This window comes from Lissotriton vulgaris, chromosome 7 (assembly GCF_964263255.1).
Source record: "Lissotriton vulgaris chromosome 7, aLisVul1.2, whole genome shotgun sequence".
Classification (NCBI taxonomy): domain Eukaryota; kingdom Metazoa; phylum Chordata; class Amphibia; order Caudata; family Salamandridae; genus Lissotriton; species Lissotriton vulgaris.
In genome coordinates this window covers 1,610,669,908-1,610,906,727 of record NC_141695.1, presented here as the reverse complement: position 1 = coordinate 1,610,906,727, position 236,820 = coordinate 1,610,669,908, and the positions used below count along the sequence as shown (strand labels likewise).

The following is a 236,820-nucleotide window of genomic DNA, read 5'->3' as shown; positions in this document are numbered from 1 at the left end:
CGGATAGGTTTACAGACTGGTCCCTCGGGTCTAACTTTAATTAAGTGGAATGTCCGGGGACTGAATACCACCCGTAAGCGGAAACAAGTTCTGCATTATGCTGAGAGACACAAGGTTGATGTTCTGGTCCTCCAGGAGACTCATATGGTTCAATCGGACACAACTTCCTTTGCAAGGGGCTGGGGTGCACACAGAGTGTTTTCATGTTACAGTAGATATGCACGCGGGGTGGCGATTCTTATACACAAACGGATTCCTTTTGTTTTAACGAGCAGTAAAACCGATGGGGTGGGTAGATATGCTATACTCAATGGTCTGCTGTTTGGTCATAAGGTTGCATTTGTGGGGGTCTACGGTCCCAACATCGACTCTCCTGCCTGCTTTGAGGATCTATACCTGTCACTATTGCACTCCGACATAGACCTGTTAAAAAAAAAAAAATATATATATATATATATATAACTGTAGCTGAATAACTACATTATTGGGGAACTTTACTGTATTTTTTTTCTTTTTCTCTTCACCCTTTTCACACACTCATCACCGTGTCGTTCTTTAAACTTTTTATGTTGTATATATACCGAATGGCTAAATTCCACCTTTTCCAAATAGTATTAACTTCATAGGATAGCTGAAAGCAAAACAAAATGAATTTCCCATATACTAAGATTGCATGGGCCAACTTTTTAGGTCTGCTCTTTGAACTAGGTTTAGCTGTCTAAGCAGACTATTGTTTCTTTAAAAAAATTATTCATACATAATTGTCAGCGGGTTTTAACCATTTGTCTATTAAATTCACATTTTACTTCAAATTTGAGTGACTGCAAAAGGCCTACACACATTATTCATACCCGCCTCAAAATAGTTCATTTTTAAAAAGTGAAAAAGGTGGTCCAAAGTGGGCTTTGTATTCATTTTATTTTAATATTTAAGTTAAATGCCAGCTGTTTATTTTGCTTACATCTAGGGTGCACAGTTAGACAGTTAGATGGTGATTTTTTTCCGTCTCTTTTTTAAAGTTGTGATATAAAGTCTTTAACCAACATTGTACAATTTTAGGTGCCGCGATTTGAATGGCTGGTTTGGTGGTGAATCATCCTTTCACAAAAATTAGAATACCTGGAGCAACTGAAAGGCTTGTAATTTAAAAACCCATCACCAGTAAAATCCATTCATTTTGTAAGTTTAAAATTTATATTGCAAGCATATAATCGTCACACTTAGGCGGTGGGATGTATTTTTTTATTTTTGAGGCACATGCGTGCATTAAAAAATAATGCCACTACACCAATTAGCTAAGGTAAAACCTATTAGCTTTTGCTGCTTTGCTAACTAATGTTCTCTCGGAGTAATTTATCAATCAAGACTATTAAATGTTTGCTTTGGGAACCCTGCCATGTGCCCTGTGTTTGATACTCCGTTTCCATTTGGAATACAATGTTTGCCTGTCCATTGAGGCTACCTCAGACAGAGAGTGTACACATATATTTGTCTATATTGGGTGAGACCGGTAATAATAGCCTCGTTGCTGACCAGGTGTAGGGAATAATTACCTGCTAATTTCCTTTTCCCTCAATATGCACACTCTTGGGCCGTAACTATGGGACACACAATTAATGAAGGTGATTAATGTCTCCTATAGATGACATTAAAATGCAAAGAGCAACGGTGTTAACGTGTCAATGCACAGATACAAAGTGGAAGGTGGATTCAATTTTAATGTAGTAACTGCCCAAAAGATCAGTGAGTATTTGCACAGCCAGATGTGTATGTTCTATTCACATCTCAAAATAAAATGTGCATATTATGGAGAACCCTCTGGCGCCTGTCATGTCTTCTTCATCAACCAAAATAGATCGAGTTTACTGTGGCCGTTGTTAGAAGCCATTCTGATCGAAAGACTAGTTGAAAGAGCTAGTCTACACCCAAATTTCAGGATACCCATCAATTATGTTAAGTAGTTCCATTTAGAGTAATTCTATGTGAATGCCTCTTCTGTGGGTATCTGCGATGGATCCACCTCTCTGTGACAAACATTAGTAGGAATGTAATTGGGACTTATTTCGGTTTGCAATGGCATTTCCCTTTTTAGGTCTAGCTAGTGTGAACTTTGGGCATTGGCCAAAATACATTTTGTCACAAAAATATTAAAAAGAAGTAAGCAGAGAAGGGATTTGGATTTGCACCTTTACTTTTTGTATTTGATTGGGCAGCAGTTATGTTAGCCCATCAATGAAAACTGTATCATTGCCCATAACTAAAAGAGGAATTGTTAATGCAGACCCTTGCGTAAAATAGCAGAAGAGGGTCTGCTGGTGTAACCCGGAGGCAAATAGAGCCCCAGCTCTCACCTACGCAAGCTGGCCGTCTGACCGGATCCTCGCCCCCTCTGTCACTGCCATCGCTGCTGCTATGCCTGCTGGTTCCCACTGCTCTTACCTGCTTCTCTGTTTGCTCCTCCTGCGAGGCTCCCTCTTGACTCTATGGCCTCTTAACACCCCTCTCTCCATCTAATATTACGTTTATCATCTCGCCTTTTGTCATTACTTTGTCCTCTGTTCCGTCCTATGCCTCTTTTGCTCTATTTGACTATTTTCTCGATTCGTCTCTACCTTATACTTCGTTCCACCATGAACCTTTTTGCCCCATTTGACTCCACTTCTCATCTTTTTATCCACTTTTACTTTATCTCCATCCCACGCTCCTTTCACTCTCCTTTTACACCGTTCCACCCTGTGACCCTTTTGCTGCTCCCACCTCCTTCTCTGTCCTTCCCCCGCAAGCACATCTGCGCTCATCCAACTGCCCCCCACACAGCGGTTATATGATTATACCACGCTAACCAGTACCACGCATGGCATTACCACGCGAATTTTACTTCGCAAGTGGCTAAGGCACCCAGCATTTTTGTACGCAGGATTATTCTACGGAAAAAAACATCTTCGAAACATCTTACGTCCCTAGTACATAATGATAGTGATAGGCTAAAAAATGTGTGCATATTATTATTAGCGTTAGTAGGCTATATCTAGGGAAACGAGGCATGGAGAGGGGTCAGTCTACAGAAGGAAAGGAGAGAAACACTTCATACTTTTAAGTCAGGGTAATTTTTATGATCAATAAATTTTTTTTCTTACCCGACACCTGCACCCTTTCATCAGCAGCCCTTTCTTCCATCATCCACAGAAACAAGCGTCAAAACACGTCTAAGAAAATAAAAAAAGGACTGCTATAATGACGGACACGCTACGCTACGTCGTTGTGTAGGCTCTTTCATTGATGACAGGGGCACTGAAGTCCGTTTTAATGTAAGTTTTTTTTTTTTATTTCCGCTCGGTTTTGTTTTTTTTGGGGGGGGGGAGACCCCCCCCCCGGCCCCCCCAAGCCCCCTCTTCTTTATTTGACCTTTAACTCACATTCCTTTACTACGTATTTCGTAGTAAAGGAATGCGTGGTAAAAGTTATAGTGGTAACCACGCATGCGTTGTAAAGCATGCGTGGTTACTGCATTCGTGGAAACGGCTTCGTTGTAGTGGCTGTTTCCCCAAAGCACACCAAGCACAACACCTGCACCACAGCTCACATGCATGCTCCTTAACACGCGCTCGCTCAGTATACACATCACCGAAATATGGGACCTCATCGACACCCGTGGACCAGACCAGGTTTAACAGCATCAGCTCCAGACATCGCGACAGCCATGCCAACCGGATACAGGATTGCAAACTACTTCCAACTCCACCGACCCGGAAGAGAACTGGCGATCATCCACTAGAAAAGGGATCAAGTGCACCACGCTCACAGACCCTGACACGCCCTTCATGGAACACATGCACTTCAAGCTGCAGACTGGCGAAAGAACCAAAATCAAAGGAAGGGGTCAACTTAATCTTCACCAGGCCAAAGCTCATACGAAATGGCACACTACAAGAACAGCCCAAGCAAGACTACTGTATGTCTATGTATATGTAAAACAAATTTATTTTCAATAAAAAAATATTTGAAATAAAAAAAAAAAAAAGAAATTGGGAAGTTCTTTTAAGTAATAAGAATAAAGATGCTTCCAGTAGGGACCAAACAAAATAGGTTTCCGACCAAATAGTCAAAATAATTGATGTGGGTTATCTGGGGGTCTCAAACTCAGGTACCATCCGACCACAAAGGCCAGTAAATCATATTTCTGGCAGAGTATATTAATGAGCACAGGACTAAAGGTATGTTTAGGCCTGATAAATCTAGAAGAACATGACTATACAACAAAGGATGTTATTATTTTGAAGATTGCAATATATATAATTTTGCTATACGTAGATGCAAGTTTATAATAGAATTTGATGTCAGATATTTCATTAACTAGAAGAGTCCACATGTTGTTTATAGGTTGTGGTTTACAATGTTACAGTGTCTTTATGGACTTCAATACTTGGATAGCATTAATACCAATTACGATATCAGGTCATTAAAAACATTGGTATTATCGGGTGGAATGATGATTGATATGCAGTAGCTGCAGAACTTTGGGAAACCATTGATAGTGTTCATTGTTGGATTTGTTTGAATGGGAAATCAGCTGTCAAACATTATATGGTTATCAATTTTACAGCCAAATGGGCTAAATAAAGATAAAAGATGTTCCCTCTAGAATAAGGAAGCATGCTAGTAATAATGTGTGCAATAGTCTGAGTTTATTTGTGTATTTTTATTTTATTTACCCGTTTATCTGCAAATAACCAGGGATGTGATATATACAGTAGTAACTATTTTGAAATTGTCTTTGTCATGATCTGTGGCTCTCTACTTGCAATACTTGGCAAACGCACAAATGTCACATATCAAACTTGCTCGCACCAAGATCGTTCAAAGGAAGAAAAGACTGAAGGAGGTCACAAAATGCCACAGGTGCCTGGTAAAACACTATGCACACAGAGGACTCAATATGTGTGAGTGTCTGAATACAAAACTACTATTCCCATGATTCCATGGGAGGGTCACTTTGTCTGGACATAGTAGTAGTGACATACTTAGTCGCTACAGCCTGGACCTTGATTCTAGTTCTTGCAGGAATCTCTCGGACAGTTTACCTTTCTTCTTTCAGTCAGAGAAGTATTCAAGAATATATTGCCATATTTGGAAAACAAACTTTGATTAAAAAAAGTACAAAAGCTGAACTTTCTAGAAGTAGTAGAGAACTATATATGTTGCACATTACAGGATCTGAAACATGAACCAACAGAAGGGATTTTTTTTTTTACATAAAGGCCTATGAATAGTCAAGATGTACATAAAGCATATCTAATAGTGGTGATGTATATGGAAGGAATTGATTGGTATTCAATGAGAGATATATAGTACTTATGAATGCTCATTAGATTTCAGTTAGCCAAAGGCTATCTCATTATAGAGAGAGAGAGTGAGTTTATTCTAAACGTTCATTACAAAGGTTTAATTTACGCTTCAGTGTTACAGAGATACCAGTATCTGCTTTAAAACAGAGGGTTTGGAAACAAAAAATACTCTCAAGGTATATCAGTTCTGTAGAAAGTGATAGGTAATTCACTGTATTGGCTAGGTGCCAAGTGCTTGTCTTTAGATATCCACTGGGACTCAAAGACGCTTATGCCCAGCAGAGTAACCGGTCAAACTGACAATACCTACAGAGAGTTTTCTCTCTCATCCCATTCTCCTTTGCCCATATCTGAGGTTGATCTACATATTGCAACTATGTGCGGTTTGCTGGGGATGCGGTGAAATGCAAAATTCTAGATCAGTACTGTTGGATCCCAACCCCAAGATTAGTGCTTTCTAACAGTTTCGCAAGAAAGTGTTGATGATGTTTGGGATGAACATTATGTATTGAACCTCGTCAGCTCAAGGTAAGTGAATCTATTCTTGAGATGAACATATCAGTTTAGTTGTAACTTGCATGTGATTTATTTAATCTTAACATTTTTACCATCAAATCACAACTAAGAGATCTATACTATTCTTTTTAATAATAAGCTACACTTTGGGCAGGGTGCAGCTTTCCTCTATGGCTTCTGCACTTTGGCACCTGTAGGTATACAACCTTTACAACGAAACTTTTACAACGACCTACCATTACAACGCAACTTTTACCACGCAAACTATTACAACGCATTGCTCAGGGGGGCGCTCGCTCTAGGATAGGGAATAGGTTAATTTACTATCCAATAACCTTCCCTACTATCCACGGGGACTGGAGTTGGAATAGTAAATTAAACTATTCACTATCCAGCGCCTAAAAGCATTATGCGTTGTAATGGTATGCGTGGGAAAAACCGCGTTGTAAAGGTAGGCGTTGTAAAAGTATGCGTTGTAACGTCATACATCCGCACCTGTACTATGATGTGAAGCCCTAAAGAATTGGAACACGCACCTTTCTTATGTTTACAGACACAAGGGCCACACAGAAATCATCCGATTGGGTGACCCGCACTGCTATAAACCAGAGTCCTCCTCGAAACAGTGTCCTCAAAACAGAGCACTAAGGGGAGTATGCTGAACATGGAGTGGCGATAAGAAGTAAACTGCAGAGTGAAAGCGGTCCCACCTCATGGCGGTAATGACATTGGATAAGACCAAGTAAACAATAACCGCTGTGTCCACAAGAACGGGGATGAGGGGCTCCCCCGATGCCAACACGCTAAAGAAACAATCACAAACAAAATCAAATGAGGATATGGTGACAAAAATATAATAATTGCCTTGTAGTAGCCACACAGCAAGATACATTATAAACCCCTATGTGATAGCAAGCAGCACATAAATAATTGGAACTGCACAATCCTACAAAGTAGATTTTGTATAATCTTGAAACTGTTACTCCTGGTTTCATATAAATAGCAGGGTGACCTACCGAAAGTATGTGCAACAGACTCATCTCATTTTCTGGGGGACTGTCAAAAACTCGGATCAGGCATGTACATCGCTGTACAGATGTGGCCCAATCCTTGCCATAAGACCAGTCCCTCTCTCTACAGTTAGTTCAGAACACATTCCCTTTGTGGAGCTTCATGGAGGGCCCTCTAATATCTTTGACTCAGAAAAGCAGTGTAATTATTCCTTGTGGTCGCATTGAGAACTAAAACATAACTGCAATAACTGCAAGGCCAAAATAACATTTCTTTCAAAACATAATTGTTTAGGTTATTTAAGCAGCAGATAGATTCTTATAAAAAAAGAAGGAGGCAGCAGGACTTTAGAGTAATGTGCTTGTGCTGCCTCTACCTCGATTAGTGCAGTCTCTGGCCAAAACTTTGGACCACTTTTTGTGCAATCTTAACATCCCGGGAGCCATTTTGGAAATGCAGCTATTTCAACTACGACTCTGTGTTTCTCAATACTCTGCATCCACAAGCCTTGAAGAGGTGAGGAGCTGCGCAGCAGCCTCTTCATCATGAGTCAAGCAGAAAATCCAGGAGTCCAGGGGACGCTTCTCAACAATCCACCTCCCAACTAAGTTGTCTACAAACTTTGATTTGGAGTAGAATAGTTTTGTTTTCAATTCCAGTAAGGCATTGTTTGTTGTTTACTGATTACAAGTCCAAGGGGTGAATAAGATCCACCCTGCAAGACCTAAAATGGTCTTTAGAAAACTCTGGACCGTGCTTATTTTACAAAAGAGCTTACTAAGAACCAGTTTTGAAGGACTGAGAGTTTTCGTAATACTTGGGTTTCTTGAACAGTGAGTCTTAAGCGCTGTTGAAATCAATTGTGAATTACCAAATGTTGATATCGAACATGCATTTGTAAATTTAACATGGCTAGATACTTAGAAAGCCATAAGAAGTATAAGTGTGAAAACTGATTAGTGCCCCATGGGATAGATCCCTGTATTTCAAATTTAGAGTAGGTCTTCTCCCTGTAATGGAGCTCACATGCCACTGGAAAATTCCATACCAGACTGCGCCATGGTGTCCATTCTGCCCTCAGCGCCGTGAATCTGTCCCCCATCTGTTATTCGAGTGCCCTGCCTACAAGGTTCCTCGCATGAAATGGATTAAACCAATGTGTCTCACCTTGGGCACCAGACATTGTAATGTGGCACTACGAATCTTACTTACAGACACTCGTTCATTCTTCGCATGCGCCACCTCGAAGTACCTAGGTTGGGCATGGCGAATACGGTCAAAAAGACTTAGGCAAATTGTTTAATCATGATTTTAACATATGGTCTGTTTCTGGCCTATTTCTTTTTTAGCTAATTTAAATAATTCCCCCTTCAGAAATCGTAGAAAAAAACGTTGAGTCTTAGTATATTAAGGGCTTTTTATGCTTTTTATCTAGTAATGTCTTAATTGAATTTACCATGTATGTACGCTTTTTAAGATATTTTTTATGTCGAAATAAAGCCTATTTGACTTGACTTGACTTGACTTGATTAGTGTAACCCTATATGTGATCTTTCCTATCCTCACGGTCATACCAATCTGAGAATTTGGACAAGGCTCTACGTTTGTCTCATCAGGTTTGGAGTTTCAAAAACAGCACAATAATTTGTGAAAGACACCAAAAGGATAGGCAAGCTTCTCCACTTCACAGTAACTGATGATTATTATAAACAAACTATAAATGGGTCAAGGCAGCTAATGATGTAAAGTAGATACACTGCTCAGATATAATGCCAAATCCTTAAAAAATTCACTCAAAGAAGAGTTGGCAAGATTTTAAAGTAAAGCTGACCTCCGGGGGGAGAGAAGTCCCAATCGCGGAGGTTAAACGAAGTCCATACCTTTTTATCTTTCTTTTTTTTTTAAACAGGTGAATGGGTAAAGTGCTTCCTTTATTATTTTCGAGTTGTTGTTTTAGTTTATTTGTTCCCAGCTCCCCTCCCAGTTTGGCTACTTCAACTGTGATTCGATGTATAGTGTAGAGTGGAAGATTCAAGAAAACAGTCTTGCTGCAACACTATCCATACATTAGAGGTCCGAGAGATGACAGAGGAGCCTAGTATGGAAATCTTCCTGGAGGAGTGGGGAAGCACAGTCTTGGTTTCTCACTATCCAACTCTCTTCCCAGTGGAGCCAGCTCCTCCAGTGGCACCTGGTGTCTCACTAAGACCAATCATGGCACATCAGCTAAACTATAGAGTCTTCCAGAAAGCTAGATAACATGCCCCACAGACTCCTGAAAACTATAAAATTAATCTATCTAGACTACTAATCCATCTGTACAAGAAAAATGCATCTCCTGTCATCTCCTCTCTAGAGATTAAATGGAAAGTGTGCACACAGGTCTGAAATATATGCTAAACTAAATGTATTTGGAGGGGACTCAAATCACTTATTACGTCTAATGTCAAAAAGCCTGAAGAGATATTTGAGGCATAGCCTTACTTGAGTCTGTGACATCAACTGAATACAGTGGCTCATAACAATACAGAAGATGTAACAAAAGCCACCAGTCTGGTGCTGGCCAACGGAAGATTTAACTGTAGCAGCAAGATTCAGATTCAGTGACGGTGGAGCGAACGATCAACCGAATCAGACACTCTTTCAGACAACTCCCAAGATGAGACCAGATCCCGTGGTTGCTGAACAAAAGAGTGATGAAATGCACAACTCTCAGAGCTCTTCCTTTTGGACATACTAATTACAATAGCGCTCCATTGAACTGGAGCAGATAGCACTCCGTTATTACCCTCTTGAATACATGCTGTGCTAATGCCTAATAGAACGTAAGTATTGGCAGCAAGGAGGCAAACGCCACCACACACCATTCTGTCTACTTCCCTGTTGCGAAGTAAGCAATGCAAGGTTTATTGGGATTGAGCACTGTCACACCATTAAAGACTAGCAGACACACACTACCAGCAGCGACCTTGACCACTCACAAACAAGAAGTCACTTACAGCATTGTCGTAGACTCACAGTCACACTGTCTGAAGATCTCATACCTCGAACTATCAGCAACACCAATAGGTCTGACTGATAAACTCATCACTGTTCGGTCTGTGTGTAAGGTATTGTGAGCAAGTGAGTGAGCGAATGCAAGAATAATTCAATGGGTGGATGTATGTGTGCATTAGTGTAAGGATGAGCACTAAGGGTATCCATGTTGACTAAGTGACAGTACAGATGAATGGGTGACTGCATAGATTGAAGTATTCAGGCACTTTCAGTTGTAAACCAGACCTAATGGTTTGAACAACATCTGTTAGTTCTAGAGAGGTATGTGGTGAAGAGAAACCTGTGTTCGTTATTAGGTGTTCAGGGAATACCGAGCTGTTCTGTTTTGTGATCAAAAGAGATGTTTGTTGGGGGGCGTGGCTAGCAGCCGACCAAGATGGCTGTGTAGTCGAAGAGCTCCTGTGAATACTCGGCCCATGACATTAATCTGCATGCTAATCCGGCAATAAACGCAGCTCCAGGGGCTGATTCCGAGGTCCAGGACCAGGCGGCAAAGACCGGTAAAAGTCCGGAACCGCTCCGGAGCCGGGAACTGCGGAAAACAAGGGACGAACATCGGCGACCTACACAGCAACCAAAGACAGCGGACTAAGTAAGCGGAAGCGAAGGTGTATCGGACTCCGGCGAATCAAAAGACCGCCACGCCTCTAACACGAGCGGAACAACCGGGAATGATCGGCAGTAATCAGCGACACAAGCATAACGGCTACAAGCGGCGAGGGAGGAACTGGAGCACAAAAGCAGCGCAACGGGAAAAATCGACACCGGGGACTCATTGCGCTCACCGCACAATAAGGCAAGGAACAACGACATATCCAACGCAGGTGTACACACGCACAGCATTACTAACAGCACGTCAGGAATGAGCGAAGGACCCACCCCCAAAGGTGAGAAGAGAGCGGCGTAAGCAAAGGGGGAACCGACAGCGGCCTACCTCATATGCCAAGACCGGGACAAAAAGTAAACTGAGGCTGGAGAAGGAGGGGAGTGGGTGTGGAAACACAGCAACGGCAGAACCGGTCATACCTGGAGCGCAGAGACAAAGCGAGAGTGAGGAGTGCCCTGGGACCAGCAAACGACAGAGTGAGACACGGCGACAGGCACGCGCGGGGACGGAGCGAGGGGAAGGCCTGACACCGAAGGTGCAATCAGGAGCCTGAGCATGAGGGTTTCAACAAGGCCAGAGGACGACTAACCCGAAACATACACTCTGCACATTCGGCCGTGGCTGACCTAACGAAGGTGGACACGACTGTAAAGCCGAACTCGGCCCCCCCGCCCCTACAGAGTGGGTAGCAGAGAATGAGGTGGCCCGATGGGCACTGATTAAAGGTCAGAACCTCAACACTCATTGACTGCGGAGCAACCAGAAACGCAACATTGGTAGACCAGGTCAGCACTACAACAAGGTGACCCTGGACACGCCAGAACCCGAGTCGGCGGTGACCATCTAACAGGAGCTACAGATGAACTAGAACCGCTGTCCTGGCCAACCGCCGAGTCATATATAGGGCTAAGATTAACAACTAGCCCGGTGCCCAAACGTGAAAACGTAGTGAAACAGCTGCTTGATTAACCTACCAGCGGGGCCAACATGTCTGGCAGGGGGCCTAGAAATCAAACAACGCAGACAAAACTGGACAAATATGCATACAACAAAAGTTTCCCGCCCCTGACGGAAGGACGCCCATCCACGGGGAAAACACCGGAAGGCGAAGGGGCAAAGAAAGTGATGCTGGAGGACATTATGAAAGCACTATCGAGCGTACAAACAACGGCAGGGACAATCTCAACAGACGTCTCGCTGCTGCGGGCAGACGTCCACAAAATGGCTGAACGGGTTAAGGAAGTGGAGCTGGTCACCTAGTCTCTGGTGGAGGACACGTCGGTACTGCAAACGGCGATGGCCCGAATCAAGGCAGAAAACAAGCAACTAAAGGAGAAGTTGGACGACCAGGAAGGGCGCTCAAGAAGGAACAATGTACGCATTCTTGGGGTTCCTGAGACCGAAGGCACCCAAGCAATAGACCTCTATGTGGAGGAACTGATCAAGACAAGACTGCAACCCAAGGGAATGTCAAGTTTCTTTTCAGTAGAGAGAGCACATAGGGTTCCTGGTGGCAAACCAAAGCCAGGAGCTGCTCCGAGACCAGTGCTGGCCAGATTATTTAACTTTCGAGACAGGGGCGTGATCCTACAAACCCCACCAATTCGAATACATAACTCTACAAACGCTTTCTTTCCCGACTATACAGCAGAGGTCTCCCGTCGCAGGAGAAGCTTCATGGAAGTCAAAAAAGCACTAAGATCACACAAACTACCCTACTCCATGTTGTTTCCAGTGCGGCTTAGAGTAGCAGCTGAAGGGAAAACATGGTTCTTTGAAACACCGGAAAGTGCTTATGATTGGCTAGAGGGATGGAGACGAGTAGAGGGCCCCTGTCGTGGAAACAAAAATCACCAACACCAGATGGAAGACAAACATCCTGGGTCTCAAGCATTAAGGCGAGAAGATCCAGACCGCTTACCGGGAACAAGAGCTGAAGGAAACTAACACGGGCCAGACTCTTGAAAAACCGTCTCCCGAGTAATATCTGTTGACATGAACAATGAAGGTCGGGCCGACTATGGACACTGGACTGAGGCGGGCCTTGGAGAGCAGGAAGGGCCGCTGCTCTCATGGGACCTTTTACCCCTACAAGCAAGTACTGTGGTTTGGGGAGGAGAGAAGCACTCTGCTAAGTTGGGGTGGCGGGCGGTTGCAAGTCCGTTAAGCAGGGAGGCAGGGATGGTGGGAGGGATGGAGGGTGAAGTTATTGGTTTTTGGTTCTTTTGGTTTATGGCGGGTCTCGACAGTGTAGACACATCGCAAGCTCGACTAGTTGGCAGGTACATTAATGTCTTAGTACAGAAGCGATTCCTCATACCTAAGCAAGTCACTCATGGCGCTAGTAATAACGAGGGGATAACGGACTATATCTCCCATAACGCACCAATACTGATGCAAGCATATCTATGGGGGTGCGTCCACCGCTGCACGTTTTCCACGCCACGCCTCTGATGAAGAGGCATTCGAAACGCGTCAGGCACAGCGCTGGAACTGTTTAACTTACCTGCATGCCTACTCGCCTGTACCGAAGATTAAAGGTTTAGAGGTGAACCTTCCTGTTGTTCGTGTGCTTTCCTGCTTGTGTGGTTACCTCAAGAGCGTGATATATATATATATATATATTTTTTTTTTTTCTCTCCTCAAATGCCGGTAAACAAGAACGGCTGTCACAGGGCGGTCCCGCCAGGCCACCGGCAGGCACGAAATGTGTATCCCAAGATTTTCTCCACGTTTCAAGAAGAAATGCAGGACACCCAGAGCTTTTGTGAAGGTATTTTATTCACAGCAGACGGACAAGGTCTCACGACGCGTTTCACCACTTAAGGCTTGATCACGCTCGCCTCAAATGTGCTGTCAGCCATATTTAAACCCACAACACCACGTGTAAAAGCATTCAATGCGTCAACTGGACGGACATGTTGTAACGGTGTGAACAAACAAAAATTGGTTCCAAAATTTCATTATAATGCATTTTAACAACCGTAAATTACTTATTCATTGATGTTTTATAATTATTGACCTATTTATAATGATTATTATACATTATAGAGTCCAAATGAAAAAAAAGGAAAATAAGTTAAAATCACCTTCATAATTCCTTAAATAATTTGTTCACATTGTTTGAAAAGGAATGACAGCAAAAAGCCACTTTTAACACAGAATCACGCAAAATAAGCGGCACTCCGCCGTAGAAATACAACAATTGCCGTGATTGGTCGCTTACATGAAAGCAAAATTACCATTGGTTACCATGTTACTATGGCGCATGTAAACACCAGGAAAGATCTAATTTTGCGAAAATACGACGTGGCATTTCTGTCAACAGATGCATGTGTGGACATCAACAGGCTAAAACCAATAAATTGCTGGTCCAAAAATAACATATATTCCATCTTAGATATATGACAATTATGCATTACGCAGTACCGCCCAAGTGGGCATGACACCATTAGTACCGCCCCAGTGGGCAAATGGGTGGAAGTCCAAGGACAGATGTGAGGTCCATTCCCATAAGAATGTTAAAGCCATGTCCATCATAGTCTCACACAGTTCACAATGTCATCAATCCGTCCGTAGTTATGCATTGAGTGAAATCTAAAACAATGAAAATTATGACATTAAAATAGAGTTGAAGACCTCTGACATATTCAATATTATCTAATACATTTATTCATGCAGATGTATTGCCAATTCTTCACTTGTATTTAACCCTTTAGGACTGAGGCAATCGAAATCGACGATGTATTTTGATTCCAATTTTCTCAAAGACAGTTCTCTGTTACCTCCACGTATACCAAGATCTACTGTGTCAATAACCACCATGCGGACCAATTTCTCATTCTGCATGTGTTTCTCACAAAAGTGTCTTGCTATGGGGTATTGCTTGTTGTTATTGTGGATTGCACGTAGATGTTCTAGAACCCTTTTCTTGGCTTCGTGTTTGGTACTACCCACATACCACTTGTCGCAAGGACAGATTAATACGTAGATGCTGTAAGGTGTATTACATGTTAGATGTTTACGTATAGTGAACTGTCTGTTGGTATTAGGTACCGTCAAAGACGTACAGTCGAAACTTTGTTTGCAAGCTTTGCACTTACGACAACGCTTAAAGCCCCCTTCATGTCGATTATTGTCAATAACCCTAGAAGTGACATAGTTGTGGCTTAACTCATTCTTGAGTGATCTCCCTTTTCGAAAAGTAATCTGGGGGTTATCACTCAAATGTTTTTTCAGATGCGTGTCGGTATGCAAGACATGCCAGTGTTTTTTGAAGATGTTACGAATTTGGTTGGCTTGCCCTGAAAAGGTTGTGATGAATCTCACCTTTTGTTCTTCTGATTCCACTACTCTGGGGTGCAACAGTTCCTCTCTATTTTTGCCTTCAACGCGTTCTTTGGCTCGAAGGATCATTTGTTTGGTATATCCTCGACAAAGAAAGCGTTGGCACATGATCTTGCTCTCTTCTTCATAGGCTGCCTGAGTATTGCAATTTCTCTTCGCCCGGAGGAGTTCTCCGTAGGGAATACTGCAAACCAGATTTCTGGGGTGACAGCTGTTGGCATTTAATATGCTGTTACCCGCAGTGGGTTTGCGAAATAATCTGGTATTGAGTTGTCCATTGAGGACTTCTACTTTTATATCTAGAAATTCCACAGTATCCTTACTGAAGTTGCCCATGAGAGTTAGATTAAGAGTGTTACAGTTCAATTTGCCAATGAATTCGGACAGAGAAGTTTCACTGCCACACCAAATGAAAAAAATGTCATCAATGTATCTAAGCCACAGGGCTACGTTGTCAAATTCCGCCATCTCCCGGACGACCTGCTCCTCCCACCATCCCATGTATAGATTAGCATAGGATGGCGCAAAGCAGGTCCCCATGGCTGTGCCCTGTGACTGTCGATACAAGATGTCGTTGAAAAAAAAGAAGTTGTTTTTTAGACAAAAGTCTATCATAGACATAATCATTTCAGAGTGTCTCAGATAGGATACTGATCGGGTTTTCAAAAAGTGTCTAACAGCCTCTAAGCCAGACTGATGTTGGATGCTGGTATATAGACTGTTGACATCCAGTGTGACCAGGATGTAATCTGCCTCCCAGTGAAGACCGTTAATAGTTGTCAAAAAATGGGTTGTGTCTTTGATGTAAGACGGTAAGGCTAGCACATACGATCTTAGGTAATGATCGATGTATTTGGATGTATGCTCTAAGAGTGATCCAATAGACGAGACAATGGGGCGACCAGGAGGTGTAATGGGGTTTTTGTGGAGCTTGGGAAGAAGGTACAATATAGGTGTCTTAGGATGGGCACAGTATAGGTATTGAAATTCTTCTCTTTCTAACAGTCCCTTGTCCTGCCACTCAACCAATAGTTCCCTGAAAGCTATATTAGATCTTGTCAGTTCATCACAATTAACTTTACAATAGCATGTAGTGTCACTCAATTGGCGTAATCCCTCTTTGAGATATTCTTCCTTATCTAAAACCACCACATTTCCCCCTTTATCACTTTGTCTGATAACAATAGTATCATCATTTCTGAGATTATCCAGAGCTATTGTTTGTTCCAAATTCAAATTTTTACTCTTCCAAGATGCCTTTTGGTAACGGATTTTCATCAGATCTTTTAAAACCCCTTTCTCAAAGATTTCAATGGCATCACATTGAATTGCTGGTAGAAAGATAGATTTAGGTTTAAATTTGGAACCAGGATTGACTCCAACATCCATCCCCCAAGTATCATAGTCAAAAATGTGGTTTCCAGCATCTGAGTTAGGGTCAATGATCTGTAATAGTTCTAAATCACTCATATCAAGATTGCTTATAGTGGTTGCAGTACTCACAGTTTCCCCAGTCCTGGGTTTCGTCTCAAACCATTTCTTCAGCTTGAGTTTTCTGGAGAAGAGGAACAGGTCTATCCGGGTGTCCGCAAAGTTCATATTAGATGTGGGGCAAAAAGAGAGTCCCAACTCTAAGGTGCTCTTTTCGACCGGTGTCAGGACTCTTTGGGAAAGATTAATAACTGTTAAATTCATTTCGTATTTCTGCTCCGTGTCGACATTCCCATTGGAGCCTTGTTTCCGCCTTGCCCTCCTCTTTTTGGCTTGCTTGTTCCGGTAATTCCGCCTCTGTTGCCACGTCCTCTTCCCCTTTGCGGAGTCGTATCTTGATATGTTTCTGCTCGAGTTTTGTTCAACATCTGGAACTGGATTAAAAAGTTGGGGTTTTTTGCTGTCCCCATTGTCACATCCTGGTTACCCTCTGTATTGGATGCATCCGACAGGTTCCCATCTGAGATATCACTCTCAACCACTTCTTTTGCTGGGCTCGTTATTTGAATTGCTAAGCCAGTGCTTTTGTCAAATAAGTGGTCATACTTTTTTTGGAAAGTCAGAGTCCGACCACATGCATAGTCTTTATAATCACGGATAAACTTGCGTTGCTTTTTCGCTGTTATTTCCTCTTCAAGTTTGCCCATTTTTGTGGTCAGTTTATTGAGGAATTCTTCCAATGCCTCTTTTGATATCAGCGCTCTAATTTCGACCATAAGTTCATCTATTTCCACAAGGATTTTCGCTCTATCCTTTAAGGCATATTTTACTAATATGCGCATCATCGTCATTGAGCAGGATGCTGAATTATCCGACCATTCCTGAAGCATATCGGCATCTGGATCCTCGTATGTGGGGATAGTGAATATTCTTAGTCCCCTCGGTACCCGTTTCACCTCTATGTATCGTTGTAGGGACTCTGCTTCCCACCACTTGCCAAGTTCTTTTTTATGTAACTTCTCCAGTTTGTTCAGTTTCGACTGTAGGTTTAATTCAGTACCTATATTGGTAATGGTAGGTCTCTCCTCATTGTTGGTTTTGGAATCAGTGAAGAATAGCTTGTCAGCGGTCTTCTTCCGACGAGCATCCAATTCGTCTGCCATGCTCGATTTGGTAAAAATATCCAGATAAAAGCTCTGTGCACCTCCTTGCGTCGGTAATCCCACTGTAGATACAAAGAGATGCTCCCAGCCTGTTCCAACGTACTGTGCCGATATGGTATTGAGAGCAACGCGTTCTGGTAATCTGGAACCCGCGAGCTGCACCCGTATCACGAGTGTTACTGACGTTCTCCGTTTCCCGCCACGCGTTGGCAAACGATCGACAATAGTAGTACAGTGTTCGTGTCTGCAATGGATTATATTGCCTTTCGAAAAATAAGCAACTTCCACGATCCACACGCTGGTAACAGGGTCAGCCAACTTGTTGCACAAAGTTTCTCTCCTCAAATGCCGGTAAACAAGAACGGCTGTCACAGGGCGGTCCCGCCAGGCCACCGGCAGGCACGAAATGTGTATCCCAAGATTTTCTCCACGTTTCAAGAAGAAATGCAGGACACCCAGAGCTTTTGTGAAGGTATTTTATTCACAGCAGACGGACAAGGTCTCACGACGCGTTTCACCACTTAAGGCTTGATCACGCTCGCCTCAAATGTGCTGTCAGCCATATTTAAACCCACAACACCACGTGTAAAACATGGCTTTAACATTCTTATGGGAATGGACCTCACATCTGTCCTTGGACTTCCACCCATTTGCCCACTGGGGCGGTACTAATGGTGTCATGCCCACTTGGGCGGTACTGCGTAATGCATAATTGTCATATATCTAAGATGGAATATATGTTATTTTTGGACCAGCAATTTATTGGTTTTAGCCTGTTGATGTCCACACATGCATCTGTTGACAGAAATGCCACGTCGTATTTTCTCAAAATTAGATCTTTCCTGGTGTTTACATGCGCCATAGTAACATGGTAACCAATGGTAATTTTGCTTTCATGTAAGCGACCAATCACGGCAATTGTTGTATTTCTACGGCGGAGTGCCGCTTATTTTGCGTGATTCTGTGTTAAAAGTGGCTTTTTGCTGTCATTCCTTTTCAAACAATGTGAACAAATTATTTAAGGAATTATGAAGGTGATTTTAACTTATTTTCCTTTTTTTTCATTTGGACTCTATAATGTATAATAATCATTATAAATAGGTCAATAATTATAAAACATCAATGAATAAGTAATTTACGGTTGTTAAAATGCATTATAATGAAATTTTGGAACCAATTTTTGTTTGTTCACACCGTTACAACATGTCCGTCCAGTTGACGCATTGAATGCTTTTACACGTGGTGTTGTGGGTTTAAATATGGCTGACAGCACATTTGAGGCGAGCGTGATCAAGCCTTAAGTGGTGAAACGCGTCGTGAGACCTTGTCCGTCTGCTGTGAATAAAATACCTTCACAAAAGCTCTGGGTGTCCTGCATTTCTTCTTGAAACGTGGAGAAAATCTTGGGATACATATATATATATATATATATATATATATATATATATATATATATATATATATATATATTCCCAAATTTCCCCAGTGCCTTGGTGCACACATGCCTCAGACGCGTTTTGGAAACGAGGCTGTGTCCTTGCTCACGTGTGTGTGTGTATATATATATATATATATCATTTTATTTGCGTCTGATTGTATTTGGTTTGTCGCATTTATTGGCCATTGGATATATTGTTATGAACAAAGGATTTTAACCAACTCTTTTTTTGTATATTGTGGATTTTAACCATCTAATATGTAGTAGATATTAATTGTTAACATTAATGTTTGGAAAACAGACTCTGTAGTGCTCATAATGGAGTATGTTCTTTCTTTCCATGATCACATGGTGTAGTGTTTGAAAAAAGAAAAAAATGCTAATGAAAAAAATGCTAATTGAAACACCCAAAAAAACTGTGAAGCACTGGGTATTTAAATGTGAATGCCGCACTAACTGACTGTCTGTGAGCAAGGGCGTATGCCCGAAACGCGTCAGATTTTGTTGGACTAAACTTTAATAAACCTTGTGCCTTTATTTACGTTTGGATTCGTGTGGTCTTTCTGGGTCGATGGAATGCGGAGCCCTGAAACACTGCTGTTGCTGCATTTAAATTTCGGGAGGTGATTGTTTCCGAGGCGAATCCACTCCCCCTAAGCTGGCTGCGGTGTTCAATCAACTTTACTGCCTTTCCTGGAGGGAATTTCTTCAACTGCAGCCCCCGTGTTTAACGAGCTCAACTTTCACTCGTGTCAAGGATTGCATCAGCGGCGTTTTTCAACACACCGGGCGGCTGCCTGACGCTGGTACTACAATGCTTGCGGTGAGTGCTCGGTGAATTTCAGAACGCGGTGGGGAGGAGTATTTGGCACCAGCGCGTGACCCTGGGAGCTTATTTGCTCGGGTCGCTTCACGCTGAACAGATTAAAAAAGTTAATTATCCAGTCCAACGCAATGTCAGCTGAAACTCTGCGTGGTAGAGAGGCGGCGGCTGCTGCACTCTACTCTAACTTGCCAAAGGTTATGCCAAACGCTGGAACGAGCAACAAAGCGGATTTAGTTGCAAATGAAAATACTACAGAGAGCCAAATACGAACAACGCTCAAACAATTGGAAAAATGCATGTACCAGGAAATGTCGAAATGGTGGGAACATAAATCCCTTTCAATGTACCTGGAAGAAAATCGTGTGCCACGTGGGTTGCGGATTTTATTAGCACCCAGCTATGACAAGCCCAATCCGAACATGTTAAAAGAATGGGGCCAAACTAATTTGGAGTCCTCTACAAAGCTAATACAAATTTTGGTGAAATATGCTGCCATTGACAGGGAAATATTAATGAAGGAGATTGAGGATTTAAATGACATCTTACGCAAACTGGAACCCCATGAACTTATTACCAAGGGCCGCAAGGACATTGATGAAAGATTGCTGAAACAAGAAGAAAAAATTAAGGCGAGAAAAGTTTGCAAGTTCGCCTGAGACAAGGAGGACTACGCCCAGGGTCGGATTTACACGTTTGCACGTAAATTTGATAGTGCAAAACGAACAAAATTAGCACAACAAGCCCAACAAGCACAAGCTAAGCAAGGCAAAAATATAAATCAAGCGGGCGCCTCCACTTCAGCGCAGGGAGCACCTGTAATGACTGGCAATCTGGAAATAAGCGATAATGAATCGCTTACAAGTGGCCCCACATCTGATGAAGATGGAAACACTCCATGGGACAGTAATTCCCTGATATTGGATTTAGGAGAGGAGGTCGATTTTTTAGTCTCGGATCGACTACAAACATTAAGGCCTCGGACAAAACATCAACAGAAGGGACAACAGCAACAGCAATCAAGCGAGCCAGATGTAACAAAAGGAGGAGCAAGCGCCGGAAAAAGTGGAAAATCTCCAAGAAAACCGAAGCTACAGTACTGGCGCAAAAAGAGATAAGTGACAATACTATCATTAATTTTTCTACTGTTACCCTAACTGAAGCAGAGAAACAACTTTTGAACTTAGGGTTAACATACTGTCCAGCAACTGACTTTAATTATGCAAAGACTCGCATTGATGTCTACCTGTATATTAGAAAACTGAAAATCCAAAAATTCTTTAACATCAAGGAGGGGCTTAATGAACAAGAACAAGAGCGTTCACGTTCCAAAGACACTGAAAATGTATCTTTAGCTCTACCATCGAGATACGCGAAATCTTTATTGACTTTACATGATTTGGCCTCTGACAATGCAACATCGCCAAATATTAATTCCACTCAGGAAGAATTAAGAGCAGCTTCCATTCCACAAGTAGGGGCAACATCAGCCCTTTCAAACCTAAGTCAAAATTTAATCCCACCATGCCTAGGGATTCGATTGGTGTGTTCCAGGACGTGGTGGTTGAGGACCTCAAAAAATTGCACTACAAGACAAAGCATAAAAAACGCTACAAAAGCAAACATGAAAATGAGTATTTCTCACTCATCAAAAAACTGGGTAACGACCACAACATCATTGTAACTACTGCGGACAAAGGGGGAAATGTAGTTATCTGGCCCCAGGAAGCCTACATTGAAGAAGCTAAAAGGCAACTGAATGATCCAACATGTTACTCTATTTCCAACATCAAACATTTCAATGATGCTAAGGATGTGTTGAAAAAGTTGCTATTTCAATGTAAAAGAGACGGTATGATTTCCGCTCAGGAGTTTGATTTTCTCCATATAGAGTTTCCTATGTTGCCCAAACTATATCTACTCCCAAAAATTCATAAGCAGGTTAAACCAGTCCCTGGTCGGCCTATCATCTCGGCCATTGGGGGGGTGGCTGAGCATGTCACACAGTATATTGACTACTTCCTGCAGGACTTGGTCAAAGATTTGCCTACTTATGTTAAGGACACCAGTGATTTCATTGCTAAAATTAATAACATTCCATGGAGCAGTGATATGTTAATGATCACCTTAGATATCGAGTCGCTCTATACGAGCATAGAGCATACATCAGGCCTAAAAGCGCTCGATTTCTTTCTTGGCAAGAGACCTATCAATTGTTATTGCCATAACAAGGTACTAATTGAGTTAACTACTTGGTGTTTGAACAATAACTTCTTTTTATTTGGGAATGATATTTTTGTTCAGAAGCGTGGAGTTGCTATGGGGGCCTGTTTTTCCCCCAGCTATGCGTGTTTACACGTAGGCTGGTGGGAGGAACAGGTCCTCAGGCGGCAACATGCTTTTATTTTTGATGAACATGTTTTATTGTGGATTCGTTATATAGACGATGTTTTTGTTTTGTGGCGTGGAGATCTTGCCAGTGCTGATGATTTTGTGACTAGCCTCAATACCAACCAGGAAAATCTAAGAATTACTAAATCTATCAGTGACTGTGAGGCTGAGTTTTTGGATGTTAAAATCTTTGTACATAACGGACACCTAGCAACTAAACTGCATAGAAAAAGCACTGCTGGCAACAGTATTCTTCATGCCAGCAGTGCACACCCTAGACATATAGTGGATAATATCCCCCTAGGCGAGTTACTCAGGATCAAAAGAATATGCAGCACAGAATTTGATCTTGAAGTCTGCACTAAAGAAGCCTTGGAGAGATTCAGACAAAGGGGCTACAGTGAATCTACTCTTAAAGTGGCTTTGCAGAAAGCCAACAATAGAACTCGTGAATCTTTGCTAGACCAAACACATAACACTAGATCTGGAAGTGTCCCTGATGATAGTAGTGAAGCACCAAGACTCATAACTGCCTATAGCAGGCAGGCAAGACTAATAAAATCTATTATGTCAAAAAGGTGGCCGGTCTTGCTAACAGATCAGGTGTTAAAACCTAGACTGCCTGATGGTCCAACTGTGACCTTTCGGAAGGGCCCTTCCCTAAGGTCACAGATCTGTCATGATTTTCCTGAACTTAGGAAGAAACAAGAGTGGATGAAATCTCGCTTTGGTTTCAAATGCTGCACTTCCTGCAGGGCGTGCAAATTTGGCAAATCTACTACTCAGTATTACACACCGTTTAGTCCTGACCCAATTAACATCAGGGGCCAGTTCACTTGCAAAACTGAGTTTGCCATATACGTCCTGACATGCACATGGGGACTTAGATATGTCGACAGTACACGACAACCTGTGCATGTCAGGATTCTCCAACATCTCCGTGCCATCGTAAACAACGACCCATCATATCCGGTGGCTAGGCATTTTAAAAGCAATCACAAAAATGATTTACAATGCTATCATACTTTGTCATCGCCTCTGTAGACAAACCTGCGAGGGGTGGGGACAGAGACAGGATGCTTAGGAGACTTGAGTCCCAGTTCATTTTGGAATTAGACAGCAGGTTTCCAAATGGGCTCAACAATACAGAAGATTAGCACGTTTTCCTGTAAACCTTTGTTGCCTACTTTTCTGATTACTGCTAAATAACATCTGTCAGTAATACCATTGGTTTTGGTATATCTTTGTATACAGAATTTCATAAATACACTTTTTTACTTTCTCATTTTCCCTATCACACATTGCTTCATGGTTGTTACCATATAAGCTTTTTCCCACCTGTTATTTTTGGGGAACACTTTTTTACTTTATTTGGACATAGCCACACGGGACTATTTGACAATTTTTGTTTTCCTTACTTATAACCACGTCAGAATTTATCTACGGTGGTTTTTTTTTCTACTACTGATCCATTTTTTTTGTTTAAATTACATGGTTGGCCTCTTTTGCATTTCGAGCATTTGGTTTTTGATTGCCTTGTTACATAAAAAGAGACATAGAACCCATTCATTTTGGATTTTATCCAATTGTTTTCATTTATGCATTTTTTGCACAAAATGGCACTTTGACACTTTATAATGTATGGGTTTTATTTAAAAAGACTACTTAGTTTCTTTTTCAATGTATGTCAACAAGGTTCTCTTTGCTTGATTCTGCTTGCATTATAAGCAATCATTTTATTTGCGTCTGATTGTATTTGGTTTCTCGCATTTATTGGCCATTGGATATATTGTTATGAACAATGGATTTTAACCAACTCTTTTTTTGTATATTGTGGATTTTAACCATCTAATATGTAGTAGATATTAATTGTTAACATTAATGTTTGGAAAACAGACTCTGTAGTGCTCATAATGGAGTATGTTCTTTCTTTCCATGATCACATGGTGTAGTGTTTGAAAAAAGAAAAAAATGCTAATGAAAAAAATGCTAAATGAAACACCAAAAAAAACTGTGAAGCACTGGGTATTTAAATGTGAATGCAGCACTAACTGACTGTCTGTGAGCAAGGGCGGATGCCCGAAACGCGTCAGATTTTGTTGGACTAAACTTTAACCTCTTAAGTGCTGCGCCTATACCAGCGGCCGACGGCACCACTACCTCGGGAGTGCTGCCGTCGGCCGTTGGACGTTCCAGCTGCACCTGCGCAATGGAACGTTCAACACTGGAGCTGGACGTTCCAAAGCAGCTAAGGTGTTAATAAACCTTGTGCCTTTATTTACGTTTGGATTCGTGTGGTCTTTCTGGGTCGATGGAATGCGGAGCCCTGAAATACTGCTGTTGCTGCATATATATATATATATATATATATATATATATATATATATATATATATATATATATATATATATATATATGTATATATATATATATATATATATATAATATACATACACACAGTTCGACACAGTGCTTAATCCTATTTTTAATGGAGTTTGCTGTAGAAATAGCAAAAGACCTTTGGCCAGATGTTTGAAAGCAAACGGTGCGAATCTCAAAATTCGTCCATTTGCTAATGCAAAATGGCCTTTCCTCATGTATGAAAGGCTTTTGGATATGCAATTTAGGTAATCACAATATTTTGCGATTACCTAAATTGCAATGGCAAATACGGATTCGCAATTTGCGAATCCCTAATGCACATGTAAGAAGCCTTTCCTAAATGTGAACAGTGCATTCAGGAAACGCTAATTAGCATAAACACTTCAGGTTGATGGTACCCATGTGCAATCTTTAAAAAATGCATTTTTGTGCATTTTTCAAAGTGCCATGTAAAGCACACATGCCCCTGGGGAATGTTGGTGCTTTACATATGCACACTTTCTCTTTTTGGGGTGCTTCAGGAGGGCATTACGCCTCCGGGCACCCTTGGCTTTGCATTAGCTAATTTGCGATTACCAATTAGGTAATTGCAAATTAGCTAATGCGAAACCATTCGCACCTATGGGCCTGTAGGCCCAAAGGAATGAATGGAGTAATATTAACTAATAGCGATTCACTATTGGGCAATATTACGGAATTGCAAACATTTTACCGATTCCTACATGCATTGCATTTTGCAATTCCCACATAGCGATTCGGCAAATATCGCTATTTGGGAATCGCAAAATACTTTTCAATACATCTGGCCCTTTGTCCCTTTCTAGCTCTGCGAGGATGGCACTGTGATAATCCTATGCTCAAAACTTTGAAAGAAAAACAGACATTTGAGGTAAGCGGATTCAGAGTGTGGCTGATGTTCTTGGTGCTCTATACAGGAGCTGTTCTCTACTTAAACTTCAGAACTACCAAGAGTTCTCTGTTTCTTTTTTGCATAATATTATGAGGCACTCTATGCCTGAAAGGCTATGGTTTTGATTTATACTAGGTGCACCCTTGTGTCTAGACAAAGCTACACCTCTCTGAAGAGCTATACTGATAGCAAAACATGTGTCAGAGTTTGCTTTTATTCGTTCCAGGTTGGCTTGGATGGTATTTTACCAATCCAAAGCTGTAATAATGTGCAGGGAGTGGTGAAAGTCTATTGTCATTTTACAGATCGGAGTGGATGGTGCTGTGCTAATCCTAAACTCAAATACTTTGCTGTTGAAATGGCAAAAGACGTTCCTTTGTAGCTCGGCATGAATGGCACTGTCCTAATCCTAAACTAAAAAACTTTGAGGTGAGCACATTCAGAGTGTTTCTGGTGTTGTAGGGTGCTCTATACAGGAGCTGCTCTCCACCTAAACTTGGGAACTACTCAAATTTCTCTACTTCTTTTTTACACACACACACACACACACACACACACACACACACACACACACACACGCACACGCACACACACACACCCCCCCCCCCCCCCCCCCCCAGGCCACAACACTTCTGGTGCTCCATGTTGTGTGGGGTGGTATCTACTGATTTATTTATCAAATGGGGCCGAGGAAAGCGGTTCAGAGTTCGTTTGCATCTTACCATGAGAACAAATGTAAACATATAAATTATGCCACCTTTCTCCCCAACTGCTCTGTGATGCGTCAAGGTGTTATGTGAGGTTTCATTCTTTCTCTGACTTTATTCAATCTCTACATGGAACCATATAGCACTCAAATATTGTATACCAATTTCATTTTGATGACACACAAATATACATGAAAATGTTCTCGCACAAAGACATTGAAACTGCTCTCCAAGTACTTTTGGAAATTGAGGTAGGCTTACATGCATGATTCACCACCACAAAATCTGGCCACTTAAAGCAGAGTTCCTTCTGATCCCTCACCAAACTGCATGGTTCCAGTCAAAACATGTCTTGATTTGTGTTCTTTAATGAAATGCCACCCACTCCTCCTGGAACTTGAACTTGCAACCACACATGGTGAAGTGTGGCTCACTGGTTAGAGCGGCAGACCCTGATGCAGAGATCTGACCTGGGACCAGGGTCCAATTTCCGTCGCGGCAGGGTCTTGGGCTCAATGTCCACGGACTCAATAATTCTCGCTACGGTCCCACTCTGCAACTCTGGGCAATAGCTTGCTTAATCTCCACACCGGCCCTAATCACTAAGGATGCCTGGCTTCACCTTGGGGTGCCCAGAAGTGGGAGCCTCACAGGAACAGGCCAGGATGGGTTCCTCAGCGGTACAGCGCGGGTACACACTGCTAAGTGTAACCAGGCGCTTTATAAGCTCAGTTACATACATGCATACATCAGCACATTGGAAAAAGGAGTACAACATCACATTAGACTCCTTAGAGATTTAAATACTTCTCCCAGAAACTAAGTTTAAGCAAGTGATTCAAGCCCTGGTGTTGTTGAGGATGAACTAAGGAAAGTTGTGTCAAGATGCATCTAAAATGCACCAGGCATCTCAAAGAAGCTTTACACAGGGGCAATTCGACCATATATTGCCAATCGCACTCACACTGAAATCTCTTCATTGAGGCAAGAAGTATCCATAAGCTAGAGTGCATTTCTAATAAAAGTTTTCAATATGGTTCCCCAACCTAACCAGCCAGGAAACTGACAATTTCAAGTGACTGGTGTCAACCTCTTAGAGTATATCCATTTGTATCTCCTCCTTTTGTGACTTTACATCTTGTACAGTTGCAATTTTTTCTGTTTGTATCCTTTATGTAACGCATGTAATCCTAAGTCCTTATGTTTCTCAACTGGTTCTGATGTAAAGCGCTCTGACACCTTCGGGTAAAGTTTGCGCTATATAAAATCGCATAAATAAATAAAAAATAAATAACTGCAGAGTGTAGATTCCCACCCCTTTGAAATCCCTCCATTCTGATGTATAGGTCTACCCGCAGATTCCTACCTAAGAATATCCCCCAGGTGCCAAACTAGAACATGAGAATTTCCCAGCTATTTTCCCAGTTGCTGTTAGGTGTCATCATGTCACTCCACACCGCCCCAGAAGTGACAAGGTGGAACCCCATATAAACACCATTGGTCACTTCAGTTCCTTTCTTCTCGTACGTTCTGACACAGATCCTAGCTCCTCTCCTACCTGTTGGGGTCTTACAACCACTCCAAACAACAGAGTGCCAGAGTATAACATCCCAACTGAAAAAGACAGGATTTAAGCTCTGGCCTTCCTGCGGGAATCAGATCTCAGTCACGGACCCGCACGATGTGTGCCTTTGGTGCCTGAGCTCCACCCACAAGGTGAAGTCGTGTGAAAATGCACATGAAGGCCATTCGAGACAGGAATGCGAGGTTGTAGATCGGCAAACATAAGAAAAAGTCGCACTTTTCACACAGGTTCCACTCCAAGTTATGGCAACAATGCAAGTCAGGGGGCCATTCCAATGACCACTCACTTTCCGCTCTGAATCTTTGGGTACGTTGAAGCAGGACTCAACTGCATCCCACCACTCTGCATTCAAAGAGAAGGCACCAGGTCACAAGCCACAAAACCTATACATTAGCTGGTCCTGCTTCGCTCTGACTTCCCCAGAATGTTGTCAATTCTGCAGCAAACCAAGGCCTCCAAAGAGGCCCTGTTGCAAATCTTTAGTGAGCTTACGGTGTCCTCTTGTGAACCTTTGGGCCATAGATAATCGTAGCAGCCTCCATCGAGATAATCACTGGCTGATGCCTCATTTCCACTATTTGTTCAGCCGCCAGCTAAGATACTGGAGTTACAGCTGCCCTTCACTGCTACTGATATGAATGTTTCAATGAAGTTTCTCCAGTCTGGGCCAGCAACATTGGAACCTTTGCTTCCATTCAATGGTGCTCCCACAGAGATGCTTTGATGGCTACAAGGTCAAAACCATGTTCTTGCCCACCCGTAAGTTGAGAGGTGGAAAGGCAACATAGGTGTGTCCGGTGATCCTGATTAAGTCACCAAGCACTATATTCTGGAAGGTCTCATTGCACAGGCTGCAACCAGTAGGGTGAATCTCCATTAAATTCCGACCAATCCACCAGATGGAGAATCCAAAAGAATTGATGCTTTTGGTAAGCAGATGTTTTCTACTGCCAGACTGGCACTACAGCTCATAAAGGCGGTCTGTTGCCGATATACTCATGCCCTTAGGGACATAGCCAGAGAAAACTTATCGGCTGTCCCCGGGGACTTTAGGATCTTCTTGGCTCATATGATCCATGATGTGCAAAACACAGAAAAATAAGTTGGTCCCTCAAGCTTAGATACCATGGATTTTATTGGAAAGATAGTAGGTACTAGTGCCATTCTCCGCAAACAAGCCTTGCCGTGATCAAGCAGATTTTCTGGGGATGTGCAGTCATTGGGTCTCATGGAACTGTTTAAGCATAGTAGGGCCACAGTACATTTCTTAGAAGCAATTTCCCTATCAGATGCCCAAGCTTAGGCAGCTACTTTATAAACAGAGAGAGTCTTCCCAGCTGTTGATGCAGCAAACAGCCCAGTCCTTTTTGGGCCACAGATGCAGCAACAACAGACATCATACAGGCCAGCAGGGCATCAATCCTTCAACTCATCTTCCCTTGCTACAATGGCTAACTAACTGCTTTGTTTTGTCCTCACCGGCTCACGCCCGACTGGTGGGGGTTTAGGATGCATTAATTTCTCTCACGTTGACCATCCTTCATGTCTGACAGATGGGTCTTGCAGATGGTTCAAAAAGGCTATACCCTAATTTTCATTTTCTTCCCAACCAATTTTCCTCCTGTACCAAAACAAATTTCGAAGGACCATGTGTCCATCCTGCAGTATGAGGGACACCTCTTACTCTCCAAGGTTGCCATAGAACTGGTACAGTTTTAGGAAAAAAACAATGGTTTGTTAATCATGCTACTTCCTTGTTCTGAAAAAAATGGGTGCCTGTCCTTGACCTTCAACTCATAAATGCCTTCCTGCAGAAGAACAAATTCAAAAAGTCTGGATGGTGTCCTTGGGTTTACAGGACACACATTTTCGTATACCAGTCCAGCGGTTCCACAGACGTTACATGCAATTCACGATGCGCTAGGAACACTTTCGATTTGCCATGCTGTTCCACTTCACCTCCGCCCCTCACGTTTGCACAAAGTGATGGCACTAGTTCTCTCGTAGGGTCCATGTATAGTCATAAATACTGATAGTTCCGCACAAGTGCGGGGACCCTGGAGCACTTTTTCCAGTATATTTTCTTAAGTGTAGATGTTCACCTTTCTTCAGGAAGGCCTGCAGAGTCTCTTAAGGAAGGAAAATATTATGTAGCCTACAGGAGAAGACTACAGTGGCTAAATTCTTCATTTTGCAGTTTAAAAGGGTGCCAGGAGAACTGTCTGTGCATATGCATGCATGATGTCTTTGTAAAACAATACGAATTTCTTTCACAAACCCTCTTTTAGTAAAGTATAGAAATGCAAGAGCGAAGAACAGTGTAGCCCCATAGGCTGCTATTATAAGAGTTGAAAATGAATATGTAGCGTTACAACGCGATCAAAATGATCGCGGTATGTTACATCGCAGTTTTTACAACGCAAGTCGTTACAACGACTTGCGCTGGAGGGCGCTGGACTTAGGAATAGTATGCTTTACTATTCCTAAACCAGTCTATGTACAGTAGGGAAGGTGTTGGAATAGTAAATCATACTATTCCTTATGTTAGAGCGCCATCCAGCGCAAGTCATGGTAACGACTTGCGTTGTAATACCCACGATGTAAAGTCATTGCGATGCAATGCCCGCGTGTTAATGGATGTTTCCAGTTAAAAATAGATATGGTGCCTTTAAGATCCCAGGGACCTCCAGTATCCCATGATGCTTAGCTAGACGCAGTTACCTTTGTTCTTATTTCTGGCACTTGCTACAGGAGCACTGAACTCTGCCTCTCTAAGGCGTTTCTCTTCAAAATTCACTTGTGAATTTTATTGAAAACAACTTTATTCAATGTTTCTCAGCTCTCCCTGGCATGTTATGCAATTTTCTGGCATGAATCTGGGGTTTTTTGTTTTTAAAAATGCCATCTTTATTTGATAAATGCCCTTCTTGTGGGAGAAAGCAGGCCGAAACAGACCCCCATGATGTCTGAATTAGTTGTCTTCCAGCAAGTCATCTTCCTGAAGATTGTCAATTACTGCAGGAACTTTTCAAGGCGAACCCTACATGATAGGGAGAAGATTCGTCTCCAGGGTGCGGAAGAACAGCGCAGGAAGCAGATACAATCTGCAGGTGATCCTACAGAGCGAGGAGAGCATCAGTCCTCCTCCAGGGTTCTGTCATCAACGTCTGGCGGGAATGGAAATAAAAAAAAGGTTTCCAACTCAAAAACGGCGTCATTTCCAGCCGACGTCGACAACACTGACGTCGAGACATGGTAGAGCACCCAGCTGTTCGCTGTTGAGAGCTGGTTCAACACTGAGAAAGAGAAGAAGATCGGCATCGAGAAGGGGTAGGTCGACATAGAAGACTCACCTGCCGTTGTCACAGCACCGCAGATCGCTTCCAGGAGTAGGTAGAGGCACACAATCCTTTCAACATGGAGAAGTGGCTAGATGTCGAGAAGCAGATCGAGGCATCACAGGCAGCCAATGTTGAGGAGCAGGTTGATGTCCAGAACATGCCAGAAGAAGAGAAGACACATTTCTTCATCACCATGGTCTGGCTATTCCAGTATGTACTCTCCATCTTCCCCTATAGTCTTGCTAGCCTCCCCTTCACCTCCTCTGCCACCTCCACTGCCTTCAATGCCAATTCCAACTGTGCCAACACCTCTTTTGGAGCCATCTCGTTCTAGGCCAAGGTCGTGTTCCAGAACATGCCGTTGTTCTCTCAGCCACCATACGTCATGACATTCATCATCAAGAAAACCTCATCATCGCCTTCGGTCACATAGATACAGATCACAGTCACAATCTCACCATCATTCCAGACATTCATCCTCTACATCTACAGGACGCTACTCTCCTACCCTGACAGACTCTCCACCACCTAGAGTCTCCCTGACAGATGATATTACCACCTTTCATGAGGTCTTAGTGAGAGGAGGACCAAAATGAAACATCCAAATGTCGGTGCCTACTCCTACGGCATCAGTGATATTTGAGACGCTCCACCAATGCACACAATCCAGACCACTCATTCCTCTAGTGCCAGGCCTCTTGGAACCGGTCATGGAACTCCTCTTTATGCCAGCCTCAGCCAAGTCCGCACCTTCGAGGCTGCAATAAAAGTACAGACCTTTTGAGCAGGATCCACTCTTCCTGCGTTCGGACCCTCCTCCAGACTCTGTAGTCATATTAGCAGCAAAGAAACACCACACTGCTACTCCTGCCTCCTTAGTGTCACCAGATAAGGAGAGCAAGAAGTTAGATTAGGTGGGCCACAAAGCATGCGGTACTACTCCGACTCCAATGAGAGCAGCAAGTCCAGCTGCTCTTCTCAGACAAAATGACAGGACATTGTGGGAATCAGTCCAGACATTTGCCGAAGATCTGCTCAGAGACAAGAAGGATAATTTTCTAGAAATAGTGAACAAGGTTTTGATGGACTCAAACCAGATAATAAGTGCTGCTGCTGATTCCTCCCTCCTAACAGGGTATGAATATTGCCATGGTGTAGCCCTCCGCATGCATGCCTGGCTCCGTCTCACATCTTTAAAACCCAAGTCACAACAATGGATCATAAATCTGCCATTCTCTGGTTCTACCCTATTTGGCAGCCACATGGATGATGAAATGGTTTCATGAAAGCTGAAATGGACACCCTTAAAGCTGTTGGCCTAGAGAGGCACAAAGAACAAAGAAAATGATTTCGTCTTACCAGAGGATATACTACTCTCAGAGGGTTCAAACTCCTCCATGGCATCAAAGGTGACAGCAAAAACAACAGCACTGACCCTATAGCCAACAGCTAAGGCGGCCTAGGGAAAAAGCCTTGCAACAGCCAGCACAAGGGGGAAAGCATACTACATGCACAAAACCTTGAATAGTTCTTCCCCCTCTTCCATTACCCACTCCAGTAGGGGGACGTATTGTGCATTTTCTGGCAGAGTGGCAAGAAATAATAGAAGATGCCACTCGTGGAGCAAAACCTCTCTGCCACTGACACTGTGAAGCCTGTTCCCCGCTGTTTCCGCTACAGGAGTAGCACAGCTGATCGACCAAGTACCGCTGGGAGACTGAGACCGCTGCGAGGCCGCAGAGGAGGACGAGGCGCCGGCCCCGGGACTGCGAGGATCAGCATACACCATCTCCAGCTGGTCCTCTTCCCGTGAGAGCCGCGCCCCCTTCCAGTGCCCCGCCCCCAGTGAAGCGCTACAACCTCTCGCGGCACCCGCTTCGCGGGTGCCACTCGTGGAGCAAAACCTCTCTGCCACTGACACTGTGAAGCCTGTTCCCGCTGTTTCCGCTACAGGAGTAGCACAGCTGATCGACCAAGTACCGCTGGGAGACTGAGACCACTGCGAGGCCGCAGAGGAGGACGAGGCGCCGGCCCCGGGACTGCGAGGACCAGCATACACCATCTCCAGCTGGTCCTCTTCCCGTGAGAGCCGCGCCCCCTTCCAGTGCCCCGCCCCCAGTGAAGCGCTACAACCTCTCGCGGCACCCGCTTCGCGGGTGCCACTCGTGGAGCAAAACCTCTCTGCCACTGACACTGTGAAGCCTGTTCCCGCTGTTTCCGCTACAGGAGTAGCACAGCTGATCGACCAAGTACCGCTGGGAGACTGAGACCTCTGCGAGGCCGCAGAGGAGGACGAGGCGCCGGCCCCGGGACTGCGAGGACCAGCATACACCATCTCCAGCTGGTCCTCTTCCCGTGAGAGCTGCGCCCCCTTCCAGTGCCCCGCCCCTAAAATCTCCTCACTCTATAAAAGTGCCTCCTGGACCGCGCATCGCGGGACGCGCGCGGGTCGCAGCCCGGGGCGAAGCCCGGGCCAAGGGCGGGCCCGTTGTTGCCCGTTAGTGCCCGATAGAGACCGGACCGGGCCATCTCTCCTTCATCACTGAACCCGCAACTAGGTAACACCATGCCACCAAAAACAAGGAGCACCACTAAGCCAAAATCCAAACACGCACAGGAGGTAGCTCAAGTAACAGGTCCTATCGACCTATTCATTTCGCGGGTCCATGAGACAATAAACCAGAGTATAGCCCTGATGGAAAAGAGAGTATCACTAGATCTTATGACTGCTAATGCGAAGCGTTCCTCTCTAGGCGCTATAGCAAACGCCACCTCTCCTATCCACCTCAACACACAAAATTGTTCTCTTCCAATGACTCTATCAGCACCAGATTCAAATACAGTACCGTCGGTAGTAAACCTTTCCGTTACACAGTCTGAGTCAGATCTCTCCATAACGTTTGACGACTTGGAAACTACTCCTGACCTAGCTGTCCGCCATACTCAGGGGGACGCCCAGCCAAACGAAAACCCGCTCCAACAAGGTGAAAGGGAAGGAGCAATTCCAAAAAAACATCCACTAATCACTGAAGAATTAGTAACCAATATCCCGTGTTCAGAACACGCGACAACCCATCCAAATTCTACAACGTCCCATAGCATACTATTTCCCCCAGTAACCAACCAACCACACAAGGCAATTTCAAATGACCATTTTGAAAACCAATGCAAAACCTGTAGAGTCACCTCGCAAGTCCTTACTACAACGAAAGATCTATTATTTCAATACCTAAAGCCCATCCAACTCAGCATTAGGAATCTTGAAGCTCAGTTAACCATAATCTCGGCCACCCTTCTAGACACGAACACCCGTATAGAAACAAAGGGTCAGCGGAACATCTCACAGCCACCTAAAAAACAACATCAAGCACACATACAGAAAACAGCCAAACACACAAATCCAACGTCCTTAGCACAGAAAAACCACAAACAAAACACCACACCTCCTAAATCGGCAGCTAAAGCGCCCCAACTTCAGAGAGAGAAACCTTCTGCTATATCCATCCAGCAAACAGTAAACGCAGATCCAGTCATGATAGATACCCCAGGTCCAGCGACAAATACAGACACCAGTAGAGCTTGCTCCGAAAAAAGGCCCGAAACTTTTCCATCGAAACCACTGCCCTCTCAACCGACTCCAAAAAACACATCTAAAAAACCTTCAGCAGCTAGACGCCCTGCCCACTTGCCTGCAGAAGCGACTCCTTACACAATAGTTCTCACAGGTGTACCAGAGCTAACCGATGACACACCTGAAACTGCATGGTCACTTAAAAACAAGGCCATGCAGTGGTTAAGCATCAATAGACCTCTCGAATCCCACCTATCTGGAGGGATCACTACAGCCCGTAGGGTAGCCTGGATAGGCAAAACGACAAAAACAATCCGCGGAGACTGCATCATTGTAACATGCAGAGATCCCTCAACAGTGGACTACATCTGTGCCTGGCCTCAGCTTGACAAAAAAGGGGGGATTGATGCCCGTCATCTCTCCTTCTTCTATCCCCCAGCTAATCAACAACGTAATCCTCCACCCTGGACATGGCACCAGCTCCCTAAAGAACCATGGAACCAGGAGCCATGGTATCAAGTGCCATGGAAACAGATGGAATACTTATATGACTATGTAGGTAGGGGTGGACCGAGAGAAAGGCCTAGAGAACGCCAGAGGCCCTACTGGCAAGAAAGACCCTATCAAACCTACGAAGGATGGCAGGGCCTCTCAACCCAAAACCGTTTTGATTGTCTCGAAATGGTCGACTGGCCATTCAGGGACAAATCTAGACATCTTAAACCTGATACTACATCGCAATTAGTGAACGTTAAGCAGCACCCAATATCTCCAGAGTCTCCACACGTTAGACACGAAACCCCATTGCAGGAACCATTTAACACCTTCTCCACTAAATCCAAAAAACCCACCCACGCCTGCCAGGACATATCTAATGCTCCAAAAAAAGCTCCGTTTATCATCTTTTCAACAGAAGCTGACACTAATTCGAAAATGTGCCATCAGCAAGTCGCAGCCATTAAAGTTTCAGTTGAACGTTCCTGTGTCAAAACACGACAAATACCAGGAATCGCGGCTGCTAACAACCCGACAAAACCAGCACACACCATGACGGAATCCTCAACCTTGAGATTTGCCATCGCTTATTGGAACATTGCAGGCTTAACTACAAAAATAACCTCTTCTTCATGGCTCGATACAGCAAAGAGCCATCAAATTCTGTGCCTGCAAGAGACCTGGTGTACAACACCACTTCATTTAGCGGGCTACAAAACTTTTTTCACTCAAGCAGTATCTGGTAGTATGGGCAGACCAAAAGGCGGGCTCACGACCTACATTTCTAATACCCTTCCCCTCACTGCGAAACTGCTAAAGGAAACACCCATCTTTCAAATCATACAAATCACACAGTCAACAGTATCGAAAGAAAATCTACATATATTCATAAATTACTACAATAACTCATGCACTCTGGAATGCTGCTCACACCTAGACGAAATAGCCGCATATTTATTCTCATTTCAAAAAACTAACAATAAATCCACAATCTACCTCATCTGGGGTGGTGACTTTAATCTCACATTGTGCCCAAAGCACAAAAATGGGAACTGCGGGCTTCAGAATGAACTTGGAAATCCCATCCCACACTTTGTGCACACGCCAGGTGGCAACAAATTAAACGAAACCCTCTTCACCTTAGATCTTGACTTTGTCAATGAACTAGTCAATCCGGAGCAGGTCTTTCTACCCACCTTTCACGGGCGAGGCTGTCTCTCAACCATCGACTACATTTTAGCCTCAAACTCTTATAAAGGGCAATTAAGTAATTACAAAATTGGGTCTAATCCAATCAGCGACCACTACCCACTCAGTGTGGAAATCCACATGAAACAAGCTGAGATACTCCCTTCAAAAGCTAGTTCCCTTGATCAACAATCGCTGGCTATGAAGAAGCTGAACGGGTACGCAATTAAATGGACAAAGATCGACCCGGAAGAGATGACACAGAGGATTCTCGAAAAAACACACCTCTGGCTAACCAAATGTTTGTCCCCTGAGGCACCCCCAGAATTAATTGTCACCTCTTTTCAAAACATCCAGGAATTAATAAGGGACGAGCTATTCATTAATTCAAAAAATAATCTCAGACTTCCTACCACGAGATGGTTCGATACCGCCTGTCGGAAGGCCCTTACATCCCTCAAAGAAGCCTTACGCCCGCAACCGAGAGACCCTCAAAAAATTTCCCAACTGAGGAAAATTTACAATACTGCTCGGAAAAATCGTAAAAAACAGATCAAGCAAGACCTATGGCTTCGACTACATGATAGTGCATTAAGGAAAGATAGCACTGCTTTCTGGCAGACCATAAGATCACCTCTCCTGGCCAACGTCAGCGACCCTTACCATCTCGATGTGGCAATAACTGAGGACGACTGGGTCTCCCATTTTTCAAAAATCTTCGGAATATCATCAGATGCCGTACCAGCAATCCAAACACAGGAACCCGAACTGGCAAAGAGCAACATCTATCCAATCAATTTACGTTTTACCCTAAATGAGGTCAGAAAGGCAATCAAGGCCTCAAAAACAGGCAAGGCCCCCGGCCCAGACGGGGTCCCCATGAACTTGTTCCTACATGACGTCGACTACTGGTCGAAAATAATCGCACGGGTCATGGCTGCAGTAGTCTCAACCGGTCTCTTCCACTCATGGTCAACATCGATACTATTGCCCATCTTTAAAAAAGGGGACCGTAACGACCCTGCGTTCTACAGACCGATTTCCCTTCTGGACTCCACAGGCAAGATTGCAGGTGGAATACTCCTGGACCGACTGCAATCTTGGGCCCGGGAGAATAACATCATCACTGACCTGCAATATGGTTTCCAGAAGGGGCTCGGAACGGTGGAACAGGCCCTAAATCTCGTCCTCCTGGCTGGAAAGTATGCGCGCGCTAAAGGAGGCAACATCTTCCTGGTCTATGTAGACTTAAGCGCGGCATTCGACTGCGTACAGCATGCAAAGCTCTGGCAGATCCTAGCACACCTCGGAGTGGGCCCACCCATACTAGCCTTCTTAAGAGAGTTATACACCAACGCAGAAGGTCGAGTTCGATTTGGCACCGGCGGTGAACTATCACGACCCTTCAAAATCTCAAGAGGAGTAAGGCAGGGATGTGTACTGGCTCCCTTCCTGTTCAACCTATACACAAACGGCTTGAACAGGCTATGCTGGAAGGGAGCCAGGACCTCCCGCAGATAGATCACCGCCCGGTACCTATTCTCCTGTATGCCGACGACTCCGTAATTCTGGCACGGACTTCTAACCAACTCCAGCGGCAGCTTAATAAGTATGTGACTTTTATGGACACACTTGGTCTTAAAGTTAACATCAAAAAAACTTTTACAATGAACATCGGCCCAAGGCCAAGAGTCTCCAAGCCCATACTTATAAACAACAGCAGACTAGAAAAAACACCGGTGTACCCATACTTGGGCATCCTAGTGGATGACACAATGACCTGGCGCAAGGCAGTGGAAGCCAGAAATCTTAATTTCCGCCGTGCTACCTCAGCACTAACTGCTTTTTCAAGGAAACTAGGCAAACCAGCCCCAGCGGAACTGTTAAACATATACTATGCAAAATGCCACAGTGTGGCTACTTACGGAGCAGGTATCTGGGGCTATGGATGTATCGACCAACTTCAAGTCACCGAAAACGCCTTTATCAAATACATCCTAGCTCTCCCCCAAAGTTCCCCGATTTCAGCCTCGCACCGGGAGCTTGGCATGGAATATATTATTGACACCATACGATGCCAGCCCATCCTACTGTGGCAGCGAATATGGTGTAACCCTGAAAGTCATATTACCCGTTCCCTTATTACCGACTGTCTTGGCCTAGCGCACTGGCGGAAAATTCCGTGGCTTAATTACATTCATAAATTCTTTGTAGATCTTGACTGTGAGCATTACTTCCTCGAACCACCCTCAATTGAAGACATCTCGAAGAAACAGCTGAAGCAAATATGTATGGGCCATTTAAGGGAACTCCGCAACCAAGCAGAGATCACTAAAATACAAAATGAAAAAACTTGCATATTGCAGACAGGGAAACTCATTCAGCCCTACCTGACATATTTCTTGTCGAACTACGAAAAGTTTTTAATTACAAGACTCCGGTTTGATCTTTTTTACCGTCTGGTCTCATTCCCGGAAATGAAGAACTGGTCCCGTAATTTGATGAGCTGTCCCTGCGATGGAGTTTCTGCACAATCCACGATCCATGTCGTCCTTTTCTGCAAATACTACAGACTAGCAAGAAAAACATGGATCATTCGCATCCTCCGATCTAGCGGACTCAGACAATCGTATCCAGCACTCTCCCATTTACAATCCCCGAAATCCCCACACGAAGCCAAACTGATAGCAACCTTTCTTAAAACAGTAATATTAACACGTCGTAAAGTTTCTAACTAAACCTGTATTTTTCCAAGTCACAGAAACTATACCACCATTTCGAAACTCCTTTTCTATACAGTGATTTACATTTTGTGATCTTATTTGTTTACTGATTTTATTTTCTGATCTATGTTTAAAAAGTTCTCTTTTTAAAAAATGTACTTTTTATGATTATATAAATCTATAATCGAATAAAAGTTGATGAAATACGAAATACGAAATAGAAGATGCCTGGGTGCTGAATATTGTTCGGCATGGAAACTGTCTCAGGTGCACAAGTCCTCCTCCGACTGTACCACTAAAGCCATCCAATCACTATCTGAAGATGCTTAGATCAGAAGACAACATCTTGCTTCAAAAACATGCAGTGGAAGCTGTTTCTAGCCATCAGCAGGGAACAGGAATTTATTCCAGATACCTTTTGGTACATAAAAAAAGGCAATAATTAATTCAGACTCATTCTCGACCTTAAATTCACCAACAAATGGATTCCTCAGGAAACGTCCTGGATTCTGTCATTACATCAAATCTATCCCCAACTCCACCAAGGGGATTGGTTCTGCTCCATCGACCTCCAGGATGCTTATTTTCACATCCTAGTTGCAAAGAAACATCGGACATTCTTGAGGTTTATGGTGGGGCAGGACCACTTCCAATACCGAGTACCACAGTTTGGTCTAAAGTCAGCCCCCAGAACATTCAAAATGCATGGCAGTAATGACGGCCCACCTCAGGAAACATCGGGTCTTCGTTTATCCATATCTAGATGATTGGCTCATAAAGGCATCCACTTTTGAAGAAGCACAGCTTAATTTCAACTGGGCCTCTGACCTCCTACTAGGCTAGGGGCTCCATATCAATCACAGCAAATCACAACCAATCCCTCTTCAGACCTAGCATTATCTGGGAGCCTCCATCGACATCCTCCAAGCAAAGGGGTGTCCTTTGGAGGAGAAAGCTTATCGATCCTTCAGAAATGTCTCTGTCTTAGACAGCATCTCTTCCCAAGGTGAGGACAGTCTCATCCTTCCTCGGTTCAATGGCCTCCTGCATCGCCTCACTCTGAATGTCCATCTCCACGTGTGACCTTTACAAGAAGTCCTCAAGGCCAGTGGAATCAGCTAACGGACAACTGAGACGACAGAATCAAACAGTCCCTCCATGCAAAACATTCCCTCAAATGGTGGTGTTCCCCTGCCAATCTGCTTCAATCAATGCTTTTTCACCAACAGGTTCTTTCTTAGACCATAGTGACAAATGCACCAATTCAGGGGTGGGGAGCCCACATGGATCATCTACAAATTCAAGGCATGTGGTCACTGAAAGAGATGTTGCATCACTTCAGCCTCCTCGAACTTCAGGCAGTCCATCTAGCGCTCACAATCTTCCATCCAACATTCAAGGGTTAGACCCTGCTTGTTCAGACGGACAAGACCACCACAATGTACTACCTTAACAAGCAAGGGCGGACAAGTGCCAGGCTATTGTCACTTGAAGCCCAGACAATATGGAAATGGTTGATAGCCTGAAACCTACAAATCACAGCAACTCACCTTCCAGATGTGCAGAATGCATAGGTGGATGCCCTCCGGAGAGTTCTACAACAAAACCACGAATGGGTCTTGCAAGAAGTCATTCAGCACGTTTCGGACTGTGTGGCACGCCCACCATCGACTTGTTCGTCACCGCACAAAACAAAAAATGCCACAGATTCGCTTCGAGGTACTTCCAACCAGGGACACAGGGGATGTCTATGGATCGACTGGTCCGGCAAATTTCTTTATGCATTTCCACTGATTCCTCTGATCCAGGTGGTCCTAAGCAAGCTGTCCCACTTCAAAGCCAAGACGATCTTCATAGCTCAAGCGGGCACATCAGTGGTGGTTTCCGGACCTGCTTCTCCAGTCACAGCATCCACATCTCAGGCTCCCATGCAGACCAGACCTGCTGACGAAATTCGGAGGCCAGATAGTACACCCCAATCTCTCATCCTTGAATTTAGCTGCACAGCTCCTGAGCTAATGCAGTATGGACATTTAAACCTGTCACAAGACTGCATGGAGATCCTGAAGGATGCCAAGACACCATCCACCCAGTCAGCATGTGCCCTGAAGTGGAAGAGATTTTACATTTGGTATTTCTCCAAAATTGTGGACCCTACAACTTGCTGAGAAGATGTCATTCTTCCGTACTTATTACAATTGCAAAATCTTGCCTGCAATTCTCTCCCATAAAAGTTCCCTAGGCAGCTCTTATTGCATACAGGAAATGTCCTTCACAAACCTCTTTTTTCAAAATCCCTGTCATCGAGGATTTCCTAGAGGGTTTGAAGAAGGTTTTTCCACCCATTAGGCACCCTTCCCCTCCATGGGAGCTTAATGTAGACCTTTCACGCCTTATGCAGGACCCATTCGAGCCATACACAAGGCATTTCTCCAACATCTCTCTTGGAAAATCACTTTCCTTGTAGCAATAAGATCAGTACACAGGGTAAGCGAGATCCAAGCATTATGCTCTCACAAACCCTACACAGACTTCCACTCTTCAGTGGCCTAAGCCAAAATTCCTCCCTACAATTATTTCGGATTTCCATGTTAACCAAACCATTTAATTAACCACATTCATTCAGATCCACTTCAGCAAAGAAAACACTCCATTCTCTAGATGTAAGGAGGGTTTTAAAAGTTTTATCTTGATAAAACACGAGACATTCTCAGATCAGACCAATTATCTGTTAAGTATGGTCCGGTCTGTACAGGTCTAGCCACTTCCAAACAGTCCATTTCAAGATGGATTATTTTTTACATCCTGTTACTGTTTATTGTTTATGAGCAAATGTAGTTAAATATCTTTATTCGGCAAATTTGATTACCATAAAAGAATACATATACATAATACATTTCCAATTCTCCAGTTAAAACTATAAAATGATACACATAAAAGGGAAGAAAAGGGAAGAAATGCACCACAGTCACTAGTTTACTACAAGCGGTTACAGCATCAGACCGTTGGTACCCTAGAATGCAATTTCAGTAAACGGGAGCGCGTCACCACGCACTGCCCAGAAATTTTGCCACCCCACATATTATGATGGAGGATGAAGAGTCAGTAGAAAGTACACGTAGTGCCTGACTATGACACCTCAGCCCCAGCTCCCTGCATACAAGTTTCAGCCAGATTTTCCGGGCCACTTTGTAAGCGGGGCAGGCAAAAAATAGGTGGGCCACAGTCTCCTTTGGTGCTGCGCAGCCAGGGCATGAACGCAAGGGGGCACCAGAGTTGGACCACCTCGCCGTGAAGACATACACCGGGAGCGTCCCATATCTCAGTTTTAGATATAGCGCTCTATCTAGAGGTTTAGTTATCAGGCCGAGGAAGGGTTCCAGTTTTTTCACCCATTTAATTAGCAAAAATTGATCCGTGAGTGAGCCCCCATCCAAACCACTCAGTGCTTCACTCTGTACCCAGTCCCAGTATAGGTTTTTGATTACTTCCTTGGGTGGCGGCGTTTGGGACTCCCAAGCATCCCTTAGTCCTAATTTAAGAACCAGGTCTCTCACATTATTCAGCCATCCTATTTTTTTCCCAGTGTCCAACAGAAGAAGATCATCCAACCCTTCAGCGTATTTTGCAAGCTCCTCAGTTCTTCTTAAACGGGTCCAGAAGAGCAATGGGCGTAGCCTCACCAAATCTTTTAGGGCTCTTCTGCCCAGATCTAGTCTCAGGGTAATCAATGAGGTGGAAGCGGGAAGAGCCACCACCTTCCTCAGAAAGTTGTTTTCCGCTGTGGAGAGATCTGAAACATTTTCGAACCCCCAGAGTTCGGAGCATCCTGTTATTTTATCAGAAAGCTACAGCACTCGCTGCCAGACCTAAAGCACATTCTATTAGAGGTAAAACAGCGACTACTGCCTTAATGAGGAGTATCTCCAACAAAGAGATTTGCAAGGCAGCTACATGGAGGTCTGTTCACACATTCACCAACCATTACTGCCTGCACTCCAATGCTAGGGCAGATGCCCAAGTAGGGCAGGCCTCCCTCAGAAATCTAGTTGCTTAAAGGGCTTCTGTAGTTCACTCTCTGTCTTCTCCACCGCTTTATGTATGAATGGGCTTGGTACTTTATTCAGTGCTTATGACTATACATGGAAATCTCCTACGAGAGAAGGCATAGTTTCTTACCTGTGACTACAATTCTCTCAAAGGGAATATCCATGATAGTCATAATCAAACCTCCATCCTCCCTGGAGGAGCAGACAGAAGTATTCATGGGACTTATTCATATCATGACTCATCGCATCAAAAAGAACTTAGGTATCTGCCTCTAGGTAAGCATGATGGGATACTTGAGGTCTCTGGGTTCTTAAAGATACCACAACTATTTTCAACTCTTATGACAGCCTAGGGGGCTACACTGTCCTATGCTCTTTCTTTTCTATACTCTACTAAAAAAAGGTCTGTGACAAACATTTGTATTGTTTTACAAAGAGATTGTGCATTTATATACTACCGTAGTTCTGCTCCTGGCACCTTTTTCAACTACAAAATAAAAACTTTTACTCTGCAGGCCTTCCCAAAGAAAGGCGAACATCTACACTAAAGAAAAAATATAGGAAAAAGTGCTCTGGGGTCCCAGCATGTGGGCAGGACCATTCAGTGCTTATCATGGAAATTCCCCTACAAGAGAACTGGAATTATAGGTAAGAAACTATTTCTTGCTTCCTATCTTCGAAGATCCTGGAGTGCCTGTATTACTTTACCTTTACAACTAGTGGCTGAAGTCGAGCTTGCTGCAATCAGGCGTAGACCATCTCAGGACAATACCTGACCTCCTAACATCATTGGAGTTTACTGTAAATTAGCTGATTTCCCACCTGAACTCCTCACAGAGCTTTCATTTGTCTGAGAGAGCCTTTGTCCAGGTCTTATTGGTTATGATCCTGATATTTTAGCCTATAGTCAACCTCATTGCCACCTATGCCAGGTGGCACATGTAGGTCTTTAAGTGGGACCTGAAATCCCAGAGGGCCTAGCATCAAGGCCGCCTTCCGGGCCCAATCAGGTCTCGAAGAAGATGACCCGAGATTTGCAGTGGTGACTGACTGGTCATAATTTGTCTTGTGGCAGGACACTCACTCTCCCCCACCTGGAACCGACAGTGAGAATACCTGCTTTGCTGCTCAGTTGGCGAGGTCATCTTAGGGATGTGAAGAATGGAGGACTCTGGTCTCCAGTGGAGGGTTAGCTTGACAGCAACGTACTGGAGCCAACCATTTTGCCTTGACAGGTTTCCTTATGTCAATCAGGGGAAGGCTAGTGAAGGTTGTACTGCCATGTGGTACTGCAACAAGCAGGGCAGTGTGGTGTTCTGAGGCCTGCAGCATGAGGCTTAGTGTCTCTAGGGGTGGTTCAAGCAGCAGAGCATCTTGCAGGTCCCAAATCACCTGGCGGGCCCCTGAATGCCTGAATGAACAAATTGAGCTGGAGTGGAGAATGCCACTGCCAATAAAGCTCAGGATCAACTGTTTTGCACATTGCAGTTTCTGTGAGAGCACTCGTTGCAATACACATTCTGGCTGGAATAGGACAAGGAACTCCTATAAGCCTCCCTGCTACTACCTCTCCTGACCCAAGTTTTAGAGAAGATCAAGAACGGCTGGGCCCAAGTAACAGTAACTAGCCTAGACTTAAACATTAGTGTGAGGTACCTAGAGCTCCTGAGCATGAGCATCTGATTTCAGATAAAGCTGCCAGTTTGCCATGATGTCCTGTCTCAGCATTGGGGAAGGGTCCTCCGCTCAAACTTCCGCACAATACGCCCACAAGAGTGGAGATTGAGAAATGGCAATTAACTCCATTTGACTTGCAATCTGAAGTGGTGGGTGTCATACTTGGAGCCAAACTCCCTTCCACGAAATTAATCTACGTCCCGGACATTGACCCTTTTCAAGTGAAGCTGTCAGACGTGCTTTTGTTTGCTTTGATTTTAGCCCAGCAAGGCTTTGCAGCATTGACTGAAAAAGGTTATGTGTCAGTCATTTTGGCCTTTCTACGTTTGCCAGGCCAACTGTTTTTGTACAAATCATCAGTTGTGATGTGTTTTATTAAAAGGTTTGGCACACATATTCCCGACCACACTGTTTGTGATACCCCAGTGGGACCGTCACTTGGTGTTGTCATTCCTCAAACCCATTCATATTTGCTTGCTGTGCTTTTTTTGACTCTGAAAACTGTTTTCCTCATTATGTTTATGCCAGCTCCTTCCATGAATGAACTGTCGTTGCTTTCAGTGCAGCCACTAACTTCCTTGAAACGCTTGTCTACAGTTATCAGTGACTACCATGTTTTTTGCTAATTTAGACTTTAACAAACATTGCTAAAAACCCAAAACAGGTAGCTGATAGGGGGCTGTAATTGCACCTAAGGTCTAGTCTGCAGCATCCCTTATGTCTCAAGAGGCCCCACAGAGATCTGTAAGTGTACCTACTTGATGCCTGCTGCCACCGCTGGTGTCAATCAATCAATCAATCAAGCATTTGTATAGCGCGCTACTCACCCGGAGGGTCTCAAGGCACTAGGGGAGGGGGGGGGGGGGGTCCGCTACTGCTCGAACAGCCAGGTCTTGAGCTGCTTCCTGAAGTCGAGGTGGTCCTGGGTCAGGCGGAGGTGGGTAGGGAGGGAGTTCCAAGTCTTGGCGCGAGGTAGGAGAAGGATCTTCCCCCTGTGGTGGCTCTTTGGATGCGGGGGACGGCGGCGAGGGCGTGGCAGGTCGATCGAAGCTGGCGTTTGGGAGCGTAGAAGTTGAGGCGGCTGTTGAGGTATCCTGGGCCTTGGTTGTGCAGGGCTTTGTGTGCGTGGGTGAGGAGACGGAAGGTGATTCTCTTGTTGACCGGGAGCCAGTGCAGGTCTCTCAGGTGTCCGGAGATGTGGTTGCGACGGGGGATGTCCAGGATGAGACGTTGTCCCAGTATTGGCCATCTAGAGCTCTATCAATGCACCTCAGTCCTGACCTGGAGCATCCTCGGGTGTCCCCTCAGAGCTCCTTCAATGTACCTCACGTCTAATCTGCAGCATCCTCTGGTGTCCAATATTAGGCTCCTTAGAGATCTGCAAATGTAACTCACAGCTGACGTTTAACATACCCAGAGTTCGCAATTACCACAGACTTATATCAATGCACCTCACTCCCGACAGGCAACATCCCTGAACTTACGAACTACTTCAACACACATCATACTTGAACAGCAGCATACTAGTCAGTGAGCCTCACACTTGTTCCTCCAACATCTTTGCAAAGCACCATTACAAAGACAACACGGACTACTTCAGTGTCACTCTTGGTTTGAAGCATCTCTTGAAGTCTTACGACTGCCCTCTTGGACTGTACCATGCCCTGATGCCAGTAAATGACCCAGACAGCCCTGTCAATGTGTCTCACGGGGGTACACAATTCTCCGATGTTACAGAACCGAGGCACCTACAAAACTCTGTCAGCGTGCAACAAACTACGTGACATAACTCCCCCCCCCGCCCCCCCGTTTATTCGTGTGAGTTCGTATATTGTGTTTTCTTTGCCATGTTGTTAAATGCGGCTGGTATTCCACTGCCCTGTGCCAATGTCTGCTCTTGGTGTCGTCAGCGAAAAGGGCAAGGCTGGCTTTTTCTGAGCCTGGGAGTGGCTTTCCTGGGTCCCTCCCGCAGTCCCAAATCTTTCCTGTTATAGTCAAAACCGCATTTTCTCCTTCCCAGGGATAAACACTGTGATCTGGCAAACAGGCTCGCGCCCGAGAGCTGGCACGGCCGACTGCGGAAATAGGGAACAGATGTTTCCCCTGCTGGCAGGAGTGAGTGCACAGGAGAGGGGCGGGAGCGGCAGAGTCCCTCAGTGAGTGCGGATCCGAGGGGGCGTGTGAGTAAACAGGGAACCAGGACAATCACTACGACTGCCTAAACGTTGTCTGCCCATTAAACCGTGCTGAGGACAAACTTCGTCCGGACAGATTTTTTAAAAACTAAATATCACCCGCTGGTTATCCCACTCAACTGGTGAGAGGATGTGGTTCGTCGGCTAAACTGCCGACTTTGGTGCTGGAAACCAGGGTTCCAGCCTCGGGGTCGCGTCTACATTCTGTGATTCTGGGCAAATCCCCGTGCTTGAAAGTGTAATGTTAATACGGTGCTTTGCTCCAATACCTACGGGTCGAGTTCGCGCTATATCAATATGCAAAAAAACAAAAAACTGCTGTTCTTACTTTCTCGCTCCTTTTGTTTCCCCTTACTTAGTTTAACATCCTCTCTTCTTTCGCTCACGGTCTTTTCCGTGTTTTACTGGCATTTTTTTTCTCTTCTGTTTCTCTCTTCCTTGTGTGACTCTACAACTTGTACATTTGCAATTTTTTTCTGTTTCTATCTCTTCCTTGTATAACTTTACAACTTGTACATTTGCAATTTGTTCTGTTTGTATCTTTTATGTAACTCAGATAATCCTAACCTTATGTATCGCAACTGATTCTTATGTAAAGCGCTCTGACACCTTCGGGTAATGTTCGCGCTATAGAAAATCGCATTAAATAAATACATTTAAATCCTGACCTTCGCATCTGTCCCCTGTGATACTCTTTCCCTCAGTCCCTCTCTGCCCTAATATATTCTACCCTCTTTTGCTCCTCACTCCTCTTGTCCTTCTTTTTAACCTGCCTCTGCTTTTTATCAACTTTGGTCCACCTTTCACATTCCCTCTTCCTTTCTCCCTCATTTTCAATACCCTTTCCCTGTATTATCTTCAATGTCTACTCAATATTCCGTTCTTTCTTTCCTAACTTACGCGCTCTTTTCTTCCCTCTCCACAAACTTTTATCCGCTCTCCTTTCTGAACTAGTTATATTCCCATAGGACTGATGCCTCCGTCCGCGCATGCGCACGCAGCGCGACGAATTCCCCTCTCTTGCGCCTGCGCAGTGTCCCTGCCGCCTCGCTCAGTGCTGCAGCCTCGGCAGTGATGCCTGACCCCCGCGCGCGCATGAGGGCACCCCAGTGATTCCGTGTGCCCGGTATGAGGGAGGCGCCCGTAACAGAGGCGGGGGGCGGGCTGGGGCCTGGGTTTTGGTCCGGGACTTCGAGGTATGTCCGGGAGCACCGACTGTCTGAGAGAGTAGCTAGTCAGCCTGTCTTAAGTTCTGACCCGCAGCGTTAAGTTTGATAAACTCCCGCGGGCCAGCTGCCCGGGGGTTTTGACTGGCAGTGATTATGGCTCTCATGGGGTTGAGTAGGCTGTACTTATCACCCACAGGGCGAGATGCGGGTTTAACTGACTGATGGCTGTGACTCGCAGGGTTTTGTTTTGATTTATAGTTCTGATTCTGGCCCATGAGCTTGACCTGAGCTGGAGAGCTGACCTTTGGTGTTTTGCTGCCTCGTGGTTCTGACCCATAGACCGCACATGGCTGACATAGTAATCCCTTAAATGGATTGGGTAAACCCTGGTACACGCAACCCATGACGTAGCCAACCCACGGTTTTATTATACTGTGTCTGTCCCATGATTCTGACCAGCAGGGCCTAGCAGCACCATGGTATTTAGAGCCCCCGTGGTTCTTACTCCGTGTGAAGCCGGCTCATGATACAGATTTACACTTGTTTGTCTGGGTCATGGTTCTGCCCTCATAGGGGTAATCTGCCGTCCTGAGCCTTCGGTTTATCTGCTCAGTTGTTCTTATGCACATGGGTACGTGATTTTACATCGTTTAACTAGTGTATGGGTCTCACCTGACCCGTGTTTTGATGTGGAGTTAGCTGGTTCATGGTTTTGCCCTTGTACTTAGCTGTTACACGTTCTTACTAAGGACTCTCAATTTGTTTAATCCCATGCACACACCAAGAAATTTTCAGGAAGAGAAATTATTTTGCATATAACTGATGCAGCAGTTCTTGCTAATCAGCGTGCGTGGATCTGATGGTGAAGTTTTTCTTTAATATCTTTGCAGGACACTGAATTTACTGTTTAGATTTGGAGATTGCCCCTTGTCAACCACTTTTTGGAATTTGTCCTGGATAGTGGTGGGATTCCGCGGTTTGTGGCTGAACCGAACTATGGCAGTTTGGAGCTGGACACCATTGTAAACAAATTCTTCATATTACATTTTTTTTTGCTGGCACATCATTGATTAGAGGAGTTTCCTGATACCCCACCATAACTGCTGAAGCCTGGAGCTGATGGTTGGGTTCTTTCCCTTTGCACCTGGGATGGATTGTTGAGCAATAGATGCTTTTGGTGATTTGTCTGAGGCTTCCTTCTGTTGGACATAGGAGAACTCCTTTGCCACCTGCTCCATTTAACCAGGCAGATTGCCTTCTGGGATTGAGAACTGGCTTTGCATTGATCCAATGGAGGAGCTCAGTGAAGAAGAATTGCTCTGCTTCCTACGCGCAGAAGGAGGGAAAACCAAAAACTCTGAATTGCTTGTCCGATACCAAACACTTATCAACCATGTAGACCCCCAACTGCGAGGTATGGTTTTAAAATGGTGGGTATTTGCACCTCATTCTCTCTTCTGTCCTCTTCTTATTCCTAAACTCTTTCAGTCTGTTTGCCTCGCCCCTCCCATTCCTTTGGCAGTCGTCAGACTTCTGCATAGCTTGTTAGTTTCCTTTCCTGAGTGCTTTTGAGTGTGACGCCCATGCAGTGAACATCCAAGCAGCGGGTGTTACTGGTAAGTTGTTTATTATTTTAGGCAAATGTTGATGTTTAAACAATACTTTGTTTTTCTGTATCTTTTGTGGGACTCGCTGCTTTAGATTTCTGCCTGAGTGCCCCCTGAAAGACGTTTGAGTTAACAAGCTGTGTACTGTTTTTCCAAGGCCTAGATAATTGGAAACTTGAGCTGTTTATCTGTAGTGTGACTCCCAACACTCCTCTCATTGGTCTATTAGTTTTGTCTTCAAAATCTTTGTTGTGTTTGAGTGAATCCTATGTAAGATATTGTGGCAGTGTGTAACTGTTTCTTCTCCAGGGTCTTTGGATAGTGTGAGTGAGTTCCCCCCCCCCCCAAAGACTTGGCATTGTGTGTTGGGGGTGTATCTTCTTTTAGAAGAGTTGGACACTATGTGTTTGCGTGCTTCTGTCTCTGTTAAGACCAAGGGTTGTCTGTTCGTGAATGTCATATGTGGCAAGCTATAGTGTGCACGAAATGTAAGCAGTGCAAAATATGGTCTCTTCTTTAGGGCCTTTCTACTGTGAGAGTAGTGCTCTTTAGGACCCCTTCTGCATTTATTGTGGCGATTTTGAGTGGTACACAAGCAGGTATCTTCTATGTGATGTTTGCACAGTAGTAGTTGTTCTCTTTTCTGGGATTTCCAGGGTGTGTGGGTGGACGGGTAGTCTCTCTTATATGGCTTCCAGCAGAAACAAATTTGGGTAAGATTGAATTTAAGGTCGCCCAAAACTGCAGCTTTACCTTTGATGCCAGTGTGCTCTAGAAGGATTAAAACACTGACACACAGGAGGCAGCTCGTGCAGGTGCTCCCAAATCCTGCTAAATGCTTTTTTTATCTACCTACTCAATCCTGATTTTCACCAGTCTCTTAGCTGTTCCTGCTTCGGTATCATGTATCTTTATACTTTTTATCCCCACCAAACCTTTTGCTTGTAGTTCCTCCCCCCTGCATGTTATCCAACCTCAGTGCCCAAACAATACATATATCTTCAATTACCTTCGGATTACAACAGCCAAACATCGATGCATAACTGTTTAGGACCTGAAATGTAGAACTAAAGAATATTGGTAACATGAACAGTGGTATGGCGAGGAGTGGGAAAAGTGAATATCTGCAGAGAAAGGGATATTTTTGGTAGCAAGATTTCATGGGAGAGAATAATTTGAAGGTTCAGTTGGAGAAGGCTTCTTTGCAAACCGTATATTATGCATATCCTGTGACCAGATGCCCTTCACAATTTTTCGTTGATGCTTTAGTGAGTGGTAGTTTTTATTTTGATGGTTCAATGTCGTTTTGCATGAATGAATGCAAGGTACCTTAGTGTACAGATCTGTTTTTGCTGATAATTATAGTACCGATTGATCATTTGAGGTACAGCATGGCATAAATCCTATAAAATGCATGAAATGTCATCATTTCGTTGGCATATGAAACTGCCACACACAATTTGTATTTTTCACCTATGAAGGCGGTGTAAGGTCAGCTGAGGATGCACCTGGCATGTAATGGCTCAGGGGTTTCCAACCAGTAGCTCGTGAGCTATTGTAGCTCTCCATTTACCTCTGGGTAGCTCACCTTTGTGCAGCCTAACTTATTAAATTAGAAAGCTTTTGCTTGGTTGAATTATTGTACATATAAGTTTTCTAAAAACTATACAGCACTAATATAATTAGGATAAATGGCTGAACCGGGGCCTGCGAAACTGTATCAGTATATCGTAGTGATTCATAGGCAATGTAGGCTGCGCCTAGAAGTTTGATGCTATCCCCAGGCACTTATAGTTGTAGCTAGGTATATGATTTCAGTCTCTAGCATAGAATGGAAGTAATTTACCATATGTTGGTTCATGGCTTATGAAGCTATACTTAGCATACAAGATTGCAGAGGCACTTAGAGTTTTGACTTAAGAGTGCTGTACTTCAGTTTACAAAGGCTGTGCTCAGCCTTATAATGACAGTACCTTTTATATTAAGTTATATTTGGCATGTTATGCACAAAATATGAGGATGTACCCAACTGTACGACATCTGAACCTGACATAGGGTCACTGTACCTTAAAATAGGAGGCTGCAGCAGGCAGATGATTCTATAACCAGCATATGTATCGGAACACAGTAAACAAGGCTGTACCTCAGCGTGATAGCGGAACCCAACATAAGATGACAGTACCTGGGTGTGTAGGTGTACCTAGTATGTGAGGGTATGTCTTGCAGTTAATCTAGCTGTATGTAGGCCTCGTTCAGCATAACGTTCTTTCTTTCATATGAAGCCACCTGGGCATGTGAAGATGTGCTGCACCTATGAATATGAGGATATGCCTGTCAAACAATGGCTTCACAGTGCATGAGGGCTTGTGGTGGCAGCCCCTGACATGTACTGATGTCCTTGGCATATGAGGCACAGCCTGGCATACCAGGCTTTAATTTAAATTGTCGTGTAATGTGAGTACGTGGGCTTTTGAGGCTACCCCAAATATGATATCGGAAGGTTGTGCTCGCTGTTTAATGGCAAATGTATTAGCCAGTGTTTGGTTACCCCCTTTCATATTGCTGATGCAAGCCTTCCATAAAACACATGCAAACTATGCATATTGAAAGTCAGACATTTATTTACTAATGCTCTCTTCTGTTTGTGATCATGCTAAAACTGACACAATGTCCCTCCTCTCTATATTCATCACTCTCAGAGCATGTAACAACTCTACACTGATCCTCATCCCCACGTCAAACAGGGTAAACCTTTGATTATCTTTTATAAATGCCAGCAACGCTTTAAAAGGATGCTGTCTTCAGATCAGGATATTGATCTGAACACTTGTCCTGATTTCAGGGGAAATTCTTGATTAGAACATTAAATGTTGGGAGCTCCATTGAATACTTTTCCATGACCGAGAGCAGTGGCTCTGTGGATCTTCTGCACCAGAATTCGAATGCTTGTCTTTCTGTTTCCTCCTTTTTAGGTCTCGCCTCTCAATGCGCATGCGCATTGAGCAGAGCGAGACTATAGCGACTTAAACAGACTTTACCCAACTAGTATCCCAACTGGCGATTTGGTGCTGTGCCCGTGCGCTTTTAGGTCAATGCGCAAGCGCATTGACCTAAATTGCGCGTGCACATCATCAAATCGCCATCTGTTACCCAGCAGCACTCCTCCCACACTTTTGAAGTGAAGCTTAGCTTCACTTCAAAGCCCCCTGCTGCTTCACACCCTCATCGCTGCTCACACCGCTCGGCCCCCTCCCCTGCCTGCCGTGTCGCATTTCTCCTCCCCCCTCCCCTTCTCTGCTCTCTCGGCACAAGCTAACTCTCCGAGATTCACGCGTAAATACCTTAACATTAGACATCTTTCGGGATCCTAGAGATAAAAGTCCTTTTTTAAGTCATTATTCCAGCAAATATTTTCTAATCGATATGTGTATGTAAATTTTCCAGAATACTGACCACTGGACTTTCATCTCGACCGGATCCCTTAACAGACAAAATGATTGAAACGGAAAATCTTACGTAACTTGTTTTCATGTTACATTCCATGTTTACTTCCTTGGAAAATAATGTGTCCCAGCGATTAGGAGCAGCTGGGCGCTCTATAACACGATGTGACCCCCGTTTCCTCCTCACACAACTCCCACTATTAGAACTATTGCTGCAGGAAGCAAATATCTCCCGTCAGGAAAACAAACCAAATAGCATTCACGACCAGAGTCCTTATAAAATGCGAATCTCTTGGCGGCCCCTGGAGAGTTGAGCTTTGCCAGACAACTTCATGCCGAGCCGCTTTCTTATCTGCAGCAAGACTCAACACATTGCTGAGATTTCGGCCTAAGGGCGCGTGCAGCTCTTTGCAAGCTCTCCCCCTCTGCACCCAGCCCTCAACCCTCCAGATGCTGCAGAGCAAATGCACTGTTAATAGTTAGGCATTCCTCTCTTCTTTTTGCAGAAATGTGTGTGTGTGTGTGTGTGTATATATATATATATATATTAGCACTTTATTAACAGTTTTTTGCACATTACGATGAAATTTGAAATCGGGGATTATCCCGTGATACGTTTAGCAGTCAATGCTGAAATGTTGTCTGTGTCTATGATTTAAGGCATTTTGCATGTGACCATGTTCCACCAATGGCTATACATTTTGACCAGCATTTGCACTTTAAATGTTGCCTCCTCCCTTGCATGCGTCATGTGACCAAGGCCTCTGTGAAGGCCGAAACGTTATGCTGAGGTGTGCCGTCTTCCCGATTGAATAAAAACACTGCTCACCTGCATTTGGGTCTCCTCTCTTTTTCTGCGCTGCGGTATCCAGGATTGGGCTCCAGGCGAGAGCAAGCAGAGATTGTCTTATATATATATATATTCATTCAGGATGGGATTCCAGTTTCACCAATCTTTTCACTGAAAACATCCAGGCACTCACGAGCAGAGTTTTCAAAAAGCTTATTTATTCAGCAATACCATCAACGCATTTCGGGAGTCAAGTTCCCTTGATCACGATGTTTTTGCGTTTGTCTGAGCCTTCCTTTTCAAACACGAGCAAGGTGATAAAAACAGTAAAAGGACTCACAATGAAACACACTGTTGGTGTAAATACAGCGGCCATTTTAACATTTTCCCAATGTATTTAACAGAGATATTAAGATGAATACCACATTGCAAAACCCCCGCTTATCAAAGCATTTATAAGGGAATGTTTGAAAACGCTCTAGGTAGAAGAGATATTTACAACATTATCTCTTAAATGAACCGTTTACAATTTTTCAAAGTGCAAGTGCATTTTTCATTTCAAAGAAACATATTAGCTCATTTGTACAACAGTACACAATTAAAGTAAGGCAAGTGCGTATATATATATATATATATATATATATATATATATACGCACATACACACACACACACACATACATATACACAGAATAGTTCACGCAAATGCACTCTTTTTCTTTCTTTGATTTTTTTTCACACAACTCTCTGATGCTGACCAGAAAGAAATATATGAATACCTCTGCTGTGTGTTAGGAAAACTGATGCTGAAATGTACTTTGATTTTAACCTTTACGCATCTAGAAAATAATACACAGCTGCAGCAGTGCGAATAAGCAATTGACAAGCACAACGACAACAGGGGCCATGTCACATAATGTGAGCGCTGTGGTTGAATCACGATACATTTTTGTCTGGCGCCGTTCCATGTCTTTGTAGTAAACATACATTCCAAAACACCCGATTGCGGCGGGAGAACCCCGATTTCTGAACACCCAAACATCTTTATTTTACCCGTCTCCCGCATGAAATTGCCTCTGCTTCAATAAAAGTCAATAGGAAATTAATTCCCCTGATTTTTTTGTCAACCTCTCACTTTTCGAATCTAAAATGTTGAAATGTATGGTAGTAATTAAGCAAAGGCGCAGTGGTGGATGCAGCCCCCTTTTACCATCATATTAGAAAAGAAGATTTCTGGATGTAGCAACGTGAGATAAGAATATTTGTGAATATCTGTTGCGTGTCACTTATTGTGGTGGAGATATGCTTTTACTTTAGAGATGTTCACAATTGCTTTTATTTCAGTCTTAATTATTTAAAAAAATAAAAAAAAATTGTATTTGGTAAATGAATACATCTGTCACGTACATACAAAACATTTAGCATTACAAATGCTATAGGTGTCACATTTAAAAAAGCGTAAAGTATTGGCATTGTAAATCACAAAGCTATTACTTTTGCAATTTTAAAGACCCACACATTAAAAAAAATGTCAATTACAAAACCAATAGCTCCAACTTTTCTATTGCGAGACCTATTGCATTTCCAGTGCTTGTTAATTGGGGATACCCTGCCATTGGTGGGTGGAATATTATAAGTTTTAGTCCTTCGACTTCAGGCTGTACCAGGCATTAAATAACCCACCCTCTTTAAAGGCCCTCTCTTGTGGCTTGCGTACATAAAGTGCCTGAAAGGCAGAGAGCTTTGTTCAGAAGGCTACAGTGCTATATTGATGATGGGTTGCAAAGCACCATGTCAGTAATGAGCAATGCTTGCTACCTACTTTTGCTTTCTGAGTTTTGAATGGGCTTTGGTCTACACTGTTGTCTCCATTTCTTTTGTGGATAGTACCGGTCTCGTTTAACCTCTTACAAATTGACTGCCAGCAATGAAGGTGTCTTTACTCACACTTGTGCATTTGATTCTATTTGCAGCACATCACCGCCAAACCTTCAAGGAGATCATCAACAAAGTGGCTGTGGTAAAACAGGAAGATGTGAGTATGCCTCATCACTGTTTCACACTCTCCATTTCAGCTTTGAGTAGCAAAACCTCACCATCTCTCCTAGCACTGCAGGTGTGACTATGAACAGAGCCCCTCCACTTGTTGGTACTAGCAGGGCTCTTTCCATTCCACTCCACCTTTACGTCTTTGAGTACCACAATCTTCCAGTACATCAATGCTTACCAGATTGGTCGCCTCACAGCCGCGCTGGCAGAACATCCTTGTGGAGAGGCCAGGCAGAAGTGCAGAGCGGAAAAATCTTAGTAGCAACTTCCCAGACCTACGGCCATCAAAGGGAGATACCCACTTGAAAGTGGTAATCATGACCAAGAGCCTTGGGTGGATCCGTTTTTTTCTGTAATGTCCTTTTCCGAAAGGAGTGGAGGCTGGCAGGAAGGGTGGAGGAGTTAATCTCGCGTTTACTTTCAGGCATAATCAGTAGAGGGTACAAGCAAAGAAGTCCAATCTCTTGAAGTTGCCCTAGGATAATAATACATCTGCTCCATTCTTATAGTTGAAAGATGTGTAGCCATGATTTTAATCCATCGTGACAAACCATCTTATGCCACAGAATACTAGAGCTGTATATGTGGTTGCAAAGTATTGTGGACTGGTTGCACTCGGCCTCCCTATGTATACCTGGTGAACTAGGCTCTGAAGCAATCTCTTTAAAAAAAATTAGAACTGTTTTTATTTAGCATTTAAAAAAAAGATCCTGACACAATATATTTCAAAATGAAGCAGTGACAATTACCTAAAACGGAAAGCACAGCCCGAGCCCCACACCCAGGCAGTTAGCAAACATGAATTAGTGTCACTCGGAGCGCATACAGAAAAACATCATTCCCTTCAAACGACTCTAATACAATACTGTTAGCCAGTTGGAAAGTCAGTTCTTGATGAGCCTCTGTCGTTGTCAGATTTGGACATGTTGTGCATATCAGATACCCTTAGAGGTCTATACGTCCTGTGGAGCCCTCCCACTAGTTTCAGGCCTCGCATGTAAGTTGTTAAGGGGCGTCGTATGACATTGAACTTGTCCACTCAATCCTTTATAACAGCAGTTAATCTTTCTATGGCGTAATGTGACCAGCTCTTTTTCCACCAAATATTCATAGAGGGGGTAGAAAATGTTTCCACATCCGGGCCACACACAGTCGTACTGCCAACAGTAAGTGAGAAAACAGGCGGTCCTTGGGGGTCTTTGAAGCTTTGAAGGAAAAAGCCTATCTGCCCCAGGACCCCCTAAGAGGATCATGAGTAGATCAAGCGGTAGCAAAAGATTCGTGATGGTCTGAATTGTGCTTTGGATCACCACCCCAAAAGTACAGATCAGTGGGTAGGACCACCAAGTGTGCAAAAATGTGCCTCGTTCACTACACTCCTTCCAACATAGGTCGGAGCCCCTGAACATCTTTGCAAGTCTGATGGACATGAGGTACTAGGATCTCATAAGCGTTCTCGGTGTAACTACCCCCTCCCCCCCTCTTCCCTCCTTCATCCTTTGCCTACCTCCCCTATTCCTTTCCTCTCTCCCCTGAATTTCTCTCCCCCTGCCTGCTTTGTTTATCCTTATGCCTATGCTCCGCTTAATCTCCCTCCCTGTTACCCCTTTACATTATTTACCCCCTTACCCTTCTACACGCCTTTAACCAACGGATGTAACCTGTAACTGATGTACCTTCTGTAACAATGTGTAACTTGTAACCTATGTAACTCTCCTCATGTAAAGCGCTATATAAAACTCAATTAAATAAATAAAAATAAAAAAACTGATGCAAATCGAAAACTTAGCCGCTCTCTGCCATATGGCACCCCATGTGTCGTTAGAATCTCGACATCAGTTCCTTTTTCCCATTGTAGGACAGAGCGTGTTTGTGTTTTTTTTTTTTTTTGGGAGGGACGAATTAAAGAATGAATTTGTACAGCCACGATATACCTCTTTGGAAGGTATTATTAAGATAAAAGGACTCTATGGGAGTAGGCTCGCGCTGGAGGGCCAGTCTTGTCGAGAGCCTTCCTGCCCAGTGGAGGCCCTGGCTTAACCAATAGGTGTTTTGCCTGGTCAGTGTTATGTTATAAAAATGTATTAAGCACTTGATTACCCATGAGGGTGGCTTGGCGCTAGTCACAGTTTGGCAATGATGTACTGGGTTAAGAAGACCTATAGTTGAGAATTGACTAGTCAGGTTTTGAGGGATTTTCTGAATTTAGTGGCCATGTCTCCCCATAGACCTAAGTCACCATCGTCTTAAAAGCCACATAGAGAAGGGGATCAGCCCTGCATCCAGTTAAAAGAGCCTGGATTGACCCAGCTTGGCGGGAAGTCTGGGTTATGTGTCAGGGGGTAGTTCAAGTTCGGGCATTTGTATAGCGCACTGCTCACCCAGAGGGTCTCAAGGCGTTTGGGGGAGGGGTTCATTATTTGTCGAATAGCCAGGTTTTAAGTTCTTTTCTGAAGGAGATGTGGTTTTGAGTAAGGCGGAGGTGAGAGGGGAGTGAGTTCCAGGTCTTGGCAGCAAGGAAGGAGAAGGATCTGCCACCCATGGTGGATTTTCGGATGTGCGGGACAGCAGCGAGGGCTAGATTGGACGATCTTAGTTGGCGGGCGGGTTTGTAGAAGGACAGTCGAGTGTTGAGGCACTCGGGTCCTAGATTGTAGAGGGCCTTGTGTGTGTGGGTGAGAAGGCGGAATGTAATTCTTTTGTTGACGGGAAGCCAGTGGAGGTCTTTTAGGTGTCCGGTGATGTGATCTTGGCGAGGGATGTCTAATATGAGTCTCGCTGATGCGTTTTGGATGCGTTGGAGTTTTTTCTGTAATTTTGCTGTGATTCCGGCGTATAGTGTGTTACCATAATCCAGTCGACTCGTGACCAGTGCGTGGGTGACAGTCTTTCTTGTCTCGAGGGGGATCCAACGGAAGATCTTTTTGAGAATTGGAAGTACGTTGAAGCAGGAGGATGAGACTGCGTTGACTTGTCTGGACATCGAGAGAGAGGAGTCTAGGATGAAGCCAAGGTTACGTGCATGGTCTGTGGGTGTGGGTGCTGTGCCCAGAGCGGAAGGCCACCAAGAGTCGTCCCAGGCAGAGGGGGAAGATCCTAGGATGAGCACCTCCGTTTTGTCTGAGTTGAGTTTTAGGCGGCTATGTTTCATCCATTCGGCTACTTCTTTCATGCCTTCGTGAAGATTGGTTTTGGCGGTGTTAGGGTCTTTGGTGAGGGAAAGGATTAACTGGGTGTCGGCGTAAGAGATGATGTTAAGGTTGTGTTGACGCGCGATGGAGGCGAGTGGACTCATGTAAACGTTGAAGAGGGTGGGACTGAGTGAAGGTCCTTGTGGTACGCCACAGATGACTTCAGTGGCCTCAGAGTTGAATGGGGGAAGTCGGACTCTTTGAGTTCTCCCAGCTAGGAATGAGGTGATCCAGTCCAAGGCTTTTCCTTGTATGCCGATGTTGCTGAGGCGTTGTATAAGGGTGCTGTGGCAGACTGTGTCGAAAGCGGCGGAGAGGTCGAGTAGAATGAGGGCCACTGTTTCACCGTTGTCCAGTAGTGTTCGGATGTCGCCAGTCGCTGCAATGAGGGCGGTTTCGGTGCTGTGTTTGGCTCGAAACCCGGATTGAGAGGGGTCGAGGGAGTTGTTGGATTCAAGGAAGGCGGCGAGCTGGCTGTTGACGGCTTTCTCGATGATTTTGGCCGGGAATGGGAGGAGGGATATGGGTCGGTAGTTTTTAAGTTCAGAGGGGTCTGCTGTGGGTTTCTTCAGAAGGGTGCTGAGTTCGGCGTGTTGCCAGCTTTCTGGAAAGGTGGCAGAGTTGAACAAGCAGTTGATGACATCACGGAGATGGGGTGCGATGATGGAGTCCGCTTTGTTGAAGATGTGGTGGGGGCAGGGGTCGGTTGGCGAGCCAGAGTGGATAGAGTTCATTAGGCGGATGGTGTCTTCAGTGGTGATTGGGTTCCAGGCGCTAAGGTTGTTAGTTGGCGGAGTAGGATCTGAGGGGGGTGGGCAGGGTTGAACGCTGGGAGTATTCTCGAAGCTGTTGTGGATTCGGCAATTTTGTTGTAGAAGAAGGAGGATAATGCATCGCAGAGGTCTTGGGAGGGAGTGATGTCGTTAGATGCTGCGGTTGGGTTGGTGAATTCTTTGACGATGTTGAAAAGTTCCTTGCTGTCGTGAGTGTTGTTATCGAGACGATCCTTGAATGCTGATTTCTTGGCGGATCGAATCAGTTGGTGGTGTTTGCGGGTGGCTGCCTTGACGGTGGACATGTTGTCGGTGGTTGGGTTTTTTCTCCATGTTTTCTCCAGGGTGCGGCATATCTTCTTGGATTTTTTAAGGTCATCATTGAACCAGGGAGCCTTTTTGCTGGCTGATTTGATCTGGTGCTTTTTCAGGGGTGCTAATTCGTCAGCACTGTGGGTGATCCATTGATTGAGATTGGTGGCCGCTTGGTTTGGGTCCAATGAGAGGGTGGGAGGGTTTTGGTTGAGTGATGTGAGGAGTTGGTCGGAGGTGATTTTGTTCCAGTTTCTCCGAGGAATAGGTTGTGGGCGGTTGTGGGTCAGGGTGGTTTTGTAGCTGAAGTGAACACAGCTGTGGTCCGTCCAGTGGAGAGCTGTGGTGCGATCGAAGGAGATGTGCTTGCTGGAGGTGAAGATGGGGTCGAGCGTGTGTCCGGCTGCGTGGTTGGGGGTGTCAACAAGTTGTTTGAGTCCGAGATTGGCCAGGTTGTCCAGAAGGGTGGCGGTGTTGCTGTCGTGTTTGTTTTCAAGGTGGTAGTTGAAGTCTCCTAAAAGAATGTAGTTCTCGGAGGCGAGGGCATGTGGGCTGACGAAGTCCGTGATGTCATCGCTGAATTGAGTGCGGGTACCTGGAGGCCTGTAGATGAGGGTGCCTCTAAGTGTGGTCCTAGGGTCGGTGTGGATCTGAAAGTGGAGATGTTCGGCGGTTGCAAGATTATCGTCGGAGCTGGTCGTGATTTTGTTGGTGTTCTTATGGATGATGGCGATGCCTCCTCCTGTTTGATTGGTGCGGTCTTTACGGGTAATCTTGTAAGCGTCCGGTATGGCTATGGCGATGTCGGGTGCTGATGTGTTCATCCATGTTTCTGTAAGAAAGACGATGTCCGGTGACGCAGTGTCGAGTAGGTCCCAGAGTTCCGTTGCGTGTCTGTGGACCGAGCGGGTGTTGAGCAGGATGCACTTCAGGCGGATAGAGTCGGAGCTGTGTATGGAGGAAGTGGATTTGGTGAGGGTCCTGAAGCAGTTGAACTTGCAGGAGAGGCAGGCAAATGGGCCGTGGGTACGTCCTGGGGTGGCTTCGCAGCATTGTGGTGCGCGTCCGGGGTTGAGGGCGAGGAGAGTTGCGGCATCATATGTGACTAGTGGGCTGGGTACGGCGGGGACCAGGGGGAGAGGCGCTGGGCACGGTCCAGGCGCGGACGGGCGTAGACGGGCTTACCTTTGGCGCACCTTCGGCGCGGCCGCAGCGCGTGGACGCTGCGCGTAGGTCCATCTGGCATAAATGGAGAGTGGAGGGGGCGGAGCGTGGGAGGGGCAGCTGGGAGGCGGTACCGGGGAGGAGAGGCGGGCCAGGGGAAGTACAACAACAAAATGGAGGTCAAAGGGAAAGCGAAACAGGGGCAACAAATGCACAATAACACCGTGTGCAGCAAATGTACCAGCACGTAAATTCAGAGCCTCAGAAATGTTGCGCTGTTATGCAGAGCAGAGAGTGCGGTACTACGTTTCAAGGCGCTAAATCTGGATGAAAAATGCTCATAAAGTAAAGCTACGATATCAGGCAAAAAACGATAACAGTCACAGCTAGCAAAGTAAACGATACCAGATCCAGCAAAGAATGCGCTTCAGCTGTGTGCGTTGGGAGCAGCAGCACGATCAAAATATGGAGCCAGGGAGCGTGGGGGGGGGACCATTCTGGAGCAGGTCCGGACGGTCACCTAAGCTGGAACGGATAGCACGGAAATGCTCTACTGTTTCAGGAATAATCTCCTTATGATTTTGTGAACCGTAGCTAATTTTAATTTCTTTAAATACTCCATGAAATGTTATTTGCTCTTTTAGGTGCTATTTTCGTCTGTTCTTGGTTCTTAATGGCAATAAGCTTGGTGGGGTGGGGGGGGTTGTGTGTTGAATTAATGATAATAATAATAGGATTACTGATTGAAGCATTAACTAGTTTTGCAGTGCGCACCTTGAGCTACCTTTGACGAGGCAAGCCTCGAAAAATCCTAAAACATTTACTTAACTTGCAGGTCTAGTGATTTAAATCTGCTCAACCTGATTATAATGCTCTATGCCCATATACTGGCTTCATATTATGTGATCGTGGGCAAATATTTTAATTCACTGAGCCGCCATTTTCTTCTTTATCGCATATGAGAGCACCTCCAATTACCAAGATCAGCATATCTGCTGTACAAACAATTTTGCTTGATCTAATAGATTAAACGTTTGCTCCATGTAGAATACACATTTATCCACATGCAGGATACACATGACCTCTGACTTGCCTCTTAGTTTCCTTAACTGCATTGTCATCAGGGTGGGAGAAGGAATGTTTCTCAAGTCATGTTTAAAAACTATCACTTTTAATAAATAGATTCATGAAGTGATAGCACACTTATTTGCAATCAGCAGATTTTCCATGGACATTGCCACCATATTTCCCACTGACGTGGCTTTACTGCTAAAACAATATAGTGTACACTTTGAAAATCAAGTTTCTGCAAATTTGTCATTTGCACATCACCAAGGTAAAGTGTTCTGATTTGTTTTGCTTCTACTTAAATCTTTGTTTGCATCACACTTCTGAATCATAAATAAAAAATATTTCGTATTTTCTGATATATTCTGAAATACTTGTACAATTCATTTACAAGCTGTTTAAATATTCTGTGTTAGAAAAAAACCTGACATGTATCCGCCTTCTGTTTCACAATGATTGTCAGACAAAAACCTCCCGGATAAGAGAAGAAACAATTGGTAAAAAGAAAAACTGGCCTTTGACCTGTGTCCTTGAACAGATAGAAAATGTGTCAAGATAAAAGCAAGATTTAAAATCCTCTTTATTGCTCATTCACGTTCTGAATGAACGGAACACATGTTTCTTGCAGCTTAAATTAATGCGCCAGAACGGGTGAGTAGGTGCTAAAAATAGCGAGACTTGATAAAATCTGATTCGCCATAGAGTGTGGGCGAGTAGATTTTTCGAGGGATGTCCAGTTGATTGAGCTTTCCATTTGTTGTGTTAATCTGTGACTTGTTCTTCTTGGGGCATTCATATTAATGAGAACTCAACGTAACGAGTAGCATAATTGTCCAAGAAATAATCCATGGCCATTCATGCTTTTGTAGAGGATGACAGGATCGAGGCTGGCTGGGCCTCGTTCAATCACATGTCGGGCAAGCACATATGACTTGCTCTGCCCTGCCAGGCTTTCAGAAGAACTGGCATATTTAGAAAATGTCCCTTTATCTGTAGGGTGGTTAACTTGTGCATGGAAGGAGATGTTCTCCTTGGTAATAACTTGCTGAATGAATCCACAGAGGTTGTAATCTGGCATCTTCATCTGACGTAATTCTGCGCTTCTGATGAAAGTTGGTTTACCCTACTAACTGCCCTTCTCTTCTGTGCTGAACTAGGAACGCTTATAAATGTTCTAAATTTCAATATACATGTATATTTAAATACATAACAGCAGTTGCTAGAGCTGCTGCATGTGTTCACCTGAACCATACTGTATGAGGTATACATTTGGTGTAAAAATACAACCATCATAATATATTCGCATTAAGCACTCGGATGCTACATGCTAGCAATACTTAAATCCCAATGAACATGTAAGTTGCATGTGCTCTAGGTAGTGTGCCACTGGCACTCTTTCAAGCCGAGGTTTGCTAGCACAAAAAATGTATATTTTAAACTTCTGGTGTCACTGAATTGCTCTTTCAGGGAAATGTTGCACATTGCTGTAGAACTGTTTCCTAGACATGCCGAATTAAGCTGTAAATGTACACAGGAAGTCGCTTGCCCCTGCTGCAGCGAATGAAGTGTTGCTTGTACAGGAACTGCCCACTCCTCCCTTTGCACTGAATTTGCAGGCCTGATTGATGATAACGATGGAGAGTCACATTCCTGGAGGGTGTGCACACAGTATGAGGCAAGCATTCCTTAGCTGGAAAGAACTCCTAATAAAAGGTCACAATATAAGATTGTGGAGGCCGGTTACACTGTGCCATTAGAAAAGTATGCTTCACAGAAAGGATAGAGTGCATCAACCAGTCTCACATAAAAGATGCGAGTGAAAATAGTCACTGTTTTGAAACAAATCTGTACCATAGAGCACCTGCCGTGCAAGAAGTTAAAGCGAGCTTTGACCAAGCCAATGGGTTTGGCTTGCGTTTGAGTCCTGACTAAAACAATAAAAACAGCCTTCTGCAGTGAAAATGCAAAGCAAAAACAATTGCTTCCAGTATAAATTGAATCAATGAGGTAAAGAATTTAAATTGTAATGATTAAAAGTACCTTTGAGATGTACAATACTCCCTAATGCATTACTTTGCAAACACTAGAAAGAGTGTGGAGTGACTCTCCAAATAGCAGGAGGTTAGAGGGCAATAATTCTCTGGGTAAAGGTAAAGCACACTCTATGTATCTTTTAATGAATTGGTCACAGTTGGTCTAGCAGACAGTGTAGGAAAGTAACAGGTCCTTAGGGTGGGTCTGGCTGTCACATGGCACACTGACTCAGACCTCGAGGGTTCCCCTGTAAACAAGATGCACCTCTAAATTTATGTCGTTTTTTGCTGTATCTTTTTTGCTGATTTGATTTCTTTCCCTTTTTGTAGAGGGAGAAGTATGTGATCCTTAAGAAGCGGTATCAACCTGTTGTCGCAGACACAGCCAGCACTGCTACACCAGTGGCCACAGTGCCTGCTCCTATGTGCTCCCGAGTGCAGCCATCAGGCTCCGGACAGGTGCAATGGGAGGGCGAGAGTCGTGCCGCTAAGTCTCCTGTCCAAGCTCCCAGTCCCCCAGCCGAACGAACTTCACCAAAGGAGAAACACCATGGTGCCATTCCACGCACCCAGGTGAAAGACTTTTCTGCAGTACTCCAGTCACAACTCTCCTCCCAGGTAAGCATGCATGGAAATCATGGCACATGTGCATGTCCACTCTTGCTATATGCTTAAAGTTACATGTCTGTTTTTAATATGCACTGTACTAATGGGTAGTGTTTAGTTATTTTTTTTTTTATTTAGGAGTTTTGTGCAGTGCCGCATATCAGCTTGACTGTCTGGGAATAAAGATATATGAAGTCCACACAAATACGAGGTTTTGGCCACTATCTGATAATCTTAATTCACTAGTGTTGTCTTCCTGAAAATGTCTGTTTCCATGAGTTTCCTTGAGCATAGAAAATTGCAGTCTGCCCTCAAGTAGTGATTGAAGATATTCCAGATGGCCTAGATGCTGAATCGTCTGATTTCATATGTATGCCATCTGTAGGTTTGTTGAAGAATCACATACAAGTTGGCTGTTTATAGAGTCCTGTCTGGAGTACAACTAGGGGCAACCTTTGCAATTAGGCAGGGCCTTTCTTTCAGTAGGGTTTGTGTGTGGTGCAAAGAGCTTTGAATATAATTGTGGACTTCCTGGGAACCATTGGAGTGTTTGCATGCCCGTTGTGTGTGATCGCTTTTTCAGAGACATAGATTGGCCACCTGGGAGTATATAATTGATCCCAGGTGCATTAGGGGTGCGACAGGCGTCTTTGTCCGTTTTTTGTGCCCAGAGCAATTATGGATTACAGAAGGGGGCAAGAGGCTGGCACAGTCCTCTCTTTAATACAGATCGCTCTGATCTTATCGGAAAGGGGGTGTGGCAGGCATGGGCACAAGACCTTTAATAAACTTAGTCTTTCAAGTGTTGTACTTTAATTTTTTTTTTTTTTTGTAAAAGTGTTTTTTTTGTAAAAGTGAAGCAATTGTAGATAAAAAGTTATGATAAAAGATTTACTTATTTATGCAGTCACTTATATACATGTTAAAAACCTAGAATAATGTAACTAAGTAATATGTAAATTTGTTAAACTGAACTAACGAATATCGATATTTTTAAAAACATAATTATTATACACCTTTATCAAAGTTATAGACCTATGTAGATACACATCTATAGTCCACATAAATGTTTATAAACAGAGGGATATGCTGTATATTTATGTTTGCGTATGGTGGTTATGTGGGGAAGAGCCAATTCTTGAGTAGTCTTCTGAAGATAAGGTGGTTATCCGTGGCTCGTATGTTCGGGGGTAAAGAGTTCCATAGTTTGGCTGCCTGAACAGAGAAGGATGTTCCACCTGATTTCTTTTCTCGTATGGTGGGATTTTGAGACGAGGTGCCACTCTAGAGCGGAGGTTTCTTTGTTGAATATATTTGTTGATTTTATACCTAGTGAAGAGCGGTCCAGTTCTATGTATCGCTTTGTGGGTGATACAAATCAGCTTGAACGTGGATCTTCTGGTAACCGGTAACCAATGCATGGCCTTCAAAGCAGGGGAGATGTGGGCTTGCAGCTTTATATCCAAGTAGTCTGGCAGCAGAGTTCTGAATCTATTGTTGGCTTTTCATAGTCGTTAAAGGTGATCTGTGGTAGAGGCTATTGGTGTAATTTAGTTTGGATATAACAAGAGAGATGGTAACCTGGGCCTTGTGTGGAAATCCCAGATGGGGGGAAGATTCATCACAGTTACTATAGTAACAAAGTTTGATCTTGCTAGTTTGTCCACTTGGGCTTTCGTTGATAGCTTGGGGTCCATGGTCATTCCGAGGTTTCTTACTTCCTTTGATACTTTAGGCTTTGTTCCCAGACTATCAGGCCAGTCGGCGAGTGGGCCATAATTTTGCAATTGCCAAACATAAGTATTTTGGAAGCATTCAATTTGAGATGTCTTCACGCCATCCATTGAACCACGGTTCGGGGACAACTAAAAACTGGGGAGTTTCCAATGTCTTTGGGGGATTCCAGTCGAAGAAGTATTTGAGTGTCATCTGCATATTTAAAGCATGTGAGGTGAAATTGATTGATTGGTGCCGGTAATGGCATCATGTAGATGTTAAAGAGCATTGGTGAGAAGATAGAACCTTGAGGGACCCCAGCCTTTGTGAAGTACGGTTTGGATGAGAAAGGGTAGGGTGTGGATGAAATTAGTTCTGTTTTGAAGGTAGGATGTGATCCAGTCTAAAGCAGTCGCCCCTATGCCGGAGTTTTTAGAGTCTTTTTTTACCAGGGAGTCCTTGTGAACTGTGTCAAAGGCAGCCGAGAGGTCCAAGAGAAGTAGCGCAGCAACTCTGTTGCGGTCAATTGTGTTCTTAAGGTCATCCCAGATGGCAGCGAGGGCAGATTCTCTGCCTCTTCCTGGACAGAATCCCATTTGGAAGTCTGAAAGTATGGCATTACCTTCAATGAATTGTGGCATCTGGGTGAATGCTGCTCTTTCTATCAGTTTGCCCAGGAAAGGCCTATTTGTAATCGGTCTTTCGGTGTCGGGGTTTGGGGGTCCAGTTTTGTTTTCTTCAGTAATGGGCGTATGTATGACCTTTGAGTTCTTCTGGAAATATTCCCGTAGTTAAGAAATTGTTGATTCTTCTTCTTACAGGTGTGGCAGAAGAGGTTGTTATAAGAATTGTTGTGAAGGTTTATTATGGACATGGGTATGAAGGGCTGCTGGCAGGCCTGCTTTCTTTGACCAGGTCCATAAAGTCATCTTGTGAAATTTGCTGGAAGGAATGGAGAGGCTGGGATAGAGTATTCTTGGATTGTTGTTTTGGAAAAGGGTTGATGCTGGTGCTTTTTCTTTGTTTTAAATTTGAGTTCAACATGTCCGCTTAGGTCCTTTAATGATTTGCCAGTTTGTCTGTGAAATCTTAAGTAATAGTATGAGCTCCTTCTAGGCAATTTGATTTTCAAAATTCAGTGAGAATTTGATAGAATTCTTTATTTGCACATTTAGTATTTTGAGTTCTGTCTGAATAGCACATTTTCTTAGATTTTTTGATAACTGACTTGTATAATCTGTTAAGTTTCTGTAGGCGAAGTTGGTCTTGAACCAGGCACGTTGCAGTTTTTTTTATCTTTTACCTCTGCATTTATCCAAGGTGCCTGTTTTCTTTGGTTTTGTTGTGATTTTTAGTGGTATTAGGCTGTCAAAAGCTTCCTGTAGCCACTTCTAAAGTTTTTTAACAGAATCTATTGTGTCTAGATCTGTACTGGATGTTAGTTGTGTTTCTAAGTGTTCCAAATTGAGTTTGTGCCATGGCCGATAGGTGGATGCACGTAAGCTGGTTTTATGTGCATTACCTTGGGTTGTTTTATGTTGGAAAGCAAGCAAATGGTGGTCTGACCATGTGACTGTGGTCATTGTTTGAGAGGTAACTAGTTATGTATTTGCAAAAATTAGGTCTAGTATGTGTCCAGCGATGCGTGTGGGTTTGTAGAAGATCTGATGCCGGTTCAGTGCATCAAGGCCAGTGATGATTGTTTTCGGATAGGGCATATTGGGTGTGTCAAACCAAATTTTGAGGTCACCCAGAATGCACAGGTTGAAGTTTAGTGTTATCAGGCTTTAAACAGTGTCTAGAATTGTGTCTGGGAATGTTGCATTGCTATGTGGAGGTCTCTAAAGGAGCAGGAAGTTACAGGAGGGAGACGTGTAGGCTTGCATCTAGTGAAAAGGGACTCGCAACACAGAAAATGATTCCCTCATGACCTGAATTACTTTACAATTGGCGACATTTATACTTTCAAAAAAAGCCTTCAACACAAGGTGACTACAAATATTTTTTCTTCACATTTATAACTTTTATTTCTTTTTATATTCTTTTTTACAAAATTATACTTTTTTTGCAGTGTTTCCTTAAGTTCATCACAATCATTTTACAAAAGAACATATAATTCATCAGTGAACAATAAAAATACAAGCACCATACAGAGAAACAGTTCTAATACACTCACACAACTACCTTATACATACAATCTCACACATTCTACATTCATTCTTTATTCTGTGTCTGAGGGGTCACAAGTTATGTGATCTATCACGCAAGGTCGACGCGTTTCGGTGGAATGGGACCACCTTCCTCAGGACCTTTAGCAGAACAGATGTTCTTTCCAATAATTTATAGACTCTGTGTGGATATCTGTAATAATAAATAACATATCATATATCTGTGCCACTATTTGAAAGTCCTATTTCATCAAACGTTCAGAACTCACATCATTCTTATTAACTTAGATCACCTTGTGGAGGACTGCCTAATTAAACCTGGTTCATTACATATTATAATTTATTAAATCTTTTGTCATTGCTCTATCTGAGACACAAACCAGCACTGGTACCTCTGTGTTATTGCAGAGGAATGAGGTTCTCTTGCGGTAAGTTTAAAGCAAAGAGGTAGCCAAAGGTCGGGGTATCAAGACTAAATCAATAAATAGTTAAGAGGAAAAAAAAGAAAGAAGTACATAAATCTAAAGAGTCCATCAACTACATCTTGTTAAGGGATGGGGCTGGCTCCTCTAATTGAAAAGATTAGGGGACACTCACATGGTCTCACTTAATAGGTTATATTATTTACATTTAAGATATTCTTACCCTGACAACAGAGGTGAAAAGGATCGTAATTTCAATTGTCAACATGTAAACGGTTGAGTGATCCTATAATGAGGTATAAACAATAGATATTTTTGTATAAATATCTGTGAAGACTTTTTTAAGAGTTACCATCTATTTATTTACCAGACAACTTACCTAATAAAAATTATCCTTCAGTCTCTTCGTTTCAATACAAAATATAGTAAGCTGAATTCCTTAATTTCTCTGCCTCATGTGGTACGGGTACATTTCTAAAATGGATATAAATGGTGCTCAGTCTAGTTGATTTGTATAGATTCTATGCTTCGAAGATTTTTAACATATTCGTGGATGAACAGCCAACCTTTTATATGAGAGTAGCAGCTCACAAGTGGTCTATTAATCAGCTTCGGGTAACATCAATTTATTCTCAGTATTCGTAAAATATCTTCAGCCTTGTGTATATTATTTTATGGCTGTAATAAAGTGACGAAATCAGAGTTAGAGGGATTCACATCATCATGGTCCAGCATAGATAAATAGTACGGAGTTTACTATAACTAGTAGAGATACTCCGTTACTTATAGAGTCTAGAGTCGAGTATAGCAGTATATTTAAGATGAATACTCCTCTTTGATATCAAGAGCAGATGTCATGAGTGCCTTTTATACATCAAATAGATTGCTCTATACTACCTTCCGAGCAAATATCCCAAATAAAGAACCCAGATTAAATGTGGTGACTTAGACTCTTGTTTCCATGTTTAAGCAACAAATGTTACTGGAGCATTCACCAGACCCCCAGGATATAGCGGCATGGATTGGAAAATTTAGAGGCACAAAAATGAAAATTTAGCGGCACAAAAATGGAAATTTAGCGGCATTTAACGGCATTTTATTTTGGGTTTTTTGCAACACCAAGCACAGATATCTTGCTGTTTGAGTTATTTGACAACATGGAGCTATGTACATTTTGTTTATTTACAATTCAGCCCATTTGTTTTAGTTAAAAGGCATGTTAATCTTGGCCATGTAGGTTCAGTTCTTCTGAGCCCCCACAGGTTTCAGACTAGGCATGCTGGAGGCAGAGACAGGTCTCGGAGCGAGTGGGACGGGTATGCTCAGACGTGAGTCCCGTGCTCTCCATGCCACTTTCCAGTCCAGGGAGGACTTGGCTTGGCAGTTCGGGCTGGACTGTACCCATGGGGCACAGGGTCAGGACTGATTTGCATATGGCTGGGTTCAAACTGGAATGGCATGGTGAGCAAAAAACCGATGGATTTTGGCACAGATCTCTGTACTGGGGTGAATGTATGACATTGTTCTGCATTCTGTCCATCACCTGTTGTTTTTACAATCCACAATGTTTTAAGGCAAAGGTCATGCAAGAGCTGCTATATTTTCTAAGGAATATGCCAAATTTGTAAGGTTGTGGCCTGGGAAAGTCCACTCATTTCATAAACCCACTTGTAAGCAAAATGACTTGTTGTCTGAATGAGGCTGTGAATACAAAACATTGTTCCTTAACGCATGTCAGTCAAGGTTAAAGTACAAAACAGCATAAACAGGTTGACTCTGAAAAGCTGCACACAAGGACTATATGAAATGTTGACACCGAAAAACGAAGTGCCTTAGTAAGAGGGTTTAAGAAATGCCAGGAAAACAGTCGAGCAGTAAGTTGGGCGGTAAGCTGTGTCCTCTTCAAAGCAAGATGCAAATTTGCCTTTTACTCGATCAATTTGCTTGCTACTAACCCCACTCAAACACACAATACTGTCAGAAGGTGTAATATAATATTACATTGACTTAAATGAAAATGTTGTGACTGGTGCTAGGATCCCGTTAGCAGGGAACAAGAAGCTGTTCGGGAGTAATTTCCGACCCACAGAAATACTAAAAATAAAAGATTAATGTCCCCCGAAGGCCCGCCGCACACGGGGGACGCGGCAGGCCTCGCGGGACATTAATCTTTTATTTTAGTATTTCTGTGGGTCGGAAATTACTTCCAAACAGCTTCTTGTTCCCTGCTAACGGGATCCTGGCAGGGACGGACGTACCTCCTGTCTGTGTTCGCCGGCCGGCTGTTCTCCTGCTCCGAGTCCGCCTCCCTGGTCTCTGGAGAAGAGGAAGAGTCTTCGTGTGTGTGTCGCTGCCGCTTCTTGCTGGTCTTCTCCCTCTCTCGGCCGCCGTGGTCTTCTCCCTCTCTCGGCCGCCGTCCTTGACCTCCTCTCGCTCCTTCTCTCGCCGCGAAATCCTGGGGAATGGAAAATGGGTGCGCATGGGGCTGGATTTTAAGGCGGAAACTGGCGGAGACGGCGGAGACGGCGGAAACGTTAAATTTCGCAGGCTTTTGCCCAAATATCACGGCATTTCAACAGATCGGCCGATTTCGTGATTTTTTTGCAGATCGCGAAATCGCGATAAGCTGGAGGGTCTGATTCACAGACCTATTCAATCTAAACACTCGTAATGGCCTGCCCTTCAAAGCAACATAATGTTAGTTGGACGCTACGTGGCATAAATCAACGTAGTCGGTACTCATTCTACTCGTCTAGTCAAATCACAATTTCGTTCGAATTATCCGCTTACCATGGCTGTCGAAATTCATGAATGCCAACAATCCTCGGCTCGCAGACCTGTGGGCTCGAAAGGACCTGTGTTTGGACCTCCATTTAAATATCGTAATTCTCGCGCCAAATGATTACTTGCGTCACCAGATTGCTGCGTTCAACGAGGTTTATTGATACTAAATGCACAATCACGATTAGTATGTTGTACAAAAAGTCGTATTGGAGCAATTAGACTGCTTATATAATAAACCGGAATTGAAATGCTCTCATGTGCATTTAGAATCAAATTACTCTCCCCGTGGGTCAGAGTAAAAATCGCGTCCCAAACCGCGGACGAAGCTACACGGGCGCCATTATTAAATGGAGTTTTTTTCATGGATGTCTCCATCGAATGTGTCAAGTAAGGTTTCACCCATGGTGGAGTAAATAAGTATAAGGCAAATGATTGTATATCACAATTAAGGTATTATGGATTGATCGAATAGGAGAAATATTTGGATCAAATCTCGTACATCAATGATCTCAAAGAAAGTGGTTGATGACACTACTAAGAGGTAGAAAATTCTCTGCGTGATTATTATATTCAAGAAGGACAACCCGTTTCGTTCTAGATATAACGGTCGATATTAAAAGGGGGGCAGAATAGATTTACGGAAACTGCAATATAAATTCAGAATAGTGGATGCACGTATTGTGCAGAGCGATTCATAAAGTGTGACCGTTATTGGATAGATTTTTGGGCAGAGGTATGTTTAAGTAGTTATTCTGTTACATACCATGAAATATTCTCATTTAAACCTCTTCTCACACTGTCCAATCGAAAAATCCAATAACATTCACGTTTTTTCCTTGTTCTTTCCATTAATTTACCGTTTTATGTATCTGAAAGAAACACGTTAGTGTTAGATTCCTTACCTTAGAATATCCCCAGGCGTCAGTCTGGATCCGGAAACTTTTGCGTAGCAGTACCCCTGCGCGTCGGTAGGCGTCGTCTGCAGGCGTCCCCTGCGGCTCCGCGTCCGTCGTCGGCGTCGTGCGCCGTGATGACGTCGCTGGAGTATATAGACGCCGCCTCCGCGCGCTGACGCCAGTTCTTCTTTTTTCCGCGCCAGTGGACGCAGATCTGAAGAGCAGTACTCCGGTCTTTGACCAAGTTTTTCGATTGTTTTTTCTCTTATTGTGCCTGATAGGATGCCTGGGTTTAAGAATTGCGATGACTGTGAGCGCACGATGTCGGTCACAGACCATCACCGCCTCTGTCTCCGGTGTCTGGGCCCCGACCACGACGTGGACTCCTGTGTCGACTGCCGGGCCCTCACCAACAAGGCTAGGCGGGAGCGGTCCCGCAAGCTACTGGAGCTCCGGGTGTCGGCCCCACGTCGGGACCGGGAGCGGTCCCGGTCCGGCCGGAGGTCGAGAGAGCGTTCGAGGGAGCGGTCGCGGAGCCGCGCCGAGCGTTCCGGAAGTCGACACCACTCGTCAGGCTCGTCAGGTAGGAAGCACAAGAAGTCGGGGCGTCGTCATCGTACCCCCGACTCCCCCCGACGCTCGCGCGATGCGGCCGGGGGCTCGGGTGACCCCAACCCCGCGGCTCCGCGAGAGTCGCCGGCGCGGCCTGCCTCATACCCTCCGGTCCCTGGGCATGGCGCGACGCCTGAGGAGATCGAGGCGTTCCTCATGGCCATGAGGGCGCTCGCTTCTCCGACGGGGCCTACGGTGCCTTCGGGCCCAGTGCTGCCGTCTGGGGGCCCTGGCGGTTCGGGTGTCCCTGCCTCGGCGCCGTCGGGTGCTCCGGCCCCGGCGCCGCCGACGGCTCCGACCCCAGCGCCGCAGGGGCCTTCGGGATCGGTGCCGGCTGGTCTTCCGGCCTCCCCGGCGCCATTGCCATCGGGGTTACCCCCGACGCCGCCCCCGCGCGGCGCCGGTTCTCCAGTGCCGGCTCCGGCCGGCGGTGGAGTTCCGGCGCCGGCTCCGGGCGGCGCCGTCCCCTTACCTTCTCCGACGCCGGACGCGGCGCCGGACGGGCGTCGCTCGACGCCGGTCCCGGCGCCGATGGGGCCCATGAACCCCGAGGAGCCGGTCTTCATCATTGACTCCGAATACGGAGAGGATGAGGAGTACGGTGAAGGTTGGGAGGGGTCCGAGGACCCTCTGTCACGCGAGTGCCAGTATGACCCGGACTGGACAGGTGACTTGGGGGATGCCAGTGGTTTGGACGACTCTCCTAACCCTGGTTTGATCTCTCCTCCTTCCGTGGCATCGGTGGAGGGAGCTGCCTATTCTGTGGTGCTGATGAGGGCTGCCAAGGCCTTAAACCTTGAGCTCCCCGTCGCGGCCGTGAGGCCTAACATCCTCACCGAGGTCTTCAAACCGCAGTCATGCCCACTGGAGCCACTGCTGCCGTTTAATGAAGCCTTGTCAGACGTTCTGTTGGGCACGTGGTCCAGGCCCGCTTCAGGTGCGCCTGTTGATCGGAACGTGGCCAGGCGCCACCGTCCTTGTCCGGACGACCCCAAGTACCTGTCTACCCACCCCACTCCTGAGAGTCTGGTGATCCAGGCCTCGACCTCCCAGTCCGCATTCCCGTCGGCCCCGCCCGACCGGGAATCCAAGAGGTATGACCAGTTTGGCAAAAAGGTCTTCTCGTCCATTAGTTTGGGCCTGCGGTCTTGCAACACCGCTTGCCTCTTGGGCCGCTACACCCACTCTGTGTGGGATACGGTCGCGGAACTGCTGCCGGAATGCCCCATGGAGGTGCGGGCAAAATTCGGTCAAGCTGTGGCTGAGGGCCGGGATGCAGCGAAATATTCAATACGGTGTGGTCTTGATACGACCGACTCGCTGGGCAGAGCTATGTCGACGACGGTGGCGATTCGTCGCCACGCCTGGCTGAGATCCGCCAATTTTTCGGCTGATGTCCAGAATACATTGATGGACATGCCGTTTGATGGCTGTCACCTGTTCGGTGACAAGGCGGACCACGCGCTGGAACGCTTCAAGGACTCCAGTGTCACGGCCAAGTCCTTGGGTCTCTCGACCCAGCGTCAGCAAACGGGTTCGTTTCGTCCCTTTCGTGGCCAAGGAAGGGGCGCCCCCACACGTGCTGCCAGCCACGCGCCGCAACAATCCTTCCAACGCGGTGGCGGCCGTGGAAACCGCCGTGGTGGCGGTCGGGGACAACGGCGGGGTCAGACCACACCTTCCCCCGCAGCATCTACCCCAAAATCCTCCTAGTCCGTGCTTTCGGCCCCATGTGACGCCAGTGGGTGGCAGGGTTCGCCATCACCACGCTCACTGGCGCACGATCACTTCGGTCAGGTGGGTGCTGCAGATCGTCCGAAGGGGCTACTCCCTCCCCTTCGAGACCTCTCCTCCAGCCATGCCACCGCAGAACCACCGTGTGTCGGGGGACCACTTGACACTTCTGCAGGAGGAAGTTACGGCCCTCTTGGCCAAGGGGGCCATCGAGCGCGTTCCTGGGCCAGAAGTAGGGCGTGGTTGCTATTCCCACTACTTTCTGGTGCCCAAGAAGGACAAGGGGGGCCTACGTCCTATCTTGGATCTAAGGAACGTCAACGGCTTCCTCAGGAAGGAGAAGTTCAAGATGTTGACGTTAGCTCAGGTCTTGGCTGCTCTAGACCCACAAGACTGGATGGTAGCGTTGGACTTGCAGGACGCCTATTTTCACATCCCCGTCCTGCCGGCCCACCGGCGTTACCTGCGGTTCACGGTAGGCCTGGAGCACTTTCAGTTTATCGTGCTCCCCTTCGGCCTTACCAGCGCCCCACGGGTGTTCACAAAGGTGATGGCGGTGGTCGCAGCCCATCTGCGCAGGTTGGGGGTTTCAGTCTTCCCCTACCTAGACGATTGGTTGTTGAAGGCGGGCTCGCCCCAAACAGTCGTCCACCACCTTCAGATGACGGCAGACCTCTTGCACGACCTGGGGTTCTCCATCAACGTGCCGAAATCACACCTGTGTCCCTCTCAAAAGCTCCTTTTCATCGGAGCGGTTCTGGACTCGGCGCAGTTTCGGGTTTATCCTCCGGAACGGCGGGTTCGGGATATTCAGGCTTTGATTCCCATCTTTCAGCCGCTATCCCGAGTCTCGGTCAGGTTGACGCTGCGGCTGCTGGGACTGATGGCTTCCTGCATCCTTCTGGTGCATCACGCCAGGTGGCGGATGCGGGCTCTGCAGTGGGACCTGAAGTTTCAGTGGGCCCAGCATCAGGGCAACTTGTCCGACCACGTCTTGATCTCGGAGGGCACTGCGAGACAACTGCAGTGGTGGCTTACGGACCGCGATTGGGTCAGGGGCAAGTCCCTCTCCCTTCCCCAACCGGAGCACGTTGTCGTGACGGACGCGTCCCTCCAGGGCTGGGGTGGCCACTTGGGGGAGGCAGAGATCAGAGGCATCTGGTCTCCGGCGGAGTCCCGGCTCCATATCAATCTGTTGGAGCTGCGGGCGATTCGTCTGGCACTGAAGGCATTCCTCCCCTTTGTCAGCGGGAGTGTAGTGCAGGTGTTCACCGACAACACCACCGCCATGTGGTACTGCAACAAACAGGGCGGAGTGGGGTCGTGGACCCTTTGCCAGGAGGCTCTGCGCCTCTGGCAATGGCTGGAACGTCAGGGCGTGACTCTGACGGTTCAACACCTGGCAGGTTCTCTGAACGCCAGGGCGGACGAACTCAGCCGTCGGTGCTCGATGGATCACGAATGGCGTCTGAACTCGGACGTGGCGCAAGGCATCTTTCTGCAATGGGGAGAGCCTTGGTTAGATCTATTCGCCACAGAAGAGAACGCGCAATGTCATCAGTTCTGCGCGTTGGAGTTTCCAAGACGGCACTCGCACGGCGACGCCTTTCGGCGCGAGTGGAGTTGCGGTCTGTTATACGCCTTTCCGCCTATACCACTTCTGCCCAGAGTGCTGAAGAAGATCAGGCGCGACCGGGCCCAAGTTATCCTTGTGGCTCCGGACTGGGCTCGAAGGTACTGGTATCCCGAGCTACTCAGCATGTCAGTCGGTCCCCCGATCCGCCTGCCCCTTCAGGAGGACCTTCTGTCGCAGCAGCAGGGGACGGTCCTCCACCCGAACCTGTCCAGTCTCCACCTCCATGCTTGGAGATTGAGCGGCGGCAGTTGAGGCCATTTGACTTGCCTCCTGAAGTCTGTGATGTTATTCTGGCAGCCAGGCGTCCCTCCACTAAGTCGGTATACGCCTGTCGGTGGAACAGATTTGTGGCATGGTGCACAGCAAAGGCTGTGGACCCTCTTTCTGCCCCTCTCTCGGAGGTTCTTCTGTTTCTTCTTTCTCTTGCCCAGCAGGGCTCTGCTCTGGGCACTATCAAGGGCTACCTTTCAGCCTTTTTGAGGCTTCCTGATCAGCCTTCTTTGTTCAAATCCCCGATTGTAACTCGATTCTTGAAAGGCATCACTCACATGTTTCCACCTGTTCCGTTTGTGATGCCTCAGTGGGATTTGAACCTGGTTCTAACTTTCCTGATGTGTGCTCCCTTTGAGCCCCTTCATTCTTGTCCTCTCCGTCTCCTGACTTTAAAGACGGCTTTCCTGGTTGCCATCACCTCTGCCAGGAGAGTGAGTGAGCTCCAGGCTCTTTCTGTACAACCTCCTTTCCTGTCTATTCATCCTGATAAGGTGGTTCTGAGGACTAGACCTTCTTTCCTGCCCAAGGTTGTTTCGGCCTTTCACATCGGGCAGTCCATCACCCTCCCTTCCTTCTTCCCGCCTCCGCATCCTTCAAAGGATGAAGAGCGGCTCCACCGTCTGGACCCAAAACGTGCGCTTTCATTTTACATGGATCGCACACGCCAGTTCCGGGTGGATGACCAACTGTTTGTTGGCTACGTGGGTGCGAAGAAGGGACGGGCGGTTTGTAAACGAACCATCTCTCGGTGGGTCGTCCTCTGCATCAAAGCGTGCTACTCTTTGGCTCGGAAGGAGCCTCCTGTTGGGCTGAGGGCCCATTCCACTCGGGCCACGGCGGCTACCACTGCCCTGGGTCGGGGTGTCCCCTTGCAGGACATTTGCCAAGCGGCTACGTGGGCCTCGCTGCACACCTTTGCGAGGCACTACTGCCTGGACAGTCAAGTCCGGAGGGATGGCTTCTTTGGCCGTTCTGTCCTCCAGGACTTTCTGGTGTAGAAATGTATTGGTTCGCAGACCCACCACCGGGGTTGGTATTGCTGGGGTATGTATTCTAAGGTAAGGAATCTAACACTAACGTGTTTCTTTCAGATGAACAAGTTACTTACCTTCGGTAACGATATATCTGTAAGAAACATTAGTTAGTGTTAGATTCCTTACCGAACCCACCCATCCTCCCCGTTCTGCGAACTGATACCTAGGGTTAAGGTCATCCCTTTCAGGGCCCTAGTTTTACATGGCACCAGTGTTGGTTCTCTCATGGCTCTGCGTCTCCTGGCGCGGAAAAGCTGTGTGCAAAGAACTGACGTCAGCGCGCGGAGGCGGCGTCTATATACTCCAGCGACGTCATCACGGCGCACGACGCCGACGACGGACGCGGAGCCGCAGGGGACACCTGCAGACGACGCCTACCGACGCGCAGGGGTACTGCTACGCAAAAGTTTCCGGATCCAGACTGACGCCTGGGGATATTCTAAGGTAAGGAATCTAACACTAACTAATGTTTCTTACAGATATATCGTTACCGAAGGTAAGTAACTTGTTCTGCACTTTTTCCAAAATACACCATTTGAGTTCGGATTCCTTATGATTCAGGTCTACACAATGTTGAGTTAAGGGTGCTGTCATTTTAGTCGTTCTAACAGCTGATTTGTGTTCACTGAACCTTAATCTGAACTCCCGTCCTGTTTCACCTATATATGCAAGACCACATGGACATACAATTTAGTAGATAACGTTTTTACTTCTACAGTTTGTGAAGGAATTTAACGTTATGATTACATTGTTGTACTGGATAGTATCATTTATTATGGCGGAATCACAGGCGCGACAATTGCCACATCTATTATTTCCCCGAATAGTATCCAAACCAGTCAGAGTTGTCTGTGTCTCACGTGGTTGAGATTTGTTACGTGTATGGACCAGCCGGTCTCTAAGATTCCTGTTGCGTCTATAAGCTACTAATGGTTTAACCAAAGGGTTCTCATTCTCCACCTCGAGAATTCTACAATTCTTGTTAATGACATTTTTTATCTTGTAATTTAGTGATGAATGGTTTATCACGCAAGTTATCTTATCTTGGGACTTCTGTCTTTTATGATTGAGCAAAGCATCTCTATCATAATATTTTGCTCTTTTGAACGCTTGTCGAACCAAGCGGTGTGGGTAGCCCCTTTCAATTAGCCGGTCTCTCAAGGATGCACTGTGGGTGGAATAGTCAGTGAGAGAAGTGCAATTACGGCGAATTCGAAGGAATTCCCCAAAGGGGATAGAATCCTTCTGACAGTGGGGATGAAAACTCCCAAATTGAAGGATAGTATTTTTGGCAGTTGGTTTGCGAAATAGGCTTACTTGTAGTAAGTATGTCATTCTTACCCTCAATTACAATGTCTAGATATTAAACTCTGTTAAAACTGTAGTTTGATGTAAACCTCAGGTTTTTATCACTCGCATTGAGCCATAAGATATATTCTTCAAGTTGTGTAGTGTCACTGCGCCAAATAAAGAAAATATCGTCAATAAAACGTCGCCACAAGGAAACATTCTCAAAAAAGGGGGCAGCAGTGTTGTAAATATTTTTCCTCTCCCATTCACCCATATATGTGTTAGCCACACTTGGAGCACAAGATGCTCCCATACTTGTGCCTTTTATTTGCTTGTAAAGTGTTCCTTCAAATTCAAAAAAATTATTCAAAAGGACTACCTCTAAACACTGTATGATGAACGCATTCGGTCTATTGCTGGGGTATCTCTGTAGCAAGGAGGTGACCGCTTGTAACGCTTGACATTGAGGAATGTTGGTATACAACGCCTCAATGTCAAGCGTTACCAAAATGTCAGTCATTGGATTAAATGCCATACCTTCAATTTTATTGATCATGTCTCCTGTGTCACGTACAAATGATTCGGGCCTCACAACCTTAGTGTTGGTATTAGCTGTGTGAGGATAGCAATTGTGTAGCTTTTCTGTTCCGTGTACATCGTCAAGCAGGCTAAGAAGGCATTTTTGATGGATCTGCGTGTGTAGGCGGTTGAGGTGGTGGTTGAGAGTTAGTTGGTGTGTTGTTTTTGTAGTGTAACCTTGGTATGCAGTAGACATAGAGAAGCAAAGTTGTGAGGAGTGGCATGTTGCTTATTCTGTTTGCGTCTGTTTAGGTAGAAGGTGTACGAGTTAGTGGTGGTGGTGCAGCATATGGGTTATGTAGTAAGGGTCTGCATTGTCAAATGGATGAGAGGCGGTTGAGAGAGATGCTGTGTTGCTGTATATGTGTTAGGGTAGGGGAAGAGAGAAAGTTTGGCATTGGAGTTTGTTCATGGTATCATTTGCACACTGTGGACAGGTTCACACGTTAGTAAGGTCTGCCTGACCGGAATAGTATGTTTGCCAATCATGTATTTGATTTGGATTTTTAATATTGTAACAGAATGTAACTGCAATGTTTAACCCCTCCCATGCTGGTGACGGAACGGCTCCGTCACCAGCCTCGGTCGCGCTGTGCTGGTAACGGAGCGGTTCCGTCACGGCGCTTATTTAGCGCCTGCGCTGGTTGTTCCATTGAGCGGGCGGGGCCGTGACAGAACCGCTCCGTCACAAGCACAGCGTGCCCTAGGCTCGCGACGGAGCGGTTCCGTCACGAGCATGGGAGAGCCGCGCGGGCCCCCCCTCGCCCTAGCGCTGCGGCGGCATTGCCGCTGCAGTGAAGGGTTAAATGCGTCTATACATATTCAGACAGTGCCAATTTAATAGAATAAAAAAGATTTTCTTTTTGGGGGGGTGTTTTCATTCTTTCATGGACGGGGGGGGGGGGCAGTGGGGTCAGTGTTAAAGTTTGAAGAGCACTGTCCTAAAGGTTGTCACCTCGATCAGGTGGCTAGATTGTTATGAGGAGTGGGGTCTCATTGCTTATGCACAATGGGATGTTGACACTCTTGGCTTTGTTAATTTGGCGTTTGAATGAAACATTGGCTGCTGTGTAGTGCATTTTGGTCACAAAGAAATTGTGCACATTGTTGCAGAGATCATGGGCAGGGTATGTGAACTCAACGCAGGCAAGTTCGAGGTCTGTATTATCTCGGGAAGTTCTTTGGCGTAGTTGAAGTGAGTGGATTTTTCTAGCATAAATTCAAGTTTTGGGCAGAGATGAGAACTTTATGATGGTTTGTGTGGTACAGTTGAAAGACTGTGGCTGGTTTGGATTTTTGTTAAATGATCTCTAGATTGTGAAAAAGTTGCTTGAATGTGGTGAGGGTGTAGGGGTCCCTTATGGGTTTGAGAGCTCTGAAGTGGGATGGTAAGAGAGTGGAAGCTGTGTCAGCATTACCAGTGATTGTTGTGTTGAATATCAAGCAGGGTCAGCTGCTTACTTTGAGCTGGTGGGCTCCGCCTGCTTGCTTTGTGCCATCCATACTAGTAAATAATTGCAATACACACTGTGTTTTGTGATCATTTAATTCAGTCTGGGTGGTAATTAAAATAGGGAAACGTAGCTGGCAGACACCTGATGCCTTATTACCAGTGCCTTCCCTCAGTGCTGGTGTCATACTCCGATCGTCATGTTACCAGAGGTTCAGGCAGGCACTTACATTGACACATGCACTAGGGCTCTTCTGCCAGACATCGTGGATGCACAAGGACTTATTTCACTACAGACCTGGCCTGTGCTTATCTCGGATCATTTGGGTACACACCCAGATGACTCACAATAGTCTCACTTTTTGCAGCAGCCCTGGGCGGAATGAGCATCATCCCGGCATGTCTGCATGCCAACATATCTTTATCTCCCTACCTTTTCCCATGTCGTCAAAGAGTGGGGTCATTGAGCATCACAGACCTCACCCCAACCTATGACTAGTTGGGAAAGGGTGCGACTACCATACTATCCCAGCTTCCAAAAGACCTTGCAGCCATATCTGAAGCTGGAACTTTCGAAGCCCACCTCTCACCTACTGTCGCTCACCACTACCAGTTGCCTCTCTGCTTGACGCTGCCCTGTGGCCAAGGAAAATGAAAGGACCATTTGGCAGTGGCCTGGTTTTGTCACCTGGGGAAGCACTGTGCAGCCATTGTTATGCACATTCGTGAGAGGCATGGTCCTGTTGGGGCCAGGGCAAAGATGTATTGACTGTGAACACTGGATGTGTGCTCCTTTGTGAGTGGCTGCGTGTGTTTTGTGTTTGAATGCTTTAAAAATTAAATAATTTTTCTCTGAAGAGCATGAGGTTTAAGTGCAGAGAAGCTAGCTGGTGTATATATTACTGAGCCCAAGAAAAGTTTGTTTGACGACATGTGAATGTGCATATTGCGGAGTCTGGGGTTTTATGATGCACAATAGTAAGTGACTCCTTATTGGAGAAGCACCGAAAGCGTATTAATCTGCGACGTTAAACTGGTCCTAAAATCTAGATTGGTGATTACCGCCGTTACTCTGTGGGTAGCTTTTTGCAAAACAAAAATGTATTCTGTTGTACCTTGTACATGAAGACACTGGTAGCCAGGTTGTAAGTTTCTGAAGTCTTCTTTATTAATCCATGGCTTGCAGTATGTCTTCTTAGTAGTCACTGGATTAGTGTTCAGTCCTTAACACCTTGGCTGCTAATGCTTTTCCCCTCCTGTGCTGATCCTAATCGAACCCCATTGTTCATGACGAGCTCAGCTCGTCATAAGCACAGCTCCACTGTGCCTCATGACGAGCTGAGCTCGTCATGAGCATGGAAGGGGTTAAGTACGCTTGGGTCTAGGTCCGCTCGTCGCCAAAAATATTTTGTACCTTGTACATGAAGACACTGGTAGTCCGGTTGTAAGTTTCTGAAGTCTTCTTTATTAATCCATGTCTTGCAGTATGTTTTCTTATTAGTCACTGGATTAGTGTTCAGTCCTTAACCTCTTCGCCGCTAATGACAAGGGTAACTCGTCATGGAGTTTCCATTGATTTCAATGGAAATTACATTGAAGTTGAAGGAGAAGCATAGCAGCCAAGTGGTTAAGTACGCTTGGGTCTAGGTCCGCTCGTCGCCAAAAATATTTTGTACCTTGTACATGAAGACACTGGTAGTCAGTTTGTAAGTTTCTGAAGTCTTCTTTATTAATCCATGTCTTGCAGTATTAAACAAGGATCAGCCATGTACAACTCTTAACCCAGCTCTAGTAACTCCTACGCCAGCCTCACCAGGAGCAGCCTGCCTAGCTGCTCAGCCCATCTCCAACTGTCACCCACTCATCCACACAGTCACCCAGGCATTCCATTAATCACAGGCACACCAACATTCCGTCACCATCTCTCACTCTGGCTGAGCAGCTAGGAGGACCTAGGCTTCTTACCATATAATTTATTTGCATACCTAGCATTGTAGTGCGGCTAAGAAGCGTGACTATTTACTTTATTAGGGAACCTCACTCGAACTCGAAATCCAGCGCTGCCCCAGTTTCGATTTGGATAGCGAGCGGCCATCTTACTGTTTATTTTCTTTTGCCCGTGGCTCCTCCCCGCCTCCCAGCTGACCCTCCCACGCTCCGCCCCCTCCACTATCCATTTATAGCAGATGTTCCAACGCGCAGCGTCCACGCGCCGAAGGTGCGCCAAAGGTAAGCCCGTCTTCGCCCGTCCACGCCTGGACCGCGCCCAGCGCCAGATCCCCTGGTTCCCGGACTGCCCAGCCCACTCGCATCACCTACGATGCCACCACCCTCCTAGCCCGTAACCCCGGCCGCTCCCCCAACTGCGTCCAAGCCGCTCCTGGACACACCCATGGACCCTTCACATGCAACTCCTGCAAGTTCGACGGCACCAAAACCAACTCCTCATCCACCAACCCCAATCAGAGACCTGACACCAACCACCTACAATGCATCCTGCTCAACACCCGCTCGGTCCACAGACACGCCATCGACCCCTGGAATCTACTAGACACCATCTCACCCGACGTCGTCTTCCTAACAGAAACATGGATGAATGCTACTTCAGCCCCAGACATCACCATTGCCATCCCGGAAGGATACAAGATCATCCGCAAGGACCGCATCAAGCATACAGGAGGAGGCATCGCTATCGTCCATAAGAACTCCATCCGCATCTCAACCAGCTCAGACGTCAACCTTGCCAGTGCTGAACACCTCCACTTCCAGATCCACACCGCCCCCAAGACCACACTCAGAGGCACCCTCCTCTACCGACCTCCAGGACCCCGTGCACAATTCAGTGATGACATCACTGACTTTATCACCCCACACGCCCTCCCCTCCGAGGAATACATTCTATTGGGACACCTCAATTTTCACCTGGAAAAGAGCAACGACAGTAGCGCCACCACCCTTCTGGACAATCTTGCCAACCTCGGACTCAAACAACTTGTCACTACCCCCACCCACATTGCAGGTCACACACTCGACCCCATCTTCACCTCCAGCAAACATGTCTCATTCAGTCACACCACAGCTCTCCATTGGACGGACCACAGCTGCGTTCACTTTACTTACAATAAGACCACAATCCACAACCATCCTCAATCCACCCTGCGAAGAAACTGGAACAAAATCACCATCGACCAGATCTCCTCATCGCTTCTTCTAAACCCCCCTGCCCACTCCTCTAACCCCGACCAAGCAGCCATTAACCTCACCCAATGGCTATCCAACAGCGCCGACATCCTTGCACCGCTGAAAAAACGACAAAGCAAACTTGGCAGCAAAAACGCCTCCTGGTTCAACGATGATCTTAAGAAATCGAAGAAACTCTGTCGCTCCCTCGAGAAGGCCTGGAAAAAAGGCCCAAACACCAGCACCAGGGACGCCTTCAAAAACGCCACCCGCATACACCACCAACTAATCCGGTCTGCCAAGAAAGCCGCATTCAAAGACCGACTAGATAACAACGCCCACAACAGCAAGGAACTATTCAACATCGTCAAAGAATTTACCAACCCATCAGCCAACTCCAACGACATCACCCCCTCCCAAGCCCTCTGCGACTCCCTAGCTTCCTTCTTCTACATCAAAATCGCAGACATCCACAACAGCTTCGACAACCGACCCGGAGACCAACCCACCCAACCTTCTGCAGGACCTTCACCCCCCTTGAACATCCTTAACGACTGGAACCCAATCTCCACTGAGGACACCATCCGCCTGATGAACTCCATCCACTCAGGATCCCCAACTGACCCATGCCCTCACCACATCTTCAACAAAGCAGACTCCATCATAGCACCACACCTCCGAGACGTCATCAACTGCTCCCTCAACACCGCCACCTTCCCTGAAAGCTGGAAACATGCAGAACTCAGTGCCCTTCTGAAAAAACCCACTGCTGACCCCACCGAACTCAAAAACTACCGCCCCATCTCGCTTCTTCCATTTCCGGCCAAAGTCATTGAGAAAGCCGTCAACAACCAGCTCGCCGCCTTCCTCGAAACCAACAAATCCCTCGACTCCTCACAGTCCGGCTTCCGAGCCAAACACAGCACGGAGACCGCCCTCATCGCCGCAACAGACGACATTCGAACTCTTCTGGACAATGGAGACAGTCGCCCTCATCCTCCTCGACCTCTCCGCAGCCTTCGACACAGTCTGCCACAACACCCTTCTACAGCGCCTCAGAAACATCGGTGTCCAAGGAAAAGCACTGGAATGGATCACCTCGTTCCTCACCGGAAGAACACAGAGAGTCCGCCTCCCACCATTCAAGTCAGAGGCCACTGAAGTCATCTGCGGCGTGCCACAAGGATCGTCACTCAGCCCCACCCTCTTCAACGTATACATGAGCCCCCTTGCGACCATCGCTCGCCAACACAATCTCAACATCATCTCCTACGCTGACGACACTCAACTGATCCTCTCACTCACCAAAGACCCTAACACCGCCAAAACCAACTTACACGAAGGAATGAAAGAAGTAGCCGAGTGGATGAAGCACAGCCGCCTGAAATTGAACTCAGACAAAACAGAAGTCCTCATCTTAGGCACCTCCCCTTTCGCCTGGGATGACTCTTGGTGGCCAGAGGCCCTTGGAAAAGCACCCATCCCGACGGACCACGCACGGAACCTGGGCGTCATCCTGGACTCCTCACTCTCGATGACCAGACAAGTCAACGCCGTTTCATCATCTTGCTTCAACATTCTTCGCATGCTCCAAAAAACATTTCGCTGGATCCCTACCGATACTAGAAAAACTGTCACCCACGCACTGGTCACGAGCCGCCTGGACTACGGAAACACCCTATACGCCGGTACCACCGCAAAACTCCAGAAAAAACTCCAACGCATCCAGAACGCTTCAGCCAGGCTCATACTAGACATCCCGCGTAAAGAACACATCTCTGGTCACCTGAAAAACCTCCACTGGCTCCCCGTAAATAAGAGGATTACTTTCCGCCTCCTAACCCACGCACACAAAGCACTTTACGAACTTGGACCCGAATGCCTCATCACACGACTGTCCTTCTACACCCCCTCCCGTCAGCTACGATCCTCCAACCAAGCCCTTGCCACTGTACCTCGCATCAACAAAAACACCTTGGGAGGTAGATCCTTCTCCTACCTGGCATTGGAAAATTACCTCAAGATATGAATGTTCAGAAAGAGTTTTTTTAATCCTACCCCTCTTCAGTGTTACATTACTGCACCCTGATCTTTGTTTGATTTGAGGGCCAGGCCCCCTTCTGGTGTGCAAGACTATTAGCATTCACCATCCACTTTTCACCACATGCCTTAAATGCCAGTAGGACTGGAGTAGTCACTTACAGGCTTGGCTCCTCTCATCTGGGAGGTCTTGAGAACTGAAGTGAGGGATTCTTCACATGCCAGGCTCATGTGCAGAGCCAGTGGCGTTGCAGCATGATGAGTGGTATCCCTACTAGCTCTGAAAGGCCAACATAGCTAGTTCAGAGAGAGTGATATTTCAGACTAATCACTCTGAGGGCAAATTTCTAGGATGGCATGTGTATTTGTAAAGTGCTCCTTTAACTCCTTGGAGCATCTTGGCACTGAATGAGAGATGTGTTTTTTCCCAATTCAATGGTACTCATTTTATCGACCAAGTAGTTGAAAGGGTGATTAGACGTGTTGTGATTCACAGTAGTAACCTCTATACAGTCTGTAAAGGCATTTCATATGTTAGCACTGTGACAATTATTTCAAGGTAGGTGATGATGCACACGAGGGCAAGTTAAGAGGTATACTGAAGGGCCAATGACTGAATAGTGGAGTGGTCTTCATTTTAGCAACCCCAGATGACTTCTCTCAGCTCTCTACTACTTCTGCTCGCTACTAATGAAAGACTAAACCCAGAAACACGTGTCTGACGATAACCGCACTACCTGCACCAACTTTGGTGAAAAACTACAGCAACTTTGAAGTAAGCGTACTGCATTTATGAGAATCCAATGGAGTGGACTGTGCAGGGATGAAAGGCAGTGTGCTCCTTGAAGACTGAAAAGTCAATTGGACCAGTCCAGAGTCTTGCCATATCACAATGTCATCTCTGAAAGACTGTCAGACTGAGGTATGGTCTTATCATGCAGATCAGCACCTCACGCCTCAGGTTAGTCCTGCTGGAGTAGAGAAATCCTCTGTTTATGGTAGTGGAAGGTTAGTAGGGCTGTGAAAGTAGTCTGCTATATTCCAATTCAACCTTTTGCTGGGGTGGAGAACCGTCATTAAGAAACCCTAAGGAAGGTAATTGTTATTTGGAAACCAACAGCTGTCCGTTTTTCAAATATGCTCATGAAGCAGTGCCTTGAGGGGTTTGTTGAAATAAGGAGGGTTTTTTTGTCCAGGCTGTGGTGGTGGTAGTCCCAAATCTTTTTTCTATATCATTCGTGTCATTGCCCTTTTCACATCTCCAACTGTTGTGAATTTACTGACTCGAGGATCCAAGGGTGTGTGTGTCACCACATGCGGTTGTTCACTCTTTAAGGCACTGGGGAAATGCTGTGTGTAGAATTTGGTTCTTTGTGCCACTATTTTGAAGATGTTCATGAAATGCCCCTGTCAGCCATCGAAGTATCCTTGGAAGTGGGAACATTTGGTGTAGATGTAGTAAATCTACTTGCTACTCCGAATCAATTCCACATTTTTTTTATTTTTGAGAGTATTAGTACTACTCTTTGGAATCCTTCGATAGAGGATGTTAGTGCAGTTCTTGAAGTGGCTTTTTGAATTTCAGATTGCGGTAAAAAAAATGTAAGAGATGAGTCATTTGATTTTGAACGAAGCGACCACCTGTGTGTGGCTCCCTTGGTGCCAACTTGGTAGTAATGTTCAACAATGCCCTGATACATCCATTCCCCTACAGGCTAGCAAATCATGTATTTTCCTCTTTATGGGTACTACAGATGAGGTTGGCTTTAAAAGCTAGAGTTGATAATCAAAGCTTTGTGGCAAAAAACAAAGGTATCCATTTTCGTTTTCAAGTGAAGCTAAAATGTGTAATTTTGACTGTGAAATTTAGCAGACTCTTGCTTCTGACTTTGCTTTGATTTTTACTTAGCACCCTGGTGGTTTTGCCGGTTATATAATAGGAGGTTCATGCACTGGAGGAGCCATTAGGCCTGGTACTGCCTCCTCTTGGGTCACTCTACTGGTAGCAATCAGGCACTACCTTATCTGGGCTATCTTTTTAGCTGTAGAGACCCCCACTGTAATCTTAGCTGTATTTTCTGGATCTTTGCTGGAATTATACAGTTATTTGCATTGTACTTCCCTATCCCTGTGAAAGGGATGGACTAATGAGTTACAATATACTGTGTAAATTTTATACAAGGCTTCGAGCCCATTATGAAGATAAGTATTGGTTTTCTAGATTGATCTGTGGAGAGCATGGCTGAAATTATATTGATTGCTGTCTGGCTGATATGAGACCTTTTGCATGAGATGCAAGAGATTTGAAAATTTGGTGTAAGCATGGCTCAGGAAATGTTACAGCACATTAGCATGAGATGATGCAGAGAGCATGAGAGCACACAATTACACATGCAGAGAAGAAAATCTTTAGCAGTTCGCTGTATCATAGCTATGAACCGCCATTGATGTGCTTCACTAGGGTCCATCAGGGACCGTCCAACCAACCCCACTGAAGGAACTGTAAGGGGTGGCGACATTAGGAGCCGGGCTGCACCATCCGTGTTTAGTGGTAGTGACTTTTGGAATGATAATCTGGTGTGTTGCGGGGGTAAGACATCCATGTTCTACACTTCAACAGATCTCCTTAGTGTCCCATATTTCACTGTGTGAGTCCAGTCTCTTATTTCAGGGTTTGACACACTAAAAAAGACTATTGTACACAAAGGAGTAGGCTTTTTCCCAAGGAAGGCTTTCAGGAAACCGGGTCCTCCACCCAACACACCCATGAAAGCAGCCTACTGTACCCCACCAAAAATATCTCCCCACGTGTCCTGTATGGCCAATCCAGGTCTAGTGCTAGTTACACCTCCGTGAAATATCCTGTCCCCGCCCCCCACTACACTCTGTAGAACTTTTGTAAATGCATGGTCTCTGCTAAATCCTCTTACAATTGAGAAACTATTAAGGTATTTGTCCTGGCTAGGCAAACATTTCCATATGAGCTGATAAAACTTGCACTTCAAATATCAGAATGTTTTTACAATATCATCTTTTTAGTCAATGGGCAGATCAGATAATATTTACTATTTGAACATGTATTTTTTTTTCCTTATTTATCTTTATTTTTCTATTGTTACTCATTGGCATTGGGTTAGCTATGATGGTATCCGTTTTAGTGAGTAGTGAGCAAGCTTCATTTTTTTGCTGATTGGTACTCTCATGCTAACACTCCCTTTTTTCATTTGTTGTCTCTCAATATAGTGGACAGGTCTTCATAGCGTTGGTTGGGCTCATCCTGTGGAACGTCCATCTAGCAGTCCAGACTCTCCGGAGGGCCGAGGTGCCAAATGTCAATCAGCAGTATCACAGGAGGATGAAGAAGCAGAGCACAGCCCCAAAGTATGTAGCATTAATTTGACAACTAATTAATTCGCTGTGTTGTCCATGTTAACTAATTTTATTTTACACAGCTCTGGTTGACATTAACTGCTTTTCCATCTTAAAAACCTGTGCAACAACCTGTTCTTTGAGGCATTCTCATGTATTCTGTTCTTGCTTTGTTGGTAATTAAGTTTTGGTGTTAGCTTGGGAAGTGAGCTTGCATTGAGCTAACCTGTTGAGTGCATACTCGTATTTTGGCAATGGTGGTACAGTTGTCTTTTGGACTTTATGCTCTCAGTTGGATGCACTCATGCCTCAGTTAAGGTCTGGCTGCATGCTTGTATCTTGGGATGTGGCTATACTGGTGTGATCACAATTTTGATTCTGGCCTGTGTTGGTAATAATCTACCAGGGCAATTGGTTCTGCCTGCACATTCCCAATTTTTGGTACTTGTCTTTATTTTTACACTCTTATTTGGGTTTCCACCCGCAGCTCTATGTAGAATCTGTCATGCAGTCCGCCTCCTATGGGGTCAACATGCAAGAATGTTTATATGTTGGGCATTCCCCAAGTGACTGTTACCTGTGTGTGAGGTGATTGATGGTAGTCATTAAGTGTACTTTAATTTTTATCACTAAAGTTCACTTCCCACAAGTTTCTGAGGTTCTTCATTGCTTGTCACTGGCGGGAAGGGTAGGGAAACACTGCGATGTCGACCACTTGCTTTCCACCATGCAGATACTCGTGTTTTGATCTTGACGCTGAAGGTCCGTAGGGAAGAACTATAAAAATTGAGGGCTGTTCCACGGATATTAGAGAACCGTGACGAGCTGCTCATACCCTTGCGATGAAGTTTGCCGGGTTTGGCCGGAACATGCAGAGGAACCCCGCCTTAGGTCTGGCGGCTCCTGTACATTAGAAAAGGTTATAGTATCTCCGTGCACTCACAAAATTTTCAATTCAGTTAGTTTAAGCCCGTTTCCTTGTCGCACTCTGCCAAGAAGTGCCTTAAATAAAGTGAACAAAATGTGATATAGAAATCACTGCAAGGCGCGCATTTTTGCATGAAACTGTGGGGTTTCTTCCAAGGTTTCAAATCAAACTACCAAAACAAACTTATTTTGATGCTTCATAATGAATTTATTTCATTCCAATCGAAAAGAATTTTTTCAGTTAATTATTCATATGTTGTATTCCACATAAATCCTCGCATTACTTGATGCTTGCCCAATGCATTTCGGGTTAACGAGTGGTAACCCTTCATCAGGGGCCTATAAATGAAAAACATACAAGACCATCACTTTCAGGAAAACAGAGCCATTGGGTCACCATGACCAAACATATATAACATACCATAGCATAGCAAAAGTGCCTATAACTCATAGCAACATAATAGAGCATGAACACTGCTAATTACATCAAAACACGCAACATAACATAACGTACTTCATAGGGCACTGGTAGCAAAGAAAAGACAGAATGAGAAAAGACAGAATAAGAAATCAATAATATAATGCATCAAATTAGTGGTTGGAGTGCTGGGAACCAGGAGTATCAAACGGATACATCAACGGAGGGAGAAATGCAAGCTTAGCAGAAAGGCAGGCTGTGGGCAGAGTGAGGAGGCTTACCGCAACAAACGCGAGTAGTCGTCTTAATGTTCCGAGCGCGGAACCGGTCCGATAAGGACAGGACCAATGGGACGGAGTTTTATAGGAATATGGGGAGGTCACGTGGTATAGTTACGGAGAAGTACGGCGGGGAACGAAAACTAAGCTAATGCGAGTGGCAATATGAAAATATAGAACATGTGGTGCACCACAGAGGACGTTTTAACAAAAACGGTAAAGAATTGAAAAGATTAAGTGGCGGCGAACCGCAATCTAAAGCGCACGAAAATGCCTCGCGGTTATCGAAAAGGTGATTGGTCGATGGGGGTCATGTGATATGACTGGAATGAAGTAAACAAAGATCGGTACGGAAATGCAGTGTGTGATCAGCGCGTGTCGCAAAACATAGAGAATGGTGCCTGAAGAACGTAACACATATAAAGTGAAAGACAACAAAACATTGCATGGTATATACATATCAGCCTTCGTGAAAAAAGTGAAAATATACAAAGATGCATAGAATAGTGTTCCCTTGCGAAGCTGAAGTACATTAGCAAATCATGAACATAGATTGCGTGATACAAACGTAAGAGTGACCAATGGTCAGGTATAATCCATAGAGGAGTGTGGGATCACTCATCAAACCGATAGGAGTATGTACAGTTACAGGAAACATGCAAATTCGATTCGGTCATTAATCCCTGCTGGTTGGAGGGAATTCAGTTTCTTGATCCAGTAAAATTCTGCTTGAAGTCGCTGTTTCGTTGGATCCATGTCTGAATGTTGCAGGAGTACCTCTAGTATGGTGAATTTTAATTGGGTGATTTGATGGTTATTTTCCAGCCAATGTGTTGCTACTGCTGATTTCATGTTTTTTGTGCGGATATTGCTTTTGTGCTCTGATATTCTTGTCTTGATCTTCCTTTCCGTCTGTCCAACATAGATTTTGCCGCATGGGCATTTGATGGCATAAATCACATTTTTTGTATCGCAGGTTCCAGTATATCGTAAATCAATTTTGTAACCTCTAGTTGGGTGCATGAAAGTATTACCAGGTATTATGTTGTTGCAGTGTATGCAATTAAGGCATTTGAGCATACCTTTAGATGACATTTTCAATGTTTTTTTGGCACTCAGTGTCTCTTTGAGGTTTCTAGATCTTTTAAAAGTGAATGTTAGCTGTTCGCTGTAGAGGTTGGTTAGATCAGGTTCCATTCTGATCAAGTTCCAGTGGTGGTTAATTATTCTCTTGATTTGAGTTGATGTCGTTGAGTATTTTAACACACATACTGTTTTGTTTTCTTTTGATGGAGGGGACGGTGTTAACAATTGATCTCTTGTGAGGTTCGTTACTTTTTTGATAGATTCCTCAAGGACATCTTTTGGATATCCACGTTTCTGGTATTGTTGAAATTGATCATGCAGGGTTTCTTCCAATCTATGTGGGTCCGAGGTGATTCTTTTGAGGCGTATGAATTGGGACGTGGGTAAATGTTTTTTGAGAGTTTCTGGGTGAAAGCTCTGGTACAGCAAGCTGGAATTCCGATCAGTGGGTTTTTTGTACACTTGAGTGTGCAGTTTTTGTTTGGTGATGGTTATCTGTACATCCAGGAAAGAGATGGTTTCTTTGTGAACAGAGTGTGTGAACTTAATCCTTGGGTTCAGTTGATTAATTTCCATGATGTTAGTCAGGAGTTGCTCTTTGTCACCTTTCCAAATTAAAAACAGATAGTCTATGTATCTCTTGAATATCACTAAATGATCAGTCCAATTTGTGTTGTTCAATATATTCTCATGTTCGAATTTAGACATGTACAGGTTGGCATACGAGGGAGCCCCCCCGAAACCCATTGAGGTTCCATTACATTGGTTATAGAACTGATCGGAATTCCAGCTTGCTGTACCAGAGCTTTCACCCAGAAACTCTCAAAAAACATTTACCCACGTCCCAATTCATACGCCTCAAAAGAATCACCTCGGACCCACATAGATTGGAAGAAACCCTGCATGATCAATTTCAACAATACCAGAAACGTGGATATCCAAAAGATGTCCTTGAGGAATCTATCAAAAAAGTAACGAACCTCACAAGAGATCAATTGTTAACACCGTCCCCTCCATCAAAAGAAAACAAAACAGTATGTGTGTTAAAATACTCAACGACATCAACTCAAATCAAGAGAATAATTAACCACCACTGGAACTTGATCAGAATGGAACCTGATCTAACCAACCTCTACAGCGAACAGCTAACATTCGCTTTTAAAAGATCTAGAAACCTCAAAGAGACACTGAGTGCCAAAAAAACATTGAAAATGTCATCTAAAGGTATGCTCAAATGCCTTAATTGCATACACTGCAACAACATAATACCTGGTAATACTTTCATGCACCCAACTAGAGGTTACAAAATTGATTTACGATATACTGGAACCTGCGATACAAAAAATGTGATTTATGCCATCAAATGCCCATGCGGCAAAATCTATGTTGGACAGACGGAAAGGAAGATCAAGACAAGAATATCAGAGCACAAAAGCAATATCCGCACAAAAAACATGAAATCAGCAGTAGCAACACATTGGCTGGAAAATAACCATCAAATCACCCAATTAAAATTCACCATACTAGAGGTACTCCCGCAACGTTCAGACATGGATCCAACGAAACAGCGACTTCAAGCAGAATTTTACTGGATCAAGAAACTGAATTCCCTCCAACCAGCAGGGATTAATGACCGAATCGAATTTGCATGTTTCCTGTAACTGTACATACTCCTATCGGTTTGATGAGTGATCCCACACTCCTCTATGGATTATACCTGACCATTGGTCACTCTTACGTTTGTATCACGCAATCTATGTTCATGATTTGCTAATGTACTTCAGCTTCGCAAGGGAACACTATTCTATGCATCTTTGTATATTTTCACTTTTTTCACGAAGGCTGATATGTATATACCATGCAATGTTTTGTTGTCTTTCACTTTATATGTGTTACGTTCTTCAGGCACCATTCTCTATGTTTTGCGACACGCGCTGATCACACACTGCATTTCCGTACCGATCTTTGTTTACTTCATTCCAGTCATATCACATGACCCCCATCGACCAATCACCTTTTCGATAACCGCGAGGCATTTTCGTGCGCTTTAGATTGCGGTTCGCCGCCACTTAATCTTTTCAATTCTTTACCGTTTTTGTTAAAACGTCCTCTGTGGTGCACCACATGTTCTATATTTTCATATTGCCACTCGCATTAGCTTAGTTTTCGTTCCCCGCCGTACTTCTCCGTAACTATACCACGTGACCTCCCCATATTCCTATAAAACTCCGTCCCATTGGTCCTGTCCTTATCGGACCGGTTCCGCGCTCGGAACATTAAGACGACTACTCGCGTTTGTTGCGGTAAGCCTCCTCACTCTGCCCACAGCCTGCCTTTCTGCTAAGCTTGCATTTCTCCCTCCGTTGATGTATCCGTTTGATACTCCTGGTTCCCAGCACTCCAACCACTAATTTGATGCATTATATTATTGATTTCTTATTCTGTCTTTTCTCATTCTGTCTTTTCTTTGCTACCAGTGCCCTATGAAGTACGTTATGTTATGTTGCGTGTTTTGATGTAATTAGCAGTGTTCATGCTCTATTATGTTGCTATGAGTTATAGGCACTTTTGCTATGCTATGGTATGTTATATATGTTTGGTCATGATGACCCAATGGCTCTGTTTTCCTGAAAGTGATGGTCTTGTATGTTTTTCATTTATAGGCCCCTGATGAAGGGTTACCACTCGTTAACCCGAAATGCATTGGGCAAGCATCAAGTAATGCGAGGATTTATGTGGAATACAACATATGAATAATTAACTGAAAAAATTCTTTTCGATTGGAATGAAATAAATTCATTATGAAGCATCAAAATAAGTTTGTTTTGGTAGTTTGATTTGAAACCTTGGAAGAAACCCCACAGTTTCATGCAAAAATGCGCGCCTTGCAGTGATTTCTATATCACATTTTGTTCACCGGCTCCTGTACATTGACATGCCCGCGCCATATGACATGTCTGCGCAACACATGATGTCACATGTACCATGTTGGCTTTTTGGATTGGGACAAATGCTGTTAGTCCTGCAGTTACTCTTGTTGTGAAATAAACACTTTCAATAAAATAACAAATTATTTGGCCAATGCTGTTTAGTGACAAAGTTGGAAGGCATACAGGGTGAGCATTTTCTCCACTGGACGATTTAATTATATACTAATTCTTCATTTAGCATGCCATTCTTAAACCTTTATTTCCAGTGCATATATAGGGCATTAATGTTCGCTTCTTTGGATTATGGATGGCATCTCGACCACTCCCCCCATTTTTGATCGTAGCAGGTACGCCCCGAGTAGACTGGTCAAGATGGAAAGACACTTTCAGAGCTTACTTAAATGCCATGTATGAAGTTACTGTCACCAATAAAAATTGAAAAGCTCTCCTGATTCGCAAATTTGTGCCCTGAAAAGATATGTTTTAAAAACTTCCCCGATACAAGAAAGGAAAATACAATTACATCAAGACAGCACAGGAGCGAGTTTACCGCCAATTAAGAACAGCTGCAAGGAGAATCTATTGACCATTTTGTTGTTGCTCTAAGAAAATTATCTGCCACTGTTAATTATTTAGAACTTAAAGATGAGATCATCCGAGAATAACTAATTGAAAGAACTCGAAATGAGAAAACCCACGAAAGATTGCTTTCCACTGAAAACCCTGACCTTGCGAACATCTTGAGTATTACTGGGCCTATAGCAAATACAGAAACCTATCTAGGAGAGGCCTCCACTCCTATTGATTCCATGTTTTACAAAGAGGTCAAAGGTTCCTGTGAAAAAGAGGGTCGAAGACAGTGGAAAATAAGTGCAACTGGAATAGCAAGCAGATGGCAAACAAAATAATGATTTTGATGGAATGTTAGAATTTGATTTGAAGTGTGTCAAGTGTGGTCGAATGCTGCGAAAGAGGGATCATATTTGTTGGGTTGGAATGACCAAGGAGAACTGGACTTTATTCTAAACCCTAATTGTCTTGACTGAGTTATTTCAAAATCTAAATTTGACTGTATGATTATCGCATTGTTCCCTGAAGTATTTTCTGAAATTTCGTCAAATAAAGGAGCTTTCAATATAAGATTTTTATTAAAAAGATGAAGCAAAACCTCTAGTTTACAAAGTGTGGAAAGTATCTTTGTCTTTAAGAGAAGACTTGCGTAAAAATTAGACAAGCTATGAGTAACTGATATTGTAGAGTCCTTCAAGGGGTCTGAGTGGTTAGCCCCCGATTGCCTGGAAGGCAAGAATTACAATTAATTGTATGTGTGTATCTAAAAAAAATCGCAAAATTTGAATTGTTTGTAATTCTTTGTCAAAACTATCTGAAATGTTGTGTACCTTGAAGTGTGCACTTATGTTAACGATTTTCGATATGCATATCACTGAGGGTTCCTTGGTGAAGATTTAAAATAGCTGACCTTGTAAGTTACACCAGTAGGGGCCTTTCGCTACAAACAATTGTAATTCGAATTAGCTTCATCGTCCTCATTATTCCAGAGATTAATGAAGTAGATGTTTAAAAACATTCAAGGAGTATTGCATTTCAGGATGACATATTGCTGTCTGGAAGAAACGCTGAGGAGCATGATGCCAGATTGATGAAAGTACTGCAGTCTTGAAGGAGAGATTTCACCCTCCACTATGACAAGTGCAAGTTTCAGGAGGCGGGGTAGACAACTTGAGACTTCATATGTCCAAAGGGATGTCAAGCCAAAAATTAAATTTTCAAAAGCAATTGAGGAAGCCCCATATCCTATGATTAGAGATCAATTTAGATCCTTTCCGGACTTGACTGCATTTTATTTAAAAATGTTCCTATATTTCAGAGCAATAAATGCGTTCTTGAACCGGTTGCTCAAGAAATAAGTTGCGCGTGGAGGAAGGAGTGCTGAAATGCATTTGGCAAAGTCTATATGGGCATAGTTTCATGAAGGCTGCGGAAACCTTTCGATATTAGGGATAATACCATCATTGTAACTGACGCTAGCAACTTTGGTTTGGGGGTTGTGCTGCTTTAAAGGAGGGTTGAGAAAGAGAAGAGGAGGTGACTGTTTCCTCCTGGGCACTCTGCGTGGTTGAATCAGTGTATTCTACCATAGGAAAATAATTGTTGCGATTGTGGCGGGGGCACGATTCCAACAGTATATTTTGGGTGTTTTATTTATTCTGGGGATGGACCACAAACTGTGGATCAATTTATGCAGCATGCAACATGGGGTGAAATCACGCCCAGGGTTGCGAAGTGAAAGATTTGCCCGCAAGAATACAATTGTAGTCTTGAATATGTACCTGGTAAAAGGCATGTGGTTGCACCTGTTCTTTCAAGGATGCTTCTGTGTTCAGTTATGTGAGAAGATCAATGATAATGATGAAATAGCGTACATGACTAATCATCTTGGGTGAATATTGCAGGGAGACCTTGGTGAGGAAAAGTGGAGAAATTGTTAGAGAGAAGATGTGATTCTTAAACAAATCATGTCATTGCCAATGACCTGATGACCAAAGAATCAGGAAATTGGCCCAGTAAATGACGCTATAGGTGCAAGTGGGGCAATAGTTAACGTGATGAAGAATAAAGGTTGGACAGTTGGTGGCTGAGAAAATATGTGCTGCAGTTTGCTCACAAAGGCCACATGGTGATTCATATGATGAAGCACAGGGTGCAAGAAGATTTTTGGTGGCCCGGAGTGGACAGAGTGGTTCGGTGTTTTATGAGGGATAATGAGGCATGCATTTTATGTTAAAAATTTCAAATGACTAGTCCTTCACTGGTCATTCCTATTAAAGCACCTACATTGCCAGTTGCAATCAGGGTCTTGCGGGAGGCCTCAAATATTTCATTGTGCTTATCAAGTACATGACAAAGTTGCCTGATGTTGAGCTTGTAAATAATGCCAACACACAAACTGTATTCCAAATCCAACAAAAGGTGTTCAAGAATGAGTATTGTCCTATTGAGCTCATTGCAGACAATAGGCTACAGTTAGCCATGAAAAACATTAGTGTTCCTAGAGGTGCACAGCAACAAGCATGGTCTTTATAACGGCGTACACCCATCTCAACGAAGTGATGAGTTCACGTGCACAATACTCCGCAATTACCACATCGCAGTAACCTTTACATCGCAAGGCACAGCAACGCTTCGTCGTTTACATCGTATGGCATCGCAACATACGCATGAACAACGTAATGTCAGTGCGATGTCGCTCAAAGAAAAACAAGGATGGAAGGGTGGATGGATGCAAGATAGGTAGATGGATGATAGGGTGTGGATGGCTGAAAGATGGGTCAATGGATGGGTGGAAGGATGGATGGAAGGGTGGATGGGTGAAAGAAGGCTGGATGGATGATGGGCTGGATAGATGAAGAATGGGTGGATGGATGCAAGATGGGTGGATGGATGATAGGGTGTGATTGTTTTGTTTATTTGTATTGGACTGTAGCATGCATTTTGTGTTGCTTTTGTCTATGCTCCAGTTGTGAAGTCAAATCTTTGGGTGTGCTACTCTTATTAAAATTGTGTTCCTCATTATCTATTTTTATTTTATTGCGTGTATTCTCAAAACACAACATGTTTGGTCTTTCTATTGGTTAAAAATCAGTACCTGAAACTAGTACCTTCATGTGAAACTGATGGTCCATGATGCATGGGTATGATGCCATTCCTGAAAGAGGAGGACTTTTGAAGTGCTGTTTGTAAAATAGCCATGGCTAAAATGCGATACTCGTTGATGGATGTAAAATGTATGTATTCCGAGCTAACCAGGATACCAGTGTCCAACTTTATGATGGTCCGGGGAGGGGGGGGGGGGGGGGCAAATTGAGGTACAGGCCTAGAGAACTAAGCAGTTCTCAGATCAAATTGGATTTTTAACCTTCCGTAATAGTAAAAAGTGTCCTAGGTTAACCAAATGCAGCCTGGACGGGCGAATAGAAAAGGAAGATTTATCGTTGTGGAGTCGCATGGGGTCGGTGGGGGGTTGTGGGGGCCAGGGGTTAGAGGCGGGATCACGCATTCGAACAAAAGAATGCAAAAACTGAGGGAGGACACCACAAATCGCGTTTTAAAAACGTGCGATTTAGTGGTCTGCGAAGTGAACTACATGCCCATACCAATCAACGCATTGGCGTTGCAACAACTTACGATGTAAAAAGTATGCGATGTTGTGGCGCTTACGATGTAATAACCGCGTAGTTAAAGCACGCGGTGTAATGGTGTGCGATGTTTCATCATAGATCCCTTTATAACAGCCTAGACCTAATGGGTTAGTTGAGCGCTTTAACCGCACTTTGAAAGATCATTTGCAGTTAGCATTAGTAAACTCAGTTGGAGGTCTATAATCGCAGATAAGCTAAATTAGCTATTTGGATGACTTCCAACACTAGCATAGGTTTGTCACCATTCATGCTGGGAATGCACAGAAAGGAGAAGCCAAGGGCTCATCTCCAACACAGATGATCTGCATGTCGCAGAGTGTGGTGCAGGCTAACAGTGGGAGAAGACGGAAAAAAAAGGTAGCAGTGACACTGTGACAGGTTGATTTTGTGTGCCACCATTTGGAAGAGGTATTGAGTGAAGTGGACAAGGATAAAATGTGTTTTTTTGACAATCCTAACCTTAGAAAATTGTCCGATAAGAATAAATATTTGTCTATATATTAAAAGTTATTAGTGTGCAATTAAATAGTTTACAGAAGCTCTTCTGCAACCAACTATTTGTCAATTGAAATTGTTTATATATTGTATAAAATGACCTACTTCCCCTACCCTGATCCTCCCTTCTTCATAGTTTCCTGGTTCTTCTGTTTGTTAAGGGGAAAGGTGTGTTGAATCCTTCATCCAGTCCTCTTATCTAGTTAGCAGGCAAGGCTGTTTACCTATGAAGCCTTCCCCAAGTGACGGTTACCTGTGGGAAAGATGCAGATGGGTCGTTCAGTGTACTCCTGGTGTTAATCAATAAAGTGCACTCCTAACCAACTTCTGAGACGCTTCGCTACTTCTCATCACTTAAGTATTGTTCCTTTAACCTTGCTTATAGCTCTGACGATAACTTTAGAGGCTCTGGTTGTGTGTAAAGACCTTTCAATTGTAGGTTATAGCAGGATTTGATGTTTCGGGTATTGTGTTTTGGCACTTTATATTGTGTATTTTGGACACTGTCGGTATGCTAAAGTTTCTTTTGTAGTTTTGGTACACCTGTATCATGGGTGACCAGAAAGCTTATTTCTTGGGTTTTGGTTTCTGATGATGCTTTGCAGCCAGAATTTTCTTCGCTGGCAGTACAGTTTTGTTTTAGTTGCTCGCTCGGCTGGTGCATATGGCTATTTTGTTTTGGCTTTATTGATGGGCTCGGATCTCATGCTGTTTACTGAAAGCAGTTCACTCAAGATTTGGGTTTTTAGTGTGTTCATGGCTTTTGTTGAAGAGCGCAGTGTTCTCACTTTTTGGGGTCTGCATTCTGGCAAAGGATTCGGTTCATGGGTACTGTGCTCATGTGGTCATAGTAACCTCTGGTTTCTGGGGACTGGCAGTATTCTCATGTCTTGGATTCTAGGGTTTAGTAATGTACGCACACCTGTTTGGGTTTTGAACTTCAGTACTTTCAAGCATATTTTGGATTCTCTTCTCCTCTGGTGCACTTATGTGTTGGTGCCTGTCTCATAGTATGCCTTTGTCTAGGAGTATCAGCTTTTGTTAAGTTCTCACAGTTGACCACTGGTTTTTTTTTTTCAGGTCCTCTTGTTCATGTGCTTTGGCCTTGCTTTATGGCCTTTGGTCTTGTGAACACATCCTAGATTTGGATTCTGTTGGTGCGCTCTCATTTTAGCTTGTGGCTTCTGGTGCACAGGTGTGTCTAGGATTTGGAGTCCCATTAGTGCATACCATGTTTTGTTTCATGGCTCTGAAGTATCCTGTTTTGCTTGGTGCTGTGGCAGAAGGTTCAAGTCCTACCATCTGGCTGAGGCTATATACTCCCATGGTCTCTAGCTGTATGATATTACACTAGGTGAACACTTCTTTTATGTGTTTTGGCCGCATTTGTGTTATTTTTGTTACTCCAACTAATGCCAATCTGCAGCTAAAATCTATTGATCTGGCACACACCTTTTTTGTCTGCGATACTGTCCAAAATGCTAATTTGCCAGGTCCTAAAGCTTTTACAGACTCACTCTAAAGAGTTAGTGCTTTTCATGTTACATATAATCAGGTTTTGCTTGCATTAATGTATTACCAGGAAAGACCTGCCACACACAACAGATTTTTGGCTCCTGTGATGTACTCTCGTTTTGGATTCTGGTCTATAGCTTTCAGTTGGTGTCTTCCGTTTTTTGATGCTGCTGATTTACTCAGTCATGTTTTCTGGCTATAGTGGTTTAATCACATCTTTGGATGCTGGAACTTGGCAGTGCACGTGTTTTGACTTCTGGACTCTGGCCGAATTCTCAAGTCTTGTCTTGTAGACATAGTGTTGTGTGCATGTTTTGTGATTTAGGCTCTTGTGGTATGCTGGTCATTCGAGTCCTAGATTCTGTATTGCCAGGTTTGATGTTCCCGGTGCTGGCTTATATTTTTACTACTATCAATGCGTTTAGGTGTTTTTCCTCTGATGTTCTATCTATATGCTGGGTTCATCAATGTGTAGATTCACTTGTTCTTTGCTTAAATATTGTTTTTCTTGATTCTGACAGTGCCATTTTGTGTAACGTCCGTAGTCTGGTTCACATATTACTTTGTTTCTAACACACTATTTTTAGCATTTACTACTATAGTTTAAGTTTTCAACTTCACAATTATTTTAAAATTGGTTTTACTTTTGTTTTTTGGTTAAGCCTGAAGCTTGCCATGTTTAGCATTTGGATTTTGTTATAGTAGTAAACTATGCAAAATAGCAGCACTGCAATCAATGAGACAGTTCGTCAGTATATAGTAGATCATTCAAATAAAATTAAATAGGAGTACCAGACTAAAGAGCATCAAATCCCAAAAGGCATGAATGAGCATACCCATGATTCAAAGTACTGCTTCACCTTTGAAATTACCATTTGGGTTGAATATGATAAAACATCAATTTTATCTGACAATATATGATAACCTAATTAATAAAATATTAGCTCAGGTTCGCATTAAGGTGAATTTTTCATGTATACAATGGGTACATAGTCTCTTTTTCTGAACACAGATATTGATCAGCTGCATACATAGTAAATCTGTTCTGTAACATTAGTAATCATTAGTGCTGATTTCACTCTCGAATGAATGAAAATACATTTGTACAAGGACTAATAGCTGCTTCTAAAGGAAGCGTCCCGGCCCTAAAACAGACAGACAGACTGAGGATGATAACGATTGCACTCTGCCGAAAACAATCTGTACACTTCTCTAAACTAACAGGTTTTTACATTTGATTGAAAAACAGTTTCATAATCTATGCCTCGAAGATGCTCGGGCAGGTAGTTCCAAAGAGTAGCAAACTGAAAAGCAAAAGATCTTCTACCTGCTCTCGCCTTGTGTATCCGGGGGCACTCTGGAGATTTTGATTTGCTGAGCTTAGTGTTCAAAGCGGTGTGTATTTGTTTATTCTCTTCTGTACATACAAAGGTCCTTTTAGGTCTCGGCCTGCGTAGGCTGCGCTTGCGCAGTGTCGCTGGCGAGATCTTATGTTTTCCAGAGTGGGGCTTGTACCCTGCCCTCTTCTCCATTGGCTGGCTTCCTAAACGGAGGCCAGCCATTTGAGAAGAGGGGCGTCTGTCCATTTAAGCCCCGTCTTTTCGGGATTGAGGGGTGTGTTTTTTTTAGGTTCTTTCTCTCCTCTTCCCATTGGCTGGAATTTTACATTCCCGCCAATGGGAAGAGGAGAGAAAGAGAAACACGCCCCTTAGTCGGAAAATGACGGGGCGTTTCTCCGAGGCATTTCTGCATGACCTCGTAGAAACATGGTGGTGTTCGACTGCCCTCCTGACGGCTTGTTTAATCTACAAAACCAGTTCCAATTTTAAGACCTAGAAAAAGGACAGCAGTGTTCAAGGCCTCTGGAGCCCTTCATTCATTGGCATAGTAAAACGTCTGTTACCTATTATTTTTCAAAACCCTTCTCATTCTGTTGAAGACGCTGTAGCAGTTATTTGGAATAATAAGTATGTAAAGTCCAGGATAACGTAACACCGTTGTCTAGGGGCAAATTAGATCTGCGATATTTCTTTGTACTACTGTAATTGAGCAGTAGGCCGTGCATTTGGGTTGGTGTTCTATAGGTGGCGCTCTCACGCTTTTTTGGCTTGATGGCGCTCTTGCCAGCTTCTCGCTCTATCGCCCCTCCCCCTTCTATCGCTTTCTGTGACCGCCTCTCATTCCATTAGCCGTGCGGGAAGGCGAGTTACGAACAACTGCCGAGCCTCAATCCCTGAGCAGGATATAATACACTCCCACCTTTCAGGCAGAGCCACAGCGGGACGGACCGCATCAAAAAGCAGGTAAGAGAGGCTTGCTGACCATCTTGCGGTACAAAAGGGGGTGGTGATGGACGGAGCATCTGAATCAATCAAACACTCACACCCAGTCAAAAGATCTGGGTTTAATCCATCACCGTTCTTTAGCCCACTCTGCCACCCCAGTTCAGACATGGCTATATGCAAATCAGTCTGAGCCTGTGCCTCATGGGAACAGTCCAGCCCGAACTGCCAAGCCATGTCTTCCCTGGACCAGAAACAAGCTTCCGAGGACTGGTTTCTGGCATTCCAGCCGTCTTCAGCCCGGCTTGCTTGAATCCAGTGGCAAAGTGAGCAAGGGACTCACATCTGAGCATACCCTGCCACATTTATGACGGCCAAAAGCGGTACAAAAAGGGGTCGTGATGGACGGAGCATCTGAATGAATGATATGAATGTCAGCAGCCCTACATGCCAAGAACAGATGCATACTGGTAAGTAGCATTTTCCTTTCTGTTCACCTCCTAGTCTCTTCGTTTTGTTTGTCAGTATGGTAGCATCTAGTGATAAGACTACATAAATCCATAATGTAAAGTTTATTAATGCATGAATTAATTTTGCCACTTGTCTGAGGTTTCTGTTTAATTATGCAAATTCAAGTGAACTTTAAACTTTTTGTGGCTATTGACTCTGGTCCCACATGGGACCACCAGCCAGAGATCGTCAATCACCACCCCCTTTTGTACCGCTATTGGCCGCCATAAGTGTGGCAGGGTATGCTCAGACGTGAGTCCCTTGCTCACTTTGCCACTGGATTCAAGCAAGCCGGGCTGAACACTGCTGGAATGCCAAAAACCGGTCCTCGAAGCTTGTTTCCGGTCCAGGGAAGACATGGCTTGGCAGTTCGGGCTGGACTGTTCCCATGAGGCACAGGGTCAGACTGATTTGCATATAGCCATGTCTGAACTGGGGTGGCAGAGTGGGCTAAAGAACGGTGATGGATTAAACCTAGATCTTTTGACTTGGTGTGAGTGTTTGATTGATTCAGATGCTCCGTCCATCACCACCCCCTTTTGTACCGCTGCTGACCATCTTGGGCGCATAGGTCAAGTCACCTCAAGGCCTACGGAGCGTGCAGCACCACACAGACCAAAGAGATCTAAAGAGGCTTCTACTACTATCAAACAGATTAATATAATACCCTCACCAGGGACATGCCCTACAGGCATTGGCTGCTGTCAGTGAAGAGAAGGCAGCATGTCTACAGGGACAGCAAAGGTAAAGGGGGTGGGCAGTGCATGGATACAGAAGGCTGCAGCAGGTACATTGGAAGGGTATGCTTACGGTGGTCGGGCAGGGAGGTATTGTTATACCCCGCAAGGAGGGGTAGTGATGTTAAATCAAATACATTTATACTGGAACGAGGGATGGGGTACAACTAGTGATGTGCTTGCTTTAATTAGTGTGCTACGATTATGTGTAGATACGTATAATCTGTTTTAAGTATCTCTGGTGCGCATCACAGTTTGTCTCAAAGTATTGAGTGTCTACTCAGCTCTGTACAGTTAGTTCCGGTGTACTCATTTATGTGCACGTACTTTGTACTGTATAGTAATGTAAAAAATGCAGTTTGTTTGTAATTTTTCCTGCAAAATTACAATGTGTAAGCCAATGTACATGTATTCGGCTCCATACATTCGGTACTGAGAAGATTCATTTGTGCAATACTTGAAGAACACTCATTAATCATAGAGTAATGTACACTCGCTATATTTTTGGTACTGCCGATGTCTAATGCGTTGTACATCTGAAATATAGGTTATAGATTATAACTTGATTTCACTTATTTGCACAGTGTGTGCTAATCCTGTGCATTTATTTATCATCCGAAGCTTATGTACTTGATGCTGTACAGTTGTCAAGTTTTCATTTATCTAGAGTTGGAAGGTTCTTATTTTACATAGTTTGTCGTATATTGTATTCTAAAGCTATATGGGTGCACTCAGAGTTGCACAGCTATTGTTTATAAAGCATGCATGTATTTAGTGCCTTGGTTATGAGCTGTATAGTTAAGGATGTCTCCCCTCCCAGGGGGGGGTGGGTGGGTGTGTGTGTGTGTGTGTGTGTGTGTGGCTGGCTGTGTGTGTGTGTGGCTGGCTGTGTGTGTGTGTGGCTGGCTGTGTGTGTGTGTGTGTGGCTGGCTGTGTATGTGTGTGTGGCTGGCTGTGTGTGTGTGTGGCTGGCTGTGTGTGTGTGTGTGGCTGGCTGTGTGTGTGTGTGGCTGGCTGTGTGTGTGTGTGTGGCTGGCTGTGTGTGTGTGTGTGTGTGTGGCTGGGTGTGTGTGTGTGTGTGTGTGTGTGTGTGGCTGGCTGTGTGTGTGTGGCTGGCTGTGTGTGTGTGTGGCTGGCTGTGTGTGTGGCTGGCTGTGTGTGTGGCTGGCTGTGTGTGTGTGGCTGGCTGTGTGTGTCTGGCTGGCTGTGTGTGTGGCTGGCTGTGTGTGTGTGTGGCTGTGTGTGGCTGTGTGTGTGTGTGGCTGTGTGTGGCTCTGTGTGTGTGTGTGGCTCTGTGTGTGTGTGTGGCTCTGTGTGTGTGTGTGGCTCTGTGTGTGTGTGTGGCTCTGTGTGTGTGGCTCTGTGTGTGTGTGGCTCTGTGTGTGTGTGGCTCTGTGTGTGTGTGTGGCTCTGTGTGTGTGTGGCTCTGTGTGTGTGTGTGGCTCTGTGTGTGTGTGTGGCTCTGTGTGTGTGTGTGTGTGTGTGTGTGGCTCTGTGTGTGTGTGTGTGGCTCTGTGTGTGTGTGTGTGGCTCTGTGTTTGTGTGTGTGTGTGTGTGTTTGTGTGGCTCTGTGTTTGTGTGTGGCTCTGTGTGTGTGTGTGTGGCTCTGTGTGTGTGTGTGTGGCTCTGTGTGTGTGTGTGTGTGGCTCTGTGTGTGTGTGTGTGTGTGTGTGTGGCTCTGTGTTTGTGTGTGTGTGGCTCTGTGTGTGTGTGGCTCTGTGTGTGTGTGGCTCTGTGTGTGTGTGTGTGTGGCTCTGTGTGTGTGTGGCTCTGTGTGTGTGTGTGTGGCTCTGTGTGTGTGTGTGGCTCTGTGTGTGTGTGCGGCTCTGTGTGGCTCTGTGTGTGTGTGTTTGGCTCTGTGTGTGTGAGGCTCTGTGTGTGTGTGCGGCTCTGTGTGGCTCTGTGTGTGTGTGTTTGGCTCTGTGTGTGTGAGGCTCTGTGTGTGGCAGGCTCTTTGTGTGGCTCTGTGTGTGTGTGTGTGGCTCTGTATGTGGCTCTGTGTGTGTGTGGGGGGCCTCTGTGTGTGTGTGTGGGGGCTCTGTGTGTGTGTGGGGGGCTCTGTGTGTGTGTGTGTGGGGGGCTCTGTGTGTGTGTGGGGCTCTGTGTGTGGGGGGGGGGCTGAGTGTGTGTGGGGTTCTCTGTGTGGGTGCAAATGCAATAGGTCTCGCATTTGCGAGAGATTACGCTATTGGCATTGTAAATGACATTGCCATTTATTTATATGGTTTAAAAACAAAAACAAAAATGTCAAGAGCAATACCAATAGCTCTAACTTTAACAAAGACGAGACCATTACATTGTAAATGCTTGTTGTATAAGGCTCTGTGGGTGATCATTAGAGCCTTAACTTTAATTATGTGCCTGACCTGTAAAATATACAAACGTGTCAGGCCTTGTTGAACTGATTGTCTTGCTGCAGCATTCTGCACTCCTTGCAATCTATTTATCAGTTTATTTCTTGCTCCTAGATGTAGTACATTGGCATTGGAAGTGCCTACATGAACTTGTTGGGTGATTGACAGCTTAGTGTCTATAACTATTGGTGGCCAGTGAAGCAGCGCCTGTGGTGGGGTCTCTCCCCTTGTACCTCCTCTCTCTTGACCCTCTCAGTCCTACCCCCCCCACAACTACCGCTCCCTCCACGTTTTCTCCTAATGACATTGCGATACCTCCTGGCACAATAGTTTATGCATGAACGCACTTTCGTTTCTGTTCACTCTTTCTTTTCTGTTCCCTTTTTAGGTCGAGCATAGCGCAGCGCTGCTCTAGGAGTGACCTTTAGAAATCGGTCTGCTCTTTTCCAGCACTAGTACTTGTGGTGGCATCCACCATCCGGGAGAGAGCAGCGGCGCGCAGGGTCCATCTGTTTGTAATTAACGTGGCCACGTGCGCTTGTTTATATTGCTTTACTCTCGTTCCCCTGCCTGTCTCACCCTCCCTTGTTTAATTAGCAGCCTGCTCTCCATGTTTGCACCCCCTCCCACAGAGCTCTCCCTCACAGCTGGTTCGGCTCCTTGTTTAGTAGGGGGAGAGCATGTGCCTTTCTTTTTAAGGTAATCCATGAAGGCAGACGTGCCAAAGGAGTGAGTTTGGATTTTTCTCTCATGCAGCAAACCAGGGTTAAGGATTCATGTTACAGTTCTGTTTTATACACTAGTAGTGTTTTCACAAATCGTTTTAACGAAAAAGAAGCTTCCTGTGCCTGATTGTGTTGGGAGCAGGAGCCTGAGGGAATCCTATCTTGCCAGCTTTGTTCACCCCTATGATGCTGTGGGTAATTTTGTCACTATGAGCTCTCCTGTTATACACGGCGTCCATTTTGGTTTATAGTGTAAAGCGTTTGACCAAAAACTAACAGCTTATTAGGTAACCATTCATAAACAAATTAACAAATATTTATTCATCATATATTTGCAAACCCAGCCTCATACTAAACCATGCTTTTGAATACATATTCACTGTCAATAAAAGAGGAAACTGCCTTTTCAGAACACATATTTATTTCCCCCCTTTCATGTTTAACAATATATTCGAAATCAGATGTTACACTTCAACATACTTCTGTAACGGAAAGTCCCAAATTCATTATCCACAAATAATTTCACTTCCTTGCCAATGCACTTAAACCTAGTCAGCAGTGCAAGTTTTAATTGCCTCCAACCAGTAAGCCATAACCTCATGAATATGTGTTTGTATGTACAAGATTGGGGTATCAATCCACTATGCACCCTCCTGACTACTATTTATTTTGGCTGAGATTTAGAAACTACTATACAGGTAAAGAAATGGTTTATGCATTTATTTTACTCATGATTGTCGCCTTTCACTTTATTGCCTGGAATAGCACATTTAAGTTCTCACATGCAAGCCTATGTACTCCAACTGCTAACTTCTAATGGCCACTGCTTTGCAGCCTTTCAGCAAGGGCATTGTTAACAAGCATTGGCATAGCCAATAGGTCTCGCCATGTTTAGCCATGCAACCGTTGATGTTGTTGCACCAAGGATATTGTGCTATGCCAATGCTTGTTTTAGATTATGGCATAATGGTCACATTCCTGGCCCCTGCGTAGGCGAGCAGGTTTTTATGTATTTGGTATAGGATATACCGAGATTTTTGACTGTTCTATTGGCCTGTTCACCCACTGTGTTCTGTGGACTCTCTTGGGTTACAGTTCCCTTGGCACTGGCACAGACTGTGAGGCATTGTGTGTGTGTGTGTGTGTGTGTGTGTGTGTGTGTGTGTGTGTATATGTATACGTGTGTTTGTGTGTGTGTGTATATATATAAAGAAAGATCTACTGTTCAAACATGTACCCAATGCACCAATGTCCAAACAAAGCACGAACACCCCTCGCTTAATCACAGGGTACAATGCCTATCATAAACAACTAAGAAAGATCATCTATAGGCACTGGCCAGTAGTACGTAATGACCCAGTGATTGGCAGTATGTGCAATAAAGTCCCTCAAGTTACTTTCAGAAAGGCAAAAATCATGAAAGATGAGATTTTTGTAAATACTCCTTCCTTGAAGAAGAAAAGCCTACCATGGCTAAAAAGCAGCAATGGTTTTTTTAAGTGCATAAAGTGCAAAGCGTGTCAATATGGCCTCAACATGACCAAATTAGATGTGCCGCACAGGAAACAGCCACTGGAAATTCGTGAGAATTACTCGTGCAAGACGGACTATGCAGTCTACGTCTTGCAGTGTAGCTGTAAAAAACAAAACGTGGGCAGTACTATTCACCCTGTCCATGTGCGGGTGCTACAGCACCACAGAGCAATTAGTAATGATGACCCCACGTATCCAGTGGCCAGACACATCAATAAAGTCCATGGAGGAGATGCCGACAATATAAGATACTTTGTCGTGGATCATGTAAAGAGGAGTATAAGAGGGGGGAACAGATTACTTGCCCTAAGGAGACTTGAATCCCGTTACATCATCCTCTTAAATACAAAGGCCCCTCAGGGCCTTAACGCAGATGAAGCACTTAGTGTACATTTATAAGAAGAACAATTTTAACTGTCACTCAGTTGCCCTGACCGACCCGAGCCCACATCCTTCAAAACAGTTGGATACATTAGCCTAAATACTGAGCTGCAAACATAGGCTTTTTAAGTATTTTTTTATGCACATATTAAACACAATGAGATAATAGGTGGTTGTCACACTTATAATTTAGACTAAGAAATATATATGGTGGACCCTGTTATCTATGTAAATAGCAATAATGTATGACAAGAATCGGACAGTTATGCAGGGATGCATTGTCATGAATTACCTTATCACTTAATGTTGTTTTCGGTTCTCTAAATTGCCCACTTGGGCTGTATTTCTTTTGAACTGTTTAAGTAAGGCATTATGCAGTGATGCAGTGACATGTTTTAACCTTATCACATAATGTTGTTTTCGGTTCTCTAAATTGCCCACTTGGGCTGTGCCCCCCCTTTTTTTTAACTGTTTAAGGCATTATACCAGCATACAATTATTCAATATGATATTTAACATCTACACTTTTACAAAATCATACATGTGCCAAAATGCTATTGTAGTATGTAATTATGCATGATTTGTACAGGTGCCACCAAACATATGCATGAGTTCTAATAACAAGGAAGAAGCGGGTTCTGTGAAAATAGCAATGTGTTCTAATTGTTACCCAAGCCATGTATTAGAGAAAATAATTATCATTTATCAAGTTATTCACACCATGGTGAAACACAAATATCGATGTGCAGAAACGGTGCAACGACTTGTTAACCATGAATATAATGGTTACCATGGTTTCTAAGATTCGACCGCCCTAAACAATCAGCAACTTGTTTGTACATAAGGTCCTACCTTACCAGCATTCACTGTTGTGATCAAGGCGGTATAGCCGTCAAAACGCGTCCAATCTTTTTCTTTTGCTAAAATAAAACTTTTTCCTGAATGAGACCCCACGGAGTCAGTGCCTGCTTTGCACCGCAAAAACGTCAGGTTTGAGATATATATATATATATATATATATATATATATATATATATATATATATATATATATATATATATACACGCATCTGAGAGGCACACGACAGTCCTCCGCCCTCCGGGCTTCAATTAGAACATGCTTTGTCGCTCCACACAATTTTCGGCCAGACGCGTTTATCACTATGTATCAGTCCAAACAACCCTTATTGATGATTGGTTGTAAGTCAACCGTAGACCAGCTATCCTAGTAGCATGGACAAGAGCAGTCTTTAGGCTAAACTCTAGAGGGCGTGTTAAGCCAGCTGTTATACCATCACATATACCCCTTGAACACCAAGTGAAAGGACACCACACAAGTTGTTATGAAAATAAAAGTATATTTATTTAGAACACAACAACTCTTTATGAGGACAGGGCGCTAAGCGCAATACAAAGCTCTTATAAAAAATACTGAAAGTCGCACAATTTACACAAATGCCCGAGGGGCACGAAAAACCATATACTCTAAAAGTGGAATGCGAAATTACTAGCAGGTAAGTACTACTCTAATAGACTTTAGGATCGCTAGGACTTGACTACTGAACCTTCAGATTACTAGCAGGAGGCCTAGGGAGATCGGGTGCAGAGTGTGCACTCTCACGCGGGATGCGGGACAAAGTCTATGGATGCTAGATTTCGTAAAGTTAGTGTTATCGAACGAATCCGACTAGGTAGAGCTGAAACGAAAAAGGATCTGGACCCTTAGATAGTTAAGCTATGCTGGAGCACCGAAATGCTCAGGTTACCTAGCCCAGGGGCTGCGGCTGCATAGGTCTGAAAAGACGTCGGGAATCCTCGTTGCAGTCTATGGAGCCTGAAAGAAGAAGTTGCTGCCAGGCGACCAGTGTTGAAGTTCGATGGGATCCAAGCCTGGATCGGTGATGGAGGATACCTGTAAGCAGAGGGGACCAAGTTCTGAATCACTAGCCAGTGATTAGATGGGCACCAGGATGGCACCGGATGGAGTCACCTCGACCAGGTGAGTGGGCGACGCTGGACTCTGCAGTCTCTCGGACCAGGAGGCGTTGTCGGCGACCAGGATGGAGGTGAGAGCTGTCCCACGAAGGTATCTGCTGTCGACGTCGCTGGACCCAGGATTGGGGCAACAAGTCTTGGCAAATGCAAGCCCACACGGTGGGCTTAAAATGGCGTCTGGAGTGGACCAGGAGGGTCCGGGGTGCTCCTCTGTTGGAGGGGAGCAAGGGCCAGTCTGGAGCAACCAGACCAGCGGTGTTGTCGTCGTGGTGCGTCGTCAATGGGCCACAAGCCAGCAGGCAAGTAGCCGGACAACGCTGTGAGCAGCAAAGAGCAGAAGGGCCCCACGCAGATCTGGTGGATGCTGGGGGGCTGGACTTCGGTGCTGGAGCTGCTCAGGGTTAGGGCTTCTCGAACCCCAAAGCACTCACTCGAGGATCCCTCGGCGGTCGTGCTGGATAAGCGTCGTGCAGTTCTGAAGATGGCCGGTCCCTCGAGGTCTCGTCACACCCACGGATCTCAGCTGGGCTGATGATGTAGGTAGAGGTCCGAGGTGCCAGGGAAGCCGGGTCTCGTCGTGCTGGTCGGTCGGATTCCTGAGGAAGGACGTGCAGCAAACCGCAGTGTTCTTAGTTGGTGCCCGCAGATGCAGGGTGACTACTCCTTAGTCACAAGGGAGAAATCTTAAGAAGAAGTCTTGAGTTCCTTTCGTAGAAAGTAGTTTCAGGATTCAAAGATGATCTAATCTGGAAGGGTCCCCGCTCCCGCCTTTATACTAAAGAAAGGGGCTGGTACGGGACTAGGTCCTGCCCATGGGTAGGACCAGGAAGGGGGTGGTTACACCCCTCTCCCATGCCGGACTTTCCCCAGCTCAGGGGCTGGTGTGCCCCTGGAACTGGTTCCAGCCGGCCTATGCGTAGTGAGCACCGGGGTGCCACTTGCAGTCACCTTCCTATTCAGCCCTGCCTACCCAGGATACACAAAACCCTGTCTGGGATGGTGCTAGCACCGCCCCTGACAGGAAACCCTTTGTCCAAGCTCTCCTCGCTGGAAGGACTCCCAGCAGCAGGAGGTCAGACTTGTGTCTGTGGTGGCAGCATCCATTTTGTGATGCTGAGGCTCGAGTTAACTTTAACCGGGGTTCACAGTTACACACATGTCGTGTCCCTCTAGAAGGGTGGAATGCTAACCCCGTTGCCAGAATTGGCGAGGGGTTAGTATTCCAATTCGTATGACCTCTTACTCGACATGTTTTGATGAAGCGATACCAGAGTTGGCATTTAACCGTGAGGATAATAATGCACTTAAGAGTATATGGTATGCGTTCTCATGGAACAGCTATTAGGACTTGGTTCCGCAAGCTGCAGACAGGCTCAGCTCATGCCAGAGCACCATCTCACATGATTCCAAGCACTCTGCCTTCAGGATTGTTAAGGCCTGCCATAGGAGTGACTGATAGGAATCTATGTGTCCATTTTAGGGTTGGATATAGGTATACTTTATCTACAGCAAGGGGTGATTACACCACCTTGCCCCAGCTGTCGTGCAGCCAGTTGTGTCAGATTTAGATGGCCAGCCAGGGGTGGCATAATACATGCTGCAGCCCCTGGTAGGCCCTGGGTACACCTATGCCCTGAGTTACAGGGTCTGATAAGGTGGCCCAGTACCAATTGGATATGTACCTAAGGTACATGGAATCCATTTTACAGAGAGAGCAGCAGGCCTGGGGTCCTGATTGGCATTGTCCCAGGCCAACTATGTCAAAAACCAGCTAAAACATAGGGCAGCAATGAAGAACATTAATAATTACCCAAGACAGACACTGGAATAAATTCAAACTGTAGACCAGAATGATAAAGGAGGAACTGTCATTTATGTTTTCATTATATACTAGTGCGTAGTCAGATACTTTCCTGTATCCACTCTTTTCAGCATACCATCCTTCATAAATTCATATAAAATTTACCAGCATTAATACAAGACCATTCTGGCTTGACAAAGACTTTTAGAGTCACCTTTGAAGACCAGGGCTATATTTTTCTGTGGGAGCAGCGTGTGAATCTATGAAGGTGTTCCAAACCGAAAGTACTTAATACTGTCTCTGTGGATGTGCCTACGATCAATTTGGTCTGTAATCTTAACTTGGAGTCAGTAGATGCAGTTAGGAGAAAGGGGAGATCTAGCTTGAGCAGTAATATCTCATCTTTCTTTCTCACAAAGGATCTGGAGCAGGACGTCTTTGAAGATGGAGGGAGCAGTGGGGGATCAGTATCAGTGGCAGTGAGTATTATTTAAAAAAAAATTGGTGTCTGAGGTGTGCTGATGCCCCCATGCTTCACTGATAATAATCTTGTTTGGGCTGCCTTCTCGCTCTTTTTTTTGTAACCTGGGTACACATTCCCACTTGATAACCCCTTGTTTTCTGGCTGTAGTTGGATCCAGTGGAGAAAGAATGGCTGCAAGGATCAGCCAGTGGCAACTTTCCTGCCCTCACTGAACTTCTCAAGCAAGAGCCTGCGTTGGCATGGAAAAAGGTAATTCTGCCTGTGATGTGAATGTGTTACCCAATGTCCACTGCTTTGATACTCACTAATCTTTATGCACCAATGGTTCTCATTAGTGTAATTGGACATATAATATTACATTAGGGGGCAAAATAACCTCAACGATTAATTGCTGTAGTATTGATAATTAGATAATCAACAAAGACCACCACAATCGTAAGTAAAACAAAAAAGAAGAAATGTAGCTCTTCAGATATTACATGCATACAGTATACCCATACAAACACAAACAACAACACAGTGCAGTGTGTCCATAGTGTAACAACCACAGCAAAACCAAATACAGCAGTGAGAGTATACAGGAAGGCTGATGTATTTATAAGAAAAAAACACTATGAGTTCTTGAATCAGTTGAGTTGATCAAATTGACAGTTTCTTTCTGTTACTCTTCGTAGATGACTTTTCAACGATAATTCCAAGATTCTTATTAGACATCTGTAATCTGTAGTGATTAATAGAACAGAATTAGGGAGAGGTGGTGGTCTATATTGTTTGAGACTTGAGGATATGTGAGGAGTTTACCTGAACTTCCAAGTTAACATGGGATGGAGAATGCTAACATCTGTTACAGATGTATTCTAATAAAATAGCAAGTGCACCCTAGTTAAAGGGGGTAGATATGTACTCACTCAGGGGAGCATGGCCTGTAGGGGTAAGAATAACTTGAATGGGTAAGCACTCTACGAAAGTAAAGAAAAAGGGCAATCCCCAGTAAACTCATTAACAGTGAAATAAACTTACCCCAAATGACCAAGAGCTGCCGCCGGGTTAAGTGCAAAGTTTCATAATTGTTATAGGTAGGACAGGTTCCACCAAATGGCAGCCTGCCATGAGGAATCAGTGCTCTGATAAGACAGCTGGCAGCATAGAGCACCTTTCACTGTTGGTGATGGAGAGCGAACATACGATAGGAAGGAGCATACAAGATTTCTCCAAAATGAGGTTTGAAGCAAATCGGTCTTGACCCTGCTCCTTGTGGGAACAGCCCCGTCCGAAATGCCAAGTCAGGTCCTCCCTGAACCAGAAGACAAGCAACCCAGGACTGGATTCACCCTAATTTTGGGCTCATCAGCATGGTACAGCTTGGTTCCAGTGACACAGTGCGCATGGGACCCTGGCTGATGAACCCATAAATAGAGCAAAACCAGTCCTGGGTTGCTTGTTTTCCGGTTTAGGGAGGACCTGGCTTGGCAGTTCGGGTGGACTGTCCCCATGAGGAGCAGGATCAAGACTGATTTGCACATGGTTAGGTCCAAACTGGGGTTGCATCGTGAGCAAAACAATAGTTTGGAGTGCTACCCCAAGCTATTGCCAGAGGTTAGACTTATTTTAAGCAGCCTCCAATCTCCTTTTGTGGGTTTTATGTACCACCCTAAGTGGCATGGGTATGCCCAGATGTGGGTCCCATGCTCACTGTCACTTGAACCAAGCTGTACCCGGCTGATGAACCCTTAAATGGGACGAATCTGGTCCTGGGTTGCTTTTGTTCCAGTTCAGGGAGGGCCTGGCTTGGCATTTCAGATTGAACTGTTCCCATGAGGAGCAGGGTCAAGACTGATTTACATATGTTTGGGTGCAAACTGAGGAGGCATGGTAAGCAAAAGAACGATGGGTTGGAGTGCTATCCTTCGCTATTGCCAGTGGTTTGGCTTATTATAAGCAGCTTCCAATCACCTTTTGTGGGTTTTATTTACAGCTAGATCTTGACCTTAAAAATTAACTTTAGGGAAGACCTTACCTGAGGGACCGTGGATGGGACATATAATATGGCAAAAGAGTATTTCTTTGAGTGGGCTTCCTGTACGGAGATGTTATTAATGTCCCATCGTCATTTTTGATTAGGAGATCTAGAAAAGGAATATGTTTGTCACAATGAAATGTAAGTTGGCCTGTTTCTGATCAAGGCATGTCACAGGCTCCTCTAGCTTTGTGGTTGAGTCTTCCCATATCATAACACACCATCGGTATACAGTTTCCTGCAGGGATTAAGATGTGTCAAGACAAATTGATGATGTCTTTGTCTCTGTGGGGGTACTTGTAGTGCAGGCTGTTACTCCAAGGAGTGTCCTGGCGCTAAAGCTGAGAGGTAACAGCATGGAAGTAGGTTTAGGGGCAAGAGATAAGCCAGGTTAAAGGCATCTACAAAAATATTCACTAGATTTGGGACAGAGACAGAACCCATCAAAGTACTGCCACATTGTTGGTTTTACTGATTATTATATTTGAATTGATTGGTAGTCAGAGCAATTGTCAAAAGATTGGTATTGTACTCTGTGGGTACCACATGGGGTCTGGGATGTGCATTGTGGACCTGTTCAATGATTTGTAAGCTCTCTTGCTGTAGTATGTTAGTATAGAGGGAGATGATACTGACATCTCCTTCTGCGAGTCAACGGGCAAGCCTTCTGTCAGGTTCACCATATACATACTATCCCACCCATACATAGGTTTCGAGTGTGGGGCAACATCTTTAATGAAGACTTTTATATATTCACTCAAAGGCTTCTGAACTGAGCCAGACAAGATTGGTCTGCTAGAAGTGTTTTCTAAACTCTTAAGTAATTTAGGCATCGTAAGAAGGATGGATACCCTGGGGTACTTTTTATTAAGGAATTCAAATTCCTTTGGGGGTATGGAAGCCACTCTCCTTTGCCCTCGTTTTCAACTCTAGAACCCTAGCTTTAGTTGATTCAATGGGATTGTGTGCCAGTCTCAAATATTAGTTTTGGTCGGACAGTTGTTTTTTGAATTTCAGCGCATCATAGTCCTCTACACCTGGTACTACTATTCCTCCCCCAAGGGTACCTGTCCTTTTATCCGCTCCCGAAAGTGCACAAGACCCTAAAAGAAATCGCTCGGTTAGTTGGGTTTCTTGGCAGGACCCCATATTCCGAACTCCCCATTCTTTGGCAGTCCAGCACATCAGTTTTCCTGTATTGTGCTCATCCCACAAGTGCTTACGTCTAACAATGCTGTTGCTTTATGATAGTTTTGAAACTCTAGATTTTTTTAAAGTTAGTCAGTAGGCCGTAGTTAATAAAAGCTACAGTTCTTTTTAGAGCCCACAAAATCAGCAAAGCAAACTATGTGCATATAACATTGCTTGTGACAATCCACCTCTTTGCATCCCACAACGGAGGCCTCTGTAGCAGATAGTCAAGAGAAGGGTTGAACAGACGTCTCAATGACAAACCTGCATTGCGCTCTGTCTTAAAGCATGTCTAGACTCTTTATTTCCCATTGAACTCTCTAATATGTATTTTTCATTTTTCTACTCCTTTCTTTTCGTGATTTCGGTGCAGGACTTCACCTCGGTGAGTACTCTTGAGGTGTTTTGCGTGTCAGAAATCCAGAGCAGCCTTGACATTTCTTGACATTTTGTTTAAAGTATATATGTTTGTTAATTTTGCTGAAAGTATATATGTTTGTGACACTGATTCATGTGCTATTGCTTTATGGACTGGGGCATAAGAGCCATATTTGTGTAGGCATCTGTTGTTAGTTCTAGTACTACACAAGTCCCTGCTGAGCTTATGATATAGTTGGATTCTTCCATATTTTTTTTTTTAAGTGTTGTTAGTCATGATATTTTTGATTTGGATTATACACTCTGTGTGTCTGAAGTGTGATATATTGGTGCTGTGTATATATATCATGCCCTATCACTCAATTTGTGTTAGAAGAAATTTGCTGCATGTCTCTTTCTTTCTCAGGTGTAACAAACCTCAATAAAAAATGCTTGATAAAGTGCGTTTCTCCATGCACAGGTATCTTATCCACGAAACTCTGAGATACCACAGAGTTCAAGTGTGTTTGGTTTAATGCATCTCTATTTCTACTCCTCCTCGTACTCTGTGTACTTGTCATGCACTATGATCTGTTGTTTGCAGCATGCTGGAACTTGGAGCCTGAGTTTCATATATGCTGTGACTCTTGGTTAAGTCTACCTTTAATTGTGATAGTCTCAAGTATTGTCACTTAAATTACTCACCGTTTAAAGTACAGGGCCCTGAATACAGATTAACATGCTGGAAACAGAATTGCCATGCCAAATTCTTCACGTTTTGCCCTAATCCAGGTCCGTTTCTCTGCACATTTTTCTTCTAATTTCAACAGCAGGAAAAGGTGCACCGAAACTCATTCAGTTTTACTGGGTGCGCAGATGTGGTCAGTAAAACATGATCAGTAATAAGGCCATATAGTCTTCCAATTTACCCAAGATACTGTCTGACCAACTCAGAATGGACCATTAAAGTCATTTTTTTGGGGATATTGTGCCACCTTTACCTAAAACTCTGTGCTTCTGAGATGAGGTAAGTGTACACATGTCCGTACATGCTTGTAGGAGGCTGGCTGTCTAGTAAGTAACTCTGGGCATAGTGGGGCTACGCAAAACACCACAGAGTTTAGAACAAACTCTGCACACTCCGCGTAGCTCCGCTATGAGTCACCCGCCCTATTAACAATTGCTATACAAGCTTAAAAAAAATATATAAAGTATTAAAAAACGCCTTACCTGAGCAGCAGCGTCACCGGGCTGCCCTCTTCCTCCATCGTAACTTCTTGATGACCATTGCGCATGCGCTTTTCTCGCGAGAAATGCTCCCTATGAGAACCGTCCAGCCCAAACTGCCAGTCTAGGTCATCCCTGGACTGGAAACAAGCATCCTCGGACCAGCCTAATCAGCCAGGCTAGCTTGACTCCAGTGGGATTCAAGCTAGCCTGGCTTATGAGGTGATGATGCCCCGAAACCGGTCCCAGGATGCTTGTTTCCGGCCCAGGGAGGACCTGGCTTGGCTGTTCGGGCTAACCTGTTGCCATGAGGCACAGGCTAAAGACTGATTTGCATATGGTTGGGTCTAAACTGGGGTGGCATGGTGAGCATAAGAACAATGGATTTGGGTGGGTGAATGATTTATTTACTCTGTATTCCGTCCAACATCTGTGCGTCTTTTACATTCTTTTTTTAGGCACAGAGAGATATTAAATGATTTGCTAGAATCACAGGGTCTTGAGGTGACGCCAAGACTTGAACTAGGTTCCCCATTTACAATGTCAGCAGCTCAAGATACAATGCCACATCCTGGTTAGACGAAGGTGAAAGGGAGAAGCCACATTAAAGCTCTGCTCTGAATGGACTTGTGGTTCAAACTGGACCTCTAACTAAGCCAGGGAGTACACGCCTTTGGTGTCTATTTCTCACGTTAGCATGTTTCAAAGTGGTGCTGTATTGTCAGACCAGTGGACAAGGAGAGTATTATTTGTCCAGGATCAAACAGTTTGTTAATTTAGTAGAACTAGGACTGCAGTACACTGCTACTTGGTACAGGGATATATATTTACTACTGTGCTGCATTTAGGTGACTATTACAGATGACTGGACACCTCCCTTCTCTCAGGATATATTCAGTACATTAATAAAAATGTCCGTATCAGGCAGTTTTTACATTGAACAAAATACTCCCAATCTTACAATAAAGGGAGCAGCAGAGCAATAAGTAGGGCCACTGGAACTATGTAGCAGGGGTGAGTCAAATTATGTGGCAGGGATAAGTAAATTATGCATCACAAAATGGCACATTGTGCTCTTTAATTCGGCACATTTTATGATAGGATTAATTCACTATACTGTCCTTTTTGTGCTTATTAACACTGACTGTGCATTGTTGCACTTTATTATAACCTGTTTAACATCCAAATGTAGCAATAAGCAACAGAAAGCTAACAAGTCTCGCTTTGCACAGGATCTTCGTTTGCATGGCAACACCTGTTTCTGTGTTGTTAGGAACTTTTGAACTATTTGAGCTAGAAATATGAAAATTGTTCTTGTAAAAACCTGCAGATTATGCAGCAGATGTCGGATTAAGTAGCAAATCTATAACTCTGCGAAAAATGCAGCTGATGCACAATCACATAATTCCTGTGGCCCTGCTCACAGGATCAGTGTTGGTGAAGGTGAAGTCGCGTAACAGGCAGTGACTCCACATGCGGCCTGAGTCTCCTTGATAAGGGCCCGATATGTAACCTGGAGCAGTAAAAGTAAAGAGCTCCTTCCCGATGTCACGTCATGCCACTGATCCTGTAACTGACTTGGCGTTTCAACCATTACCACTCCTTTACATCTCAGGACCACAATTCGCCCATCTATAGCTGTGCCCTGACGAAGTTCAATTATTTGAACGAAATCCGTTGGCTGATGCTTTTTGCACCATTTATTGGAATATAAATTAAAGAATTAACTTTTCACGAAGGACCGGTTCTTTCATTATTATTGAAACTGACAAATCTGGGAGTGCCCCTCTCCACCCTTTCTCACAGTCTGGTACATCTGCCCAGCAGTTTGCATCTCCCAACGGCAGGTGCAGGAGCTGATTGTGCACACCAACTTCTATTACAATTTGACAAACTAATAGGGGAGCATAGCTAAGAAGTGCGGCTGCTGGAGTCCGCTGTTGGTTCTTTGCCACTGATGTTTGGCGCACTATGACTGCTAACTGTTGATTGTTATGATGCGACACACACTGAGTGTTTTTGAAGGGAGTTTATTCATATTCAGTTAGTAGGCAAATTATGTTTTGACTTGTGAAACATTTTGTCACTCTTTTTGTGTACATCTTGTTGAAGTTTGCGTCGTGACTCCTACACCAAGTGTCTGTTAAATGTTCTTTGTTGGTTCGTTGACAATTCATTCTCTCTCCTTTGCTCTTCCTCTGCCTCCTTTCTGGGTTGATTCAACTGCTGTTCTGTCTGGTGATGGTGCTGTTGCTGATACAGGGGGTAAGCATTACTTGTTCTAAAACATAATATTTGTGTATTATCTCCAAAAAACAATAAGCGAACAAATAAAAATGGGATGGCATTTATAGAGCTAGCTTTATACGTATATGTAGGTCACCTCTTCAAACACTGCAAAGATACTTTTGTTTCAGGCTATCTGTGATTGAGAGCGGCCTGCCACTGGGAGGACCTGGAAGGGCCTCTTCTTAGGTGCACTTGGGCAGCTCATTTATGTGGTACAATGGACTCAAACCATTAGGAAGTGAGAATATTCTGGGCACTTGCATCCTTGGAACCCTTTGTTTAAAAATAGCCGCAGTCTTGGTTGGGAAGGTCCTGGGATAACCCGGATCTCAGGGGGGTGGTTATTATAGCAACCATGGGCTCTTGAAGTTTGTATTCTAAATTATGCATCCCCTTGGGTATGTGATTCAGTGACTGTAGATTAAGGGACAATGGCTGTGCCCCTTGGGGTCCTGGACAGTCCCCCATCTGGCTAGGATGGCAGTGAAGCTGTCAAGATGTTTTAGGGTCATGGATGCTGAGATTGCTCTTCAGTTTATGAGGAATTTCTAGGCTCATCCTTCCTGAACTCTTGAGAACGAGGTTAATCCAGTTCTTTTTTTCTGAGTCTGACGGGAAATAGAAAAAAGGTGTAGAGCAGGATCAAAGGGATAGTGAAAAGGCTGTAGTCATCGTTTTTTGGAATCCTGCTGTACATAACCATATAATAAGTCTGAGTGTGCACCCTCACCTTTCACTCGCTAACTCTTCTAGTTGCATGGTCATGGGTTTCTGCATTGCTGCATTCTTTGGTTTGTTGGCATTTCATTTTACATTCTACTTTCTTCAGCATCATTTGCAATCATCATTCAGTGAAAATTACCCACTTCTTCTAATTGAAACTCCTTGATGTCTTTTTTTTTTTTTGGTCGCTCCAACCTGGACATTTGTCTGATCTGGAACCTTAACCTCTGATTCGCTGCGATCGACATACAGTTTGTAAGTAACTCAAAAAGACATTCTACAACTACAACTTTTACTGTTCAGCCTTCTGGCTGCGCACACATCTTTATCATCACCTGGCACAACTTCATAACTATGATCTGCTTTCAAATGGACCTTGAGCTTCGATGCATCATTGCACTCCTGGTGTTCCATCTTCCCTAATCCCCTGGCTTTTTTCGCTGCCAGTGATCTTTTCAAGCTTCCCTTCTTCACCTGTGTCGAGTCAAGGGCTCACCTGTATCCCCTTCAGTTAAAACTCACACAATCCCTGGTTGGTCTTCGCATTTTTTTCCTTCTAGTTGTGTAACATATACCACGTCTTAGTCTCTTCCTGCCCTGAAGATCCCTCTTACAACCTGCATGCTGTCTCTTGATACTTAACACCACCCTTGTCTGCTCTGCCTCCTTTTCTGTACACATCTTATATCATGTCCTCTCTTGTTAACCTTCACAACACCACTGTTCCCTCCGTCTGGTATCTCTGCTGTACCGCCATGTATTCCTTACTTCTCACACATCCCATGTCCCACCAAACCTAACTCCTCCCCTAGAGCGCGTTCTCGTATTCTTCACTTCACAATCTGTCCAACTATCTCCATTTCTCCCACTGTCTTTTGTTATCCTTAATACCACCCCTTTTCTTTTGCCTTATCTCTGTCAATTTACTTCCGCTCTGCATTCATCCACAGTTACTCCTTTCCTCAACAACACTCTCTTACCCTTGAGGTCTCGATTGATTCTCACTTTGCCTTTCCCCCGTCACAGACTGCCCTCCACTGGGCTGCCAAGCACGGGAAGTCCGAGATGGTCACGATGTTGGTGAATGCTGGCGCGGAAATCAACTCAAGAGATGTAAGTGATGTACATGTAACAAGAAGAGGTAACGGCAGCATGTCAAGGGGAGGGCAAACCATTGAATGAGGTAGGGAAAGAACATGGGAAGACACCAGTTAGAGGATGAGCTGAGGCAACCCATATACATTCAGCTTTGAATAGTATTGGAGTAAGTATTGTCAGCATGGAAGTAGGTGAAACAATTCGGTTTCATCCTGGATGAGTAGAGATGCGGTCCTAGCTTGATGGTGAGAGCATACAATGCATGTGTGGATGGGCATAGCAATTATGCAATGTTGTCATTGATGGGAGAAATAGCGTGTGTTGCCTGTATGACATCCTGCAGTGCAGCTGTGGAAGATGAAGGTGAGACCGCACACAGGCAGTTCTAGGATAGAGGCAGGAGAGCATGATTTTCCAGCATGAACTATGGCAGGGAACATGTAATACCAGGCGAAAGAGCCTGCAGTACCCAGATAATAAGCCATGGTAAGTTTTAAAGGACTGATACTTACTCTTATAAAATATTTTTAATTCAGAACTCAGCATTAACTAGGAAAGATGGGGCAGTGGTAGACTGCTGAATATTTAACTCAGAATTCAGAACTCCCCAATCCTCCCTCTTTTTCAGCGAGCAAGAGGCTAATTGGAGTGTTGAGCCCAATGGGGAAAAGTAACCAGTTGCTATAACCTACTGGGATCCTCCCACCTAGTGGAAGAGGAAATATGTATTCCAGTTATTTCTTCTTCCTAATGAGGTCCTCTGGAAAGAACAGTTGTGAATGGAAAAATCTAGTTCTGCATCTCAGCTTCTGTAACATACCTCCAGTTGAAAGCCTTTCTGCTCCTATCTTGATCCTAATGACATTGCCTGGCTGGATTGAGTGGAAAGCTGCCTTTGTCTCACATATCACTGGTCTCTAGAGGGATAGCCAGTTTCCACCAAGGATCGTATGGCCTAGAGATATAAATGTAGTTTGCAAAATTCTTCAGACAGTCTACAAAATTAAACGTTATTCGCTGTTAAGATTCCAAAGGTACGAATTCATACCAAAATAGAACTCAGCAGTGAAAAGGGGGTGAATCCTACTTCTAGCTCCAAGAGGGCTATGTCAAATTAGTGGCATGTCTAAGAAATAAATCAATACCTTTCCCCACCTATTTGCAATTGTTAAATTCAAGGTTCTGAGCTGGGATGGTGCAGTGAGCTAAATAACGGTGATGGATCAAGCCCTGATCTTTGGACTGGGTAAGAGTGGTCTGCTTAATTCAGACACTCTGTTCATCACCACCCCCTTTTCTGAATCGTTTTTGGCCACTATAGGTGTGGCAGGGTATACTCAGACATGAGTCCCTTGCTCACTGCACCATCAGGATTCAAGCAAGCCGGGCCGACGACGGCTGAAATGCCAGAAACCGGTCCCCGGAAGCTTGTCTCCTTTCCGGTGAAGAACTGGCTTGGTAGTTTGGTCTGCCCTGTTCCCATGATGCACTGGGCCAGGGACAGACTAATTTGCATATAGCCAGGTTCTGAGCTGGGATGGTGCAGTGAGCTAAATAACGGTGATGGATCAAGCCCTGATCTTTGGACTGGGTAAGAGTGGTCTGCTTAATTCAGACACTCTGTTCATCACCACCCCCTTTTTTGAATCATATGTCAAACTAGTGGCATGTCTAAGAAATAAATCAATACCTTTCCCCACCTATTTGCAATTGTTAATTCAATGCTTCAGTCTAGTCCAAGCAGTGCCTCGGGCCATTTTTCTCCCTGCATACAGAGTGAATGGTTTACTTTAGTCGTGGAACATCCGTAGCCGAGTGAAAGAAGCATTGACAGCGGCAATCGTTTTGGCTTGAATATAATTAGAAGGTTTTAACACCCTTCAGAAACTCCCAGTCTGGATGCAGCGGATACTGCATGGGCAGCAGCGATAACAAATTCGGAATACAAAGAATAGTTACAAGACAGGAAGCAGTGCAGGACTCTTTCACTTTCTTACACAGACACACACATCAGATACAACACGGATATCAGCGGTGCACCTGCTTACACACACACACACACACAGCCTAGTAGTGCAAACTTCGGTCACGCACCCATAAAAGTAGTGGCAGATTCGACAGCATTGCTTGTGTCAATGTAGACACAGATTACGTACAACTGCTGCAGTTGTGATGCAAGCTTCAGTCAGTGCGTCTTTCTTAGATTTTGTGTGAGGTGTGTGAAATGGTGTGTCTGGAGGTGTGACTTGGGTGCTGGTCTAAAGGATGCTTTTGATTATGTGTGTTGTGCGAGAGCCATTGTGCTTTCAGCAAAGAAATACCACTTGCTCCCCACTGACTCACAGGCTTTCAATAGATAATACCAGCTATGCAGCTTTGCATCGACATCCTCCTGATTACTCAGTAAGATGAAAGGGACATACAGCTACAAGTAAAATGTCAGGTGTGCAGTAGTTTATTGGCACCGCTAGTGACTGACCATTAGCACAAGGGCAGGTAAAACATGGATTGTGGCAGCGGCGAGTCTTGCACTACACATGAGGTGCATCCGCAGTGGAAACCACAAGATGGGCGATGTAACCATACTACTACACAACACACATGGCGCAGGAAGAGTACTCTGGTGTGGCTGTACATTGCCAACATCCTCACACTTGTACATCTAAGCGTGCACTATTTGGATGGGGTATATGTTGATCTAGGATCACAATGCACTACTAGTTTGTGGCAGGGAGAACATGCTGCATAGGCATGAATGTGTGTAAAGCACGCAAGGACAGTATGGTGTATGGAAAAGTGATCATGCTCAACAAGCATGGAGTGTATGAGAGATGCACGAAATGACACCAAGGGCTATGGGAGAGGGATCGTGCGAAACAAGCATGGACTGTATGAGAGAGACGCACAAAATTACACTAAGGGCTAAGGGAGAGGGATCATGTGAAACAAGCATGGAATGTATGGGAGAGATGCACAAAATTACACTAAGGGCTAAGGGAGAGGCATCATGCGAAACAGCATAGAATATGACAGAGCATGCATGGTGCCTGCTTGCGATATGTTAACAAACATGCAACAGTAGCAAGGAAATGGATGAGCACGTACAGTGCAGCATGCAAGGGTAAGACCATGTTTGATAATGAAATAGAAAGGGGAGAGGGAAGGAAAGGGGATGGAGAAGAGGAAGAGAACTTTTGACACGGCATGAAAGAAAGCGAAGGGCCCACAATGCCATCATGAAAAGAGGCAAATGTGCATGAAGATTGGAGCTGGAACTCAACTGCAGTGCGGAAGAGAAGAGAAGTCCATGTATTCCTGAATGGAGGTGGAGAGCACAGAATATTCATGTAAAACTGAGAAAGTGTGTGATGCAATGTGAAAAAATATAGAAACATGCCTGGAAGGAAGAGCAGTTGATTGAACCATGAGGAGGAGGAGCGAGCCTAATTCCAGCCCGAGAGATGAATGACTGAAGGCAGCTAAGATAGAGGAGGAAGTACATGCATTGATGAATGAGAAGGTTCACTCTACCAGCGTAAAATATGGTGAGAGCGTTGAAGGGCAAGGCAGCTTGGAGCAAGGATATTGAGATTGATGCCACCTTGGTGGGTTATTGAATTCATAATGCAAAGTATTGCCTCTGAAGGAGAGGAAGGGCTTCAGGTGATAGGCTAAAATGTGGGATGCTAACGTGAAGGGCAAGACAGGCAATGCAGCATTCAAGAAATGGGAGTAGAAAGCATGTAATAGTGGATAATTACAGTATATTGCCCTTTGTCTGCACATAGCCCTAATAATCATGTGTAGTAACTTACTCCCTGTCTTTCTCTCCCTTGGTTTGTCTTCATTCGGCTGGGACACAATATAATTTTGTTGTTTGCGATGTCTGATCAACACAGCACGTGAGTATACTACAAATATACCCTTTCTAATGGAAAATGTTTAAGGAGAAGAGGTACCGGAGCACCAAAAAGAATCCTGTGGTCACTGTGAATAAAAGGCAATTAAGAACTCCGAAATCCAAGTGAATGTTGCTTGCGTTTATTCTCCTAATATTTCTTGCAGTCTTTGTTGAACAAAGCGTGACATCAAAGATAGGCAGCAGACCTGTTTTGTCACATGGACTTTTTCAAGGCTGAGGTAGGAAGTTAGGATTTCAAACGGAAAGTAGCATAAAGGTTAATGCGTATTCCACCGCAGTCTGTAGTGTATTCCCAGGTCGTCTAAGCCAAAGAAAGTGCTGAGTACTTGAATAGAGAGACTGAATTGCTGCAGGCTTATCAAGGACACTAACTTCTGTTACACATGGACTGTTATTGGGAGTGTCTCCTTCTTTGCTGCATTTCAGGTACTACAAGACCGTAAATCGGACTGTGTTTGTTTTGAAGTAACATTCATGAATCACAACTCACAATGTGTTTACCTATCGAACTTGATACTTTTGGAGCCTCACCACTTTCTTTGGCTTCGACGAACTGGGAATACACTACAGACTGTGGCGGAATGCAACTTTACCTTTACGCTACATGGCGTTTGAAATGCTAACTTCTTAGCCCAGGCTTGAACAAGTTCATGTGACAAAACGCGTGTTCGCTGCTGCTTATCTTTGATGTCAAGCATTGTTCAACAAGTACAGTGAGAAATATTGGTACAAAAAACGCGAGCAACATACACTTGGATTTCGCAGTACTGTATTTCCTTCTGTTCACAGGGACCACGGGACTCTTTAGTGTGCTTTGTTTCTTTTTCTCCTTAAATTTGCCAGTCCGGGGTTCTTGAAGGTTGGCCGTCTGCACCCTAGGTGGCAGGGTGTGTGTATGTACCATGAAAGCACCGACTCTTGAACTTTTAGGTTTACATTACAAGACATTTTCCTGACTGAGAACAGCATTTGGATGTGCGAGCAGTCTAGCATAACCATCACCTACTATTGTTTTAATGGAAAATGTTTGCCAGCCGTGGAAGGGGTTTTGCAGGGGTAAAGGAATAAACAGTTAATAATCCTCTATTTTGAATTATATATGCTTTTTATTATTGGATGGCATTGAGTACACACTTTCTTTAACCTGTTACCTGTGGGTATAGTATGTTGCATGATTATTTTTTGGAATGTTTCCAGCGGTTATGGCATTGTGCTATGTGTCCTATTTCATTGTGTGTGAAGTAAGCCTTGGGTTAGTGTCTTGGGTTGAGGTGGTGTAGGTCAATAGTTGGCACGTTGTGTACTATGTTGTTTGATTGATATACTCACTAATTTCGTGTAACATGTTTGTGTGTGCGCAATATTGATTGAGGCCTACATTTTTGGGTTGCTGAGCATTCAGTTGTGCTAGGGTGGTATATACCTTCTTGAAACTCTTTGACAAAATGCTTTATTTAGATGCAGAGGTATGAAGGCAGGTTTTTTGTTCTGTCGAAGAGTTGTATTTTCATTTTGTTTTGAGTGTTGAATTTGGTTATGCTATTTATTATTACACTGTAGATTTTTTAGTAGTTTTTGTATGTTTTGTACTGGGTGTTGTGCCCACCCACCCCCATTATTAAGCCATTGGTTGGTAATGTAGTTGTGCCATAAATTACCTATATATTGAAATAGACCTAGACATATGCCAAGATCCTGACACTTTAGTTGCGGCAAGTTAGATAATAAATGGGCGCATAGAGGACACAGGCGCATAGAGCACACAGTCGACAGAGCACACAGTCATCCTTGTTGTAAGTGCCACTGCTGGCTCCACAAAATGTTGGTGTTTGCACCCCTGACCTTGGTTCCTTTTTTGTGATTTACACATGAAATATCTGAGATTGGTGGGTTTTTCTTTGATTTTTCTCCTCTGACTCCAATAGCCATCCCTATCAACAGTAAATGTGGTGCCAGAGGCAGGAGAACAATTTCTGCACATTCATCTTCAGTAGGCCAGAGTCTGAGAATGGGATCATGATAATGGTGGCTAAACCTTTCTTGATGCCTCATTGCACAGAAAGATGTTCTGCTTCCCCTTCGGAAGTGACTCTCTTGAGCCTCTGAACAGAAGGAGCAATTCCATTGTGAATTCTCTTAAAAGAAAAAGAGAAAAAAAAACTACAGGGAATTAAGGTCAAAATCTTAGACACCTCCCAGGCAGTGCTCTACCAGGGAAGGATGCATTTAATACATAGCCCTTCCCAGTGCTAGAGAAGCAATTCTCTTCTTCACTTAGAAGATAGTTTTTTTTTTTTTTTAAATCTTTTTATTCACATAGTTTTTTAACTTTTTTTTCCCCCCTCTGGAGCACAGAGAGGGCATGGAGCAAATAACAAAGAAAAACAGCATTGTCTAATCATATGAGGTTTACACCATATGTTCCAACTAAGGTAAACAAAAAGAGAAACATCTTCTTAACACCAGATTGATACATCCCTCCATATTGGAGTGATTTCCCTCTACTTATACATACAAATTAACATCAAGCACATTATATATATGTTGTTCGTTATTAAATCTTTTTTATACAAAGTCTACGGACTCATACAGATTATATACACTTTATATACATATGCCTTTCCTATACACACTAATACAGGTTATATACAAATTATATACATTTACATTTCCTATACAGATCATTCTTCTTCCTTCCATTTCGTTATTATCCCCCATATTTCCAAGCCTATTTTCCTCAACCTTTTCCCTCTTCTGGAGTAGATCGCTTTTTCTAAATTGTATATACTCAACAGCCTGGCTAACCATTGTTGGAATGATGGAGCCATTTGGTCTAACCATACAGTGGCAACGCACAACCTGTACACTGCCATAGCCACAAAAATGAAATATTTCCCTGTATCAACTACATTATTACCATCTACCCCTAGCAAGATAATCACAGGTGTTAGGTTAACAGGTAGTTTTAGTGCCCTTTGTAAAAACATTTCTATCTCTTTAAGTACTCTAGCTAGACTTGGACATGTTGCGAACATGTGGATGGCATCTGCGGCTACACTCGTGCATCTAGGACAGTTAATACCAGTTGTCGCTCCCCACTGTGCCAGTTTAGCCGGGGTATAATATAGCCAATACATAGTCTTGTAATGCTGTGCTTGTAGTGACGCAGAGCATAGGATGTTCACCCCCAATTCCAATGATGTATTAAAGCACTCTTGTCCTATGCCCAACTTCCTTGACCAAGTTTCCCCCCATTTAACCATATCGTCTGGCCTTTGTTCGTTTAGCTCAAAATAAAATCTTTTAATTGTACAATCTACTCCAGTCTCTATTATCTCCAATATGTTATTTTTTTCAAATCCACACGTACCCCCTCTTTTATTTTGTAAAAAACTCCTTATTTGTAAATATTTAAAGAAATGTTGTGTTGACAAATTAAATTTTTTCTGTATTGTTACAAATTGCTTCACCCCTTGTGTCCCCATTACATCTCCTAATTTTTTTATCCCTTTCCCATACCATTCTGCAAAAACGACATCAGAAAATATATCTCCCGGAAATAACGTATTCTTGTGTAACCTCGTATACCTATTAAAATTCCCTAGACCAAACTTTTTCATAAATGCCTTCCATATTTTATGTGCGTCCGCTAAAGTCTTGAAGCGTGTTCTTTTAAAATATGCCGTGTCAAAATTTTTCAAAAAAATATCTTTTGTTTCTTCACCCATCAATATACCATATACCGCTAATGACCCTAGGTGATCTTCCCCTTCTACTTCAGCTCCGCCTATTAATCCTACCATATATTGCAGGGCAGCAGCCCAATAATACATCTTGATGTCTGGTAGCGCCCATCCTCCTCTTTCTCGCGGGAGTGCCAGAAATCTCGCCGCTCTCCTAGTTTTCCCCTTGGACCATATAAATTTGTTAATCATATTTTCAATCCTTTTGAACCAAATGTTGTCAAACCATAAAGGAATTGTTCGAAAGAGGTATAAAAATTTCGGCATGATTAACATTTTTATAATGTTCACTCTTCCAACCAAGGTAAGATGGAGATTGTTCAGTCTATCTAGTTCCCCCCCAACTTTCCGTACAATAGGGTCGATATTTAATTCAACTATCTTATCTAGTTCTGAAGTTATGGTTATTCCCAAATAGGTTCCCGTCCGTGCCACCCGAGGGTCCTGGCATAGAGCCTTGCTATTTTTTATGATTTGTGTTTTCCCAGTATTCAAAGAATACCCGGAGATCTTCCCAAAATTCTTTGCCTCCTGCTCCACGTGTGTTATAGCCTCTGTGGGTGATGATGTTATGACCGCCACGTCATCGGCATAGGCCAATATTTTACACTCGCCCCTAGGTGTAACAATTGGGGAGATGTTCCTGTTTGACTCCAGTCTTCTAATTAGAGGGTCTAGATATATTGCAAATAGCAGCGGGGAGCATGGGCAGCCCTGCCTTGTACCCCTATTGATCTTTACTTTGTCCGTTAACCCAGCATTGATTCTTATTGCCGCCAGAGGCTCTCTATACAATGTTTTTAACGCTGTTAAAAAACCACTCCCAAAACCAGATTTTTCCAAAACACTCCACATATATACCCATGACACACGGTCGAAAGCTTTTTCGGCGTCAAGTAGTAGTACCGCAAATGAATCCCCATCAGCCTCTGTTTTATCCATAAGGGTAATTAACTTCCTTACGTGATGTGTAGTCCCCCGTCCCGGTATAAAGCCATGTTGATTGTTAGTAACTAAAGGTGTTATTACACTGGCAAATCTTGTTGCCAGTGCTTTTGAATAGATCTTAGTGTCCGTATTCATAAGAGTAATCGGTCTGTATGACCCTAGGTTAGTTGGCGTTTTCCCTTTCTTAAGAATAACCACAATTTCAGCCTCCGACCAAGTGCCTGGTATTGAAATTCCCTTCTGTGCCTGTTTCATAGTATATAACATATCTCCACGTATCTCCTCCCAGAATACCTTATAGAACTCTAGCGGGATTTTGTCCGGACCAGCTGCCTTTCCTGATGGTAAACTCTTCATAGCTGCTTTTACCTCCTCTAATTCTAGCATGTTGTCAATCCTCTTCTTCTCTACTTCCTCCAGCTGTACCCCCTCATGACAGTTCAAATACTCAATTATATCTTCAGGGTCTTTTATATCACTTTCAGAATATAGATCCGTGTAAAAAAGCCTAAAGACTTCCCTTATTTGTTGTGCATTGGTTACAGTCGCTCCTGAACTATCTTTAATTGCTTTTATCTCCCCAAAGGACACCTGCTGCCTAGTTCTAGCTGCTAACATTTTACCCACCCTTTCGTTCAACTCGTAACAGTTCTCCCTATTTACAGTATATTGTTTGGCTGCTCTTTCTGCTAACTGTTCTTCCTCCTCCATTCGCAGTTTTACGAGTTTAAGGTATGCGGAATTCGTTGGAGCATCATTATCAGTTTGATTGGTCCTACTGTTCAATTCCTCCTCCGCCCGCAGTAGCTCCCTCCTTACCCCCTCACTTCTTTCTTTCTCCTGTTTCCTTTTCCTAACCCCATAACTAATGGTCTCGCCCCTCACACCGGCTTTAAAACAATCCCACACTGTTCCTACGGGTGCTGTATGCCTATTTATATCCAAGAACTCAGTAATCCATCTCCTCATATGTTGGATATATGCGTCCTCCACTAAAAAAGCCTTTTCAAAGGACCACTCCGAAACCTTCCTTGCCACTGTCATATCTTTCAAAGTAGTTATAAGAGGATTATGGTCCGATAACAACCTTGGCATTCTTTCGATATCTATCCCGTCCACACCTTGGTTGTTAACTAAAAAATAGTCTAGTCTGACACTTACCCTATGGGGTGCTGAGTAATATGTGAAACCATCTTGACCAGGGTTAAGGGTGTCCCATACATCAATCAAGCCATTGTTTCTAGCTAAGTTAGCAACTGCTTTAAAAACTCTTTTCTTCCTTCCCTTATAGTTAATTGGGGGTCCCAGCCCCAGCCCCAATCCCCCTGCTCCATTGATATTAAAATCTCCTCCTATCACTATAAATGGGGCCCAGGTTGCCAGCTCAATATCAATTTCTTCGAAGATCTCTGGATCATCTCCTGTAGACCCATAAATAGATCCAAGAGTGACCCATGTTTCTCCGACCAAGCATTCTATCAAGGCCCATCTGCCCCATACATCCTCCCATTTTTTCCTGGTAGTAACCCCTCTTTGCCTTGCCATAACCGCAACACCCCTATTCCTACTTCCCTGCCTAGAGTATGCTAGAACCGTAAGACCCAACTGGTCTAACAGCCTAATTTCAGACAGTTGTATATGTGTCTCTTGGAGTAGTAGAAAGTCTATTTTTAAACTTTTAATCAAAACAGCTGCCTTCTGCCTTTTGGTCTTATCATTAAGGCCACAGACATTCCATGTCATTATTCGTATACTCATCCGGGGTTTTTAACAAAAACAATCACAGTTTTAATCATATAATAAAAAAAGAACAGGTTACACATTGTAGCCACGGCTTTATATAACACAACGAACACAAAGCTTCCTTCTGTTTCATTATTCCCCTTATTCTGCAATATTTCCTGTATTATACATTTCTTATTTGTTTTACGCTCCTTGCCCCCCCCCCGTGTCTCCCACCCTTTCCCCCCACCCCGGCTATCCCACCCCCCCTACAGGCAAGTAGGTCCATCGGACCTAGATGTGACAGCTGCGTCTGTTTGGGTCCCACGCCTCCCCCCCCCCCCCCCCCCGCTCTTATCGTGTCACAAACCCTCTGCGTAGAAAATGCTCATTGTTGACATCTACACATTTATATAACATTTCTTGTGCTTCTATAGAATTTTTTCAGAGGTCTGGAAATTTTTTTTTTTTTTTTTATATCCTACTGCCTTTAGCGGGTAAGTCTACCACTAAGTCCTGAGAGTGTGCACTGTTCTGCGGGGTCCTTTCCTTGAGCCATGTCAAAAATTCAGCTGCTCTGACCTCAGAATAAAAGATCTTAAACTGGCCGTCCTTAACCACTTTAAGCCTACTAGGGAACATTAGGTATGCCTCACACCCAATTCTCTGAAATGGAGCTATCAGCTCCCGAAGTCTCCACCTACGTTCTACCGTTGTATGGCAGAAGTCAGGTCTAGCAAAGAACTCTACCTCCTGGTATCTGCACTTTGCTTGTGGTCTTGCTTTGGCCATTATCTCCTCTCTCAATAAGAAGTTGCCCACATATATTAAAAATGCTCTAGGCTTTTTTAATCCATCACCCTTTCTCTGTATAAAAGGAAACCTATGGGCACGCTGAATCTCAGCTTCCCAGTTCCAGCCTTTTATATCTGGGAGAGCCCCCTTGAGAAATTCGATTATGTAGGCTCTTGCGTCCTGACCCTCCCTTCCCTCCGGAATACCTAAGAGTCTGACATTGTTTCTCCGCTGCCTATTCTCGAAATCTTCGAGTTTCCATAATACATCATTGTTCATTTTCTCTTGGTCTTGTCTGAATTCCTTCCATCCCTTCATTTCATCTTCCAGGCACCCCGTTCTTTCTTCCACCTCTGTGACTCTCCCTGCCAGCTCTGTGCACGCTTTGTTTACCTTTCGAAGAGCATTTTGTATCTTTTTACTTTCCTGTCTGGCTCTCTGACTCTCTACCCTTGCCTCCGTCTGTATTTGTTTGAGCATTGAGTACATCATTTCGAACCCCAAGGGCGATTTTTGGCGTTGAGGCTGCTCCTGGTTTTGGGTCTGAGACTCGGGTGAACCTTGCCTAACTCTCTCCTCAGTCAGCCGTAAAGACCCTAAGGACACATCTATACTCCCGACTCCATCTTTATACATTTGAGATGTAGCTGCATAGTCCCAATCGAGTCTCTTTGCTACATCTATGGCTGCTGGGCTTATAGATCCTTTTGCTCTTCTCCTTTTTTTAGTCAATACCATTCGTCAGAAGGAGAACCAGTTAAAGAAATCACGACCTTAGGGTCGATACCAATCAACTTGCTCAAGTTATCATTTCCGTTTCCATCACCAGATCCCACAGCACCTAACCCCCTCTCCAACTGCTTAGATGCGTTGGTGTCATTACTGAAGCCCTCAATAGCAACAAAGGTACTGGAAGTGTTAATATTGCTCTGCTCTTCCCTTAATGCCTCTGATAGTACCTCCGTCAAAATCATAGCATTATCTGATCCCGGGTCTGTAAGCACAGTAGTCTCTTCAGCATGGTGCGGGAAGCTAGCATTCTCTATATAGCCATGCTTAACATTTGTGTAAATTTGGGCATTGTCGTTATTTCCAGCATTCCCATTCCCATTCCCAGTAGCTTTCCCAGTATCAGGAAGAAGTTCCCCTCCTGACTCATGAGACTGTTTACCCTGTCCAGTGGGAATCTCCACAGTCTCCGCATTCTGCTCACTCTCCTGCATCAAAACAGCTTGTGTCGGCTCAGCATTCCTGTGCGCCTTCTTAATTAAGGCTCCCACATGTTCAGACTGTGTTAGAGTACTGGTTACCAATGAGTTGCTGCCTATCTCCCTCATATTAGGTCCATTATCTGGTCCGTTATCCGGATCTAAGGCCACAGCACCGCCAAAATCTGTCTGAGGAATAGTTGAGCCAAGCGTTACATGAGAGCTGGCTGTAATTACCGGGAAGAAAGCTTCTGAAACCAGTGGCTGCCTCAGGTTCCCCTGTTCCAGTACTTTTCCCCTGTTTCCTTTCGTTACCAATGCCGCCCTGGTTTTGTCTTTTTTTTTCAGCCTCTCCCCCACGCTACTGCCAGCCTCCTTGCTCCGTATCACACTCCTTACTTGGTCGGTAGCTTGAAGATCCTCACTCGTCTCCTGTGTCCGCGTCAGCTTCTTTGTGCGGAGGTTAGCTGCCGGAGCGTCCGACTCGCTCCAAGCAGCTTTCTCCTCCCTCAGCGTTTTTGAAATCTTTGGCGCCATTGAGCGCCAGCTCGTGGATGAAGCCCCTGCTGAACTTTGCTGCCGATACCGCTTCAGCTGCTGCCACTGCCGGTACTGTTTTCTCCAGCCGCTCGCCTTCACCATCAGCTGACGAGCAGTAGCCAATGCTCGAGTCAGCACCTCCTCCACCGTCGGGAGGGCTAGTGCCTCCGCTCTCACGTTCGTGGAAAACCACATCAATCGCTCTTCAGCCCGTTACACTTCGTGATTTGGGGAACCGCTGCGCATCACAAATAATCGCTTTTCAAAAGCATTGCGGTCCATTCTTCTCCATTCTTCTCCTCTCTTAACTTTTACGCGAAAACCTGAGCGAGGGAGCAGGTAAGAAGCGCGTCCTCACCCCGACAGACTGTCAGCGGCCATCTTGCCTCAAGAACTCACTTAGACCGTGTCGAAAGTCGCAGATAGATCCAGGAGCACCAGCATTGCTGATGCTCCTGAATCTAATGACCATCTGATCGTCTCTGCTACCTCTATGAGGGCCGTCTCGGTGCTGAAGCCCGACCGAAAGCCTGACTGAGTTTCGTGTAGTACATAGTTTCCTTCAATGAACTTATTCAGTTGGCGTTGGATCAGTTTCTCCAGCATTTTTCCTGGCGCAGGCAGTAATGAGATTGGCCTAAGATTGCTAAGATCCCCCGGAGCTCCAGAGGATTTTTTTTTTTCAAGGGGAGCAGCGTAGCATGCTTCCAACAGTCTGGAAAAATTCCGGTTGTGAGGGATAAGTTCCAGACATGGGTGAGTGTGGTGACTAAGGAGTGTGCAATCATCTTCCAGAGTTTTGGGGGGCAGGGATCGTCAGGGGACCCTGATTTACATGTTCCAATCTCTGCCAGCGCCTCCTGATGTGAAATTTGAGAAAAAGATGAAAACGATGGAGGAGGTACACTGGCTAGAGTAGAATCTGACCTCTCTGTCACAGTCGGGGCAGAGAAGGTGTCATATACCTTTTGAATTTTACTATCAAAAAAGTTGGAAATGTCATCGCACGAGTTGAAGACACCTCCGTCTCAATAGCTCTTGGCTTAAAGAAGGATTGGACTACCTTAAAAACTTCTTTCCCCGAGTGGTCCGCTTTCTGAATGCTGGACGCAATATATCATACACAATATAACATACACATCATATGATTGTGGACAATCAAACTCCTCAGACTGTAAATCATTATGTTATACAGCAAGAAGCTTTTCGTTAGTTAGCGAATAGGCATTTGAGATGTGTAAGGCTACTGCCAGCCTCCTTGCTCCGTATCACACTCCTTACTTGGTCGGTAGCTTGAAGATCCTCACTCGTCTCCTGTGTCCGCGTCAGCTTCTTTGTGCGGAGGTTAGCTGCCGGAGCGTCCGACTCGCTCCAAGCAGCTTTCTCAAAGGAATTAACTATCTTCACTTAGAAGATAGTTAATTCCTTTGATAACCTTTGACAGTAGGTGCTATGTACTTTCCTCTTTGGGTACCAGTTCTAGATGTATTCTTTAGGCATGCTAGGCTCACTCCTTCAAAGATATGCTGCACCCAATCTAGTGAGCTCTGGAAGTTGGGGGCATGAGGGAGGAGAGCGGCCTATCCACAGGCAGGGATGCAGTCTCCTCCTAGTCTTTAAAAGTGGTAGAGTATGCCTATGCAGAGATGCTCTGGTCACCTCACGTGAAAAAGAAAGTATATTCCATGAGAGTTGAGAAAGGGAGCCTAAAAAAACTAGGAGTAAAGAAGTAACAGAATTTGTATGAATGTGCCCACTGCATCAATAAAATGTATTTTGTAGATGTCGCATGTCAGACTCCACAAAATAATTCCGTTTCAACCTTCATTTATGATACACTTTTTTCGTGGCCCACGTAACTCCACAACTTCTTTCCCCATCAATTTCTAATTTTCTATTACTCGTCCTTTCCGCCAGGCTTGTTATCACACAACAAACTTTATAAATGGCACAAAACTGAAAACAATAATTGCATTCCCAGCAGAAATGCATATTCTTTGTCCATCTCACCCACAAGCTTGATACACATTGGTATGCTGTGTATGAAGCTCCCAATGCTGTTGGAGCTACAGGCTCTGCGTCTTTTAAAGTGGCACCTTTCATTAGAAGCAAATTCCGTAGGTTCACACATGTGGTCACAGATAGACCACTTCACAGTGTGCAGTATAAAAATACTTCACATTTTGATGTACTGTGCCAGTCTTGTACATGTTATTAGTTTTCTCTAAGTTTTGATGGTTTGTACTGGTCAGCAACATTTGATATTAGAGGGGATGTTTACCGGTGTTCGCCTTATTTTGTAGCTCTGTTGACTTCATCTGTTTGCATGATGCTATGTAGTATTTGTGATATGTGTCCTACCTCCTGCTTTAGTGAGCAAAATCATGTGTTTTTAAGTGCTGTGAGTATGTTGCACTGGTATGCAATGTATTGTTGAATGTGGGTGTTGGATTTGTTGTGATATTATGCAACATTTGTTCTTTTTCGGATCATGTATATTGTGTTAGGTTGTTCAGGGCCTCTGCATTATATCTGTGTGGCTCAGTATATATTATAACTGTTGTTTCTCAATTTTTCTCTCCCCTCGTATACTTCTTGTGGCGCTTGCTGACAGGGAGTGAGTATTGCTCTTCTCGCATGCCTATCAATTTTATTCACCTTAGTGTTCCATTATCCAAGACTCTAACTCCTATATCCCTTTGTTGCATTTCTCTTTGCTGTCTACCGCATCATCATACCCCCAACACAAAGTACATAGTTAAGTGTTTATGCCTTTACCAGCTTGCGATGCATCCAATTGCCATAGTCATATTGGAAACTTGTTGAGAAAACTTTACAAGGTCACTACTTAATTGATTGCAAAAAATATTTTATTCCCGAGCTGCACATCAAGTTATTGTTATTGAGATTTAGCCACCATGATGACGCTGATGCTTCATTCTTACCACCACTTTTCACTGCCTGTTGTCACTAACACTTGTCACACAGTCGTGTTACAAATCTTGGCGGTATTTAGGGCCAAATTTTGATTAAAAGGTTTAAAACTGCAAATAAGAGATACGTCTGCCTCTGTCTCACGACTGTCCTTTTCACACTCAAATAGTATAAACCTCACAAATAGATACATTTGTCTACATCACCTTGAAGTTCTGTTCAACTTAGTTTGTTTTACTAAATTCAGAAATTGTTGTCTGAAACCTCTTTCTTCAAAGATTTTTTTGATTACGACACCTCACTTTATTAACATTGAGCATACCCCCATTGGTAACTTTTCGTGAAATACTTCCTATCACTTCTTATTTTCATCACAGAAGCGTGCCTCATATGCTAGTGATACTGTTATAGCTAAACAGATCCAAGATTGTACCGCCTTAGTAAAACACGGATCCTTCTTAAAATGTCAAGGCCTTCCTTATTTGTAATCTCAGAAATTGGATCCGTTCCACACCTCAAGAAACCAAATATCTCCAACTTGAGGATTTGCCATCAACTACCTAAGCAATCAAAATGCACAGCTGGCTGGGTTTTGGGATGCATTATGAGTGGCATATTCTTAATAAGAGTTAGTTATGTCCAGTATTTCTACTCAACCTCTTGGTTTCATTCAACTTGGTCGACTGTGAGGCTTATCTAGGCACTCTCTTCTTGAATAGACTTCCTTGGTCATTACTGAATCACTGCTCTTCTTATCTCCCAGTTTGGGAAGATTGAACCTTCCATGCCTCCCCATTGCATTACTGGGAGGAGTACAAGACTCATTTAGACCCCGGCAAGTAGTCCACTGATTCTGCCGGCTAGTGAGAGCCCTGCAGCAGACCGCATACCCTATTCAGGTTAAGTTTAAAACAGGAGGTTTATTTCTGATAAGTGACGACATGGTGGGAACACTCATCAGAAAGGAATTCGGAGTGGCCTGCCATTTCAGTACAACCCACTCGGCATTCTTTTTCACTTTTCAGAAGAAAAAAACCCAAAGTTAAGAGTTGGAACACTTTAATCAGAAATACATTCTAAGTGGCCTGCACATCAATACATCCCATTTGCATTCTTTTTCACTTTTCAGAAAAGAAAAACAAAGTTGGGAGTTTTTCTGAAAACAAACCAACTTCATGTTGATGATTTTTTCCTGCATATGGGCAACCATGGCAGGGAAAAGATGGCTGGTGCTTATTTTGGAACAGTAAATTAGGAGATAAAGCATGCGCAAAGCAAGGAAGGAGGAAAGCCATTAGTTTGGTTCCTGGGTAATACAGCAAAGACATGTTTACTTTAGTATTGCTTTTTTGCGAAGGCTGTCTTGCAGGGTATCTGTAAGATCTGCATCTAATCTGTGGGGTACATGTTTTGTCGTAAGGCTATGATTTGTGTCTACTTGTCTTATTCTGTAAAACTTACCAGCTACATTCTACTAACTTTTCATATCAAGCCATATTTAGTGCTCCAGGCTTTGCTTTAATTTTGGGTGGCTGCTGAAAGTGAATACGAACCCTGACGCACTCCTGGTTTTCTTGTTGACCAGGATGAAAGAAAGTGCCAAACTGGGCACTTTCTGGTTTCATTAAACTTGGTCGACCATGAGGCTTATCTAGGCAATCTCTTCTTGAATAGTCTTCCTTGGTCATTACTGAATCACTGCTCTTCTTATATCCCAGTTTGGGAAGATTGAACCTTCCATGGCTCCCCATTGCATTACTGGGAGGAGTACAAAACTCATTTAGACCCCGGCAAGTAGTCCACTGATTCTGCCGGCTAGTGAGAGCCCTGCAGCAGACCGCATACCCTATTCAGGTTAAGTTTAAAACAGGAGGTTTATTTTTGATAAGTGACGACAGGGTGGGAACACTCATCAGAAAGGAATTCTGAGCGGCCTGCCATTTCAGTACAACCCACTCAGCATTCTTTTTCACTTTTCAGAAGAAAAAAAACCAAAGTTAAGAGTTGGAACACTTTAATCAGAAATAAATTCTAAGTGGCCTGCACATCAATACATCCCACTTGGCATTCTTTTTCACTTTTCAGAAAAGAAAAACAAAGTTGGGAGTTTTTCTGAAAACAAACCAACTTCATGTTGATTATTTTTTCCTGCATATGGAAAACTATGGCAGGGAAAATCTGCATCTGAAGGGACTGCACTTTCTACATTTGTCTTGTTAACTGAATGATTAGCCTGTTCTTACAGCAAAATCTCTTCAAACCAGTTTCTCCTTGTATCTCCTGGACTTAAATGTTTGTCTTTTGGCAACCCCCTTACAAGGAAAACTAGTTGTTAACCAAGCTTTTTCTCATATGTCCTCTCTTATATTTCAACAAAGATTGAAAACTTGCTTCCAGTACAGAATAGGTTAGCTGCATACATCCCTCTCCAGTACGAATGTCCCACAGTATTTCTATTTTCTAGTTCTCAATTTATTGATATCTGTCTTAGGTGATGTGTACTGCACTCTGTTACCCCTATGGAAAGAATCGGCTATGTTTACAAACCCATGCTACAACATAATGTGGCAGGCACATTCACCAATAGGTATGTCTTATTATAATTGTCAAATAAAGATTATTTATTGTTAAGCAATTCAGTAGCACTCCTTTTATCAATATCACAATGATGTAGGGCTAAGTGGACCTACAAGCATTTTTTCCCCAATGCCTTGGAATTGTACACAGTTCTGAGACCAGGCAATCGTCACCACTCCCAGAATCCCCCCCCCATTCACTTCCTACTACTGCCAATGTCACTTTTTACCACAACCGCTCACAATGGGGTTCACCCCTATTCAACAATTGATCAATTTCCAGTCATCCCACCACCACCATTTTCTCAAGAAATGTTGACTCTTACAATTTCCTTTGAGTTTTTCCTTTCTTCTGTATTTTACTTTTCATTTTTTGTTCTTTGACTTCTGTCATTTCTCATCTTATTCACTTTTTGTCTCCCTATGAAGCTTCTCATGTCTGTAGTTCACTCCTTTTCTGTTTTCTCCATCCTTGTCCTTCTCCTACATTTAGTGTGCCTATTGTTTCTATTATTTTCACGCTCTTCTCCCCCCCGCCCCGGTTCAGCTGGCAAGGGAGGAACAAGCTAAGAATCCCACACTTCTTCTAGAGTACTATTGAGGGCAAGCACTTGCATTACAGCTCACATCTTCTTTGAAAGCAGCTATGAGACAGTTGATTTGTTTTGTCCTTGCAGAAAGCACATAGGTACCCATACTATACCATACCACCACGAACATGAAGTGTCTCCTTCTCTCCCCAGGGTTACACCCCTCTGCATATTGCTGCACTACATGGCCACCAACAGATAATGAATTTGCTGATTTCAAACTATGGTAATTATTTCATTTTAACCCTGTTGTTGTGGATAATTGTGTGTTCATGCTCTGTGCTCAAGTTGTGATATTGATGAGGCATGATATTGCTGATGTTGATCGAAAGTTTGATCATAGCTTGCTTCTTTTTGACTGTTGCATGTCATACATTTCTGTTTGAGTTTGAGTTATGCACTGTAGGATATCAGATCATGAGTTGATTTTAAGGTGTTTGCATATGATGGGATTAGATTTTCAACACTTGCTGGTGTGTTTGGAATTGTGGGTTGGTGGTCTTTAAGTTGGTGCATAACCTACTACTACAGAGGTTTTGTTCCTAAGTTGGTGCTGGTCTAGCACAATATCAGGGTGATCTTGGTGTGGTTAGATCATGGGTTTCTGGTGGATCAGATGGATGGTGGTGATGTTATGGTTAAGGCATGGTCCGTAGGTTGTTTTATGCTGGGTCTGATTAAAAACTTGGAGAGAAGACTTTGGGTTGATTTTCAAATGGTTTGATAGAAAGTTGGGTCATGATGCTTTGCAATAGTGGGTTGATTGTTGCTTGATGGCCGTGAGTGGATAATGGAGACATGGTCTAATACCTTCATCTGTTTTACCATGGTTTGTAGTGGTGGGTTCAGGTTGAGGATGGTATTGGCCAACTTTTTGGAACACTTTATTATTATTTTGTCTTTTCAAGATGGCTGGTGCTTATTTTGGAACAGTAAATTAAGAGATAAAGCATGCGCAAAGCAAGGAAGGAGGAAAGCCATTCGTTTGGTTCCTGGGTAATACAGCCAAGACACGTTGACTTTAGTATTGCTTTTTTCTGAAGGCTGTCTTGCAGGGTATCTGTAAGATCTGCATCTAATCTGTGTGGTACATGTTTTGTCGGAAGGCTATGATTTGTGTCTACTTGTCTTATTCTCTAGAACTTACCAGCTAAATTCTACAAGCTTTTCATATCAAGCCATATTTAGTGCTCCAGGCTTTGCTTTAATTTTGGGTGGCTGCTGAAAGTGAATACGAACCGTGATGCACTCCTGGTTTTCTTGTTGACAAGGATGAAAAAGTGCCAAACGGGGCAAACAGCAAAGCCTTGAGGAGCCTTGTGGCAAGGTGTGTTGTTGAACATGGGTGATTTTATGTTAACTGTGGAGTTGCAGGTGGCTGCAGGCACTCCTCCTTTATGAGGTGCTATGCTAGTCTCACCACCAATGTGCTATTGTTTCTGTGCAGCATGATGCTGTAGTCTGGTAAGGTCGGTTGTTTGTGTTCAAACATAACAAACCTCAGGAAATCCTGAAATAAACTGTTGTATCAATATTTTATTGTCCTTTTTCAGCGTATCGTAAGCCCAGTCCTATTTTAGCCTGGGACAATTTTGTATAGAAAAAAAATCTAAAGTACCTGCCTCTGGGACAAATTCAAGCTGCCCATGGGTTAGTCTTGAGAGTGTGGACATGACCTGTTCTGTGGATTGTTACCATGCAGATTGACATTCTTTATGTTCGTGCTGAAATTTGGCGTCCCCCGGTATTCTCATGTCAAAAGAGAGCGGCTGTGTTTTTTTCTACAGCAGATATAAAGGATTTATTTTGTTTTCATCTTCATTCAATATCTGGGGTTTTGTGGTGTTGCATAAAAAAAAAATACTTAAAATTTTCTAATACAGTTTGACTTGATGTAAAAGATTTTTTCATACATTTTTCAATGATGTGCGTATGCTTGCTGCACTTTGTTCTGCTGTCAACTCAGCTTGGCTAACTGTGGAGTCTTGCTTGGTGTTCTTACCTTATTCTTTCTGGAAGAGGTGATTGCTGTTTTTTCTGCTATATAGTTTGAATATGTGAGTTGTTGTGAATGGAGGTGCAAACTTTACCAAGTGGTATACCTCTTGGTGTATGTGGATAGGGCTTTTCCCATCTGTTTGGGCGCAAGTTGTGGCCAAGGTGTGTGAACATACATGTTTAGCAAAAATGAGGAGCAAAGGTGTTGCCTTGTGTGGTGTCCGTGGTTGGAGTTTTGCTGTCAGTGGTGTGTCGTTGTACAGGTTGCGATGACCATTTGCTGTTGGGTAAGTGTGAATGATTATGCTCTGTTAATTTTGTGTTCGTACTCGTCATAGTTGTGGTTTAAGATTTGTATATATACTTTACATATTATGTGTTATTTAGGTTGGGTTCGTGTTTGGCTTGAGTAAATGTTGTTTATTCATTATATGGTACCCTGCATCCCATCGTGGTTGTTTATTTTGAAATGGAGGAAAATGTGTAGTATCTTCTACTTGCTTCTCCCCATGCCCATCTTTCCAGCGGTCTGTGTCGACTGTGGTGATCCATAAGTATTTTAAGCATTTAGAGTGCTGGAGGGTCAGGGGAAGCCAAAGGCTGTGCACTTAACATCTACTACTTCTGATTTGGTATCAGTGTGTGTCTGTTTCTATGTACTCAGCTACCAGGAACAAATAAACTGATTTAAGAATCATTTGTCTGGTCCTCTCTAGAAGACTGGTTGAAGGTCAGGTCCACTGTTGATGCCATTGAAAGTTGATCATGGGTTGAAGTGTATGGTGAGTTATGTTATGGGCTACTGCCATAAGTGGCCTTCTAGTTAGCTACTGGTGGGTGAGGTCAAAGGCTGGTGCTTGAAAAGCCAGCCATGCGGCTGATTCACAGCATTAGGTTCTTAGGCTAGTGTCAGTGTCTTTTGATAATGGATTGTATCTTATTGAGATATTTCTTGGGTTTGTTTCCTGATGTAGGTACAGCGGTTATAATTGATGGTACTGTGTCAAAAGGTTGCGTTCGATTAATTGTTGTTAGGTGGTAAATTTTTACACTGATGTTGCCAGGTCCTGGTTGTCTATTGGAGAGTTTTGTTCCTATTATGCACCTGTAGGATCCAATAGTGGTTTGATGGTAGGTTTGGGTCATCTATGTGTGCTAGTTGTGTCAGGTCGTCGTTAGACTGGGTATCAGTCTGTGTCTTCTTCTTGGTGGGTTTCTTTTGTATGTTCATGTTAGTGCGACATTTCATGTGCTAATGTTGTTTTCATAGTTACTACTGATGATAATGTTTAGGTTGGTCAAGGTTTGCTTTCGAATTATGCCACAGCACGGTGCATGAGGTTCAGTCATGGTGGGTGTAGATGGGGTTAGTATTTACAGTCAGTAATTTGTAGTTTAGTGAGGCTGGTCTGGTGGTTGTACTTGAGCTGAGCTGTGGGTTGCTTGTAGTCTGTTCTTTTTGCTGAGGCTCAGGCTGTGGGAATGGCGATTGTCTATTCATGTTTAATAATGCGCTTTGGGTTGTTACTGATAAGGATCAGATGTTGGTGGCTGCTGGTTAAGTATGTTTGCTCATAGGTTGCTGTGATTGATTGGTTGCTTGCTTGTGATTGTTGGTGGTTCAGGTGTGTGTGATATGTTGCTGGATTTTATGTCATTGGTTGGTGATGTTTAGCTGCATTTTCTTGTGAGCTACTGATAGACACTTTTACTAATGACTCTTCGTGAGAAAATCTGTGGGAATTAGTGCGTGTGCAAGACCGTTTTTACAAAAGACAGATGTGGTTATTCCTACAGGTGCCAAGGAGACTGTACGAGATTACAGTGGCCGCTTACCAGCACAGTATTTAAAACCAGAGGGATCAAGAGATGCAGGTGCCACACATACTCGTAAGTAATCATTGTACAGGAAAGAGATGAAGATATGAAGGTTTATTGGCTAGTGAGGCAGTTAGTGAACCACAACATTTGGGTGGTGGAAGTGTTGAAACCACGAAGAGCATTCCCTCGATGTTTGCAGAAGTGACTCATCCTAAGCTACTGATCTTAACTTTCCACTCTACACCTGATTTAGCTTCATTGCTGGGGTCGGTGGCATGCTTTGGTTTTTCTTGCACGACTGCTTTTGTGCTGCCTTTTATGTGTCCCTGAGTGTACCTAGTTATCAATAACTTTATAGCATTTGATGGCTCACATTTATACGGTCGCTGACAAATACTTGTCATGTCAATGGTACACGAGATTTGTGTACATGTATGAACGTGCCGGGTCTATGCATGTTATATAAGCATGTGTGAAAGATGGGGCAATGAAAATAAATAAAAATCGGTTGCTGACTTAAATAACTGTGGGCTTCGGTTGCTGACTTAAATAACTGTGTATTGGATTGCATGTTTGCCATCGAGGACTGGCTGCTACTGCATTATGTCTCTCTGCATGCTATGGTATTAACCCTGCTCTTCCACTTTCTTCAATCTTTCAACTCTTCTTGTTAAATTGGACTTTCTTTCCTGTTGCTTCAATTATTTCTTGTTCGTACCGTCTTCCCTCATGGGTCTTCTTCTTTAATGGCCCGTTATGTTCCCTCCCTGCCCCTTTCTCTGCTTACCCTCGCCACTCACCCAGTACCTCTCTTCCCCGCCTTGTCATTCTACATCACCCGTCCTCTACTTTCCCTTCTTCCTCTTTCCCTTCTCCCCTCCATTGACTTGGTCTTGCGTCTTCTCTTGGCTTTGCTTTTCTCTCCATTTCTCGTTACTTACCTTGCTCAAACTTTCACTCCTTTCTCCCATTTTGTCTCCTTCCACCTTTTTGTCGCTTTTCTATTGCCCTGCCATTTTCTTTCCCCTTATCTCACCCCATTTCCATCTTCTCCATTGTACCTTCATTTCCCCCCCCCCCCCTCCCCCCGGGATGCACTCCCTCCATTGCCTTACTCCCTCTGCTTTTAGCTCTTCTTCCCTCATACCCTCGTGTCTCGGTCCTTATTGCTTACCTCCCTCGAATCCTGGGACATGCTCTGAGTTGCGGCCACTGCTAGGTAGCTGATTTTGTGTGCTCAGTGCTTGATGTTTAGAAATACTGTGTCATTTACACCCACATTTCAATTCTGTTTGTATTCCCTCTTGTCTGCATCTCTGTGTGTCCCCCTTCTGTGTGCAGCCTCTGTATTTACTTTGTGCTCTCGCCTGTATCCTCACCTCCTGCCTATGTTTACACACAATTGGTTGTGCTTGTGTAGCATTGCTCCTCCTGTCACCTCCCTTGCTCCAGGTTGGCATCTCTTTGCAGTGCTTGGTTTCACTAACATAAGATGTTAGCTATATGGGTGCTCAGAAGTAACAAACAAAATAATGGACTCCTCTTTTAGTCTACAAATAACTTTGCTGTGATAAAAAACAAATCTGGTCTCACACTCTTGGTTTTGCAAAATTATGCTGACCAGAGTAATTCTTTAAATTAAAATGGTGGGCCATGCGATGCAGAGCAAGTAACGACCAGGAATATAATGGTTCTAGTTGTTTGTATGGAATCTATTCGTTCCATTCGCATAATTGCATAATTATATTGTATGGGTGGCGTTACTTTGTCACTTTGAATTGGTTAATGTCTACGCTAGAGGCATGGCGGAGGGTAAGCCTCACCGACTATCTCTAGCCTAGATCATTTTATTAAGTCAATGGTAGGGACAAGTAACAGGGTTATTGCAGGGGATTTTAATTGTACGTTTGAGCCCCTTGGTCTAGAAGACGCTAGTCTTACTAGCGATGAAGATGCGAGTTGGGGTGTTCCGTCTTTAACGCTCCCCCAATCATTAAATGGACGGAGGCCGTATTGCAATTAAAAAGTTTGACAATTGAGGGGGGCTCTGAGCTGTCAATGGAGAACCATATTGGATGGTAAAGGTAACCCCACCTTTAATAATGGGAGAAGTAGCAGCAGGATTGACTACTTTCTTATTAACTTACAATTGTGGTCAAGATTAAAGGATATGAAGGTTTTAAATAGACCAGAGAGTGATCACGACCCATTGCCATTGACTCTAGAGGTTAAGGGTCGCCCGCTGGGGAGGGGCGCCACGGAGATTGCTACGGCAGATGTTATGTCTCTCGACTGTCGAAGACTAAAATGGACACGGGTATCTGAGGATGAGGGCACTATGGCACAGATAAGGTCCACTCTTGAAGAGTCTCTTGTAGCCCTATCCCTTCTTGACTCAAGCGAGGCTAGCTTTACAACCCTTTAAGAAGCCCATGAGTCCCTCTTTATTAAGCTGAAAACATTAAATCAATGGGGTATTACCCATAGAATCAAAGGACCTGGGTATGAATTAGTTAAAGAAAAAACAATGGTCCTTGACTATCAATTAGGAAAAAACTTTACATGAAAAACTTTTCTGATTCAGAGAATGCAATTAAATCTGCATGCTTTGACTCCAGCTTGATAAGGGAGATATAAGTCTTTTCTCAATTGGCTCTATATACATTAAATGTAAATGAAAGAGTACCCTGTAATGTCAGCAAAATCAATGAATTATCACCACACTCTGGAAATTTGTACTTCCTGAGAACTTACATATTTATTTACAGTTTTTATAAAACAATAATGATCATAAACGGCGCAAGGACTATTGAGTATAGTCAGTGAGAAAGTAAAGGGTGCTCAAGTGTTTAGAAGAAGAAAGAAAAGCAATTAATATACAGTTCTAGTATTTACAAAAGGACAAAGCTGGCCCGCTGTTAGTATGGGCCTGTCCACACGGTTTTTTGGGGTTAGGAGGGGGTGGGGACGTTATAGGTACAGGCACATTAGTAATAAAAGCGTCGACGTTTCGACCCTGGTGCTCATGGGGTATTTGGGGCCTCGGCGGCGGGTCTTCCTCAGGACGGGGGACAAGAAGGGAGGGGGGAAGGGGTTTAGGGCTGGCTTGGCCGTAGTCCAATTAATGGTCTGGATCGGACACCTAGAGTATAAAAAAGGGAGGTTGCTGTTAGAATGGTCTGTAATTTAATATTTACAGGAGTGTGGTCTAATAACTGCTGAAGGGTACATTACCAATGAAGCTGGTCAACTGGGAACTCAGTTCAAGCTCAGTTCAAGCTTCCAGGGGATAAATCACCTGTAGGGTATAGAAGATATTGGAACATTATCAGTTCCCATCTCCCAAGGGCAACTGGATGTCAGACCATTCTAACAGCAACCTCCCTTTTTTATACTCTAGGTGTCCGATCCAGACCATTAATTGGACTACGGCCAAGCCAGCCCTAAACCCCTTCCCCCCTCCCTTCTTGTCCCCCGTCCTGAGGAAGACCCGCCGCCGAGGCCCCAAATACCCCATGAGCACCAGGGTCGAAACGTCAACGCTTTTATTACTAATGTGCCTGTACCTATAACGTCCCCACCCCCTCCTAACCCCAAAAAAACGTGTGGACAGGCCCATACTAACAGCGGAAGGTTGCCCGCTTTGTCCTTTTGTAAATACCAGAACTGTATATTAATTGCTTTTCTTTCTTCTTCTAAACACTTGAGCACCCTTTACTTTCTCACTGACTATACTCAATAGTCCTTGCGCCGTTTATGATCATTATTGTTTTATAAAAACTAAATAAATATGTAAGTTCTCAGGAAGTACAAATTTTCAGAGTGTGGTGATAATTCATTGATTTTGCTGACATTACAGGGTACCCTTTCATTTACATTTAATGTATATAGAGCCAATTGAGAAAAGACTTCTATCTCCCTTATCAAGCTTGAGTCAAAGCATGCAGATTTAATTGCATTCTCCGAATCAGAAATGTTTTTCATGTAAAGTTTTTTCCTAATTGATAGTCAAGGACCATTGTTTTTTCTTTAACTATTAAGCTGAAAAGCTATTTCACAAAAAATATAAAAAGATCTAATGTGCTCCCCATCCATAAAGCCGCAAAATGGTATGATGGGGCATGCAAGTTAGCTTTCAGACAATTGTCGCAAGCAGTACGGATGGGATCTACGCAGGAGATAAGGGAACTCAGGGCAGATTACAAGGCCACTCAATTTAGGGCAAAGAAGGCCTTTGATGAAAATAGATGGAGGGACCTCCTAGACGCAACCAATGGGAAAAATTGGTGTTGGTTCTGGCACTTAATAAAATGGGACAAGGTTAGTGCTGGCCCGGCTCCTGTTAATAACGTTCCTCCAGTAGTATGGGTCGCACACTATCGGGCTTAATTTTCATCGCCCGAAGAAAGGGCCACCAGCCCTGTGCAGAGACGGACTCAGTCCTATCCTTTATACTAGGGGAAATTGAGAGAGCTCTTGATGGAGTGGCTGCAGGCAGAGCACCTGGACCGGACGGTATTCCGGCGGATATTTATATAAATCGGATCGGGAGAACTGGATAAAATACATCCATATCCTTGTAAATGGTTTGGTTTGGCTAGAGGCGCCCCATTCCAGAATCCTGGCGTGGGGCTGAAATAATCCCCATTTATAAAAAGGGGGATCGCGCCTGTCCATCTAATTACAGGCCCATAAGCCTTATAGACACTCTTCAAAAAATTGTGGCGAGATTAGTGCTAGGTAGGGTAAACAGGTGACGACCAAGTCTCCAGATTCATGTTGATATACTGGAACACAGTGGTCTTAGCAGGGGGGACACTCTATGCAGCATTCGTAGATCTTAAATCTGCTTTTGATTTAGTCCCCCACCCTAAGATGTGGGATACCCTGAGGGAAGCCGGGATGCCTACTGAGATCTTATCTTTTATTGTAAAACAACATGAATCAACATTACGCCCAAGTACGTTGGGGTCAGCAGGGTGAGTTAACAGACCGCTTTCCTGTGAGCAAGGGAGTAAGGCAGGGGTGTGTTCTGTCCCCTACCATTGTCTCTTTGTTCATAAATAATGTTATCTCATACCACACTGAATATCCCACGGACGCACCTACTCTTGCTGGATCCAGGGTTCCGCTTTTAATGTTTGCAGACGGCACTTTAATTTTGTCCAAAACGCAATCTGGTCTGCAACGTGCCCTTGATCGATTCATCTTGTTCTGCAATGACCATAATTTAGTAGTTAACGTCGATAAGACGAAGTTCATGGTCTTGCACAAACACAAAGTAGTGAAAGCTAGAGTGGAAATGAATAATGTGCCCCTGGATAAAACTGACTCCTTTGAATATTTGGGCGTTACTTTGGGCAAACGTTTGAACTGGAAGCCACAGTTAGATTTATTAGTCTTAAGGCATAACCAATTTGCTGGGGCCCTCTTAAAAGAATTCTGGTTGTCTCAAACCAAACCAGTGGGACCGGCTCTATCCATTTACCAAGGGAAGGTTAGAGCTTCAATAATTTATGGGTCGGAAAATCTAGCTCCATTAGTCTTAGCCCAGAATAAGTTTCTGAGGGCACTGACTGGCTTTCCTAAATCTTCGCCTCTTAGGCCCCTACTTTTAGATTTAGGATGTATTTCCTTTGAGGAGGCTGTGGGTTTTAGACCTCTTGCCTATTGGCGAAGACTTTGAACTACCCCGGAGCTTGCACCCTATGCAAGAGCGGTTACGTTTATTAGAGAAACGGACAAGTCGAATAAAATCTCTTGGTTAATAAAGATTAAGGCATTGTTATTAGATATGGGCCTCATTCACCTGTGGGAGGACCCGTAAGGGAATTTATTCCTGTCCAAAAAAGATTTGAAAGCCTTATATAGGGACGAGTTTTATGTAAAGTCTCTGTCCTCAGCTGCTAGTGGTTCCCTAGAATGCCTCTTTCTAGATTTTAATTGCAAGTATAAGTTTGAGGCCTACTGGGACATCATCACATGTCCTGGTGATAGAGAACCCTTCCACCAATTTAGAGTGGGAACACTCCCTCTAAATTCTTTCACTAATAAGTGGGGGGATGACCGGGATATAAAATGTGATACTTGTTTAACAGAGGATGAGACTTTATTGCATGTCCTGTTTGTGTGCCCTGCTTACAAGGGCCCTCGACAGAAATGGCTCAAGCCGGTTTGTAGAATGCTTGGTACAAGATCTTGTCAAACAGCCCTGCGTATTCGAACAACCGGAACTACTAAGTCATGGTCATTGCCATGGCTAAGTTCCTAAGCTGGACTTGGGTCCTTAAAAGAAAGAATTTGCGAGGCAGCATGTAACCGGTTTGCTTATATGTTGGTGTTCCCAAGTCTCCCCCAAAATATTTACTTTAAATATTGGAGACTATAATTATGCCCTGTGTAATCCTGCCTTAACACCTTTTGATTTTGAATTCTCCCTTTTTAAACATAATCATTGTTTTAAATAGATTTGGGATTTTAAAATGATATGCTCTTTTAAAAAAATATTTTTGTATGAGATTTTATGTCTTTTATATCAGATCGTACTGTTTATATGTGTCTTTTATGATTGATTATGATTTAATAAAGACGAATTGAATATTAGAATAGACACTATATTGTCATGGTCAATTATAAAAGAAAAAACCCTGTCCTCGCCATTCAAATGTGTAAAGTGTTCTCTTTTTTTTTTTTGTAAACGAAGCAATGTACAAAATAACCAAGACCACTGGAATTATGTGATTGTGCGGCCTCTGTGTTTATTGCATAGTTCTGTAGTTTCCACATGATACACCATCCACTGCATTGGGTAAACTGCAAATTTTAACAAAAAAACGTGTTTTGGGCTCACACGGTTCAAAGGTTACTGAAAACGCAGCAACACATGTTGCCACACAGTGGAAGCCCCTTTGCAAAGGTTGTCTGGTCAGCTTTTCATTGCTTATTGCTATATTTGTGTGTTAAACTGGTACTAACTAGGTGCAGACTTTGCCAAGACAGTGTTAAAAAGTGTAAAAATGATTACATAATGAGGTAATATTACCAAATGTGCCGCATTACGCCACATAACTTGCCTTTTCTTGCAGTATAATTTAAGTCCACCATGCCGCATTATTTAGGCCTCCCCTGCTGCATAATTCCAGTGGTCCTGAAGATAACTTTGTAAGTGAGTCTTCTCAATTACATAGGTCAGTTCACTACGACTTTGGATCCTGTAATTTTCATTTCTACTTCATGAAGAGTGATACTCTTTGATAAGTATCCACTGAGGATAAGTGAGACCTCTCTTAAATGGTGAAAAATAATCTTCCCAAGTTCCATCTTAACACCAGGCTAGTGTCCCTCTGAGACGCTTATGGCCCCTCCCAGTCCTACACTGTAATACTCGCGGGATGAGGCTTTTCAAGGAACGTCTTAAATACATTCTTGCATTGTTTTCTATCCTTCTGCTGTCTCACTAGTTAGCACCAGGATCATTAAATCTTCTCATAGCGGAGCTTAGATTGGATTTTATTGGGCCACTCTTACCTCAGTGCGATTTTAACCTAAGGGTTTGGCTCTTCTGAAATGAGTCTGTAATTTAGGAGCCTGGACGCCTCGTTTGAAGTAACATGACAGCGGTACACTTGAGGTTTCTAAATCGAAAGCTCTTCCCTGGGACCACTTTGAATAAAAGTTCTTCAGGAGACCTGTTTTTTAGCTGAATCCCAACTCTCAACTGGTTCTGACTGTAACAGACACATTATTTTACTCACTTCCAGCCTTTAACTTTCCATGATAAGATTATGGCTTGTGTGCAGCTTTGGGAGACTATAGAACCTTCCCCTGAGTGAAAGCACTGGTGGCATTCTCACAGTCAGGTCCCAGTCTGAATGTAATCATTAAAACATAACAAATGGAAGTCTGTTTTAAAGACCTCTTAATCTAAAGTCAGACCACTCCCCACTGGACTATCTCTCATGGTCACTTATACCAAGCAGCTTTTAGACCTTGGAAACCTATCTATACACCGTGTATGCATTACACTGACTCAACCTATGTCTGTGTGGGCTGTGCATGATTGTGTTGCCACCCCATGACTGTGCCCTAATCCCACCTGTCTGAACGCGTATCCCTTGGTTGTGTGTATATATCCTCCTTATCTCATCATTGTTTGGTTATACCCATCTGATGGAGCCGTCTAGCTGCAGAATCCTGACCCTAGAATTATCCCCAGGTGCTAGATTGGATCAGGAAATGTTTCTACAGCAGTATTTCTGCACATCGGTAGTGGGCACTGGGCGTCTCCGTACGAATTGCATATGAGCCTCCCCCCACTGCACCCCAACACACTGATGTCCGATTCTTCCTTTCTGCGCTTCCATGCGGATCCAGAGAGTGGTACCTCTTGCCATTTTTGGCCTACCTGGATGTTGTCAACGGAATGGTGTGCTTTTTTAGGTCTCGCGTGGCGTACAGCATACTGCGCACATGCGCAGCCGAGCTCGCAAGATTTTATGTTTGTAGGAGTACTTCACTAGCGAGGGTTAAACCCCGCCCCTCGGTCCTAGTGACGCTCTCTTGTGGTAAAAGCTTTCTTATCTTATTTATGGGGCCATCTGTTTCGCCCCAAAAAGAAGATAAGAAAGCTTTTACCACAAACGTAAGTTCTCTTTTTCACGGACCCTGACGCAGTTTCCGATCATCGCTGGACCAGGACCACAAGGTGAGTTTGGAACACCGCGCTGCCTGATAAAGTAGTCATGGAAAAAACTGACGTCAGGGGAGGGCATATATGGACTCTGATAACGTCACATCCGGTGGACGATGTCGTACGGAGTCGCCTGGTGCCCTCTACCGATGCGCAGAGGTACTGCTGTAGAAAAATGTCTGGTGCCTGGGGATAACTCTAAGGTAAGGAATCTGCAGCTAGATCTAGTCACTACCAGATCAGCATTCCTGAAGGTAAGTAACTTATTCGTCTTCTTCCATGTGCCCAGGTTAATGTGTACTCACCATCTGTTCTCACTCCACCATTGGTGTGTCCTACTTCTGTGCATGATCACTCCACCCACTCCATATTTGTGTTTGTTCGCACTTCAAATTTCTTGGTTCTTTTCCTCATTAATGTTTTCCTTTTTGTTCTCGCAGTGTCCTATTTCTAAACCTTGTCTTTATGTACTTGTGTATTCCGTATCTAGAGTTCCAGCAAGCAAGAGGAGAACGCAGGAACCGGAAACTTGCCAGTTTGTTTCTGGCCAAAGGTGGCGGCCATTCTAAAAAGCGATGGGGATCAGCTGAAGATCTGGTGGAAGAGGAGGAGGAGGAAGAAGAAAAAGGGAACTCACATCATCTAGCCCTCCCCACCTCATACCGCCCAGTGCGCAAGTTCTCGCGATAACCAAGCCAGGGGAAGAGAAGGTGCAATCGGGGATCTTGCCAGCAAAATCAGCTGCCTCTATTATTCAGGCTGCTCGCCTCTAAACAAGCCTATATTAATCTTCGATGAATTTGGCCTCATCTGCCCTCATAATCTATGCAACTCTTCATAGACTTCCCTGAAGCCCTCTTCGTTGGCGCTTGTGACTACAATCCCTTTTCTTGTTTCCGCACCATATTCTCCCCTCAAGATCAACGTCCAACCTTCCGTACCCAGTATACCTTGCTCTTTGGATCCCCCACATCCTGGACTTGTAAACCAATCCTGACTGAGACTTCCAAAGTTTAGTTTTACTGTCTATATGTCTCCTGCCATTGTGCCTTACACATCCTGCCAGCCATTCCACTGTGCATTATTTCCACTAATCACGTGCCCTGGCACAATAATTCCGAGATCTATTGCAGCTCTTTCTTTATCTACTGCACCCAGCTCTAATCCCACTGCCTGTGCTCTTCTTTACTTGCCCTCAGTGCTCACACCTTCCCTGGCTGTGTCTCAGTCCTGGATTTCAACACTCCATGGATCTGTGAGCACGTGTTCCACACCCTGTTCTGCTGCTGCGCCTGTACGCCCAGGTGATGTAGCCCATAATTTGACACACTTACTATCCACACATCCCTTGCCATTGAGAGAGAGAGTGAGTATCTTTTAACTGTACGATTTCAGCCCTAAGCAAGTTGCTAGGGTGTTCTGGGTGGACCAGTGAAGAAGAGGGCACAGTAACTGATGCTGCCTCTTACAATGCATTTTCACATCATTTATCTTATGTTGTTCTTGACACAGTCACATGCATTCAGATACATGCTGTCATGTTTACCTGCATAGATTCTAAAAGACACAGAAACAGTACCACACACGTTTGCACTGACGTACAAAACTCATTTGTCACACGATCTGAATGATCAATCACAGCCAGCTTTGGGTACTAAGCTCCACGTAATCGTACTTGCACCTTGAGTGTTACTCACACACAAAAGCGCACACACTCTGCTCTTGAAATGCCATATTTTTAAAGTATACCTGCAAAGAACTGCTTCTCAGTTTATGCACATACATTGACGACAAATGGGGTAGTCCGAGGTCGCAGCTGTGACCTCTAGCCTGCTCCCTGCTACTCCTGGCACTTCCTTTGTGACCCCAAATTGCCTCCTCTGGGACTAGGAGTCGAAAAGGAAGTGTCAGTAGCAGGTAGCAAGTGGAGGTCACAGTTGCAACCCCTAACTACCCCTAAATGACGTCCATGCACATATTGCCCATAAGCACCAGCACTGTGGTCTGCAAAAGCAAGAACATGCCTGTAGTATTTTCAGATCAGAACGTGTTCGCTATTTCCACTGTTCTGATTCCTTAAAGCTCATATCTCTTATAGCGCCAAGAGCTGAACATGCGCTGTACAAATGGCCTATAACATATCATCAGATCACTGCAGATTCAAGTCTTCTCTCTGGCATCAATTTTTATCTGCAGTGCAAACATCAGAAAAACTCCATCACTCTGGTATTTCACTGCAATATTGCAGTGCTTGTCTTATCCTAGCACAATATGAGGGCTCCACATGCGCCCTACTAATGTGCCTTAAAATATATGTGCTTCCAGGTTACCATAACCCTGAGCACCACACAAAATTCCTAGCCTAATTAATTTGAAATATTATCCAGGTGTTCTTCAGACCTGACTCCAACCCACAGGTTTCCCAGAGTTTTTCATTCACATTCGGTTCATTATACAGCAGCTTGACCTACTTCCTTCAGGGATTCCATAGCATAAGCCACAACAGTCCATTCCAATTCGTCTACTACACCCTTTTCTCTCTCTACCTTTTCTCTATCCACTAACTGTCCTTCCCTTTGCCACAGCCCTGGCTCTCAGGCCTGCAGAATATAGCACTTTTATGCTCATCAAACATCTGTCTATGCACTTCATTCTTCATCTGCTGTTGGCCTATTTTTGATTCTACACGCCTACCAGCACATATTAACCCCGACTTTCAGTACTCCTGCCATTTCATTTATCTCCTCACCCTGCCCCCCCATTTCTCCCAGTGTACCTATGTGTTGCATGCTCTAACTGTTGTAAACCTTCCTGGCCTCCAGGATACGCTCTTTGTGACCACCCGTCTGCGGTCTGCCAATGTCGCCAAATCCTTAAGTAGTTCTCACTGTTCGTCCACCTCCTCTGACAGACCACCTAAGCTCTTCTCATTCATAGCATTTAGGGCCCTCATGAAGCCACCAGATCTCGAGATGGTGCTCTCTCTCTGACAGTCCTGCATATTTTCAATGCACCTCACTTCTGGGATCTACCACTATTTGCCATTGCAGAGCTGGGAAGGCTGCACTTTTTGTCTCTCCTTCACCAATGCTTCCTTCTTTCACCACTAAGTCGGGTGTATAAGCTTTATTTTAAAATATATATTTATTATGAAGGCACTATGATGTATTTTAAAGAAACATTGTATTTCGTTATGCATTTTATACTTTAATATATAAATATGAATATATCAAGTCTAAGTCCTTAATCTAAGTATTTCCACGCTTCCCTGTCTTAAGGTTTAAAAAAGCCAAAATGTGTTATCTAGATTGAAAGGGCTTCTTTGTGTGATTTTATGGGTCATACCCAGTGTGCAGGAGAAGGAAAGTGTGCAAGTCCCGGAAGTAAAGAAGGGCCACACGCTTTAGTACAACTTTATCTGGTATACTGATAGGGGTTATCCTATTTGTGTCTTTGCCAATACTAACTGTCCTTCCCAAGGTGCTATCTATCATTTATCCAGTAGGACTGATGCTACAATAAGTTTCAGACAGCAGACTGTCTTTAACTAGCTGCTGCCAGGTATGGGGCACAGAAGATACCTAAATACTGGGGGTAAGCAGCTGCTGTTTCTTTAGAGGGACGTTTTGGCGGGTGGTGAAAGTCTCAGGACATCTGACTGAATTACAGGGAATCTGACATGAGACAAAGAAATGCAAGAGAAGAGAAAGAAATACAAAACTGAGGCGTAAGGGGGAAAGAAAATCTGAAATACGGGAAATGAGACTCAAACAGCATCATTCAGCAAGGGGGGCATCAAGTGAATGGTGGTGCTACCTATCAGGTTGTTCTGGTAGGTATTTGAAAGGGCAGGGAAAATATTTCACCACCACATACGCACAGGGTCTTTTTATACTGTTAGGAAGGAGAATCGAAATTTGCCTAGCTTACGTAACGGTAAGTTTCAATTCTATTAAGGACACGGAGGCGAGGATTATGCTATATCTTCCTTCGCTTTATTAACATAAAGAAACCACAGCAGCTTAGGAAAAGATATAATACGAACAAAAAATGCTTTAAACATAAAGCATTGACGTAATGTTCAACAAAAAATCAACAACAACTCCCAAGAGTCTCTTTGCGTATAATAATAGTCCATAGTCCTTTGTCTCTGTCCATCAACACTATATAACCGGACTTCCCATCTTCCTCCTCTTTCTTCGCGCAGATCACGCTTAAGCCTCATTGGTCCTGTTTAGCACCGTCGTTGCCTGTCAAAAAAGGAACAGCATCAGCGAGGTGGCCCAGGAAAATGCGACAACAAGGCGAGGAGCATTCAGTGAACAACACAGTACTGACAACGTAAAGGAAAACGCTTTACTTACTGCCATACGGGTGGGTAGAGACACCACTGTAGTCCGGGTGGGATAATCCTCGCCTCCGTGTCCTTAATAGAATTGAAACTTACCGTTACGTAAGCTAGGCAAATTTCGATTCTATGTCAGGACCGGAGGCTTCAGATTATGCTAGTTTAAAGCTTACTTACCACCAACTGAGCTAAATCCTCCACCGGCTTAAAATAAAACCTCTTGAAGGTGGAATCCGAGGACCAGTCCGCCGCTCGCATAAGGTCCTCCAGACGAGCACCCACCGAGAATGCCTTAGAGGCCATGGCCCCCCTGGCGGAGTGTGCTCCAAAGAGAGAAGTATTGATGCCCGCTTCGTGCATGACCCACCGCACCCACCGAGCAATAGTGGGGGAGGAGACAGCTCTGTGTGGCTTCCGCAGGGCAATCAACAACTGACGCTCGCCCGGAGGGCGCAGATCCAAGGTCCGGTCCTCATATGCTTTGAGGCATTGCACGACACACAACTTAGGAGTGTCAGTAAAAGCTGGATAAGAAATGGAACGCGACGACGTCTTAGTGCGTCGGCCCACCGTAAAAGTAACCCCATCTGGGGAAAAAATGCGTGCAGAAACATCCAGCGCGCGCACGTCCGAGACGCGCCTACAAGAGACCAGACATAACAACATGGCTAATTTCGCCGAGAGCTCCTTAAGAGACAGATAAGAATTCGCTGGCCACGACAGGAACAGATTCAGAACCAAATTGACGTCCCAAAGGACGGAGTACCTGGGTTCTGGCGGCAGAGCGAGGCGAACCGCCCGCAGAAGCCGGCACACAAAAGGGTGTTCCCCTACCGGATGGCCATCGATGTTATCATGGCCCGCGGAAATCGCCGACCGGATAGCATTGATCGTCCTATACGCTAAACCCTTGTCGGCCAAGTGAGCCAGGAAATTCAGCACGGGAACAAGGCCGGCGACCATGGGATCCAAATCCCTTCGTAAACACCAACGCATCCACTTAAGCCAAGCGGATCTGTAACGCTTCGTCGTACTATCGGCCCATGCTTTGGAGAGCAAGTGCTCAGCTGACCCCGAAAGGCCCGGGAGCGTCCAGCGTCTCCTGAGAGCCTCCACGCCTCGAGGCGGAGAGTGTCCTGCATGACGAGAGGGTGAGGTTCCTGATCCGGGCTCGTCAGGAGCAGAGGAAACAGGGGGAGTAGGATTGGAAAATCCCAAGAAAGTTCCAGAAGAACCGGAAACCATACTTGAGACCTCCACAGCGGTGTAACCAACACCAGGTCCGCACCCTGGCGGCGTATTTGAGCCGCCGTTCGCATGATCATGGAGAACGGGGGAAACGCAAACGGCTGTTCCCGACTCCAATCCTGCAAGAACGCGTCCGTGGCCTCCGCCAGAGGGTCCGGCCTCCAGCTGTAGAACCGCGGCAGCTGGTGGTCGAGACGGGACGCGAAGAGGTCCACCGAGAAGGGGCCCCAAAGGGAGTGTAGCCACCGGAAGACTCCCGGATCCAGTTTCCACTGGCTGGCATCCCTGAGATGTCGAGAGTGCCAATCCGCTACTTGATTGGATTGGCCTGGCAGATACTCCGCCGTCACCGCAATGTGACGAGACAGGCAATAATCCCAGAAGTCTTTCGCTAAGTCCGCCAAAGCGCGGGACCGAGGACCTCCCAGGTGGTTCACATATCGGACCACCAAAATATTGTCCATCCGTAGCAGGACACAAGCCTTGACCGAATCTTTGGTCCAACAGCAAACCACGAAGGAGCCCGCAAGGAGCTCCAAACAATTGATATGCAATTGTTGTTCTTCTGACGACCAGGCGCCGCCGGTGGAAAAATCCCCGCACCGGGCGCCCCAGCCCGACCTGCTGGCGTCGGATTCTATGATCAAGTCTGGAGCCGACCCGAAGATCGCTCGCCCATTCCATGCCTCCATGTGAGACAGCCACCATGACATCTCCTCCTTCACTTCGTCCGTGAGGGGAACCCACTGATCGTAACCCATCCCACGGCGCAAGTGCTGCGCCTTCAGGCGCTGAAGAGCCCTGTAGTGCAGCGGGCCTGGGAAAATCGCCTGGATGGAGGACGATAGAAGACCCACCACCTTGGCGACATGGCGCAGTGACGTACGATCTCTCGCGATCGTCTGCCGAAGCAGGTGTCGAATCTTTGCGACCTTCTGACCCGGTAGGCTCAAGACCGCCTGTACCGAGTCCACCACGAAACCTAAAAAGGTGATCTGCTGAGTGGGAACCAAGACCGACTTGGAGCCGTTGATGACGAACCTCAGTCTCTGAAGCAGGCCGACAGCTTGACGTAGCTGTCCTGCCAGTACCTCTGGGCACTGCCCCATGAGGAGGATGTCGTCTAAGTATACTATCATATGGACCCCTTGACTTCTGAGAAAACTCCACTACCGGGTGGAGGACCTTCGTGAAGCACCACGGGGCCAAAGAAAGGCCGAACGGCAGGGCGGTGAATTCGAACACCTTGCCGTCCCACAGGAATTGTAGGAAACGACGATGAGGGGGGTGGATGGGAACGACCAAGTAGGCATCCTTGAGATCCAGTCGCACCATCCAATCCCGAGGGAGGAGCACGTCCCGAAGGAGGTGGATCCCCTCCATCTTGAAGTGACGGTAGACCAACCACCCATTGAATTCCTTGAGATTGATCACAGGCCTCTTGCCCCCATCCGTCTTGTCTACCAGGAAGACGTTGCTGAGGAACCCATGTGGGTGGCGCGTTGATAGACGGATGGCTCCCTTGCGCAGCAAGTCTGAGACTTCCCCGTCTATCAATCGCGCGTCGGATTCTGAGAAAACCATCGGGCGCGGGGGCCTCACCTGAGTTGGTTGGTCGTGAAACTCTATATGGAAACCTCTGATAGTTTGCAAAACCCAAGCATCGGCAGTGAGCAATTCCCACTCCCCGTAAAAGCTTGCCAGCCGCCCCCCAATCGGAACTTGATCCAAGCAAAGTACACTTACCGGGGGCATTTCCTTGTCCGGAGTTCTTCTTGAACCCTCTGCCACCATAGCGCTGTCCCCTCGTGGGGTAGAAATTGGTGTAGTTGGCCGAGGTCTGGTACTGACCTCTTCCGGAGCCCTGTCCACGGTTGTTGGTCTGCTGACCACGGCCGATCGCGCGGCCCCTGCCGCGACCGGCCCCTCCAGAAAAACGCTGGTGGAACACCCTCTTGATGCTGGACTGGGCCTTGTCCAGCGACGTGAACGTTTTCACGAACTTTCCCAGCTCGCGGATGAAAGGCTCACCGAAAAGGCCACCCTGGGCCACGGCACCTGCCTCCGACGAGGCCAGGTCCCCCAGCTTCGGATCCAGCTTGATAAGGAGCGAACGCCGCCTCTCCGTGGATAGGGCACAGTTGGCGTTGCCCAAAAAGACGATCACCCTCTGGGCCCAGTTGGAGAGCACCTCCGGTGAAATGGCGGTGCCATTCGCTCGGGCCTCCTCCGCCATATCAAGGATCTTCGTGGCGGGCCCGACCGCATCCAACAGCTTGTCCTGGCAGGCCCGCCAGGACCGGTCGATCCCCTTCCTGGGGTCCTTCATGAATTTCGCCAGGAAGGTGGCCATCTTGGGGTCCAATTCTGGCGTCATGGCCACTTTCCCCTCCAGAGTAGGCCGAGGGCATTCCCCGCGCAGGCAACCCCTCGCCTCCTTCTCCAGGGGCTTGCGCAGCCTGCCCGCGACAAACTTCGCCACCGTCTCCCCCGGGGCCCAGGCCGCGGATCGGGGGTGGACGATCTCGTCCGGGTCCAGCATGCCCGACTCGTCTCGGGGCATCTCCTTTCCTGAAGGCGTCGGGAGCCAAGAACGGGTCGACTCCCCGTCGTCATCCGTGTCCGGAGAGTCGTAGATCGGGGAGGCGGGCGCCGTCGACAGGTCGCCCGAAGTGCCAGGGCCTACCAAGGGCGTCGGAGGCACCGCCGTCGCCTTGGCCAGGAAGGCGTCGCGAAGACGCTCGAAAGCGCCCTTATCCACGCCATGGGCCTCCGATGAGGGCCCTTCACCCCGGGGTCTCTTCGGAGCGGGCGGCAACCCGCCGGACGTCCCCGGGAGTTCGGGGGACGGAGGCACCTGCGTCGCTGCCAGCTTCGCACACTCCTCCACGATGCGGGCCGAAAGGCGGTCCTCCATGGGCCCTACCACCTCCGTCACACAACGATAGATGGAGTTGTCCACCGCCTGGTAAAACTCGTCATCCTGCAAGTAGGGGCAGGCCTCCTCCTCGTACTCCCCTTCCATCTCGGAACCAAGGGGCAAATGCGGGGCACCCAAGAGGGCGGCAACCGAGAAAGTTCTCGAATGTGGGCAGGCCCAGCGGCTGCGATCACGTTTTGGGCCAGCTGACGTGGCAGGTGGGCTGCACCAACCCCCAAGCGCGCAGACCCTCCTCGCCGGGACCGGGTCTACGTACCCCTCAAGCGCGCTAGGTCACACACGGGTAAAGAGGTGCACAGATCTCGCCCGAAGGCGATTCACGCGGTCAAAACCGCTGTACAGACCCCAGAGGGCGTCAAAATTGTGAAAGTACAGACCCGGATCACCAGGTGTCAGAGGGGTACGCGAGGGTCGGCCCCTGCGCAAGCAGACCCCACGGCGTGGCTCCTCGCACTGCGGAGGCGCGCCGGAGGGTCGGCGAGGCGACAGGCCGCCCCCTTGCGGTCTATGTACACACCGCACACAAGTGGGAATAAAGTCGCGTAGGAACGACAGAACGTTCCCGCAACCGGGGACTCTGAAAGGGAATAAACCATGCAAGGAGTCCCCAAAGACCGCACACAAGACAATCAATCACAATAAAAGAAGACAAAATAGAAAAGCACTTATCTGGCTGCGGGAGCAGCGAAGAAAGAGGAGGAAGATGATGGGAAGTCCGGTTATATAGTGTTGATGGACAGAGACAAAGGACTATGGACTATTATTATACGCAAAGAGACTCTTGGGAGTTGTTGTTGATTTTTTGTTGAACATTACGTCAATGCTTTATGTTTAAAGCATTTTTTGTTCGTATTATATCTTTTCCTAAGCTGCTGTGGTTTCTTTATGTTAATAAAGCGAAGGAAGATATAGCATAATCTGAAGCCTCCGGTCCTGACATAGAATGGTTAAGACAACATCTTTGGCTGCAGTACCACTGAAGGTGTAGTGATGGTTTATTGGCCCACGGAGGCACTGGTGACCTAAAGTTTGTGTATCGAGATAAGATCGTCATATATGTATACCCACCTACAAATCCCATCAACCCACCTAAACCTTTCTGAAACGAGCATTGTCAAAGATGATATGTCTCTCCTTATATTGACATTTCCAAAAGACAAAAATGCTTGTTTACAAATGCGAAACAGCAGTGGCAAAAAAAAAAAACGGCAATGAAGCATAGAGTCTTATCATGCGCAAACTTAGCCCAATGGGCGTCAATGCTCTGCTGACCTCACCACACAGTGCTCATTATAGGATATTTATTATACCTCTATAAAAAAACATCTGCAGAGCTCCTCTCTCTCAGTGAGGGAGTTGTAGCCCACACCGTGACTAGGCATCACGGTTCAAGGAGGTTCCCTATGATGAAGCATGCCACCTACGGTGGGTGAGGGAAATCGTCCTTTAAAGGGAATAGTCCTGCTGAGCTAGGTCTTTCTTTTTTCGTTCCTCCCTTTAGTCCTTCCTATTTCTGTTTCCATTACAGTCCCCTGAGGTTTTTTAAGACAACATCTTTGGCTGCAGTACCACTGAAGGTGTAGTGATGGTTTATTGGCCCACGGAGGCACTGGTGACCTAAAGTTTGTGTATCGAGATAAGATCGTCATATATGTATACCCACCTACAAATCCCATCAACCCACCTAAACCTTTCTGAAACGAGCATTGTCAAAGATGATATGTCTCTCCCTATATTGACATTTCCAAAAGACAAAAATGCTTGTTTACAAATGCGAAACAGCAGTGGCAAAAAAAAACGGCAATGAAGCATATGTGCACATGCATCATCAAATCACAAAAGAAGGGCCAGTGGAGGTTTAAAGACCGGCAGGGGTTATCTCCTCAATATAACACCACGAAGAACAAAAGAGCTCCTGAGTCTGCAATGGAAACAGACCTTCCATAGTGACACCAGTAAGTAGTGTCCTGTTTTTTAATCATGGCCCAAAGACACACTAATAGTTGTTTCCTGACCATGTAGTCAGTTTTACCCTCATATGTTTTCTTTCTCAATGCTCTGCTGACCTCACCACACAGTGCTCCATTATAGGATATTTATTATACCTCTATAAAAAAAAACATCTGCAGAGCTCCTCTCTCTCAGTGAGGGAGTTGTAGCCCACACCGTGACTAGGCATCACGGTGCAAGGAGGTTCCCTATGATGAAGCATGCCACCTACGGTGGGTGAGGGAAATCGTCCTTTAAAGGGAATAGTCCTGCTGAGCTAGGTCTTTCTTTTTTCGTTCCTCCCTTTAGTCCTTCCTATTTCTGTTTCCATTACAGTCCCCTGAGGTTTTTTTGTGCTTCATAACATGCATCATCACTAAGGGTGGGTGTAGTTGGCGGAGTACCACTACACAGAATTCTGCGGAATCGATCAAAAAACTTGGTGAGCTCTGCAACTCCGTTCCGTCTCACCCCAATTAATAAAACAGAAACCTCACATTCCCTTGATAAAACAACAAGTATCTCTATCATTGCATGCAAAAATACATATAGTCATCTCACAAAAGTGAAAATGAAAATATAGCAAGCAGTGAGAGGTGATGATTTTGGTGTCCTCACTAACGTAGGGAGAAAACCAAGCAGATGCCTTGAACACAAAGAGCACATCATGCTGAATGATTGGTGGTGGTCCTATCCCCCTAGGACCACCCCAAGCACAGTTATGGGCAAAAATACAATCCCAACCAAAGGCTCTGCAAAGCATTATGGGATGAGATTCTATAGTGTAGTGTAGAGCCCAGTCCTTGGGGGTCGAAACAAAAGATCGGCACTGACCCCACCATTCGTCCCCGAAATAATCTTTGGCTGCGAAGACCTCAACGGTTTCGACTCCAGAACTGAGAATGTCGGCGCCGAAACAGACAGAAGTGCAGAAAACAACTAAAAAGCCCAGTTTTGATGCCCCAATTGAAAGACCAGATCCAAAACAAAAGCTTTTGTATATCCATCCATAAACTGGCACAATCACCTCTAAAGTGACTCTAAAAAGAAGAGCTGATGCAGAAGAGGAATATCGCATCCCTTTAAAGAAGAGATCTGTTGGAACTAACCCTTCTCTTCCTCCTCTTCCCCCACCTATTCTTCCTTCATCACCACCTTCCCCTCAGCTACAACCAATTTCACCTGAACATTCACCACCACATACACCTGACAACCAGGATGATGGGGATGATGATCAGGATAGGGATGATGATCAGCCATTACAAGACACATTGCATGATTATAACACCAATTTGCCCACAGGCAATGATCCCGACCTGTACCCTACCAAACCCTCTCCACCAAATGATATTGTAGGCTACATTGAGTTGCTGGGTAGAGCTGCCAACTACCATGGGGTGCAGCTACATAAGGAGTCATTAGAAGAGGATTTCCTCTTTGAAACCCACAGTACCACACAGAAGTCATCACATACACTACCCATGCTTAAAGGGATGGTCAGGCATGTAGATGACATTTTTAATGACCCAGTCCAAGCTCGTATTCTTACCCCTAGAGTGTACAAGAAGTACAAGCCAGCACCATCGTACCCAGTGTATATAAGGGGACAATTGCCACTAGACTCCGGGCTGTGTTCAATGCAAGAAAAAGAGCCAATTCCCAGACAACAGGAGAGGCTCCACCTCCTGATAAGGAATTTAAACTTATTGACGCTTCTGGGAAAAGGGTAGCTTCTCAAGCAGCCAATTTTGGCGCGTCTCCATCACTCAGGCACGGTTAGCGCGATACCACCGTGCTCACTGGAATGAAATGGAACAACTGATCCAATATTTACCCCCGGAACACAAATCAAAAGCACAAGATCTGGTTCATGATGGGGAACTTGTTGCTAACAAAAAGATGCTCCCTTGATGCTGTAGACGCTGCTGCTAGAGCTATAAACACGATTGTCCTTTAAAGGAGGCATGCCTGGCTTTGTATAGCTGGTTTTAAACCTGAGGTTCAAACCTCCGTTTTAAATACCCCATTCGACAAGAACCATCTATTTGGCCCAGTGGTAGATTATTCACTTAAGAAAATGAAGAAAGATACTGAGGTAGCCAAATCTATGGGAGCCCTTCAGTCCACACAGGGTTGTGTTTCCTTACAACACTCCTTTTAGTGTAGGAAGTTCCAAGAATATCTCATCAGAAGCCACCTCCACCTATAAGGGCAATAACCAACCCTCTTCATCTAGGGGTTATTTCAGGGGAGGTTACATGGGTAACAACTGTAAGGGCAGGGGCCGGGGTTCAAACTTATTACAAAAAACAGTGGACCCTAGTATTTGGGAGATCAGGGTAAGAATAGACATACACTAGGTAGTTAGTATGTCCTTTGTCCAGCCGGACAGGAATTTATTCAATAAATATACACAATTGGAAAAGAAATTCACAGTAGTGTCAAGTGGGCACAACCCGTGACCCACAGTGAACAAGACAAAACAACAAAATTCTGGCAAAAGCAAACAAGGCGGTCTGTATACTTGTACTCTGTGAACAGACTTGATTGCGTTTTTGAGCACCATTGCACAAAGCATTTACGAACATTTTGGGTTCATATGGTACTAATGTGTCATCGACGTTTCGATGCCGAAACCTTAAATACATTGCATCATCTTCAGGACAAGAATATAAATCCTGTTTGTCTTGAAATTAAATAACATTTGCCTTTAATACAGGTCAGGTATTCTGTAATGGGAAACTGGAATCCAGGCTGTGGATTGCCTGAAGGTGCCGAGTACTGCGATCGTGCTACCGGCTTAAAACGAGCCGCGATCCAGACGGACTCGAAGTCATATGCGGGATCTCGCGGAACAGACCCGCTCGTAAAGGGCTCCTCATTGCCCATACCGCCTCCACAGCCTGGATTCCAGCTTCCCATTACGGAATACCTCCTCAAACAAGAGGTTCAGTCTCTACTTCTAAAAGGTGCTATAGCGTACGTACCGCCCCAACATCACGGGTTGGGTGTATACTCCTTTTATTTCCTAGTTCCCAAAAAAGACTGTTCGCTCAGACCAATTTTAGATCTCAGAGAACTGAACCGGTACATTGTCAGACCATTTCCACATGGTGGCACTTCAACAGGTACTTCCTCTACTACAGAAAGGCGACTTTCTATCTACTCCAGATCTAAAAGACTCCTACTTTCATATACCGGTTCACCCTGCTCAACGCAAATTCCTCAGGTTTGTGGTAGCAGGTCAACAACTATCAGTTTAGGGTACTTCCATTCGGTGTCACCACCGCCCCCAGAGTCTTCACAAAGTGTCTGGCGGTAATAGCTGCTCACCTAAGGAGACAAAGCATCTACATCTTCCCGTACTTAGAAGACTGGCTCATCAAAGCCAACACGTACCAGCAATGTCTGCAGCACACTTTCAGTTCAATTTGGTTCATGCATCAACTAGGGTTTACAATCAATGTGCCAAAGTCACATTTCCAACCAACCAATACAAAGGACTACCTAGGAGCCACAATAGATACTCGAAAAACTCTAGCTTTTCCCAGCTCAACCAGTATTCAAAATATTCAGGCTTTAGTTTTCCGCTTTCAATCCAACCATTGGATTCCAGCTTGAACATACATGCAGCTACTGGGAATGATGTCATCCTGCATCATGATCGTTCCCCATGCCAGACTGCACATGCGTCTACTTCAAAAATGCTTAGCCAGTCAGTGGAACCAGTCACATGGTCTATTGACTGATCTAGTGTTGGTAAGCGGCTGTACTCTTCGCTCTCTGCAGTGGTGGAACACACAAAAGTCATCAAAAGGACGGCCGTTCATAGACCTGGTTTCGCAGATAGTACTGACAGCGGACGAGTCCCTCACTGGCTGGGGAGCTCATCTACATCAGCACACAGTGCAAGGCTTATGGAGCCGACAATAGAAATGGCTCCACATCAATCACCTAGAGATGTTTGCAATATTCCAAGCACTCAAGGCGTTTAAGACTCACCTAGAAGGCAAAGCTGTCCTAATTCGTACAGACATGACAGCCATGTATTACATACAAAAACGGGGGCGGGGGACACTCCAACTGTCCCACTTAGCCTAAGACATCTGGAGGTGGGCCATTCACCGCAAACTTTATCTCCTAGCGGAAAACCCACTAGGAGGCAACAACCAGATTGCAGATCTCCTCAGCAGAGACAGCAAATACATGAATGGGAACTCCACCCTCAGGTCCTACTTCCATACTTTCAACATTGGGGAGTCGCCACTTACCAAAATGCAAAAAGCCCAAACTTCTCGTCCAGGTATCCACACCCATTGTCCAAAGGCAATGCACTATGGATGAATTGGTCAGGGATATTTGCTTGCGCTTTTCCGCCTCTCCCAATTATTTTATCAGTGGTTCGGTAACTCAACCAAGCGTCCCTGACACTAAGCTTAGTTGCTCCCACATGGGTACGTCAACCTCGGTTCACAACCCTATTGGAAATCTCAGTAGTTCCTCACCAAAAAGTACGTCTTACACCCAATCTTCTCACACAGAGCCATGGAGACATAAGACATCCAGACCCCAGTCAACTCAATCTGGCGATCTGGCTCCTGAAGTCTTAAAGTTTGGCTATTTTAATCTACCGCCAGACTGCATGAATATTATCAAGGAGGCTAGATGTCCTACCACAAGAGCCTGCTATGCAGCAAAATGGAAGCGGTTTGTGATATACTGTAATAACCACATCAACCCGCTTGATGCTTCTGTACAAAACATTGTTATTTGTTACATCTACAACGTTCCAATTTAGCGTTCACATTCATACGCTTACATCTGGCGGCAATAGCTGCATATCTCCAGAATAGACAACATCTATCTCTTTTTAGCCGCTTCGTCGCTGCGGACATTCCACAGTGGTGCGGCCGAATCGGACGCGTGCGCAGATCTGACGGCCGCTGACCTTCCTCCGCACACGCCCACCGTGACCGTCCGACGCATGGAAAAGGTTAGAGTGCCTGTTATCAAAGCTTTTATGGATGGACTCAAGAGTCATTCCCCCGAGACGTCCACCTGCTCCAGTATGGAATCTCAGCATTGTTCTCACCAGACTAATGGGTCCACCCTTCGAGCCATTGCACAAATGTGAACTGCAATTTCTCACATGGAAAGCGGCTTTCCTCATTGCTATCACATCAAGAATGGGTGAACTTAAGGCATTAACTATAGAAGAACCCTTTTTACAAATGCACCAAAATAAAGTGGTTCTTCGGACTAATCCTAAATTCCTTCCTAAAGTCATTTCTGCTTTTCATATCAATCAATCTGTTGAGTTACCTGTGTTCCTCCCTCAACCAGATTTGGTGGCAGAACGTGCCCTACACACATTAGATGTGAAGAGAGCATTGCTTTATCACATAGAAAGGACAAAACCTCTCTAACACAACTCCGCTTTTTGTCACTTTTGCTCCACCACACAAAGGCAATCCCATATCAGAATCGGGTATTGCACGGAGGATAGTTAAGTGCATTCAAATATGCTATGCAAAAGCAAAATGAGTGTTAACAGTTCCCCTAGAGCACACTACAGGCAAACTGGGGGCTTCTATGGCATTCTTAGGAAATCTACCCATAGATGACATATGCCAACCTGCAACATGGTCTACACCTCACACATTTGCAAAAAGCTATTGTGTAGATGTGTTAGCAACACAACAAGCTAGAGTGGGCCATGCAGTTTCACATACACTATTTCAGAAAACTGCAACAGATACAGGTTAGCCACCGCTTTGGGAGATAACTGCTATATAGTCTATGCACAAGATATGATCTACAGCTCATATGCCTCGAACAGGAAATGCTACTTACCCAGTATGCAACTGTTGCTGGCATATAAAGCTGTAGAGTCGTAAGCGCCCTCCTGCCTCCCCGGGTACCTCTACCTGTTGCAGTAACATCTTACTTAGATACATGCATTCATGGACGTCTCCTGTTACTACTCTTACTAACTCCATTATCACCCTAGGAGGGAAAACAATCTAACAATGGAGTCAATGCCCATGCGCACTATCTCCGAGAGGAGGAGTCACCTACCTTGTTACTGAAAAGACTTCTTCGAAGAAAAACAAAGTGCAAACATCCGGGCCCAATACTAGATGGCAATCTATGCACAGCATAAGACTCTACAGCTTTATATGCCAAAAACAGCTGCATACTGGGTAAGTAGCATTTTCCTTTCTGTTCACCTCCTAGTCTCTTCATTTTGTTTGTCAGCATTGGTAGCATCTAGTGATGAGACTACTTAAATCCATAATGGAAAGTTTATTAATGCATCAATGATTTTGCCACTTTTCGAAGGGTTCTGTTTAAATATGCAATTTCAAATGAACTTTAAACTTTTCTTGGCTATTGACTCTGGTTCCACGTGGGACCACCAGCCAGAGATCGACCCAGTCTGCCGTCAACCTCCCCCTCTGTTGGGAGACTCCAAACCCCTTTAGTATGCCCTCACGGCATCATGCGCACCTCACCGGGAGGCAGGATTCACCCCCCATGGCATCTGTCTCTACTGTATGGAGCGGAAGCGCGACCATGCCTCTCGGTAATGTTCCGACTGTCAGGCCATGGCTCCGAATGCTTTGCGGGAGCGGTCCCGAACGTTGCTGGAGGCCAGGCAATCGTCTCTGCGCCGTTTGAAGTCCTAGGGTCGCTTGAGGGACCGACCACGAAGCCATTGTCATTGCTACTCGGTGTCCAAGTCTTCACCCTCGGAATTGGTAAGAGACGTCACAAAAAAAAGTCAAAGAAGCGTGTTCGCTCTCCGACGTCCCGTCCCCCAACACCCCCCGCCCCCCAAACCCCCCCCCCCCCCCCCCCCCCCCCCCCCCCGGTCGGTCTCCGGACACGGACGAGGCGGCCAGGGGTCCTTCCCCTGTGGCTCCTTTGGAGCCTGGGAGTCCCGCGTCCTACCCACCTTATCCGGGCCCGTCGGTGACTCCGGCCCTGGTGCAAGAGTTTCTTGCCGCCATGGACCGCCTGTTCAGGCCTAGGGCTTCGCTGGCACGCCATAGGGCCCTGCGGTCCCTTTTGAGGGCCCTTGCTTGCCTCCGGCTCCGCCGTCGGCTCCGACGCTGCAAGGTCCTCCGGCTCCGGCCCCGCAAGGTTCTCCTCCGCCGCCGGCTCAGGCCCCGGCGCCCCCTCCAGCTCTGTTCTCGGCGCCACCATGGGTTCTGTTTGTTCTACCTCCGCCCTTGCCCGAATTCCCAGTCAATATTGCTCCGGCTTGGAACCCTAATTTGGACATGGAGCCGGATCGGCGCCATTGGAGCACTTGTTTTCCCCTCTGCCTCCCCCCACCGCTCCCGCCTGTATCACGGGCTGTGGAGGAGGGGGATGACTGGGAGGGGTCGGAAGACCCTCTTGCACGGCAATGCGAGTCTGAAAATGAGTAGGTGGAAGACTCAGTGGACGCAGGCGGCCTTGACCTCTCCTCCTAGCCTGGATTTATGTCTCCTCCCGCCATCATGGAGGAGAGCACCACGTAGAGGGCTCCGTAGAGCAGCTGAGGCCATTGACCTTGATCTGCCTACTGTCACTCACGAGACCAACCTCCTTACTGAGGTGCTTCAGCCGGCGGCAAGTTCTAAGGAACCTCGGCTCCCATTTAATGAAGCCTTGACAGATGTTTTGATAGGCACCTGGTCTAGGCAAGCCACTGGGATTCCTGTGGATAACAAGCATTTGCAATGCAATAGGTCTCGCATTAGGAAAGTTTGAGCTATTAGTATTGTAAATGACACATTTTTTATTTATGTGTTGGTTTTTAAAATAGCAAACTTAATAGCTTTGTCGTTTACAATGCCAATAGTTTTAACTTTCGCAAATGTGACACTTATAGCATTTGTAATGCAATATGTGTTGTATTTACGTGACTTAGATGTATTGATATTTCAAATAACAATGGCTTTTACATTTTTTAATAATTAATACTTAAATAAAAGTTATTGTAATTTATAATAGCAATAGCTTAAACTTTTGTTAAAAAAATGTGTGAAGATTATGTAAATTGTATTTTCTTGTAACGAAAATCCAAGAACAGATCTGCCTGAAATGCGACTTATCAAGATCACAAATAAGGAATAAAACGGGGAGTAACATGTTTAAAAGGATTGGGTCGGTCCTTACCTGCACCAATCGGGCCAATCAGAAGTGAAAAAGTCAGCCAAAGAGCCATTATATTCCTCACTTATGGAGCTGCTCAACCATAACAAACAGAAGCAGATTTGCAAACAATCTGCCTGTGATATTAATTCCTTCACAGAGCGGAGACGGCCTATCATGGAGAGCAGTGCAGGCGGTGGATCCAAACAAGGTCCCGGTGTTGGCAGCACGGTGGTCACTCCCACCATGTAAATGAACTGCAAATCTAGGACTATGTGACGTCAGAACGTGACGTTATTAGCACTATCTTAATTTTCACATCGCACTCCACCACAAGCGTATGCAGTCGATTTATAGCATCCAAACTACATACATTAAAGGGGACCCAGGGGCAATTTAATGACCTGCTCTGAGTACATGCCCAACAAACATTTATCACAAAGAAGTACCAGAGGGTCAGAAGTAAGACAGGCTAGTATTGAGGACAGTGAAGGTGTAACGCTCCCACTCGCCATATGACTGAAAAAGGAGTGATGTAGAACATGCCAGATCAAGATCAGTGTCTGGTCTCTGGCTCCCATCAGTCACCACTCGGAACCGCCCTTCATCATTTGGGGCTCCGAGGACCAACACTATACTGGATCTTGTTTCTCTAGCAGAAAGAAATTAACCTTCCTGCTAGTTATTGTGTGTTGGTATTATGGTCAGGAACGTGTGTGTTGGTAAAGTAACTGACGGGGTAAAAAAGAAGAAGGTGTGCAGTGCAAGAGGAATACCAAGAAAATAAAGAGGGTGGGTAAAATTGGTTTAAGGAGCAAAAAAATATATTTAATAGAAAATAGCTCCTAGCACCAATGTTAAAAATAGCCAAGACAGGGTAAAATCTATGACCTGTCTAGTGGTGTAACGTGGTCGACATGTTTCAGCAAAACCGGCCAATAGCCTTGCTTTCTTCAGGACCTTCAATGTACAGCTACTGCAAACAGAAAAAAAAAACCAACGTGACAGAAGTGTTAAAAATGAGTGAAATATAGTGTAGGAACGACACTTAAATGTCACCTGAACCTCTAGGTATGTCTGTTCCAGATCTTCTCACATAGTCAGCGATGGACTGGCTAGTAAGAAGTGTACACCTCACCCCGCCTGGCTGCGGCTCAGGACTTGTGAAGCACCGCTCTATCCGTCGGTACTCCTAAGCGGCATCTGTCGATTTATAGCAGACGCTACTATGGGCAATGTGATAGTGAGTGATGTGCATGTTATCCAACATGGGAGTACGGCGGACTTAGTCTGCCATTGCGAGGTCACTAACGGGTTAAACGTAAATCTCTTCAATGAGCGCATTAACCCACTGAGCTACTTTTCCAACTAAACTACTATAATCCTCTCCTGCTGTGGTGTGTGAATGTTTGCCAGTCACTGAAATAAGACTGACACCGTGTAAAGGCGCGGTTTCGTGATTTGTGCACAATTGTGGGGGTGCAGCCAAGACACACATTTGCGAGGCACAATCCATGCATTTTGTTGCGTCATGTCTCCGGGCACCCTCAAACCTGAGCCGTGCACGACGATTCCACCGGACAGTTGGCCTGCCACTCACTCGGAACCATGTCACCCGTCCAGCCTGGCAGCTGTACAAACTAATGACGAACTGTAAACTACTGTGTTTTAAACATTTACTCGCAACAACACGCTAGCCCTGCATCTTTTCTAACACTAACAAGCACTGATGAGACTATTGGCATAGGATGTGAATCAAACAGAAACGGTAAAGATTTAACAGTAAGAGTTGGGGGGGGGTGGGGTACGTAAAAGTACGTTTTGAATGGAACAGAGGTGTTTAATGAAATTTAAGCACACTTTTCAAGCATGAAAATGAAAAGGGTTCAAGTGACTGAGAAGCAGCACCCTGTCTTTAAAAAACAATGATTTTATGAAACTAGAGCTAAAAGCCTTGTGGTTTCTTTTCGCACTTTAGAAATTCGGAGCTTTATCTTATCACACCGCCACCGTGCCTTTTCCAAAATTTACTCTCTCAAAGCTGTTTCTTAATCCTCTCTCGCCGTGCAATTCACGGCAATACAAAGATGGGTAACTCTGCGCTGCACATGTCCAGTAAACTGAAAAATTTCACCATTTATTCGGCGATACCTAGTTTTTGATGAACTTTACTGTGGATGTGGAAGCTCTGACTCAAGCTAGACCCAGACTCCTCTCCGTGCTGCAGCCTCTTGCAGACTGGCAAGACGCGAAGTCTGCCTTGGCTGCTTATCGGCTACTGCACTGCCCCCTTCACGTGCACACCCGCAGGCGGCCAATCGGAGCGCAGCTCGCGCTCCTGCCAGGCAATCAGGCCGCGGCTCGCCTGCAATCTCCAGATCCTGGGAGCGTGATCGGGTTTACAGGCTGGACGTCCAGTTGTGATTGAAAGGACGAGTTTGCGGGTGGGGGAGGTTGTTCGTGTGCGACCTGAGCAGAGAACGGCGTACGTTATTTAAACAACTACCGGAAGACTGAAGGGAAAGTAGGAATGAGGCGGAGGCGGGGGCGGAGGGGGGGGTCGGGTCTCTATGTGTGTGTAAGTGTGTGTGTACGTGTAAGTGCGTGTGCGTGTGTGTGTGTCTCTGTGTGCATGCACGTGCGTTAGGCTGACTTGCTGTTGCTGGGAATGTGGACGGAGCCGACGTGCGCGTGCACGAGGTCAAATCCAGCGGAAAAGCGCGTGGCACCCTTTTGTCCTAATCCCCCCCGAAGTCGATGACTATAGTTGTCGAACTTGGACAGCATCCTACGGATGCTAGTCCAGCTCGACCTAAAAATGTGGCCAGGCATCATCGCCCGGCACCAGGTGACCCGGCCTTTCTGAAAAATCATCCCACTCCGGAGAGCCTGGTCATTCAGGCCTCCACTTCTGAGAGTGCATTCCCTACCGCCCCGCCGCATAAGGAATCAAAAAAAGCTGGAGCAGTTTGGCAAGAGGCTGTTTTCCTCTGCCAGCATGGGGCTGCGGTCTGTCAACACTGCATGCATTTTGGGTTGCTAATCTCACGCTGTGCGGGACACAGTGGCGCAGACACTGCCCCAGTGTCCTGAAGAGGTTCGGGCTGTACTTTCCCAGGCAGTGGCGGATGGAAAAGATGCCGCAAAGTTTGCCATTCGGTGTGGCCTGGACACCGCAGATTTTTTAGGGAGAGCGATCTCCACAACAGTGGCCCTACGTCGCCATGCCTGGCTGCGGTCCACTGGGTTTTCGGGGGATGTCCAGAGTTCCCTCATGGACATGCCTTTTGATGGTACTCGCCTGTTTGGCGATAAGGCAGACAGTGCTCTGGAGCGTTTCAAGGACTCTCGGGCCACGGCCAAGTCCTTGGGTCTCTCCACCACACGCCCGGCCATGTCTAACTTTCGTTCATTTCGTGGCCCCAGAAGGAGTGCCCCTGCCCGCTCTTTCAGTCAGAAGCCTGCGCAGGGCACCTCCTCTCCCGCAGCACCCGCCTCAAAACCTTCCTTGTCCGTGCTTTGGGGTGCACCCCACGCCAGTGTGCGGCAGGATTCGTCATCGCCTCCCCCACAGGCGTTCTGTCACTTCTGACAGGTGGGTGCTGCAATGCGTCTGGAGGGGTTACTCCCTCCCCTTCAAGTCTACCCCCCCCCCAGCCATGCCACCTCAGTTCCACCGCATGTTGTGGGATCACTTTGCGCTTCTCCAACAGGAAGCCATGGCCCTCTTGGCCAAGGGGGCCATCAAGCGCCTTCCTGGGCCAGAAGTAGGATGTGGTTATTATTCCCACTACTTTCTGGCCCCCAAGAAGGACAAAGGGGGCCCCCCCCCATCTTGGACCTCAGGAGAAGTTCAAGATGTTGACTCTGGCTCACGTCTTGGCTGCCCTCGACCCTGGAGACTGGATGGTAGCGTTCCTGATTTTACTTCGCAGAATGAATGCATTCTACCAGACAATGTAGTCGTTTTAAAACACTGCAAACAGACACAGGAGCAGAAACCCAAGACTGGACTCAAATGCTCTTTATTTACAGAGCAACCCTCACCAGACTATTTTATGGCCTCATCAGTGAGGAGGAAGTCATCCCACGCGGTTGACCTGCCAGTGGCAGCTGCCACAACAAAGGGTGGTGAGGCTGGTGGAGTTGCACGCGGGCGGTAGTATATAAATATATATTTTTTAAAACCTTACCTTTTGCCGCCGGCCTCCTCCAGCATCGCGATTGCTGTCTCTCCTCTCTTCTTCCTGGGTCCCAGCAGCCCCTGGGACCCAGACTCCCATCCAATCCCTCTCTGCGGCACGAGGATTGGTCTGAGCATGGAGGAAAGACGCCCTGCTCAGAGCAGGGAGTCTGTGGGGTTTCTCCAGTGTGGCTGCTCAATGCAGCTAGAGTGGAGAAAACCTAAGTACGCATGTGTGTTTTGGTCGGCCTGAGAAGGCTGGCCAAAATACATGCGCACTTAAGGAGTGATGTGCTCTTAGCACTCCTCCTTCCCCTCCCATGCCTCGTCCCTGCCTCCTCCAACACATTTGGCTAAGAGCCAGGAAATGTGAAATAAAACGATGCAAGAGCATAGTTTTATTGTTATTATACAATTGCTGGCTCTGAGCCAGCAGTGGGGTGATGCTCTTCCGCCATTGCATAGGAGCCGCCACTGTGATCTGCACCTGGAGAGTAGGCAGACAGATGTTGTAGGGGAAAAAAATCTGTTTTGCCCTGGCTACTTCAATGAGGCTACAAACTATCGTTCTTGGGCAGGTTGTAGAGGAAACAAGCTGCTCATTCCCGGTTAAAGAAGAGCTGTATATTGAGCCCTGCTGCCGTTAAGGGCACTGTCCAACTGAAACGTAGAACTTTCTCAAGCTTCAGGAATGGCTGGGAATCCAAACACTGAACGGTTGTAAACAATTTGACCAGGCTAGGCTACAACGAAAGAGGGAAGAGACAAGAAGGCAGACACAAGATATAAGGAAATAAAGTGTATGCTGGGGAAATATTAAAGATGAGGCCAGGAAAAAAAATGGGAACACATATAAACAGCCCAAGGAACAATAAAAGAATATTAGATGATCACTTGATGAAAACTTCAGGTCTCCTTCCTTTGAACGAAAAATAAACTGAAACACAGAGATTATAAATGCGTGTGCATAGAATATCTTCCCAACATTTATATCAAACATAATTTTTCAAATAAGTCTTTTAATGATACTATAGCTCTTGCCTATAATACTTCCATCGGGTACTGATTGGTTTGATTTCACTGCGTTGGGACCAGTAGGTGTTGTAGAACCGGGTGCATCTGCATTTATGTGCTGATCATTAGCTGAATTGATGGTTGATGATGAAGCTGAAGATGAGGCAGAAGCAAGAGCGCATTACTGAAAATAACGTCATCTCCCGCATTACTCATGAGTGGAAACTTTTTTTTTTTAAGACAACGCTGACAATCCGCCCCACCACTTGCAATCCTCCAACAACACTTAGGATTTGGTTCCGCTTCAAAGTGAATTTCAGAAGAGCACCTATCCATTCTGCTGCAAGAAGTGCGAGCGTTACTCTTCAAGTGGGAATTTGAGAGGCTAAAGGACTGTGGAAAGGGTTGTTACTCTCGATATTTCCTTGTGCCAGTGTCGGACGGGGGGGTGTCTCATTTGTGCTTTGTACCTTTGGCATCTAAATGCTTTCCTATAAAAGGAAATTTTCCAAATGCTCATGCTGGCCCATCCATCGAACTGGATGACTTATTTGGACCTGCAGGGTGCATATTTCTTAGTTCTTTCCTGCAGTCCCACAAACAGTACCTGTGGTTCAAGGTAGGGCAGAAGCATTTTCAGTTTGCTGTGCTCCATTTGGGCTTCACCAGTGTGCCCGTTGGGTGTTCACCAAAGTGAGGGTGAGGGTCGCTGCCCACTGTCCAAGGTCTGCAAACCAGTTTTGCTCCTACCTCGACAACCAGCTGTTAAAGTTGGGTCACCACAGACTGTCTCCAGACAACGGTGAACCTCCTGCATTGTTAGAGTTCACTATCAACAAGTCGAAGTTGCACCTAGCTCCTTTTCAGATGCTTCCAGGCATTTAAGCGGTCCTGAACACAGTGCAGTTCAGGGCATTCCCTCCGCTGCAACAAGTCCAGGACATTCATTCAGCTGAGAGAGGTGGAGCTCATAGTACTCTTGTCTCTGACAGAAACTCAGTTCCACATCTGTCTTCTGTATTTACAAACCATTCGTCTAGCTCTGAAGGCCTTCCTGATAGGGGAGGATGGTGCAAGTCCTCATGAACAATTCCACCACCATGTGGTATTACTGCAATCATACCGGAGTGGGATCCAGTGCGAGGAGGCTCTGCACCTCTTGAGTTGTTGAAGTGCCAGGGCATTTCCTCGATAACAAACCCCCTAGCAGGGTTCCTGAATGCCAGAGCTGAGCAAGTGACATCTGTCAGATCACGTGTTGCGTTTACATCCTGAAATGGTGTAGGACGTCTTCCAGCAGCGGGGAGAATCTTTTGTAGGTTACACTGAACGGGAAGATAAATGATAGTCTCTATCTGTGGTTCCAACCTGATGAAGGTGGGGGAATTTCTCCTTTAGAAATGAGTGTCCTCGCACACTCTTGCAAGTGTCATGCATCATCATCGGGGGTTGCTCCTCGTGGGAGTGGTGCTGCTGTCCTCCATGGGCCCCGTGAGAGGGCTCTTTGTCGTAGATCTTTTAGGAGACGCTGCAGTTGTGCATGTGGGTGCGTGGGCATAAAAATAATTTGTGCAAGTGTATTAAAATTACCCCACCGGTACCCTGAAGTCAATTTTTAATCGTAGGTCCGAGGAGTAAAAGTAAAATAAATGTCCAAGGGAGATTGAGCACCTCTAGTAACAAATACAGTAGAGGTAAAGGTATTACTCTTCTGCTCTCAGTACCTGCGTTTGTTTGTGAATCGGGTTGGAACCACACATAGGATTATTGTTTATCTTCCCTTTCAGCTTTTCAGCGATTATTGCCTTTCGTATAGGAACAGTTACCAGTCATTGATTATATGCTAGTTCTTGGGAGCAACTGTGCTGGACCTACCTTTTTCCTTAACTCTCCCTGTCCCCCCTTCATATAGTGTGTTGATAATCTTTTGTAGAGCATGTGCAATGTGGAAAGGTTGTATGTTGAAGCTTACGTGAGAACACTCGTTAGGAAATGCATTTCAGCTGGAATAGAACATGAAACTCTTGTATCCCCTCCCCCTCTCTTGAAAGGGGGGTAGAGGCTTCATCTGATGGACTCCAAAAGGAGCTCAATCTTTTACATTGATTGAGTGCAGAACAGGGAAGGTAGATTATCCTCTACATCAAATGCTGCCACTAACTGTCCAAGAAACAGTCCCAGACGGTCAGAGAGCCCAACCCACAAGGGCAAAGGCTGCTTCTACTATGTTGGCTCATGGAGTGCCTGTCCTCAACATCTTTCCGATTACGAAGTCGGCCTCAGGGCATACATTTACAAAGTACGGCTGCCTTGATAGCCAAGTCTGGTGGGAAGGGTATTTTGTCCGCTCGGTCCTGAAGAACTTTGTGGTCTAAGTTTAATCCACAAACTCTCCAACTGGAGAGGTACTTCTTTGGTATCTATTGTAGGGTGAGGTATCTGCAGTTACGACTATACATCAGAACAAGTTACCTTCATTAATGCTCTTTCTTATAGATACTCCGTCTAACTGCCGATCCCTCACTCCCCTACCACCTTCTTATACTTTAAATAGGCCTCTTTTTAACATCCAAAAAGGTTTCAAGTTATTGATCACCCTGGTGCCCACAATTGTTCACGCTCTGCGTCTGAGGGCGTGAAAATAAAAAACAAGAAACTTACATCAGCACAGAGGGGTGGTGCTTAGATGCAACTCCACTCCATCATTTCTGGGGCACTACAGAACCGACATGAAGCTGCAGGGTGCCTGAGCCTTGAGAGAGACCACTGCGGAAGTGTTTCTGAATCCAGTCTGGCACTTGGGGGGGATATTCTAAAAGGTGGAATCTCTGGTTAGGTAGAGTACCCACCAGAAAAGTGTTACCAAAGGTAAGCAACTTGTTCACCAGGCAGAACTTTGAAAAGGGAAATCCATGGGCAAATCAGAAGTGCATCCTGGGCATGTTGGCCCCTGTTAAACAATGGGCATGTACCTGGAGTCTAGAGAACTTCTGGCGAATGCAACCGTAGCAGCTACTTTACGAAGCGTGGCCGTCATCCTAATCCTTCTCGATAGCGCAAAATGGAAATTGGATTTCACCATCCCTCTGATGTGGCTCAGAATGAGAGGGGATTTTTAAAAAAGCAAGTGGCTCTAGACAAGATTAGGCTATTTTTTTTACAGAAGCAGGCCACACTTCTTTAGGTGGAACAGCAAAAATCCAAATAACGCAACCATTTGCTCAGCAGGTGCAACCAAATTTTGTTTAAAAACACTCTAGACTTCTTGTGAGTTTCCTAACCAACGAAAGCGTGAGTGGGCTAGAGGCAAAAAAAACCACTGTTCCTAAGATGTCGCCTTGAGATAAAGCAACAGTGCCAAAGAGAAGGAGACTCGCAGGCCACGATGGCAAGTTAATAAATCTTTTGAATATAGGGAGATCCTATTGGTCACTTCTTTAGTAAAGTGCCTTCACTTAAGATTGTGATAGTGTCTTGGTTTGACCGTGTGCATAATGTGGGAAGCAGTAGAAATGCGATGATCAGAAAACTGGTTATTGTATTGTATTCTTATATAGCGCTACTGACACCCTACGGGCATCTTGGCTTATTTGATCTTGGTATCCAGCAGCCATGTTGTTACAGTAGGCGGAGGATGAAGACTTGTGGCTATTTGTACCAATGATGCTGTACCTCTGGGTCAGAAATCTAAATTCAACGAGTAGGTATTAGCGCCACAGCGTGTCTGAGCACCCTTCCTCCCATACATTCTGTGCCCCCTGAGAATTGAAAACCCCACACAATGGCACATCAGGCAGTCCTCTGGCCACTGGTAGCAGGCCTCACCGATAGCAAAGGTAAGGGTGCTTGATCCTTTACTCTCAGTGGCTAACCGTTGAGCATGACGCTTCATCCAGTAAATACCTGGGCAGATCTCCGCACACAAAGCTGTGTAAAGAGGATCATCCACTTAAAACAACACTGCCCTGGCTGCAATCCCCAGACTGCTCTGCTCTCAGCCAGCACCTGACCTACTGTCCTGACAGGGATCGACCTTATCCCTGATGGGCTTTGCAGGGTTTGGATAATCCTTCGAAAGACCATGATGAGGGAGTCTTCAGCCTTAGGGGTCACAAGTCCTTTACTCTGGCTGTTTGCAGCCGCCACACAGGCTCATGTGGCGGAGATGTTCGCTTGCCACCTGCACGGTCACTGTCCTCTGCTTTGGGCCGGACAGGCCATTCAGGCTTATCCAAGAGGGGTGCACACAGTGGCCAGTGCAGGTTCTCATGGCTACTTGGATGGGTTCCCATGATCCATCTCTGAAAGTAACCACATCACTTTTGATGAACAGGTTTATAGACAATGTTCTGCTTTGGCGAAAAATTGCTCTAGGAAAATGTGGCCGACCTCAAATGAATGGAATATTTCTTAAACTCGGCATCCGTAATTTCCATAAATTTTAGCAAATGCATTTAACAAAATTTGCTGAGAAATAGGCTGTTTGGGCGCATTTTTTTCCTCAGGTTTTTTGAGGCAGAATCTTCCCCAGGGCTTGTTTCAAAATGCTTGCCGGGGCTTATTCTGGTGTTCAATCCAGCGCTGCTCGATTAAGCCATGTCTTTATCTGCTCTGACGACCTCTTTTATGACGGATCTAGAGCTTATACTAGGAAAACCAGACTACTGCGAATTTTCCTGTTAAAACTCATTTAGAGAAAGGCAGTACAGCTGCACGTGTGATGTGGTATTCGTAATGCACTAACTGCACGAGGGAACAGAAAATCGGTGTCTGATGCACACCGGCTCATCAAAGGCGAGCAGAAGTGAGGGAATCCTGTTGCCACTGGCTGTCCCTCATTTTACCAACTGAAATCTGGGCTGTACCACAGAGTAACGTTATTTCTGCACCTGCCGCCTTACTCTCAGATGTGTAGCTAGCTACAGCTTTTTTTTTTTTATTCAATTTTTTTTATTATAAAATGTGCATATCAGCATGTCGTTGGAAAAATCTTACAGTGTGCGCATGTCCTCACTACATGGCTTCTGCCACAGTGCAACATCTTTCTCATTTTTTCCTCTCCTTACGGTTTTTCACACTTCACCCTTTCTTTGTTTTCACTCCTTATTCCCGTTCTCTTGCTTTATTTCTGCTTTTTATATTATTTCTCCTACTCACTACTCCCAGCCTCTTAGATTGTCCTTCTACACTCCTATTCCCCAATGACTGTGCCTCTTTCCTTCTCCTTTGTCTCGATTCCTTTTAGGATCTGTGCATCTATCCTCACACCCGCCTTCTGTGCACTTCTCTCCAGATCTCCACTGACCATCACTCCATCCTCCTACTTGCACTGTCTTCCTTGAAGCTTCTGCCCTAGTGTCTCCCTTTTACTTGCACTACCTCCCTCTCTTTTGTTTTAATCCTTCTATCCTCCAGCCACAACCTTCTACCCTTACTCTGTCCTCATTCCACCCTGTTTTTGTTTCCCTTTTGTGTCCACTCTCCTGTGCCCTAGCCTCCTCCCCTGCATGCGCTCCCATTAGCTTCCCAAATGTTAGCTCTACCGTCCATCTTTTTTCCTCTCTCGTAACACACTATTCGTAACGCACTATTTATACCCCCCCCCCCCCCCCCGCCCCACACACACACATCTGTTCTCATACTCCTTTCGCTTTCTCCTTTTCTTTGTTACCTTGAAGTCTTATCCCTTTGGTAGAATTTCCCTCCCCTCTGCCTTCCACTCCCACAAGGTTTAATACCTCACTTCGTCTCCCACGTTTCTTCTCTTGGACTTTTATTTCGGAAACCATTCTTATCAGGTGCATTGTTATTCCAATTACGTCAACGAATGCAAGCAGTGACTACAGCTCCCACAATCCTCTTCTTTGTCGAGGAAGTCCCAGGGCTGCAAACATGGTGTCATGGCACGCGGAGTTAAGTATCAATCCCACTTCCTACGGCTTCCGTTCTCCCCCATCAGCACGTCGCCCTCCCTGAAGCACACAGATTACGCATTAATCAGTTTTGATAACATGACAGATTAATCCCTAGAGAGTTTGTTCTTATACTTTAAACCTCGTAACACTATTAAGGGATTGGAAAGGCAGTCTCTCGTTTCTTTCTAGAGTACAAGGGAGCCCTGCTGTTTCCCCAGCATTAGTCTCTATGGTTCCTGGTCTGATTCGGCAGCTCGATGGTACCTTGTCTGATTCGGCTGACGAGCAGATATGACTTTATTGGGCATCCTTCCACATACCTCCCAAGTCACACGGCGCCACAGTGTGACACATATTGGCTGACATCACACGGTCTCCAGATGAGGAGCTGATATCACACGGTGGCGGGGAAAAGGAGTTGAAAACCACTGTAAATAGTGGTTGTCCTGCTCGTTTTCCAAGGCTTTGAAGTGCCACCGTCCATAGTGCCATTATGGGCAACTTCACCCACCCCCGGTCTGAGCATGAAAGATTGAATAAATACACAAGACCACCTTTGTTCTGGGAAAATACTGCTGCAGGTTTATTCCATACAAGAGTATGCAATATGTGGCTTATTTTACGGGCGATCCAAGGGCGGGCAGCCTTATCAGCCTATGCTGCTCCCGCTCGCCTGGTGAGCCAGCACTGTTGCACACCCAGTCAGTGCTACCTTTGGTGATCCGCCTCCCGATCACGTGACACGTTGGTCTCTTCTATTCACGCCCTTTTCAGGGCGGAACATAGCAGGGCAAACCCCCGGTTGGTCAGGCCCTTAACCGCCCGAAGGACTAACGGGGTGCCGTCGTGGTTTTCCAGGACACTGACCTGAGGCTCCTGGTTTTTGTTGGCTTTGGCACCCCTACTGTGCCGCGCAGAGGTACCCTTACTGTACCGGTCTGCCGCAGAGGTACCCTTACTGTACCAGTCTGCTTCCAGATCGCCCTGTAACTCCATCTGCAACACAAAAGAAAAGATTAAAACATTCTGAGTACCCTGTTCACCAGCCAGGACGCCCGGTAAGAAGTGGGGTGGGAGACAGCGTGGCTATTGAAAACAGAGGCCGCCATGAGGGGCGGGGGAGGCTTATATGCCCTCCCTCCACCTGACGCACTGGAACTGACGCCACTGTGGTGACATGGCAAGTGGACTCCAGCAGAGCCCCCAACCACTAGAGAGCGGTGAGTGGTGCCCAAAATGGCACTAAAGGGCCGCCCTTCTGTATTGGCCCACTGCGGGGGCCGCGGAGCGGACAGCCACATTAACGGATGTGAAAACACCCCAAGACATCACCAGCCTCGGCAACCTATTTTATTCTAGAAGGGGGGCTTGGGGGTGGGGCTGGAGTTCAAAAGTGTCGCATAGGTACATCTGAAAGAAAGAGGTTAGTATTAGATTACTTACCTTAGAATATCCCCAGGCGTCAGACTGGATCCTGACATTTTTGCGTAGCAGTACCCTTGCGCGTCGGTAGGCGTCATCTGCGGCTCCAGGGCCGTCGTGGGCGCCGTGATGACGTCGTCTGAGTACTTAGACGCCGCCTCCGCGCGCTGACGTCAGTTCTTTTTTCCGCGCCAGCAGCGCAGATCCGGAAAAAGTGGTACCTTAGTCAATTTTTGACTAACTTTTTCAATTCCTTTTGATCATTTTCGAAGTCTTTTGACTCCGAATGGTGCTGGTAGGGATGCCTGGATTAAAACCCTGTGAGGACTGCGACCGACTGATGTCGATTACGGACCCTCCCCGCCGGTGCCTTCACTGTCTCTGCTTCTACCACGACGACAAGGCCTGCCCCGACTGCCGAGCCCTGACGTCGAAAGCTAGGCGGGAACGGTCCCGCAAGCGGCTCGAGCTCCGGCAGTCGGCCCGCGCCGCGAGAGGTCCCGGTCCGGACGGAGGTCGAGGGACCGGTCGTGGGGTCGGAGCCATCATAGCTCCAGGAGTCACCATCGGTCTTCGGGCTCCTAAGTCGTCAGGTAAGCACAAGAAGTCGAAGAGACGTCATCGCTCTTCCGACTCCCCCCGACTCTCACGCAACGTGACCGGGGGTTCGGGTGACACCGCCCACGCGGCTCAGTCGGAGTCGCCTGCGTCGCGGCTTGCTTCATACCCTCCTGTCCCTGGGCAGCAAGCGACGCCGGAGGAGATCGAGCGCTTCCTCATGGCCATGAGGTCCCTCTCTTCTCCGATGGGCTCCGCAGCGCCTTCGGGCCCAGCGGACCCGTCTGGGGGCCCCAGCGGGTCGGGTGCTTCGGCCCGACGCCGGTGGGTGCTTCGGCCCAGACGCCGCTGACGCCTTCAGGCCCGGCGCCGCAGGGCCCCGCTGGATCCGGGTCGTCGCCGGTTGACCTGACGACCTCACTGGCGCCGGTCCCTAGGGTGTCACCTCCGGCGCCGCCTTCGGGCGACGCCGTCCCCGATGCCTCCCTCGATCCGGTTCCAGCGTCGGAGCGGCGCCGCTGGACGCCACTCTCAACGCCGCTTGGAGAGTTCTACTTCAACGAACCGGCCCCATCCTTTGACAACCCTGATTATCCGGAGATGGGTGATGAGGTGTATTGGGAGGGGTTCGAGGACCCTCTGACACGTGTTTGTCAGTCCCAGCAGGACTGGACAGGTGAACTTGGGGATGCCAGTGGTCTGGACACTTCGCCAGACACTGGTTTTGTCTCACCTCCTACCGTGGCTACGGAGGAGTGGGCAACCTACAGTGTGGTGCTGACACGGGCGGCCAGGGCTTTGGGCCTTGAGCTCCCCGTCGCGGCCGTGAGGACTAACCTCCTCACTGAGGTCCTTAAACCTCAGTCAAGCTCGGCTGAGCCTCTTCTGCCGTTTAATGAGGCCTTGACTGACGTTCCTTTGGGCACTTGGTCCAGGCCCGCTACAGGTCCGCCTGTAGATAGGAACGTGGCCAGACGCCACCGCCCGGCCCAGGGTGACGCTTGTTTCCTGTCCACCCATCCCACCCCAAGAGCCTGGTCATCCAGGCCTCCAACTCCCAGACCGCATTCCCGACTGCTCCGCCTGATCGGGAATCCAAGAGGTACGAGCAATACGGCAAAAAGGTATTCTCCTCCCTGAGTTTGGGACTGCAGTCTTCCAACACCGCGTGCCTCTTGGGCCGCTACACCCACTCTCTGTGGAACGCGGTCGCGAATGTGCTGCCAGAATGCCCGGCGGAGGTCAAGGCTAAACTCGCCCAAACCCTTGCAGAGGGTCGAGATGCGGCACCTTATTCCATCCGGTGTGGGCTGGATACCACCGACTCACTGGGCAGGGCGATGGCAACGACAGTGGCGATTCATCGCCACGCCTGGTTGAGGTCCGCCAACTTTTCGGCCGATGTCCAGAATACACTCATGGACATGCCGTTTGATGGCCGTCGCCTTTTTGGTGACAAGGCAGACCATGCGCTTGAGCACTTTAAGGACTTCAGGGCTACGGCCAAGTCCTTGGGCCTCTCGGCCCCGCGCCAGCTAACGGGTGCCTTTCGCTCCTTTCGTGGCCAAGGAAGGGGCGCCCCCACACGTGCTGCCAACCACGCACCGCAGACTAATTTCCAACGCAGTGGCGGCAGTGGAAACCGCCGTGGCGGCGGTCGGGGACAACAGCGAGGTCAGTCCACACCTACCCCTGCAGCATCCGTCTCAAAACCCTCTTAGTCCGTGCTTTCAGGCCCATGTGACGCCAGTAGTGGGCAGGGTTCGCCATCACCTCCTCCACTGGCGCACTGTCACATCGGACCGGTGGGTGCTGCAAATCGTACGAAGGGGCTACTCCCTCCCCTTCGAGGCGACCCCTCCAGCCATGCCACCGCAATACCACCACGTGTCGGGGATCACTTGCGACTTCTGCAAGAGGAAGTTACGGCCCTCTTGGCCAAGGGGGCCATCGAGCCGCGTTCCTGGGCCAGAAGTAGGGTGTGGTTGCTACTCCCACTACTTTCTGGTACCCAAGAAGGGCAAAGGGGGCGTACGCCCTATCTTGGATCTACGGAACGTCAACGGCTTCCTCCGGAAGGAGAAGTTCAAAATGCTGACACTGGCTCAGGTCTTAGCTGCCCTGGACCCAGGAGATTTGATGGTAGTGTTGGACTTGCAGGACGCTTATTTCCACATCCCCGTCCTGCCGCCTCACTGGCGCTACCTGCGGTTCACGGTAGGCCACGAGCACTTTCAATTTACCGTGCTCCCCTTCGGCCTTACCAGCGCCCCACTGGTGTTCACGAAGGTGATGGCCGTGTTCACAGCTCATTTGCGCAGGTTAGGGGTTTCAGTCTTCCCCTACCTCGACAACTGGTTGTTGAAGGCGGGCTCGCCCCAGACAGTCGTCAGCCACCTCCAGACGATGGCAGACCTCCTGCACCAGCTGGGGTTCTCCATCAATGTGCGGAAGTTACACCTGTGCCCCTCCCAGAAGCTCCTCTTCATCGGAGCGGTTCTCGACTCGGCGCAGTTTCGGGTTTACCCTCCGGAACAGCGGGTTCGGGATATTCAGGCTCAGATTCCGATCTTTCAGCCTTTATCCCGAGTCTCGGTCAGGTTGACGCTGCGGCTTCTGGGACTTATGGCCTCCTGCATCCTTCTGGTGCATCACGCACGATGGCGGATGCGGGCTCTGCAGTGGGACCTGAAGTTTCAGTGGGCCCAGCATCAGGGCAACCTGTCCGACCATGTCCTGATCTCGGAGGACACTGTGAGACAGCTGCAGTGGTGGCTCACGGACCACGATTGGGTCAGCGGCAGATCCCTCTCCCTTCCTGCAACCGAACCACGTAGTTGTGACGGACGCGTCCCTCCAGGGCTGGGGAGGCCACATGGGAGAGGCGGAGATCAGAGGCCTCTGGTCTCCGGCGGAGTCCCGGCTCCATATCAACCTTTTGGAGCTGTGGGCGATTCGTCTAGCACTGAAGGCATTCCTCCCCTCTGTCCGGGGGAGTGTAGTGCAGGTGTTCACGTACAACACCACCGCCATGTGGTACTGCAACAAACAGGGCGGGGTGGGGTCGTGGACCCTCTGTCAGGAGGCTCTGCGCCTCTGGCAGTGGCTGGAACATCAGGGTGTGACCCTGGTGGTTCAACACCTGGCAGGTTCTCTGAACGCCAGGGCGGACGAACTCAGCCGCCGGTGCGTGATGGATCACAAATGGCATCTGAACTCGGACGTGGCGCAAGGTCTCTTTCTGCAGTGGGGAGAGCCTTGGTTAGATCTATTCGCCACCGAAGAGAACGTGCAATGTCCTCGGTTCTGTGCGTTGGAATTTCCAAGGCGGCACTCGCTCGGATACGCTTTTAGTCGCGAGTGGAGTTGCGGTCTGTTGTACGCCTTTCCGCATATACCACTTCTGCCCAGAGTGCTGAAGAAGATCAAACGCGATTGGGCCCAAGTCATCCTTGTGGCTCCGGACTGGGCACGAAGGTACTGGTATCCCGAGCTACTCAGTATGTCAGTCGATCCCCCGGTTCGTCTGCCTCTTCAGGAGGACCTTCTGTCGCAGCAGCAGGGGACGGTCCTCCACCCGAACCTGTCCAGTCTCCACCTCCATGCTTGGAGGTTGAGCGGCGACAGTTGAGGCCATTTGACTTGCCTCTTGAAGTCTGTAATGTTATTCTGGCAGCCAGTCGTCCCTCCACAAAGTCGGTATATGCCTGCAGGTGGAACAGATATGTGGCATGGTGCACAGCAAAGGCTGTGGATCCTCTCTCTGAGGTTCTTCTCTTCTTTCTTTCTCTTGCCCAGGAGGGATCTGCTCTGGGCACTATCAAGGGCTACCTTTCTGCCCTTTCAGCCTTTCTGAGGCTGCCTGATCAACCATCTTTGTTCAAGTCCCCTATTGTAACTCGTTTTCTGAAAGGCATCACACACATGTTTCCCCCTTTTCAGTTTGTGATGCCTCAATGGGACTTGAACCTTGTTCTTACCTATCTGATGTGGCGCTCCCTTTGAGCCACTTCACAACTGTTCTCTCCGCCTTCTTACTCTGAAGACTGCCTTTCTGGTTGCCATCACCTCTGTCAGGAGAGTGAGTGAGCTCCAGGCTCTTTCTTCCAAACCTCCTTTCCTTTCTTTTCATCCGGACAAGGTTGTGTTGCGGACTAGACCCTCTTTCCTGCCCAAGGTTGTCACGGCCTTCCACATCTGGCAGTCTATCACCTTGCCCACCTTCTTTCCACCTCCGCATCCCTCAAAGGAGGGAGAGCGGCTCCACCGTCTGGACCCAAAACGTGCGCTTTCGTTCTATCAAGATCGCACACGCCAGTTCCGGGTGGATGACCAACTCTTTGTTGGTTACGTGGGCGCTAAGAAGGGACGGGCGGTGCACAAGCGGACCATCTCTCGGTGGGTCGTCTTGTGTATCAAGGCTTGTTACTCCTTGGCGAAGAAGGAGCCTCGTGTTGGGCTGAGGGCCCATTCAACTCGGGCCACGGCGGCTACCACTGCCCTGGGCCGGGGAGTCCCCTTGCAGGACATCTGTCAGGCAGCTACGTGGGCCTCGCTGCTCACGTTTGCAAGACACTACTGCCTGGACAGCCAAGTCCGGAGGGATGGCTTCTTTGGCCGTTCCGTCCTCCAGGACTTTCTGGTGTGATTATTGGTTCGCAGGCCCACCACCGGGGTTGGTATTGCTGGGGTATCTATTCTAAGGTAAGGAATCTAATACTAACCTGTTTCTTTCAGATGAACAAGTTACTTACCTTCGGTAACGATATATCTGTAAGAAACAGTAGTTCGTATTAGATTCCTTACCGCCCCACCCATCCTCCCCGTTCTGCGAACCGATATCTAGGGTTAAGGTCATCCCCTTTCAGGGCCCTAGTTTCAAGGCACCAGTGCTGGTTTTTAACATGGCTCTGCGTTTCTGGCGCGGAAAAGCTGTGTCTAAGAACTGACGTCAGCACGCGGAGGGGGCGTCTAAGTACTCCGACGACGTCATCACGGCGCTGCCGACGACGGACGCGGAACCGCAGACAACACCTACCGACGCGCAAGGGTACTGCTACACAAATTTCCAGATCCAGTCTGACGCCTGGGGATATTCTAAGGTAAGGAATCTGAAACTAACTACTGTTTTTTACAGATATATCGTTACCGGAGGCAAGTAACTTGTTCTTCTCAGACGAAGCCCGCCTCTTCAAGGCCCTGCCTCCTCCTCACACTGTGAGATTGTTCTTCAAGTTAGCATTCCAGTGCAGCCTCGTGACAAGGAGGTTGTTTAGTGGTGATGTGCAGTTTTGCGCTGTGCCCACAAGTTTCAATGCAATGCTTTGCCTTTGCACCAAATACAATCTTAGTAAATAATCCCGTGGGGCAAGCGTACATCATACCGTCAACCCACCAGCATTTGGCAGGCCTCACTTTCTATTTTTCTTCACCCGCCTAATACACACAATGTGTCTGTAGACTTTAATGAGGTCACCTGCTATTCCAAACTATTACGCCCTAAAAAAAAGCCGTCCTCCCCCATTGACCTAATGGGGCCACCCCCTTAAACGCATGACTTCACCCGCATTTCTGAGGCAAAAGTTTGACAAATGTGTACTATTGTCATAACGCTTCACACTAAGTGGAGTGGAAGTCCCTGGAAAAAATGGACCTTTAAAAGTACTCACTCGCCAAACTTCCAACTGCAAGACATCATCTCAACTTTGCTGACCTTTTTTGGGTAACAGCACAGAAACTATCCCTGTGGGAGTAGCAGATGAATACCGCTAGCCATAGTGTTAGTTTAGGCAGGGTTTAGTTTGAGTTGGTGGGGCCAACAGGCAATTGTTTTTGGGCCCTGGCCCTTATTTTTCTGCATCAAATAGTTGCAAGAGAGGGGAAAACACACACATTGGAGAAGAGAAAGACTGAAAAACTGTCACAATGCGAGAAAGTACAAACCTGCATAAGTGAGAACAAGCATTACAATAGGTCTCGCCTAAGCGAGAGCTATGGGCTCTGCCAATGTCTTTTTGCCGTGTTTTACAGAAGTGTGGCTGCTGTTCTATATGTCTAAAAGTTAGTAGTGTGGCGTAGAGTGTCGTGGTAACGGGTGGAGTGGAACAGCATGGAGTAGAGTGGCCTAGAGTGTAGTTGAGTGGAGTGGCAAAGATTGGAGTGTCGTAGAGTACTGTGTTCTGGAATAGAATGGCGTAAATGGATTGAAGTTGTGCAGAATGGAATAGTGTAGAGTGGCATAGAGTGGAGGTGCGTAGACCAGAGCGGCGCGGAGTAAAGTGACTTAGAGTGGCACAGAGTGGAAGGGAGTAGAGTGGCGGGGTGTAGCATATAGTATCGAGGAGTGGCATTGTGTGGTGAGTCAAGTGGCCTTGTGTGATGTGGAGTGGCATTGTGTGATATGGAAAGTTGCCCAAATGAATTGTCCTATAGCACTTCAAAGGCTAGTAAGTGCTACATAAATGCAATTATAATACAAAACAAAAGGTTACTAATTATATCGACCTATGTTTTATGTAAACTTCTGATGCCTTTGAACTGATGCAGGAGGTTGTCAGCATGTACAGTGATTTTGTGAGAACTAGTTTGATTAAAAATAAATGTGTTTCAGACCGGGCAGGGGTATAATGGGCGAAGGTGCAACATATATTGTTGTAGTTTGGGATAAAGAATATGGAGCCTGATGGCAGCAGTGAAAGAAATGATACAAGAATGAGAGCTAGATTAGTGGACGGATACTAATTATATTGAATCAATCTGTGCATGCTCCGCAGAAAGAAAACAAAGGGATGCCTGGCGTCCAGTGCGAGATCAGCGGATGGCCACTAATGACATTGAACCAATCTGTGCTTAATCCATACTCTTCAGAAAGAAAAGAAGTGACGCCTGGAGTGTGTTGTGCAATTAGAAGGCAGCATAGAAGAGTGACGATATAGACAACGGATGGTAAGAAATGGGCAGGCTCCAAGCCCTTTATTGTAAACCATACCTCTCGCAAGTGCAGCGCATGCGCTGAGCAGGCGAAACCTAAAAAGGGCAGGGAGTTTTATATAGTGGAATAAAGGGGCCTAAGGTGAATTTAGGACCTACTGCCTAGTATTTGACGCTCCAACATAGCATCAGCTGTGGGCTCCTGAGCAGATGTTCATGCACTGGCACTCATTCTTTGTCAAATTAAGCACTCACTATAGGAAAAGGCCCTCAAGCAAAGCAAATGGATGTGGTGCATAATTCTATATCATAAAGTGTCCCTTCTAGGAACCTTGTTTTATGTATACATTTTCTCACTTGCTAAGGGTGAAATATCTGTTATGCCATCCTTATTTAATGTTTATTAGATTTGCAAATATTTAGATTGAGAAGAGACTCGCCACCTTGCCCAGACCAAGTCTTTTCTCCGTATTTATTTTGTGCTCATACTTGTTAATTTGATATACTATAGCAATTGTTTTCACATAGGACTAAAATAGAAATAAAGGGGGTCATTCAGAGTTTTGCAGTAGCAGATGGTCGTCCTCCAAATTCCTGGCTTATTTAGAGATTGATAAACCTTTGGGCTTCCGACAGCAGAGCTACTGCAGGCTCTGTTGTCTAAAACCTTTCGAACGACAGCCTATCCACCACAGGGCCTTTGGTCATTTTACTCACAGTATAAAACATTTTTGAGTGCTTGTTCTGCCATACGTTTTTGATTTTTCAAAATAATATGTTTAATATACTTTCTTAAAAGTGCTTTCATCCACCTCTCTTCATCAATTGGTCCGTTGTGTTTTGTATCATTCAAATGTTGCTTCCTCTCACTACAGAATACATAATTCTGCAATGGGTCAGCCTTGTTAAGTCACTGGTTAACTTCACCTTGAGTGACTGCAGTTTGCTGTTTCACAGCGGGTTCATCCGCACGCAAGGTAGTTCCCTTCAGGGGGAGTGTTTTTGTTTTTACTTTGTCATTTCTTTAGTGTTGCCAGATGCGATAGCTGGACGCCTTTGAAGTGAGCTCAGGGCACATTCCATCTTTGACAGTTCTTTTCTCCTGCCAATGCTGTTGTAAATTGCTTTGGAATGACATTTGTTTATGTGACTAATGCTATTTCATACCATACAATAATGTGTTCCTGGATTCTGTGTATGAGAAGTTGGCCTGATATGTAGTGCTCACTATTCTAGTGATCACTGTGTATCATTCCAAACGACCCTTATTGATGATTGGTTGTAAGTCAACCTTATAGAACAGCTATCCTAGTAGCATGGACAAGAGCAGTCTTTAGGCTAAACTCTAGAGGGCGTGTTAAGCCAGCTGTTATACCATCACAGATACCCCTTGAACACCAAGTGAAAGGACACCACACAAGTTGTTATGAAAATAAAAGGATATTTATTTATAACAAGTCTACCCTGATCTCTTTATGAGTCAGGGAGCTAAGCACACAACAAAACTCTTAAGAGAATACTTTAAGTTGCACAATTTACACAAATGCCCGAGGGGCGCGAAAAACCATATACTCTAAAAGTGGAATGCGAAATACTAGCAGGTAAGTAACAAGGTCCAGAGGCTTTAGGATCGCTAGGACTACACTACTGAACCTTCAGGTTAGGAGCAGGAGGCCTAGGGGGATCGGTTGCAGAGTGTGCACTCTCACGCGGGATGCGGGACAAAGTCTATGGATGCTAGTTTTCGTAAAGTTAGTGTTCTCGGACGAATCAGACTAGGTAGGCTGAAAACGAAAAAGGATCTGGACACTTAGATAGTGAACCTACGTTGGAGCACCGAAATGCTCAAGTTACCTAGCCCAGGGGCTGCGGCTGCATAGGGTTCAAAAGACGTCGGGAATCCTCGCTACAGTCTATGGAGCCTGAAAGAAGAAGTTGCTGGCAGACGACCAGTGATCATGTCCGGAGTGATCCAGGCCTGGATCGAAGATGGAGACGACCTGAAAGCAGAGGGGACTCAGTTCTTAATCACTAGCCAGTGATTAGGTGGACACCAGGATGGCACTGGATGAAGTCACCTCGACCAGGTGAGTGAGCGACGCTGGACTCTGCTGTCTCTCGGACCAGGAGGCGTTGTCGGCGACCAGGATGGAGGTGCGAGCTGTCCCACGAAGGTGTCTGCTGTCGGCGATGCTGGCCCCAGGATTGGGGCAAAAAACCTTGGCAAAGGCAAGCCCACGCGGTGGAGTCAAGATGGCGTCTGGAGTGGGCCAGGAGGGTCCGGGGTGCTCCTCTCTTAGAAGGGAGCAAGGGCCAGTCTGGAGCAACCAGACCAGTGGTGCAATCGTCGTGGTTCGTCGTCAGGAAGGCCACAAGCCAGCAGGCAAGTAGCCGGACAACGCGGTGAGCAGCAAAGAGCAGAAGGGCCCCACGCAGATCTCGTGGATGCTGGGGGGCTGACTTCGGCGCTGGAGCTGCTCAGGGTTAGGGCTTCTCAAACCCCAAAGCACTCACTCGAGGATCCCTCGGCGGTCGTGCTGGATAAGCGTCGTGCAGTTTTGAAGATGGCCGGTCCCTTCATGTCTCGTCACACCCACAAATCTCAGCTGGGCTGATGATGCAGGTAGAGGTCAGAGATGCCAGGGAATCCGGGTCTCGTCGAGCTGGGCAGTCTTGATCCGGAGGATGGACGTGCAGCAAACCGCATGCGCTTAGATGGTGCCCGCTGGTGCAGGGTGGCTACTCCTTAGCCACAAGGGAGAGTCTTCAGAAATGTTCAAGAGTTCTTTCGTGGAAAGTAGTCAAGATTCAGAATTATCTAATTTGGGAACGGGGCCCACTCCTACCTTTATACTAAAGAAAGGGGCTGGCACGCGACTAGGTCCTGCCCATGGGTTGGACCAGGAGGGGGATGGTTACACCCCTCTCCCTTGTCCGGACTTTACCCAGCTCAGAGGTTGGTGTGCCCCTGGAACTGGTTCAAACCGGCAGATGCATAGAGAGCACCGGGGTGCCACTTGCAGTCACCTTCCTCCTCAGCCCTGCCTACCTGGGATACACAAAACCCTGTCTGGGATGGTGCTAGCACCGCCCCTGACAGGAAACCCTTTGTCCAAGCTCTCCTCGCTGGAAGGACTCCCAGCAGCAGGAGGTCAGACTTGTGTCTGTGGTGGCAGCACCCATTTTGTGATGCTGAGGCTCGAGTTAACTTTAACCAGGGTTCCCAGTTACATACATGTCGTGTCCCTCTAGAAGGGTGGAATGCTAACCCCGTCGCCAGAATTGGCGAGGGGTTAGTATTCCAATTCGTATGACACCTTACTCGACATGTTTTGATAAAGCGATACCAAAGATAGCAAATAACCGTGAGGATTATAATGCACTTAAGAGTATATGGTACGCGTTATCATAGAACAGCTATTAGGACTTGGTTCCGCAAGCTGCAGACGGGCTCAGCTCATGCCAGAGCACCATCTCATATACTTCCAAGCACTCTGCCTTCAGGATTGTTAAGGCCTGCCATAGGAGTGACTGATAGGAATACATGTGTCCATTTAGGGTTAGATATAGGAATACTATATCTAAAGCAAAGGGTGTTTACACCACCTTGCCCCAGCTGTCGTGCAGCCAGTTGTGTCAGATTTAGATGGCCAGCCAGGGGTGGCATAATACATGCTGCAGCCCCTGGTAGGCCCTGGTTACACCTATGCCCTGGATACCTAAGGTATACTGTACAGGGACTGATAAGGTGGCCCAGTACCAATTGGTAAATGCACCTAAGGTACATTTGTGTCAATTTAGAGAGAGAACAGCTAGGCTGTGGGTCTGATTAGCAGGCCCACAGCCAGGGAAAGTCGTAAACCAGTGAAGCAAAAAGCAAAAATCTGGGGTGATCATAGGATTGCAGACCCTACTCTCCTACATGACCCCCCCCCAACTTTGGGACAATAAACTAACCTTGACCAGGTGAGTCTTCTTGCTCTAAGTGGAAATACCTGGAGAGCCCATCTGCATTGCCATGATCAGTGCCAGGTGTATGCTCCACTGTAAAATCCATCCCCTGTAGGGAAATGGACCACCTAAGTAGTTTGGGGTTTTCACCCTGCATCTGATTTAGCCACAAGAGGGGCTTATGGTCGGTCTGAATCTTGAAATGAGTGCCAAACAAGTATGGCCTCAGTTTCTTCAGGGCCCAAACCACAGCAAAGGCCTCCCTCTCAATAGCTGACCCATTTTTCTCTCTGGGGGTCAGCCTTCTGCTAATAAAAGCAATGGGCTGGTCATGACCATCAAAATTCAGCTGAGATAGAACAGCTCCCACACCCAACTCAGAAGCATCTGTTTGGACAATAAATGTTTTGGAGTAGTCTGGACTCTTTAGGATAGGTGCTGTGCACATGGCCTGCTTTAGGTCATCGAATGCTTTTTGACAGCTTGCTGTCCACTGAACTTTCTTTGGCATCTTTTTACTTGTCAGGTCATTAAGTGGAGTCACAATTGATCCATAATTTCTGACAAATTTCCTGTAATAACCAGTCAGGCCCAAGAAAGCTCGAACCTGAGTCTGGGTGGTGGGAGGAGCCCAGTCCTTGATGGCCTGTATCTTGCTCTCCAATGGCTGAACCTGGCCTCCACCTACAAGGTGGCCCAGGTATACAACCTGTGTCTGCCCTATCTGGCACTTTGTGGCCTTGATAGTGAGACCTGCTTTCTGCAGTGCCTCTAACACTTTCCTCAGGTGGACCAGGTGATCCTCCCAGGTGGAACTAAAGATAGCTATATCATCAAGATATGCTGCACAGAAGTCATCCAGCCCAGTGAGAACTTGATTCACCAGCCTTTGGAAGGTGGCAGGTGCATTTTTCAAACCAAAGGGCATTACCACAAACTGATAATGCCCACCAGGGGTAGAAAATGCTGTCTTGGGCTTGGCCTCCTCAGCTAACCTGATTTGTCAATACCCAGCTGTCAGGTCAAATGTACTTAAGTAGTTGGCAGAAGCCAATCTATCTATCAGTTCATCTGCCCTTGGTATTGGGTGGGCATCAGTCTTAGTGACTGCATTGAGGCCTCTGTAGTATATGCAAAACCTCATCTCGCTCAGCCCCACCCTCTTCAATGTCTACATGAGCCCCCTTGCGGCCATCGCACGCCAACACAACCTGAACATCATCTCCTACGCCGATGACACCCAGCTGATCCTCTCCCTGACCAACGACCCCGCCACTGCCAGAGCCAACCTACACGAAGGGATGAAAGACGTGGCCGAGTGGATGACGACCAGCCGCCTGAAACTGAACACAGACAAGACGGAAGTCCTCATCCTGGGCTCCTCACCCTCCGCCTGGGACGACTCCTGGTGGCCCCCCGCCCTGGGCAACGCACCCAAACCGACAGACCACGCACGCAACCTGGGCTTCATCCTGGACTCCTCCCTCTCCATGACCAGACAAGTCAACGCCGTCTCCTCGTCCTGTTTCAACATCCTGCGCATGCTACGTAAGATCTTCCGGTGGATCCCCACCGAGACCAGGAAGACGGTCACCCAGGCCCTCGTCACCAGCCGTCTGGACTACGGCAACGCCCTCTACGCCGGAACCACCGCCAAGCTCCAGAAGAGACTCCAGCGTATCCAGAACGCCTCGGCGAGACTCATCCTCGACGTCCCCAGGCGAAGCCACATCTCCAGACACCTGAGAGACCTGCACTGGCTCCCGATCAACAAAAGAATCACCTTCCGGCTCCTCACCCACGCACACAAAGCCCTACACAACCAAGGCCCGACTTACCTCAACAGCCGCCTCAACTTCTACGCTCCCAACCACCATCTCCGCTCGACCAGTCACGCCCTCGCCGCCGTCCCCCGCATCCGCAGAGCGACAACAGGAGGAAGGTCCTTCTCCCACCTGGCCGCCAAGACTTGGAACTCCCTCCCTCCCTACGCCTGACCCAAGACCACCTCTCCTTCAGGAAGAAGCTCAAGACCTGGCTGTTCGAGCAGTGCGGACCCCCCCCCCCCCCCTAAGCGCCTTGAGACCCTCCGGGTGAGTAGTGCGCGGTATAAATGCCTATGATTGATTGATTGATTGATCTCTTTCTTACCACCCTGGGTGTGAGGCTTTGGCACTAGAACTACTGGACTAGCCCAAGGGCTATCTGAGGGCTCAATGACTCCCAGCTCCAACATTTTCTGCACTTCTGTCTTAATGCATTCTCTGACATGATCAGGCTGTCTGTAGATTTTACTCTTAACTGGCAGACTGTCCCCAGTGTCAACCTCATGGGTACACCAATTGGTCTGACTGGGTGTCGGAGAGAACATATGTCTAAAGGATTGAAGAACTTGTTTACAATCCTTTTGCTGATGCTCAGAGAGGCTGCCACAAAAGACAACACCATCTACTGACCCATCATCAGGGTTCTGAGTGAGCAGGTCTGGGAGAGGGTCACTCTCCTCCTCCTGTCCCTCATCTGTGGCCATGAGCAAGCTCATGTCCTTCCTGTCGACATATGCTTTGAGCCTGTTTACATGGAGCACCCTGAGGGGGCTCCTGGGAGTTCCAAGGTCCACCAGGTAGGTGACCTCTCCCTTTTGCTCAATGATTGTGTGGGGCCCAGACCATTTGTCTTTGAGAGCTGCTGGGGCCACTGGCTCCAGCACCCACACCTTCTGTCCAGGCTTGTACACAGTCAGGACAGCCTTTTGGTCATGCCAAGCTTTTTGGAGTTCTTGGCTTGCCCCAAGGTTTGAGATGCCTTTTCCATGTACTCAGCCATCCGCGAGCGGAGACCAAGTACTTAGTCCACAATGTTGGTTGCAGGCTTTTTGAGAGGTCTCTCCCATCCTTCTTTCACCAAACAAAGGGGTCCTCTTACAGGATGCCTATACAAAAGTTCAAAAGGGCTGTAGCCAACCCCCTTCTGTGGGACTTCTCTGTAAGCAAACAAAAGGCAGGGTATCAGGACATCCCATATACGCCTGAGCTTTTCAGGTAGGACATGAATCATCCCTTTTAGGGTCCTGTTGAACCTTTCAACAAGCCCATTGCTCTGTGGATGATAGGGTGTGGTGAACTTGTAGTTGACACCACATTCCTTCCACATTACAGTCAGATATCCTGACATGAAGTTTGCACCTCTGTCAGAGACAACCTCCTCAGGGAAGCCCACTCTGGAGAACACTCCAACTAGGGCTCTTTCCACAACAGGTGCTGTAGTGATCCTAAGGGAAATAGCTTCAGGATACCTGGTGGCATGGTCCACCACCACCAGTATAAACATTGTGCCCTGATGCTGTCTGGGGTTCCATTGGACCAACAATGTCAATCCCCACTCTTTCAAAGGGTACCCCCACCACAGGTAGTGATATAAGGGGGCCTTTGATGTGCCACCTGACTTAACACTGGCTTGGCAAGTGACACAGGAGCGACAAAACTCCTTGGTATCTTCATTCATGTGAGGCCAGTGAAAGTGTGAGACAAGTCTGTCCCAAGTCTTATTCTGGCCTACGTGTCCTGCAAGGGGAATCTCATGGGCCAAGGTAAGAAGGAAACCTCTGTGTGACAAGGGGAGGACCAGCCTCCTGGTTGCACCAGGTTTGGGGTCTCTTGCTTCAGAGTACAGGAGTCCATCATCCCAGTATACCCTGTGGGCACCTGTGGCGTTCCCTGCAGCCTCAGCAGCAGCCTGCTGTCTGAGGGGTTCAAGTGAAGGGCAGTCTAACTGTGCCTTACCCAGGTCTTTCCTGGAGGGTCCCCCTGAGCCCAGAAACTCAACCTGATCAGGTTCAAGTTCTTTAGGCTCAGTTTCCCTCAGTTCCTTGAGGTCAGCCTCCTCTGAGACTTGATGCACAACCTGGGGCAAGGGGGAAGGCAAAGCCTTAACCCTACTGCTCTTTCTCTTGGAAGGTGTCTGGTCCATTGTTCCAGGATCCAGCACCTGTTCAGTGGGGCATCTTTTGGCCTGTGACCTAGTCACAGCAAGGACATGTGCTGGCAAGCCTAACATTTCCATGTGAGACCTCTGCTCCACTTCTGACCATAGTGATGTTTCCAAATCATTGCCCAACAAACATTCTACTGGGAGGTCTGAACTAACCACAACTTTCTTTTGGCCACTTACCCCTCCCCAGGAGAAATCAACAATTGCCATACTATGGTGGGTAGTGACATTGCTGACATTGGTCACTAGGTAGTCTGTACCTAGCATGATCTGTCCAGGGTCCACAAAGTTAGGTGTCACCATTGTGACACTGGCACAAGTGTCCCTGTAGGCCTGAGCCATTTTTCCATTAATAAAAGGTGTCTGCCTGTATTTGCCCAAAGTATTGGGACTTGCATCAGGGGATATATCCACATTCCCTGTACAGACAAGGACAGCCTGAGTGAGTGTGCCAACTGGGTTGTCATACCCCTCAGATCCCAAGGTTAACCCAACTAATCCCTTGGGAGGTGCGCTACCACTACTGACTGTACTGGGGGTGCAGGTGCCTTAGGGGCTGTAGTGGTAGGAGTTTGCCCTCCTTTCTTGGTGCACTCACTAAACCAATGAGTTTTACTTTTACAGTATTGGCACCACCTTTTTGACTGGCCTTCTTAAGTCTTCTTTTTCTGCTGTGAAGCCTGACCCCCACCCTCTTTGGTTTGTTGGGGACCTGTCAAAGACTTCTGGTCATTTTGTTCATTCTTGTTACTACCCTTTTGGTCTGCTTTCTTCTGACCACCCTGGTTCTGAGTCTGGTTCTGCTTAACCCTTGTTCTGACCCATCTGTCTGCCTTCTTTCCCAATTTTTGGGGAGAGGTCAGATCCGAGTCAACAAGGTGCTGATGCAACAACTGGTTCTGACAGTTATTTAAAATCTGTTCCCTCATGATCAGATTGTACAACCGTAACCTTACTGCCCAGCAACCAGCCTTCCAAAGCCTTAGTGGCACAATCCACAAAGTCAGACCAATCCTGAGACTGAGTTTTCTGGGTGTCTCTGAACAGCAACCTGTACTGCTCAGTTGTTAAGCCAAACCCATCAATCAGTGTATTCTTCAGGTCTTAGTAATTGTTAGCATCCTCAGCTCTAGTAGTGAGGAGCTTATCTCTACCTTTGCCTTCAAAGGAGAGCCATAAGATAGCTGCCCACTGACTCTGGGTAACGCACTGGACAGTGCAGGCCCTCTCCAAAGCAGTCATCCATTTGTGGATGTCATCCCCTTGTTTAAAGGGGGGCAATATCTTACTCAGGTGTCTAGTGTCTAAACTCCTATCTTTTTCTCTTGGGAGAATGCTGCCACCAGTGGGGTCTGCCCCACTCAATTTCTGCTCTCTAGCAAAGGCAAGTCTCTCTTTGACCAGGGCAAGTTCTTCCCTTTCAATCCCCAGATTGACTTCCCTCATCTTAGCTTCATGCTCTCTTCTCTGAGGGGATGTCATCCCTCTGTGAGAAGAGGTCTGAGAGCCATTGGTTCGAATGGATCTGTTAGAGCCTCTGGATAGAGACCTAACTCGTCCATTCCCAATGTTAAGCCTGCCTGAAAGTGGGCCGGGGTCCCCCAAGTCCATTTTCATGCCTGCTTAAGTTGGTCCTGGTGAGTCTACTGACTTCTACCTGACCCTTGCCTGCCTCATCCCCTGACAACTCCTGATCCTCTTCCTCCTCTTCACTAACTGTTCCATTGAGGTTGAGGTCAGGGTCCCCAAGGTGTTAAAAAGGGTTTCAAAGACAACCAGTAACCAAAGACCCTTTTATGTTGCCCGGCGGTATCGCCTCTATGACCCACCAATGTTAATCAATGAAGAAGCAGGCGCTGGAGACTGGAAGGCAGGAAACGAGGATTTTATTCTCTCCGGAGGAGAACACATCAATTCAGACAGCAAGTATCGTCACGAGGTGCTCTAACCACATCTCTGAGGCCTGGCCTCTTATACTAGGGTTTATGACCTTTATTGCACATAACACATTCTCGCAACACTTTGATATTCGAAAGAACATCCTCGGAATCTCCCCTTCAGGCCCGTTCCCACATATATTTACAGTGGGATTCCCCACCCCGGTCACAACAGGTGATGGTTGTCGCACAGCAGGGCATTCCGCCGATTCACGGAATGCATGGGGTTGATCGGATCTCATAGGGTCGGGGCTTTGATCGGCTCGAGGGTCTTTTGATGGGGAGGGGAAGCTTCCTACTGTACGGGGTAATAAACAGTATCCGCAGGGCCAGGTGGCGGCCTGGGAACAAGGAAGACAAACGGGGACACAGGAAAAGGGGGTTTGCATCAAAAGGATCTGAGGCCCTGAAAGGAATGAGGGGAGGTGTCGCGCTGGGAACAGGATGGGATTCTGTGGTGAAGCTGCGCTGAAGAGGGGTTTATGACCCAAGGCATGAGAGAGCGGGGGTTGTCAGCGTGCGGGGGGGATGCTTGCGAGGTTAAGAGAGAGAGAGACGCGCTGGCTATCAGCGAGGGGCAGGGAGGCCATGGTGCTCAAAATGGCTGCCGCTTACGCGCACGAATGGGCTCGAAAAGGGGCAAGATGGCGCCGATAATGTTCACCAAGCTTGTATTAATTTTCCACAGTCCTCCCTTTAACATTTCCAAGACATCTTGCTGGCCTATCTCCTATCTATACCTATTGCAGCGGTCATAAGTAAGGGAGAGGGGACTTGGGCAAAGGAACTGTACATAAACATCATATTATAAACATCACATTGAAAAATCTCATCATCTAGTAAGCGGGTTCATTGTTAAGTTGGTTGCAGAAAAAGTCATCGTAATGTAATATCAGACTAGAATTACGTAGCGAGGGCGTTGGGTACAGATCATAGATACTTATAGTCATTCGAAATAGGAGCTGGTAAGTTATCATATAAGTAAGTCCTTTTTGTATTCGGCGGGAGCATAGTTAGTCCAATGGTGATTGGGAGAGAAAGGAGATATAGTAAAAAAAAATATCAGAGTTCTCGGTGTCTTTGTCGTCTTCTGTTGGCACTGTTGAGCACCTGGATTACAAGTTGTTCTGTCAACAGAAATGTTCATGTGGATTGAGTCGTTGGGGGTCTGCGGGTAGGGGTACATTTTGTCTGGTTTCGTCAGACCTCATAGGAGAAATGCGTTACGGTTTTGGAGCAAGTGCATTTTCTTCCGTAACGCAGAGCATAGGATTGTGATGAAAAGTGCAATTGTCCCTGAGTTGTGGGATCTGTTTGTTTCTTGAGTCTCTGTGGTGGGTATTTCCTGTTGCTTCCATCATCATTGAGGCGTTCAGCAGCGGGTAGAACCACATACTTCGTTCATCTTCTCTTTAGGGGCGACCCTTGGTGGAGTTCTAGGTCACCGTTCTGAGATTAACATAGTTTGTGGTCTACTTAGTCGGAGCTCCCTCCCTTTTGACGCAGGGAATACCCTTCTCTGGGTAGCTCAGTAGGATTTTGGAGGAACTTGGAAGTTCAGGTGGAAAGGTGTGGGTGTGAACAGTCCTTATGGTAGGTCGGAGGAGGAGGGGATGGAGCAGGGCCAAGTCGGGAACAGATCAGGGGGACGGAGAATTTGAGACAGGCGGGTCCATAACCAAGTTCAGAGAGCGGGGACCTTTTGGCACACGTAGATCATAGAGCAGGGGCTTCAGGTCAGCCTTTTCCTTAGTTTTGTCTGAAACAGTGCCTCATCCTGCGACTCCTTACTGCTGTGGTCTCGCCTCGGCCTCCGTCGCTGATGTTCCACGATCCGCAGTCAGGCCGCGTGCTCCCACATCCGGTCTCTTTCTCCTCCGACAGTGATACCCTTGAATGAGTTTTGAAAAGACAGTCTTTAGAGATTTTGCAGAAGAAGGTAATTACATAAATCTATTTCTCTCCCAACACCAAGCAACTGGGGTAAACACTCGCTACATTTGAGATTTGGCAGCCAACGTATAAACAATTGATGATGGGTTTGCTGGATTCCTTACAACTTTTCCTTTGTGGCTAATTCTTTGGCGTTTTATTGGTTATCACATTCATTCGTAATAGGTACGCGGTCTGGTACCCATTCACTGCATTCGTCTATTACAGTAGATGTCAGTTCTTCTGGTAGAGACCCATTTCCCTAGTACGAGTCTTGCAAGGTTAGGCTGGTCTTCAGGGCTTTGTATTTTACGAAAAAGTGCAACGTGCTATTCACCATAGTCTGATAGGCATCCTTCTGAGGGATGAACATAGGCTAAACGACTCTTCATTACATCAAGACATCCTATTTTCAACAAGGTTTACTGCAACAAGTTCTTTCGATTTTCGATCTAATTTTAACTTTGCGCACATCTTATGGAAAGCAATTAGGAACACAGCGAATTGGAGCAAGGGGCGTTTTTCAGGTTCTCGTTCAGGGCAGCTGATACCAAACTGGGGGCATTCTGGGAAGACGGGGGTGTCTCGATCATTTCTTACTGCTTGGGGTATGGAGACAATTTGGAGTGGGGATGGTCGCATTACCACAGACATATTTTATCATAGAAGCCACTGACAAATAGTTCCCTGACTGTGGGTCAAATTTAGGGAACCTTAGTCGTCTTACCTGTCCCTTTCCTTTTGGCCAATTTAAATCTCATCCATATTTAGCAGAAAAGGAGAGGTAGTAACGTGGTACCGATACAATTTTATTTAGGACGAATTTGTGCAAATACTTGTGGTATTTGGGGCCAATCAGGAGGTGCACCAGGTTCGCCAATTAGGTGCCAGTCGCTAGGAAGAGGGAAAGTGTGGAGGGGTGGAAGAGTGAGAGAGAGAGAGAGAAAGAGAGAGAGAGAGAGAGAGAGAGAGAGAGAGAGAGAGAGAGAGAGAGAGAGAGACAGACAATAGGCCAAACAGTACACGTGTGACATGGAGAATGACCGTGTATTGTTTGGGCTATTCAGTGCGTTACCCAACGTTAGACGTTTCGGGTCTGTGTTAGGATGTAGAAAGCATGCAGTTTTGGGACGGAAGAGCATTAGGTCAGGTACAGAAAGATCGTGCATTGGGTAGGGCGTCTTTTTGTGTCGTCTTGCAGCGTTAGTCCGTTTTCATGCATCGGGCGTGACGTGGCTCCAGATCCTTTACGGTACCCTAATCAGGACCCCAATGTAATCTGCAGAGGGAAAAAAGGGGGGGAAAAAGGGGGAGGGGGGGGGGACAACATTCGAACATATCAAATGTACGGGCACGAAAGTCCTTTACTTACCGCATACTCGTACTTATCTCTTCGGGATATAATCCCTAGGGTCTTGGCTTCTGAAGTCAAGAGGGCGGGCAATGTGATAGGTGGTTCATGGGGGGGGGGTTCGAGGATGGCATTAAGGATCGTGTGTAGGGAAACGCTAAAAAGAGGAATCAGAGGTGCCTAGCGTGAGGTACCCGGTTTTGTGGATGTATCCGGCCATCGGGATCCTTAAATCATTCCCAAAGCTGTGATGTTCTAAGGCATATCAGTTCTTCGTTCAACCCTGTACCTTAGTACCTTCGACCACCATATCTTTATAACATTTTATCAATCACACCGCTTTACTTTACCCATTCTCAGAAGTCGAGGTCCTTCTTCATACGTTAGTTCCTGAGCTTAGTCGCATATTTTGGAGGCAACGTATCATACCTTTGATTCGATCATCAATCCAGGGCCGAACAACCATTTCTCAGATAACCTTAAAAAAAGGAGCAGAACGGTTGCGCACAGAAAAACCCTCCCACTGATTCCCACATTTACAAAAGTATGTGATGCCTATTCATAGTTTTGAAGACCTTTATTTGCATAATCATTCAGTACGTAAAATGTGAAGAGTGCAATCATATTTTGGCCGGACATGTCGACGATGGAAGCACATGCAGTAGGGGGTTATTTTGTGGCACAAGAACATGTTAAAAAGGGCCTAATTAATTATTTGCAAGTAACTAAAAACATTTCATTGCGTGATGAGGGATCAGGGGCATTTCAGTTCATCAATGGAAACACAGTCAAGCTCATTGTAATCACATTTCCTAGATGTATACCGTGGGTGTGCATCATAAGCGACGTTATGTACCAGTTACAATAAATATCAAAATAAATCGTTCATTGAAATCAACATTTTTACGGAACCCCTTTCAAATGTTCGCCAAGTGAACCCTCCTCCCTTTTTCATCGAGTACGCAATGGTTCGTATATATATCTTAGTACATCAAGTTTCATTAGCTAAGGAACACCACGAGGCATCCGTTAGTTCCTATTGATACCGGCGCCATTTTGGGCGAGGCCGGTTTAGTCCGGAAGTAGTATCAGGGGCAAAAATGTCCCCGACGATTGGCGGTTGGACCAGGGTCCCTTTCGGCAGTTCAAAAAAACTGTGCTAACAGAGGGGCTGGTGGTGTGGACCGTCAATCAAGAGAGGGAGGGGGTAGAGTCTTTCTTACCGGGTCATGTTGATGTTCAGCCGGAACTTACTCGAGTTCGTTAGCCCATAATGTTCCTGGGTGGTTCAGACGGAAGCTGATGCAGACACGAGAGCACCGCCATCTTGTTGCTGTGCCGTGGTTATTTCATTTGTGATCAATGCAGCTGTTCCCCACCGGAAGTCTGAAGGGGCTGAGGGCTCTTGAGACTTTGGTAGAATCTTCAAAGTCGAGGGGATGTTTATCGATGGTGGGGGCTTGCGCCCAGGTGGGCAAGCGCCCGAGTTGTAATTTCGGACAAAGTTTCTCCAGCGGCCTAGACCCGCCTTCCGAGGGCCCAGACGCCAATTTGAGACCCTGCAGCAGCCGCCCTTTGTCGTATCTATCAGGAGTGGAAGAAACTTCTTGTGGTGATGAAAGACAGAACATCATGCTGTTGGAGCAGGACATTTTGGTTCGGGGCGCCAGGGTGCAGCAGTGGAGCCTTCATCTGGGGAGGTGAGGGAGGCTCGTCTGTGCCGTCTCCCTCTCCCGGCGCATCCCACGCCGTCCCTTTGAATCAGGGGTGCACATGATGACCACCCTACACCCCTGATTCCGACTCTTGGGGGACCATTGTACGTCCGGTGCTCCGCAAGTATGCCCGTCGGACATTGTATGTCCTGTGCTGCGTAAATATACCAGTCGGGCGTTGTATGTCTTGTGCTGCGAAAATATACCAGTCGGGCATTATATGTCCTGTGCAGCGTAGGTATATGGCCGTCGCCCGGCTGGAGGACATCGGCGCCGGACCAGGGCAGGGAAGCCTCCTACCTGTGGAGGCGGGAGAGGCTCGTCCGCGTCGCCTCTCCCTCCCTGCCCACCCTGCATCCGCTTGATGGAGGAATTCGTGATGGCCGGACCAGGAGATACGAGGGAGGGGGTCATTTGCATCCGCCCCCTCCCTACTCGTGGCCCGGGGGACGCCATCCCTGGAAGGGTAGTATGGGAAGACCATTTCATTGCCTACTTTGTGGAGCCTCCAGTACCTTCTCGCCGGCGATCTCTTTTGGCCCATGGCTGCTGGCAGGCCCCGCCCCACACGTGCTATGTGTTTCGGGTGGGCGGGACCATCGAACTGTTACATTTCGAGGACTTCCGGAGTGAGCATAATACGTTTTATATTTCTCCTATTAGTATAGTTTGTTTTAGAGAGTGTTCTACTAGTTATTCTATTTACCGTTGGTTGTGTGTTTTCTTTACCGTAATTAAATCCTAAGTTATATAATAGACGCTTGGCTTCCTTGAGTCCTTTCTCTAACGGGGGTTGTTTACACTGGCCTGTAATTGTGTTTGGTTTTCAGAGTGGGGGAGCAACAGAGAGCAATCAGTCCCAGAACTCTAACATGTCGTTAAAATTGGTCTGACGAAATCTGTGCCATCGAGCATAATCAAACGGGGTGGTTCTGTCTGTCCTGTCTGCACTAGTCTGATTGGTTTTTATCTCGCGCCTTTTCCCTTTCTGTCGGCCTGTTCTTTCTGTCGACCCTCCGTTCTTACCTATGCTCTGCAGAGTCGGGCATTGGGCTTTCCAGTGCCCGAGACATTTACAGAAAGCACATTGGTTTTGTTTTAAATCTGTTCGTCCTGTGCATAGTGTCGGGGGATTACCTTCGGGTCGTTGTGTCCCGGGGTTGACTTGTCGGCACATCCCTTTACACCGTTCTCTTTTCATGTCTACTCCTCGGAACTGTGCCATCGCTGGCCCTTCCCTTTGCCTACTAGACGTTTGGAGGGTTGTCCGTCGTGTCCCTTCACCTTTTCTGAATTCGTCGCCTTCCCTTCGTCGTGTGGCTTCTTTGCGCCACATACCGAGACTATCGAGCATAATAGGTGTTGTTTCATTCCTACGAAGGGCTATTTCTACCGTTTCTATTTTGTCAAGATCGAAGGATCCTCTCAGTGGCCACTGACTTTCTCGATCCTTTTTCGTATATTTATGCCACAGCTCACTATAGGCTATAGCGATCAATCCATGCTTCATGAACATGTCCTTATTAGGGGTGCCTTCCAGTGGAGCCGGATGGTTCATCTCTAATAAGCGGTCCGGGCTAAACAGGCTACTAACCAGTGGGGAGAAGACAGGCATGACGGATCACAATGGGATAATAGTCAGCACTACCTATCTTATCGCTGCGTGCAAAGACTAGACAGAATATTTCTATTCTACGTTGTTTGTACGTAGTGAATACCTCATGAACCAATCTTGAGCAATCAATGTTAGGTCAAAAATAAAAAATCAATATGGTCAATGGGGAGAATAAGTAGGCTCGCAAAGGTTCGCGTCACCTACCCTTTCACTATCTGCAAAGAGGGGACCTATTCTTCCCTGTTTGCAGACAGAGAATCTCCAGAAAACAATCTATAACAGTTAATCAATGGGGGGGGGGCAATTGTTCAATGGGGGAGAAAGATAGGTCCGACGGGTGCGTACCTATCCTTCGCTGTTTATAAAGGGAGAGCCTGTTGTTTCTCCGTTTGTAGACAGCGAATCTCCAAATAAATTAACAAAAAGTAATACTAGTATTTTCTCATCAGTTATCAATCTCTTTCAATTATCAATCACTTTCGCAATTCGTCGTGTTTACACGACCTTACCCGGACCGCATGGACAGTTTCTTGTCTTCCGAATCCAGCGCCCGATCGTCCTCTTCTCTTCGTACTTCTCGTGGCACTCCTGATGGTTCCCAGTCAGGACCGCAGATCACTCGAGAGAGGTCTGTTCGGAACCAGTGAAGTTCGGATGATCGGCTGTCAGACGAGGGTCTATCGGACAGGGTACCTTCTGATCGTTGCAGTTGTTCACTCTGTCGTCAGGACCTCTCCCACTGGATCCACGAGTCGCTGATGGGCCCCACGTTTGGGACGCCAATTGTTAAAAAGGGTTTCAAAGACAACCAGTAACCAAAGACCCTTTTATGTTGCCCGGCGGTATCGCCTCTATGACCCACCAATGTTAATCAATGAAGAAGCAGGCGCTGGAGACTGGAAGGCAGGAAACGAGGATTTTATTCTCTCCGGAGGAGAACACATCAATTCAGACAGCAAGTATCGTCACGAGGTGCTCTAACCACATCTCTGAGGCCTGGCCTCTTATACTAGGGTTTATGACCTTTATTGCACATAACACATTCTCGCAACACTTTGATATTCGAAAGAACATCCTCGGAATCTCCCCTTCAGGCCCGTTCCCACATATATTTACAGTGGGATTCCCCACCCCGGTCACAACAGGTGATGGTTGTCGCACAGCAGGGCATTCCGCCGATTCACGGAATGCATGGGGTTGATCGGATCTCATAGGGTGGGGGCTTTGATCGGCTCGAGGGTCTTTTGATGGGGAGGGGAAGCTTCCTACTGTACGGGGTAATAAACAGTATCCGCAGGGCCAGGTGGCGGCCTGGGAACAAGGAAGACAAACGGGGACACAGGAAAAGGGGGTTTGCATCAAAAGGATCTGAGGCCCTGAAAGGAATGAGGGGAGGTGTCGCGCTGGGAACAGGATGGGATTCTGTGGTGAAGCTGCGCTGAAGAGGGGTTTATGACCCAAGGCATGAGAGAGCGGGGGTTGTCAGCGTGCGGGGGGGATGCTTGCGAGGTTAAGAGAGAGAGAGACGCGCTGGCTATCAGCGAGGGGCAGGGAGGCCATGGTGCTCAAAATGGCTGCCGCTTACGCGCACGAATGGGCTCGAAAAGGGGCAAGATGGCGCCGATAATGTTCACCAAGCTTGTATTAATTTTCCACAAAGGGTTCCCTCTAAGGGAGGCATATTCCCATCCGGATTAGAAGGGCCTGTGTTAGAAGCCCTCCTTGTATCATAAGTCTCTAAGAGACCTATCAGAAATGGGATGGTAGGGTTAGAACCCTGTTTTAGCTTCCTGGAGGTACACACTTGTCTCATCTCCTGGAAGATAAAAGCTGCATATCATGACATGACCTGTGGAGGGTCAATAACCACAAGAGGGGTCTCTGCAGACTCTCCGTGGTTAGACATGCTTCTAGTGAGGTGTAAGTGGGGCACTTAACTACACTATTTGTTTGCCTACTGATCCCTTGCTAAGAGTTGTAGTCAGGGTGTGCTAAGCCCTGTTAAACTACAACATCTGGTTCAGTAGAACTCAGAGTATTCTAAGCTAAGTTATATGTACCTTGGTACTTATGTGATCTTTCAAATGATATTCTTAGGATACGTGTGGTAAAACAACAGCAAGCTCAAATCCCAACCGCTGCTCACCAATGTGAGAAGTTGGCCTGATATGTAGTGCTCACTATTCTAGTGATCACTGTGTATCATTCCAAACGACCCTTATTGATGATTGGTTATAAGTCAACCTTATAGACCAGCTTTCCTAGTAGCATGGACAAGAGCAGTCTTTAGGCTAAACTCTAGAGGGCGTGTTAAGCCAGCTGTTATACCATCACAGAGACCCCTTGAACACCAAGTGAAAGGACACCACACAAGTTGTTATGAAAATAAAAGGATATTTATTTATAACGAGTCTACCCTGATCTCTTTAGGAGTCAGGGAGCTAAGCACACAACAAAACTCTTAAGAGAATACTTTAAGTTGCACAATTTACACAAATGCCCGAGGGGCGCGAAAAACCATATACTCTAAAAGTGGAATGCGAAATACTAGCAGGTAAGTAACAAGGTCCAGAGGCTTTAGGATCGCTAGGACTACACTACTGAACCTTCAGGTTAGGTGCAGGAGACCTAGGGGGATGGGGTTGCACAGTGTGCACTCTCACGCGGGATGCGGGACAAAGTCTATGGATGCTAGTTTTCGTAAAGTTAGTGTTCTCGGACGAATCCAACTAGATAGGCTGAAAACGAAAAAGGATCTGGACACTTAGATAGTGAACCTACGTTGGAGCACCAACATGCTCAAGTTACCTAGCCCAGGGGCTGGGGCTGCATAGGGTTCAAAAGACGTCGGGAATCCTTGTTACAGTCTATGGAGCCTGAAAGAAGAAGTTGCTGGCAGGCGACCAGTGATGATGTCCGGAGTGATCCAGGCCTGGATCGAAGATGGAGACGACCTGAAAGCAGAGGGGACTCAGTTCTTAATCACTAGCCAGTGATTAGGTGGACACCAGGATGGCACCGGATGAAGCCACCTCGACCAGGTGAGTGGGCGACGCTGGACTCTGCTGTCTCTCGGACCAGGAGGCGTTGTCGGTGACCAGGATGGAGGTGCGAGCTGTCCCACGAAGGTGTCTGCTGTCGGCGATGCTGGACCCAGGATTGGGGCAACAAACCTTGGCAAAGGCAAGCCCACGGGGTGGAGTCAAGATGGCGTCTGGAGTGGACCAGGAGGGTCCGGGGTGCTCCTCTGTTGGAAGGGAGCAAGGGCCAGTCTGGAGCAACCAGACCAGCAGTGCAATCGTCGTGGTTCGTCGTCAGGAGGGCCACAAGCCAGCAGGCAAGTAGCCGGACAACGCGGTGAGCAGCAAAGAGCAGAAGGGCCCCACGCAGATCTCGTGGATGCTGGGGGACTTCGGCGCTGGAGCTGCTCAGGGTTAGGGCTTCTCAAACCCCAAAGCACTCACTCGAGGATCCCTCGGCGGTCGTGCTGGATAAGCGTCGTGCAGTTTTGAAGATGGCCGGTCCCTTCAGGTCTCGTCACACCCACGAATCTCAGCTGGGCTGATGATGCAGGTAGAGGTCAGAGATGCCAGGGAATCCGGGTCTCGTCGAGCTGGGCAGTCTTGATCTGGAGGATGGACGTGCAGCAAACCGCAGTGTTCTTAGTTGGTGCCCGCAGATGCAGGGTGACTAATCCTTAGTCACAAGGGAGAAATCTTGAGAAGAAGTCTTGAGTTCCTTTCGTAGAAAGTAGTTTCAGGATTCAGAGATGATCTAATTTGGAAGGGTCCCGCTCCCACCTTTATACTAAAGAAAGGGGCTGGTACGGGTCTAGGTCCTGCCCATGGGTGGGACCAGGAAGGGGGGTGGTTACACCCCTCTCCCATGCCGGACTTTCCCCAGCTCAGGGGCTGGTGTGCCCCTGGAACTGGTTCAAATTGACAGATGCACAGTGAGCACCGGGGTGCCACTTGCAGTCACCTTCCTATTCAGCCCTGCCTACCTAGGATACACAAAACCCTGTCTGGGATGGTGCTAGCACCGCCCCTGACAGGAAACCCTTTGTCCAAGCTCCCCTCACTGGAAGGACTCCCAGCTGCAGGGGGTCAGACTTGTGTCTCTGGGGGGTCAGCATCCATTTTGTGATGCTGAGGCTCGAGTTAACTTTAACCGGGGTTCACAGTTACATACATGTCGTGTCCCTCTAGAAGGGTGGAATGCTAACCCCGTCGCCAGAATTGGCGAGGGGTTAGTATTCCAATTCGTATGACACCTTACTCGACATGTTTTGATAAAGCGATACCAAAGATAGCAAATAACCGCAAGGATTATAATGCACTTAAGAGTATATGGTACGCGTTACCATAGAACAGCTATTAGGACTTGGTTCCGCAAGCTGCAGACGGGCTCAGCTCATGCCAGAGCACCATCTCACATAATTCCAAGCACTCTGCCTTCAGGATTGTTAAGGCCTGCCATAGGAGTGACTGATAGGAATACATGTGTCCATTTTAGGGTTAGATATAGGTATACTATATCTACAGCAAAGGGTGATTACACCACTTTGCCCCAGCTGTCGTGCAGCCAGTTGTGTCAGATTTAGATGGCCAGCCAGGGGTGGCATAATACTTGCTGCAGCCCCTGGTAGGCCCTGGGTACACCTATGCCCTGAGTTACAGGGTCTGATAAGGTGGCCGAGTACCAATTAGATATGTACCTACGGTACATGGAATCCATTTTACAGAGAGAGCAGTAGGCCTGGGGCCCTGAATAGCAGGGTCCCAGGTCAACTAAGTCGGAAAACCAGCAAAACACCAGGCAAAAAAGTTGGGGGTAACCATAGTCGGGTATCTACCCTCCTACATCGGGGACACCTCCACATCACTCGGGGACACCACCACATCACTCGGGGACACCACCACATCACTCGGGGACACCACCACATCACTCGGGGACACCACCACATCACTCGGGGATACCACCACATCACTCGGGGATACCACCACATCACTCGGGGATACCACCACATCACTCGGGGACACCACCACATCACTCGGGGACACCACCACATCACTCGGGGACACCACCACATCACTCGGGGACACCACCACGTCACTCTGGGACACCACCACGTCACTCTGGGACACCACCACGTCACTCTGGGACACCACCACATCACTCTGGGACACCCCCACATCACTCTGGGACACCCCCACATCACTCTGGGACACCCCCACATCACTCTAATACACCACCACATCACTCTAATACACCACCACATCACTCAGCACCACAACAGCACTGTCCTTGCTTGCTACCAACAAGCATTGCCATAGCCACTAGGACTCGCATTAGGAAAGTGTAAGCTATTGGTTTTGTGAATAACAATGCTATTAATGTATATATTTTCAAAGCCAACACATAGTAAAAAAAAGTGTCATTTACAATACCAATAGCTCACACTTTCCTAATGAGAGACCTATTGCATTGCAAATGCTTGTTTCTTTTGTTCCTTCTTGCTTTTTCTTTAATCTTCTTTCTTTCCTTCTTCTTTTTTCTATCCTATTTTCTTTGCCTCTTATCGCCTTTTTTTCTTTCGTTCCTTCTTTCTTTCTCTTTGTCTCCTTTCCATCATTCTTAATTTCATTCCTTTTTCCTTTCCACCTTTTAAGCCTTCTTTCCATTTTGCCTTCTTTCTTTCTTTTTTCTCCTTTCCGTCTCTTTCTTTTGTCTTCTTTCTTGTCTTCTTTTCTTCTTTTGTCTTCTTTCCTTCTTTTTTCTTTCTTGGCTACTTCCCTCCTTTCTTTCCTCCTTTAACTCTTGCTTTCCTTTTTGCCTTTATTTCTGTCTTTCTTTCTTGATGTTTTTCTTTCCGTCTTTCTTTCCTTTTCCTTTTTCTTTCTTCTTTTCTTGCCTTTCAGTTTTTTCTTTCTTTCCTTTCTTCTTTTCTTTTACATTCTTTCCTTTTCTCTTTTGTTCATTTTCTTGTCTTTTCTTATCCTTTCTTTCTTTGTTTCCCTTTGTTCTTTCCTTTTTGCTTTTTTGCCTTTCTCTGTTCTTTCCTTTTATCTTTCCTTCTTTCTTATCACCTTTCTTTTTTCTTTCCTTTTTTTCTTTATTGCTCTTTCACTCCTTCTTTCTTTCTATTTGTCTTATTTTCATCTTTATTTCATTCTTTTTTCCTTTCCTCCTTTTTTGCTGCCTTTCCTTTTTTCCTTCTGTCTTGTTTCCTTCTGTCTTTTTTCCTTCTTACTCTTTCTTGTCTTTATTCTTTCTTTCCTTCTTTTATCTTGCTTTCCTTTTTGCCTTTTTACTTAGTTCGTTTCTTACCTTCTTTCTTTAATTATTTCCTTCTTGCTTTACTTTTTGTATTTCTTATTTTCCTTCCCTTTTTCTTTCTTGACTCCTTTCCCTTCTTCTTGCCTTCCTTCTTACTTCCTTTTTGCCTTATCTTTCCTTCTTGCTTTCTTTCCTTTTTCATTCTTTCCTTTTTTATCTTTATTCCTTCCTTTATTTCTTTCCTTTTGGCTTCTTTCCTTTTTTTTTGCGTTCTTTCCTTTTTTTTGCCTTCTTTCCTTTTTTTCATTCCTTCCGCCATTTTTGTCTTTTCTTTCCCTTTTGGCTTCTTTCCTTCCATTTGCCTGCCTTCCCTTTCTGGCTTCTTATCTTTTTTTGCCTTTTATCCTTCCCCTTTCCTTTTTTGCAGACTTTCTTTACTTGGAACAGTTAAGCAAGATCCATATTCATTCAGCCATATTTTCTACCTATACGTATCATGTCATGCAAATCTACCTAAAATCCTCCACTATCAGGGGCTTTAATCTACTTAGAACTTACATAATAACAATACAAGGTTGGGTGTCTACTAACTTCCTGGAATTAAATTGCAACAAAACTGAATTTATACTTTCTGCCCTTCACAGAAAAGCAGATAAAACTCCCATCTTTTGGGCAAGCTAACACTCGTTTTCACTCCCCCTCTCAAGCCAACTGTGAAATTTCTCAATGTTACTCGAATTCCTTCTCTCTCCTTTAAAATACACGTCAAGAATGCAGACAACAGTGAAAAAAGTCTTCTTTCACAACCTCTAAAATGTAAGTGGCATCCCCCCTAACAACCAACTCAAAACAGCCATCCATGCCTTCGAAATCTCTCGTGTTGACACTGTCTGCTCTATTGTAGCACAGCTGGCACCTTATACTTCATTTTGTGGCCAGATTGGTGATGTTTTACGAGAACGGTTGACCATATTTTGCCCATCAATCAATCAATCAGGGGTTGGTAAAGCGGACTACTCACCCGTGAGGGTCTCAAGGCGCTGAGGGGTGGGTTGTAGGGCAGCTCAGGTCAGTTGAAAAGTTAAGTCTTGAGTGCACTCCTGAATGCCAGCAGGGTTGGTGTATGTCGTATTTCCAACGGGAGAGAGTTCCAGGCCGTAGCCACGGTGTAAGAGAAGGTCCTGCCTCCAGATCTGCTACGGTGGATGCAGGGGACTTCTGCCTGGGGGAGGTCGGCCGAGCGAAGGTTCCTCACTTGTGAGTGGAAACTCAATCTGTCTTTGAGGTACTTGGGCCCTATGTTGTTGAGTGATTTGTAGGCGTGTGTGAGTAGTTTGTATGTGACTCTCTTCTCGATGGGGAGCCAATGGAGTCTGCGCAGGTGCAGGGTCATGTGCTCGTGGCGTGTTGTTCCTACGATGAGCCTTGCGGCAGCTTTCTGGATAGTCTGGAGACTGCATAGCAGGGATTTGTTGATTCCTGCATAGAGGGCATTACCGTAGTCGAGCCTGCTAGCGATGAGGGCGTGGGTGACCGTATTTCTGCAGTTGGGGGGGATCCATTTGAAAGTCCTACGCAGGATCCGGAGGCAATTGAAACTGGTGGAGGAGACGGCGTTGATTTGGCCCTTCATGGAGAGGGAGGAGTCCAGGATTATGCCAAGGTTTCTTGCGTGGTCCGCAGGGGTGGGGGATGGACTGAGGGCTGATGGCCACCATGCGTTGCTACAGGCGGAGGGGCGGGTGCTGAAGATAAGGACTTCGGTTTTGTCAGACCTGAGTTTGAGGCAGCTATCCTTCATCCACGATGCAACTTCCTTCATTCCCTCCTGGAAACCGAGTCTGGTGTCTTCTGAGTTCCTGGTGAGGGAGAGGATGAGTTGAGTGTCGTCGGCGTAGGAAATGATATTAAGTCAGTGTTTCCTGACTATGTTGGCGAGGGGTGCAATGTAGATGTTGAAGAGGGTGGGGCTCAGCGAGGAACCCTGGGGAACTCTGCAGATGATGTCTGTCGGTTCGGAGAGATGGGGGGGGGGGTGTCTGATTTTCTGAGTTCTTCCGGAAAGGAAGGAGCGGATCCATTTGAGGGCGTTTCCCTGGATCCCGGCGGTGTGGAGTCTGGTGGTTAGTGTGCGCTGGGAAATGGTGTTGAAAGCTGAGGAAAGGTCCAGGAGGATGAGGGCTGCGAGGTGTCCCTGGTCTAGTAGCATGCGGATGTCGTCAGTGGCGGCGATCAGGGCCGTCTAGGTGCTGTGGTTGCTCTGGAAGCCGAATTGGGACGGGTCCAGGATGCAATTTTCTTCGATGAACGTGGTCAGCTGGGTGTTGACGAGACTTTGGCGGCGAATGTCAGTTGCTGCCTCTTGAAGCCAGGATATGATTTTCACTGTACTGCTTCACATTTAAAGTTTTGCATACCAGCAACCTGTGATATCTTTCTTTTCTTCTTCCTATCAGGAGGTTAGAGGAACCTTTATGTAGGAATACCCCCGGAAGCAATGCTCCTAGATTTAATGCCACATTTGCCCAGAACAGATCCTTCACTAGAGCTGCAATTGCTGGTTGGAATTCTCTGCCATCCAACGTCAGAATCCAAATAGCCCTCCTTATTCAGGAAACGCCTAAGAAGGAATCTATTCAACATGTCCTTGTTTGAGCCCCCTGATTGTCAGAACTGTCCTCAGATCTGGATGACACTCTTTATCTCTATATTCCACTTTTTCTTACCACTGTACTATCTCCGCTCTTAACTGTCTTTCACTACTGTTTCCATCCTCCGCCCCCATAATCCTTCATCCAACACCCATCATTTGCTGAGACTTTTTAGTCATGCTCATGCACTTTTTTAGTTCTGGGTTTTTGCTAACCTGCTTAATGTATGCATCTGTGTTTTTTGTAAAACGCTCTTAAATCCCATGTGTGATATAGAAGCATACTAAATAAATAGCTTCTGCTGACGTTGCTGACAGGCTAACTAAATATATATATATATCTTTTTTTTTTTTACTCTCAAGATGGAAGACAAAAACTTAAATTATTTCAAAATACCTTTAAATGGAAATATCCAAATCAAGAATAAAAAAAGGTAATGAGCAAAACATTCCAAAAGTGGCTTTATTTCCGAAAACAGGTAGATGAAGATCCATGAAAAAATGTCAACGGATGTTATCTAATATTCATTGTCCTAAAGACACAGCTCTTTTTTAAAATTTACTACTGGGTTCAAGGCCTCGGAGTTATTTTACTTTTTTCAGTTTTGTGTTTGTGAGGGAGAGGTGCATAGAGCCGATATGCCTTCATCTCCCCATAATTCAGAGGCTGATCCTAATTTTCTATTGGTGTGGTGCACCACGTTTCGTCCCACAACCCTTAGTTTTTCACATGTCTTCATCATGACACTTAAAGCGCCAGTTTATGGTGATACCTCCGGATTCTGCGCAGCCTATGTTGTCCCATTTATTTGTATTAATCTTGCATAGTATGCAGGCTATGGCATCAAAATTCCTTTTGGTATTATACGTATACATCAGGCTACTGCTTGAGACACTGCTTATAATATTGCAAGATCTAAAAGTAATTGCAATGTAACTATGTTTACTGCTCCGCTGTCCACAGTCTCCCAACACTATATTTCTCAATACATGGCTATCTTTAGCAGAATTGTGGGTTGATTCATTACATTCTTAGATGTTTCCATCCAAACAGCCAGGGCATTGAGCTCTTCCTCAGGACGAATATCCGTTTTTGCAGATGTATTCTAAGATCTGCAATCCTCTACTTGTACTGAGAACCATTGAGTGGATCAATTCTCAAAGTGCCATCTCCACTCACGGCCTGCAGCTAACTCCTTTTACTGGTTGTCCTGATAACCACTCCATGGAGAAACTCAGTAAATGGAACTAAGAATGCTGTAACATCTGGGAGATATGTAATGAACTGTGATATTTTTAATTGTAAATCATTTTTTACTTCAATGATATCCATTTTGTAGTGTTGTAATGACTTTAAATTACTAAATACAATAAAGATTCTTCTTCTTTACTCCAATAGACTCAATAATCCTAAGGTACGTGGTATTATGTATAGGGATTTCGGCGCCACTTGGCAGATTTGCACAGATTTGTAAATTTCTAAACTTATTATGTCAACGGTGCTCAGAGGTGTGGAGAACCACTAAACTCCACAAAAACAAGAGCATAGCTCTATAGACATGACTTTCACTCCCAAGCACACGTTATGTTTGAAAAAGGTTTCCCTGCTTAGTTTACAGACACAGTAACTTTAAACAAAGTATACACAATTTCCGTTGGTTCTTTTTTTCTTTTTCAAGTTTAATCCCGCGACTTCCTCAAGGCTATACTTTTCCAGGTGTCTGGATTTTGTATGTGGTTTACCGCACTCAGTGGACGTGTTGCCTCGGAATTCTTTGCTGTACTCTGTAACTTTTGAAGAAGACCACATGACATACAGTTGAAATCTGGACCTACATGTATAAGGAATTGTGCATCAGGACGGTCGCGAGACTACTTGGAACCCCTTTGTGGCTTGGAAATATCACCACATACAAAATCCCAACACCTGGAAAAGTATAGCCTTGAGGAAGTCGCGGGATCACGCCCCAATTGCGGTGAAACACGTGTTGGCTGTGGCTGAAATCAAAAGAATACAACTTGAAAAAGAAAAAAAGAACCAACAGAAATTGTGTATACTTTATTTAAAATTACTGTGTCTGTAAATTAAACAGGGAAACCTTTTTCAAACATAACGTTTACTCGAAAAGAGACAATGACGCTACGCTAACATAAAATGAAAAAAATATGTAAACTGTCATACTTTAAAAACTGTAAGATCATTTTTTGTTAGTGGATTTGCTCTGAGTGCATAAAATGCAACTTCTGCACCACCACTTTAAGTCCTCACTGTAAAGTGGTTCAATACCTGTAAGCCAATGGCCTTTCCACAGTCGATCATGCAATCTAGGAATCATCATGTAAAAGCTGAGCAAATAACATGTTGGACAGGCTGATGCCTTTTACTTAGGGAATGGAAATGATAAAGCAGAATGTGGTGGATCTGTCTACTTGACTTAAATCCCCAAAATTTTTTCAATATGGATTCCTGTTATTGACATGGTAATGGAACGTAAGTTGGGGTAAGCTATGATAGCACCCCGTTATTGTGTCCTTTAGCAGGTCTGGTAGTGTAATGCCCATGGTACCTCTTTTATGCTTTTTCTTTTTAAAGCAGCTGAAGAGAATGCAAAGTAAGCAGGACTCCTGAGAGTCATGTTTATGTTTTCAGATTCCTATATTTACCATTTCCATTACGACTGAGTAGCAAATATGGGGTTGCGGAGGAGCTATGCTAGATCAAAGGGTCGCCTCTGTAAAGTTAATCGGGGAAATGGTGTAAGAACTTACTTCAACAACTCCTGCCATTTTGGTGAATCGTAGCCCATGGACATGGCAACCAGCAACCCCTTTTCACTTCTTTGAAATAAAGAATTGCTTAGTTGATTGAATATAGTACCGGGTCCATGTGCGTGGTGAATATAGTTGACTGTATGTGTTGGGGATCCTCATGGGGTCTGTGCAGTGGTGACGCATACCTTGGTATAATCAAATTCATGCGCTTGGTGGAAATATTGGACTGTTTAGGTAGTGTGGAGGAAAGGGTTAATGGAACTTTGAGCATGGGGAAATTATTGGAAAACACAGTCCAGGTCAAGTAGCCTCATCGTATTCCTGTAAGGAATAAGGCGTAGAAGAATGGATAAATTCCTGAAGGGCAGGGGGTTGTTAGGGCCCTAATTATTCAGGTAATGTGTTTCAGAGGTGGGGATTTGGAGTGATGGACTGATTTGCACACTAACCTTTTATGATCTATGCGAACAGTAGCAGTGGGACAAAATTGCCTGGTAGTTTGATGCTACCCATTTGATGCTGTCCTTATGAATACATTTTCTTCCCTTGGGCATGTCTGTATGGAACTGAGAAAGCCCACCAACCATCATGAGGAAGGATTCAAGTTGAGGGCGATTGTTCATACCCGAGGTCCATGACAATGGCAGAGGCCGGTGAAAGCTTTCATCTGCATATGATACAGGTCAATGTGTTTAATGTTTGTTGAATTGGGCAAAACTGTGGAGCAAGATGAAGGGGCATGAGGCAAAGGAGATCAGATCTGAAACAAGGGGGGCAAGGCAGAGAATGTTGTGCACCTGAGTGAGGTTGGGGTCAGACCTATAGTTGTCAAAGGACAGAAACTCGTGTCTGTGAATGGATGATGAAGCGGAGAAGATGGACACTTGAGACGCCATGCTGCCTGGGGATTCAGTAATGTGCAGAGAAATGAAGAGGTAAGTCCCAACGGTGGAGTGATTGGGCACGCAGTTGTGGATAAGTGAGGCAAGGACTTTGGACAGCGCATGGATGTACTTAGGTTAATCCAAAAATGTCTATATAAAGAGAGGTAAATCCATTGTCTTTATGGGAGTGGGCCTTCATTCTCCCTTGATCCCACATTGTATGACACTCTAAGACCAAGCTGTCGGGTGAGGTCCGCAGTCTACGCAGGGTCCATCTGAATTTCAAAGGTGAAAGGTCACGTGCCAAGGAGAAACAAAACTCACTGTAGTGGTAATACACAGATAGATTCAGAAGGCTTTGGAATGAGAGGCAGAGCAGAAGAGCTTTAGCAGGAATGACACAGACTCCATGGATCATAACAGAAAGCCTGGTCAATGGAAGGGACTAACCATCAGAGGTTTGAGCAGCAGGATGGGAGACCCATCAGGATCAGAAGAATGAGAAAAGATGCATGGTGCTAAAATAAGGGTGGAAGGATTCCAGCAGGTTAGAGGGGGCAATCTAGGTGAAAGGTGGCAGGGGAGGAGAACAACAGGCAAGAACATGTGTATTCAGCTTGATTTTGTGATTGTCGAAAAGTGCAATTGGCTTTTACGTGCTGTGATGATTGTGAACAATACATTTAATATGGTGAGGCTGGTCAGTGACATGACTTGAACTTTCATAGGAGCCTACAAAGCTAAACATTTTTTCCAGCCAGTTAACCGGTGTAGATTACCTGATTATTTTACTTTGTTTTGAAACGTTGAACAACAGAGACCACACTCATTCCAATCCACCCTCTCTATAGTTGATCTTTTAAGGCCCAGCGAGATTCTCTCCAGGGCAACCAAAGCATCCCCTGTGACACCCCACATGATGAGAGAAAGGTCACATCACATAAACTCTGCGGAAAGCACAGCACTCAGTGTCCCTGTGGCTGCAGATGTTGTGCACATGAGTTGGGGCAGGTGTGTCCCGCCCAGACAACCCTTTTGAACCCCTGGTGTTTGCACCAATGCTCTACATTGGGTTTCCTAAGGATCCCCAGAATTGCTGCAGTCTGATGCACAGCATTTAGCCGAAAAACAAACATGAAAAGAATGGTCCAGTTGATTTTATTTTGTTGAACTTTTATTGACAAATTTTAATTTACCAGGTTGACGAATCCAACATGGAGAAAACCACCCTTTTAGATTCATTTGCCTTTTATTGCTTGTTTTTTTCTTTTTTCCCTTTTAATAAAGTGTTTTTAAGGGTGGTCCCCCTACATCTTCTCTTCCCCTCTCTTCTCCTTCCGTCTACTCTACCTCCACTTCCCTGGGTGACCCTAGAGCTGTCCCCTCCTGCGAAGACTACTGCAAAATTTTCTTTTTTCAAATAGACATGTACCCTGTCTACAAAACCATGCTATTGCTGTGGAAAATGTATTTTTGTTATCTCGATTTCGTATCGCTGACTTTCTTCATTATGGAAATTTATTAACATGACTGAAATCCATCATTGTGTTAAATTCTTTGATACTAATGAAGCTGCTTTTTTTTTTTTTAAAACTGATTCAAGTCCGGGTGGAATCTTCACCAATCCAGTCAATAAAAACAAAAATATTGCCATTTTTAAATAATTATAAATTGCAAGGAAGGTCGATGAACTGTAAAAATCCACAACTTGACCTACCAGACATTATCAGTAAAAAAGCCCTGAAAATTCAAAAGAATTTGACGGGGTTTTGGGACTCAAGGGATGCAGTGGAGGTGAAGTGAGGGCTGTACAAAATGAGGGCGAGGACAAGAAATGTGAAAGCAAACAGAGTGATAAGAATGGAATTGAATATTAGAATAAGGTCTGTGCTAAAGATATGTGTTTGAGTGTGGTATCAAGCATCACGTGGTCAATTTTATATCAATATTCTGGGTGTGACTTAATTTATCTTGGAGGAAGAAAACCAAAAGTGAGATTTCTTGTTTATTCCAATCCCACATCACTCTAGAGAATGATGAATACATAAGGTGGTATATTATATGTCAATAAAGGAGAACTACCCAAGCCTGAATGGATCAAAAGTTGAATCATGATAACTGGATATATGGCAAAGCACGCCTTGGGGTTCAATCTTCTAACAGAGAAGACAGCAGTCCTTATATCCCTGCCTGTCTTTAAACATCCTTAATGCCTGACCTGTCTCCGAATTCTCTTTCATACGGCAGATCACACAGTGGAACAGAGCTCCGACTTCCTGTTCATGATGCTAAAATGGTTGGAACCATTACTGCAGACAAATTGTGGGATTAAACTCACAAGAACAGTAGTGTTGCCATATCTGAATTACAGTAATATAATCTGGGGCAGTGGAATTTCAGAGGGACGTGCCAGTGTGCTTTTAAAAAATATATAATTATGAATTTACCCCACTTGCTGCCACCTGTTGCATAATTTGCAGAATTCAACAAAAACATAATTATATGCTCAGATGGTTCAAAAGTTAACTTAAAAAAACACATACCATGCACTGGTACACCTGTCAACTTTTAGTTGCTGTGCTGATTGTGGCATTCGGGTGTTGCACTGGTAGTAACAATGTGAAACATTTGGCATGGCTATATTAATGTGTGCTAAAATGACAAAGTGTTGAAATAATACTGCCACAAAATGTGCAACTTTACAAAGCATAATATGACATTTCTTGGCATACAATTTAGTCCATGCTAACACTAAATGTATTCCTCCTTTGCCATGACTCCATTGGCTTGGAGAATAGTCTATTTTGGATACCAAAAAGAGACACCGTGAATTTCCAGAAGGCATCGACATACCTGTGGTCATGAAAGAGATTTGCTGAGTACCCAGTGGACGAACAATAAAAGGTAAGATATTTAGTATTGTCAACAAAGTTTGAAAAGAGTCCAGAGCACCTGCAGAAACTAACTTCGTAACCTCCCCCCCCTTTCCCATCCACCTCCGCTGCCAAGCGTCTGATCTGTCAGTGCAAGACTGACCAGCAGACCAAATATAGGTACCCGAAGTGGGTGATGATACAGGACACACACTTCTGGGACTCTTGTAACCCCAGACTGAGGCCCTACCTGGTGCTCTCGCGAGAGCAGTGAAAATCAAGGAGCCAATCAGCTTCCCTTCCCTTCTTAGGCGAATCCATCCAACCTCAGAAGCCAGCACAGATCCCAGGTGCCGAGGACTGACAGGGGTCTCTAGTCCCCTGCTTTGGATTGAAGCACACAGCCTGGCTCACCGGTTACATCCGAATGGATCTTGGAGACGTCAGCTTGCTGCTAAATAAATCAATAAGAATACAATAGAAACTGTGGGCCTCATTTATGGGGAATGGCATTGGGCAACGCAGCAAGTTACCTTGCTGCGCTGTCCTACATCAAAGTGAAAAGGCAGGAATGCGCTGTATTTACCTAATACAGTGCATTCCTGTTCTTTACCCCAGTACTGGTGCTATTTCAGCAGCCCAGCGCCAATGCAGGCACCCTTCAGTGTTTGGCAGGATTGCTTTTGTGCCGGAAGGGGCACCTTGCTGCACACAACAACATTCCGGGGAGGCTTTTTCCAAAAGAGGAAAAAAACAAGGAGAATTAAAGTTATGTATCCTACTTACACCTGCAGCTCCAGGTAAACATGGTTTTGAAATCTGGGGAGGCGTCAAAATCTTTGGGTGCTGCATGTGAACACCCAACGCAACGCCCTTAGAACGCCTCTCGAGAGCAGAGTAAGACAATGGCAGCGATTTGCGCTGCCTTGCCTCTCTCCATCTCTGTGAGGCCATTCAAAGCCACGCAAAGTGGCTATGCATGGCCTCATAGATATGATTTCAAGGTTGGCCCCACCGTGCATCAGAAAAAGTGACACTACCTCTGCGCAAGGGGGGGGGGTGATATATATGTCCCTGTGTTTGGAAAATGTTATGGTGACAGATGTGTTATTTGACAAACTCCTTAGCACCGCCGGCCTCGGCAACGCTAGAACTCCTAAAGGGTTTTTAGGTCTCGCCTTTTCCATTCCGAAGGAATGGGAAATGGCGAGAATTCAAGTGCTCAAAATACTCGTGAAACCACGGGTTTTTTCGTGCGGTTTTCTTCGAGTTCACGTGGCTACAGGCACGCGCTTTTGGGCCATAAACTTTCACGGCCATCTGTTCCCCAGCTCGCCAATGTCCCTCCCACCCTTCCTTTGATTTTGCCGCGAGTTCTTACAGGCTAATGGCTCTCCCCCTACCCCTCCCCCAGCACTGAGCGTGCATCGCTTGTTTTTCTTTTTGTGTAAGCACTCCATTGGAATGCATACGTTTCCATCCATTTATCCCTACCTCATCCCCCTCCCACTGCCAGTCTTGGCTTTGACCACTCCCAGCCACAGCCCCTCCATCTTGTGCTCAACTAAAGTACTTTTGTACCCGGGGTAATGAGGCCAGTGGTGAAACTGTTACAACAACTTAACAAGCAGTGACAAAGCCAATACTGGATTCGTCAAGTTTTTAGCCATGCTATACAGCATGGATTAAAGTAACAAACAAGCGATGACATGGCCAGCGCACACCACGTCTCTTTTAGAAGTCCACCACGAGGCTTCATCAGGCACTTGTCAAGTTGTCTGGGATTGCAACAACGCGACCTCACATGAAATAGCTGACATCAGCATAGCTCGATTTCCGTGCGCTTTGTCAATGAGTACGACTATGATTAGTCTGCTTCAGTCGTGGTTTACAAATTTAAGGGGCTTCCAGCAATCAAAGCGACCCAGGGTTCACACTAGCAAAGCAGCCCTGGGAGGAAGCCGTGACGCGCGGCGCATAGCTGAGTTACGCAGCACCTCTTTGCGAGACATGCAGGGCTCCATGCTGCCGGGCCTTGCTGATCACGCCGGTTTTTAATCAACTCTCTGCCGACAGCTGTTTGATCGCTAGAGAGATGAAAGCCCGTGCTGCGTGCAGGGGGATGTCTGCTGAGTCACACAGAGGTAGGTATCTCAGATAGGCGAGCGCCTTGCTATACAGCATGGATTAAAGTAACAAACAAGCGATGACATGGCCAGCACACACCACGTCTCTTTTAGAAGTCCGCCACGAGGCTTCATCAGGCACTTGTCAAGTTGTCGGGGATTGCAACAACGCGACCTCACATGAAATAGCTGACATCAGCATAGCTCGTTTTCCGTGCGCTTTGTAAATGAGTACGACTATGATTCGTCTGCCTCAGTCGTGGTTTACAAATTTAAGGGGCTTCCAGCAATCAAAGTGACCCAGGGTTCACACTAGCAAAGCAGCCCTGGGAGGAAGCCGTGACGTGCGGCGCATAGCTGAGTTACGCAGCACCTCGTTGCGAGACATGCAGGCCTCCATGCTGCCGGGCCTTGCTGATCACGCCGGTTTTTAATCAACTCTCTGCCGACAGCTGTTTGATCGCTAGAGAGATGAAAGCCCATGCTGCGTGCAGGGGGATGTCTGCTGAGTCACACAGAGGTAGGTATCTCAGATAGGCGAGCGCAGGGCACGATGTCCTTGAGCACATCACGAGTGGTGCTGGATCGGGAGGTTCATCTGCGCGGCCTCTCTTAACTTCCGCACAGTCTTCAAATAGACAACCAAGAAGCTCTACAAACGTGAATGAGGCATGGTTTTTAGCAGAGCTGAGCCATAGTAAGACAGACCCGTGGAGGTGCAAGCCTGGCTGTGCGCATACAAGATACAGTTAACAGGTGAAAATTCCAACTCAGCAAATAAAGCCTTTCCTCCTCAGGTGTGATGTGACGTTACACACGCTGCTCAAACAAATTGATCACCCTTACCAATATCCAAAAACATTACCTTTCTTGGCTAAGGCCAATAGTTCTTCTTCTCTCACAGTTTTCCACTACTCTAGAAAGAGCCGTTTGTTTTTTACATTTTTTTCTCTGCTGCCGGTGCTTTTGGAAGATCCACAGGATGGGTATCTCTCTTCAGTTTTATCTGTCAGGTGCAAATCACAGGTTTGTACCCCAACTCAATCCAGGTCAAGCAAATGGGAGGGCAGTGGTGAAACTCAGGGGCTGATGGTACCAGCTGTCCCACCCTGACATTTTTGGGTGTGGCCTGGACAATCTCACTACGCTCATGTTTTCCAACATATTCCTAATAAAAATACATGCATCTATATATACATAAAAGGGTTTTCGATCAGCCCTCTTCATCCACTGGTCTGCTCAAGTGTCACGCACATTTTGCTTCCCTCATTACCACTTTTATAGCATAAAGCAACCAGTCACCCAACTTCAGTCACTTGCTTTCTTGCACGACGAGTGACAGCATTTTGCTTGTGCACTAGTGCACGACTGCCAAAAAGTAGTCCACATCAGTGCCACGGCTGCTTTCGTGTCTGTTTTAATCCATGTTTTTTAAAATGTATTTATGAGAATGGTAATTTTTTAGGCCTCACCTGCGACAGCACATGCGCTTCATGAACCATGGCTTGCAAGGGGTATCGTTTACAATACAGAGCTTGGAGCCGTGCATGAGGTCTTGCATGCAGGGTTATTGTTTACAAGAAAGGGTTTGGAGCTAATCGTTGGTGATCAGGATGGATATGGATACTGATTTCGAGTCACTGGGTTGACCCTGAGTGGAAACAGGCAAAGAGCGCAGTCTATAACTCAAGATCTGGTGTGCTCAGGGGCCAATTTAGGCCTGGATTTCTCTATACCCTGTCAGGAACTAGGGCAGTCCTAACTGTGGCTCACACTTATTCAGGTATCTCGAGTTAATTCTGGTGTTGAAACCATGCCAGATAACAAATATGCTTTATGGGAAAAGCACAATGTGACCGGAGGGCAACACAGTGAAATAAGTCATGTCTGGTTGCTCTGTTGACTAAAATATCCATTCTAGAAATCAGCATTTGACATCATGGTCACAGTAAGTAACAGTAGATGTGCTATTTTCAAAACCAACACGTAAATTAAAAAAGTGTCATTTACAATACCAATGGCTCAAACTTTCCTAATGCGAAAAGTTAAAAGTATGGGCATTGCAAATCACAAAACAAAAAAATAAAATGTCATTTAGAAAACCAATAGCTCGAACTTTCCTACTGCGAGACCTATTGGCAACGCCAGTGCTTGTTTTTTTAGCAAACCTTTCAATCATACATTATGTAATTGGCCAATCAAGGGAATCAATCAAAATCAAAAAGCAATAATGCAAAACCAAAATAAAATAACAGAAAATAGTAAGAGGTATCCTCAGTGCTGGAATTCTAATTAAAAGACTCTACACTCATAATAACATATACAAATCTTTTTAAGTCAATAACATATATATGGTTTGCAGATTCTTTCCTTGACAACCGTGTCTGTGCTGCCCTGCTTGTCTATGAAACTTCCCAGGTAGGGGAAGCCCTCAACCTTTTCCATTCGAACTGCGAGAGTGATTTCTGTTGTGTTGGCCATGTTAGACTTCAGGATCTTGGTTTTTCCCCCTGTGAATGTTGAGGGCAAGTTGTTCAGATGTGACTCCTACATGTCAGTCTTCTCTTGCATCTGCAGATGGGTATGGGAAAGTAGTGCCAGGTAGTCTTCAAAGTCCAGGTCGTCTAGCTGCGCCCAAGGTGTCCACTGGATCCCATTTCTTTTTCTTGTTGTGATCCAGTCTTTGGCCAGCAGGAAGAGAATAGGCGAGAGCAAACAACCCTGGCGGACTCTGACCTCTCTTGGTAGGGTTCTGCGAGTTGTTCTCCATGGACTATATTGCCGTTCATTCCCTCGTAAGAGTTCCTGATGCTTCTTATGAGTTTATCTGGCACGCCATAGTGGCGGAGGAGTTTCCAAAGGGGTCTCCCAGTCCATGCTGTCGAATGCCTTGTCATAGTTGTAGAAGTTGAAATAGAGTGGGGAGTTCCATTCCATCGACTGCTCAATGATGATGCGCAGTGTTGTAATCTGGTTTCTACAGAATCTATGGTTGAGGGAGCTAGCTTACTGATCTCGCAACTGAGAGTGAACTTGTTCCTTCATTCTGTTCAGGATGACGCTGTTGATCACTTTGTCGGGGCTGATTGAAGAGTTATCCCCCACTACTGGCCACATTGGCAAGACTTTTCAAATCATTTGGCTTTTCAATAGTGTCATACGCCAACGATACCCAAATAGTCATATTGGTATCCAGCAACCCAGAAGAGACTGCATCAAGATTTAGCACTTGTATTGCTCAGATAGGTAACTGGATGAGGGTTAATTGCTTGAAGCTTAACTCTGGGAAAACTGAGGTCCTTCTCCTGCTTAATGATAACTGATTCTGGTCACCAAGTTGGTGGCCTCAGGAAATGGGTGTACTCCCCTCACCATTGAGAATTTAGGAATATGAGAATTGTCAATTACAATAAACTCAACTATGAAGATCAGGTTTATGCCCTTGCGTCCTCAGTATTCTTTACTTGGAGCATCATTAGAAACATTATTCCTTTCATCCCATCAGATCTTCAAAAACTGGTATTGACCACACTAGCCTTACCCAAATTGGAGTACGATAATGCCTTATTCATGGGTATTACAAAAAGATTGTCCACAAACTCCAGATGCTGCAAAATGCATTACCTTGGCTTCTTTTAGGAATTCCTAAACATCAACCTGTGTCTCGGGCATGGTCAAGCTGCACTGGCTTCTAATGGAAAAAATAGTACGATTCAAAGCGTATTCCATAGCCATTAAAGTATTACATATTGTTGGACCAGTCTACCTATGGGACAGATTTACCTGGTATACCCTATCTAGAAGACTTAGATCCTCTGCTGCTAAGCTTCTAGCAATGCCCAAGATGAAATGAGCATCATGGGGAGGTAGAAGTTTCTTTTTGGGAATGGCAAAGTTGTCAAACTTTCTCCCAATGAATCCCAAGAACTGCCCAGACCTCTTGTCCTTAAGGAAATCTCTTAAAAGCGGTCTCTTTATTCATTAGAGTAGCACCCCTCCTCCCAAAGTCAGAAAGCAGTGCCAAGATGCCCAAGGGCATTCAAGCGTTTTACAAAACTAAAAAATCAATTCAAATCCCTCTGTAATTTGCACAGCTACTCAGGTCACGTTTCATGGGTATCTTGATGAGATATCCCTCTTTCCAATCTGATGGCAACTTTTCCTCTTCCTAGATCCTTCCAAACATGGAGTAGAGCATATCTACTGGTGTCAATGTCTGCTTTTAGTGCCTTTGCAGGAATGTTTTGGGTCCTGCTGACTTCCCATTTCTCAGATGTTTGATGGTTTTGCCATATTTCTTCCTTGGTTGGGCTGATGAAGCCGATTGGCAAGTCCTTGTCAGCTGGTTATATTTCTGGGGAGACAGTGGCACAGGCTCATTTAGCAGTTATTCAAAGTGCTCCACCTATCATCTGTTGTCTGCCCAGCTTTGTCTTAAACAGGTCTTTCTGGTTTTCTGTATCTTCCGGAGAGTTTCCTTGTTATGTTTTAGAGTTCTTTTAAGTTTCAGAGGCTTGCTGCTTCCTGGGCTTCAGTGGCAAGACCATCGGTGAATCTTCGTTGTCTGCTCTTAATCATCTCTTTGCTTCCCTGTTGGTTTGGTGTATTCTCTTCAAGCGTTTTCTTTTTCTGCTCTTGTTCCAGCTGGTGTTGACTGCAGCTTTTTTTTCCTTGCTCTCTTGGGTTTTGCAGAGAGTCATAGCGACCTTCATCACAAAGAAAAAGAGAATCAACATGAATGTTATCCAGTGCTCTGCACCTACAAATGGCAGCATAGAAGAGGAACAAGAACAATTTTACAAGACTCCAGTCCATCCTAGAGAAATTCCTTGACAGAGACATCACCATACTGATGGGGGCCCTCCATGCCAAAACTGTAAGTGACAACACTGGGTACAAAAAAGTCATGGGCAACCATGGCCTTGGCAACATGAACAAGAATGGTGAAAGGCTCGCGGAACTCTGTGCTCTGAACAGTCTGGTGATAGGCGGTAGTGTATTTCTACACAAAAGAATCCACAAGGCAATGTGAGTGTCACCAGACCATTCAACAGAGAAGCAGGTTGACCATGTCTGCATTGCCAAGAAATTCTGGTGGTCCCGGCAGGGTGAAAGAGTGATGAGATGAGTGGACGTGATGTCAAGCAATAACTGTGTCATGGCCAGGCTAAAGCTAGAGTTGAAGAAAGCAACCAATTCCAGTGATATAACACCACCCACCTCAAGGATGTACAGACACAGTGTGAATACTCCGCCGCCCTCAGTAACATGTTTTAAGTTCTGCAAGAACTAGAGGATGACGGAGACCCGGTAGAAAGTCAGTGGGAGAAGATCAAAGAAACAGTGACATCAACCTGGCATGAGTTACTTGGTCCCAAGAGTCTTCAGCATAAAGAATGGATTTCAACCCACAACGTATGCCAGAGTTTTTTTGCCCTACCTCACCTCTTGAAGGAGGAATAGAGCATTAAGCATTTACATCAACCTCACAAAGTGAATTTATTTAGATTATCAGCGATCTATGGGATTTTCTGGTACAAAGAAAGGCAAAGCAGTGCAAAAGAGGACCCTATCACACATGATAGTGCTTTGCATCAAAATCTGCTATGTACTGGCCAAGAAAATGCCTACGGTAGGGCTATACTCCAATCCCACCAGGGCCATGGCCGCTACAATTGATTTGGCAGCATGGGGTTCTTCTGTTTTAGACATTTGCCAGGCTGCAACGTGGGCATCAATGCACAGATTAAGGAGGCACCTGTCAATCAGGTGTGTCAGGAAAGACACTTCCACTGTTCTGTTCTGCAGGGCTTTTGACAATCAGATGTGGCAGCAAGGACCCTTCCACCACTATGTTCTGCAGAATTTGTGTTCCGAGTCCACACTCCAGACCCTCCACCTTTGGGAAATATCTACTCCAAAGGCGAGGAATCTGTGGTTAGAAAAAGGCATCTGAAGAAAAAGGTATTTACCATCCGCAATTTTCTTTCTAATGTAGGCTCTGCCTCACTACCGATTCCTCACTCTCTCTCACCTCCCTGTTATGGGAGTGGACTCTTTTTAATATCTAAAAAGGTCCCAAGTTAGAAGATAAGTACACCATCACAGGCAATTTGTTTTACACTGCGTGTCTGTTATATGGAAGGAGAAGGATAGAAGAAACTGACGTCTGAGTGCAGGAGAGGCACTAATATGTGGCTCCATTCTGCCACTTCTGAGATGTTACGGAGTCGTCAAGGAGCCTCACAGCACAACCTACCAATGTTTGGAAGCATTGGTGGTAGAATCTTCCAGAACCATCTTGCATATGGGGATATTCTAGTGGTGAGTAATCTGGAGTTAAATAGAATATTCACCAGAAACTAAAAAGGTAAATAACTCGTTGTGCGCTACCCGTGCCATTTGGTTGAATGCATGTCCATGGTTGGGGTCTTTGAATAACACACACCCCAGAATCTGAACACCTCTGCATGTGCCATGGCTCACTGAAGTGCTGAGTTCTTTGGTCTCGGGACGTCTCGGATGTAGAAGGGGACCCTTTGACAGCGATCACAACTCTAAACCCTTTTCTGAATTTGCACCTACATAAAACATGTGAAAGGACATTGAGGAAGCATGCAACAAAAGCAGAGAGAAATGCTTGTTGTCAGAGGATTTCTATCCTCAGGTGGCCATTATCTGTATCTTTGGAAGACTTGATGACTGGTTATTTTCCACTTCAGATCTAGGCAATACATAACATCTTCGACTGAGGCGGGCGACGCATTAAAGCTTCAAGCCTGACTCAAGCCAGATATCTGGGTCTGGTTGATCCCGAGGTCCTCTTGGACTCCTGAGCAAAAAATGAGCAGATTTCCAGGCGCCTTCTGCCCAGTGTCTGGACTCTCACCTCTTTCTCAAAGCTTCATTCTGTAGTTGTAGGGGATGTGTTAGGAGAGCCAGGGGTGTTCAGGTAGACTGATCATCAAGACACCATGGAGTCAGGTGAATGTGCACTGGGTGGGATGTTATACAAGTGATTTTTCAAACAGTCTTTTGTGTGATTGGACTTTCTGCAATCCAGTTAGCATTGTTTCCCTCTCTGAGCACTTTCACAGTACTCCATAGCACCTTCAAAATCAGCCCATCTGAGGTACTATCCCCTTTCACTGACGGTAATCAAAAATGCAAAAAAAGACTGCATTTAATTGTGTGGCAGTGGAATCTCTGTGTGAGTTCTGCACTTCACTTTTGTCGCAGTGAAAACCTGTAACTGTAGGATCTCAACTACGTGTTGAATACCTTTAGTGAGGTGTTGAGATGCTCCTGAACTCAGTCTATTTGTTTACTCAAAGGGAAGCCAGTGATATTAACATAAAATAGTGTCCTACCTGCCCTTAATTTTGTACTTTTTTCTAGAAACACACCTTATACACTGGGACGCTCACGGGCAGCCATGCACTTTATAAATCCTCCTTTCATTTAATTTCATTTCATTTCATACTTATTTGATTTAACGTGTCATACTGCCTATCTTTACTACTTTCAATTCAAAGAATTAAACCCAAATAACTGCCCCCTCGGATCTTAAGTGGATGAAAAAAGGAGCTGTCCACCCAGTGGTTCAATTGCACAATGTGTAATCCGCAAACCTGGATTCAAACCTGGATTTAAACGCGGTTTCCTGCTTGACAAAATGTTATCGATTTGTTATCTTTGATGTGATCATTTCTGTTCTATATCGCTCTGATACCTTCTGGTCTTGCTAGCGCTATATAAAACTCTCAAACAAATAAATAGATATGATCCTAGTCGTTTGATTTACTTTACTGCTCCCTTTTGTTCTTGATTACATTTAAAGCACATTAAAATAGCTGTTCAGGATTCGCGTGGTCAAAAACGTTTCTAGTAAATGGTTCAATAGACTCTAATAATGTATGAATGTTAACTATACAGGCCATGTGTAGGGGGCACAAGATATCTGACCTGGATCTTGCTCTTTTGACTTAGCCATATTTTTACATTTATTTTTGTTGCACGTTTTACATGCGTAATATATGGGGTGCTCGGCTCATGCTCAAGCTGATCCTTAGGGGGTATTCGTTAGGTGGGCTCAGGCTTGGCCCTGCCTATTAATTTGTTGACTTGCCCACAGCCCACCTCTAATCTTGGCCCCCCCTGTGTGTCGGGCTGGTGTTTGTTTAAATCTATTTATTCGGAAAGTATTTCCTGGTAGTTTGTTTCATTCGTCATTTCTCTTTCACACTATTCCTGTTGATTGATCATTCATGTGATGAGGTTGAACAGATTAGCAAAACAGTGACGTGGCAGAGCGAGAAGGGTGACTCAGCATCTGTGCTGTGGCGGCCCATGTGTGTGTTTCAGTGTTATAAAAAAATGACTACTTTGTAAAGCTAAGGAGTTAGGCCCATATGGGGCATGGGGTAGGCTGGGCCTTTTATATAAAAAAACACAATAACTTGCCTACACCTGAAGGAGCGAGCAATGTCATTTACAGTGTGAACTAGCATTTGCTAGTTGCAAAAGTGTTTTTCTTTTAGTGACCGTGCTCCTTTTTTCTTACTTTGTCCGTTATTTGTTGGATATAGAGTCACTCAATTTAAAGAAAAACATAAATATATGATGTTTGTTTGTATAAAGTATTGTTTCTGGGAT

The 236,820-nt window shown here is 45.5% G+C and overlaps 1 pseudogene across 1 annotated transcript; it reads left to right on the top strand.

Moving 5' to 3' along the window:
- The first annotated feature begins 48,002 nt into the window (after positions 1-48,002).
- Positions 48,003-155,987, top strand: LOC147706093 (ankyrin repeat domain-containing protein SOWAHA-like; annotated as a pseudogene). The gene is made up of 11 exons (XR_015297615.1): positions 48,003-48,078; positions 49,012-49,535; positions 55,934-55,995; positions 64,881-65,168; positions 90,214-90,351; positions 114,945-115,004; positions 115,157-115,270; positions 123,840-123,930; positions 143,043-143,115; positions 146,685-146,777; positions 155,888-155,987. The product of XR_015297615.1 is annotated as an ankyrin repeat domain-containing protein SOWAHA-like (transcript).
- Positions 155,988-236,820: the final 80,833 nt, after the last annotated feature.